The following is a 280,419-nucleotide window of genomic DNA, read 5'->3' as shown; positions in this document are numbered from 1 at the left end:
ATTCCGCAGCAGAATGCTTCGACACAATGTGTCCTGAATAGCCAAGGGATTTGAATAAAGCAAATGAAACTCAGAGATTTACTGGCATACAGCAGATCAGATGAAGAATTAAAACAGAAAGACCATCTGCTCCAAAGCTTTGAACTCTGTTATTTACAAGTCCTGCTCCTGTGATTAAATGGAAATATTTTCTAAAATATATTACTCCAATTTGATTTCTAATTTAATGTGTTTCTGAAATATCTCAAAGCATAGCTATTGACCTCTTGGTAGGTATAATGAAATGTAATGGCCTAACTTTCCCCCCCTCCTTTAATTTACAGCCACAGTAAAGAAAACAGGACATATACTTGTCAGTTAGTGGTGCTTTTTTTGTTTTTTGTTAAAAGGCAAGTGATGATATAGAAAGAACTTTACTCTCTTCATGCCTCTTTCATCTTACAGTAAGGTTTTATTTACTGCCTCTTTCCTCTTCAAAAAAAATAGTAGAAAGAGGAAAAAAAAGTAGAAACTTCCGGGGAAATATGAATGAGAATCTTCCTGAAAACAAGTTGCACTGTTTTCAAAAAGTCAATCTAAGTTACAATCCCCATTAAGGACATATGAATGTTCTTTCTAGATCTGTATTGAAAATTAGAAGTGGCACTTCTTTGAACCCATTATCTATTAAAAATGGAATAAAGATGTAAAATAGCTGATGCCCAGAAACTTAGAGATGATGATTGTCTCTTGAGTTTTGAAGTCTTTGAGTACAATATTTCAAACAGAAAACCCAATTACTGACAGTTTCTCAGATTTTCTAATCCACAGACAACAACTTATTATGCCTTGCCATGCCGTTGCCAAACATCACCATGAAATTTAATCTGTAAAGTCAGAAATGGAGGATTCTTTCCTAAATAATAATAGGATTTCTTGTTTGATGTCAGAAAGAAGGAATACGATAATAATCTGTTTTCTAAAAAAAAAACACTGTGGAAAAACACCAAAAAGAGCAAAGGTCACAACTGGGAGCTTGTGGGGATTACAGAAGACTTGTAAATCCAGTGGTGATCATTGACAAGATCATTTTCAGAAGGCTTTTCCTCCAACAGCTGGATTTATCTCCAGTGCAATACAAGCCCCATATGTAGTTATCTCCCACGCTCTAAGTCACTGCTGCTGCTGAGGTGAAGTCTTGATTAGAAATCTCCAGTTTCCTGGAGCTTTCAGAGTACAGACTCAGTTAACCACCTACTACTAGGAAGATCTCCTCACAAAAGGGAGGAGTGTGCTCCTGACATCGTGGTGAGAAGGTCAATCAGTTACCTGTCAAAAATAAGGCAATAATTTTGGGGCTTACTGTCCTTCCCACACTGCAGTTGTAAGGAAAGATTTGTTTAGGAGTCAGATCTTAGAGTTATGACTTATGGTTCGACACAATTAATGACAATTCATTTTCCAATGGATCAATGAACTCACCTGCAATTTTGTATTGTCTTAAGGAACAGTATCGATCCGAAAGGATGATTTTCTCTAAAATGGGATAGGATAAAAATCTGTGTAAGAAGCCATTCCAGATTACTCAGAGTTCATGAAGGTTAATACTTTCTTTCTTTAAAAAATTTATCAAACCATACAATGCTTAGTGCATCAATAAGCCTTTGATACTAATTATTTACGGATAAATGAAATGAGTGACTATGACAAGAATGTGAGCAAACTAAAATAAATATTTACAAAGGTAAGAAACAATAAAATATATTTTAAAAAATTAAGAAAAAAATCAGTGGGAGAAACTTCATGTCGTATAAATATTTGCCTTTGATTGAACTAAAATATGTAGCGTCAAAATATCCCAACCTGTATTCAGAGAGATGCTTAAAACATGTTTAAATCCATCCCTATTCAGCCAAACGTTTAAGACTCCACTTAATGACGTGAGTCATAAATATTCTTAAACTTAAATGAGTTCCACTAGGCTGAATTTTGCTGCTTTGCTGCTTTGGAAGCCAAATACCCTGCTGACTTCTTAGGTGATCTTAGGCACATTTAGTTTCTCCCCGTGTCTTGGTGCCTTTATGTTGAATGAGAAGAGTGCAACCTGTGAAGTTCAACTTGCCAAAATTCCTGGAGGTTTCGGTGAGTGCAGTGCTAAGCTGGAGCTTTCCTGCAAATACCCTTTTGAAGCCCCAGAAAAGTTTGTAAAGCAGAGGTAACACAGACATTGACTTGTCAGGTGCTGGTTCCCACCATCAGTTAGAAGTACAGTGTCTGGTTCAGCTACTCCTCCTCCTATCATGCCTTTCTCACTTAGAGATGATGGCAGGGAGGCTCCTCAGGTGGTTTTCTCTTGCAGTTGGGTGCACCATGTGCTTCCTGACTGCTGATGTCACTGCTGGAGATGTGCTTGCCCAACTGCAGTATGCTGTCAGAGCATTCTTGCATGCACTGTGCTCCTCTCAAGGTTGAAATCAGCTGTAGAAACAGTCAAGGAAACATTAAGTGATATTTGTATTTTCAAATTTAATTTTTGTGTAATCTGCTTAGTATTAAAAATCCAAGTACAGTCAGCATAGCAAATACCGATGGGGAATACACTGGGGCAATCATTTACAAAGGGGTAAATTTAGCCTTTGCAGTCATCTCTTTTAAGGTCTTTATCCAAAAGATCCTGACAACTCTTCTGTATTTCTGTTCTCTTTTAAAATAATTTGTGTTTGGTTTTATACCTCTTGAAATTACGGAGAAAAAAAATCTGTGTAATTTCCTGAGACCTGCTGTGCTGGAAAGTTGAAGCTCCAGGTGTTAGTGGGAGACATTTAGAGGCAATATAAGAGCAGGGTGGGGGATACATAGGCTTCCCTTCTGCCCAGAGTTCCTTGTTTCTATGCATTTGGCTTTTAAGGTGGGTTTCTCCTGATTTATTCTCTGTTTTATGTTGCTTGGTTTTACTGTTACAGATTAAATCATGACTTATATGTTTTGAATTTCCTTGCAGAGTCCCCAGTGTTAGTCAGGCAGAACTGAAATTTTGATGTTGCCTAGGAAGCTGCTTGATGAACTTTTAATTTTTTTTCTTGCTTATTGAACCATACTGATTCAACTACATTTCCTACTCCATCTATTTCATTCATAGAAAAATATCTCACAGTTGTGATGTTTATATGGCAAACTTTGAAACACAAAATTTGCATGTACGATTTACACGGTTTACACATGTGCTTATATTAGGAAATTATTGTTTTCATTCTGAAGCAGACAAAAGAAACACTGGGCTATAGAGGCAAACCCCCAAAAAAATTAAAAATCAGTATTTTTTGGACATTATTAATGAATGCAAATAGTAGTTAGAGTTGAAACTGTTTTGTAATCTAATTCTGTCTCTTATTCCAAGGGAGAGCTGTAGCAATACAACTGTTGAAGGTCTCTGATAATCAAAGGAGATCCAAGTGATATTTTTGAATGCAGTCAGTAGTTTTTACTGTTGACTAGTATAAACAGTTTTGTAGGTGGAAGGATTGGCTCCTCACAGGTGTAAAGTGGCCCAGCTGAGCTGAGTTCAGCTGGGTTGTAGCAGCAGCAGCCGTGGATCTGTCCCTGCCCACCACCCTACTCAGAGCAAGCAGGAATTGGTAAAAGCAGCCAGGCATGCTCAGGTCATATGTGAAAAGGTTTTAAACTTCATATGGAGCATGTTCAGCATCCAGAGTATTTACTTGCTGTGTTTGTAAGAACATTAATGTTTACCTAGTCTTTGCAGCTCAGATATTGGGATGCCTTTTACCTCTACTGAGATTCTGTGTGCCAAAATGAATTTGGTTTTGTTTTACAGCTTAAACTATTATTTATGAAAATTATAAAGTGTGTCTGCATAGAAACAGTGCCTCTTAGTTCAGTATTGGTTTCATAAAAAGGAATATTGAGTCTTTTCTCTTGTTATTTTTGACAATCAAGAGCAAAGCAATTGAAGTTTGAGGACATTTGGGCTAGCAGTTACTGGTGTGACTGAGAGGGAAAATACTTTTTCACTTGTGTTCATTCTGCTGTGGGGAAAAGAGCTCTGTATTTTTGAGAGTAATTTGCTGGCATAGTTGTGGAACCATCTTCTCTATTACTGCTGTCTATACTTAGTGAAGAGAATGAGACTACACAGGCTTTGAACAATGAAATGTTTTTATTAACAATATTTCAAGGACTGAAAAAAGTTATCTGACTCATTTTGTGGTAGGGTAGCAACTAAAGGAGTCAATTGTTCATTTTCAAAGCAAAACTGCTCTGTAGGTTGTTATAGGCAGTGCTCATCTAACCCATCTTCAACTGTGACTAATTGGATCCCTAAAGTCTGATGTGGACACTATTTGTAACCAAGGAAAAGTGAGAGATTTCCCTACAATAATAGTAAACATTTAGCTAAAACTTAGTTGCATAAATGCAATAAAGGATTGTAAAGTCAGAACTATAGAAAATTGCTGCTGTTTTGCAGTAGTTTGGGTGGGTTGTGCTTTTTACATTTTTAAAATTTGCATTTCATCAATTGAGAGTTTGGGAAAATTATGCAACACAACAGTATTTTGATACTGAGCCCTGTGGGAAGCTGTGACCAATATCCTTCATTTTTTCAGGACAAAAACCCCAGCTGTGTGGGTATATGAGATCTCTTGTCAAGAGCAAAACTACTTTCCTGCTTGCAAACTGAGTATTGTGTGGCCTTTGAAGCAAATCTGGTTATTCCTATTTGCTGCAGTTTGGATCACATTAGGGAGGAGTCTTGGAACATGAAAATCCAAATCATTGCAAATTAAACATAATCAGATTATAATTTCCAGGTGTGTATCTGATATGGTCCAGGAGCTAATGGATGTTCAACCTATGGGGCCAGACAAGAAGTAACCTTTCAAAACGCATAAAGGGTGGGTGATGATCTGCAGCATCAGCTGGTTCACTCGGGGTATCTCCATCTACTCGTTTATGGTACATGTTAATGCAAAGCCAGCCTATGATAATTAAATATCATAAATTTTATTTTACATTAATTCACTATCTTTTGCTGTGCATTTGAGACTGACATTGTAGATATTAGCCATGCCAATACCCATGTCCCCAACCCCCAAAATTCTTTTATGGGGTAGATCTGCCTGTGTTACCAATATCCTATGGAGCTCTGTGTTTTTTCTTCTTCTCTTTTTTTTTTTTTTTTCCCCTCCCTTCTCTCCCCTGCAAGAACAAGCCTTGGCTGTGTAGAATAGTCAGTGTTGTCCCTATCAGCAGACCTGCTCATTGTCCTAAGCATATTGACTGCATAGGATTTTCAATAGGATCCTAGTATCAGTTTCACTTTTCCCTTCCCTGCTGTACACTGGCATTTTTATCTGTATTATTAGAAAAAATTATATCAATCATACAGATTTATTGAGCAAGTACAGTTGAGCAGTTTGGGCAAGACTCCTTTAATTTCTTGGGTTTTGATTTTTTAAATATCAAAAAGTACGTTTTACAAACTTTGACTCCCTTGATAATTACTTAAACCAGTCCAAAGTCAATGTGAAATAGCATGTGCCAAAGCTCGGCATTTGCCTAGTTTTGAGACATCTTTAGTGAAGAAACACAGGTTAAATGGTTTCACAATGGCTAGCCTCTTTTATTTCTTTTGTAAGTTTTGACTTATTAAAAATATTATACAAAATTAGAAAAATATTAGAAAAATATAATTACTGTTATATAGTGAATTGTTCCCAACAATGAACAGAAAAAAATTCAAGATTAAAAAATGTGTGCTAAAATTCAATTATAACTTAGAGTATCATTTACCCAAATAGATTTTACAGAGTTATAAAGAAAAATGTTTTTTTGTGATTAGGGTGAATGAATGCATTTATTTCAGTATACCAAGTTAACACCTTTAGAGCAACTTCAGTGACAGAAAAGCTATTTAAATGACCACTGCAATGAAGAATGAGTGACAATATGGAGCAGTACAAAGGGGACCTCATTAGTTTTTTACAGGAGGAAGAAATTGGAAAGCTAAAGCTCTCAGAGGGCAAGTCAGACAATGTAACAAGGAAGTGAGTCCTTATCATAACTGTGTCTGTTCACCTACTACATAGCAACCATTGCAGTTGAAATTCAAGTGAGAAGTGTCTGAAGATACTGTAGAGAAATGTGAAATATGTTTGTAAAATGGCCAATCCTCACAGAATTATGTGTTACAAAGTGTAACATATAAAAGGAAAGATGGAGACAGAGCTGTCCTAGTAATGAATAATAAGCAAATACTTTTTTAGTATAAGGCATTCTGTTTTATAGTAATGATGGTATCATGGTAAGAATCAAATACCAACATCAGATGTCACTGATACAGTAGGAATAGCTTGGAAGGCTCTTTTATGCAGTAATTTGGAAGCTGTGCTTTACAGTAGGTAGTGAAGCTGTTAAGCAATAGTGAAGATTCAAAACTAAACAAGTACTTCAGGCAACTGTACTTAATCTGCATTAAAAATTATATACATACAAATCAAAAACCCAGCAACAATGAACTACCACAAAACTAAATTTGTCAAAGATCTTTAAATTTACTGGAAAATACACTGGACTCTTCCCTTGTTATAACCACATGATACAATTTGTCCACTGAACTGACAGGGGACAGGCAATTAATAGGAATGCACAAAAGGCAAAACCCCTTCCACTGGTTTACTGCAGAGAAGGAAGAAATATTAAACCAATGAAAACTGTAATCTTTAAAAGATCCCGAGGGCCGAATTGTCATGCTTTCCATGTCTGACCTTCACATATAGTATCTACATGTATTCCCTACTTCTCGATAATTCTGTCAGACTTTTTATTGTAGCACACAACAACCCCACACAACTGGGGTATTTTATGCCATCCCATCTCTGATGGGATGTCTTATTTTAGTCTCCATTGCCTCACCAGCAGGCAGCCTGGGTCCCAGCATGGCCTGTGCACAGGGGCTGTTGTTCAGCAAGGAGCAAGGCTTTGTATTCCCTGAGCTTGTCATGACAATTGCCAAAGCAGCTTGTGACAGCTGAGTGTCCATTCATTGATGTTTATGTTTCAAGTGTGCAGTCACAAGACAAACTTGCGTAGTGAAAGAAATTTACTAATAAAAAGTATACCAAGAAAAAGAGAGATAAGGCTTGCCCAGAGAAGAATCAGCAGAGGTATAACACCACAGAAGGAGAAGCAAGGTGTGAAACATAGTCTTGGTGCAGCTGTGGCTCCTTTGAAAATATGAGTGGCTGTGAGCTAAGTTATAACATGTTGGTCCCTATACACAATTGTTAGGCCTTTGGATAACACCTGTGCTTCTGAATTAAGCTGAGAATAGATCTAACCAGGAAAACGTTTATGGCTCTTGCTGTAACAAAATCTGGAGAACTGAAAGTCAAAGCTATGAAACTGTCAAATTTTGAAAAAATTTGCAGCGCTATTAATGGGTCTGTTCTTGAACTTTGCATCCATCATTTTTGTAAGCCATAATATTTGTTAAATTCCTCTACAGAAACTGCTCTTTAAAAGAGCATTAACATTATGTAATTTTAATACATGCATTATATGCTCAATTCCTAGTCTTAATCTCCTAGCACCATTCTTCAGTTCTTAATAAGTTTAGTTAAATAACTTATACAGTGCTAGAGATGTAGTAACTCTCTGTCATGGATGAGTTACAGGAGAAATTGAAAATTCCAAACATTTATTTATATTGTGACACTTCTCATCAACTCAGAATTTGCAATTGTTTACTTTTACCCAAAAATCAGCAAGTAACCCAAGGTTTTCTGAAATTCAGTGTTGTGGCATATGACAGTCAATGTTTAACTATGACAAAGGATTGAGATTTTATTCTTTGCCTGCTTTTGATGGCATAACTGTAGTTGCATTTATATATGATGCCCTAGGTTATTAAGAATCTCTCTAAATCAAAGCTCAGAAAGCTCAGTAAGTTTGATTTATCTTGGATGCTCATTAGACAGAGAATGGGTATGCTCTTACTCTTAATGAATGCAGTTATAAGTGTCATTTCTGTCTCTGGGCCTTTTATGCCTACTTCCAAAGCCTTGTGTTGGAATTTAGAGGAATTAATATATTGACTTGCTTGGGATATTGGCACTTGTCTTGCTCCCACTTCAAAGCCTCTTTCAAGGATCTTCAGAAGATTAGCACCAAGCATGAACAGACAGATAACTAACCTTCCCAGGAGAAATGTGTACGTCTTGGAGGATCAGCTTTGTGGGGTTGGTAATTGGGTTTTTTAGTAACACTATTAAGAGATCTCTAAAAACTCATGTGCTCAAAATATCCTAATTTCAATGTCTCCAGGATTTCAAATCATACCTCCTAGGCCTAAACAGGACAAGCATCAGCATTAAGTTAATCCTTATTTTTTCCAGCAAAATTATTATAGTGTGTCTACACTTCACTAACACAGCTTCTGACAAAACAACTTGTAACATTTTAAAAAAATAAATACATGAATTTGTAAAGCAGATTTTTTTGTAATCTGTTCATTCTTTTTAAAACAAGAAAAAAGTAAAATAAAAATATCCCTTCTCTTTTATTCTTCCTCTAAGTACCAGGAGACCTGCTGACATTCACATCCTGTTTTGAGAGATCCAGTCAATAAAGTCAGTAGGCAGGACGAAGCACAGGAACTGATATAAAATATGAAACTTCACTTCTATTCCTTTCCCTTGCATATTCACATCTACAGACCAGCTGAACATTTTTTAAGATTTTTTTTTTTTTTGCCATGGTTTTTCCTGTGACTGCTGTATTTTTCCCAAGTTCAAGGAAAAAGACTCTCATGTACGAGAGTATTAAGTGTCAATACTGATAGATTTGTATGGTAAGACATAAAATGGTATGGATTGGCAAGCTTCTTCAGGGGGTTATTTCATCAGCTTGATGAAGAACTACATTCTGATGGTAATATGGAAGAGATTTCAGTAGGCTGAGAATAATGTCACCTTTCTGCCCTTGATAAAATACAAGGACTGGTATCTGTTTGATCTTACTCTTTGACAAAACTCTGTAAAGCTGGACTCTCTGGTGTCTGGATCTGGAATTCTGTGTTCAGGAGTTCACATACCTGACAGGATGCTTGGAACCAGATTAATCTAAAAGCGTGTTGTGCTTCAAGGAAAAACTGAGCAATTCTTATAAAAGATTTTTTAGCTCAAGAACATTATTATGGCAAGGAATGGTCTCTCCTCCGGTTATTCACTGTTGACATACTTTATACATACATATAGGGAATGTTGCTGGCAGCTGAAGGGCTGAGAAGCTGGCACAGCTGGTCACATCTGCAATTTTGTGGTGGCTTAAAAGTGGCAGAGCTCCTTCTTTCCATGGCTGCAGGCACGGGGCAGTTCTGGAGCACAGGACATAGCCTACACCAGGCTGCACACCGGAAAGTATTTCACACTAATGAAGTCTGAAGTGCAACATAGCCTTAGCCTTTGCATCCCCAAGAGTCTTAATACTGTAACAGCAAAGAGGTGCTCCATACAGATCCTCTGTCCGAGAGTTTCCCACTCTTGTAACCTGAAGCATCTAAGGGGAACATGTCTCCTCCCAAGCAGCTCATGGCTTCCCCCCAGGGCTGTGTTTCTAGTTTGAAGTTTGGCTGCGGTGGGCAGACTTTGAGATTCTTTGGGCTAAAAATATAGTTCTAAATTTAATGTCAATATTATATTTCTAATATTTATTTCTATATCTAATATTGAGCAATGCATTAATATCAGGCTTTCGTGAAAAGTGACATTTTCTATAGCGTTGTTCTTTTGCTGATGTGCTTAGATATATTCACAGGAAAACTGGGTTTTCTGGGCATATGGTAAGACTCAAATTAAAAAAAAAAAAAAAAAAGAAGGAAACCACAAAGTACAGTGCCTAAAGATAAGGTCCAAATCTCCTAAGTGTTCTGGCAGTAGATGCCTCTAGCAGGATGCTGGGGCATACCAACCTTATCTCAGAGATGCCATTGACAGAACTTATAATAGTGTAATGCCTCCGAGTCTTGAAAACTTTCCAACCAATTATGTCACCAAAACAACTGAAACGAAGAGGAAAAATGTTCACTGATATCAAAGGCATAAAGATTTGCCTGATTTATTTTTAACCTGATTAAAATATGAAGTCATTCAAGATCATATGTAAGGACACTGTAATGTAATTGAATTCATTTTGAGGAGCAGGTATTGATAACAAAGGTGCCAGGAAAATATTTTTCATATTCAAAGGGGCATCTACTTAAAAACTTTCATTTTTAAGTCTTGTGAGACCTTCTGATGAGGGATACTTGTATATACTGGCTAAATATACTGCAGAAATTGTAGCAGGTCTGGGTGTGATTGTATAAACTGAAAATCAAAAGTAGTTTATGGTCATGCTTTAAACAGACTATCAAGACTACTTCTTTATTTAGGCTCTATCATGTTAGACATGGCAAACTCAAAATGTGAATGCATGTTTTTAACTGAGTAAATCCTTAAATGTCACAGAGGTTCTCCATTGTTGTTAAAGTTCCATTAACATCATAAAAGGGCAATCTTGCATGTCAGTAGAGTGTAGGCCCCAGTCTGTTTGTAAACTTGAATGTTGTTTTACATAAATATTTTTTAAAGCAATAAAGTATAACAGTATTAAGTGGAAAAATACCCTTTAAGATAGTCAAACCTACACATTTGCTAATATGCTCTCTTTTGTTGGCTTTTGAGAGGTTTTAAGAAAACTTGGCAATTCAGTTTAAAATAAGTCTCCGTTATCTCTGAATTTCCTTTATTGACCTTTTCTTAGAATTAGTAAAATGCCATTAATTGTATATTAACTACCCAACTCTTTATGTAATACTTCTCAGGTTAAAAATTATGAGTGGATATTCTGATAGGAGAGTGATTTCTGTCTCCCTCTAACCCCTACAAGGGCATGCAGGTTTCTCGACAGGTTTACTCCAGGGATTGTGACACAATAAATTCACTGGGGTCCCAGGTAAGGGTTCCCAGGTTGTAGTTAAAATAATGCACTTAAAAGTGTGTTAATGACAATCAGGAAAAGTCTGGAAATAAAACATTTCTTGTATTTTTACTTAAATTTGAGTGCTGAAGAGCATTCTTAAAATAGAGTATTTTCAGAACAGATTTGTTCTGGTACTAAAGTAATATTATTCAAAATAAAAGTCTTGCAGATATTAGTGTCATTGGTCTAATCACACAATTAAAGACACTGAAATGCATATGGATTTTTCAGGATGAGATGCAAATGACATAATAAATAGATTGAAATTGGGCTGTCTATAATTAAACCAAAACAGGAGTCTTTAAGTGCTTCCCAATTTTAGTCAATGGCCAGGTAGAAGTGTTCAATTTGGATACAAAACACTTATTGCTTGATTCTCTGATTATAGAGTAGGATAATTTAAGACTGATGAATGATTTATTAGTTCTTTTAAAATATATACCATCACTTCCATTTTAGCTTCCACTCCTGTTCACTTGCTGAGCTAACTATAGATTTAAAGGTTTGAGGGCTTTGCCAGAGGTTGTATTGTCTATATTTATAACAATTAAAAAAAGATATCAGACAGTATTTTAGAAGGTATTTTTCGTTGAGCTTCTATTCTTTCCTCTGCTAGTCTCCTTCCTATTCTGTGCTCAGCATAATCAAGAATAAGCACCTGTGAGTGGTGAAGTAGGAGACACTAACGGTGTCTCGATGTTTTCCATCTGCTCCTGCTGTAACTCCAGCTGTGCTGGCTGGGACAGCCAAGCAGGCCCTGGAGGGAAGCAAAGCCTTGTTCTGCTTTTGTGTTTCTTGGTGTGTCTGGGCTGCACTCAGTTCTGCACAGTCAGGGGGAGATGCACATCCTGGGTGGCTCGTGGAACCCACTCGCTCCCCCCAAGGCAGAGCTGGGGCCAGGAGTGGGCATGGAAGTTGTCTTCCCAAACTAATTACCACTGTAGCCATATTCTTCTGTGGCCTTCAGCCTGAAACATTTAACTTATTTAAAGTGTATAAACAGTTCCAGTTAATTCAGAGAAGCTGACACTAAAGTATTTTACTAAACTGAAAGATCAACCTGGATCTTCTGTCTTTGTTTATCTGGTGTTGTTTTTATTTATATAATAATTTTAGTTTGTTGATTCCTTTGTGAAATGTCAAAAATAAATGGCAAATATAGAATTCGTAGGGATTGTGTAAAGGATTTTAAATATTTCAAATTGTAGTTAAAATCTAACAGTATATAATCCAAACTGTATGGCAAAGTGAGAAATAGTTATTTCTACTGGGGTGAAATTTTAGTAGCTCAAATGCAATTGTATCATTAAATGAAATTGTAGATTCTGTTGATACCATTGTGCATGCAAGGAATTATATTCAGAATAGTCTTGGTCAGTATCTGTACTTTGAAGTAGATGTGGACTCGCAGAGTGCATGTACACAGAATTACAGAATTGTTGGGGACCTCTGAAGATCATCCAACCCCCTACCAAGGCAGGGCCATCCAGAGCAGGTGACACAGGAACTCGTCCAGGTAGTTTTCAAATGTCTCCAAAGATGACATTCGAAACACATATATGTATGTATATGTAGCAATATATATGCTCATTTAGTGGTGGTCTCATTTAGTATTTTTTCTTAGTTTAAAGCAAACTGATATGAATATCTAATCTGTAGCCATGATTGCTGAAAACAAAAAAAAATTATTGCAAACTTACATTAATCAATATTAATAGCTACAAGTCAGGGTATTTAATTTCTCTTTAACCACAAGGAAAGCCTTGACTGCACAGCCTTTGGACTAATTGTAAAAGAAATTTCTCGTGAGAAAGGGGAGCCACTATAACAGCCTTTTGATATGTTAGTAAAGTGAGCAGCAGTTTTGTATCCTGGCAGGCATTGTAGTTTGTATGGTGAAATCTGAAAAGATTTTGCATTTTGGCATTTGCGGATTGTTAATTATCAGATAAACACTAGACAGAGTCTCCGGTTTTCCTCTGTTTCTTCCAAGTGAGCCATAGCCCCCACCAGGAATACTGAAGCCTAATCCAGTGTCATACGTGACCATTAGATCACTGGTATCTTTCATACTGGTTTGGACATGAAGACAAATACCAGGACTGACCCGAGTGCAGCACAGAGCCCCTTTGCAGGGGCACGTGTTCTGCAGTGCTGCCTGCTACCACAGCAGCAGAGTGCAGGCACAGGGCAGGCTCTTCAGCCTGGAGTGACACCTTCCCTCCACAACGAGGTGGAGGGGCTGGATGCAAACTCACAAGAGTTAATGGAGAGGGTCAGAAAATGTCCTGATCCTAAATACATTCCACAGGGAAAGGAATAACACGGGATCTATTTTGCTGAGAACCACTTTATTTAAGTGTATCTTAAGGAGAAGGCAAAGCCACTTAGCAGCCCAACTTGCACAGAGTGCCCTTGCTGGAAATGTTTACGCTTTTTCACAAAGGGTTGCTGTGAATGTTAATATGCCTGTGCAGCGCTCAGCTGGGGGAGGTGGGGACAGTGAAAGAGTAAAGACCTTGTAGGGAGGTTATCCTCCTTGGGGAACATCTCCTTTGAAAATACCTACCATTTTGGGCAGCCTGATACAGTCTGAAAGTGAGAGATTTTTCTCTTCAGAAGCCTCTCCATAAGCCCCAGGGAAAAGTTATTTCTAGCAGGGATGATTAAGCAGTATACAGAAAGGGTGTGCTCCACTGGAGACAGGGAAATCAATCCTTTGGTTTGGTGGTGGCGGCATTCTACCGAGGGCTGGGCAGAGCCCCTGAGAGCTCTGGCAGAGCTGATGCTTGTGTGAGTGAGAGCTGGGCCAGAGGACACAGGGGCAGCCAAAGTCTGCTCACACCACACAGGGAATTGCTGCTTCTCTGCTAGGAAGGTGTTTAAATTCACTTGGCAGTCTAAGCACACGAGTTCATTTTGAAAGGGGTTTACTGCTGAAGGTTATGCTCTGCTTTTTGTTAAGTCACAGAGTTTTAAGTATTAGAGTTCTGGATAGTAAAACTTAAAGAAATTTCTACTGACCATGGTCCACTAGAAACTGTAAACTGGATTTGTTTTAGGTAGTGGTAGATTACAGCAGTTCTGTTAATCTGTTCTGTAGAGAGGAGCAAATGCTGCAGGAACTTTATTTCTTTACTACATATCAAATATTTCCTACTTCACCTATTTTTATTTTGTTTCATGTTAGAATAGGGACCTTCAGTCACCCATCTGAATTTTCAAACATTTCTGTATGGAATGAGAGAGAATAGAGGAAGCTGTGAGTGACATTATGGCAAATGGTTTGCTATAGGTATTGTTTTAAGGTGGAAGCCATTTTGACAAGCAAGAATATGTGTTTCTACAGTGTTTATAATTAATGTCATCCATTTCTGAATAGTACTCATCCTGTACAGTATCACCTTTATCTCCCTTGAAATACATAAAGCAGGGGAAATGACAAAGAATCTTCACATTGACCTCAGGAAAGCGTTGTTACTAAAATGCATTTCTGTTTTATTTGAAGGTTATGATTTTTAGAGAATAACATTTCTGTTTGATCCAAAAGGATATTAAAGCAATAAGGAAGATGGAATCTTGAACTGGAAAAGTAGTCACCTCTAAGAATAAAACTTTCTTTTGAAAATGGGAATGTTAATTATTAATCACCTCCAGATACTGTCTCCCAAAGGTTCTATGAGTTTTTCTTTATTTGATTATATACATTTTTGACTGATTAACCAATTTTTTTTCTTAATTCTTCTGAGTCATAAATTGAGGCACCCGCTGATTAAAGTGGAATTTATCAAGTGTAGGACAGCCTCTTGTGACAAAGCAGTTTAAAGAGCAGAGAAATAACAGGAACTGTTGCATTTAAAGATGTTTAAACATAGTTCAGAAGAATTTTTTTCTTGGTCTCTCACATGCATCTTTACTGAAGACTGAAAATTTCCAGGCAGATTTAGATTGCCTTTTTTCAGCTCCCCTTGTCTTGTTTGAAGAAACTGAAGATAAAGAGAAGAATTTTTTACATTCCATGCCATGTTGTTTGAGGGTCTCTTTCTTTTTGACAGTATTGTTCTGCCCATCAAGCAGCCCTCTTCCTTCTGGCCCAAACTGACCCTGATTTTTGTCGTAGCTTCGTTTTGCACCACACTGGGCTGTGCATGACCAGCTGTCTCCAGGTAACTAAAGCTCGTGCCAGAGAATGCTGATCCGTCTTTGCTTTGTATATCAAACTTCTCTGTTTTATGCCCCAAATCTGGCTCATAATTTAAGCAGTAGGTTGTCAAATATTGAGAATATTAAGTGTGCTGATCTGTGGGCTTGTGCTTGACTGGTCTCTTAGAATTTTTCAGTAGGAGCTGATATGACAGAAGATCTACATGATTTTTTTCTATGTCTTTCTAAATTTTCACATATAATATGATTTTATCCTAGTATGAGAGGTGGGATTTCTTCAGGTCTCTTGTTAATTCAGTAGCTGATGGCTGCCAAGAAAGTGTGCTCATATGAAGGGAAAAGATGTGAGATTGCCTTTGGAAGTGATCCCCCTCCAACACCTGTGCCTCGACTTTATGAAATTCTGTGTTAGCGTTATTGGGTTTTCCACTATGATTTTCAGGGTCAACTGGCTGGACCTGCTGTTGTCAGAAAGGATCTCTGTTAAGAGGTTTGGTGGTTTAATTGTTACTTGGTTTTTAACAGCTGTCAGCACCATCTCAGTCAGGGCTGCCTCAATACACTGTGGAAGCTGGAGTAAGATCTGACATTACACCGTCCCAAACCTACCTTATAGAGTTGGAAATCATAAGGAAACAATTCTCACTAGAGACAGATTATTAGAAAAGAATAAACTTTTAGCTGGGGAACATATTTACCTCTTTACCCCGATGTAGGATTTTGGCATTTTATTGAGCTATGAGACTAAGGTCAGATAAATTGCTCTGACTTCCACAAAAACAGGTAGGAAATTAGACATTAAAAATACCACAACTCTGTTAATTGTATCAGCTTAATGAAACAAGAAGCAGTAGTTGTCAGTAATAAACATATTAGACAAATGACTGTGGTTCAAATCACTCACCATAATTCTGCTCTGCTGTCTGCTCTGTATTTATTGCATCCAGTGGCACAGCAAGAAGTTGTTTTTTTACTGCAGCAGACCTTCATTTGCTTCGAATGTTAAATCATTTCAGAATAAACAGCAACTGAAATGACTGAAGTCAGTGTAGTCTGTTAGAGAATTTTGCACTAATGATTTCTACAAAGGGAATTCAGCCTTGTTAAAAAGTATGTAAACAGTAAGGAGCAATTCTAAAGCCCTCTGATGTCAATTGAAGCCTTTCTATCTCAGAAACTCATATATGTTTGCTTTAGAAAAGCAGCTTCTCTACAATGGAATGCTCACAGCAATTTCAAAAACAGCAAAGCAATTAGTTTTCTTAGGCTGTGGTTGCTGAGGCTATGTAAAAATAAAAAATAGGAGATATATCTAAGCAATGGGTTGGGAGCAGGATGGAAAATTGTAGTGGAAAATCAACTTTAGTTTTAAAATCTCTCAATGAATCTGAGTAACCTATAGTTTAGTAGCAAATTCATAACAATAATACTAAATTTACCATGTTGTCATAATGACCTGTATAGTGTTTTATCTAACTTGTGATAATAGTTCAACTGCTACAAGAAATGAAAAAGTAATAAAAATTTAAATACAGCCTACCATGCTGAACCTTCTCTCTGAAGGTAGGATTACCTTTCCTTACTGTTGCAAGGAACCACCTTATAATTTTAAGCATGGACTTGTAGGTTTTTCATTATTTTTACATTGTGTTTCTAGAAATGATGTTGAAGATAAAATTGGGTTCCCATAGTGTACAATACACAATACTGTACCTGAGGCCAGTACTTTCCATTTAATGTAGTTCTTTCTACCTGCCCTAAATGAGCACACTGTTGCCTAGACAAGAAACAGGAAGCAATTTTCTTTACTCTTCACTCAGAACACTATTAATCCCTAAAGTGTAAGTGAACACAATACAACTGGATATTTCTCCTTCCTTTTTTCTTTTTTTGCTTGGTGACCCATCCAATGGGCCCATTAGTGAAAGGCCCTATTTTGTGACTGACTCTGAAGCATGATGTACCTAAAATGCACAAAAAGGCTTCAGACAACCGTGCTTATTCCTGGGAGAAAAAAATTATCAGAAATATATTAATGGCTGAGGAGGTTTATTGGCAGAGGAGGAAACCTTCATCCTGATATTAGGAATTAGTAAAATGAAGGAAGGTGTCTGGTAATACTCAGTGTTCAAAAATAGTTATTACAAAAGTAATTTTTGACCTCTCTGATAACTTTTTGTATAGGCTATGGCTTCAGATATGCACAAGACTAAGACTTGAGCAGTTGGGATTTTTTCCTCATCTAATTTTAATTCCCAGTCAAACAGGTGCCTGCATCTGCACTGCTCGACTGCATTTCCTCATACTCAGCTCTAGGATGTGAGTTTTGTCTGCTGTTTCAGACCACTGCCCACTGTGAGACGAGTTGTACCTAGAACAAAGCTGCTTCTCCCCTGCCTTTAAGGCTGTCCAGGCTCCCTGGTGAAATGGAGCCGTAGCTTGTCTGACACAAGGTGAGATGAGCCCTGCACAAAAGGGCAGGTGTGCCAAGGAAGGGTGTTCACCCCAAGTGTGGTACTGCAGCTCTTCTGCCATAGAAACAAATGTTCCTGTGAATAAAGTCAGATGAAGATTTTTGTAATGCTCAGAGATGATAGAAGTAGAAATAGAATTTCTTAAATAAAAAAAAAAAGTTGTTGCCCAAGGCAAGCTTTTATTAGCATTTTGTCCCTTAGTTCAGTTCAGTGAGTAAATTCATTGCTCAAGGTTCACAAAGAAGTTACTGCAATGCATGTTACCCCCTCCCCTCTCCCCAAGCTGCCTGTACGAAAGGTCTCTCTGATGCTCATTGTCATGTCTTCAGAAGCCCCACATTCTCCAGCTGGTACAGGAGGTTAAGTGAGTGCATTGTACATCTACTGAGCTGCAGTGGCTTATAGCAGTTAAGGACAGGAGTATCTAAACTGTGAATTTGTTTCTACTGCATGCTGCTTAACATAATTGAAATCTAGATTATTCTCTTCAAAATAACATGTGTTTTTTTTTTTTTTTTTGCTGATACACCATTTTCAGAAGGAAAGTTTAGAAGGTCCCAAGTGTTATACTTTCCACTTCTTTAATGTAAGATATTACATAATGTATTTGTCTATGATGCCCTTGGAAGAGGACTGCTTGTTCATTGATTGTTTACACAAAAGAGAAATGCACAAGTCTCTGACAATAAGAATCTGATTAATCAGTGTGACATTTGCAAAAGTAATCACTGATTACAGAAGGGCATGTAGAGATTCAGCTCAGACTTCCCAGTTGTTATACAACATCAACCCAGCAGAAATATAGAACTAGAACTTACAGGAAAATTTTCCGAGTAGTCTAGCTTCTCTTAAGTTTTAAAGGTTTCTGTAAACCTGTGACTCTTCACCTAATAGTTAGATTTTGACAGGGTTAGCTTTTTTCCTAGTGTTTACTCACCTTAGTCATTTTAGTCATTCCTCCGGATGCAACTTGGACTTGCCACTGAGTCCAACTGAATCCCAAAGGTTTCCCCTAAGCTGATCAGTGCTATAGCAATATGCAACATATAATCACAGACCTTCAGTTCTGACATATTCTCATGTGTTGCACAGCTCCGGAATTATCAGTTGGTCGGTGGTGATGATCTACCCTGCCACTAAAGTAAAATGAGCAAATGGATAAATTCACGTATGTTTATTGTACAAAACTTCTCAGGGAGCTGAAATTTTACTTTAAATCGTCCTTTTCCAGGGTTAAGGGAAGGTTGTCCAGATTTGTACCTCTAGAAACATACTTACAGCTATGAGCTCAAACTATTAGTGGTCTATTTTTTCCAGTCTGCACTGAACAAAAAATCTCTCAGTAGATTAATTAATTAATGCACTTGTATTAACCTTATGGAGTTTTTGGAAGACAAGTCCTGACTGAGTATTGAACTATAGCTCTAACTCACTGGGCAGCTCAGACACTGAATTCTTGCTTAAACAAGACTGAAATGTGATTAGAACTCAGCTCATATCTAATATCTACTTCAAAATGACAGTGATAGCATTAGGTTAGCTTCCCCACTTACACTCGTGGTAGAAAGAGGTGGGTTATATAAGATGATTTTGCATAAATGCATAGTAGCAAATAATGGAAATTCAACACCTTCAAGTGGTGACTTGAGAGAGATGATCAATACAATGTATTTCTTTATTACAGACTTGCATTGAGTGTTGGAAATTTGGGAGTTCGGAATTATTTTATTCCTAATTCTACTATGCAGTTCTAACACAGTTGATTTAGCCTAGCCATGACTTGATTTATGTCTCTGATTCAATTTTGCACTCATTGTACAAACTTCACAAAGATGTTAAAAGACTTAATGATGGCTGGGAGTTCTGCTTTTTCCCTCAAGAGTCTGGCACTGCCACCAGACAGGAATAGTCTTTTCCCCTTTACAGAGGACTGAGCCTTCTGTGGCAATGAAAGAGGGAGAGAAAAGGAGAATTTAATCTCTGCTTGGTTACTCTCTTGTGTAATACTGGGAAGATTAGAAACTATCATTTTTCTATATATTATCAAGATCGTATTAAGATTTACGGCTGAAGAGCAGTAGGGAAGGGCAAGTGATTCTGTTGATATAGCTGTCAAAATTCAGCATATTAAAAGGTTAAAAACTTGGTGTCTTACAGAGAAGATTTTTAAGAATCTGATATTCCAAATCTCTGTCCAGCATCAATTGCAGCAGAAATTCTCTGAATAATTTGCATGGCAACTGTTGCTAAGAAAAAAACCTGCAGCCTAAACCAAATTTCTGATAAATTCAAATCCTATCAGCAGTTCCAGCAGCTGGAGAAGACTAAATATACATAGTTCAAATGGCTGGCTTCCTCCAGCAATGGTATTTTTAGATATTTCAAAGAAAAATAATGATTCAGAACACACGAATATTTTTGCTATGTATAAGCTTGGGGGAAGGGGGGAATAGCCATATAAAGGCAACAGAGCCTCCACGTTTCAGATTTGTAATCTGACCATGGGCACAATTCCTGTCTCTGAATTAAAACATAAATGATCACAGATTTATAGAGCTTCCCTTGTTAAGAAGTGATCTTATGTCACAGTGGGAGGTGGTGGAGAACCTCATGCTCCCTCCCCTAGCGGCATGGACTTTGGTCCTCACACACCACTTCTGGCTGAGTTTTGTTCCCAAGTCCTTGAAGCAGTTGTGTGGTCTCCCTAAAGATTCCTATGGGGGAAAGTTTTTGGGAAAATGCATCTCCGTTCCATCTGAAATTAAACAATGAAAGGTTAAGGAAAAATATATGAACTATTTCTCATAGGAAAAGGGGAAAAACCCCAACCCATAAATTAATATAACATGCAATGCATTGATAAAATAATATGTGTTGTCTCCAAGAAAAAACTGGAGCGTTGTAACTTGTCAACAACTCTACTGAATGAGTGCAAACTAAATAAATCTGAAATTATCATCTGTTTCAGCAAAAACCTTCTTCAAGTGTCTGGCCTTTTGCTGTAACAAATAGGACTACCTGTAGAGAGGACTAGGTGTCAGTGACTGGATTGCCCAGCAGAAGGAACTACATAAAGTAAAAATAAGGATGCTTGTATTTTGTTCTCTAAAACTCCTGTCAAGCAGACTCCTTCATTTGCTGCTGAAGGAAAGGCATGCTCTTTTTGTTGCTATCAGGCTCAACTGTGCTGTTTGCAGAAAACAGGCAGAATAGAAAAAAAGGGGTTTTTTCTAAGGTAGTTTTTTTTCTAAAAGACTTTCCTTCTAAATGCATGAAATTATATTTTTGCATAAAACTAAATCTACATATATGTGTGACTGAACTCCAAGTGATGTGCCAGTAACAGTCATGTCGCTGAAAATTTTTTAATATTTTTGTAGTAACTTCTTTGGAAGTTATGGTTTCATATATTTTCTTATAATGGAAAAAACCACACCTGTTTTATTTATAAAGTTCCTGGGCCCCATCTGGAACACTACTAAGCCAAGCCTTGTTGCCACACCTGCTAACCAAAGCCAAACTGCAGCAGGTCTTGTCTGCCCTTCCAGCCTGTCTAGTTAATCCCATTTCCGTGTGAGGGGGGCACAATGCTTTCAATAGTACTGAAGGCAGCAGCAGCAGCCAAGACTCCATTTTCAGATCACTGATAGAAGTGGAACATTGTGCTCTGCTGAAGGAATCTTTCCAACATATATTCAATCAGAATATATTTTTCTGTGAAAGTAACCAGGTCAATAGTTTACAAGACCTCAGAGGCTCTATGAAGCATCTTGAAAATTTACTCAATGAACTTTCTGTAGCTTATCTTCAAATTCTGCAGTCCCTGAACAAATTGTCTTTTGGCTAACTTCTCTCCAGTTGCTACTTTTCAAGCTGAACTGTTTTCTGCCATTAAAAATTAAAAAAAGGTCTCACTGACTCTTATCTTTCAGATGTTACTGCAAAAGTCAGAAGCACCGTGTGTAAGTCCCCTTTTCAGTAGCATTTTAAATACAGCAGCAGTTGAATGACACTTGCTTGGATGGATCAAGTGGCCTTGACCAGCAGGACACAACACTGCTGTTTAGCTGGTGTCCCTCGATCATGGCCAAAATTGACACGAGTCCCTCCTGTCCAACCCTCCAGTCCCTTGTGCTGCAGGAAGCAGGGCACACAGTGGAGATGAAGGCTGAAGTTCTCCTGAGATGATGGGGGAAGACCAGCCCCTTTAAATATGCTGTGAATCACACCTGTTCTGTTCAGGTACAACCAGGAGTCTTCAGAATTAGCTTCCTCCTGCAATGCACCCAGCAGTCCTCAAAGGTAGTGCCTGTATGCTGTGAAGTGGTGTGGTTTGGATTTGTCACACTTGGTATGTAAACCCAGACCTCCTGGCACATGCTGTCAGCCAGTGCAAACACTTCTTCAAAAATTTCAGAACTTCTCTCTGTGCCCATAAAGCATAAAAAGGATTTTTTCCTTTGAATGGAAACTCCATGTCTACATGGAACTCATGGTTTTGTGGGGTGCCAGGGCCTGTGTTCCCCTCCAACCCAAAGACTGGGAGTGACACATCTGGTTTTTGACTGCCCTTGTCTCTGATCTCACAGTTGTACTTCTGGTAACAACAGGATCATACAGAGGTTTGTAATATTTTCATTAAAAGCAGCATGGTAACACATTGGAGAGAACACAAGAAAAAGAATAAGTAGAAAAATAAGAACATTATGAGCATCAATTGGAAGATTCTGCACCTCTAAGCTCTTGGAAAGATCAGACTTACTTAAGTACCATTTTCTAGCAAACAAGACCTGCTCCTGGGTTCTTTTTGAAGGAGCTCTGTATCAAAATAGGAGTCTAGCTGTGGACTGCTGTTAGACGACCTTTTTCCTGCCTTAAGGATATTTATGTCCCTTTTTGAAGTAGACTTTTGAATGCTTAATCTAAGTGCAGAAGTATAATTTTTTTTTTTTTTTCTCAGTGTGTAGTGAATGAGTGTTTGCCAAAGAGCCAGGTTGGAAGCTGAGCATTTAGGACAAATATGCTGCATCCTGAAGCTCATGATGAGTTCCCAAATGCAAGTTATATATGCATATGTGATCACATGATGTATAAGGCTGCAGGATTTATGGTACTTTCTGAAAATACTCCTGGAGCTCAGTTTCCATTAGTAACAAAGACTTTAGTGCATCAAAGCACCATTTACCCTAAACACTAAATGTAAGCATACATCTGCTGTCTCTTTCTCTGCTTTGCTATTACAGAAGTCAAGTTCATCAGCAACTGATGTGAGATGGGGCACATGCTGACCTGCCCCATTTGGGAATGTTGTCAGTTGCTAACATCATTAGGAGCTGGGAGCAGCTCAGCCGTTCCTGGCCACAGGCTCCCTTCTCACTGCTCTCAGGGCAGCACCTCTGGTTCTGGTCCCTCAAACCCAGACAGCGGAAGGGGAGGGAGCAGGACAGAGCACCCTCTGGTCTGACCTCCAAGCCAAAGCAAGTAGTAACTAAGGGATAGAACTTTTGCTCCTGTTTTTTGGTTGTTTTTTTGTTTGTTTGGTTGGGTTTTTTTAACTTTTAGTTGGTTTTGAGGATATTAAGTCCTGAAGATTTTGTGCTGTTGGATATATTCCTGACTTATTTCCTTGTGTTCATTCATTACTGAATGTAATAACAACAATATTCAGCTTTCTCTGAAGGTAATTTTATTCGGAACAATATATATTCTTAGACAAAATGATAGTGTGTGTATTACTCTAAAATACAGTGCAATATTAACAGAGAGGACTGGCAGTATCTTAATACATGTTAAAATTGTTCTGCATATTTAAAGGAAAAAGTCCTGTCCTTTCTCCCATAATAAGAATTTCTTTTATTACACCCATCTGGAAAAATTTGGAGAAGATGAAATATAACTAATAATTTATCAAGATCTCAGCACAGTGTTTCCTGGATATTTAAAATGCCAGTGTTTGCTAAAAGAAATATTTTAATATTCTGCAATGCAAAAAAGGTCATAATGTCATGCAAATTAACTTCCAGATTGGAGAGATCTCCTATTCACACATTCGTTATGCTCCATTTTCATGGATGCTGATGGCATCAAAGCATTTAGTTAAAGCCAGTGTTTTATTGCAATAGCACTGCAGTGAAATGATCAATGGGTAATACACCCCCCCAGTCACATTGCTTAGTGGCACATCAGCAAAATATGTTTCTGAATGTGAATTTGAAGGCTTATTTTATTGACATTAGTGGTGAAATTTTCATTGGCTTGATGGTCTGCAAGACATTTTCAATAGTAGATGTTACACTGAATTGTCTTCTGAAATAAAACAATAAAGCAGAAAATGTCTTTAATAATGAAATTTGTTAATCAAAGCTGTGGGGAAAACAACTGAATACCGGAACAATTATGGGCGGGGTTTTTTCACCTTTGTTATTTTCCTAATGCTGTGTATGACAGTAACTTCAGGAATAGAATAGCAGCTGTTGGTGAGGGTCCTTCAGACTCTTTGGTAAAGAGTTTTGTGACTGCTCTGTATCACCTGTCTGCCAGAAGCCATACAAATCACACCTGTTATGATGAGTAAATGAAACTGTCTAAATGTGTGAGATGCCAGTGTTGTGTGAATCTGTGTAGGTCTCCTATAAGTGAAGGGAAAATTGCTTAATGAAAATGGTGATAGTTCCATATAGAAATTTCTGCTCCAGAAAGTAATTTTAGAACATTCTTCCGAGTTGTTATGTAAGTGTTGTGGAGTTGGTGTGTAGGGAGGTACTTTGAAAGATGAGTGTGTTATTTGACTAGGTCTCATAACCGTGTGCTTCTCTATTCCCTGATTTCTGCTCTAACTCTGCCTGCTGAAACACATTTGAATTCAGAAGAGGTACAATTAATTGCTAAAAGAAACATCATTAGAGCCCTTCTCATCAAAATGCTTATGACAGGTTAACTCTGGTTTAAGTGTTTGAAGGATGCCTGCACAAATGAACAAGCCTTAGTTTGAAGTTCTTCATCCGGATTAATTATTTCTGCTCTGCTTTCCCAAACTCTGTAGTGACTGCATACATTTCAGTTGCTTTGGAAAGTAATTATTCTGACGGGAAAGCATCCTATAGTGTTCCACTATCAAATGAAAATTCTGAACACTGATCCCAGGGAGGCTGAGTTTAGGTTTACCACAGCCAGCCAGCCACAAGCTCTGAGAGGAGGAGTTTCTAAAACTTCTTTAGTGGGACAAACAGTGCACTGTACTCCTCACAAGTATGGTGAGTCTTTGCCTCCCAAAGTTCCTTTACCAGTCTTAGTTTGCTCTTTTAGTTTCTAAACCCTGTCCTGTTCTGATATCCTTGTTCTTTCCAAAACTTAATTCAGGATCTGAACAAGGCAGGTGACTCATTTTATACTTACAAGGCAACAAATTCTTGATGTTGGAGCTGTAATGTGTGTGGTGTTAATAGTTCCCCAGCACGTATGCAGTGACATGGGCATTGTATTTAACCAGCAGTCTCCTGGGCAGGATCCTCCAGTAGTGAGGAAAACAATCAGCAGCCCCTGGAACCTGCTGACAGGGCATTACTTCGGAATGAGCAGGGCTGGGTGAGAGAGAAGGTTAAATGAAGGTGGAGAGGTCAGGGGAGTTGCATTGTAACCTGGTGCTCAGGCTGAAGTATGAATGCAAGCCAGCATGGGAGGGTGTATGTAACACAGAGGGTTCAGACTATTATGACTACTGTGTTGTCTTCTGGACAATGCAACTCAATTCCCCCTTCCCCAAGTCTTTTTTTTTATTATCTGAATTGAATCCTAAGTGTTACATTCAGTGGCTCTTTGCCTTTACTAAGAATTCCTGAGAGGGAAGCATCTCTTGCCAGGCAATTTTCAACTCCTGCTAGAGCAGACCGAGTTGTTTATCTGCTTTTTACTTTTCAAATAGTTAATGATAATGAACCGTAATTGAGAATTGCTTTGGGCTCATTAATATGCATGTTGTCATCCATTTATCTCTGTGTTTCCTTTGAAATCACCTTCTCAAGGGTTTGGAATGATGTTTGGTATTCATTTTTTTCTTCCTGCCTTCCTGTTAGTATTTGCAGGTTTTTATTTTTGTCCTTTTTTAGAAATGCACTCTTGCAATTTTTTTTCTGTGTAAATTTTTGATTTTCTCTTAATTTTTTTCTTCTTGGTTTCTAACCACTCTATTCTAGGTTTTTAAATGTATTTCCAGTATATAAATAGGAGTAGAAAAAGCTTCCTAACCTAAAACATTCAGTTACAGCTTGGTTAGCCTCTTGTTATTAATGTACCTACTCTTTCTGTCTTAAGACCCTACTGAAAACAAGATGTCATATTTTTATCTCTTTTTTTCTTGACCAAAATCAATTATGAAGTAATAGTGTATCTGCCTGAGTGTTTCAGGTTTTGGTTTTATTTTGTGTTTGAGCAAGAGTGTTTTGTTATTGTTGTGCACAAATGAACTCCTGTACACTCTTCCCTGGCCATTCCTCGTGTGTCTCTGCTTGTCAGCCTGTTGGAAGTGCTGGGTTTACAGCTGAATTATTTAGGTGTAGCATAGACCTGTATTCTCATCACTTACCTGATTCTGCATATGTTCAGGAGTGCTGTACGCTTCTGAAACACTAAACATTAGGTATTGCTGGAATGTTGTAGGTAACTCAGACTGCTTCCTCTGCCATCCCACTCCAATCTCCTTGCTTTACAAGGCAGCAGTGTATCCTGAGGATCATCCCCTGGACCCACCCTGGGTTCATTACTAAACCTGTTTCTTCTTCTGTGCTTCCACGAATAGCAAATCTGCTTTCTGAAGCAATGCTCAAAGAAAGTGAGAAATGTGAGGTCTGCTCTGAAAGCCTCATTAGTGTGTTTCAATCTGAGTGATGCCACATGAAAAAGGACTGTATCATTAGTAAGAGAAAGAATTTTTTTTTTCATGATCATTCACACTTAAATGGAGAGCTGAAAATAGTAACAGATGAAAACTAATATGAAATTGTGTTTATTCTAGTTCTATTCATTCTAATTTTAGCCAACCTTGTAAGGATACTTTTCAAACATCAGATTTGGAACAGATATTCCTATCTTCAAGAAAGTCAACAAAATATACATAAAGCAACAACAAAACAATCCTGAATATCTGTAACTATTTTTATATGGTACACTACTGCTTGTTTCTTGGAAGAAGAGTTTAGTTGTATGGTTTTAACAACAACACTTCACTGTCAGCTCTCTCCCCTTGGCAACACAGCTCCAAGTATCAACCATGAGAGCCTGAAAATCTGCTCCTGAGAGCTTTTGTCAAGCACAGCTCCAAAGATGGATTTGCCTGGAGATCCCCCCTGATTCAAAGGAGGGGTCATTCCAAAATACTAAGTTCTTATCTAATGGTTTCCACCTCACTTGTCTTAATGTGGATCCTTCCACTTTCTTCCCACTTGCACATTGTTCAGGCTTCTGACCTGCTGCTGTGACCAGGACACTGGCAGAAAGAGTTATGTGCTTTTCTTTTGTGCTTTATTTGCCCAAGTTTTTGACTCAAAGGTTTTGCTCTCCTTGAGAACCAGTTTGGTTTTTTTAATATTTACTAAAAAAAGATAAATTTAGGCAACTTATTACAGTGTGATACAGCATTTTATTTCATATGGAGGCTTTTTAGGAATGAGCAACTAAGAGTTTCAGGATGCTATTCAGGCAGTGAATCTGAGTGCAGTATTACACTACAGAAGGCTTGCTGAAGTTGCCTCTGTCTTTGCTGTCACACCTTTCTACTTTATATTTGTATGGAGAAGTATTTCAGTGTCTAACACTAAAATAAGGGATTCTCAATGTCCTGTATTTTGGTGGAGAATACCCATGCTGTGCAGAGCAACACCAGCTGTTAGAGGTTCTGCTTGGAGTACCTATTTGGGTACTGAGCAATGTCATCAGGCATGAGTCGAGTTGGCAAGGATTTGAGAGTGGAACTGTGCAGAACACTTTGAAATGTCCATCCAGGTGTGTTTGTGGCCACAGTGTATGTCCCAGGGCTGCTCTGCCATACCTCCAATGAATAAATAAAGCTACCATTGGTTCGTGAGTTCATGAACTAGCTCTTCTGGGAAGTGTCTCAAGAACAAATCATGTCACTTCTGATTGCTGTAACTTATAAAAGAAAAATTTATATGTATAATGGAATCTAGCCTCCGGCTTCACATATTTCCTCATGTCATTTCTTTTCTATTACAGCACTATTGAGTTTGTTTGCATCAAATTACTAGACATCATAATTCTTGTCATTACTTTGAGTAGGGGTTGAGAATTGTTTTGACTATTGTTTCTGGTCTGTAATGCTGACTCCAGTTTGATCCATGTGTGCATTAGTAAGCAAAACTTCTAGTTGTGCCAGTTTGCTCTGCTTTCCCAAATGGAAAACAAGCAGAAGAGTGCAATTGCATAATTAGAAAATACACGTTTGTATCTTCCCCCACTGTTCTGGAAGCAGTTTGCCACCATGACTCTTGCAGGTGGGAGAGCAGATGTTTCACAGTTACATCCATGTGCCCCTCAGCTAGCTGGCAGGAGAGGGCCATCATTGCCTCCCACTTGAGCCCACAGATGTCCCTTCCAAGACATGTCTTTACACAGAGGGTGAGCAACCTGTGCCAAACTTGGCCCTGCTGCTCAATACGAGGGGGAGTTACATGTCTGTGAGCTTGTGCTGATAAAAAGGCCCCGGAACTGTGTTTGGGCAGTCATGTACAACATGACAGAGGGTCAAACAGACAGTTACGTGAATTGTGATTTATGGTGTAACTCCCATGGAGACTGTTTTCCCTCACAAAACACAGAGAAGACAGTGTTAATACCAGCTCTCGTGTCGCTGCTGCCTGAGTGCTCCTCCTCAGCTCCCAGCAGCCTCGCTCAGGCCAAGGTCTCACAGGGATGGGCTTCCTGCCATTAAACCACCTCGGCTGCATGCTGTGGCCAGCTCTTGAGGTGGACAAAAGATTTATGAGAAATGTTAGGGGTAAAAAAGACAATTTGTAAGTACTCATGATACTAGAGGGCTGTGCATTGTCCCCCATATATTTTTTCAGAAGAACCAATATTTGGAAGTGGAGTGGCTGTTCTCAGCCATTTGTTGCATCACTCTGAGCTGTAGATCAGCAGTGTTGTAAGCAGCAATGTTTTCATTTTTCCAAGCATGAACACTTGTAATGCTACTTTTTGTAAATGCCCAATAGAATACTCAGCTTCCTACCTAGTCTCCTGCTTTTACAAAAGTCACACTGACTGGGGTTTGTTAATTGATAATACATCAGCCTTCTGTGAAATGGTGAATACTTGTCAGCCAAGGAAATTTGCCATGGAAAATGTTCTATATGCTTATCTTGCCTATGGGCATATGGACTAGAAAATGCCAGACAATATTTCTCTTCTGCAGTCCTTGACTGCAAAGTAGTGTGAAAACTAATTTGACAAGGATTATCATAAAGTGTGAGGTCATTGATTGCCAGAAATGCTGTAAGTTAAGAATAGAACTTGAGAAGAACTCCTTTTAAGAACAGAAGTTTAATGCGTTAACCTGCACTGTTTACTCCAACTGCCCAAGCAAACAGCAGTTCAGGAGGGGTGTCGCTTACCAAAGACACCTTCCTGCTGCAGCCATACTGCAGCCCCTTTATATCTGTCAGGGAGGTCCACACCTGGATCCTTCAGTCATTTCTGCCTGGCCTTTGTCCACTTGTGCAGATGAAGATGATGAAGAAAACCTTTCTTGTTTACAGCAAACATGCTGATTTCAAATAGAAAGGGATTAGTCTGAAAGAACTGCAGGTCATTTTTAAAAATAGCTGAGGAAAGTTGGGGTTTCTTTCAGTTGCAGAAGGGGAACGGACTCATAATAAAGCCAGATATGTTCAATGCAGAAGAAAAAATATTGCAGTGATCTCTTTCCTCTTTCTCTCTGTAAAAGGGATTTTAAACAAACAATTTTTTCAGTAGTTTGGACAATATAATAGATAATAATTTAAAAATCTTTTGATGTGTCAGGTTAATAATCTGTTCCTTGCTAGCACTGAGCGCTTCAGGCTGTGTGTTAAAAAGCTGTTGATTTACTCTTATCAAGTTGTCAGGAGCATTGCTGTTCTGGCCTCACCTCCCACCTTAGGTGTGCTCCCAGTGTCCTACAGCAGCCAACCATGTCAGGGCTGGCTTGGTACAGCTTTGCTTCTTGGGACTTTAAACATAGTCCTTCCCAGAGTGCTGCTACAGCAAACCAGCCACCAAGACTTTGGAGGCAGTGTGGGTCAATGAAATCATACCATCGTAAAGCAGCCAGCTCAGGTACACAAAATCTTGCTTTTGAGAGCAAATTCCTGGCTTTAACTGAGTTGCTGCTCAGAAGCCAGATGTGCTCAGTTGAGGCAGAAAGGTGTGAGGGAGCCTTTGCTTTTGCTGAGGAGCTGGGCTATCTGCAACAATACCAAATACTGTGCTGCTTCAAGATGGAACTGTTCTTGAGTTTCTCATGGCTCTTCTTAAATGAAATCTTCATGTATGAGCCTAGGAACAGAAATGATTCCAAAGAAAAAATATCCTTTCAGCTACTACAGGGTGGAGGAATCCCAGAGCAACTCGTTCTCCTTTCTTTTATCCACTCCTGAGCTACTAAGCACTGCAATGATGTTTATCTAATAACTCCATTCTCCTTGAGGCATATTTTCTATTAATAGTAATTATCTATGACTTATAATTTGTCTTGAATTCTCCTTACTAGTGCAGCACTTGAACTGATTATGTACTCCCACTATTAGAATAAAAAATGATGTGACTGCATTCTTAATAACAGCTGCATATAAGTGTGTGCATAAAAATATCATATCTTCTGAAAGTGAGAGGTGTTTCTACCCACAGTGAGGTGGATGAATGTACACCAATTGCAGAATAAGTGGGATGAAGAGGCTGCTGACATTCTCTTTAACAAGATAAAATGTCTCCTGACATTGAGTTGCATGATTTAGAATACTCAAATTATTCTTAGTGTATTGTGGAAACTCAGAGAACAATGATGGGTTTGGTACTTAACTGGGTTTTTTTAGTGAAATAAACCTCTAATAAGGCAGACCCTGATTTGAAGAGTTTACAATATATGTAGAAAAGACAGAAATAATTGTTTTGTGGAGTTCCCAGATGTAAATTCCAGAGAGATGATGAACTTCTTAAGGTCATATGCGAGTCTTTTGACTGCATTAGGAAAGAAATATAAATGCCCTAAATACCTGTTCAGTGCAATTACTTGACACTCCTGTATTTAACTGGTATGCTTTTGGTAACTGGAAACTGGGTCCACATTGCTGTACCTGTGCAGACACAAAGTATGCAGATTTGTGGCTGCAAAAACTGTATGTTCTTTGCTACTTTGAATGTTGGAGCAAATCCACCTATTAGGTAGGTGAGTGCTATCCTTTGGCTCTTTAAAATAGGAATTCGGCTTCTCCTGAATACACAAAAGTGGGTTGGAGAATTCCAGCTAAAAGAAGAGCAGGTAGACTTTGCTTTTCTGCAGAATGTTTTCTTTTACAACGGCACAGCACTTGGAGTTCCTTGCATGGTTATCATGAGTCTGTCTGTAATTATGAGATATGCCACAGAGCAGAGACCTAATGAATTTTTTTTTTTCCCTGTCTTGACTCATCTGACCTTGGAAAATTGCATTGAGATCTGTAATTTTGAATGTCTTATGTCAGCTGAGTTATCCATACAACCTTAACTGCAATTAATAAGACTTAGGATCTCCCAGTGTGTTGGGTACTGAATGTCACACTGAGCTGGTGACTCTGCCATCTTAGTATTCTCATTAGTTAAAAACACTAATCAAATAAATAAACAAAAAACCCAAACAAACCCCCCACCACATCTGTGTTCACCTGACAGGAATTATGTAAAATTAAGTAGTTTATCTTAAAAAGTCTTCTGAAAGAATCTTTTACTAAAAATAATTACTGTTGTAAAATGGGACAAGACCAAAAAATTTGAATGGTTTAAAGTGATTGCTCTAATTTTCAGCATTCTTTAAAGATATATATTAGGGAAAAGTGTCAGGCGCTTTGTACCCAAATCTTTCAAGTTTTATGTTTGTAAAACCCCTTGTTTCCAACATGGATATTAATTTGCATTCTTGCATCTTATTTATAGACATAATCAATGCCTTTTTTTCCGAAGGATGTTGCTTATTCCCATTCATTGCAGCTACAAGTGTGGCAGTGGTGGAAGAATATTGTCAATATTTGGATGTGCTGACTGGGTGAGGGGTGAACAATGCCGGCCTATTTGAATATAAATAGGTACAGAATTCCCATGGGGAGAGAATTCAGTGATGTTGAGCCCACCCAGCAAATTAAACAATAAACATGAATTTGCATTTAACTGTCTTGAACAGATGTTCATCAACAGAATGCAGGCGTAGCTTTTTTCTTATTTTAATCAAGAAGTATAGAACAAACATTAGCTTATTGGCTTGGGAGGAAGCAGTGGGGTATGTAAATCAATACCAAGACTACGCCAAATAAAAAGGTAGAGGCCAAAAATCAGAGAACACTTCTATTTTCCTTCGAAATGAGCAGCCAGTAGAATCTGGACTGAAAAACAAATAATTCTGTTTTGTTATAGTAAATAAATCATTCATAACTGAAAATGAGGAATTCATATTACCTGTAACTGCATCATCTGGTGCTACCTGTCATTACAATATGTTCAAATTACAATTATATTTCATACATCTGTAATCTTGCATGGAACATGGAATTCTCATTAATAATCTCAAGAAAGGTTTAATAGAAATGCAAGTTTTTAGAATTTCATAGAAAAAAACACGTCAGAGGGAGGAAGAAACAAAATGACTGGAGCTGATTATGAGAGAAATTATAATTAATTAAAAGCAATTCAACAGCATGCAGACTTCAGGTTTGAAAACTTTCACAATTCTCTCTTGTGCTTTTGGAAACGAGATGGTGAATTATACATCTGATGTATTCCAACTCCATATGGAGTTCTCATCCTCTATGGAAATGTGTGAATGAGACTTGACATTGCTAAAGCCTTTAGAAAATCCCCTATTTTAAGGATATAGTGAAAGTGGACTATGTTACCTTAGAATTTATTGATCAATATACAAAATAAACTTGCTTCTTCTAACCCTTGAAGAATTTGGCAGAACTGCTGGATGGAAGTAGGAGAGGGTGCTCTCCACTCAACCCTCAGTCTTTGCTCCTCTTTGCTATTAGTAGTAGTACCTAACACTCTTTCAATAAGGCCACAAAGTGGAAATTTGTCTGAAAGGTATGTTTATATATGAGTTTCCATAATTATCTTCTCAAATGAACAAGTACCTCTGACAATTTCTCTGTTTAGCAAAATAAGTGAAGCCCCCTGTGCTCTGTGTACAGAGTTCTGTTAATTAAAGCAGGGCTTTGATACCAGCTTTTAGCTTCTAGTAGGCAACTGCAGATTCTGCACAACTTGCAAGGAAGTAATGAGATGGAAATGTGAGACCAACAAGCCTAAAGCAGGAATACTGTTCTCTTCACAAAACTCAGTGTAAAGTTTAGTAACCTGAATTTCTTGAAATCCTTGGGAATTCCTTGAGAATTATTTTCCCAAATGGTGTTAGTTTGGCTTGGAAATTTTGAATACAGGTTGATTATATAGAAATAGTGGATTTTCTATCCTCTTTTTCTGTCTCATTCCAAATAGCAGCACAATCCTGCCAAGGGGATCTCCACATTAGTGTGGGATTATCATGGCCTGCTCCATAGCTGCCTTGATGGGGAACGTCACTATACAGAACATTACGTGAGATAGTAAAATAGCAGGTTATTCTTCAGTGCTATTGATAAGATTTTTATGAACTTGGCCTGTTTGGTTTTGCTGGGTTTGGGGGTTTTGTTGGTTTTGTTTGTTTTGTTTTGATTTTTTGTGTATCATGATACCCTACTCCTCCTTCTCCCCTTCTCTCCCCCCAATTATACTCAAGTGTGACTTTAGGAATTAATGTGAAAATACTATATTTTCACTGTCCTCATGTTCCCGAACTGGGAATGAAATGTCTCTTGAGCTTAAAGGTGTAGAAGGTAGAAGATGAAGGCTGCAGAAAATGGATTTGCTGCCAGTTTGTTAGCACTGGAGACATTTTTTAGGTGCACCTAAACAGAAGCAGGAAAAACAAATGTGTTTATGATAGGTTTTGCAATTCACGTGACTTGACTATAATTATCCTTACATTTTAAAAGGATCTCATCACAAAGACTATATAGCAATTTAACAAGTTTAGAAGGAAAAGAAAGTTCCTTATTGTTAAATTAGGCAGGTTTACTCGCTAGAACTGTTTTTGCTTGTAATGAACTACAGGTCTAAGTTGTCATGCTACTAATACTGTTACTAGGTTAAGTTGTTCAGCTTAAACAGTGCTGATAAACTGTCGATTAAAAAATACACCTAAAATATCAAGCAGTTGAGTTAACAAATGTGGAAAATGATGTCACTGTTGATCAAAACAAGATATAAAAGAGATGTTTAAAGAAATGTTTCCTCAGACCTTCCTCAAAGTGACATTTGCATCCAGATAGTTACCCAAGGCTCTTTCTGAAGTGAGACACTTTGCTCTGAGCAATACAAAATGACAGCTCCAGTTTGAAGTTTCTCTAAATATTTTCAGTGAGCAAATATTGGCCATAAAGAAACTAAGTCAAGTTAATGGGTGTTATTTAGACCTCGTTTATCTCAATTGATTTAATGACAGACTGGGAGCTGAACTAGACTGAAAATCAGATGGTACCTTAGTGCTGAACTTTTGACTCATTGGTGCTCCATAACGTACTTGAATATGCTTTTATATCCTGTAATATCTAAATTACAATCACAGTAATGCAACTAGATAGCCCTGGTATATTTAAAATTTGCAAATATGTTTCCGCCAATCTTGTAAGCAATTGGGTAGTTGTTTTTTTCAGTAAAAGATTTGACATTCAAATGTTTGCTCTTTTTTGAAAAGCACTTCCCAGCCCTATTCTCCACCTGCTTACCATAGATTAGTCTTTTACTTTTCACATAGATAATATTTAGATAAGTAGTACTGGAGAGTTTAATTGCAATTGTTAATCCATCTGTTATGAGATGTTTTAGAGGCATCTCAGCATATTTGCCTGTGCTACTGTTCTGACTGGAATCATCTCCTTTAAATACTACATTTTCTGCATAATTACTTTGTCATGGGATTAATTAATCTCTGCATTCACCTGGCACATACAGTACAGAAAACAGCTCTAGCATCGGGCTATTATTTAAGCACAGCAACTCTTGTTGCCAAAAGACTGTTTGGGTTCCAGCAAACAACTGGCACTCCAGTCAATAAACCACATATTCCAGGTTCTTAATTGCATACACTGAAACACTAGATGAACACACATGTGTCTATAAGGTAAATAAAGGTTCAACAAATTACAGGGACATCATAAGCATTTTAATCAAAACATTTAAAAGTGAAAAGGTAGAAATGAACTCTTGAAGAAACTGTTATGGAGAAGTGCCTTGGAGCCATTTGTATAATATTTGTAAGACAAAGTGACACCAACTTGACCATAGACTTGTACAAGTTTATGTAATAGTGAGTTAATACTGATTTACTATAAATGTCTGTATTTGGATCTGATTGTGAAGTGACTTTCACAGACTTTTTTTCTATGAATAAATGAGCATTGGATTGGCATTTGTTTAGAGTTTTGGGATTCATAATGGTCTTGTCCTATTTTATGAAAATTTGAAATATCTCTGCTTGTAGCCTCTCTCCTATTTAGAATTTGATATGAGATAAAGGTAAGGACTGTAAGAGTATGAAAACTGAGGATGGATGGTCCTACGGAAGAAAAGCTCCTTGGCAGTATCAGAGGTGCTATATTATACAGTTTGTAGTAGCAGGTAATGTATGTTTTCGCAGTTTAGATTGTGCTGGAGATTAAATAGATGATGCTAATATTTTCCATATTCTATGTGCCATAAATAGTTAAGGGCTCCTGTCACTTTGCCCAAGGAAAATAGTGCTATATTTAAATAATACCAAAGAGATAAGCTGTCTTTTCTTAAACCTTGCATTCTAAGGTGGGCATAAAGCACTGTTTATGTGACAAATACATACTATTTAAACCATGTTAATAACCTTGGATGTGAATTGGTATTAAATTAGTAGTAAGGTAATGAAGGGCCTGTTTAAGATTTCAAATTGCTGTTAACTTGGGTTATCCTAGTATTATGTACTATCATGTTTTTGCAATACTATTTGTCTACAGCACTTAGAATAAAATAATGGCTTGCCTGATCTGTGTGCCCAGAATGGACCATGGGATTTAGGCATAGGGTGATCACTTGCCTGCCCTTAGCCACATGGCATCATATTCTGGAATACTTTCTTTCTGTCTTTCAAAGAGCCATCAGATGTGCCAGTCTTCCAGCCTCCTTGTGAGAATTCATTTATGAAAATTGAACAAGAGTACACTGCCCCTAAAATGAACAAAGCATATTGGAGTGAAAAAGTAATACACTCCCCAATTATTTTGGTTTATAAAATTAAAAGGCACACTAAAACTGCTTAGTGCATATTGTTTCGCTATTTCTAGAGCTGGTTCAGCAGTGATAAATAAGTATTCATGAATAATGTATTCAGCAGTTGACAAAAATGTCAGAAAGCAGTGATTTGTATTACTCAGCGATGTGTAGAAAGACTTCATAATGTGAAAAAATAGATGAAGTGATTGTAAGAACAAGTTTGGGGGTTTGACATTAGGAAAGAAAATAGTCTTCATATTTTGGAAGAAAATTTTTGAGTTCTGTTTAAAATTATGAGAATGAGATTGTGGGAACCAGAGCTAAGAGAAATGGCAGGAATGCTGAGACTGACTGCCATGGCCTTGGATGGAGGAGAGCGGGTGATGGCTACAGCCTTGTCACAGAAGCCCCAGCAACGTGTCCCACAGACCTCCAGGAGGTACCAGTGGAGTTTGCTGCTCTTTTCATCACTTTTATTGAAATGAATTAGAACACAAACCAAAACTAAGTGCTATGAACTTCAGTAACCAAAGAATCTGTGAACCAGGTGGTTTTGCAGGACTAGAACTTTCATGGATACCTTCTAAGATAAAAAGAAACTTATAGGCAGACTCGTGAGGTAATTTGATGACTGAAATAGCTGAGGCTGCTGGATTTCACAGTTATGAGAGGGTTGCAGTCAGAGCTTGTCCCAGCCAGCAGCAGCTCATCACCAGTAATGAGGCATTTACTCCCTTCCAGGGAGTGTCTGGAACAGCAGACCTTTGGCTGTTTAAGTCAGGCTGTAACTATTCTCTGAAATTAGATCGTAATTCCCTACTGTTGTGCCTGATCATCTGCACAGCCTCCTTTTATCCACAGATTGATCAGATTACACTGCTGGCACATTCACAGCACTTTGTTTGCTCAGTTTGTGCCCTTTTTAAAAGTCTCTTGACAACCTTGACTGTATTTTGTGCCTTTACCTTGGCAGTGTCTGGGATGGCCTTTTGGAGGCCACAAGTGTTTTCGTCTGACAGTTGGTCATTGGCTCTGGAAGGCAGGGATGGTGTTGGATGTCTGTGGGGGAGCCCAGCTGGTTCTGGGCTCTCTGTAAGCTGAGATACTGAAGATGGAACGTCTACACCTGGCAAGATGTCAGCCAGGGACAGAAAGGACTGTGACACAGAATGGGTTTCCTGTTAAGAATGCTGACTTATTGTATTCAGACATGCGTGGCTGTGTGTCCAATTGTGAGTTATTTATATTAGCAGTAAACCAATGGTGTGTGTGCATGTGTCACCTGGAACTGTAAAAAGTATTTGCACAGCTGTAATAAAGTGTGCTGGTATCCTGAAGCAGTGTCGTGTTCCACCCCAACCACGACACATGTCAAATGCTGTCGATTCATCTTCAAATTTCTAGCAGGAACTGTTGTCCAGTTATACATTTAAAATTTCTAGTGCAAGAACTACTTTCACTCTGAGTTTGATTCACAGCCCACCCCCCCTTTTTTTTTTTCCTTTTCCTACTGGAGAATTCATCCAGCAGCCTTTGTGCAGTCCTTTCATACAGTTAGAAACTGAGCCTTGGCATGGGACAGGTTGCACTTCACAGAAATAGAAACTTACTCAGACTTCCTCCTGGACACAAGCACCTGCATTCCATCTAAGGAAGGCATTTGTATTAATAATAGCTTGAGTGGGAGTGACACACCTGTGGTGTCACTCCTGGTAGCCACAGATTGACCTAACCTATCAAGTTTTCATTAAACTGCCCAGAAATGTATGCAGAATAACATGAGATCTGACAGAGGAAAACTGTTCCCTGACAATTTCTGAGAAAACTTTTTACTGTCTCTAGAAGAAAATGGTTTTTTCCTTGAAAACAATGTCAAGCAGAGTTGGGCTGACTTGGTGCTGTCTTGGTGCTTACCAACCTTGTTGGTGCTAATTTTCATGTGATATTTTGGCTTTCATGAGCAATGAAAGTACTTTTAGCAGCATGTGCTTGGATTGCATTCGAGTATTATTCCATTTCTGCAGGTGAAGGAAATAGAAGGCTCACTGTCCTTCCACACCACAAACTAATGGCTCTTTGGTCTATATTTTCCCTGTAATTAGGCCAACACCTTTAGCATCTCCTCAGCCTTTGAGGCAATGCTGGTGTAGCCAATAAGGACTATGGCTCACTTGATAAATGTAAGTTTTAATTTGTCTGAATTTGTCAGCATGTGTCTTTGGAGACTATCAGAGTTGCAGATATTTTCTAGCTTTAACCAAAGCAAAGCTGGCTCTTTAATGTACAAGAATAGCAGAAATAAGAATTCCAGAAAAGTGTTGTAAATCATTATTTTTATTTAGTTTTAAATTACAAAATATTTCTATGTGCTCCATGCAAATTTTACTATAAAAAAGGCAGGTATGAGGTGGGGAGAAAAACCTTTGCTGTAGTGTTTGAATATGTAACTATATGTAGCCTAAAGGAGGCTCATTTGCTTAAGTCTGTAAAGAATTTAGTACCATAAAACCAGTAAGATTACTCTATGGAGAATAAAATAATCTAGTAATAATGGAGGTCAGATCATGTTTTCATGAACTGATGACCCCTCTGATAACAAACCAAATGTGTTGCAAAATGAGTTAGGTTTTTTTCTCCAACTGTAAGTGAAAGATTACTTGTATTTTGGGTTTGGGCAAGAATAGGAATTGTTTGTTTGTTTGTTTTCTAATAATGACCCTCAATATGTATGGAATTCTGTTTCCTACCTTAAAATTGTGGAGATGATCTTGGTTTCTTTGGATTCCATCATTTATCTTTGTCAAACTTTCTGTTCTAAGACTTGCATCTCAAAGCCTGTCTGAGTCTAGTTCATGCTTTGTCATTAACTTCTACTTCCAATATCCTTTGCTGACACTGCATTGCTGTTGCCTGCACCAAACTGCTGGCTGGAAATGAGGTGCAGATCTTGATTTTTGTACCCAAGCACCACTCTAGTGCTGGCTGAGTGATCATTTTGTTGAATTAGTGATACAGAAAGCAACAGTTTACTTTTGAACTCTCTACCATTCTGCCTGTGGATAAGGACTTTTTCCTTACCACGTTTCACCATAAAGACAGGTGATAGACAGCACTTGTGTGGAGAGTTGAAAGGCTTTGACTGATTACTGATTAGAGGAAAATCCTGCAAGAATTAATTCTTTAAAGAAGGCAGATGAGCTGTTCTTGTAATGAACTGGAAGAGAAACAAGAATGTAATGAATAAGCAATGACAAAGTCACCCCTGAATTCTGTTTGCACATGCATAAGAGAAAGCCCTTGAGAGAGCAACCTGACAGACAGCATCAAAATATCAAAGCTCTGGACAGTGCTCTGTATCAAAAGTATTGAGGACTTTCATCTTCATATTTATGGGGTTTATGCAGCTCTTGCTTCAGTTCAGACTGTCCTCTGAACAGAGTGGTGGATGATCTCAGGGCTGGTCTAATGTGTCATTGCATAGTTTCTACATCTTAAAACTGCTGGATTTTTATTTGGTTTAGAAATTATGAAAAAATAACGGGATTAAGTAACTGCATTCTTAGTTATTCTGTTTCTTGCACTTCCGATCAAGCAAAACATGATAAAAATGAATTTAAGCTACACTTTGTGGGGTGGGTAGGCTAAAACCAGAAAATTCTTTCTACCAGGATATATATAAAGTTAGGTCAGCGTAGAATAATGTATTACCAGAGTGCAATAGTTCAAGGGAATGGCCCATTTTCCCACAGTGTCCTGTTTTCCATATAAAAATTCCCATCTTGTATCAACTTCAGCTTCTGTCCTTATTTCAGTAAAGTCAAAATTATTGGAAGAAACCCATATCCCCTTTAATTTGTACTAAATAAAGATATATATATAATTATTATTATTATTTTTATTTATTTATATTCTCTACAGAAATACATATGTATATATGCATACATAAAATATATACACATATATATAAGCCTATACATAAGACCTTTTTCTATTTATCTGCTCTTTTACTGTCATGCTTGGTTGATTAGTGTTTGACCATAACCAGGATTCTTAAGAACTGATATTAATTGTTAGTAATTATATTTATTCAAAGATATAACTTAACATTATTAACAGGATTGTTTACACCTGTGTCTCTACAAAGCATGGAATAGAAAAATATATATTCTCTTCCTACCATTCAAACAGCTGTGGAGAACCAACTCTTGTCTGTGTTATCCACATGAGCAGCTCTTTGGAAAAAAAAAAAGAGAAGTAGTCTTTGTGCTCATGTTGAAATATGTTGTTAAAACCAAGTGCTACCAATACATTTTTAAGGTGCTGATACAGCTTCCTAATCAGGACGTTACAACATTTTACACATTGAAATACTACACTCCAAGGAAATAGTGACTATTAGTAACTCTCTGCATCTCCTGTAAAATTCATTTTAATTTTCTTTTAAGCAAAGAGCAGATACAAAATTTAGCTCCTTTAGTGTCACTTGTTTTACTAGAGTTTTTAAACATTTTCATTTTGTGCATAAACCAGTTTTAAAGTACTCAGAAAACTCTTAGAGAAATTAATGTACTCAAAATAGTAGTCAGTGAAGTAAGAATGAGTATAGTTACCCCAAAAAAATTACTTCTGGGTCCATACAGCACAATTTGCTTTTTTTTTCCAAATAAGATGTATTTTCAAATTATAAAATACTTGTCCAGTATCCATAGTTTCATTGTTTTCTTAAAATAGTATATAAAGGCTGAAAATAGGAAAAATTGTCACAATTTTAGTTTCAAAGCAAAATGAAGAAAGACTTCAGCACATTTACAAAGCCATCCAAGTGTGCCAGCCTGCAGCCATTTAGGAAAAGCAAACTGCAAACACGGCATATCTGTGCAAACAATTTTTGTTGTTGACTTGAATCCTTGAATTGTCCCATCTAAGCCCTTCAGCGTTAGAGAACAGGGCGTACAAAAAGCGATGTCCCATGTTCAGTCCAGCTACCACACTGGCAAAAGCTCCATACTCCTCTTGAAATGGGAAGAGGAAAACAACTGGAGCTGGCACATCAGACAGTTACCAATGGTACAGTGCCAATAAAAGTTCATGACTTACTGGAATTAATATTTTTTCACAGGGATTAAGATTTTTTTTTAGACAAAGCAAAAGACCCTGAATATCCTGAATCCATGTGTTATTTTATTATTTTATTTTACTAGAATTAATTTCAAAATAGGACAAAACCCTTAATTTTTATTTGGTTAAAACTTCTTTGTGTGCTTCTGACTCCTACCAATGTCCATTATACCTGCAATAAAACTGGCTTGGGTTCGATTGGATTAGGCATAGGTTTCCTGATCATATTTAAAGAAGGATTATGGAGATGAAGGGTGAATGAAGAAATTCTGTAGCTGTTTGTGTTGAGAATGACAAAATATTATTACCTTTAAACTCTGAATATGCTGACACTACTTTGTGTCTGGAAAAAATTTCTAGGGAGCTTGCTACAATTCAGTAGAATCAGCTGATAAAATGCAGCTTGTTCCTTAACTAGCTATCAATACCTGCTTCCTGGAAGTTCCCTGGAGCTGGAGGCTTGTATTTAGCTTGATGGGGAGCTGCATCTTTCTGTCTATTCAGCTTTAGACCTTGAAAACTCCCTGACATCTCAGTCCTGCATTTTCAGATCCTGCTGAGAAATTGCTCGTTATTAGTCTGGTTGTGCTGCCGTGGTCACTCCCAACAGAAACAGGCACCCCAAGGCAGCTGATCAGCTGAAGCACACAAAAAATAGCTTATGTTTCCTTTTTCTCTTAGATCTCATTCTTTATAAATATGATCTCAAATTAAAAATTAAAATGAAATAAAAATTAATCATTAATATTTTATATAAAAAGATTAAAACATTATGGAACTGCAGGTCCTTTTCATAGGATTTTGTTTCCAACAGTATTTTGGGTCAAGTCAAGTGAAGGAAATCAGTGCAACTGCCAATCATTTCAGAATCATGCTGCTTTTAGCAATCCTTACTCTATATTAAAAAAAAAAAATCCTTTTATTGGTATTTTATGTCAATGTAAATGTTCAATTGTTTGCAACAGTTTTAGAACAAATTCATGTTCTTTCCTTTGACAATCAAACCAAATAATTTAAGCAGAACTTCTATAGTAGAATCACTATAAGAAATCTTAAGAAAGTATTGTTAGAACACTAAGCAGCTCTTGATTTGTCCAGAGTTTGCATCCAGGTGATATCCAGTATAAATATTGCCTGTTTGAAAATGGAGAGCACCTGTGGACAGACAGACAAATCTTTTAAACATCTCTTCAGCCCTTTGTGACTTCAAGTGATTTCCTTGAAATCTTGAGTTCTTCAGTTGGACTGAGGGTCATTTCGAAAATGCATTGCAGAAGGTTCAAAAAACTGGAAGAAAAGTTTAGGGAGAAGGTTAAGTTAAGGGTTGTTAACAGTTGTTACCAAAAACTGAGTAAACCAACAAGCCTATGTGATTTCTGACTTGCAGCAGACTTTTAAAATAGAACTGCATTACAAGGGAGAATCCTCTTACATTTTGATGCTTGTTACCTGGATCATCAAAGCTCAGTTGTTAAGCCAAAATGGCTGTTTCCCCTGAACTTTATTTTTCAAGTGTTTAAATTGAAACATGATATAACAATGCATATTGCAAGCTTTGTGGATAACAACATACTGAAGTCAAATACTTTCTTGTACAGTTCTTGTTTCTTTCTCTGTTTTTTCTTCCCACTTGACATCATTAGTATCTCATCTTCCTCAGCTTCTCACGTAACTCTCTTCCTGCAACCGTACTAAGTTCTCTGTGTCAAAATAATACCTCAGCAAATTTAGCCCAGTTAGTGAATTTTTATCTGCCTCTGCTCCCAAAGAAAAAGTTAACCTCTGCTTGTTTTTCTGCAGTTTATCATCAAAAGTTTAGGACCGTCTCCCTCTTCAGTGTCATTCACTCCATCATTCCAAGTTTTATTATATGAAAAAGTGTAATATGTTACAAATGAAAATTAAGATAGATGATAAATTTAGAAATAAGATGTGTAAGATGATGTAAAAACATCATATGCATTGTGAAATACATGGCAGAGAAATACTTGTAGTCTTCTCTTTAGAACGGGACTCTTTGCATCCTAAATTAAGCAAATTTTAAAATAAACTAAGTGTGCAATTCATCTACCAAGGTCACCATCATAAATTAGTACTTAGCTGAAGGATTTAGCAAGGTTTAAAGTAAAAAAGCAAAGCCAAAATACACTGTATGACAAAATAAATATCTAGAACAACTTCTTATTTCTCAGAAAGGTTTTTTTCTCCTTTCGAGAACTTTTCATTTGGCTAATTTAGACAAATGTGTCTTGTTTGTTACTGTATAGCTGTTGGGTTTGGGAATCTCCACAATGACAGACTTTGGTGAATGATGTTCTGCTCTCCAAACTAAACTAATCAAAATCCTGGAAAGCTTCACTACAAGACTTGGTTATTTCAATGAATTGATAGATATTTTTTCCCTTGTTTTGTTTTAAACAAAAGCTATAGGAGCTCAAAGTGAAAAAACTAAAGATAAATAGATCTATATAGATATACAGATATATATTCAATATACTTGAAATACCACACAAAATATGCTTTTTAAATAGAATAAGCTGAATAATACTGTAACAATATTTAATCCACTGGGCTTGAGGGAACCAGAAATTAAGTTGAACTGCCCTTGAGCATACCATGCTTTGCTCACCTAACTTTTGTATCTCCTCTGCTTGACTAGAAAGGCTTACATATTTTTAATATATTTTTAAAGCAAAAGCAATCCTATTTTTCCTTGAAAGCAACAACTAGTAAAGTGATACAACATAGTGAATTAGAAACCTAGCAGCATATATCACAATCATTATTAGTTACAAATGACTACATAAACAGGAAAATGTAATTTACAAAGAGCTTGATCAACATTTTACATAATTGTTTACATTCTTCATAATTCCAAACACCCCAGCTGTCGGTACTTCTCTCTATTCTAAATGTTGCTGCTGGCTTTTTCTTTCTATGATGCTACTACAGTACATAATTTCTTAGCTTCTGAGCACATTTTTGAGCTTGCAAAGTAGCATTTAAAAAATATTTATAGTCAGCACTTTGTCCTAGACTTTTCAAGTATTTTAAAAGCCTAGTTCTAATGTAACTATTAATATAGGAGGTTTAGTGTAAATATTTCATCACTACCAGGGGAAATGGCAACTATGTTCCAAATATTTCTAGATGCAAAGTGTGAATGGCTGAATGAAACTCCTGGAGAGCAGGCTACGCAAGCTGAGCAACCAACCCCTGAACAGGAGCTATAATGGTTGTACATGAGCTTTTCGCTCCTTCCCTGCTCTGAGATCAGTAATTTGCACACACAGTCAGTATTTTAACAGCAGGATCAGTAACTCTGGCAGAAATGCTGAATTTATCACTGGCCACGTTTGGAGTGGCCAGGAGTTGGCAGCTGTGGCCTCTTGAGAGAGACATCTGCAGGAAGGTTTGTAAGAGGCAGTGCCTCCCACCTTCCTGCCCTCCTGATTCCATAAAGCTGCTTGGCAGCATCTTGGAGAGACAGCATTTCCCACGTCATACTGGGGCAACAATCAGCAAAATTAGAGGCTGGGAGCCTCTGCTTCAGGCAGAGACAACGTGCCCCCAGTCACCTGATCAGCACTGTCTTCCTTTGAACTGCAACATCTCTTGACTGTCTGGGAGATTTCTCTCAGCCTGCTTTACCTCTGATCTAGGAGGTGAGGGTACAGCCCGATCAGCACTCACTCCAGATCTCTCCAGCCTCTGTTTTTTATTGATGTAGGGACTTTGTGCATTCAGTGCTATCTAAATACCCTCATTATCTCTCTAGCTGTCCTAAATAAAGCAAAATGTACCAATCATATTGACTGCAATGTACAGGGAGATCCAAAAACTCTATGGCAACAAGGCAAATGAATGTATTTTTTCCCAAGGAAATGAGAAACCATTAACTGTGTTGAGGCAAAAAGGGAAAAATTAGAGATTTAAAGCATTAAAGACTTAATGACTAATCACTGACTGATTATTCTAGACATGCCCAATTTGCAGGGCACACATCTCTTCTGGACCTCATGGATATCTCTCTCTGCCTGATTCAAACAAACTTAAGCAAAGAATTTAACGGTTTTATCTGCATAAAACAGTGCAGTTATATGAAAAAAACAGAGAAAATCAACATTAAAATGTATAAAAACAGGGATTCTTGGCTCACAAAGTTTATACTGCAGTTATTAATCCTTCATACTATGAATAAAAAACTTTTCAGGGAGACTTACTGTACTACCTCACTGAGAAAACCTTAGGATATTAAAGTTCTTATCTCCTTCACTGCATTGCTTCAAAAGATAACTCTACCATTTCTTACTGCAGGTAGGTAAAGAAATAGAAGATTTAAGATTAATTTGTTTGCCGAGAATGACATCACACATTGTCTTACACAGCATGTTCTGCTCAGTGCAGCATGGCTGAGATAAGGGTTTGCATTTCCCCTCCTCAAACAGCCTCTCTGCATTGTGCTGAGGGCCACAGCTGAGTCCAGTGCACTGGATGCCACAGCTGGTTTTTCATAGAAAACATTCTATGATTCCTCAGAAAGGACTGATTGCCTGGAGTTGCAAGAGTAAATGAACAGTTGAAATAGTATTGGCCAAGTAAACATATATTATAAACAAGTACTCAGAAAATTTACTACTCACTTCCATAGTGTCTTTTGAAAGATAAACAACCCAGTACACCAGGTTGAATCCTGCAAATGCCACTGGAAAGAGGATTCTGGAATACTGGTCTATTTTACTTGCGCCTCCAATAGTTGGTGGTTGTGGTGGGGCTGGTGGAGGAACAGACATGGGTTGGCACTGGGATGCACTATTTGATATTATGCTGGGTTCAGGAGACTGATCTGCCTGACATGTTACAGAGTTTACTCGCTTCTTCAGGTTAGAGTTGGAGTCAGAATGCTGTGGAAGAAAAGAAGAAAGAGGGGAGAGAAAAAAAAGGGCGATTTTTAGATACAGAGTCTTAGGTTTTGTGATCATTCTTTCCATCTTTTTACTCAACTTTACGATTTTATCATTGCTTCTTTGCTATAGTACAACCTAAGGAAATCACAAAAATACAGTAGATACACAGAGGTATGTTTGAGACCTAAGGCTTTGCTGAAAAAACAGGACAGAATATGTGCTTCTCATATTTTTAACATGGTAATAAATGGAAGCTACAAGAGAGAAAAAGAAAGGATGGAGCTAAATGGAAAGGAAGGTAATGATGCATCTAAACTGCAATATATTGGTATGACTGAAGTTTATGTAGATATGGATGAAGTTTAAACAAGATAGCATATATGGCTTGCTCAAGCACACTCTTCCCTGTGTGAACCCAGGAATGAGTTCAGTAAACACTCACTGAATGAAGTCCAGCTGTCACACAAGAGCTACAAAATTGCTGCACAAAAGGCAATGGAGTAACTTTACAGGTGCTGAAGACATGAATGTTAAATTGTCGTGTTGTTTTTTTCTAGGATGAAATTTCCTTTTCAAATATGTCTTGTGATTCCCACAGCGTTTCCATGCATTCAGCTGAAGACAAATGTACTTAACTGTAATAGGGCAATTTTTATTTTCATTTATCGTAAAATGAAATGAAATGACTCTTATATTTTGTGCCATATTCATAGCCAGGTCCAATTATTCTTAGAAAGCTGTAAGAAAACTCCTATGAAAATTCAGCTAGAACTCAGGAACATTTAGAGCTTACCTCTTAGTTACTAGGCTCACAAGTATATTCATTATGTACATCTGTTTTATTTGTGGCCAAGTTGCCATCATTTTACTTTCACAAGAGTAGAAGTAATAGATTTCTTCCTTGCAGAAATGGCTTAGGAACAGGATCTACCACAGGCTCCAAGCTTGCCCTAATGGATATCAATTGCCCACTTTCACAGAAGTGTCAAATAGGAGAAAAATTTCAAAAATCTTGCTGCTACTGCCATATCCCAGGACTGCAATTAGTGGGTGTGTGGAAAAAAACAAAAGATTCATCTCATGGTTGAGAAAATACAGAAGAATATCAAGAATCTTGAGTTAGTTTTTATTGTTTCTATGAGGTATTGTGGTGTTCTGCTAATACAAAGCAATAGAAATAGCTTGGATTCTAAAAAACAATGCTAATATACAACATTTTAGTTGAACTTGAGTCTAAATCTTTGTCAATAAAGAACTGAAAAAATAAATTCCCAGGTTATTGATGAAAAATCACACAACATACATAGTTATTCTTGGGTTAGATAAGTAGCTTTTTTGGTCAGCAGAACTTGATGGCCAAGTGACTGAAGCGGGTGAGGGAAGTCTTAGACAACGTAAATAACTGGCAATATAACAGCATAGACATCTATAGTAAAATGGAAGGGTAACATTGAAATGGTTTTAAGGTAGAAAAATGCTGCTAGATATGCAATGTCCAAAGGCATTCTCTGGGAGTGATTTAATGATAACCATTCACCTATATGTAGCCCACTGTCAGCATTTCTGGGATTTATGTTGCAGGATTTCTAAGCATGGGAACAGATTTTGGGCAATCAGATAAATGACTGGGTCACTAAAGGGAAAAGCAGCATTTTCTGAAATACATTGCCTACCCTTGTACTTGGGCCACAATTTCTAGATAACAGACTAGCCTAACACACCTGGTGTCCCCTGGATGACTTAAAGTATAGTTATAACAGGAATTATCCCTTCAGCAGTCAGTGTTACTGTTGGAGAATCAGAACAAGGGACATTGCTACAGTATGAGTTCTGCTCATGGATGAATGGACTCGTATCCAACTAAAATTAGGGAGAGATGGCTTCCTCAAAGATGATTTTAGTCTAAATAAAAAGAGAACAACATTTTATTTGAAAAAAAAAAAAAGTACTTTTTCTGTATATATTTTTCTTACCTATTGCCCTTTTTCTTCCCCTACAACCCATCATCACTTCCAACTTGCCCTCTATACATTATATGGTTGTTGTCATGTTTTGAATGGGTACTAAAGAGCATTCCTGTTCTGGGGCTGTGCCTATCTAGAACACAGATGTTTGTTTTTGTATTTTCCAGTAACATAGCAAGAAACAGACAGATTTAAATGGGGGAAGATCTCCAGATGTGTCACAGAAACAGAAAGAGGGTTATCCATGTCCACTTGCGCTAATCATAATAATAATCCCTCGCTATAAACAGACTCACTGAGCCTGCCTTGCTGCTTCCATTCAAGTTGCTGTTCTGTTTACCTGTGTGCCCTGCTTTGAACTGAACTGTACAAGTTGTAAGGTATCTTTGGTTTTACTCTACTGTGGAGTAACTTGACTTTTGTGGAGAATAAGTGGTTCCAAAAAATGTAAGTGTTAATGTGAATTTTAGCCCTTTTAGCCCTACAATATTGTGGTATAAGGTGGGTCAAATTCTGCTCTGGATCATTCAAGCATGAATCAGTAATTGTTGTGCTGTAGTGATGGAGTTAATAGTAAGTAGAACAGATGTAGCACATGCTTCATCTGTGGATGATGTTCATTACTGAGCATATTTCGAATGTGGAGCTAGTAAAATCTTTGTGATCATTTGAATAGGCTCTTGGAAAAGTGTAATCCTGATTGGTATTTTATTTATATTTATTAAATCTTATTCTTATAGAAGGAGGACTACTATAAAGGGAGGATTATCTGAATGTGATTCCATCTCAAAAAAAACGCTAAGTAGTTCTTTACACTATCTTTAAGACTCTTGTGTCCTCATACAGCAACTCAGGGTCAAGTATATTTTCTTGTGTACCACTATGCAGGATATGGAAGTCTATGTCCAAATTTCTCTCCCATATGTAATGAAGATGTTTCTCAGAATGGTAGCTGACTCTAGACCAGACTTGCTGCCCCAGAACCACAACTCATATATTTCATTGGAATTCTCACTGCAGTTGAGTTCTGAACACCAGCTACAGTAGTTTGTCTACTATATTTAGATTTAACTTCTCCTTTTGACAACGGTTACCCACAATAACACCATGAAACACTAACAGAACACAGAGAAAATGGTAATGAACATCTTATTTTGCATAGTTCCCAGAGCCAATCACTCAGAAAGTAAGGAGTGTTTTACAGGGAGCCTGAGGAGTGGCACACTGTGTCATAATGAAATAATTGATTTTATGAAGTTACTGAACCCTGGTGCAGAGGAGTGCTTTTGCACTCATATGAAATGTTGGTCCCATCAGGCAATTAAACTTTCCACTATCTCTGCCTACCCAGTGACACAGAACAGATTGCCAGTTCCTTGTTTAATGTGAGATACCAGAACACTGGACTAGACAAGGACTGGTATGTGACCTGTAAGGTAGAGTCTGCCTTCTATTAAGCTTTTGCAGCCAAGCAATCTCATCCCCTGGAAAGCCCACAAAGCACTCATCTTGTCCATAAAGATGCTGCTCTCTCACAACTCTCCTCAATATCACTAGAATTTGCTTATGCTTAGAATATCTCAGGAGGCTTTCAGCAAATTTCTTGGCTTCCAGATTTCAAAAAATACATCATATATAACCAAGGAGTAAACAGAATTCTTTGTCTGCTTTCTCTGATTTTCATGTGGATGTGATTTTTTTCATGTGATTTATGAATGCACTTTGTTCTTATGTTTCTTTCCCTCAAGAGATTTCTGTAATTCATATTTGTAGAATTCTAGGCTCTTCTCTGTTGCTTTGTAATGCAAATACATATTTTCACTATCAGTTTAGTTTATGATCTAACAGTAACAGTATCTTAAATATGCAATTCAGATACTGAATAACTTTAAACAAATTAATATCTCTATGTCCTTACTTGTCTCTCTTTTACTCACTCACATCTCTCTTTCTTGGCAACAATGCAGTAAAATATACTCTAAATATTTAGATAAAAATAAGGTGTTACTTTCTTTTTCTTTATAATTTATTGGATTAAAGATACTGAACTTTGCTGATGTCACAAAACACACACATAGAAAAATCAGCCTAGAACCAAAACTCAATGCCTGTAAAAGGCAGAATGCTAAATTAAATACATAACATTCTTTGTCTCTGCTCATTAGTAGATACCGTTTGAGCAATTTCAAACATTCATATTACACACATAACAGCACATGCTAATGACTCAGATCCCAAAGAGGGAGATAACATGGATTAGCCCCTACATCCAACAGTGGGATCTGTAAAAACTGCCTAGCTATTGAACAATCCATATGCAGCATCTCACAGTGTGAAAAATTGAGGAACTGATTTTATTCCAAGCAAATTAAAATGAACAGAGGGTACTAACAAAAGAACTATTTCGGTATATTTACTAACTTATAGGCGTACCGTGGAGACTGTAAGGTGAAGAGTCCTATCTGCACCTCTCACCAGGGATCTTTTGCGGCCAGGAACAGGGAACAAATTATGAATAAAAATGTATTCCTCTGTGCCATGTGGATACACAGAGAGACCCTCCATGCCTTGCAATGTGAGGATGATGCAAGACCCCCCTGTACGAGCCCAGGGGAGGTATGTTACAACCAGCCAAAAGATAACACCCACTTCCAAAGCAGAGAAATTACCTTTTAAGGCAACAAGCGGACAGTAAAATGAATATTCAACAACTGATATCAAAGGGTACAAAAAGCGCGGTTTTCAAACAGCGGTGTGCTCTTTGTTTAATTCAAAGGTGCACCCAGTGCTGGAAATGGGTACCCAGCACTGCAATAAAAATCTCTTGCTATATTTCTTTGTCCTGCAGGTATTTTTGCCATCTTCAAAATTCCAGAGAAAAAGTAACTTATAACAACAGCAGGAAAAGTCCATCACATTATGTAACATCTTTTGGCTGTGCACTAAGGTACCTCATTCTTTACAGTCCTGTGTAGTTTCAGAATCCACCTCATGACAGACAATCATTATAACTCATAATTAAACATTTCTTTGCCTATCCTATCTGTGGGATCTGATTCAAAGGATGTGTATTGCAAACATCTATAAACAGTGTCCTGCATAATTAAAAGCTGACTACAGCTTAGAAGTCATTAACAGCCCTAGCTTTAGGCACCTCTTTAGGAAATTTAAGTTCCCTTTGTTAGAAATACTGTGAGGAATAACATGCAGATTGGTTTTTATCATATTTTACCCTAGTAGAAGGGTTAAATTACTTAGGTTAAATAACTCACTTGGAGCATGGGAAAACTGACTTCTTTCTTAATCTTCAGGGCCTGAAATTCACCTTTCTCAAAATCTAGCCTAACCACCACATAAAGGTGATTAGGCGGAGAGACTGTTACCTTATTATTTCAATGCAATTTACTTTGCATGGAAAATCTAGGAGTATACAGTCAGAAAATCTAGGGGTTTTCCATGCAGAGCAGAGGCAGAAAACATAACTTCAAAAAATATCCCGTGCCCACTGGATTAAAATTGCTGTCATATAAAGCAGGTGTGTGTGAAGGACAACAGAGACTGGAGCAATCGTCACCCTCTTTTCAGTGGGATGTGCTGTGGTAGAGTCTCTTCCTAATGTTCATTTGTAGCATACTGGAAAAATCATGTAACTGTCACAGAGCCTCTCTTCTGTCAAAATGTATTTTTCTGTTAAACAGATTTAAATGTTCAGTCACATTTGGCTCTTAAATCCATCAGTGTCTGTGCAAAACAATCCCTGTCTCTACCTTTACTTTGCAAAATTTCTGCAGCATAGAGGAACTACTTCAAGTGTCTAAATGAGACAGAATTACACAAACAGCACTAAAGGGGTTCGTTTGAGGTTTTTTCCGTAATTTAACTTACTTAATTTTGTTCTCGCTGCTTCCCTGGAAAAAGTACTGGGATTAGACTTCAGTGTTGAACAAAAAAAATGTTGAAATCAAGTTAATCTTTTTTTTTCCCTATTTTGGTGTGTGATATCAGCTACTTCTAAATCTCCCTTACTGCCCTGCACTGGCTTTGTCAATCAGACAAATATTTATCTCAGGCAGAACCAAATAATCAGCATCTACTTTTTTTGTTGGGATGACAAAAAGTCAATATAATTGAAAGTTGCTGTTTGTTTTTAACAGTCTACCTGACGATCTGATAATTGTAAAGGAGCAGGAAGGTCTCCCTAATTTGATGGAAAATGCCGTGTTCTCAGCCAAGACTTTATTGCATGTAGGTGTTTCTAAGATGATCTCATAAAGGGTGCTTGATAATCCAAAAAGAAATTCTCTCCTTTCAGTTATACGAGGATACTCATTAAACATAGTCAATATATTCTGATGTAATTAAGGAATTCTAAATCCTCTACACCAGTGACATACGGCTGCTCTGCAGTTGGCCAGGGTTCTTAAGGAAAATGAGAATCCTTTTCTGCCCAAGCCATGTTATTTTGAAGCACAGGGACAAGGCTGTGAGGAGAAGGAAGCTCTCCCAGAGGGATTTCCCTTCTCTGTGCTGTTTTCTGTTAAAACGAGGTCTTTCAGAAAATAACTGGGAATCAAGCTGTTACAGGGTGGTAATTTTTGTCTTTTAAATGTAGTCTCTCACATGGAAAGGATGTCTTTTGATCCATAGGGTGTATTCCCTGACCACCTCACAAAGCATTACTCCAAACAGTGCACTGCAGAAAGTGTCACCAATTTCCTTCCCCTGCAACTTCCAGTATTGAGATCTTCCTGCATAAAGAAAACCATAATAATAAAACAATAAGATTGATGCAACAAATTGACATTTGAAATGGATGAAAAGCTAAATGTCATCATGGGTTTTATACCTATATATGACATGTTCGGGTTTGACATGCTAAAACAAGCTTGGCCACCATGTGAATAAACACAGGTTTGTGTCAGGGTCCAGATGACTCCTCAGCTTGTTGCCATCGAGTTTTGCAGTGGAACACCCCTAGTTTTGTGTTTCACACAGGGATTGCCTGCAGCTGACAAGGAGAGCAAGCCAAATTCTGTCTCAGTTAACTGAGGTAAATAGAGAGGCTTTCTTGGAGCCAGACCAGGCCTGCTGGGATGTGAGCACTTAGATGATCTCAGCCAGACCACTGTCCCTCCTACAAACCATCACAGGTCAGCCACTGCACCAGAGCTGCTCCTACTTTCATTAGTACAGGAGAGCACAGTCTGGGCTTCTGACATCTTTCTTTCCTGAGTGTACAGGTTTTTTGACTACTGTGTGAAAAATTTTGTATATTTGAATAAAGAAATATTTTAAATAAAATTAACTAGATTGAAGGGGGAAGGAGGGTGCTTCATAGTATTTTAAAATATTTTTTATTAAAATATATAAAGATTTTCTTTTTTCCTTTTTGTATTTATATGTTTAAGGAGAATAAAATTAATTTCTTTCTTATAGCTTATAATGTCCTAATTTCTTTTCAATATTAATACCATTATAAGCAAAATACAATATGGCTGACAAGCATAATGCTTCCCTGGTGAAGTGAAGAGCATTTGTTCTAATGAGCACCAGCAGCAAGATGCTATGGAGCTTTGGTTTTGCTATTATATGGAACTTATCAATTATGAGTTTAATGGTCTGAATGTACCTAAATGTTATAACTTTAACTGCTGTTTATAAGAAAATGTGGAAACATTACTAAATGGTGAGTAAGGTGTTGTCCTGATACGAGCACCTCTTGGATTGATCTCCTTATTCGTTACAGACTCAGAGGTTTTTTCAAAAAGTCATTCAAATTCTGTTATTCCTCTAAAAATGGAAATTGTTGTGGTAGTAAAACTGATTTTGAAACAGGAGGGCTACAGTGATTGATATATATTGACATATGTTGAAAGGCAGCATTCATTACTTAGCCTGAGATGTAAGGAATAATATTTACAAGCAATTCTGACATACTTTTTTTGATACTAGAAAGACTTCCTGTCTTTCGCATGTTCTAAAATCTATCCTTAATTTATGCTTTTTTCCCCAAGCTTCCACCAACACAGATTTTTATAGAAGTAACAGATGCCAAGTTTATGTAAAAGCTAATTACCCATCTTCCAGATGACCCACTTATGGTATGTACCGTGTATGACAGTGATCCCATAATCATCTGGCCAAGGCACATGTTCCTTCTATTGTACACTGTCCTACAAATTCTGCAGACTTTCTGAGAACCCCACTTGCCTGACCACATACACTGCCTACAGCATTGCTCAAGAGAAGTATTATGGATAACAGTTTAATGACTTTCCTTAAGTATCTTACCAAATAAACATCTCTAGTAAATCATATATCAGATTTAAATAAACAGTATGAATAACTTAAGACTTTCCATTTTCTTGAATAAGAACAATGTCTGTGATAAACAGATTGATCTGGTTACATAATCTGTTTCACGTTAAGATCACTTTAATATTGTTTTGCGTTCCCTACTTCAGCTGCCTCTTCCTATATGATGCTTATTATCAGAAAAGCAAGCAATTACCGAGACAATCTCGTCCTCTGCCGGTACAGTTGCTGCTGATAGTGCTGCTGCCAGTGCTGCTGCCCTGGCTGCCTTTCTCATTGCTCTCTGAGTCTGAAGGTTGGTAAAGTAGTTGACAGCTGCAAACTCAATAAGTGCGGAGAAAACAAAGGCAAAACACACAGCGATGAACCAATCCATGGCGGTGGCATAGGACACCTTGGGCAAAGAATGACGTGCACTGATGCTGAGAGTGGTCATTGTTAGAACTGTAGTGATTCCTTGAAAATAAGAGGAAAAAAAAAGGGGGCATTAGAACTTTGCTTCAGCTCTGCTACTCTTAAATTCCTATATATGTAAAAAACCCCCAAACAAACTTACCTTTATTGTTTTAGCTGTAATCCTACGTACTAACAAACTAACAAGACTGCCAAGTATTTTGTATTCTTAAATAACTCATCCATACTATCTTCAGCATCTGAAAGCTCTGAACAAACTTCCTTAATACATCAAGCAGACTGAAAGTTAAGATAACAACATTCTACACCGTGCAGCTTCTTAGAATTGTGATAAACATGGCTATAACAAAACTCAGGCTCAAAATATGGAGGATTCTGTCCTTGAGGGGTTGGTAAGTGGAATGTTTCGCAGAAATCCAGATTCACATACTGTCATTCCCCAGCAGTGATCCTCTCTTTCTCTTGTCGTTGTACAAGACGGATCATGGCTTACAGAACCCTCACTGAATCAATCAAATTCTGAATTGAAAACAGTTGGAGCCTCTGATCCAAATATTTCAAGTAATTGCAGTTTGGTCCCCTGAGCTGTTGTCTTTAATCACTGGATATGTTTTTTAAGATTCGCTAACAGTATCATGATTTGAAATCCCTGTAGTTACGGATATGGAAGGACAGAAAAGCTACTTCTCTAGAGCTGCTTATCTATTTTCACACAACAAATCTGGTCATGTAGCTCATGGGCCCCATGGTGTTCTTCACAGGAATTCATGAATTTATTCTTTCTGTTTTGGAGTGTACAGCATTAATAATGTAGGAAATATACATACTTCCCACTGCTGCCTGATACAGGCAAAAATGCAAGAACAAACTCATTCATTAACATACAAGCCTCTGTGACTCATATTTACTTATAATTATGCCTGCTAGAATATGAAAACAGTGGGTATTTAAAGACTGTAAGGTGGAGAATATCCCCTTCTGCTCTTTTCTGCAGTTGGGAAACGGTAGATGGGAAAGTAAAAGATGTTATAATGTCATGTTGTGATGATGAATCAATATGCTATGGATGATGCTCAGTGGAAAGGATGCAGTGTCATAGCATATTGCAGCATCCAGACTTAGTATTTTCAGAGTTTTTTCTGCAACTCTTTCACATGATGTAGCTTGCCAGCTGTCTGAGGTGAGCTATGTCCCAATGTCATTACTTAACATGCTTTAATGAAACACAAAGGGGAGATAGCATAAAAATAAGTAGGATCTCTACTTCTCTCAAATCTGCCAGACTCATTCTATGATATCAATACAAGTGTACGGAGTTGTATTTTAATTTCAGAAGTCCAGACTGAACTTTTCAATATGATGTGTGATTAGATTAGAATCTGTCCATGTGCTAGTTGGTAAAAAAATTTATATACTCTGTGCCTGAATAAAAACTTACTGCAGCAGGAATTTAACTTAGGAATAGATCTCCTATTCTATTACAGATCTAGATAAGAATTCTCTCAGTGTGGACTGAATGCTGATGACAGGCTCTGCACTGTGGAAAGCTACTTTATCAAACAATACCAAATTACAGTTGGTAAACTCTGCAATTGATGATTGTTTACCCTTCTCTTTACACTTTGAACACTTCTTGATAAGTTTTGAAGAATCTGTTACATAATGCAAACACTGAAATCTGATAACTGCCATCCATTTTGGAGGTAAATAGAGCTGCAAAATTATTTTGTTCTGAGGAAGTGGTTGGGTCACATCACTGTTATTCTACTATTAATTTCTCTCAAACTTAGTTTTGGAACTTATGAGTAAAAATGAAAATGTGTAATTCAAGTGTTTGCAACATGATGCATTTTAAACCTTCTCCATCTTAAACTTTTCCTTTTTTCCTGAAAAAGACTGAAAGTCTTTTGTCAAAAGGAATTTGCCCTCTTTTCTTTAGATGAATGTATTTAGAATCCATGGGATTTTGAATGAGTAAGGACTAGAAATTCAGACTGTTCCTGGGAGAACCACAAATGGAATAAGGATTCAAATATTCTTTTAAAATGCCATTGTGACTATTTTCCACAATACTGATAAAGTATCTATTTTACTATTTTCATAAAATATTTGCTAAGTCCGTATTTACTTATTTACACTTCAGTATGAAATGTAAAAACTGCTATTCCAGGGTTTGGAGTCTTTATGTAATAATTACCAAATCAGCTACAGGCTTATTTGTGCATTAGTGCAGGCATATAGAATTGACTTCCACTGCCCACCACGTGGCAAATATATTTTACTAAAAATGTAGAGAGTGCAACTGTAGAGTTCAGAGATGCAATACAAAGCCAAATCATAAACATTCTTGAAAATCTATTGCCCAATATTTTATTATTGTAAGCTCTTCAAAAAATCCCCCAACTGGCAGAAAATAAGACTTGTAAGTGCCTAATGATGGCAAACTGCATCCTAATGCCCAATGGGAATTTCAAGAACAAAAGTGTTGGTCTTTCTTCAGAGGCACCTGAAGAAGTTGTGTTCACTTAGCCTTCCAAAAATTTTGCAATGTTTTTATGAATATCATTTCCACGCTGGCAGGAAATTCCAACTGACTGAAATCAAATTATACAAATCCTGTAACCTGCTAAGTACAATTATAGGCTCATTTTGAATTATGAGACTTGCATCATTTATGCTTAGAGAACTTATTGATGCTTTTTGTTACTGAAGACAAGTCTCACAAAGAGACTTTTTGCATAGAAATACTAGTTTAATAGAAAATAGGGTTGAAAAATATGTACATAGGGGTAGTGTATTCGTGAAGTTTTTGGAAATTTTTATTATTTTTGCTTAGTATTTTTTTTTAATAGAAACAGAAGCAGTGAGTGAAAGTGTGCCCCTTACTAATGAATGCAGTTTCAGAGCAGATCAGTATTGAAGGGGGGGAGGCTGTCAAATTTAATAGCAGAGCCCACATTAAAAATTAGGGAGACTCAGCTTTAATTCAAACCACTGGAAAGAATCAAGAGCCCTGCCATGCAGGATGGACGTGCTACAACGCCCGTTATTCATGTCACTGAACTGTACCCATTGAAAGCCCTTCTGGTTGTTTAGATACTTGTGTAGCCAAGGGCAGAGAGCACTCCAGAATGACTGGTAGATGAGGTACCTTATGTCAGAGGAGAATAATTCCATTCCATGTGATTTTTTTTTTCTTTTAAAGTTTTAACTCATACTGGTTTCACAAAATGATAGATTCATAGAAAAAAAAAATCCTCTTTAAAAAATGGAGAGGTTGACATTTATTCTGAAATTGTCCCTTCCTGCATAAAAAAATATACTGAAAAGGATCACAAACAAGTCTGGCTAATCAAGCATTCTGAGGAAAGAATTTTGACCCTCATGGACAGATTGAATATTATTTAGTTTAATTTTAGTATTTACTTTCATTCATTATTTACTGAAACCTACAAGCTGCATTTCACAATCCTTACTGGACTACAGTATCTGATTGATACAAAGGATTCAATACAGTGAATGAAATGAATGACAAAAGAACAAAACACAAATACCAGCCACGGTTCTTGCTGGAACAGATTCTTTGTTGATCCAAAACACAACTTGAGACAGGACTACAGTCATGATGCATGGAATGTATGTCTGAATGAGATAGTAGCCTATTTTTCTTTGAAGATGGAAATAGAGCAGCTGAAGGGAATATTCACCTAAAACAAACAAGCAATGAAAAGAATGAATGAATGGTACATGTGATGCTGAGCTGTTCAAAGACCTTAATGCAGCATACCAAAAACTGTTCTGGCTGGAACGGACTCCTTGTTAATCCAGAAAGACACCTGAGAAAGAATGACTGTCATAATGCATGGAGTGTAAATCTGTATCATGAAGTAGCCCATCTTCCTTTGCAAGTGGAAATAAACTGTCATGATTACATATTCACCTGTTAAGAGACAAGTATGTCAGCATTATTTTGGCAACATATGAGTAAACATTATTGGCTTAAACCCAGCGTAATATGTTCTGAGGAAATCACTTACAGGCCTCCTAGTGGATAATAAAAATAAGCTGCTTAAAAAAAAGGTAAAGTGACCTTATGGAAACAAAGGAGAATAATATTCATTTTACGTGTTTTTTGATTGGGGCAGGGAGGCAGGTGGAATTCTAAATCTCATGAAAAGTTCTATGTTTAAAGAGGCTGTATTGACAAGGTATCTCTTAAGAGACAATGGTTAGTCAATCCAAGGACTGTAGTTTTTAGAATAGCAAAAGATAATTAAAATAATTTGGTTCAATATGAGAAAAACCCTGTAAGGTTTTTTCAAGATGCATTTTATAATGTCAGGCTTCCTCTTACCTGTGTTAGATTTAATTGTTTCACTAGATACAGTTTGTCCGATGAGGTCATACTGGAGAAGACTGGAAGACTCCTGTGGTACTTCTACAGAATGCAGGGGTCCTTTTTTCCAAGTATAAATTATTTCACTTTTTGGATAAGCATCTGAGTTACAGAGGAAAAATTACCATTACTAATTATGTATTTTCTAAGCAATTGAAAAAATAAGTAGAATAATCCCTTTTTGTGGCCCAAATGCCCATAAAAGTATGGATGCTGCTCCAGCAAGTTCCTACCCTTATTAATGACAAAATGAAAAAAACCTCAACAATAAGAGAATGGGACTTGATATGCACTAGCTTTTGTTTCTTAATTTGCTGTAAAACACATACACTGAGTATCACAACTCAACTAAATATTTTCAGAATTGATTACCACAGATCTACTACATATTTTCAAAACTTTAAATAATATAGTTCCTTGTTGAAGGACTGACTTTGACTACTAGATGTATAAGAATAATAAACAATAAAATATGCTTCAACAGTCACCCTTCAGTGAATAAGTCCATGTCCTTAGGAATGGTCTGAGTCTCAGAGGAAAAAGTAAAATTCTGGTATAAAAATATTATAAAAAATTTCAGCTATGTAAGTAATGTCTTAGGATCTTACTTCTGATCTTCTCACATACATGTAGACCAAATATGTTACTATAACGAACTGAGAGATGCAGACAAACTTACAGCTTCCAAACTTCAGTGGACAAGCATGTCCATCCATAGGGAAGTTTACCAACCGCATAGGACAATCAGCATTAATGGTTAGTCTAGAATACATTAGAGTAGATGACAATGAAAAAAAAATGGTACGCAGGAACACTGCTGATAGAATAAAAAATAAAGGTCAACCAAAATCAGAAAAATAGGCTCTCACCTCATTGTGTAAAGAATAGTTCCATTCTGCATAATTCTAAAAAGTTTGTTAGGAGTTGTCATATTATGAGCAATTGATTTTTTTCCATTTCTAAAAAATGTGTCTGGTGTCCAAATTTTACTGACCATTAAATTGTTCAATCTCAAAATTTCAGTTGGCCCACTAAACTTCAACCTCTCATCAGTCCATGTCTGACGAAAGAAGACATCCATAGTGTATTCCTGTGGAGAATAAAGAGGTGGTTGAGTCCTGTGTGGGGGTCAGGTCAGCAGTCCTGTGTGCCTGTATGAACAGTAACTCCATGATACAACCTAACACACATGTCAGTGGCACTTCATTTACTGCTTAAACACTCAATCCTATTACCATTAAGTAGTTACTAAAAAAAGTCATCCATGAAAACATATCCTATTTTCTTATTTGAAGAATAGGTAGAAGTGAATCCGTGAGCAGGTAATTTGATATAAGTAAGGAAAAAAACTTCATTGTCAGAGATAATGATTTCATTCAAAGTGACTGAGGTCTAAGGAAATACAAATGTCTAATTTAGTATCCTTTCGAAGTGCAAAACCAAACTATCAATGTTTAATTGCCAGAAAGAAAAAGACATGCTCAGTGACTCTTCTGCAGCTTCCTTTGGGTATTCACAAAGAAAAGACTGATCTGAGTCACTTCACAGTAGGATTATGGTGTCAAGTTAATATTAATCTATGTTATTTTTTTTCCAGAATTCTTAGTAATATTTTCACAAGCCTTCAAAAAGGAGCTCTCTGCAGAAGTTGCTTAGGAAATGGAGGTAAACCTCTGCTGGGGGCAAGTTTTGTGAGAATGCAAGGTTGCGCCTTCTCTTGGATTGACTGATGAAGGGCTATGGGAAAACTTTTGGTTGTACTTGGAGCTCACAGCTCCTTTCCTGCAAACTGGAATTCAGTCTTAGCAAGCAGCTCTTGGAGGGAGTATACAAGGGCAAAATAGTAATTCAAGTCCAGAATAAGAACAGCAGTGCCATCCTTACTCCCATGACACTTTACTGGGCTGCTGCTGGAATGACAGAGTTCACTCAAGTCTGCAGCTCCCTGAATTTGGAGGGAGCGTGGCAAGGGGCAGCTGTCTCCGAAGTGGCACCACTCCCCTGCAGCTGCTCATAAGGATGTTTCCTTCCAGGCAGCATTCCTGCCAAATTCTATTGGCCACAGGTGCTCACACTCTTCTTAACGGGGTTAACGAGGCATCTTTAACCCCTGGCCCGTGCACAGCCCAGGCTGTTGCTGCTGGGAAATAGCTGGATGCACCTCCGGCCAAACTGCTCTGCTGGGCCCTAGAGATTGTCAAGGAGATTAAGCCTCGTAATCTGCTTTAATGACGGTCAACTCAGATGCCACCCTAATGAATCCCGAGAAAAGAGAGCAGGCGCGGTGAGGGGGCTCTTACCATCTCCACGTCGGACACGGGCCCGAAGCTGGTCACGTAGATGTCCGTTTTCACTTCGGTCACGGCGCCTGCGGGACACGGAGCGGGGCTGGGACGCGGAGCGGGGCTGGGACGCGGAGCGGGGCCGGGGGCGGAGGGTCCGGGACCGGCGGGGCCCCCTTGGTGCGAGGGCAGCACCGGAGCCACCCCGGGAGAGCCGGGGCTGGGGGGCCGGGCTCTTCCCCGCTCACTTTTTGGGTGCCAGCGCCCCCCTCCCGCGGGTCCGGACGGGCCCCTCCCGCGTCCCCGACCCCTCCTGGGAGCCCGAGAGCTCCCACCCGCCCTTCCTCGCAGCCGCCCTCCGAGGGCACGGCAGCACCCCGCTACCTCCAAATCCCGGCCGAAGCCTGTTGTCGTAGCCGTCCAACAACTTGTCGAGGATCCGGGTGATGTTTTCCGAGTAGAGGTCCGCCCCGTCGCCCTGGTCCCCCAGCGCCTTCCCCACGCTGCGGGGAGAGGCGAGTCCCGCATCACCCTCCCTCCTGTCGGGGCCCCGGTCCCGGGGCAGGACAGGGGGCTCGGCCCCCCTCCCGGTCCTCGGGGCTGGAGGGAGCCGTCGGGGGCCGGTGTCACTCACCTCACGGCGACACAAGCCCAGGCGATGAGCAGAGCCATGCCGCAGGGGTGTGCGGGGACGCCCCGGTGCCCCCAGACCCGTCAGCTGGAGCGGCGGTCGGAGCTCATCCTCCCTCCGGGTCCGGCCAGGCTGTGGAACAGCCTCGGGGCCTGGGCCGCCCCTGCCCGGGGCGGGGAGTGCGGGATGTCCGTGCGTGTCCCGTGGATCCGCCACCGCCGGGCAGCCTCCTCTGACTGGTCCAGGGCGGGAATTAGGGTTTGAAGGGACAGTGCGCGGTCGGAGAGCAGTGACAATAATCGAATAAGGCATTAGGGGAGATTAAAAGGAAGAAATCCACTGCTAGTTTTGGCATGGAATTAGCAGGGACCCGTTAGGAAATCTGGAAAAGCGCTGGCATCTTGCTGATAGAGATTATGTTAGAAATGGCCTCAGCTTTTATTATGTTTATGGTTCACAGGGAGATTATTATGCAGCTTCTGCATCATTAGAACTTGTGGGGGGAGCCCTACAATATACTGGGGTTTTAACCTTTCTCAACACTTTTCCTCTTCATCAGTTCTCCAGAACTGTACAGAGATCTTGAGTATCTAAACATTAATCTTTGAAGATTGAACAGTAAAAGTTGGTCCTGGTTCCGGTTTCTGGATTGTTTTGGGATTTCTTTTTTTTTTTTTTAATACTAAGCTGTTTTGGAGGGTTACAGATGCAGATTTCACTCAGACTTTAAACCAAGGCATTACTAGGACTTTTGTTGGAACTGGAGCTCCTTACTTTTAAACCACTGGGATTATATATCATTACTAATTTTGTCCTGATAAGTAGTGACTGGATCATTTCTGTCCCCTCCTTCAGTAAGTGTGTTAACATAGTCAGCCCTAAAGGAAAAGAAGTTCAATCAGTTCCAGCTTTTTCTGGGGCCTTATTACTTCTCATAGAGCCAGTGACTGATGTAGCACCTAGGTCATCTAGATACACTGTAAACAAATTGGATCAATTTTCTTTCCTCATGGTAATACAGATGAACAAATAATACACCAAAGCAAATTGACTGTTTTCATAAAATTTTGTTGCATAACCTGCATTTGCATTAGCAGTTTCTAAGTAAATATATTTAATTTTCAGGAAATGGAATGTAAGGATTTGAATGGAACTAAGAGAACCATGTATTTATTCAGCAGTAAGATCAGATTAAGACCAACACTGGGGTTCTGTGCTCAAGTTTTGTGTTCAAGAGAGACTGTGATGCTACAAAAGCAAGAGAATATAAGAATGGAATTAAAAGTATAAGATACCCTCTGTGATCGAGTCCCTTTCCCTGTTGTGTCATATAAACTACTTAAGTGGGCTAGCTGCACACTGCCAGAGTTTTGGCTCTGCCTTTGGACATTGAGAACCAGCATTCCTGATAAACCCTAGAAACGCTGTGTGAATATACCACAGATCTCTGTGAATCCATCATGAGCTAGTGTAGCTCAGGCTATTTGCTGACACTCAGAACCATTTATCTGCATTAACTTATTCACAGGCAATACCACTGCATCTGTGAAAAAATCAAAGGCTTGTATGAACTACTAGGTGGAACAGGAAAAAGAAGAAAAGGGAATTCAACAAACCAAAACCTTCTGAGGGTTCCTGGGAGAGGGTTCCTCTCTCTGATACTGATTAAAATCTACCAGTTTGAAACTTTACCCCATTTTTCAAATATGTTTGATCTTACTGACATATTTGAATCTTTTGTGTGCATCACTTTTCTCAGAATATTAAAACTGTACATACTGTGTAAACGCCAGCAAGACCCATTTTTGTAAGTATGCTTCCATTATTGTTAAATATATAAATGCATTTCAAAGTTTAGGGATTTTTTCTCCCACTGGATCATTAATTATTTCTATGAGTTCTGTGTCTTACTTTATATGCCCTCCTGGAATAATATCCTTTTCCTTTTTGAATGAAAAGAAAAAGAAGTCTTGGCAAAATATTTTTAAGACTATTCGAATTTCCTTCACAAAATGTGCAAGAGAAGCTAAGTTTATAAAATTAAGCGTATTCTATGTCTCATCAGCATCCCCCAGCTGAATAGCACACATCCAATTTGTCTTCTCTTAAAAGGTTTATTTTAGCAGCTTCTTTCAATAAGCATCTCCTGAGTATTAAAAGGCCAGTGCTACATGGGGCCACCAACCACTCTTTTCTTTTACTTCACTTCTCTTTCTTGTGAATTAGATAAGTCACATTTTCTGTTGTTGATCGTATAATTGACAACTGCCTTTTGTCCAGTAGCACCCTGTTCCAAGTTAGACTCCTGCTGTGTAAAAAGATGAACAAGACAATCTGTCTTGTTCAACTAAGAGACTGGGATGAGGCAGAGAAATAGAATTTACCTCCCTCCCTCCCTCCCTTGGAGACTGGGGGAGAAGAATACATTTGCTTTTTGGAGCCTGTTGGACATGAACAGCAGCAGTTGTTCTGGGCTGTTCTCTGCAACCCCTTGGCTGTCTCTTATTGTCACACCTCTGAGTCCAGCCCAGCAATCCTAGCATGGCAGCACAGACCTCTGATGGCAGAGCAGGAAACCTGGGCAGGACTGTAGGCTTTGAACAAGTCCCATGATTTCAGTCTGGGAATTCCCTGCAGGAAAATGACACAATCAAATTCTTTTTAAAGAATTTGCAGGAAGAGTCAGAGACAGGCAAAAAAATAAATCTCTAAGCCATTCAAATTATTGGAGCCTGCCTTCCAAAATGTTCAAAGTAGCCTTTGCATGGTAAAGGAGTAGAAGAGGCTTCACTGTCTGTCACAGAGCTAGATGGTTTCACGAGCTGAAATAGGCTTTGGACAGATTGTTAAATCTAAATTATCTTGAACTCTCAGTAAATGTTTTCTTTCTGGGGATTTGAAACTTTCAAGAATGAAAGAGAGATACTCCCTTACTCGGCAGTTTTGAAATTCTTTGTGCCAAGGAGTTGTGTATTCTTGTATTTGTTTTCTATTTATGAAGTGAAATGCTCACACTATCAAATACACAAATTTCTCTATCAGAGAAGATCAAATCATCAAATTCTAATGAGTCTGTGGTTACCAAAACAATTTGAAAATAAACATAGCTGAGAAAATTAGCTGGAAAACATAACTTTGTAAGGCATCCGAGCAAACTTTAAAAAGGGATAGTGATCACAAAGACAAGAAGAGAAGTTTCTTGGGAGACAAAGCTCCCATGAGGATAATAAAATGTTTACCTTATAAAAGGCTTGTCAGCAACATATGCTTTGGGCATTTAGGCAAACAAACAATTTGGAAATTTGCTGAGACAGTGGCATGAACTGGACAACAGGCTAGAAATAAGTGAATGGCAAATTGAGAAGTGTGGTAGCAAGATTACACTTTCCAGCTGTTAATTTTATCACTTTGTAGGATATCATTAGCACTGGGATGAAAGATGATATTTCTCAATCACTTAGGAACACCATTGCTGAAAATTAGATGTTTTGCAACTGCTGAAAACATCTTGAAAAATGTGTTTGTTTTCTTCTTGAAACTAAGGAATTTTGAAATTAAAATAGTCTGAAGTTTCTGTGGCAAGTTGCTACAGTTGAAATACGATAAATTTGGTGCAAAGGCTACAAGACTGCACGTGAGTCTCTGATATTTGAAATTAAATTAATTGAAGGACCATAAAGAAACTTACTTTTAAAGCTGCCTTTAATTTGTGGGAAAGAAAATGAATTTCAAGGGTTTGTTTGCTTTTTATTTTAAGTTGCTTTATTTCCCAATGAATTCATTCATTTTGTAGGTGAGATATATGGCAGAGATATAAGTAAAATAGTTTTATCATTGTACAATTCTGTCTAAAAGAAATGCATGCCAGATTGCTATTCCTTCATACTCATTTTTCTGTCAAACGGCAGTGGTTACACTGTTTACCCTTTGAATGTATTTCCTCTGCCTTCCAAAATCTTCAGGGGGAATGTATGCACATATTGCTGCCTATGCTGCTCCCCCCTGCCACTGAGAATTCCGAGTGGGGATGAGTCATCTGCTCCCAGATTGTCCTATTGGTACCTGGCAGCACAGGCAGCTGGCACAGGCAGCTCAGACTGAGAGAACACACTGTGGAAAGGTGCTTTTGTCCTGCTCATTTGTTCCTGTACAGAGCTGTACACAGGGGAAAAGTGTTTTCTAATGGATACATAGAAGTTTGAGTTATGCACCTGCAAAGACATATACAAATATACATTCCTGATTTTCATATTAAAGCCCCAAACGTTTAAGCCTGTATGCACAGGAGATTGAGCCTGAGTTTGCTTTTGTGTCTAGGAAAATCAAAGGTCCAAACAGTCAGAAACCATAACATTTCAAATCTCAGCTTGATTGTTATGTGTAGTCTAGCACAAATACATCAGTAATGGAAAGAAGCTTGATTTTGGCAGATCTACTGGGCAGAAAATGAAACAAATTCCTTATTAAACATTTTGGAAGGATACAGGACAGACTGCTGTTCAGTTGTTAGTACTTGTTCCTACCTACCTGCAGGCATATAAATACCATTTCAAAGTACAGATGGAACTGGCTGAGATCACGTGTATGAATCAATACAAGGGCTGTGTGGTTTCTTGTTTTTCTCAGTGCTTTCTATGTGTGTCATAAGGATTAAAGCTTTCTGGGAAATCATTTGTGAATCATTCTATGAAAGCTGAGGGCTCTCTCTAGATGCTTATTAAGGCATCTACAAATAGCCTAAACCAAACTGAAGCCAATAGACTCCTTCCTGGCTCTACAGAGGGGAAAGGCCACAAACAAAACCTGGTAGGAACCACACAGGAATAAGCTATGTAACTCTCCCTTGCTCCAACACTGGAAATATCTTTTATTTTGCTGGCATTTTTGCCACCTGCCATTCCAGCCACCTTGCAATAGTAACTGACAGAGGGAAGCAACAGTTTCCTCTTCTGAATTGCAGAGGGTAGGAGTCAGGGAGTGACAGCAATACTATTTAACAGGCTGTGTCATCATGTCCTTCTACATGTTTCAGTCACCTTTTTTTAAGCACCATCACCAACAGCAAGTTATTTTGTAAGTGAATAAAAGAAGGAATGCTTTATCTTTTGAAACCTTGCTGGCTCTCCAGATGATCTCATCTATGTAGTCAGGTTCCCATTTTTCTTATGATGTTTCAGAAGTGTTTCAAAGACAGATCTGTTCTAAAAGAGCATGTTCTCTCATATCTCAGGAGTTAAGATACAGAAAACAAAAACTAATTCACTAGGTTATGTTAACTCAGTGTAAATAATCCATTATTATTTAAATTTAAGTAATCTTTACAGAGCCATTCAAAACTAAAGGCTGAGGCCATTCAAAACTAAAGAATGAGGCTTGATGTTAATTTATCAGGAATAATGTCCTTTATTTCAGGACAGACAGTTAGAGTAGGGGAGTAGCAGGTTCTACTGCATATTCTCTGTTTTTTTGAATCTTACATAAACTTTGCTATCTCAACTGCACTGGTAAGTGTCCAAGTCCTTACCTAGCAGAAGCAAGTTTCTCCATATGTGACTGTCAGCCCAGGACACACTGGTCCTGTGATTGTTTGGATGTGTTTCTAGCACAGCTGTAAGGTACAAGCTCCAAATGAGAAGGAAACCCTTCTTCAGCAGCAGCACCTGGGGTAGGAGGTCCTGGCAACTACAGACTCACTGCACCTGAGCTGGTGTGAAGCTTAGTGAATTCAACAGTGTTAACTAATAACAATGCCTGGGATTATATAATTGCAAGGGTGGGAGTCATTCCTTCTTTTCAAGAAACAGGAACTGTTTGATGAGAGAGAGATGGTTTCTAGTCCGGCGTCCTTCTTCACATTTGAAGACTCAATGAATACAGATTCTTCAGTCTTAAGAGTTCTGCTTTTTTTGGAGGTCAGTCCTTTTCTACATTGCCTAGAGAGAATGCTAAGTCCAAACGCATAGTGAAAAAAAGGCCAGGAAATCTCTACTGGCTTTCTGTTACTTTTGTGATAGTGGCTAAATGGGTTTCTATTGAGTCATGTAGGTGGGAGACTGGTGAGGATGTACAGACAGGGCAAAGACACATTTATATCTTTGATATATCTGGATAAAAATTTGCAAGACTGCACAAGATACATAAATGAGACAAATTATTTAAGAGGTTATAATATGCTGGTTAATAGTCTTTCCTTGAGCAAATATCTTTAGGAGTCCATATTTAGAAATCAGCCTAAAGGAACAAACCCACTTTCAAATGTGTGTTTAATGAGACTTTAGCAACTATTACCTAATGAGGTTTGTTTTATTGTAGACACTTAGGGTTAAGTTTAATTGCTTTCACATAATTTTGGAATAAAGGGAATTTTCTTATAAACCTATTTCTGACATATAGATATTTCTTTACTTGGTTTTTCTTCCAAAAGTAAGATTAAAAACCTTCAACTCATTTTAGAGCTGAGGGAAGGTGAGAAAAAGAACTTATTTAATATTCAGTGGGTTTTGTTTGTGTACTTTTACACAAGGCTGAAATACAACAAAAGTGGGAGTGGGAGTAGCTTGTTTGCCTCTTACTCAGTCACTTAAACCACTTCATTACCTGAATGATTGACCAGAGAATCCATATTTTTCTCTTGGAGTCTTATGGTTCACTGGTTTTTGGGTTGTATGTTACCTAACAAACTAATGTAGAAGTGTTCATTTATTGTAGTAGCTCTGAATAAGATTAATACATGTTAGGTCCTGAATGCTTTAAATATATAATTTATTCTACTAAACATATTATTATTTCACTCTGGAGCAACTGTGGAATACACTAATAATCACTGTTATCCCCTATAGCTCCCACTCCTTGACTGTGATCAGGGATTGGATTTATGTCACTTCCCTGCAGATACTCACCTAAGCACTTTAGAAAAATTAATTCATCTATATTTGTCTCTGTTTTATATATTCTCTCACAAATGATTATATAATAGAAATCCATAATTTAAATGCAGGAGTTCCAAGGTTATGCTTGTATTTTGGTACAGTTGGAATATGCTATTAGCTGGTACTTGAACAGTTAACAGGGGCCTCGTGGAAGTGCTTGGCAGGCACAAGTTAAACCATCTTTTAAATACTGCATACTGTCGAGCACCATTCATACAAAATCTGTTGAGATAAATATCTGAAATGAAACTTTTTATTGTCCTTTTAATTGTGGCAAATAATTTTTATGTAATTATAACCATCAGTGTTTCCCCTGCTTCTTTGCCATCTCAGGGGAAAAAAAAAAGGAGCGGGGGGGGAATGAAATAAGATTTCTCAAAGTGTTTCCTGCTGGATTATTTGGTAATTCATTTCACAATACTGAAATTTCTTTAACCTCCCGTGTGGGAGAGTATTTGGCCCACTTGCTTAAAACACCCCTTCTGACACCTGAATCTTTGCCTCTGCTTAGATAGAGATAAGCCAGTTAAGTGTTCCTTAATTAGGTTCATTCTCAACAGCAGTTTGACATTATTAGGGAAGATTAGACGTTTGCGTTATGGAAACGAGTAAGATGCATGTTTAGTGCTCTGTATTAGTAAAAAGATTTAGAAAAATGTTTTATTCTCAACTTTTCTGACATACTGAAAACAATACAAATGACGTTTATCACAGATTTTACCTCCAGAGTTAGCAGCTTTTTATCTCTCTCAACCTTCATATTCACCTAACCTGCATATTAGTCATAATAATATTGAACTGTACTTGTTATTTTACATCACTTGAACACCATCAAAGTCACAGTGCTGTAAAAGATTAACTTTCCAAACACCTTGGAAAATGTAGCCTGTCTTTGTGAATCTCCTTCTGAGGTACTTCATACTCAATTTTTTTCTTACCTGTTTGCAAATATTTCAGACTATCAAATGTATGCACTAAACTATTAATTTCTTCTGCTGCAAAAAATCTGGTTTTTATGGTGCAAATAAATCACTATATATTTACATCCAAGGTGCTGCATTTATTTCTTTTCTAGCAAAAGTTGTTGAGCCTCTCAGAGAACATAAAACTTTCAGTGACTTTGCTGTTTTTACATCTGTAAAGGTTGTTCTGAAATGCCTTGCTATAAACAGGAGCTTGCTATCTGAGGCATAAACAATGGCCATATGTATTTGGAAGCTTGCAAATAAAGAAACACAGAGAAGGATTATGAAATCTGATCCAGAACATGGGTTCTGATGTACAGACTCGTGGAAGGAGAGGTGTAACCCAGAGCCCTTGGTTCTGCTGAGCACCAAAAGGGGTGGCAGTGAACTCCTGTGTGCAGAAAGGCTCCGGAGCTCGGCACACGGTGCTGAAAGAGCTGGCTTAGACTCACAATCTTGGAGAGCCTAAGGCAGCACTTGCACTGTGCCTCTTACAGCAACACCAATAAAATGGCTATGTCTAATGGGTATGTGCACTGCAGGCTGGGCAGTGTTACCTGGCACTGGAAGTATTGTAGCAGGGACATGGAGGTGCATTTTCCATCAAGCAAAGCCACAGTTTAGCAGGTTTATCTGAATGCCTGCTACCAAACCTACGGTTTCATGGGATGGTGCCTGTCTGTTCCCAGCTAATTCATCTCCTCCTGCTTCACTGTTGGTAATTTTACTTTCCATAGCCTCATTCAAACTTGATAATAGTGAAATAACCCATCAAATTAAATCATCCAAAAGTATGTAATTGGTTCACTGAAACAGTTTCTATTTCCTTCACTATTTCTTCTATTTATTAGTCCTTGTATATAGTAGGTAATATATTTATATGGATCCATATAAACCTATAATCTTAATCAGCTGTTCCATCTTTCCATATGCCAATATACATAAAATATAAAAGACAAAATAGTTTAGGCAGTGGACAAAAACCATTATGTTATAGGACAACTGGAAGAAAAATAACAGTTTAATGGCAGCTATTTTTATCCTCTTTATCCTATTTCCCAGTATAATTATTTCTAGATCAGTGTCCTCCTTTTTGCATGCAGGCTTCTGTGAATATGCTGATTTTTTTTCCCTTTGCTCTAATGTATCCTTTCAATTTGTTTCCCCCAATTTGTATAGCTACCTTTTCTCCATTTCTCACAAAAGAATTTATAGCATTTGAAAATGCTTAATGCTTACATTCTTTTGTAAGCACATTATTTTCATTTAGACATGTCAGCCCTTTCTTCCTGACAGTAATGGTATTTCTAATTGAATCTTAAGCACGCAAACATTGCAGTTGTAGATAATAAGATACAGATGCTGTTCCTCCAAGTTTAATCAGTGTGTTGGGTCATAGTGGCCTTAAGTCCCTCACATAAATTCAGCCTCCTAAAGTCTGAGAGCTTGAGTATATGGGGGAAGGATAATGGTTCCCTTTGAAATGCCTCGAGATCTGTGGGGGGAACTGATGATCAGTGGATGAATCTGTTGTGCAGAATTTCTGAATTGTTGTGCGGAATTTATGTATTTATGTGACTAGAATTGCCTGTCACCAAACTCTAAACTTGTTCCCAGGTAGCACTTACTTTAACAGTAGTGTTTGAAAAATGCTGCAGCGGTAATTTTAGATTACCTGATGCTGTTGACTTTTTCCACCTTTTATTGTGTCCAGTGAGTTCCATCCACCTTTATATGACAGTGTCTCTCTGCACACTCATCTTTTACATCTTGGAAGCCTTCTGGTTTAGCTTAGCTACCCCAAAATCTGAAATTATTAGTGGTGTCCTTGGTTGCATGTACTATTCTAATTTTAATATTATTAAATGTGAACCTACAAACACATATGTTTAAGTTCACATAAATGATAAAACATTGATTCATGAGAAAGAACTAGCATATATGAATCTTGCCTCATGAGAACATGACAGCTGACAAGAAAATGGGAACCTCCTAAAAGCCCAGGTCTTACTAAAATTTGGTTTTGTGTACAACTTTCTATAAAATTCCACATTTGTTATGAAGGACAAATTACAGCAATAGCCAGATGGAAAATTTCTGCTTATAAAAAACCCTTCATTTTCATATCTTTTTATTAATATAAATATTCTGAGAGAATTTTTAAGTTTTGTCTCAGCTGCAGAGAACCTCAGGCTTCTTCCCATGAGGAACATCTGTAGGCTTTGGAAGCTTTTTTGAGCCAGGTCCTCAGCAGGCACAGTCTCCTAAATAGAGAGGCAGGATCTAAACCTGATATAAGGCTTCAGTTCTTACAACAGCAGCTCTGGACAGAGTGGCCACTTGCCATGTCTTATTATCTGGGCATTCACTATATATCAGGAAAACTCTCTTAGAGGGACGCACAAAATGTCTGTGGTTCTGGATTTTGTTGTCTTTCATAAATTCATAAATTCAAATATCAAAACCCATTGCAAAAAAACCTTTTTGTTTTCTTCCTCAGTGGTAATTATGATACTGCCTTTCTTGTCCTTCTTTTCTCTTATGTTCTTGCCTTACTGATTTAGGTTATTCAGCTTGCAGAAGTCTGTTGATAATCTCAGTTTCTACAGTGCCTAATACAAGTGGCTCTTGTGCTTCTGCATGACAGCCTTCATTGGCATGGTAACATTCATCTAATGAAGCTTTGAAAATTATTAATCCAATACCTCACAGTAATTGCCAGTCTTCCTCGATGATGTATTTTTTTACATGAATGGCAGATTTAACAGCTAAATTTCAGTCAAAAATTCTTTCCGTGGGAGTATTGTTGAATGTCTGTCAATTCCAGTACCAAAGACTATCAAATAATCCCAGTTATCACTGACTGACAAGTAACTTTTGATCAACAGACAAAAATACTAACATTTCTTCACTAATGAAATATCTTCAGGTCTTGGTCCTCTTTGTTCTGATTATTTTCTCTTATGTCCTAGAAAACTTTTAAAAATACATAATTGCTTTACTTATTCCTTTTGCTAATATGATATTTTTACCTTGTCTTTTGGTGTATCTGAGATGAGAAAAGAAGCAACATACTTTCACAGAATCATAAAATAATTCTAGTTAGAAGGAACCTCTGGTGGTAATCTGTTTTAGTCCCCTACTCAAAGGTTGGATTCAGCTTCAACATCAAATCAATTTGCTCTAAGCTCAAATCACCTCAGTTTTGAGTGTTTCCAAGGATGGACAACCTTTTTGGATAGTCTGTTCCAATGTTTGACTAATCTTCCAGTGAAGTTGTACTTTTATTTATCTAGCTCAGATTTCTGTTCTTGCAGTTTGTATTTGTTCTGTTTTCTTCATGTTTAAATTAGTGCATCAATACTGTTTACCAGAGACTAAAGAAAGTAATTCAAATATTCTCAATGAGTAGCAAAAAAACCTATGTAGAAACGGGAGGGTTTAGTCTTTTAGTCTTCAAGTACTGCATCAAAAGTTCATCCTGACATCCGTGAAACTCCATGTGTGAAACTCCACCCTTCTCCCCACCCCTGTGATGTACCTGGCACATCTGGATGTTCCCATCTGCATGAGGTCACTGAAATGCCACAAAGAACATCCCTACACAGTCAGTGTTCGAGACTGTTTATGGACAGAGAATAATACCAGTCTGTGTCACAGAGTGCAGCAAAGCATGTGGAGTTGCAGAGGACATGGGAGAGGAATGGGCTGCAGTAATGACAGAGTAGCCTTGTTTAGGTCACAGTGCTCCATCCCAGTGCAGTTCCAGAGCATCCCTATGGAATGTGCTCTGAGGGACAGAAGGTGTTCTTAGAAACCACAGTCCTAACGCACTTCTGTTCCAGGTTTGGCCACGACTCTGGCAGATGCAGATCCCTACAAACACAGTGCAGGTCTCGGAGCTGAGCAGAGGTTGTGCTGCCTCCCTTTGCCTTGTTTTCCTGTCTCCATCTGCTGGGAGGAAGGAGGTGGCACGGTCCTACATGGGCAGTGTCCCCAGGGCTGCCTCAGCACCCAGCACAGCCATGGCAGGACACGAGAGAAACTGATTTTTCTCAGCTTCTGTACCTCAAGCTTATGGTCTCTTCTTAGTTATTGCAAGTGATAAATTTGAGTTTTGTCAGAAAATACAGTCTAGGCACTGAAATTTTATTCTTGAGGGAAATGAAAGATTTTAAATTCTAAAACTGTGTTAATGGGGCAGAAAGAGACTTGGCAATTCAGATTAACTTTATTTAAAGACCTCCATTATGTAAGAAAGCTTAGAATTCAGAAACCTTTGCAACATAGGCCAACTGTCCTAACAAATCTCCCTCATTCCTGAAGCAATGACTATCCCACCAAGAGGGAATTCCTTGGGATAAGTGAGCAAGCATTAGGTGTTTGCACTGCTTTTATTTTGGAACCAGGGTCTAGGGGGTAAAGGCGCCGCGCTATCACCGCGGAGACCCGGGTTCGATTCCCGGTCAGGGCCACTCCCGGGCAGGTGGGGCTCGTTAGCCCTTAAAGGCAACCCACCTACGTCCTAAGGACCTCGCTGCCACCGTCCAAGCTCGCTTGGCCCCGGCAGATGAACCTTAGGATTAAAGGGTGGGCTCAGTTCCGCGCACACTGTGTCTCACCTAAAAAATCCAATGCGCAGGCTGGAAGGTGGAAAGACCTTCCCCGGATCTTCGCTCGCGAAGACTGGCCATTATATTATATTATTTTGGAACTCAATAATATAACCATTAGAATTAACAAAATTGTCTTCTGCTTCGAAATGTCCACACAAAAAGCTATTTGGTTGGGTTTTTTTTAAGAAAACATTCAGTCACTTCCAGAAAAGTGCTCTAGACCCAATATCTTTGGAAACTCAGTGCTGATATGAAGCTGGTGAAGCAAAGTGCTTCAGAAGTGGTGGTCAGCATTGTTAAATTGTTCCATATACAGGTGACAGGTAACTTTTTGCAAATCTGTCTACAGCTTTTCTGGGGGTTTGTAAGAAAACCTACAAGCTATATGTTTTTATAAGCAAATCTATAAACTACTATGAAACATTTCTCAAGTAATGAACACTTTATTAGAGCTTATTTATGAGAAAGCAAGGAAAAGGTTTTTAAAAAGCTTTTAGAGGTTTTGGGTTTTGAATTTCAGAAAGGGTAATTGGCAAACCAAGATGTAGGATCTGATATGTGATCTAATTCTTACTTTTCTTTTTGAGGTAATGCACAAGGTGATAAGGTTAATCTTCTTTTGTTTACTGTTATATAGAGAGTCTAATCCCAAATTCTTAAGGGGAGGGAGTGAGAAAAGAGGAAATCCAGATAGGTACTTGTATGTTATCTTTAGTGCTTTTTTTAATGCCATGTATATTCAGACTAACAACTCAGCTTGCAAATAAAGGAAACATTTCCATATTGAATCACAATTAAATGAATAATTGGAAAATTAATAATAGTTTAGACCTATTTAAAAAATTCCTCCTCTTCTCAGGTTTCTCATCTCCAACAGAGTGTAGTAGAGGAGCTCATTTGCAAACTTATTAGCCCAGTAATACAAATAATTTTCCAGGAAATAAGGTTGTTAGAAAGTTCAGTAGGGTATGGCCTGATTTGAAGGCCATTGAAGTGTTTCTCTTTTGAGAATATGGATTAACCCTTTATATATCATTTAGAAGTCAATTCCAAAAATTCCTATTTCCTTTTAGTGCAAACAAGCTTAAAGCCTTCTGCTTTCTTACCAGACAAAACAGCTTTCTTGAACTTAAGCCCCTGAGTTACAGCATAGTTAAGTGGGAATTGAAATAATACTGTACGTAAGTTTATTTATCAATGTAATCAATATCTATTGTTTGATAATTCATGAATTTGCCCTCCAAATTGCACACATAATGCTACTACATTAAAGGAACTAAAACTAATTGGGTTATTCTGTGTGTGAGATACACAGTCCTGACTACAGGAGCCTTTCACTTTTACATCTAGAGCACTGTTGTGTCTTCATATATCCTGGGGACTAACAGCAATATTTTGAGTGCCTTTGGGCTTCAAAAATTATTAATACGTTTTTCTAAATGTTTACAGTTATTTGTATGTGGAAATCAAAATTAAATATCACTCATCTCTTAGATGCTGGTTAACCATCTGTTCACATCAAAATCTACCAAAAACTTTGGCATAAGAGAAGAAAGTGTTTCTTCTCATTGAAGACTTTTAACCTCAAGTAAAATATCTATACATTTGTTATCAGGGGATAAGTTTCATAAATCATAACTCCAGGAAAAACTATCCCTAAAGTAATTAAATTGGAATTCTCAACTCCATAATCTTAAAAAGGTTTTGTTCAAGATTTCAGTTTGATTCTTCTGATCATTATAAAATCTCCAAATCTGCTTAGAAAAAATAAGGTAAGGCTTCCCCTACTGGTCTGTTTTCTTACTTTAGTAATGCAAAAAGGTTAAGCTACAGATGTTTGGTGCATGTAGTTCTCCTGCCATTATATTTAGGACTTGGAATGTAACGAAAATTGAAGTTCCAGAGTTCCAGAACTACAGTTCCAGTTCTTGTATCCATCAACCAGATTGCTGATGCAGAATCCGTAAGCTTGTTAATCACACCTCATTGCTCAGTGATTCACCTCTCTTGTACATCCTTCTGGGTAACACACTTGATTATATTTTTGACACCATTTTAGTCTGAAGTGTTGACTGAGTGACCACGTACAGCAGAGGCTGTTTAGCACTTCTCGTCCCAGCTTTAGTCCTTGGGCTCTAAAACAAGACCTCCACGGCTGGAGACAGAAAGTCCCAATGTAATTGGTCACAGGTCAGTCACAGAGCACAAGGTGGAGGGAACTGCTGGAAAACAAAGGTTCTGCTGCATCAAATCTGTCTGACAGGAGCACATGCCCATACTTTGTTCCAATTTACAGTATCATTTTATGGTCTGAAAGAGACTTTGCACTGAGAAGTAAAGAGGGCAGTGATGGTTACGTAGCTCTGGCAGCAGGGAGGGAGGAATGCAGAAGCCATTCTTGTATGTGTCCCATCAGCCAGTCACAGCTGCCAGGGCAGAGCCTGATGAGAAAGATGCCCTAATACATACTCTTCTTTCAAAAAAAAAAAAAAAAAAACCAAGTCCAATGACAACTAAATAACTTATTAGTTTTTAAATTGAATCTGAATTAAGAAATCCAGAAGTAAATTGCTCTCAGATATATGTGTTGTGATAGTGTCACCTCTTTCTCTTTTCTTCTATTTTTCCCCCTGAGGACATCATTTGGCAAAACAAGATCACAAGAATGTGATGATGAAATGAATGTAACCAAATCATTGCAAAAGGCATTTTTTTAAAAAAGTAGTGAAGCTAAATGAAAACTTCATTTTGTGCAATGAAGGCTATATAGTAAAATTTGAGAACATTCTGGGTTTGAATTTGAGAGACTTCAATGGAATATGGCTCCTGGGTTGCAAGACTGGACTTTTTAGTCTCTTCAAATAATATTTCCAAATAACCCATTGCTTCTTAACATCTCAAAGTTGGCATGATTACCAAACAAACAAACAAACAAAAAGATCTGTAACCACTGGGCACGTTGTCCAGCAGTGCTGAAGAAGAGCGGCATTTCCTAAAGAAGGCTCTATTTAGGTGCTTTGACGGTACAGTCAGATGTTTAACAGAATTATTTAAAGGCAATTTAGACAGCAGTATCTACTTCCCACTGAATTTCACTTAGTCACTTCTGTAAATCCCATATGTATCTTCATCTTTAGGCACTTTAAATATCTGGCCCAAAGGCAGTTGAAAATCCTGTTAAAGTTATATGCAGACTTCTGTTTTCTGCTACTGAAAGAGAGCTACATTTTTAAGGCTAATCCTCAAATTAGTAGGAATTTCAACCTTGGAGACTGTTGTTCAACGGGGATATTAAAATTGTTCGTGACATTAGTTAGCGTGACCTGTTAGAAACATCTGTGCATATAACTTTTCACTAATGTAATTAATTTTGTGAGAAATGTAACCACAACTGCAGTACTTTCATCAGCTTTCCTTTTTCTCATTTCTCTTTTTCTCTCTTTCAGAAATTAAACTAATAAATGTTCCTGGCTGAAGACCAATTCTAGTATTTTATAAAATTAAAAAATCATAAATCAAACTAAGTATATCTACTTCCTTGTAGAAAGAGGTTTTTTTAAGTAACAAACTCCTAAAGAGTGGAAGATGTAAATTAGTGCTTGGTGTTTGCTTTTTGTTTGCTTGGTTGGTTTTGGTTTTTTTTGTTTGTTTGTTTGTTTTGTTTTTATACAATATGTATATTAAGCTTCCACAGCGGTAGGGACTAGGGAGGAGTAAAGCCCCCACTGCAATGTTTTTACTCTAAACAAGTATCCAAACAATTGAGTGGGTTTATTTAGCAGATTACTCATAAAACCAACACAGTGGGAAACACCTTCATATACAGTCTGTTCCACTGACAAGCCAGAACACTGAGGGAGAATGGACAGTGGTTTTCTTTTCTAGTCCCAGTGGATGTTACTATTTGTTTTGCTTGATATTATTCAACTGAATGCATGGAACAGGGCTCCAAAAGCATCACAGAATATGTTAAATCTGTGTGCAATATATGCCTGGCTTCATAATAAATACAAACCTTCACTCTGAAAAAGGAACACAGGACTGGAGGATAAGATTAGTGGGGGTGCTGATATGGTCTCAGGCCAATACTACTTATTCATTTTTTAAGCGCCTATTCTTATAATGAATCAATTCCTGTAAACAACAGAAATTCATAACCTTAGCATGAACACTTTAATGTTGAATTTTCAGGCTAGAGAGGTCCCTTTTTTTTAATCATTAAGGGTGTTTAAGATATAATTTCATATAAAACACAGATCATTATCCATGGCTTGTTGGTACTTGCATTTCAGCAAGGATATCCTGTTTGCAAGATCATTAATGAAAAGGCAGCACATAAATTTGCAAGCAGGTGAGTAGACCCAATATGTACTTAAATTCTTCCCAGTAGGTTTTAGGATAATTATTCAGAAAAAGAAAGTAAGAACAAGTAACTTCAGTGATGTAGCTAAACTAACTGCAAGGTGTAAAGGGTGAACACATAAAGCAACAGCACTGACTAGTTCATAAGTGAGCCAGCAGGGTTTTTTCCTGCATGCAAATACATAAACAAGAAGCTGATTAGAGAGTCATGACTTGCAAAATGCTTTATTAGAAGAAATAGTAATATATTGATCACTTGCACATAAATGGTTTGTAAATGGTTTACCAGTTGCAAACAAAGAGTGGAGGAGAGTCTACTGAAAGAGCATCTGGATGCTGCACAGCAACAGGGAGTGACCCTGTTAACTCTGTAAGCAGCTTCTGAGTGCTTAGGCCCAAAAGAGAGTCTCTTCTTATTTGTTTGGTTTCTTCTGCTTCTGTAGTTTTTTTAACATGAATTGATTGATCATTACTGGTTTACCAAATGATTCTGTGGCACTGTGAAACATTCTGGAGATGACTATTAATAAGATGACACTCAACTCTGCAGTAACTTTTTATCTAACCCAGATCTTGCAGCTCTTGTGTTAGCTAATTATTAGAAGATTCTGGATAAAAGAGAAATAGCTGTAACTTATTGAGACTAAAATAGGCCTTTCTTTTTCCTATGGGCCCTTACAGAGACGCATTTAAACAAAAACCTAGATGGCAAATGGTTAAGAAAAATAGTAAGGTGGAATACAGCAAATTGCACCGTCTGTCTTTGAGCAGGTTGCAGCACATTGCAGATTTAACATCTTCAAAGACTTCGGTGTTCTGGTGTCTTTGGTACCCAGGGTTTCCCTCTGATATGGAAGATGCAATGGAAGCACTGCAGTGCTTTGCAGGGCAAAAGACTTGTCCTGTCCTCTGCAATCTACAGAGCAACTCTACCCTGTCCTAAAGCTGCAAGAATGAGCTTCTGACTTCCCCGTCAGATGATTTGACCAGACATGAAGGGCTCCAGTCTGGTCTATCAGAGGGCACTACTGATCGTGGTAAATGCCTGTCTGCTAATCTGAACGGTTAATGACTTGAAAGGGCTGTCTGAAACTGAGTTTATTTTGGTATGCTACTAGAGTGATAAATAAGACTCAGCATTGAAAGAACCTGATTGCAAGAACAGGATTTCTAGAAGGGTTATATTCTATGCTCTTAGTACAAAGCTCAGTATTTCTAATGTACATATTTTACAGAGTTGAAAAGGAGTTTGACTTATCCTGCATCAGAATGTATATATAAGAGTTGACATTTTCATAAGGCTGCTGCTGATTGCATGGAAGCAACACACTCCATTCTAGCTAATATACTCTATTTTGGTAACAGACATTTGGGTCAATCTGTTCTCATACAAATTCTTAATAAACACATTCTTTCTCCCGCCCCATGCAGTCTGAATAGATGGGAAGATGGAAAGCAAATGGGCAAGCCAGAAGCATGGCATCCTTATATTTCCAAGAAATGTTGTTATTGTTTATGACTATATGGTGTGAGGACTATAAAAACAAATCTTACTTTTTATTGCAGTCTATGAAGTTTCAGGGTACAATTTCAAAACTGTATTTTCTGAGTCAAAGAATAAAAGCTGCTATTTCTGCAGACAGATGGCTAAGCACGTAGTTCTCCTGTCTGCATGTGCAAACAAAGATTATTGCAGTCTCATTGCCTGCACCTTGCTTTCAAACCTGGGCCTTCACTTTATTTACAAAGCTGTTTATTAAATAGTGTAGGAAGTTGATTTCACTGTTGATTTCATTTTTTCATATGAGTTGTAGAATATAAATGAATTAGGGTTATGTTCTGAAACCATTTTATCTTACAGCAAGATTTAATAGGAAGTACATGTAATTAAAATTAAGACTTGATTGCCAACTTCTGATCTACTGTAATGCTTACATACTCGGTTATCTTAGAGAGTGCTAGCATTAAATTTTTCAATATGTGAAAAGTATTATTGCATTTAAAAATATTTAGCAATTACTGCACAGTTGCTACATTTAATAACCTAAACAGTTTGGCTACAATTATTCAAATCATTTGAGTCTGTAACACATTTCAAAATACTCAGGCCAATCTGTGAGCCTGAAGAGTCAGTTCCACAATCATCATCAAACAACTTGTGTCATTCCACACTTTATAAAAGACTATTAAACACCCTCATGAAGGCCTTGTCAACATGAACAGGGAGATGCACTGAAGAATTGCCCTGCAAGACAAGGTAGTTGGACAGCACAAAGAAATCCTTCCAGGGACTGGAGTCTGCTTTGTGTATATTGGCTTGGGGTTTTCTGGTTTGGTTTTTGTTGGGTTTGAGTGTGTGGTTGGTTGGGGGGTTTTTGGAGAAGGCAGCCTTGTAGACAAAGCACCTTTTTGCTGACGCAGAAAACATTCCTCTTTTCTAGAGATCAAAGATTTGGGGTTTGATGAATTCACAAGAAAAATCAAGCCTCGAGATCATATCAGATTCTGGGGAAAGTGATGTCTGTCCACTATGTGGCTTTGTACTAAGAAATGTCTCTGACAATCTCTAATCAGGAGAACTTCACTATTAGAGAAGCTGTGACAAGATGCCTCTGAGGAAAACATTCCTGTACCAGAGCCCATTATCAGGTATAAGTCCTTTATTGTTAATAAAAACAATTGAAAAAGGTCCCAATATATGTATGTACGATGCCCAATGCTATTGTCACAGAGCTGCTGTGCTCCTAAAGCCCAATTTTGAAACTTTAAGTAATAGAAGCTCAGTTTGGCTCTCAGATTCAGTTTGCTGAGATCATGATTTTCTGAGATATTTTAATTAAAAAAAACCTAGGACCTGAAATTCTGGTGTCAGCATGAAGGGGAAAAAAACAAACAAAAATTCCAACATTTTTTCCTGTGCATATTCTGCTTTGAATGACAGGCTGGGATGAGAAAAGAGAGGGGAGGGAGAGTTTTTCTAATGAGTAATTTGATGACTCCTTCTTCATTCTGAAGTACTATTGATCTTTTTTTGTCTGGAGGGGTTTTCTAGGGGGGCTAACAACTAAAAGTTCTAGCATAAATCTATTGTAAAAATCAGTGTGTTATACTGCCTCATGATGAAGGCAGTCCACAAACAAATATAAATCGACTGAAGTATTTCCAGGGACAAACCAGGGGAGGTGTCTTCATTGTGTTAATGAGCTGCAGCTTCATTTTCCATGGCTGACCAGGGAAGGGAGGGCTCCACACGCAGCTGACAGTCCTGAATCCCTGCAGCCAGAAGTGCTTCATCACCCGCTTTTCATTCTGCTTTGCTTTTTTGCTACAGGTTCTGTCAATACTAATTTAGTTTTTTAGCATTTTATAATATACCATCCAAAGTATTGAAAAAGTGGCAATGCAGCAGTGGTTTTGTGCGTTTTCTCCCTGCATTCAGCCCATGTCGGCATCTCTGCCGGTTTCCTTGGAAACTGCCGTGAGGGGAATGGGATTGGTGCAGCCTCCGATTGATTGGTAAAGTCGGGGCAGTTTCGAGTGCCAGACACCTCGTGGGCTGCACAAAGAAACCAGCACTAAACGATTCACAGTTTAAGATTCCTTTATTTTTGAAGGAAGCCACATGAAGAGGCACATCTGCAGTGCCTTGGAAGTTTGACTGGAACGAGTAACAGATTGAAATTTTCATCTTTGTAGAAACCATAGTGTTTTCGGGGTTTTCTGTTGTTTGAGGGTATTTTTTTTCCTCTCTATAGACACTTTTAGGTCTTCATTTCATGTCTTGAGCTATTCCCTGATTTTTTTGTATTTTGTTTCTGGCGATATCTATTACAGGACTTGTTTCTGAGAGGAAAGAGCAAAAAAAAAAAACCCACAAAATCCTAAACTAAAAAAAAGCCCCTCAAAAATCCAAACCCCATACTGAAAACAGAAGAGATCTGTTTAAGAAACTATTTATTGTTATGGAATATAATCTCCTATATTGTCAGAGAACAGAAGGAATTCACATCCTTTGAACTGCTTATATTTTTCACCTTTTTTATGTCTTAAGAGTTTATATCAAAATGACTTCATAGCCTGTCCTGCTCCCAATGAAGACCTCAGGAACACTGATGGGCTGCAGAGTGGTGCATCAATATCCTTCACTGTGCTTTGCCTACATTTTTTTTCAACAGTGTAGGAAGACATTTTTTGTTTTCAACCAAAAATTTGTTGGTGACTAAGGCCTCCTTATGTCAAATTGTCTCAGTTATTTTTGAAAAAAGCAAATTATATGGCATAAAGCAAAAATCACTGTCTCAAGAAAATCTTCAGAAAGTCACTGAGATAATGTAGTTCCCCTCTGCATTGGTGTTGCCCACGGAAGTCTCCTCTTGCTTCCTGTTTCAAGGTGGTCAAAAATATTCTGAGCAAAGCTCTGAATAAGGAAAATCAAAGAATTTTCTTTGCAAATTTGTAAACAATTATTTATTGTGTGAAAAATGAATGCAAACTTCTGTCCTATTTCTTAGAGTTTTTCTCACCAACTGAGCAATCATAGGTGAAGCACAGACACGAGACACTGATACCTGCAGGGCTGCTCCAACCTCATAGCTCGGCTGGAGCTATATCCCTCTTTAATTCTTTTAAAGCAGAAAACCCCAGGAATGGAAGGGCTGGCCCTCCAGAGCAATCAGCTGCCTTTTTCTGCAGGGATGGAGTACAATACTAATTGTACTTATGTCTCACAAAAATTACATTTATTACGTATAGGTGATTACCTTCATCAAAAAATTACAATCTTTTGAAAGAATATAGTGAAGATTTTAGTCCAGACCAAGTCTCTAAAATCATTTAGCTGGGAATCAAGCGTTCTATACTTCAGTTTGTCAGGCTGTTGCAGCAGCTTTCTGTTCTGTTGCCAAGAACTGAACTTGGGCATCTGGCCTGTGGTTACCTGATTCATCCCTCTTGGCCTTTTTTGTATGGGTACAACATTGCCTCTCTTTTAATCTTCTGGAGTTACTCCAGTTTTCCATGATTTATTAGAAAATGAACATTAGGAGACAGGAGATTTCCTCTGCCTTCTCTCCTTTAGTAGTCTTTGGGGAGTTTTGTTTGTGGTTTTTTTGGGGGGGAGTTTGTTTGTTTGTGGGTTTTGTTTGTTTCTTCTTGTTTTTCCCCCTAGATTTTTCTGATTTTTATTATGTTTATCCTTCTTAAGTTTTCCTTAACATCCTTCCTAACAGTTCACTGACAACAGATTATTTTGTCATCTTCCTGTGCAACAACTTATCCTTGGGAGTTTGTTTGTTTTTCATATAAAGCATTACTGTTTGTAGTTTTTTAATTATATCACTAATTACTATGCTATGAATTATATAGTTTGGTAGTATACATATACTAATCCTATTTTTTTCTCCTTTCTATGGACTTTAAACTTTTAATGAAAAAAAAACCCTCCAAAATTTATTATGAATTAAAAATTACATAATTGATTTAATCTTAGCAGTCCAACTTTCTGAGAGAGGATTCTAAACTTAAACTGAGACAGTGGATTGAGACGACGATATTTCTTATTTCAACATGAAGAATAGAGCTTATTAAAAGTCCTCTGTGCCACTAATCCTCATATCAAACCTGAAAATTAAGCCTATGCTTAAATATCTTGAGATTTGCTGGGCTAAAGACACTATCTCTACTTTATCTGATCAATTTTCCATGCTTCATAACTTTTAATTTATATTACTTTCATAACTTTTAATTTATATTACCATCTCCTTCACTTTTTTTATTAATTCAATTTCCACCTTCACCTGGTCACTGAAATGAAGTTGTCTCTTTCTAGTACTATCATAAATTTGGAACTTTAATAGTCTGCTCTTTAGAAAACCTTGATTCTGCAATCTTTATTTTCTTAAGTTTTTCTTGCCAGCCAATGGATTCCTTATTTTGAGGGAAGGAGACCCCTCACAGGCACTGGAGATGGGAAATGCTGCCTGTTTGTTCCTGTTGACAGAAATGGGGTAGGATAGTTAATATTTAAAGGACCAGCCAAGTCCAGAATAGCAGTTTCCTGGGTTTTGTTACTCTGGTTGCATAGGATTGTTGCCAGTCTTCCATCATGAAGTTCTGACATTGCTGGGCCCATCCATTCCAGATAGGGGTTGAAGGACCATTCTGTGGCCAATCCAGGGATGAACCTTCCTGGGCTTTTCAGAGTATGAAATATGGATTTATAACTATGAGGTTCTTTGAGGCTCTTGGACCTCTGAAACAGGTGCTGAATCTCCACCTGCTTCCTAATTTAGATGGATTCTAATCAAGGATTTCATTTTCAATTCCAGTAACCCCCCTATGTGTCAATAATACCAATTATATGTTTGTTTCTTGTCCAAGAGAATTTCCAGTATATCTTTCATGTTACCCGGTCTTTATCAAGGATATATCACCAAATGTAACATTATTTCACTTGTTCTTCATTTACATTTGATACCTTGGTATCTCAGTTACTGTTATGTTACATAATAGTTTATTGATGGTTTTTTAGTCCTCTATCCAGAAAGTTTGTCTCTTATATGTAAAGGTTTACACTGTTCCATTCAGTATTTCTTTCTCATGAAAACTTTATTCAATATTATATAAATTTACATCATCAGCTTCATAGCAACCATCTAACAAAGTTTCCTCCTTTGTAAGAGCTATAAAGTATTGCTGGCACATTCCCCCTGCCCCCTTAAGATCTAGTCTTCCTATATGTTAAATTTAGCCAACTGAACAAATATTTACCTTTGCTTGATTTGTAGTATTGCCTTTATAACCTCTCTTTTCTGTATTTCTAATTCTCTAAAGTCCTGATGGTTGTGGAGAATTCTCTAATGGTATCCCAAGAAGCTGGAATGTCGCTTAGTGCTTTCTCCGGTGGCTCCTCAATGTTTGCAATCGAATTCTGACCCAGAGCAGCAGCACCAGGTGCCCTGTACCAGGACAACTTGGCCATTGTGTTCCAGCAGGACCTGCTGCTGCCTGGGCTCGCTGGTCCCAGGCTGTCCCAGCTCTTCTGTGTCGTGTCCCCTGCACAGTCTCCACTTGCCTTCTCACTGCTTCTTGATCTCTTGCTTCAGCTTTTCTCCATAAACTTCTGTTCCTGTTGTTCTCTCTTCCTAAGGTTTTGCGGTGCCTTTTGTGCGTAGGACTGGGAATACCCAAGTTGAACTGCCCAGTCTATACTCTGAGGCAGCTCACTTGGGGCCAGTTTGTGAAGATTTTAGGCTCTCAACTCATTTCAAAACCAATGGGATCTGGACATCAGGAAGTATTTTGTAAAACTTATATGCCTAGAGAGAGTTTAAACATTTCCCCCCTTTTCAGTCCCTTATTCATAACTCAAATCTTTAATTGTGAATGTTAGGTGTTAAAAATTTGTGAGGCAGCTCTGAAACACATCCCCCAAATAAAAAGCTGCAGCGCCAGGCAGCTCTCAGCCAGCAGGATTGTTTACCAAAGGATTCCACAGGATATTGGTCTCTGCTTGTAGAAACAAGTCCCCATGGCTATGTGTGAAACAGTGAGGATGCAACAGTACTTAAGAGGTGCTGTTTTGAATATGCAGCTAGACTGGGAAATTGTCTCCTTTAGCATCTCCCCAGTTAGCAAAAATGAGCTGACTTCGGAAGAGAGGGAAGGGGCAGGTTGAGCCTGATTGCAGTCGTCAGCTCCCCATTAGACAGCTGCAGAATCCTCAGCCTGCTCACACTTGCATCAGTTTGGATCTGCATCCCAGGAAACATCCCTGTGACAAACTGGTGGATACAGAGCAGCTGTAACAGCTGTTGGTGGATACAAAACCCAACAACAGCAAAAAAAACCAAAACAAAGCACTCCAAAACCGATGAATGTCTCCCTGTGTTTCATTTGTGCTTACAGGCCCCATGCTGGGAAACTAAATCTTTTCCTGACTGGATTTATGTAAGAAAGGGCAGCTCTGCTTCTTGTAGCCCATCTTGATGGGGTTGTTAGAATGCAAATATATAGGGACTGGCTTCATATAGCAGCATTTTTTTTTCAAGAGTAAATAGGTGAATGAAATGGAAATACAGTCCCTTGACTGCGGAATTTCTGGGATGAAGCAAGGTTTTATCTCCCTTTTACCTAAAATTAGGCAAGTTATTTACTGCTTCATACTAAGTAACATGTATTTCAGATACTGAAATAGTTCAGAAGCTGCTTGCTGTTCCTTTCCTACCTTTCTGTAAGCCCCTCTGAAGCCTGCTTTCAGTTTAGTATATATCTGCATTATAGATATTTGTCTGGACAAGAGCACTGTATTTGCAATATAAGAAAAATTGAGCCCTCCAGACTTTCTAGAAGTAGTTTTCTATTTGGTACTGTTTGGTCTAATTACTCCTCCATACTCCCAGGCAAGCAATGTTGGTCAGGCTGCTGGATGGGGAGGTTATTTGTTGTTGTTGTTTTTGGTTTGTGGGTTTTTACGTCCCTGAAAACACACACTTGACTGCTAGACTGATGTTCAGAAAATATTGATTCAACTTGTGCAAGTACTTCTTGAATATATTCTTAAAATCTCTTAAAATAAATGAAGAAATTAGAATTTATTTTGTTATTATTTGTTATGAGAATGAAAAAAAGGATACCTGCCTTCTCCTACTTTTCTTTCAAAAGGTATACTCAGACTAGTAATAATCTACAGTGGCTTAAAATTGATAAAACTACTCGTGCTTAGTAGCCTCTCAGATATTTTAATTTGAAATTCATAATTTCCAGTAACAAGCAGGCATTGTTTTGTAGGATGTAGGAAAGCTACACAGTTCAAACTTCTCAAAGTTCTTGTAGCTCTTCTGGCTGCAATTGGTGTGATGGTGGTGCTGAGCTGTGGTCTGGGGATGTCTCTGCCTGACTCAGGCAAGGCCAAGCTGTAACCAGAGAGGGAATCCAGACAGTTCCTTCATCCATTGCTGGATATTCCTGGAGCCCACTGACAGAGATCATCTGCAGATAATTTATCAGAGCTTGGTCCGTTTCTTCCCTTTTAATAAGGAGACATTATATAAGATAGGGTAAGTAGTGGTGACTTTTTGCTGGGGTCAACCTAAAGACAAGAAATTCAAAGCAAGTACTTCAGAGTTTGGGTGTTTTGGTCTGCCTGTTGTTTTGGAAATGGTTGTAATTTTGCTGTGTTGATGAATAATTAATGTCTTCTCTAAACTGAATCCAAATTAACCTTATTTGAAATTTTAGATTGTCACTACTATTGAATCTATTCATTCTCCTAAGCAGTGGACAGTCTTTGTCAGTAAAAAAAGAAAAAATTAAATTGCAGAAGCCCAATGGAAGATGGATTTGTTTACATTTTTTGTCTTATGCTTAATAAGAAACTGTTAGCAGATTCAACCTTAGAGACTGAAGATTAAGCCTGATGTACTGCATTGAATATTCACAAGCAATTGTCAAATGCATTTTATTTGTGATAGGCTCAGGGCCAAAAGCTAAATGGATGAACTTGGAGGACATTCTTAACATACAACACTTAGCATGAAATGTACTTACTGTACTTACTAATATGTGACATCTTTGTACACATCTTTATCTACATGCAGTGTTGAAATATCATCAAACAATTTGACAAAAGGATATTAATTTAAATTCAAAGGTGTCAGCTAACACAACTATGCTGCTCATTCTGTGATAGACAGTAGCACAATGTACAGATGAGCCACTACTTCCCCAGCCAGCTCTCTCAGCAACCACAGGATGCTTCCCACTTTGGACTGCTTTTCCAATGCCTTCAGAAGGCAGGTGATCTAACGGAATGCTTCTACTTTAAGGGCAGGAGAAGAAACAGAGAGATAAAAATAGGTATGCACGTGGAAACTGTTTCACTTTTCCATATGCTAATAGCAAACTACTAGGCCTCTTAATCATCTCTCTCATTAGTGGCTGTATTTTCAAAATGGTCTCAAAAAGATCTTTTAGTGTGAATAGCCAGGGAGACATCTGCATAGATAAAATTAAACAGAATTTTGAGGAAGAAAAAATTAGACACAAAGGGTTAGTGTTGTCATAGAATAACTGGAATACAATTCTGAGTGTGCAAATACCTTGCACATAATACAGCTTTTTATCTAAAAAAAGTCTTTAAATACCAATCTCTTTGAACAGTTTAGTGAGAGATATTTTACATTATTTTCTGTTGTTGAAGGTGATAACTTTCTTGAAAAGTTTTGAATGAGAATTTTTGTTACTTTGAGTATGAAGAAAAGACCAGTCCTAAGGCCAGGGACCCACTGATGCCAAAGACAGCAAGATAAAACCCAATGAGTATAGGTGGAGACTTACTGAAAGGAGTGTAGTATTCAGCAGATTTATCTATATATGCACAATAAAAGCCTCAGATTCAAATGTCTAATTATGTATTTTTCTGAGGAACAGAAAGCTACTCTTCGAAGATGGAAAAAGTAATTCTCCAGCAACCCCCTATATTGTTGATGCCATCACTGGTCACTGAATATTTCATTATTATATATTATTTTATAACTAAGGCCTTGTTAGTTTAGAATTTAAGTCAAGATAAATAAAATGTGTTGCACCACATGTGAGGTGTTGTGAACATACACTAAGACAGTTCCATTTCTTAACATGGACATGAATAATTTCTAAGAGTTATGATGTTATGGCAGGAGTCACTGTCAAGTTTTAGCTGAAATCTTCCTCAGAGTGCCTTTATCATAACATGCAATGTTTAGCTTTTGCTTTACTTTGCAAAAAGATTTATACTGAGTCTTCTAAGCACTAAAATCTTCTTAACATAGATCACATCTTTTCAGCATTGTATGTGATAGATTTTGATGGATTCTCTGGAGCACAGTGGAAATAAATCATATCCACCCCACAAATATTCACCACTTCCCTGATTTATCCATCTTATTTGCAGATGGACTTTTCTCCTCATATTTTGAAACAGCTATTTGGAAAAGGGTTCTGTATTAAAAATGAATTGTTTCATTTGTTGTAAAACAAATGTTTATTACATCACATAATGTGCAGTCATATGAGTACGTTTATTCCAAGTCTGCTTCTTAAATAACATCAAACATTTGTACACACCCTTTCTTTTCTTTCCTTTATTTCTGCCCACTGGACCCAAAGAAATTTGCCAGTTCATGGAACTGGTTCTAAGAGCACTTTTCAGGACAGTTAGTGCTTAGGATGTGACTGCAAACCAAATTATTCTGGGGTTCATGGCTGGGCAAAGCAATGCTAAGCACCAGGACACTTTAATTTCTCCAAATCCAAGCAGTTCTCAGGGTCCATGGGCTGTGTAGTTAGAAACTCAGGTTCCCGAGTTGTTGGGAAAAGGGTTCCTACTAATTTTAGCTCTAGGAAGCAAATAAACAACACACAAGCTGAAAACTGTGTTTCTAAAGCCCACAGTAAAGATATGCAGAACTTGCAGATGTGTAGCTATTTTAAATAATTTTAAGAAAGCTCTTCTAAGTACTGAAACAAATCACTGGTTTCCAATCAACTGATACCTCTTTACTTATGAAAGAGTTTCTAATAGTAATTGCTAATGTTTCAACTCCTGAATTTCTAATTTTAGTTATCACCTGTAGATGCTAATTTATTACTATTTTGCCTTCATCAAACCTTACTTCACCTCTGTTTGTCTTTATTATTTCTTATAACATTCTTCCCCCCCAATGTGTTATACTTTGAATTTTATATAAATCACTTAATTCTTCTTTCCCTATATTTTACATCCCCATCTCCTCTTTATTAATGGTTCTGTGACTATTTAGGGGGCCCTTAAAAGTCTCTTTTTAGGAGCAAAGCTTCCTATCCCATTTGTTGTACAACTTCATGGCACAGTGTTAAAAAATACCACCATAAATGTAAATTTTAGTATATTATTTAAAATCTGTGTTTTACCAGTAGGTTATTAATTATTTGAACTCCTTAAGCTTCCTCTAGCCTTACACTAAAAAAAAAAAAAAAAAAAAAAAAGGTGATATATTACAGTTTTCTCTTGAAAATTCACATTTTTTTTAAATACACATTTAAGCTAACCTCAAAACAGTTCATGGTTTCCCTGAATTTATGTCATTCTTTCTTTATATTTACAATAACTCTTGTCTGTACTACCTAAACCAAATCAATGCTACTGTTTCATACACTGTGGACTTTTTTGAGCTTTGTTTTTCAGTACCTTGTTGAGGCCATAGTTTGGAAAGATTAAGTTATTCCAGATTTTGGAAGTACATATCTGTTGCCAGAATTTACTCTTGCCAGAATCACTTTTATAAGGGTATTTCTCTTTGGTTGGTTTGGTGGTTTGTTTCTTTTTTTAATGACCAAAACCTATTCCTTAGGAATTGTATGTTTTGAATGTATCCGAATCTATTTGCTGAGACTCAGCAAGTTGTTTTGTGAGTGTGGTGGCACAGAGGAACATATTTAGAAGGCATATGGCAGAGAAAGCAGGGTGTGCTGCACCCTGGGAGAGCTCTTCCTATTTTCCTGCAGTACTTCACCGACTGGAGCACATGCATATGGGGCTCTCTTGAATGTGTATTAATTGAACACGAGTCCATTTCCTAATGAAAAATTCTATGCTCATTTGGTTTCTTTCTTGTTTACAAAAATAACACCCTTGAACAGTCAGTATACAGTAATTGCTAGTCTCCACTAAAAGAATTAAGTATCATGCCTTTGTTATTCATGATTCAGTTGTTTTGTGCATAACATAAAACTTTCAGCTGAAGCAAGGCAAGGGAAAAGCCAGCTGAGATGATACAGGTATAAATTCTCTGTATATACATAAAGAGAGCTGTAATTAAGAGATGACGTAGCACAGTATGTGTGTATCTGCTCACCCCAAAATGCCCGGTGTCTCGTCTTCAAGCACACTGAACCTGCAAACCAAGGGCAAAACGCAGCTCTTTGCAGGGGCTTTGCAGTGCAGAGACAGGAGGAAGGTGACTCTTTAGGCTGGGGTGAGCTTCAGATGCCAGCACCGACCCCCAGCAGCCAGGGCTGAGCCCGGCCTGCCAGGGCTCTCTGGGAACCCGGACTCCTCAGTGCCTGCTGAGCTTCCCGCTGCTGCAGCTGAGTCCTGATACCTGGGCTAAACACAATTCCACAGGAAGCCCCTCCGAGGATACAGGAGCGTAGATGTGTTTTTGAAAGGTACAGAGGCAATGCACTACTTCAGTCTTCTTAATATATCTGCTGCTTAGACTTTTTGATACCTGTATCTTTGGGAATGCCTCAAAAGCTGCTTTCTACTTCACCGCTCTGTGTGAGTTTCTTGTATTCACTATGTCTAAAGAGCTAAGTAGAAAAGTTTGTCTCACTGAAAGATCTCTGGGGGTACTGACATCCCACATGTATTCTGCTAAGCCTCTGAAGTTTGTTTTGTACGGCATTTTATTCTTATTTTTGGCAGTCATATTGGAATTGTAGCCTCTTAGGCAGCCATTGTTTAGAATTTTACTTGCTGCCATAATTTGAGTTCCATTCAAAAAAAGTAGTTAGAAGGCCTACAAACTTTACATTTAAACTCCTTCAGTACCTGCTCTGTTCACTGCATTTCGCTGATTTGATAAAGAGTTTTCAGAGCTCTCCCCTGTCTGTCTAACAGTATGGCATCCAGGCTGCTTCCTATGGATTTTAGTTCTCTATTCTTTTTTCTTCATTGTCTTTCAAACTGCTATAGCCCACTCCTGAATTTCATTATTGCAAACTACTGCTTAGTTTGATCTTACAAAACATGTCAAATTTAATTATATTAAGGGGTTTTTTCTTTACCAGGTCAATCATATTTAAGGAATGATTTCAGAAAATTACTTAAGGCAAAGTCAGGAATAGCCTTTCTTCCTCTGTGCTTCAGAATGAGCGGATTCAAGATGCAATTATCTATTACTTTCAAAACTGTCTTTCTAATTTCTGTTGTGATGTGACATACAGTTCATTTATACTTGGTATGATAGTTGTCCTAACAAACTTTGTTAGAAATTGTTCTAATATCTCCAAAGACCAGCAAACATTCAGCTATATGGGTGTTCTCCACTCTGGGTCATGCTGTCATGTAGTGTGGGCTTATCTAGATTCTGACACAGGAGCCACATATAAAACATTGTTTTCTTGGAAGTGGCTCTAAATTGGACCAAGAAAGACCATCTTATTGTAAAAATTATCTCTCAGGTGCCCAGGAACAGAAATCCAATGTCCCAGTCCAGTGCCCATCTAGGGAAGGAAAAAAAAGGCAGCAGTTTTGGGGTGGGGAGGACAGACACAATGCACTTCTCATGTCACACTGAGCCACAAATTCAATGCAGTGGAAAAAGGCAACATAACCTGCTGTGACCTTCAAAATCCTGTGCTGCTGGACTGGATACACATGGGCATTAACAGAGTCATTGTCATCAGGGTAATGCAAAGAAGGGCTGCAGGTAATATTAATAAACAACCTTTGACTTGAAATTTGCATGTTTCTTTTCAGGATTCATGGTACCTGCCCCTCAAACTTTGTATATACTGTAAAAAAACCACTATGTATTCCCAAATGTTTACACAGATCCCGATTTCTGTTTATGTATTTGTATCTTTTGTTATTGGCTGAAAATATTTATCTTGTCCTGTTTCAGAAGTGTAAACTTTTCCCTAAACCCTATGAAGCTGACCATAAATCTTCTCCTGTTTGCAGATGTTGTTATTTATTTCTTGTCCTAATGTATCTATTTCAAAAGGATTTATTATAGTGGTTACCATTTATCTGCTCAGTTACTGGCTGTGGGAATGAGAATTTGAAAATCCTTTTCATAAAAGAAAGACAGGGTTACTAGTGAGGAGATTCAAAAGAATGACACTGGGGTGCTTTCCTTCCACGCAAAAGAGAAGTTTGTTGAGGCAAATAAATTTATTACGAGAATGTTTGAAAGTGAGGAAGTAGAAAAAGGAAATGGAAGGTAGTTGTTAGGACTTTTTTCCTCAAAACCAAGTTTGAAGTGTAGAAATGGTGAAAGAACTATGCTGATTGTAGAGGCAGTATAAATTAGAATCATCATAAACTTTTACATTGTAATAACCTTAAGGAAAAAAGACGTCATTCTTGTAGAATTATGCATAGCAGTAATGGACAAATCTCCTGTGCATATGGCATGTTCCCCTGTGGGATATGGATTCATACAGCATCATCAGAAAAGTGCTGGGTTCAGAAAAGAAAAAAACTGGAAATGAATGACAGCAACATCCATCAGCCTTGTCCTGAAAAGAGAACTCTTACCCATAGCTTCAAAAATAAGTTGTGACAGTGTCAACGGTATTTTTGACTAAGTGTAAGATGTCAGAATAGGGACTAATGCTGGGAAGATGCTGGTCAAACTCAAAAGAGTTCTTCAAAGTGGCTCTGAAGCCAATTTTATTGCCCTGTTTAAGATTTCACTGAACTGTCCATGTCTGGAAAAGCGATCAATACTAGTCGTTAAAGTAACCTTGTGCTGGCCTGTGGGGAACAGATATGGTACGTCTCCTGGCATTAGGGAAAAGGTCACTCAAAACAAATTCAGAATGGCTTCAAACCCTCCCTGAGCTCCCCTACCACTGCTTGAGGACAGAACATACCTGTACCAGACTCTAACCTCTCCACAATAAGACACATCCTCTATTTTGAAAGCTGTAGCTTCAAAAAATACAAGAATGTGAGGATGTTTTTATTTTTATCATTAGATAAAAATTCCAAAGTATTTATTTTTAATTTCCCTGGAAATATAGTAGAGACCAGATTGGTAAGAAGTTGTTGAATAATCATGACTCTTGGGCCTCTTCCATTTTTCTGACATTTAGTGCTTTGTATGATGGGCCTTGGTGTTACTGTTCCTGAGTTGAATGTGGATTTTGCCATTAATTTCAGTAGGAACTGGGTGCTTAGCCAGTGTGTGCTTCATCTACCTCATCTGTGAACCTGGCATAGCAATACTGTACAAACTGCTTTGCATGAACGAGGTCTCTTTCAGGTCAGAGCTGGATGAAAGGTAACCATCCACAGCAACACTGAAGTGTTTTAAGAGAGATCCTTGAAGGCAATGGTAAGTAGTGACAGTATTACTAGTTTTTGTCCTGTGTATAGTTTCTTGAGAAAACTACTTTCCACAAGTAGTTTTGTTGTTGGTTTGAGTGTTTTGGTTTGTTTTTTTCCTGTCCTGGCATTCTGATTTTCCCAGGATTACCATAATTTCCTCTAGGACCTGCAACTGTGTGTTCTATGCTAAGCTAATTTTATTTTCCAATGTCAAATTTCACTTTTGTGTATCATTCACTCATCTGATCTTACCTGTTTTGCACTTCTTTAGATGTGCTTTGATGCATACATACCCACAAAGGGTAAGTTGCTGCCTCAAGCGTTCTCTGCGGCAAGCAGAAACTGTTTTTGCATAGGCTGGACAGGTGCCTTTGCCGCCTTGACTGGCCCTCACTCCGTGTCCATGCCACACCCTTTAAGTAACAATACTCTTTCTGTGGAGGGTGCAGAAATGCAAAATGCAGCTCTTTGAAAGCATTCTCAACTCAGCAAAACTGTGCCATTCAGACTTGGTAATTGCTGCTGAACAGAAACATCTGTCAGTGAGATTTCTACCTTCTAGCATTGTAAAGGCAGATCACATGTTAAACAAGGATCAATTCCATTAAACATTTGGCCAAAAGGTAAAAGGATCAGTCAGGGGCAAAATGTGCTACAAAACACGTATTTCTGCTTACTGCAGCACTGGGGAACATATCCTCCTCACCAGGACTAGTTGAGGTTTTAGGACAGCAAGTAAAGAATAGGATTATTGACACAAGCACATTTGAGATGGGCTTGAAAGAAGGTGAAAGTGAAGAGTACTGTGTTTTCTCTGATCTGGAAGAAGGCTTGAAGTAATAGCACTATACATTTGAAGAAAGAGTTTCATCTCTCATTCTAGAACACCAACAAAAGGATGACTGGAATCTGTTTTACAAAGATACAGACGTGTATACTCCAGCTCTTACTGAAAACTGCCTGGAGAGCAGGTTGAGTACTGCTTATACCCACTGATAGTACTTCTCCTTAAATTCTTTCTATTGAATTGTCCTCCTATTGTCCCCTCACCTGTTCAAGGTGGTGGTAATGAGGAGAAAGAGTTTTCTGAAGAAGTGAAGTCCTTCCAGCTAAAGAAATATCCAGCTCAAACTAGGTAGATTTCCATTTTTATCTTAAAACTTGCAGACAGTTATACCAGTCCCAGGACTGATGTTTGAAGCTACGTGGCTTTAAAAAGAAAACTTTTAGGTTGGAATCTTTTGATTAAAAAAAAAGTTTTAAAACCCTCAGATATTTTTTACAGCACTATTTTGGAATGTATTCCCCAGTGTAAAAAATTTAGGAAACCAACTCTCTGTCCAAGAGAACTTAGAAAGGAAGATCAAATCCTGCAATCAGCTGATGCAGACGAATGCCACTCCATTAATTTAATAACAGCTTTTTGCAATCTCTTTCAGGGCTGAATCTTACACAAACAGCATGGAGGAGATTTAGACACAGAGTGACATAATCTTGGTGGACATTTTTTGCTGTCTTTTAAGTGTTTTAGTATCCTTACTCTGTGCAATCCCTCCTTCTGCCCTGCCTTCCTATCAAAGGGTGTGTATACTGCAGATATTTCCAACTATCTAAGTGCCAGTGTAGCTAAAACTGAGGAATTAAAATGCTGTCTATATAGCTCTTAAACTAATTTATTCTACCACTTTGAAGGAAATAGGGCTTTTTGTGGTGCTTTCATAATTTGATAAGAGGACTGTAGATCTCAATCCATTGTAATTCCAGGTGCCAGGCATTTTGTGTTTCACTCTGGTCCCCACTGAGTTGCTGACAATTGTCTGCAATCAAAGCACTCGGGGATGTCTTGCACATCTTTTTACTTTTTTTCTTTTAAGCTGTAATTCAATTTCACATTAAAAGACTTTCTTCAATATACATCTAAGATCTGCTGATCTCAAGCTACACAAAAGATTTTTGTTAAAGGATATAGCAGGTCTTTGACTCATAAAGCATAGCCTGGGTCATGAACTGGGGGAAGTTCTCCCTTACGGTGTCTGTAACCCTGTGGAGCTGCATGCAGTGAGTGACAGAAGTAGGAGCTCCAGCATAATTATACAAACCAGTAAGTGATTATTAATTGCCCCTCCCATTTGCTCTTCTCTTACAATTAAGTGAAGCTCATGCTTGTATCAGGTAGTACTTGATTCCTAAGCAACTTACCAGAATCAGTTTCTGTACAATACTATTAATTTCATAGTTTTTTAAGGGCCAAGAGCAGTATAACTGGCAGGTCATCCACTATTGCTTTTGACAATAAATTTGCCAATTTGGATTCTTTCAGATATATAGAAGCTGAAGTTGATGTCAATCTGTAAATCCCAGAAGATTGTCACTATGCAGGAGTGAATTCCACTGCCCATGAAAAGCAGAATCAGGTACACCTGCATGAATAATTTTTCTGTGTATGTGATGTAACAGGGATCTTTATGCTGACAGGCTGATTGCTAATGGGATGCTATGTGATGCATGGACTGGGACACCTTAGATCTGAAGACCAAAAATGACAAGTGAAACAAGATAAAGTATATTGAAACCTTGTTTGGAAAATTTCTACGAGGGCTGACTATATTTTGTTTTCTTTTACATGAATTTATGGCTTTACAGGAGTTGGAAATTGACATAATGTATCAAAATATTTTATTATTAACATTTTTCTGTAAATTAGAGAATTATGTCTTATCTGATAACTGGAATCAACTTTTACCTGAGTGTTTCTGTACTACTGCACCTCATCCAAATGCTCAAAAGCTCTGGAAACATCACTTTCATAGAACTGTATTCATACCAGCCTGTTCAGGTGCAGTGAAAAGAATCCTTTTTTTATGCAGAATTTTGCACTTGTTAGTCATATTACTTGTGATACAGGGCTACCGTTCTTGAGCTGCCATCAATCCCCATCTCTTCTGTCTCTACTGACTGGAGTGATTGGATCACTTGAGAACCTATCTTGAAATTCTTACTCCATATGAAAGCTTATTTTTCATTAATGTATAAATGTACAGAAAGCCATTTGAAAATCCTTTGGAATCCTTAGAACATGGCCTGGGATATTACTCGTGGTGACAGGAAAATACTGCCACAGTCAAGGGCTGACAAGTGAAGTACAATGTTCCATTATAGCCCATTTCTTTCACAGTGTCTCACACTGCCCAGCAAGGGCTGGGGGCTATTTGTATAGAGGATTTCAGCTTGGGGGCTGTTTTTTTGCACTCTTCAGTCTTGAAAGCTGAGAATCAAAATAATCTACAATTGCTGTTTAAAATATGACCTTCTTTGCTGGTTTCTCTGTGAGACTACGGTACTTGTAGGCTAATTGAGATAATTTTAGGGCTGCAAGTACCATATCCAGCTGGGAACCAGGTTATTTGCCCGTTGTAAGACACCCAAAGTCTTGTTCACACCAGTTACTTCCTCTAATTTTCAATCAAACACACAGACACAAGTGAGAAAAAGAGGGGAACGATTTCTTTGACAAGTTGCTTAAAATAAATGGGAGATTCCGAAGTTGATAAGAAATTTTAAATAGCAGAGACAGACTAGAACCTTGTGGTCAGAGAAAGAGTGGTAATGTGAAAAGTGCATAGCAAAGTATGAGAACCTTTTCAAAATGCAAAGTATTGCGAGACTTTGTACTTCTGTCAATATATAATGATGATGTGTCATAGGCTGGTCTGGGCACACAGATCCTGGAATGGTGCTAAGAGAGTGTTACTGCCATAGACCCTTTTATATAGTGGTGCTCTTATAGCCATAATAAGTTATGCAGATCATCCCAAATATGGTTCAGTAGTTCCTTTACATGCCCCAAACCCAAGGATATACTTTAATTTTCCCACACATAATGCACAGTAATATCCGCTTGTATTGAATTCGTTTGAGATATATTCAGTCCTTTTTGCTGGAAGAGCCAGACAGAGCAGGTTTCACTACACAAGGCACAGTGGTGCTCTGGGCCCAGAACAAGTGCTCCCTGAGTATTAGTGCGTACACCAGAGTAAAGAACAAATGCTAGATATTTTGGCATATCTTGGATTCTTTTTGTGTACTATTTTAACATTCAATGAAAATGTGGGAGTTTTCTGCCCGAGTTGGAGTTGATATGTAAATCAAAACTTCCCGTCAGTGCAACACTGAATATTACCAGCCTTCAGCATCAGGTTCATGTTGATATCTTGTTCATAATAGACATGGTGAATGACACATTTCTGTGTCATTCTGTGCTGTAATGGCAATTAATAGCAGAGGCTCAGAAACGGCTCAGAAATAAGGAGTGTCAACTGTAGTCCCAAGTTAACATTTGCAGATGAATTTCACAGGGCAGGATTCAAAAGTTTTATCTTGAGACCTCCTGCTCTTATCACATGATTGCAGAAGGAAAAAGGTGCCTATTATAGATCTAAAGTAAAATGATTCACTGCACGGCGTATCCACCATCTTCCTTTCAGGGCTAAATTTCAAGAGGTTTGGCAGTGAGGCAGCCTGGCTGTGTGAGAACAGAAACCTCCGCTGGTGAACAGGGAGGGCGGCTCTGGAACACCGGCCCCGGAGCAAAGCTGAAACACGAGGTGGGGGTTGTCAGGGTTGCGGTTTCAAAAATCCTTAAACGTTCCTTAACGTGTTTTTTTTTTTTTTTTCTTGTGAATACACGAACGAGACACATTTATCACACGCACACGCTTGGCAATTTCAGCTGGAAAAGTGTATTTTCTCACCTTGTGTAATTCCAATTGTAACAAACAGGAGAAGGCGGTAAAAATACGTCTTGACGAATTGCCCCCAGCCCCCCAGAAGATGTGTTTGGATGTTCGTTGCCGTAAGAAAAGCCCAAGCAGGTGCTGCCTGGAGCTCGAAGGCACAGCGGGGCGGTGCGAGCGCTGCCCGGGGCAGAGGGGCCGCTCCAGGACGGGCCGCGCTGGCAGGTGGGAGCTGCGGGGCTCCCCCGCTGCCGAGCGCTCCAGCCACGGCTCTGCGGGCCGTGTTAAATGGCTGCCAGCTTTCCGGGCTGCCGGCTGCGCCAGGCTCTGGCTGTTCATTCCTTTTAGCAGCTCTGCCGTCTCTCTTTAGCAGCTGTCCCCCCTCTCCGCCCCCCAGGTGAGGCTTCACCCCACGCCTCCCCTCAACCCTTCCCCGGGAGCCACCGCCCCGTCCGTCCGCACAGCCCCCCCGGCCCTGGGCCCCCCGGCGCTCCGGCAGCCGGTCCGGGTGTGGACTGGGGCCGGGCCGGGCACCCCTGCGTTCAGGGGCGGGCCCGCCGCTTTCCGCGGGTGCGGGAGGCGCAGGGCACGGCAGGGAGCTCCGGAGCGCCTCACCCTGCACCGGCACCAAGCGGTACCGGGCTCCCCCACCACCCGCCGTTTTCTCCTTCTTCTCTTTTTTTTTTTTTCTCCCCTCTCCTCCACCCTCCTGCAGCGAGTTAAATGTTTCTTTTGTTAACTGACTCCCTAAGTGTTCCCAATCCCCTGTCCGCGCACCCGGGCCGGGCGAGGACGGTGCCCGCCCAGATCCGCTCGGTGGAGCAGCACAGATCCGCGGGGCTGGCGGCTGTGTGCGTGAGGAGGAGGTGGTGTAAAGAGCGACGAGCACAAAGCACATTTGAGAGGAATAATTTAGCTCCGGTGTTTGTTGTTTTTCGTGAGTCTGGTTTTTCCCTTCTCCTTTCTATCTTTTTTTTGCTCACGATTTAAATGTCACTCAAAGCATCTCCAGATCAGCTTTCCGCTCGTCGCCTGTTTCTTCCGAGGCATTAACTGGATCACACGCTGCGTTTGAAGAGCTTGGGTGTTTTAACCGCTAAGGTAAGTGGCCTTATGCACCTACACCGAGTCTGGATGGTCAGCCATCCACCTTCCAGGGTGGTGGTTTTCTTCCCCTCGGCTCCCCTCCCTCCCCCAGTTCCATGGGCAGGTTTCGCTCTCCTGAAGAACTTGCATCCCCGGGTTAAATATCGGTCGGTATGTGGCAAAGGCGCCGGGGGGAGCGGGGCCGGGGGGGCTCCGCGCCCGCCCCTCAGGCACCAGCCAATGACCCGCGGGAGCCGCGGTGGCACCGGCGACCCCCTCGGTCCCCAGCGCCTCTGCTCCTGGAATAGCACCTGGCATCACAGTAAGGGAAGAAACAGCCTAATCCTCTCTTGCAAGAAACTATTCGTCATCGGTTTTTTTTCTCCGTGAGAAATACTGTAGGCGCCCATCTCCCCTCCTCCCCCCCGCCCGCCCCCGTTGCCAGTGCCAGCTCCTTTGCCCGCACCTTCCTCGCTTCAGGAGGTTCTCTCCAGGGACCAAAAAGTTAAACTGCCCCCATACGTACGCTGTGCATTCCCCTTTTTAACCTATTCTCCGTCTGCCTGAGCCGAGTCCGTCCGTCCGGCCCCCCCACTTCCTTAAACTAGGTTGCAAAGCCGCCGTACCCTGCAACTCCTGAAACTTCTCTTCTTGCACTGATTTATATTCTATACTAACAAAAAGGACAACAAAAATATACTGGATCCTCCTGAGTTTATTTTGTTGGTTTGTGGTTTTGTTTTTTTTTTTTAACAATGCATTTCCTTCTTCCCCTTTAATTTTTTTTTTTTTTTTTTTTTTTTGGGCAAGGAAATTTGCTCCATCTCCAGCAGCAACCACTGCTCCTTTTGATGTTGTGGTACGCCGTGCGCATGCGCTTCACATTAGAATTACTGCACTGGCCAGAATAAGTTGGATCTCTTCTTCTCTTCACTGAAACCCTAAATCATATCAAAAGCTAAAGGGATGCTGAGAGTCCGGAGAAAGGGTTACTTTGGGATTTGGTCATTCCCTTTAATAATAGCCGTGGTGTGCGCACAGAGGTAAGCGATGAAGGTATCTCTTTTCCTTTACTTTGAATTGCAGTGCATGCTGCTACTGAGAGGAATGTACAGCTGGGGGCTGAGAATCAGGAATAATGTAGTATTGTTCTTTTTTCTTCTTTAGTGTCAATGACCCTAGTAATATGTCACTGGTGAAAGAGACCGTGGATAGACTGCTGAAGGGCTATGATATTCGCTTGAGGCCAGATTTTGGAGGTAATTGGACTGATTTTGAATAAGAGAGGTTGCATATCCGGGCTGTGTACCTTTGGTGTGGGGGGGGGTTTCAGACGTGTGGTGGGTGCTGTTGCTTGGTGGTGGGGGGGTGTTGCCATTTTCTTAAGCCGATCCAAAGTTAAACCCATTGTTTCTCAATTTTCTTAGCACAGGATGCTCTTAATGCGATCCCTTAAATCACTTGCATATTCGTAATCGGTCCCTCATTTTGCGTGTGTGTGTGTGGTGATACTTTATTAACCCGTAATTAAACCCTCGTTTGACTGATTTTATCGAGATGCAAATCTCTCCTAAGTTTACCCAACCTTTGTTCCTTTCAGCTTAATATGCCTGTAATCACAGTTACTATTTTTGAGTACAAGATGTGCTGTTCACTGATACAAAAATGTCGTTTAACCCCCTGAGTGCTAACTAATTTGGTTATTTCGGACGTGTTCGCTGTGGGTGGTCCCTTGTCCCCCCATCCCTCCCCCGGGGCTCGGTGGCCGCCGTTCTCTGGTGCGGGGCCGGTGTGTCGGGCGGGCGGCGGCCGGGGAGGGAGCGGAGCGGGGCCCCGGTGCCAGCACGTGTGTGCCGGTTACATAAAGCCCCGTCGGGCTGTGGGGCGCGGGGGGTGAGCCCGGGCACGGCTCGGTCCCGCGGGACCAGCCGCTTGCCGGAGGGGTGGGAAGAAGTGGGGAGCACCTCTTGCCTTCCTCCTGATTTTCTGCCGTTTCATGTGTACGCTGCCTTCGCCTAGCGAACTCTGGTAAGAATGAGTTAAGTTCATAGAGATCACATTGCGGACCATCTTGTCGGTTTGCAGGTCCCCCAGTGGCTGTGGGCATGAACATAGACATTGCCAGTATAGATATGGTCTCGGAAGTCAATATGGTGAGTATTTGGGGGGGGGCGTCGCTTCGCCCGCCCCTGCCAGGGCGGAGCGGTGCCCGCGGCCTCGTGCCCTGGGGCCGCCGGGGCGGGGCCGCCGGTGTCGGGAGTCGGGGGTGGGGGAGTTCCCGCACCGCCAGGAGAGGGTGCGGGGCGGGGCGGGGGAGAGAAGCGGGGTCCGCGGAGCGGTGGATCCCGGCGGATCGGGAGCGGTGGATCGGGAGCGATGGATCGGGAGCGATGGATCCCGGTGGATCCCGAGGCCGCTCCTGCGGCAGCTCCGGGGCCGCTCGGGCCGAGCTGCCTTCCTGCGAGCAACGGCGCCCCCTGCCGGCCGCACGCGCGCACCGCACCCTCGGGGCCGGGGCGAGAGCCTGAAACCCGCGCCGGGCTTGAACCACCGGCTCCGGGGCTTGAACCACCCGCGCCGGGGCTTGAACCACCGGCTCCGGGGCTTGAACAACCCGCGCCGGGCTTGAACCACCGGCTCCGGGGCTTGAACCACCGGCTCCGGGGCTTGAACCACCGGCTCCGGGGCTTGAACCACCCGCGCCGGGGCTTGAACCACCGGCTCCGGGGCTTGAACCACCCGCGCCGGGCTTGAACCACCGGCTCCGGGGCTTGAACCACCGGCTCCGGGGCTTGAACCACCCGCGCCGGGGCTTGAACCACCGGCTCCGGGGCTTGAACAACCCGCGCCGGGGCTTGAACCACCGGCTCCGGGGCTTGAACCACCGGCTCCGGGGCTTGAACCACCGGCGCCGGGGCTTGAACCACCGGCGCCGGGGCTTGAACCACCGGCGCCGGGGCTTGAACCACCCGCGCCGGGGCTTGAACCACCGGCTCCGGGGCTTGAACCAGCGCCGGGGCTTGAACCAGCTCCGGGGCTTGAACCCGGCTCCGTGCCCATCAGGGTTCAGTTTTGCTTGTGCTATATTAAAAAAAAAAAAAAAAAAAAAAAGAAGGTGCTGTTTTGTCTTAGCAGGACACTTTCTATTAAAAACAAAAAAGAGGCTTTGATTTCTGTGTGTGTTCAAAACTTACCAAGTTTTTTTGTAGCCTGATGTTATTTTGGATGGTGATGACTGAGTTGATGATTTTACAGGTTTAATTTTCCCAGGATGTTTGTTTTTCTTATCTAAATACTTGGGACTGACTGTACTTGAATACTGAACCTGTTCCTAGTATAATAACTTGACACTTTCTGTGTTTCACTTTCATCACCTGGGACACTCACGAGGTATGGAGAAAATTGGAGAAATCTCCATACTTCAGAAGAAGCTGTTCTTGGCTTAGATTTCTAACACTGACTTTTCTTATTTGGAAATGTTTGTGGTCAAGTTTTGAAGTTTTTATCTTAATTTGTGTCTTACTTGGTCAAAGATACATAATTGGTCTAATACTCCTAGTGGACATATTAAAGAAGGCCAAAATAAAGACACTGACACATGGTAGCAACAAGGAACACAAAATAAATACTTTTGTGAAATGTTAGTGAATGGAAGTTTGTTTGAAGCAACATTTCCATTACTTTTTAAGAGATTTTAAGGAAACATTTCTAAATAGAAATGTGATTTTAGGCTTATTGCTGTAGTTGTAATCATACATTTAAAAATAATGTTTGGAAACATCAGTTAATATCCTTCTACTCCTGAAATATTTAATTTCTCAGTGTCATGTTTGGGTTCTCAGCCATGTTGCACTGAATGAATTGGCAAACATTTGTTCTCAAGCTGGATGCCTTATGTGATGTGCAGGAGTTTTTTTGTAACGTAAAATACAGCTCTTGGCCCAATTTGAGGATGACATTACAGGTGGTTTTACTGTACAGGAGACAGGGAGGTAGTGGTGACAGAGCTTGATACTGCTTTTCTTCAAGATACCAGGAAAACTGAGTAACTTTGCCTCATGCAACTTGGGAGATATTTTTAAGTGGCTAAAAGGGGCTTCCAAACTGTATCACTAAACTTGTAATCTAGTATTCTACCTTCGGGAGTTTGAAGTGCAGAGGAAAGAAAATTGCATTGTGTTTTAAACCATTGCTTTTCATTAAAAGCACCATGGGTAGGAGAGAGAGGGATGTACAGAGTTATTTCTTAGACAGTTATTTCTTATCCTCACATCCCTTCAGAACTGGAAGGTTCACAGGAAAAGATTGAAAAGGTACTTGGGAGCCTTTTCTTTGTTTCTTTAAATGATTCCTAGAAATTTGGTCTCGAATGAAAGGTGATAGCATATCAGAATACTGTGATCTGACACTTACAGACTAACTATAAAATGGAGTATTATTTTTAGTATTCTGTAGTCAGTTTATTGTCTTTCTATAATGAAATGTTTGACCTTTCTGAGAAAAGTCACTTCAGACTATCTACAGAACTTAGAGGAGGGCAGGGGGAAGTGTATTGACAATTTTGTCCTACTAATTTGCCTAAAACATTTAAGCTCTGAGTTTATTTTACTCTAAGAAGCCACCTATTTCTTAAAACCAGGCAATCATGTTACTTTTTTTTCACTGCAATTTTAGAAGAGATTCCGAATCAAGATGATAATCTACTTAATTATAAAATGTATTGTGTAACACTTGATTTTACAATGGTCTGTATAACATAACAAGTACTAACCTGAGTACTGCTGAACGAGTACTAATCTGGGAGACCTGACACTACTGAGCAGAGAGGCACACAAGCAAGCAACAAAATACATACGGATGTAAGGCCTTGGCTTTTTTCTCGCAAAGTCACCAGAATTATGGAGTAGAAACCAGGAGGAATACTATGGAATGTTGGCTTATGCAAAGCCTTCTGAAATAACGAGAGAAACAGAATCTTTTTGATTTATGAGCCTCTTTTTTTTGAGCATGGACTTGCTGTAGTAACTTTGTAGTTATGGCAAACACTATTGATTTTACATAAAGGCAGATCATTGCCTAGAGTAATGTACTAACATTAGTGGGATCAAACTTCTGCCTTGGGAGGAAGGCTAAATAATCGTAGTTATTAAGCTTGAGCTAATTTCTGTTAATTTTAGTGTTAACTTTAGAATTACATTTCTTGTTCAGTCTTGATATATTCCATCTTCCATATACATTTGTGCTGGCTGAAGTCTTGTCTCCAGTGTCATGAAGTAAATCCTAAAGTTTTCACTTTGTTGAACAGGAGAATTTAGAGTTGCTGTTATAGAAAGTAAATGTGCATTAAGGATGTTCAAGGATATTATTGTTGACTTTGAATTCATAGAGGTGATAAGTACTTTGCATCATAAAAAACTCAGTGAATCAGTCTTTACAGGTGCCTTACAAATATTTTTTGTGTGAAACAGAGCAGAAACTGTAAACTGTTTACTTTTACAGTCAGGAACTTGAACTAGTTTATATCTTAGTTTACAGAAATGTTTTCTAAATACTGGTACTTGTGAGCATAATTTGTTCCAGCTCTGGGGAATGCCCTGAAGGCACATGAGAAAAGGGAGAACTTCAGAAGTGTGTGATTGTCGACAAGTGTCTAATTGGACTAATTTCTTAGTATTTTGCAAAGAAAATTTAAATGAGGTAATGATTTTATGCAGTACAGTAATGATTATGATTAATTCCACTGATGTCTCTGGACCAGGCAAAATTGTTATGTCCTAGTTATAATACAGATCTTCTGAAAGTTTTCTTATTTAGGTAAAGAGCAAAGGTGGAGAGGTGTGAAAGCTACTAAGATGGTTCTCCTGGACTTATGAATTTGATGTTATGTAAGATTAGCTGTATTTCAGCGAGACTAATGCAGTGTTCTCCAGGTAGTTTCCAGGTGTTTCTTAACTGAACTTCGATTTTCTTCTGAACTTCCTTTTCCTCAATCCTAAACACTCATTGTCAGAATATTATCTTCAAGTAATAATAGCTCAATAGTAGCTTTTTTCTTTTTTCTTTTTTCTTTTTTTTTTTTTAGTAAACAATGATAACTGGGATGTCACATTTCACTTTTTCATCTCAGTTAATTTTTGGAGTAGACCTCTTGACAATATACAGCAATGAAGACTGTTCTCCATTCTAATTTTCTCCCCTTTATCCCTTATACCAACAGCTCCCTTGTAAACCTGTTTTAAAAAATTGGTGCAGGTTCATTAAGCAGTACAGAAATAGATTTCCTTCCCTAGACACCCCTGGAAATTCTGCATAATATGTTGTGCATTTGATCTATCTAGATAAGATATGAGGATTTCTATGGATAATGTTGGTCATGTGGTGGTTTTCAATGTCTTGGCTTATTCTCTATTAAATAGGTCAACATTTCCTTTTTTCTTTTTTTTTTTCTTTTTTCCATTTGTCTGTAGCTATTCTGGGATTCTAGTACAGGATGTCTTGAAAAGACTGAGAAATCCTCTGTATCTATAGGTTTGAGACAGGAAATACACAATTTTTGAGGTAATGGGTTGTATATTTAGCTAAATATAACTATTCATACCGTGGGTCGTTGGGGTCTGCAGAGAGGAATCTGAAGTGTTTATTCCAAGTATTTGCTTATTGGCTTTGGCACATGGCTCGGTGTGTGTGGAGTCAGACACCATAGATGGTTTGTCTTAGTGGAGCCATTAGGGTTGATTGAGTGCATAATCCCTCCATCAAATGGGACTTGGAGACACAGAGGAGCTGTTACCATCTATCAGGGAAAGGTTTACTACTTAGTGTATGCCAGGTTTTACACAGCAGAGCCTAATAACTTCAAAGCTGGAGAAAGAAAAGGTTTTTTTATGTTATATTTCACTTCTATATTTGAGATATGCCAAAGTTGCCCAAAGCAGTAAATCTAATACTCGTAGATCAGAGTATTCTCAGTCTAAAAATGTACAGGCCTGGCTGCAATTTCCTGGTAAAGGTCTGACTTTGAGTTGCTCTTGATAATGGAGACCCACTACTGGGTTTCTTAAAATCTCTTATGTTATCTTCAGGTGTTTTTAGTAGGGGACACTAACAAAGCTCAAAATTTAGATTATGAAAACAACAGGAGCTGTGTGGCTGCCTCTCAAGTGGCACCAGTTATCTTCATGTGTGAAAATGGAAGAGATGGCATGTGATATAAAAAGAAAGGTGGGGGGGGTGGTAAGTAGTAAGGAAATAGTGTGGAGCTGTTCCAAACCAGCAAACTCCAGGGAAAAGTCCTGATAGAGAAAATGAAGAAATCTGTAAAACAGGAAAGTGTCCTGTATACACTGGTGCAGAAAGAGGTGAGGAAAATGGTTTCTGTCAGCAGTATCTTCTTGGGTTAATCTATTCTAGTGGTATATGTTGCTGCACATGATCTATAGAGAGAACAGGACTGAAAATTATTAGTATTAGCACTATTGAGAAGGTGCTACTTCCCTAATCCTAAATACTGCCTGTTGCTAGAGACTGTTGGGTTTACTATTTTCACTGTGTCAGAAATACATATCCTACTTCACACAAAATTACATTTCTCAGCATAGTTTGAATTTGGCTCTTGCCAAATCGTTGTGGTTGTACACTACTGACTCATACTGAAGTGTTTAGAGAGACTTCTGTGAATGCAGAGCAGGTGATGTGTGTCTTGGAAGTGAGAACTTGTTTTTACTGAAAGCTCCATTTCACCTTTTCCTTCAGTTGCTGTCTGGGATAACATCACAAGGCCTTTATTTTTGAACTGGAGTAAATTCCATTAGTATGGTTTTCCACTTCTTGTTACTACATGTCTGTAATTCAGGCATTTTCCTTTCTTAGCTTAAATGTATGTCAAAATAAATAAGAGCTTCTACATTCAAGTAAAGAATTCATTCTTGAGGACAAAAGTGAGTCTTCCTATTGGTACTCTACTTAAGAATTGAAGTTTTCATGCTGGTTCTGCTAGATATATGTAGCCACAGTAGGCAGTGATTTATCTAGAACATATATATGCAGGAATATAGTGAGTTTGTAACTACTTTTATAAGCTAGTTCAGAAGTAATAAATCATTATGTATGTTTATATATACTATGTATATTTATATATACTATGTGTATCTGTTATATCTCGAAGAATGACATAGTTCTTGCTTCTTTTTAAGGTCAGTATAAATGGTTTGTTAATTGCAGTGCACTTTCAGTTGCTACAGTGTTGCAAAACTGTAATCAATAGGAAATCTTAAGGTCGGTGATGGTGATTTTTGGAAGTGATCACTTGATTGGCAGAGCAGGGGACGGTTGTTAGTAATTCAGAGAGGTTGCTTTGGAGCTGATTTGTACAACTGAATAATTTGTGCCCTTTTTTACGAAGGCCTTATTCTATAAATATTGAAGTATTTTGGCTCCTGCCACAGAAGAAAAGATAAATTTATCTTTATGGGCAGTGTCTTAGTGCTAATGGCTGGGAATGAACATGAAAGTGTGGTTTGTTAGTTCCTGCTGTAGGCTGCTTTATTTCATAACTTCTCTATTCAAAATCACATAAAATCTTTATAGATGAGCTGTATTAATAGAATAAAAGATTTTTATTTTGTGCTCTACAAACTTGTTACAAATTTAAGCTGTTCCAGTGGTTATATCTGTGCTCCTTAGTGACTCTGAAGTCTGCCAGTGCATCATGCCTATATCCTTATTATTCCTCCTTCCCTTTTTCATCCTCACACATCATGCAGCTCTCTGCAAGGTTTATAGTAGAACCTTTGGTATTCAATCATGTTGAAGTACAGTGTTGTATAGTAATAGTTCTTTTTTTTTTCTAGAATAATCCAGATTCCTGGTAGGCTTTTAGTGGTTTATGCTGTAGGTCTGTGCTAGCGCTCATATCAATTAGGTTAGCAAGATTCAGTCCCTTCATTTCAAAGGAGGGTGATCATCCACAAGGTAATTTTTGTAATGCCTCTTTTAAGCAATGGAAGAAAGCATCTGGTTTCTCTTTTGAGTTAACTTTAGAAATAGTCAAATATCTGGAGTTATTTGCTCCTATGAGTGGATGCAGTCTGTAATTTAAAAATATTGTGCACAGTTATATGTGCATAATTACATATAAATTGTAGGCATTGACAGAAGTTGTCAATTGTGGGTGGACAAAAAGAAAACCAGGAGAGAATCAGCCTTTGTAGTTTATATGAATGACTCTAACTGTGCTTCTCCAGGGATTCCACCCCACTCCCATTCCCTGGCAGTGATGCCATATACAATGGATGGATGACAGCTGGGACAGCACAAGCCTTGGAGGAACAGTGACATAGGGGACATATTTAGTTAGTCTTGGTTTCTGAAGACCAGGCTGTGAAGTAGCAGAAACCTGACTTCGTAGGTTTTCCCCACAAAGATCTTTGTGTGCAAATTTTCTGACTAATTATTTTTGACTTAGTTAACCAACTAGATCCTCCCAGTTAGCTCCAGGAGTTAGATCATCCCAGACTTGGAATCGCACCAACTGCACATGACATTTTTGTAAGAGTTTTGCAAGTAAGTATGCAATTACTTCCCAGTCAAAACTAAAATTTCTGTTCTAATTCAGAAGACATTTGACAATCAGGACCATGTATGCAACAGAATATAGACTTTGTAGATCATATTTATGTATGATAATGTAGGTTATCACAGGCCAGATAAAGTATTTAAAGTGCAAACTTTTCCTTGTCCTCAGACTTAAAGAATAAGGGGTCTCTGCAATTTCTGTCTATCTTGAGCTTCTCTTTGCATAGCTTCATCAGAGCTAAAGCCTATTAATTTTTATTCTGTAAATACTGACAGAAGGATTCATTTGTTAGTTTTCAAGTAATAAGGGTTTAACTATGTGGGAAAAAAGCAATACTTCTGAGAGATGTATTTTGTATTTCAAGTATGTGCTGTTATAGTAGATATGGCACTTCTGAGTATTTCCGCTGATTTTCCTGTAGATAAACCACTGATTCTTTGTGACTGTGCCAAAAGACAAACTGAGTTTTATAAATTTTGAACAAGTAGAAGAAGAAATTTACAGGCAATTTTTCCTTGGACAGGAGCAGTATATTGAATTCCCTAATGAATGCATTATTCAAAAAATTCAGCTATTTGACATGGAAAGTCCTTGTTCCAGTGCCTGCTCTCTGGACTGTATCTTCTTTCTTTTCTTCTTTAATGAATAGGCATTTCTATTAACCAAGCAACTCAGTGACAAGGGGTTAACCCCCCGAATTTTCCTTTACAATGGAGTGCCCTGGTGCTCTTGAATGTCTCCATCCCGTGGTGATGAGATTTGCATCCTCTGCTGCAGAGCAGCCCTGGGGAGGGGTACCTCTATCTCTGTAGAGTTTTAGCCTGTGGTGGTTGTGAGTGGGGGTTTGGACTGCAGAGGAACAGGGGCCTTGCAGGTCAGGAATGAATCTCTGAAAGGCTGCCAACACATCCTTCACCTTCTCTGTCACTGGAAATGGTTCTGAATCACAGCTTTGCCTTGCTGTTGTGTCAGGCATGACCTTAAACACAGCAGCTCTGTCTACCTTTGCATGAGGTTTAAATATTGTCTGAATGGTCTTAAGTAGGAACAAAACGCCTGCTCCCATGGAACAGCTCCTTCCTGGAGAGATGTGCAGTAAGGATCTTTGTGAATTGGGAAACTCAATGGTGGAAACTTGTGAATGCAGTCTTTTCCAGAGATTAGTTGTAATAATTTCCTTGAAAAGTTGGTTTAGATCGACACAGGGCAAAAGGCCCTAATGTGCAAAATACTCTGGTTTTTTTTTTTTAAAGATATAACCCTTGGAGAAAAATTGGTAGAAGAATTAGGTAAAGGTCATAATAAACCCATTTGAGGCGAGCAGAAGGTCCTTCTGAAATGGTTGTGGAACTTCCTATATATTTGGGATGTCTGAGAACTGTGACTCATGATTTAGAATTTTTGAAGTGTTTCTTTTTCAACTTTCTTGCATTGTGTGTGACTGTGAAGTAGCTAGAAGTTTCTATTGCCTTCAAGGAACCGAAGGCATCTATTTCTCACTGAGAGCTACCAATTAAAACATGACAATTAAGTGTCTGGATAAGATACTGAGGTCTTTTTAAAAACTATTCACTGCCATGGATGCAGAGGCCTAATTTCTATTGTAGATTAATTTTTTTTTCATGGAAGTTTGAATTGTGTTTTAATACTTGGAACAGAGATTCTTTCTGCTTGACTGAGTAAAATTAGTGCTTAGACATTTTTATTCTCCATATAGACCTTTAAAAAGGTATATTTAAAAAAATATCAATTCCTTCTGGTCTGTAAAGGTGAAAATGAGTTGTCATTTGCATAATAGTTATTACCCAATAGTCCAAAAGTCTTCTGGTCCATTGTATAATCCATATTTGTTTCTTTGGTAAGTGTATTTTTGAGTTAATAGATCCTGCACCTCCAAAGGACTTGTAGAACATTGTGGGTTTTTCTCTCAGGGACTTCTTGCCCAGCAGACTCTGCTGCTCCATCAGGGCTGTCAGAGTAACTGTGTTAATCCATGTTTGACAGGATGTGCACCGAAGGCGTCATAAAATTTAAGTGAAAAAAATAAAAAAATTGGAGGTCCAGTAGACTGAGTTTATAAATGAAATAATTTAGGATTGTAACTATTTCATTTTTCCTTATTATGAAATGATTTTTTTAGATAATATACTAGGAAGAAGGAAATAGGATCAAACAGTTATGCACATCATTTACAAATGAAAAGAAGCATTTTACAGCTAATTACATCATTGTTTCTCTAATCATGTAAGTCCAGAAATGACCACAGAAGCCTTTTAATCAGCCTGAAATCTTCCTGAAATTGATGTGACTGTTCAGTCTGTTTCACTGTCCCGTTGCTGTGTTTCACTGACATTTGACCATAGGAGATGCTCTAGGAAGTCCCTCCAAGATAGAATTGACAATGTCGTGTTCATATCTTGCTGCATGTGCTACCTTAGGCTGCTCAAGAGAAAATGCTTAACAACCTCAGAAGATAAGAAAATGAGGCAAAATTACTTTCTTTTTTCAGTCTTGAAAGAAGCCTTTTCAAAGGTTTGGGAAGGTTTACTGAGTTAATCCGAGACCTTTCGTATCAAGTTTCAGCTAAAAATGTATTGTTATAGCTGACATGTAAGTCCCTACAAATAGATTTGTAATGGAAATGCCAGGAGACCCCTAACTATAATCATTCTTGTTAGTGTAAATGCCTGCAAATGAATACAGTTTTCAATAATCTACTATTATGTGACACAAGTGACCACTTACAGAGAAACCCATAATAATTCTGGTTAACTGGCTGCCTTCAAAATGTAGTTAAAAGTACCCACCTCTGTGCACAGGCTTTGCAGAACGCTTTTGTGCGCTCAGGTCCCATGTGAGCCTTGTTGTCAAGTCTGAAAATGTGTAAATGTGATGCTGATTTTTCCACCGAGGCTATTTCTGCAGTTTTCACAAGATTTGTGGGGTGCTTAACTGACTTGGAATGCAGTGCAAGATGACTCCTGGGAACAGGACAGGGCAGTAGCCTCCAAAATTGTTGCTGTTCAGTAGGTGCTATTTGGAAGTGAATGGGTGTTCCTGGTGGTTTTAATTGGCCAGAAAGCTATAGGACCTTGCTGGCAGTTTTGATTTAGGGATTTTTAAAAGCCAATTAGTCCAATCATATGCAAGTATACATTTTACTCTCAGTCTTGAGTTTGTGCCATAACCTCAGCAAATGCATTGCTGAGGCAGCACTGGGAGGTTCATGTGGTTCCTACTAGGGCCAGACTTTGCCTGATTTTAAATGGAATAAAGCACTTTGCATCAAAATCTTTCTGGCATCTTTTTCTTTCAGTTAAATGAAAAAAGTAACTCTTTTTTTGATCATAAAATCATCCTGGGCAAGGTAGATTGTAATGCATAGTCTTAAGCGTAGAATTAAATTTTGATTAACTGTTTAAATGCATTGAGTTTTTGAAAACACAAAAATGTATGAACTTTTGATATGGCATTTTAGGGACAGTTGTCTATGCCCCAGTTATATGCTGGCTGAATGACAGTTTCATGTAAACATGAAGGCAGCAATTATTTAGTAAAGATTAGGAATAAGACATTTCAATCAGAATTTCTTCTCTTGGATATGTAAAGGTTTTGATTTAATCCATTTTATGTGGAAATAATTGGTTTTGTTAAGGAAGTATATTTTGTATTTTGTGTAACTTAAATTACCTCTTGAGATAAACTTTTTGAAAACAAAGAATGTGAAAATGTGTTTTCTCAAGTAATTCGTATAAGCTGAAATGCATTAATGGACTTCTTTGTATTGAATATCAGCTGAAGTGCAAACCTTTCCTGGACACAGCTGATCTGTTTCCCCACTGTTTGATCTTGTTCTTGCTGTTTGTTGTTCCTTATTTCTGCCCTGGCCTGGCCCTGCAGAGCCTGTGTCTCTCTTCCCCTCGTGTGTGTAACAGACCCCACTCATTCAGCTCCCCGGCTCTCTTATTTCATTCTGACTGACGCAGTGGAATGGTTGGGCATCAATGGTTCAGCGAGTTCGAGCACCTTTGCAACCAAAACCAGTGAAGGGGAATTTGTGGTGTGTGTCTGACATCAGCCCCAGGCCAGCTGGCCCTGGATCATGGCACTGGCACAGCAGGAACAACACCCAAGAGAGAAACAGGAGTCCTGGGTGTTGTGTCCTGACACCTTCCTGTGTGGAGGACACCCCCCATGAGACAGGAGCACCTGTTACAAGTTAAGGCTGTGGGTGTTCTGCTGCTCTTTGTCCTTTTGACCACCCTGGCTTGGCTCTGCAAACCTGGATAGAGGATGGAGGTGCCTGGGGGGGCTTTTCCCTTGTAGCCAGTGGTGCTACCATAAGCAGGATTATGTCTGGAGTTGGAAGTAGCAGAACAAACAACCATCAAGACAGAAAATTTGTTTTCCGGCAAATATTCAGAATGATAAAGAACCTTAGGAGAAAAAGCTAAAATGTGATATATAGGCAAAATTGTTTCTATGCAAAATATTTTTTCTAAAATTCCCGTGAGGGATCCGCTGTTCTCTGAACATCCAAGAAGTTCCTTGCGCTTCTGAACAGCTTCCCACACATTCTCACCCACTCTGCTTTGCTGTGTCATCTTAGTGTCATTTTTAAATACTAACAAAAGCATTTTGTTTATAATGCAGAAAGAAAAATCTTGAGAGGGGAAAGAATGCCTTTTGTATATTATTTTAGCACATCAAAGCTGACTCATGAGTAGCAAATATGAAGTAATTAATGTATTTAAAATTCACAATTCTCAAGTTACAAATTTAAGAAGTACTTTAGTTAGAATAATCATACTGTGTACACTTTTGAATATATGATTGTTATCGTGGGCTTCCAAGACACTACTTACATATTTTGAAGTGCTGTGCAACAATGGTGCTGTTCCCTGTATTGTCTCTGTACACCTCTGACACAGGTTTTGCACAAATGGCTACATTATCAATGAGACTCCAATTTCATGGTTGCAAACCTTAAAAGGTAGCAAATGTGGTTTGTTACTGACTTTAAAAGATTTTTCTTCAGCATCTAAGTTACAAGAATTAACTATAACAAATATTTTAGTTATTGACTGCTAATTGACAGTTGGAATTGGCATAGATCTTTATTCATGAAGGTAAGAACAGTTGCCATATTGCTTCTGTCTCAAACGAAGTCTTCACCAGCAGAAAAGAATTGCTACATTGGGCTGTTTGCCCTCATGTTTTCTAAATATAAATCAACAGCAGTCTGGTTCCTGAAGCCATCTGCATTAACATGGCTGGAGAAAATAAAATATCTTATTAGTCACTTATTTTTTTAAGTGAGCATAACTTGGCAAAAAATGAAAGTAATTTCATAAGGAAATATTCTTCTAAGGAAAGTTACCAGTGTGCTACAGCAAAGAGATTTTTGTAATAGTAGTGATCGTGTTTGTCTCCTGTTTGTAGCACCCAACTGTAGAAGCACCTCCAAAATGTATTTTTAAGACCTGGTTTTGAGAAAGTAGCAATTACTTCCTCAGTTTTCAGCCTAAAGCACTGGCTACTAGGAAAAGGGTAATGATTTGTCTAAAGGTAACCCAGAGTAGCAGAAGGGAGGAGGTTTAAAATGTTCAAGTGGAACTCAGGTAAGCCAATTGTTCCAGCATACCAACATTATCAGTTTTCCATAATCACTGCTTTCATGAAAATAGTCTTTTAACTGGACACAGGCAAAGTAAATTTAACAGTATTTTGACTTGTAATGATAAACCATAATCAACCTTTTCTCATTGTTCAGACCTGCAAAGGTATTCACAGAAGGGCAGGCGTTTGAAAGGAACATTGTTTTGGTTACCATCACTAAGATTTTACAGATGTGCTATTCAGTATTCCTCTCTTCTGCTGAAAAGGTTATACTGTTGTCTGGTTTTGCAAACCCAAACTGTGGGCTGCCATTCTCCCAGGAATTTGTCTGCCTGACAGTGACATGAAAAATCCTCAGTATGATCTTTGCCTGGTGTTCCATGATTGTTGTTGTTACTGTGCATTCCTTTATTTCTGTGTGATTTTTTTTTTCTGTTTGATTTTCTGGTCCATCTTATCTATACTGTTTCTTTTCTGAATTGAGGTGTGGCAGGTGCGTTCACATGATTCATGGTTAAACACTGGGAGGAAGTTCTGGGTTTGTTTTGCTTTTGGTGTTTTTAAAATTTTTATGGGGTTTTGTTTGGGTTTTTTAGGTTGTTTGTTTTGGTTTGGGCTTTTTTTTGTTACAGGTTGTTGGTTTTGTATTTTTTTTAACCCAAATATTTTTCTGTAGGTAATGATAGTGTTTATAATGGTGGGAAACATTTCCTTATGAACATGTGTGTTCTTTATAGTCAATAATGCTGCAGTAGAGGCAGTTTGACTTACAAAATCCGTTCCTCTTTAGGCTTCTGCTGGCACTTTGCACATTTCTCTGGGGGCTGTTCAGTCTCACTGCACCCGTTTTTCATTAAAACTTATTTTCATTGAGATATCAATTTGACAGCTATAACAGTCTTCAGATAGAATATAAGACCTAATGAAGAAATATAAAGCTTTGTGTGTTTATCCGTAAAATTTTATTTGATTATTTTAAAAGATTTGAAATAGCTTCTGCAGTGACTGCATTTAAAACCATCACTGACTAGTTCTGTCCATAAAGGGATGGTTGAGCTAGAACTTTTGTGTATCTGGAAGTAATCACTCTAAAACATCACTGAGTGGCAGCTGCAGGTGCATGCTGCCGTTTCCATTTCTGACCCTTCTAATGCACACATTTCTGTCTATTCTATGGAGATAAAGTTTTTATCAACCAGATACTGTATATTATGCAATCGCTTTTCCTCTTGCATCTTCATAAACTTTCCTCTAGAAGAATGCCAGTGTGTGGCCTAGAGAAGGAAATATGGTTAGAATACAGCATGCAGTCATCTGGGGTGGCAAAATAATCTGTGATTTTTGTGTGTTGGAGCATCTGGGAGTTATGGGATTCCTCTCAGTTCTGCAAAAAAACCCTCTCATTGGGTTATAGAAGCTGAGCCCAAGTTCCCTTTAGCCGCGTTCCTGCTTCCCATCCTGTGGAGTCTTCAAAGGCAAATTAAACGGGTGGTCTAGTTAGCATTAAATGTCCAATGATGATCTTCTGTCCTGTCTCACAGGGGGAATCAGTAACGTAATTCATGTTTTGTTAACGAAAAAGTGGCAATAACTGAAGTGAGAGGCTACTGAGCATTCCCTGTCAGTGCTCACAGGAGAAGGGACGTACTAAGTACTACCAATACAGAACTGTTTGGTAGCAATTTCTCCAGGTACTCTTAGCCCAGTTTTCTAACACCTTGTTTTAATTTTTCCCTAACACTTTCCAAACCTCTGTTGCTGAATGGAAACAGTGGGGGAAAAAAATAGGATAAGAGCATTATGAAAGAACATGAAAAACACTTCTGTATTTCTGTGACTGCCCAATGCTTTGAGAATGTTAATGGAGTACCCATTCATGCTGCCTGTAAGAAAGCAAATCCAGCATCAGGGAATGTGAGAACATCTGGAGTGCAAGCCAAGTATGTAGGTCAGCAAATGACAGTTAAGTTATTGCTTAAAAATGGTACGAGTTAAGGATAGTGGCTAAGCCTTAGTTCTGCAGGATTATCTTAAAGTCATACTTTTTTGTTGTTGTTCAGTGATTTCATTTCTCTTTCAAGTTACTGGGAGAACATAATTTTTAGCTTCAGCATCTTCCCACGTGCTATTATCCTATGGCCAAGGTAATTTTATTGATCTTATTATTAATGTGGATCAGAAAGTATGATCACAACCAGCTTTGTCTCAGGGGAGCAACATGTCTGGAGAGCCACTTGCAATAAAGGATAATGTACCTTTGATGTCTGAGAGTTATTTCTCGAAGAGAGTTTGTATTTACATTTCCGTAAAGCTCTAGATACATTTAAATCCTGCAGCGTAGACTTTTTCTCTAGTGCAGTCTGGAGTTGATCTCATGCTAATAGAGGGCAAGTCAGAGGGACCTGGAAGGCACATATGTGTCTGATGGGAGTCCTTTGTTCTATGTGTGAGTGTATCAGGTTGTATGAAAAATGGTGTTCTGTTGTGCACTTAATTGCATGTGCTCCTGTCAGTGAGTTTGCATTTGAGTTCAGGTGCTCTCTGTTTACAAGGAAGTCATTTGGCCAGTGCTGAAAACTGCAAAATTACATTGAGGAAGTTGGTTTAAAAAGTGATTTGAATGGAGAAATGGAACCTATTTTATAAGGTACAGATGGGTATTTAACTGAGGACCTAACAGGAGAGAGGGAGGCAGGTGGTGTTTGAGGCGTCATCCAGAGCTGGTGACTGTGTTGGGTGCAGAAAGGCAGCTGTGAGGGGAAAGTGTGACATTTCTGGGTTTTGGGGTCAAAGTCTGTGTGAAGATGCAGTTGCATGGTGTAATACTCAACTGAGATTTTTGAGGCATAGACCATTCTTTCGTTACGTGTTTTGCCAATTCCAGCTCTGTTGGGGCTTTAATTTGCTGGGAGAGCTTTTGAGTGCTAAGCATAGGCAAGAACATTTGGGCTGTTACTGCTGTCAGACTGAGAATCTGAGTGGACTTTGGGAAAAGGCATAACCGTATAACTGTATGAATGAAGCAGTTAATTAGAGGCAGATTTATTTTCAGAGCTATTATGTATCCAAATTTAACTGTAATACTGAGTTATTTAAATTGACCCTGAAACATTTAGGTGCAGTCATTAGTAAAAGCAGCAGGGATGCAAAGAGGCATTACATTACTGGAAGGTTGGAGGTGATGAATGCAAGTCACCTTGCTGTAAAATTCGCAGTGACTATATGGAAATGAGTGGACCTGTACAGCGAGCCACTTCAGCAGGTATGAAACAAAAGAGAGCTTTAACAAGAAAAAAAGAAGATATGTAATGGAGTCTTTTGGTAAAGGCATGAAAAATTATTATGGAGGAAGAGATTAGTAAGAGCAATTTTTCCAGGGTGCCTGAAGTAGATGAAAAAAACAACTATGTCACAGTAATTTTTTGGGTGGTTTGTTTGCCTTTTTTTCCCTGCTTTTTTCTTCCTGCTTTTTTTTTCCTGCTTTTTTTTTCCTGCTTTTTTTTTCCTGCTTTTTTTTTCCTGCTTTTTTTTTCCTGCTTTTTTTTTCCTGCTTTTTTTTTCCTGCTTTTTTTTTCCTGCTTTTTTTTTCTGCTTTTTTTTTCCTGCTTTTTTTTCCTGCTTTTTTCTTCCTGCTTTTTTTTCCTGCCTTTTTTTTTCCTGCTTTTTTTTTCCTGCTTTTTTTTCCTGCTTTTTTTTTTCCTGCCTTTTTTTTTCCTGCTTTTTTTTCCTGCTTTTTTTCCCTACTTTTTTTCCTGCCTTTTTTTTTTTTTTTCCTTTGCATGTGTGGAAGTAATTTTATTTCGCCAAGCCTGAAGCTAGGTAGTTTGGCAGTGTTAGCTCTGGTCTGTCCCTATTTGCTGAGAAAGAGATGCATTTGGGTAACTAATTAAATTGTTCTCAATGTAGTATTTTTTCTTCTCTCATGTCAAATGTTTGGTGGACAAAGTTGATACTTGTCTGGAGGAACATTTAGATTACAAATTTTAGAGGAATCAGTATGCTTCTTCCATGCTTTCAGAGGTATTAAAATGCATTGAATAGCAGTAGTTACAAATACAAAGCCTCAGGTAAAAGCAAACCAATTTTTCACCTCAGTAGCAATAAAGATGTTTTTCCCTCCCTTCTGCATCGCCCTCTCTTCCTCACTCATTCCACAAGGTGAGAATCTCGTAATTGCTTTTACCTGCATCCTTGAGAATGGTCTAGAAAATAACTGCAGTTGGGAAAATCTGTTCCATTCAGAGTTTGTTTTTTTTTGTTTTTTAGGCAGAGTAGCTTATGTAAAAATGCCATGAGATGGCTTAATGGGAGATCTTGCTTATAGGGCAGGAAAAGATTCAGGAAGACAAATGTCTTGTCAAGCCAAAGCAGCACCCATTTGCCACACAAGAGTGGTCAAGACAGGGAAGTTTGGACTTCAAAAGCTACTTGAGCACCATTTTGGAAGGGTTTGGGTTTAGGTTTTTTGGTGTGTTTTGGTTTTCAGTTGTTCATATGGTGGGCACTTTGACCATTTCTGAGTGCAGTTGCAGTTATGTTAACCAGAGTAAAAATTAGGTGACTGGCGAGTCTTTCAGCTTCAAGGCTTTGTGTGAGCATCTGGTTTTGGAAAGAACAAAAACATGTAATTCAGAGATTTGCGTCTTCCTGCAAGGCTTCCATTAGAAGGAGACATTAACTGAAAGACTAGATTTTTTGACTACTGTTTTCCTGTAAATACTTGGAGAGCACACTTGTCTCAGAATTTGGTTTGGTTTTTGCTTTGCTCTAGAGATAGTTGTCTTTCAAAACAGGATTTAAAGATGTTACAGAAATCATTCACGTTTTATGAATTACTAGGAATACAAGAGAGCACTTCTCTACTCACCTGCACAGATTCTCAATTATCATGTATATGCTGTATATTAATTTCACACCTAATTTGAAGCAGAAAGAATCTGAACAGTTTTATGCACTCTGAAAAACACATCTGTATCAAGAGGGAATGATGAGAACAAAGGAGGGAAATGTCTTTGGTTTTAAGAGCAATTTTAGCTGAGGGAAGACATTTGGGTTGGTGCTATTTCAACATCTCTCTGTTAAGGGTCTCTTCCGGTTCATTATCCTGCTCAATTTTACACTTGTAAATTCATTGGCATTGAGTTTAAGATTAAATGAACCAAATGTGGTCACCAATGTCTTTTCATATGTCCTTTTCTGACTTTTTTCCCTTTGGTATGTAATAATGTACAGGTTTATATATTTGGAGTTTTTGATAATCTGTCATTAATATATATTTCCATGTTTTTAAATTAAACACTTGACATTGTCTCTGCACCTTTCTTTCCTACTGCACACTACTAATATGATGAGATTTCTTTCTGTAGTATAGCAGAAGTATCACTTCAAACATTTCTGCAGCAATGACAGGTTTTAAGTTTGTCTTTTTATAAGTGCTTTGGCCCTTCTAAGAGGTGGAAAAATTCAAAAAAGGTGTTGTGTTCCATTTTTAGGAAAATCAGCTGGTTCTGTTCTCATCAATGCTCTCTTCTCATCAAGAGAGATACGAGTAAGAAAATAATTTTAGTAAGCTTTGCCTTAATTGTAGTCATTCAAGTAGTAACATTGTTATGGGTCTCTGAGAGTGATTTTCTTTCACTCTCTCAATATTATTCATGTATTTCACGTTAGCAAAAGTTTCCGTCTGGTTTGGTGTTATATGCACAATGATTTTTTTAAAAGAGAGACTGACCTGAAAGGAAAAGTTGTATTTTATGGATTGATTATGACCTGAGCCATCTGAGATAGTTTGGTGAGAACCCCAGGTGGATGCTCTGTGCACTTATTTAGCATCTATTAAGCTCTGACACTGTAATGCTGTATTTATCTGAAGATAATCAGGTCAGCCTTTTATAAGGCAGTAAAAATTACTAGGAAAAATTGTACATAACATTCTGGAAACAAAAAAGGTATATAGACAATGGTTTTGCAGTTAAAAAGAGATGTTACCAGCTGTTTTATAGATTGGTCGCTTTATAGATTGGGCTTTAATGTGAGATAATTAACTTTGCCTTGCAGAAGGTAAATTATGCTTTGGGTGCTACTAATGAAAAACCCTTTAGGGAAACACAGAATGACCTGGAGGGTCCATTTTTAAGTCTGTCTGGTGCTGTTTATTTTCGCTACCACAGTACCTTATGCCACAGGGAGTATAAGGAAGGAAATAACAATCCTTTACTGAAACATGCAAAACCCAAACATGCAGCACATGCAATTTGAGTTTACCTCCAGAGCATTAGTGGGATCGTAGTGTCCACTGAGATAAATTTTAAGTATCTACAGATTTCTGGTCAAATTCTAGTAAATTTGGGCATGTCCAGGTCTTCTAATAATATACTTAGACACTTCCCTCAGCAGGAAAATACAGCTGAACTTACAGAATGTCTTAACAGCTTTGTTCCTGATTACAAAAGAAGTTTGTAGAAGGCAGAGGAACTTATCTGAGGTTTAATGCCCAGATCACTAGACCATCAAACCTTCCTAGATGAAGGGAGACTGCATAAAGAGAGGGGGGGATAAAAATGTCCTGGGCCTGGCCTGCTCTCCCAGATTAAAAAGTAAAAAAAAAATTAGAAATGATCAAGGCCATATGTTTTGGAGGTCCTTGAGAGGACCATTTTAAGCTTTTATGTCACGTTGGCTTTACATTCATTTCCATGTCTGAACTGGGTGGGTGCAGATGACATAAGTTACCTGTAAATTACTGATTTATATTTGATTACTTTACTTGATAGATCCAGTGCTTTCACTTATTGTGTTAGCTCTCTGGGAAATTACTCATAATTCAGCTATAAATTGAAGGGAAAAAATAATGCAATGAATAGAATTCTGTGAGATAAATTAGAGCTTGAAGTTTCTGAAAGGAGCAATGTAAGCTGTACAGTAGCATCTAATTTTAAACATTTCAGCAGTTAATTAGAAGTAGCTGGATGACAATTGCACTAAATGAAACAAATTATTGGAAGCAAGCGTATAAAAATCAACACTTTCATGAAGTTTTTCATGTATAACTCCTCTATCAGTCACTGAAGTCAATGTGATTATCACTAGCAAAGGCATTTGTCCTCCCAGTGATTGTCTCTATATGTGATTTGCTGTAAATATGCATGTGTTTCAAGCTCCCAAGTTTCAAGATATTTTCAGTTGGTAAAATGTGAAACAGATCTTTTGTTGTGCCTTTGTTCTCAAGTGCCTGGTGTCTGAGTTACAGGCGAGTTTAATGTTTTACTGTATTCAGCTGGACCACAGGGGAATCCTTGCTTTAATTAGTAAATTGCTTTTCGGTTATGTTTTTCCATAAAGTAATCATGGTTGAGTTTGCATTGCACTGCAGTGCTTATCCTCTCTGTCAAGTTTGTGTTGGGAAACCAGCTCTCCAGCTGTGAAGGAAGAACACCAGCCAGTTGGCAGTACTTCCTGAAATCTGAAGATGCTTATTCAGCACTGAAGTAACAGGCTGTGGTCTGATACACAGGCAGGTTCAGATTCTTCAGCTGAGAGCTCCTGATCTGTGGAACCCTGACAAGCCTGTTGGCCACATCTGCACTGCGAGCGTGCAGGTCACTGTGGGTGGCAGAGGAGGTGCTGTTGCCCCCTCACTTTTGTGCCAAGTACCAGCCAGTAGCACTGGGGAACCAGCCAGAAGCACCGGGCAGACCCTCTTCACCTGCACTCATTTGAGCAACGAGAGCCAAGAGACCTCTGCTGTCACTGGGACCTTGTCCCAGATGGCTCTGCACTCCCTGGTGGGTTTCCATTTTCATATGAAGAGCCTTTTGCAGTGTCATCAAATACTTCTTTCTTCAGCAGCATCATGCAGCAGTTGCCCTGCTTGCTCACGTTTCTCGGTGTGTTTTCAGGTGGCTGTTGATGAGCTGCCCTTTGGCTGCAGGAGTTCTGTCCACTGCTGTGGGATGGACTCACAAAGATCTGTGGGCAAGCACCAAGGCCCCAGCCAGCCCTGCCACCAGAGTTCTCTCTTCTTTTCACTAGACTGCCCTACAGGCCATCTCAAAATTACCATCCACCTAAAGAAAGTGGAAAACATTTCTGTAGATGCAACCAGTTCATGGACATGTGAATCCTCCCTCAAATCATCTGCTTGGCCCTTAGGCAAGGAAGAATTAAAGGTTTTTTTCAAGGAGTTGCTTGTTCATCTCAGTGTAGAAGTGTGAAAACCAAACATGTTTAAAGTGGTGATAAAGTCATGCTTCTGAGGCTGAACAAATCTGAATTATTACTGTTTTGAGGCCCCTCCTGTGCAGGAGTGATGCATGAACAACAAGTCAAAGGCAAGAGCAGTCTCCTTTCTTTAGCTACTGGAAATCGTTGAAATATGATGCCCACATGCCCTCCATTGCATCTTTTTCTTGGCATACAGCATATCTCATCCTGAAGGTTGGCAGGACACCTGCCCTTCATGCTGCTGGGGTAAAACACATCCAAATTTTTATGTGCTAATGAATGGTTATAAAGCCCAGTAGAAAAGTGTACCCCTCCTTTAAGAGAAATACCGTTCCATTTCTGCTTCTGGTTTTTCTACCAAACTGTACTGTAGGATAGGGCAAGTCTTAGTTTCTCTATTTACCAAATGGCTATAAAAATATATATTTAATATTATTTAAGACTTGGCTGAGGTTTCTGTGCTTGGATTAAAGGTTGCAAATGCTGCGGGGTTCTGTAGGGAGTCAAACACCATAAGCTCGGGGCAGCACGTCTGAGCCACTGTTGCTCTGTTGCAATAGCAGGTATCAGATCAAATGATTGAATCAACAGACCCTATTCAGTATAATAGAAATGTCATTTGTAGTAGAATTTTATCGTTGGATTTATGTTCCTGGTTTTGCAGATAAATGGCTTAGCTGTGCCTTCGCATTTAATAGCAGCAGGAGACCATTATTCTCTAACAATACACTATTTCATTGACATTATCTCTTTAGAAACACAGTATTGCAGAAAGAAGCTGTCTAGGTGTGTTTCCTTCTATACAGAAAACAAAATGTAAATATAAAATTTATGGTAGTTCATGCAGCTAATTTCAGTTGATCTGCTTTTTTTTTTCCTGCACTGAGATAGGTTTGTGAGCAGGGACAGTTCTTGGTGTTTCATAGTAGGAAACATTTAAGACCTGCTTGTGGTATGAATAAATGAAGAAGGGAACATTTTAATTTTTTAAATGATGCTTTTAGAGGGGTGGGGGTAAGAAAACCAGACAACTAATCTACTTTTTTAGAAGATGGATTATGATGTATGGTTTTCTGGGTTTGTTGGTACTTTTTTGTTGGTAGTGTTTCAGGGTTTTTTGGACTTCAGACTTGGTAACACCCAGAACTTGGCAGAACTGTCATTCCTCACTGCAGCAGGTCCTGAATTACGCCTCATGTTACATGACAGCAACATGCCACTTTCTGCAGACGTTTTCTTGCCTATTTCTTTCTTTCACCAAACTCCCAAGTAATCAGTGTAAAGTCATCTACTAAAAAAAAAGTCAGAGAATAAACTGCTCAGCCTGTTCCATGGCTGAAATCGTGTTTGTATCTGGAGATCCCTGTAGCATGACCTGTATTCTCAACCCCCCCAATTTGTGTTCATCTGTTCCTGTGCTTGCCTTGTTGCAATGTTTCTTCCTTGAATTTGCGAATGTATTGTTTACTTTTGTGGAACAAACATCGTTCATGTCCTGTTTCTGTCCTGTCCTGCCCAGATGTGGGGTATCCTTAGGTAGCTGCAGGTAACTTTTCTTGGTGTAAGAAAATGACATCTTTAAAGAACAGCAGTGCAGAACATAAGCTGGTAAGTCAGCAATGGACACTGAAATCTATATGGGAAAGATCTGAAGCTGTCTGTCAATTGGAGGCACCAGGGTGATTTCTGAATTAGTTGTGTCTGTATTTAAGCTTGTTGTTCGTGGGTAGCAGTGGCACCTGTTGCTTTTAGGGATGATGTGTGGTTCTTGTTCATCACACTCATAACAGGATGGGATTTGTTAGGTTTTTTAACTGCAATTTTGAAACTTGCTCTTTAAGATGCTTCAGATTATTGCTAGATCCCAGGTCTACTATGCTGAGATTGAACAGGTGGACATGAAGGAACCATATCAGTGTTTCAAAAATTACTTGAAGATGGAAAAAAATTTATCTAATAAGAAATCAAAAGTAAAAAATATCACCTGTTTTTGTCAAACATTTTGTGTGAAACATTGGTGTGAAGCTATCAGTTATTTCAGTGTTCAGTTTTTATCTATCAGTGAATGTATTACCAGTACTGGGGGATTTAAGTAGGGATATTTTTATAGATTTAACACTGTTTGATGTAAAAAGATGCAAAAAATTTGTTATTCTTTAAAGGAACAAGAGAACTCTCTTCTGCGACTGTTTCTAAATGTGAAATTTTGAATGTCATCTGCCACAGTTCTACACCATGGTAGGACCAAGAGGTACTGAAGTTCAATCTTTAGGATAACCAATCTCATACAAAAGAATACTGTAACAGGAATTGTCATTATTGACAATATAAAGTGCCCTTAAAACAACAAATTAATGACATTATTGTGATCTGTGACATTTCTAATAGGGTCTTGAGTTCCTGAGGTAGAAATTTAAGACACAAGTCACTGAAGTTCAGGAAACATGAGCCAGTTCTGCCCTTTTTCTTCCTTCTTAATTTATTTCCTTTTCTCTTTTTGATTAGGGATCACAATTTGGATAATTCACTGCTGATTGTGTGATGGCACATTGTCCTAAGCAGAACATTTTTCCATAAACATTTGTTTCATAAGTAATTTTAACTAATGTCAAATACTTATGAATCATCCTCTTATCACTTACAAAAAAGAACTTTTAGTCTTCCATCTGCTTCTCCTTAATTTTCAGCTTTATTACACATGCAATTACAATTTTCCTCTTCTAAATAATTCACTACACAGTTCATTTCCCACAGAAGGTAAATGAATAAAAATCTGTTTTCTTTAGCATTGGCCTGTCTGTTTTCTATGCCTGGCTGGCAGCCAGGAATATTAGATTTCAACATTCAGTTTTTAAAAGTGTGACTTTTAGTGTTAGTAATAGATAAATATGTATGGGGATTGTGAAAATTATCTAGTGGTAGGAATCTGAATCCTCTTTTAACCCCTTTTTTTCCCCTGTTCAATTCTAAGCAGAATGACCAATTATACTGAACTAAGGTGAATGCTAAATGTTGCTGTTGGGCTACAAATAAGCACTCCCTAATGAGGGAGGAGTTATGTCCTGATTTTAAAATTATTCTTGAAGGACAATCTACAGAATATATAAAGCACCCTGTAAGACTGCATAACAGATTAAAAATTCATTCTAAGTAACAGATATCCAGCTCATTGAGTTGGCAGTTGATGTATTGTTGTGTTCCAAAGCCATGAAAATCCATATATTGGATGCTAAAGTGTCATGATGTCCGTAAGAAAGGTAGTTAGTAATTTAGTATTTCTGCGTGGTTTATTGGAACTTCATTTGAATAGGAAGAGGAGGTTAAATCATAATTAAATCTATGTGATGTGATCACAGAAGTTGAGGTCTGTGGTGTGGAGTTGTATGTTTCTGATTAAGTGATTTTTACAATGAAGCATCATGATACAGCAGAGTGCAGAGAGAATTGTTTTTCTTGTTAAGCAAAAAATATATCAAGAAGTTTCTGGCAGTGTTTTTTTTCCTTTTTAATACCCTTATGTTTCTTTGACTCATATTAAAGGAATCACACTCATGTAAGGATTTACAACAAACCTCTACTAGGGAATAAAAGAGATATTTACTGTTTAATTAACTGTTTAATAGTTATTTTTCTTACACAGTATGACAGTAATATGAATAGTGAGTGAAATAAAGTTAGTAGAAATGGAACAGGGTACATAAAGGATTTTTTTTGCACCCAGCTCTAGAGAAATATGGGTCTAAATAAAATCTAGGAATCAAATAGATTCTTAAGAAGAATCCATGTGTAAATGGCTCATGTGTATCTCCAGTTCAGGGCAGCTCAGAATTGTCACTGTCTGGATTCATAGTCTGTAGAAATAATTATTTTTCAAAGCCTGATACTGAAGTATTGTTGTGATTTCACTGGGGGCAGGATTAGCAGGCTTAGGTGAAGTTTTGTGCCCGAAATCTCTGGGCCTTCATGAAAGTGCAAAAATTATCTCAGTATATGTGGAAACTTATTGGATTTGGTTGGTTGGTTTGTTTTTAAGACCCTTCTCAGTACTGATTTGGTAAAATGCTCTTTTGTAAAGCCCTGAAGGACATGCTTAGTTTTAAGCACTTAATATTTTCCTCAGGAGAGGTGTTTTCATGAAGCATTGACTATGGATTTGCTTTCTGTTTGTGCAGACTTTGCTATAATTAATTTTCAATATTTTTTCTTATTTAATTCTCACAGACTGAGAACATCTCCAGTTGTAAATATTCCTTGCTGAATAGCTCAAACAAGCAGATACCAAATTGATGTTTCAGAAGTTCCTAAATCAGCGTGTGAGAGCGCAGGCTCTGTAAGTGTAACTCGTTAATTGGGAGCTGCTGCAGTGAATCATCTTGTGCCGCAGGGCACTTGAGGTCTGGCTCGACTTTTGAATACTGAGATGAGGAGATAATTTAAGAGGAGGTACTTAATTGTAATATTTGGTGACATTAATAGCAAGTTGTCTGATACAAGATATGAAATAATTAATTTAGGGCGTTCTTGTCTCGAAATGTTCACGGAACAGCCCAGGTTGGAAGGGATCTTGAAAGATCACATGTACTTGCTTATGTCCCCTGTTCTTCTCCCTCCATCCTCATTGAGGAAAAAAAACCCTCAAAATTTGGCACTAGTTTTCTAGACAAAACCACGAGTTGCAATGTGAGTCTGCGTGTCTGGGCTACCAGGCAGTGTTTGCATTACCAGTGCTACTGCGACACCCCCCAAACATCCATCATGTTCCATAGAAAGAGCTTTGCTACAGCTGTTGAGGAAATGTTATGTCAAGTAACAAAGCAAAAAGCAAACAATAAAGAATTTGCATTAGAATTATGAATCAAAACTTCCAGTTGTATGCAAGTGGTAAGGGACAATAAAGAAGCTACTTTGAGTAGAATCAATGAAGACATTTTCAGGAGGAGTGTGTAAGTGGTGGTTCTGTAATGCTGTTTGGAAGGTTTTTGGTCAGCATATTAGTAGATTAGCTTAGGTACTTGGATGGTAATGCCATGAGAAAATATCAATCCCTGTTTATAACAGCAAGATCTCCTAAATAGGGTTTTCAAAATCCTCTGCATGTTTATGATTCTAAAGTGGTCTTTGAAAACAAGGTATATTCTCATAATGGTTTTTATATTTTAAGTCAAAACAAAAAAAAACCCTTTATAAAACAGTAGCCATCATGGTGATGTGAGACACATCTATATATCCTGTCTGTACTTAAATAGATTTCTAGACATTTTGAAAGAAGGGCTATTTTTATGAGGATATAATATCAGTACTTTTCACTACTATAATGCCCTTTTTAAGATCCACAAACTGTAACTAATGAACTGCATATGTTATTTATAACTGTTATCCTGGGAAAACGCTATATACGACTATGGGTAGAACCCCCATGTACCAGTCTCATTTGCCAGTCAAACTTTGAGATAAATTTATACCTGAAGTTTAAATATTTTCACTGTGACTTTCTGGAAAAAAAATGATGATCGGAATTCAAGAATAGTGTTGAAAAGCAAAGCTCTGCAGGAACAAATCTGTAGTGTGTAATACTGAGTGTTTGGGGCTTGCTTTCTTGCTCATTTAATGGGTGGGAGGAAAATGAGGAAGAGAGTGAAATCACTGATACTTTGGTGATAAGTGCATTACTAAAGATTTCACCTTTTCAAATTGGACATTCTTACAAGGAAGATTTTAGAGAACTTCTGCTTCATTTGGTCATGGTGGAGAATCATGTCAAAGAAGAGTTTCTTTTAAAAATGTGCTAAATTTTAACTAGTGTGTAGCAACATAAAAATATATTCTAAAGCACTGTTGTGACTCTTGAGATGGAACTGTGCTGTTATTTTTAAAGCATAGATGTGTCATCAATCAACCCAGTGAACTGATATATGAGTGTGTTTCATGCATGAATTAACCAGCTCCTGGCCAGGAGGTTTCCCACCGATGTGCTTTGCTGGCCAGCTGACAAGGGAGTGTGCTCAGGCAGAAATACTGCAGCAAGCACATGAGCTCACGACTAGAAATACAGGAGCTCCTGGAGACTTTGCTTGTCTAACACCTTCTAAAGCCATGCACTTTTTGCTGTGGCTTTGCACTTATTTGCTGTGGTCTAATGTGAGAGAAAAACAAAGCACTGCAGCTAATGTCTTTTTGAACTTGTTATTACTGAAATATTTTAACAAAGTCTTCATGGTGAAGGTACAAAATGAGTTCAGAAATCCAGTGTTACAAGTTCATCAAGACTGATGAAGCTGCCAGGAGATGGGTCATTATTTTCAGGACAATCTCAGTGGAGTCATCACAGAGCATTTTGATTATTTTTGTGTCTTTCTGTGTGTGCTTGAATGGTTCAAAATGGAGATGGTTAGTAATGTATACATGTATATACACTTAGTATGAATTATGGAACTGTATAACTGCCTGGGTACTGTCTATCTCTGTGGAATTCAGTGTGTGATACAGCTGTGTTTGTTCAGTGCAGTGGTAGTTCATCTGCTGAGGGAGAACAGTGAACTTACCTGTGAGCATCAGTGACCAAGAGCTAACTATGAGTTATTCTAGTCTGGTTTTAGATTTTGAAAAAGGACAGGACACAAACACAAGTTAAAGAAGGAACTGGTTTTATTATGGAAACACAAACATTTTGCTGAAAAAATGCACCTTTTTTTTTTTTAATTTTGGGGAAAAAAACATAATCAAATAAAGAGGTAATTTGATATGGTTTTAATTGCAAAGCATCTTATGGACCAGTCTACACTGATTTTCTAAAGCTTGCTGTGTGAGGGCTTATTCTTGGTGCTGTCCAGCCCAAACTTGAACTTCTTAAGAATTAGTTTCAAATCACCAATTTTCATTTGTGTCCAGTTTTCCAGCAGTAGGACTGCAAATATGTTTGACATCTCCGACTATAGTAGGGAAAGGGAAACAATAGCTCTTTCGTAAACTTAGAGCTGGAAACCCTTTTGCCAAGTCATCTTATGAATAAAAACGTGTTTTGTGTAAGTTTTGAAAAATGTTTGACAATTCTGTCTCCTGCAAATTTAGTGTTGGTTTCTGATCCATGGATGAGTTTATTTTCCACATCTTGATCAAATTTCTGAAAGAATTCTTAATCTAAGAATTGAGAGGGATAAAGTGGGAATGTATTCTTGAAACTTCTTTCTAACAGAGCATATTGACTAATTTTGATTGTTTCCAAAAACATAAAGCTATGAGAATAATAATGCAGTTCCACATGTCAAAAAAGCAGCAAATGCATTGCCTTCTGTTACCTGTGCAAAGTGACTGCTGCTCTCGTAAACTCCTAATCTTCCATCGGACGTGAGGAAAAAGCAAAACCCTGTTCTCAGTTACTCCTGAAGGACAGTGATAGTGTGCGATGGCTCTAAAAATCAGACAATGGGGATTTTAAATCAAACTGGAATTAAGTTGCAGTCAGAGCTAGGTCAGGGTGACCATCCTGATTTTTTCCTTTTTGAAGCATAGGGAACTTCTTTCTAAATGCAAGTAGCAATTTTATTGCTAACAGTATCGTTCTATTGCATATAGAAAGAAAGGAAATTCTTCACTATTCAAGGTCTTCAAGAGCAGGTTGGATAAAGCCCTGAGCAACTCGGTATGAAGTTGATCTTGCTTTGTGTCAGGTTCGACTAGAGATATTCTAAATCCTTTTCTAGCCTGAGTTTTTCTGGGGAAATATTGGTACAGCATTGTCCCTGCAAATCTCTCCCATATTAACCTCCTATTGATTTCTTGTAGATGAAACATGCAGGTTGATTGTGGAGGAGGAGGGATATTTTGTTATTGAGGATATTGCATCTTTTCTTTGCTATCAAGTTTTCTGTATCTGTCAAGGAAAATAGACCTTTGTAATAGAGGCACTTGTAATGGAAATCCTCCCTGTAAGGTAGTCCACTAGGTGCAATGACTATTAAACATGCAATATTTTTCCACCTGTTTTTTATTTTTTGAGGTTTTTTTTTCCTGGAACATAATAATATTAATTTTTATTTCATCTGAGTACATCACTTATTCTCTTGTGTCTCAGCTAAGTATATTCTCTTTGCTGAAGTGTTTGGCTGTCATGCAAATTGGACATTCTTACCATTTTCCACAGGCTTACCATCACTATGAAGGAATTATATGTATTTATTTTAAATTGTCCTTTACTTCGGTGCTGACAGTTCTCCACAGTGCCTGACATTTTTGAGAGGAAACAGCCTCTCACATCTTGAGTTATGGGGAGACCACTTAAAATACAGGAAAAGGCCTGTGTGACATGACACTATTGCTTTTCTTCATCCTCACACTCTTCACTGTTCAAACGTTGTGAAATCTGTCCATAAGGTTACAGTATGCAATAGATTATTGGCTGAGGAAGGCAGCTAAATCAAGGTGTTTTGTCTATTCCTGGAAGATTTCTATGTACAGGGCAGAGGCCCATTAGTCTGAGCACAGCTGTAGCCTCTGGGTATCACCCCATGATCTATAAACGCTTCTGGGGGAGATTTGTGCTCTCCAGAGTACATTGCTGCTTTCAAGGCATCAGGTTGTTACTAACACTGGATTAACGAACCGTTTTAGAGCTGCTTGGAACTGGCAGAGCAGAGATGCAGTGTTGTGGAATCTGGGGTGACTGTTTAACAGGAGAGAACTGCTGCTGGTGCTCCACGAGGCACTGGAGAATGGCCTGAGAAACAACTGGCACAGCACCTTTTTTGGTTTTGTTTTTGGGTTTTTTTTTGGCTTAAGAAAACTTATTTGAGAGCATCAGTGCAATGTGGGAGTATAAGTAAGAACGCCAGTGTTTGGATTGGATGCTTTTCTGCACAGTATCTTCCCTTACATCACTGAAATTGATGGTCATTCACTGATGCCTTGGCTATCTGCAACAATTCTATTTATCTAAATTTAAGTTTAAATATCCCAGTTTATTTACATTTCCAGCAGCTAAAAGTGTTTGCAGGCAACCACCATACAGTTAACATTCAGATAAAACTTACTCTTAAATATGGTGATACTAATGAAACTGCTGGATACTTTTTTATTCATATGAGAAATTATGCATTAGATTAACTTGGTCTCATATTTGCTGCTCTTCTGTTTGTTGTGTGAAGTAAAGAAGATGAAAACTGGGGAGATGAATTTTACCTGTTGAGGAAAAGAGGAGAGATCTTTTCTTGGATCAGGATAGAATAGGAGTAATGATCCATTTTCTACTGCCTAAAATTTACTCTGGACAGAATAGAAAAGTTTATTAAATTTAAATCTAGGTGAACAATGGAGCAATAAGGAAAGCGATAAAATTATTTGTGTATTTCCAGAAAAAGTAGTGTTTGCTGATTTAAATTCTAGATTTGCTCTCAGCTTTGTCAATACTAATACAGTTGTGACAACACTTCAAGCTTCGTGTGGCCAGGGCAGCTGAGGGACCTCTTTATTTCTCTGGGTACAACGTGTCTCTGCCTGTATTGGAAGCAGGCTGTACCTTTGTAGTTTATGTCTGTAATGTGTACACAGACACATCATCAGGAGGTTTGGGTTTGTATTCCTTTCAGCTCATTGTAATTACTTCCTTGTGTTAGGCTTTTAAGATGAGTTTGCTCCTGTTTCATCTTCAGACTTACGCTAAGTTTCTAACAATCCCGTCCTGTGAATTTAATAGGATGCTAAAACCTTAAAAAATTAAGATCGTTCTTTACTTCTATTCCTCTGCTTCTTTTGTGTGCCTGCTTTCCTAAAGAGACAAGGTATCTGCATGTTTGTTTCAATGCTTATCCTTAGAAGAGAGGGGAACTCCCATATAAAATGTGAGTTTAATAGCCTTTTTTTTGGTAGCATTTCTGTTAGACAAGCATGTTATCAATCTCAAAAATAAAGAGTCTTGGAATACTTTTGGGACATTTTGTACCTGCACATCGTCTTCTGAATTACTCATTCATTCGGGATTTTGAAAACAGATGCCTCTCCTTTCTAAGGAATGAATTGCAGTTAGTATGACAGGTTTTCTTTCTTTCCTAACCTATCACTTACACCTTGAAATATGCAGCTTGAACCTGTTTGGGTTTGTTTTAAGTTATCATTAAAAGTAAACATTTAAATTTGAAAGGTTTTGAGGGTTTTATAAGAATTTATTTAAGGTGTTCTGTTTTGACCATCAGAAACTCCAGTCACATCTGAAACTAGGGCCAACAGATGATGGATAATTTTTAGTTGGAACACCAGCTCTTTCTGGAACACAGTGTGTTTGATTTTGAACTCCAGCCTGGTGACTTGGCTTTCCTTTGAGCTATGCCAGTGCTCCAAATTTACTCTTTTATGTAATTCCTTTCTATGCACTGAACCATGCATGTTTAGTTTGCTTCCTCCTCTTCTTTTCCTTTTACTGAGGTGTAAAGAGGGAAGCATGTTCTATATATATGCTATATATTAATACATGTGGGTTATTCCTTAGCATAGGAATAAAGTACAGCAGTCCAGGCATAATAGGGGAACAATTGCTACAGCTCATCTACTTTGTCTTAATGTATTAGCATAATAAAGAGTAATATGTTTTTTTACTGGCAGTATATTACTGAAGCTTTTCTGATATCTGGGTATGAATCAAATACTGCAAAACAGTGATGAAGCAGAACAGCAAAACCCTTTGGATGTAGGTGGAATGTTCCTGCAAGCAGAATCTCATCCTGATCCTGGGGAGATGGGAAGGGGAAGAGATCTCAGATCATTAAAACTGACCAGAGTATAGAATGGTTGAATATATTTGGTAGTAAAACTATTGGGAAGACTTATTTGGAGTTTACCTCCTGGTAACAGCACAGTAGTCCCTGTCTGTGCCCCCTGGCAGACAGGAGCAGGTGCCATGCACAGGGGGGTACACGCTCCATCAGCACATGAAGGTGATTGACCTTCAACCATTGCAAGCAGGAGGATTGAAGGGACAGCATTGCCGCCCATGCTTTGTGTTGATAAGGAAAATATACCATAACTATTCACAGCAGAACATGTAGTTCTCCCTGCTTCTGTGAAAATGTAAGAGGCATTTTGAAGGCCATGTACATGGGCTCTTCTGGGGAAAGATGCTTCAAAAAATAAGAGTGTTTCCACCACTGCAATGCACATTTCTGTTAAAACCCAGTTTATACTGATTCATCTGAGTGCACACTGTTCTGCAGAACAGGCAGGGTCAATTAGTTTCAAGGTGCTGTGTCACTGCTTAGAGAACTCTGCTGGAATACCAGAGTTCTCACAGGCCTCCCTAGTGCATGTTTTCAAGGGTGGAGCGTGTACATTTTAAAGTGAATAATTACAGCAACCTCATTTATGCATTAAAAGTTAAATTAGTAAAGAAAGGAAAAATAATTCTCTGGGTACTCAGACACTGGTATGAAGGTTATTTCTGATTTTGATGAGTTTTTTTCAATTTGCCCTTGAGACTGGCTTGAATTCACTTCTCTTCACTGGCAGGCTTCATGGATGTGCAGTGGTTAGGACTGATTGCCCTGGATGCTCTAAAATCAGTGCAGAGATGTGTCTCCAGAGCCTGAAGTTAAGTAGGATGAATCCCACCTTTCTGCATAGTAGTGGAAGAAAGTTAATGTGTCTGTCCAAGGCAGGAACACCTTCCACTAGCCCAGGTTGCTCCAAGCCCAGTCCAGCCTGGCTTGGATGCTTCCAGGGATGGGGCAGCCACAGCTTCTCTGGGCAACCTGTGCCAGGATCTCCCCACCCTCAGAGGGGAGAATTGCTTCCCAACATCCCATCTATTCCTGCCCTCTGGCAGTGGGAAGCCATTCCCTGTGTCCTGTCCCTCCATCCCTTGTCCCCAGTCCCTCTCCAGCTCTCCTGGAGCCCCTTTAGGCCCTGGAAGGGGCTCTCAGGTCTCCCTGGAGCCTTCTCTTCTCCAGGCTGAACACCTGCAGCTCTTCCCAGAGCAGAGGGATCTCTGATCATCTTCATGGCCTCCTCTGGACTCGCTCCAACAGGTTCATGGCCTTGTCTTGGGGATCCCAGATCTGGCTGCAGCACTCCAGGTGGGGGTCTCAGGAGAACGGAGCAGAGACGAAGAATTCCCGCCGGGTTTGCTGGCAACACTTTGGTGTAGGACACAGTTGGCTTTCTGGGCTGTGAGCGCACTTTGCTGGGTCATGTTGGGTTTCTCATCCCCCAACATCCCCAAGTCTTTTTTCCTCGGGACATCTCTTGATATACTTTGTGTGTTATTTGTGGAAGTTTTTTTAGTATAGGCTAATATATAATGAATATTCTCCTTCTGTATAAAAGTTTCTACAAAGATTGCAACCTTTGTAAGTTTATAGATCTTTAAAACACCAAAAGGTCAAAGCATCTTGGAAACAGTGTCCAGCAGTGGCCTGCATCAACACCATGCCAGTCTTATGATCCTGTGAATATTCACCCGCATGCTAATTGTGCTCTCGGAATTTTTCAGTGAAGTAACCAGAGTTACTTCATCTGTAAAATTGAGTGGAAGACTGAGAGTCTTTAGCACAGGAACTGCAGAGGCTTCCCATTGGTTTCAGTGCCCAGGGGAAAGTTAACAGACTTTGAAGAGCTTTTAATTTAGAGAAGTATTTGGGTGGTAAGTGCAACTTCAGAGATAGAAGGCCTGATCCAAAGCTCCTGAATACAGTGGAAGCCTTGAGGTGAAATTTGGATCTGTGAATGTTCCTGTTTCCTAGAACTCCCAGGCTTGTAAAGTGCTACAGAGATTGCAGACTGTTAAATTCTACATTTTTTTCCGTTTTATTTTTAAATATTGAAGTGAGACTTCCAAGTCATTCATAACATGTGAATTCCCTATTGTCTCTGTACTCTCCTTGCTGTTATGGAGTATATACAAGATGTTCAGTACTGTAAAAATAAATAAACCTACTTATGGAAATTCTGAACAGAAGTGTTTGCCTTTAAGAACAGTTCCAGTGAATACATGTGTACTTGCATTGTCAGTTCTGCATATGTGTGCCATCTATTTCAATACAATTTTTGTTTGTTTTTATAATCCCAGGACTATACCTTGACAATGTACTTTCAGCAAGCGTGGAGGGATAAGAGGCTGTCCTACAATGTGATCCCTCTAAACCTTACTCTGGACAACAGAGTAGCTGACCAGCTGTGGGTGCCAGACACCTATTTCCTGAATGACAAGAAGTCCTTTGTCCATGGGGTCACAGTGAAGAACAGGATGATTCGTTTGCATCCAGATGGAACAGTCCTTTATGGACTCAGGTCAGTATGAACCATTTCTAACTTTTCTGTCTCTTAATTTAAAACCATGATTAAAAGCCTAAAAATAAACCCCATTCCTTGCCTTTCTTAATGCTGTTCTTTTTATTGCTGTATTCTATATTGCAGAAAAAAAAATTAAATTAAGTATTCTAAGGACAGATACATTTTTTTTTCCAGTACAATTATGGAGATAAAATGCCATTTTTAGTACAGTTCAGACACTTGTATTAAGAACAGATAAGACTGTAAATATCATTTGAAATATTCAGGATTAAAAGCCTAGTTTGGAATTGCTTCCTCAAAGGAATTGAAATAGAAAATACAAAATGAGGATTAGAGGAAAAAATGGAAAATGTATATGATAGATAGTAGTTTACTGATATATTTTATAAATATTTTTAGTTGAATATTAAATTGGTTTGTATGAACCAGCTTTCTGATTTTCTCTAAGAGGTGTGACTTGAAATGTTCTTGTTGGTGTGTGTGACTGGAGAGCAGGGACTGGAGAAACCAGCAAGAGAGCTTCACTCTTGAGGGGGTCTGAAAAGTGGGGGAAATGTCTGGTTAGTAATGTTTGTAGGAAAAACAATTACCAGGAAAGTGATTTAAAAATACTGCTGCAAAAGGTGACTGAGAACCTGGCTGGGTAGGTAACAAAACAGAGGGAAAGCACTGTTTGGGTTAACAGTGGAAAACGCAGAGCTGGTTATTGCATTTGCCATTTGTGTTGTGTCCAGTTGTGTCTTCTGTGGGAGCAAAAGGCTGTGGCACTGTGGCTTGGAGCAATTCTGGACTTGGTTATTGTTCAGTGGAGCCTTGAAACATAGTTGTAGTTTAAAGTGAAATCTAAACCATCTACGTATCACACATCTGTGTTACTGGAAGGGGAACAAGAATAACAATGGACTTGGTGTAACTTTGAATTTAAGATGCTGAAATCATAATCTTTATTTTTTAGAATAAATTAGAAATTGGTGAAACATTTCCTCCTTTTCATTAAGCATAAATAGCAAATTAGTTTTAATATCTTTTATAAGGTGTGATAAAGTGAAATGGTGTCTATTTTTTGCTTAAAGCTGTTTCATGTAATTAGAGGAAACATTATTGCTGCTTGGATCCTTTATTACCCAGAGTTATTTTCTTCAATACTTTCAATCACAATGTGGTATCCAAAATGGTTTTATAGTAATTCTGTGTGTTTGGCTGCTTTGGGTTTTTTTCCTGTTGTAGAACTTTTGCACAGCCCAAAGTTAAAGATATTTAGACAATTTTTTTTTTTCTAGGGAAAAGATTTCAGATCAGGAAATAATATTCTAGTACTCTGGTATATCTAGCAGTCTCATATTTGAGAGGATCAATTCTCACATCCCTGTAGGACTCTGCTTGGTGCATTTCAAGTGTTCTCTTTGCCCTGAGAGCTGGTACAAGGGAAAGGATGGATGGGAGTTCTGCCGTCGTTCCTTTGCTGTGCTGAGATGAATTGTACACTGAGGGCAGTGGCAGGATGGCCATCACCCTTGGACTCCCTTGCCCATCACCAAGATTAGGGACTGCAGTTGCCTTCAGCCCTACTGCAGCTGTGGAATTGAAGAGCCAAGAGGGAATGACCCCTCTTGTTTCATAGACAGTCTGTGTCTTTGGTGCAGAGACTGTGGAACATGGACAGATACCTCAGAAATGAGGACATGGCAAGAAACTCCCTTCTTTTATGTCCTAATTATTAATGATCCATGGATGATTCATGATCATCATTTTGTGATGAAGTGTAGAAGATCCCTTCTCTCCCTCCTCCTCAGACTCATCTGAGTAGGTGAGAAAGGCTTTCTGGCTAAAATGTCTCTCAAACTGTGGGGTGGATGGGGCAAATCCACTGTGGTAACACAACAGGGTTATGTGAGGGGCCATATTCTGCCTTTGCCTTCACTGGACCATGTGGCAATCAGTGATCTGATTCTAATATTAAGATTTCAGTTTTATAGCATTAAATAGCTTTTTCTATCTATTTCATTTAAATCCAGTAATTCAGAGTTAATGTCATTTCAAGTGTCCACAGTACTGATATATTTAATGACTGCTTAGTAATAATTTCCACGTATCTTTAAAATGCCTGCTGTATTGTTTTCCACATATCATCTAGAGAATCCCATAAATTATTATTGTTCTGAAAATCACTGCTACTCTTGCTTTGTTAATTTAACTTTGCTTACACTTGCAGTCACATATTCTTACTTTGAGATGTGTTCTACTAAAGTGAGATTCCTTTAAGTATCAGTCTTAAATTATTTTACCTCCCTGTGAATCTATTTATAACCAGGTGTGTCCATGTATCACATGCACACACACGTGTGTTACTGTAAATTTGGCTGCATTTACCCTGATTGCTGTAACCAAATGCATTGGACTGCAAGGGATCTTACTAATATAAATGAAACCATCCCATTCTTTTCTGTCCCTGTAGTTTAATCTCTATTTAATACACAAGCAGTGATCCCTGAAGATTGTTCTTTTTGGTTTTTTGAGCCCATACATGGTATTCATGTCGCATCTGATTAGATCTGACATTGTGAAGGTAAATTCCAGGAAGGACTAGAAGGCACTTTTATAAGCACCTGGATTATGCTGTCACTGAAAGAGGGGAGAGAAGAGAGCAATGGCTAATAATGAATGTGGACATCTGTATGGCTGGCATGTTGTCCTCACAGCCTGCCCTGTGCACTGCTGCAGGGCAGGGCTTAAAGGCAGAACTGAATTCTTGACCATTTTTTTACAGAGAACACGAGAGACTGGCTACTTTTAGGTTAAGGAGGACTTTTGTTTCTGAGGGATATCTGCCAGCTATCTGTGCTTTGGGAAAATGTTTTCCTTAATGTTATTTTCATATTCCCTCTGGCAAGAAAATTCTTTGCTGCCAAGATCAGGACATTCAATAGATGATATACTTAAATCACCTAAATGGTTGAAAATTGTAAACATATAGTCTTAAATGAAGAGTCATTACAGGGAAAATTGCTATGTTGGTAGTTAAGATGACTTGCAAGAGGATATTAGTGATTTGACAACATATATAGAACAGTAAATTTAAAGACTTGAATATAGGATAACATTTTACAGTACGGTTAGCAAATCTTGAATAAGATATGCAGTCAGAACTCAAGAAAATGTAGCTTTAAATAAATGTCTGTATGTTAAAATATTTGGTTTATATAATACACTGAGCAGAGATAGGTGCTACAGTAGTTTTGTTATTTTAAAAATTTATTTTTATATATATGTGAAAAATTTCCTCTGACTTTTGACATCAAATCTGTTCTAAAATGCAGATGGAAAGTTCAGCTCTCTTCTGCTTTATTCCGTATAATTCTGGGGAAAAAAATCTCTTTCCTGATTTCTGCATCCTCTGAAAGCACTGGAAGTTTTCTGAGTTTTTTTCCAGGGATGGAATACAAGATTTGAGAAGGGTGACGAGTGAGAACCTCCTGTTTGCCAGTGCAGAATGCTGGGTTTAAATCTAGTTGAAGAAGTGGCTGAAGACAAAGCTGTTCTGTGTGACTTTGCACCATTAACAGTGTGCTGACACTGACTCTTCCACACACTTGTACCATTCCTCACCAGAGAGCCCTGGGGTGGGCGATGAACTGACAATTGCGTGCCCAGGAGCACTGTATGCTTTTGTCTCTCTTCAGTAGGGTGGTTTTGTGCTTTTTGTAACTGGTGTTTGTGGGTCTTTTTCACTGAAACATAGAATATATACAGAACTTCTGCTGAGGGGCCACCTCCTGTACAGTGATGATATTCCCATCCTTTTAGCCAATAGGAAAACGAAGTAGAACAGAGCAGTCAGAAAGGAAAGATTTGTCCCATTTGAAAGCCCAATAGTTTTTTACTTGCCAAGATTCCCTTAATACATTGCCAAGTATAAATTTCCAAGCCAGCCAGCAATAATTCCTACTTGACTGGTGGAACATAGTAATCTCCCATAAATGAGAGAATTATGTGTATGATGGTCTTGCTTTGTCCTCTCTCTATTTCCTGCTACCAGCATTGAGTCACATGAATCCAAAATAGTCCTGGATGCTTGGATTTTGTGTTGTCTCATCTGTGCCTTCTGCTGTCCGCTCACTCAGTTTCAGCTGCTTAGAAATCTTCACTGTTGCAAGTAAAATAGATTCACCCACACTTTGTTCTATTAAAATAGCCTTGGGCATTTTTGTTGTATTAATAGACTCGATGAGCAGTTTAACTTCTCATATGCAGCTTATTATCTACAAAATCTGATGACAGTTTAAAAAATAATTGCCTTTCCAAATACCTTTAGTTCTCAGACCATACTCTTGGAGAGGGGAATTGCTCACACCATCTATCCTTCAGTAAATCATCTGATCTTTATTTTGCTACTTTTTTGCTTTTTTATCTTTTTTTTTTCCTCCTAAGTCTTATTTTTTAATTAAATTCTTAAGCATAATTTGGAGGTAAACTTCCACTGCCCAGTTTTAAAATCATTTGTGCTAGCTGGAACCCTGGCAGTGTTCAAAGCCAGGTTGGAGCAGCCTGGTCTAGTGGGAGGTGTCCCCACCCATGGCAGGGGGAATTTGGGACTAGATGATTTTTAAGGTCGTTCCAATGCCTAAACATTCTGTGATTCTGTGAATTAAAGTTATGTCTTTGGACTGCCTATAATATTTCAGATATCCTTGTTATTACAAAATTTCCTTTGCAAGAAAGTGAGAGATCTCTCCTACCTTTTTGCTACAAAATTTTATTTCCAGAAGCTGGACAGAAGTTGTTTAAAGGCTTTTAACGGTATTCATGCCAAGCAAAAAATGTTCTCAAGATCGTTCTAAGTTTGGGGATTTCATACAGGATACAGAGGACCCAGCTTTCTTTCCTGAGGGGAGGATATTATTTTGGATGCTCTGTTCTTGACCCTACTCCTGTCAGGGGGACAGGTGTTCAGCACATGGATGTTTCTCTTGGCTTTGCAGCCTCCACTCCAACTGGGGCTTGTGTGGCCTCAGGGGAGAAAAGGCAATAAACCCTCCAATGAGGTGCCCTGTAGCATAGAAAGCAGAAACAGCATCTCAAAGTAGTGTTGCCATTTGTTAAAATAAATAAATAAATATTATGCATATTTTTATGAGGGTGAAGAAAGTGTCATCAGCTTTCTGTTGCCCCAGTTAAACATACATATTTTTTTTATTTTGGATATCACTTCTTGTTGCTCTTTTTATCTCCTGTGAACATATAAAACTAAGTATCTTATATGACAATAAGGCACATATAGGCATTGCAAAGAGGGAGTAAAAAGTGATTTGTTTAAGACTTGTTTGAACAAGAGATCTCAGCCTGTGAACAAGTGTTTCTGTTGTGTTAACAGAGTAATTTTTTTATGCCAGTGCTCACATTTATAGATGCAATTACTGACTTTTCCTTTGCAACACTTGCCCAAGGTAATTCACAGTCGGACATGCTGTTGTTTCCTTTGGCACAAGAAATGAGGTGAACTGGGTTTCTGTGGTCCAATTTTCAAGGTTGTTAGCATACATACACATGTGTAAGAACCCTTCAGTCTTGTGTGCACGTGTTCAGACTTCATTTCAAATTGATGTAACTGTTGTGAACACTTGAAAAAATTGTAGAACAGTACAGTTCTGTAGGATTTTGAGTACGAAGCGTCATCTGCCTTAACAAGAAAGCATTCCCACCCCAATGCCATAATTGGGAAATCCTAGGGCGGAACGAGTGATAAGAGCTGTTCCCTTGCACAGTCAATGCAGATCCAGCATCAGGAAAGGAACTTGGATCCCTGAGTGTTGCTGAAACGAATCATGTGTTGTTTTAAACAAACAAGGTGTATCGACTCCAGCCCAGGGTAGCCACCAGAGTCTGCTTTTCTTTCTCATGCAAATAGTTCTATTGAAGGTCCCAAGGAATAAAGCGCAGAATTAGAACTGTTCTTTCTAACAATATATAAACTGAAGACTTGGACATGAAACAAATCCTGCAGCTCCTCTGCTCAGTTCTTGCATTTGTTAAATTGCAAAGCTAAAACCTGCCTTCTCACAGGGGTGTTGTGAAGATTAATTAATTAGTTTGTAAAGTGCTTTGATCCCATAAAATACTACATAAGTGCCAAGCATTATTATGAAGAATTATAAAATGCCAGCCAAAGTGCACCTTGGGAAAACTGGTTTATAGATACAAATCTGCTTCGTTCTCCGCAGAATCACATTGTTCCACTTCTGCTACGTAGCAGCCCATTCACAAAATGAGCCAATTTTAGGACAGATGCAATTTTTGGAATAAAAAGGAGATCACTGTCTGTCATAAATATCTTTTTCAATTAAAGGCTTATAGATTAAATATGCATTTTGCTGTAGGATTGATTTGGAATGGCGTCATTTCACCATCCATCCTCAGCAACAGGGAGGGTATTTGTAGTTTAAATATCTCCACTATCTGAAAGAAAACAAGGATATCTTTCTATTTCAATTCCTTTAATAGATTTTAAGTATGGGATAAGTATTCAAAAGGGTCTTTTGCTTTTATTTTTTATGAAGTGGCTGTAAAATCATTAGTATGTGAATAATTAATTCAATTAAACTTAATAAGAAAAAAGCTTTAAGTCACAGGAATCTTTTCCATTAAAAACCCTATTATCCAAGATTATTACATTACACTGAAGTGAAAAAAAATCTGAGTTTTATTGCCTAACAGACAGACTGTGGCATTTGCTCTATATTAGCAAGAAAAACTCTATCAGCTGCAGAACCATGTAATAGTTTAATTTCTCTGAGGGTATTTCATATTCCAAAAACAAATAGAGGTCATCAAACATTTAATCTTAAATTAAAATTTAATAATTTATATAATTTAGAATTACCGCAATCTGTCATTTTCCTGCTGTAATGTTTTTAATCATATCACATTTGAGCTGGTAGTTGGTGATGCTGAGAATGCTGTCTTTGTAAGTAGTAATACCTCTTGTGAGTCACACAACACAGTTTTTATTTATTCTTGTGATTGTACAGATGAAGCTTTTCTTTGACATATTTAATGTAAGACATTGTAAAATTCTATTTATTAAATGAAGGGATCTTTTTTTTATTCCTTACCAAGTTTTATATCTGAAGGTGCAAGTATTTGGACTTATTTTTCATTCCAGTTAAATACCTTATTTTGGTGATTCCCCCCCACCCCCACCCCCAAAACATTTCCTTTATGTTTTAATGCACCTTCTGGGAAGAGAATAGCTAATTTGTTCTCCCACTGTTTTATCATACTTGTTATTGAACTTTACAAAATAGCAAAATGGTTTCTGAGAAATAAGAATTGCCTAAACTCCTCAAGTCTAAAGGGGATTTATAGATATTTTTTTCCCTCATCTGTTTGGATCTATTTTCTCTTTTTTTATTCTCTGAAAATTGAAATTTCTCATGGTCCTCAATGTGCAAATCAGCTGAGGAGAGCTTTCCTGGAACAATGTTCAGTCCTGCTTAGAAGAGAAGCTAGGATAAGTTATAAGAAACGCTTGATGCTTTGTGCTTCCAGGTAAGTTCTCCAGGCTCTGGGAATGTGTGATAGCCACCACAGGAGAGCACTTCAGGCTGTGCTTGTTCCCGATCTTTTGGCTGGAATGCAGCCACTTGCACTGCCCCCTCAGCGAAGAGGCTTTTCTGTCCCCTAAATCCCTTTTGTAAGAAGGCAGTAGTTCTTTTTCTGCTGCATTTTTGTTTCTGAATAGTCATCCCTAGAACACTGCCTGCTTCTGCTAGTCTAGAACCATCTAAATGGAGAACAGAGAGAACAGAAAAAGTTTGGAAAACCCTTCTTTTCAATCCACTTGAACGTGCCATCTGTTTGAGCAGATGGTAGAAATGTCTCGGGGCCAGGAGGAGCCTGAGAGGCCAAATCACAAGGCAGGAGCTCTGTGCAGGCACGTTGCTCGTGTCAGAACAGAAAGGAGCCCAGCAGTCAGCTCCCTGTGTGACCTGCCTGTGTTCCCTCAGACGTGGCTGTTCCCGTGGCAGAAGGGGTTTCAGGGTGTAATCACTCCAGCACAGATCCCCAGGCTTGCAGTCTGTGCACACAATTGGTTCTGAGCAACTGCCAGAAAAGAACAGATCTTCAGGTCCCTAAATTATTCTCATGTGTGAACTGTAAATCCACATCCAGCATTTCATAGGGAGGCTTTGCCACAATGCCTTATCCTCCTCAGCTTCTGAATTGAGAAGTCATTATGTTTTCTCCTTCTTGTATACTCTTGAGAACAGTTTTTTAAAAACATTGCAGTAAATGCAGATATCAAATACACAAGACATCTTTCAACAGGTTAAAATTTCTGCTTTATGTGGCTCCTGCAGCTGTGCCTGTCATCCCACTGTGTGTCCACCACAGCAATTCCATCCGAGTTTTCCTGCTGCACAATGGCTCCCAGCTCCTCCTGTTGTCCAAACAAATACTTTACAGCTTATAGGCATGTTTGCATTTACTGACAGGGATCTCTCTCAGACCTGTTTTTTCAAACTCTGACATTTTGAAATATTTGTTCCAAAAATTTATCTTGAAAAGCGAAAGGCGTAGAAAAGCATATGACCTTTTTATGGGAAAAAAATCTCCTTTTCCCAAAGCCCTTTGCAGAGTTGTAAAACCACCGGGGATTATAAAGCTAACATTTGTTTCCATTTAGAAAATGTAGTGATAGACCTTAACAATCACTGCAAGTCTAAGATAGCTTTACTGTAGAAGGTGGTGTGTGTCAGCTTTTTTTCTATTTAAAATGGTAGAAGAACATTTTTTCAGTTTATATTGAACAGTGTTATGGTACATTCTTTTCGATGTCAGAACGGAGAGAAACAAGGAATGTGTGGCTGTTGGGGAAACACTTGGAGACCTCAGGTTCATTTGCATTAACCAAAACTGGTACAGTATGATTAGGACCAAGTGGTCTAGCACTTATTTTAGAGACTTCCCTCATGGATCACAACTTTTCTAACCCACTTCAGTGTGTTATTTCTGTCAATCCCAAACCTATTCTCATTTAGAAATACCTGGATAAACATCTGAAATGTTGGAGCTAGAAAAAAAGAAGTTCATTACAATTCTGTCCTTTTTTTGTTTGGTTGGTTGTTTTGTTTTGTTTTGTTTTTGTTATTTGTTACTTGCAATTGTGACTTCATTGTTATGCCAGTTTTTACAGCAGTTGTTACTGGTAGAAATGCTAGCAGAAATTAGCTAACAATATATCTTTGTAAGAAGTGAGTTTTAAGAATAATAGTCATGTACTTTAAGAAGGCAGTGTAGCTGATACTGCACAGGAACACAATTCGGAATGCTTCTGCTTATGTGGGAGAGTGAGAAAACATGAATTTACTGTGATCATAAAGCTTGTTACAGTCTGCCTCATAGATATTTTTACCAAAATATTCCAAATTTCAGGCAATGAAAACTGCATGGAAATCCCCCAAACTACGGGATGTTTGTATGTGGTCAGCCGAGGAGGTAAATTATTTTTAGCCCTTGCTGATAAGCTCTAACCTTTCAGGGAGATACCATCGCCTGTGTTTTCATCGTATCATTCCTCTCTGTAAGATGCTCCTCTCTGCTCCATTTGGTTCTCTTTGTAAAAAGCAGAGATGACCACCAGTGCACAAGATGGAAAACAAGACAAAGGCAAGGAGGCAAATACTGAATATTCATCCCCCTCTCCTTCTATTTTTATTTATACACATTAGGAGCTTATTTCATAGTTCTATCCCAGACTACATTTTATTCTTGGCAAGCAACTGAGAGTAAGCTCTGTGCATCCTTAAACATCAGTCTGTGGGCTGTTCCTCCAAGGGGGTCTCCAAAGCACACACAGTACTCCATTATGGTTATCCTGAAATGCCTTTGGATGTTCTTTCATAGTGTTAATGCTGCAGCAGAAATGGCAAGTAGGACAGAGAGGAGATGACTTTTGTTGCTGTTGGATTTTTAAAGAGGTGATAGAGTAGCCATAAGAAAGAGATGCCATTAGTGATTTTCCTACGAATTTGCTATGCCTTCCAGAAATACATTCCAGAGCTGCAATGTTTATCTGAAAGAGAATTGTGTAAGGACACTGCTGTGTGTTAAAGAAACATCCACCCCTTTTCCCAACAAAATGGAATAGTTTATTTAATTTTGAAGAAAGAGATGCTGAAGATACAGTTAAGATTAATTAGTTTTTCATAGCCTTTTGTCTTCAGCTTCTGAGGCAAGGTGGTTTTATGTCATAGAGAAGACACAGTATAATTTCGGGGAAATTATTTGTACATTACTAAAACTGAAGGATATGGATAAAACATTGAAGGCTGGTGTTCAGAAAGGTGTTCTTAATTTGCAGTTATATATCTTTTATAATACAAATACAAAATACTCAGCTTGCTTTTGAAGGGTCCTGAAGTAATTTCCAGATACATATACTGTGGGATTCAGAGTTAAGATGTCTTTAAAGTTTTCTTTAGCTTAAAAAATTGCAGAAAAACAACTGAAAAATCTGAGGAGGCAAGTTCCAATTGAGGTGAAAATCCAATTGTTTGAGAGTATAAAGATCTTTGTACACAAGGACTAGGAAAAAACCTTTGCCATGCCCAGGTGGTTCTGTAGGCACTCACTGATGCTGCAGGTGGGGTCACTCTGGTAAATCAACAGCACCTGCAGTTTCCCATCTCAGTCAGGCCTCCTGTCATCATGTCTTTTTTGCTCCTTCTTCGATAAAGACCCAAAACTTATATCATGGTACTCTCTCTTTTGTTATATTGAACACTTAACATTATTTCCAAAACCATCTGAAGTCTTACATGTAGGGATGTCTCAGAATCCAGTAATGTGCTGTTACAGTTGGTGTTTTGGTGGCTTTTTCTTTTTTGTTGTTGTTTTATTTTGGTGCATTTTTCTGCGTTAATATTTTTTTTCCATGAGTACTGAAGGTAGTTTTGATGTATTGAAGGATTGCCTCCTATTCCAGCTGTCTCATCTGGTCACATCTTGTTTGCTTCACCTCCTTTAATTTTCTTTAAGGTTAATCTTTCCATTTTATTTCGAAACAGCTTTAATTTCAATTCAATCTATATATATGGTTTATAGGATTGCAGGGAAAATAGTCTGTATCCTGGTTCTGGAAGTAGTGGTAATAGTGAGCAAAGCACTGACATTGTCAGCAGTGAGGACACTGCCCCACAAAACTGAAGACAAGTAAAAGGGCATGGAGGGTATATTGTTTAATGTCAAGAATGAAGGTAAATATTAGGTGTTACCTCTACTATTCAATATAGATATTATAGAACCTTATTATGGATATTGGATCAATAGAAGGCAGTTAGGAAATACATGACTAATAGATGAAGTACCTGAACTGTATAGCTTCAGATAGGCAAAGATAATTATGACTGAATCTTATGGAAGAAAGAAAACAAGAAAAGCAGGTTTTTCACATAGATAACTTTTTCCTTTAAGTTGTGTTTGTCATTGCAATAGGTAGCAAAAATGGCTGTTGTTTGGATCTGTATATTGTGTTTTGTCTGATGTTAGGTATGTTACTGATGGCCAAACTGGGAATTCCAGGGCGTTTGCTGGGCCTGAGCAAATGGCTCTAATACCACTACTCTAATCCTGAATGTGCAGTGTGGGTGGGAATGTGGCAAATTTAGTATTGTGCCCATGGCACAATCCCAAGGGTATTTATAGAAATAAGGTATCCTTATACTTTGAGACTTTTAGAATTCCATTTCAGTTGAGAGAAATGAACAGTGTATGAGGGTTCATTCATGTACATTAGTTTTGACAGGGATGAGCAAGTGAAAAATTTTATTCCCTGCAGTTATTTGTTGTTCAACAGCTCCTACTAACCCTGGAAAATAAAATGTTCTCAGTGCTTTTTGAAAGACACTGATAGTTCAGGCCTAGTGTGACAAATAATCTATTGTCTTCCATTCCGCAAGTGGGATATTAGTTAAGAGACCAGGGTTTCAGCTCTGCATCAGAGGATTTATCTACTAAAAAAGCTTTAGTGAGGACATTCTATACCCTGGACCATGGGAGAGTTTCTATTTAGGTAACCAAGTCCCTCTCAGTGTTGGCACACAGGGTCAATGGTAGCAAAAACATTCCCCTTCCCTATTGGAGCATAACTCTGTATTATTTTCAATATTGAGTAGTAATGAAAATACCCTCCCCCAAATTTTAATTGATCAAATATATTCTTAGCACTGACCATTTTGCTTTGAAAATGCACTTTCTTCTCCTCTTCTGGCTTGGTTTAGGTTTACTATTCTGCCTCATCCCTGTGGGCTCATCCAGGCCTCCTCATCAGCAGTTTTCTAATGCAAAGTTTGTACAATCTCTCAAACTTTTGGAAAGCCAGTGTATTTTTGTGGTCAGTTTTTCATTGAATTACAGACCTTTTTTATCCCCTGAGTTACTGTTTTTCTCTAAAATTTGGCATGTGCTCTATTTTCTTTTTCTCTGTATTGTAGGGGAGGAGGAAGGGAGAAGGGTTTCCTTGGATTAATAGCACTGGATTGTCAGTTTATCTTGATGTCATGCTGCTGCTTACTAACTACTCATCCCAGTCCAGTGGGCCCATTTATAGAGCATTATTTTGGAGCCACTGTGAGAGCTTCAATAACTGGGGAATTTTAATTCATTTGTCTAATGAAGATTAGGATCTTGGCTAATGACTACACAGTCATAAGTGATGATGCTTTTCCTCCTACTCCCTCGTTGCTTAGAGCATATATTAATGGTGCAGATGGCAGTGGCTGAGCTATGTGATAGTTGGCTTTCCATCTCCTCCTCTCGTGACATTTACACCATGCAAAGAGGGTGTATTGCCATCTCCTTAGTTATGGAAACTTGTGATTCATCACCTGCCTTTTAAATCCAGTACTGTGATTGCATCTTGTTGCTAAGAGGCAGAGCTTGGACGTGCACTTTCTTCTTTTAAACACACCTGTGCCAAGCTTTGCCTGAAACCTTCAGGAAAATCCCAGCCAGGAGCACTGAATGTTCATTCCTACTGACAACATGTGGAACTTGCAGGGCCTGGTTTGTGTGTGGAACTGTAAGTCCTTCTTTATGCCTTCAAAAGATTCACAGTTCAGTCTGTAACCTGACCAGAACTTCAGCCAAGAATCACAGGTATTGAAGGTTCACTGAAACTGTTCTTTCCAATCACTAGAGTTCAAGTGTAATTTGTATGTGACATGTGGAAAGTAAATATTTCTACTTTCTTTAGTGTTTTGCCTTTCTTTACTACTCATACATTTCTGCATTCTTATGGCCTGCAAGAAACAAAAGGAATAATTTATGCACAACTAATAGAGACAATTCCTTAAAATGTCATTTCTTCTATTATTTTGTCTGTCATGGCTAGCTTACTCCCTGGACGTTCTATTATTGCTTCTTTCGCGCAGTAATATTGATATTTCTGTGTTCGAACATTTTCTGGGTTTGTTCTTCAGAGAAGTCGCAGATTTTATATGTTTTACTCATAATTTAAAGGCTTGTTTACTTTTAAGTATCGCTGCTGATCATTTGTTGCAAATACTGGGGCAGTTTAGTTTGCTCTGTTGAGCTTTTTGCCTGTTTAGGAAAGATCCTGTGTTGCGGGTACAGTCAAAGGAAGTTCATTGTTACTTTTGCAAACTGAGAGGATGGTTCTTTTCCTGTCAATGAGTTCTACCTCTGGTGTCTCCTTATCAATTACATATATGTTGTTTCTGGCCATACAAGGTTGAAAACCTCTCTACTTGAAGCTGCTTGCAAGGGGAGGGGATGAGGGGGTGATGAGCCTTTGGGTTCCGGAGAAGTGATGCTGAGAGAGACTTTGAGGGCTATTCTGGCACATTTCAAGGTCCATGAGATATAATCAGGGAGAAGTGTGAATGGAGAAGTGACCTCAAAAGACTGGAAAGGACCTGAAGGGAACTTGGTTTTCCTCCTTACAGAGTTGGGCTGACCCAGAACATGGTTCTCATTACCTAACACAGAAAATACAAAGGTTTTGCAGAATGTGGAGTTTGCCCTCTGAGTAAGGTGCTGGTATTCTGAATTTAGGAGTGTTTCTGCTATTCCAAGAAGAGAGAAGTTATTAATACCTTTTTGAAGTCATGTTTGAATCAGTTGATTAGAAGGTGACTGAGTAAATGGAAAGCTGAGGCAGAGCCGCTGTGCCACAGCCATACTTGCATGCTTTCAGCATCCAAAATTTGAGATTCTGACTGTTGGAAATGCTGAGAAGTACAGCAGTTTTGAGCAAGCTGGTTATTACCTCATGTCTGTGTCTCCGGGAAATGTGGGTTACAGTAAAAGCAGACTCCACTTAACTCCCAAAGAATGGCTTCTGTAGTGCAGTGCTGACACTCATTTGATTTGTCTTCTCGTTTGTCAGCTTGGAGGGGCATCAGGGGAAAAACATTTAACCTTAACAAGAGGGTTATTAAACTGCTGACATTGTTTGCTAAATTTCTGGTCTACAGTTAGAAATGAGATTTGCCACCTATAAGAGAGATTTTGCAGAGTCACTGGCTCTAGCTTTAGGTTAAATCAACATATTGTAACACATGACAGTAGTGATGAATTAAAAAACCCAAACAAACAACAAAAAACAAACAAACAAACAAACAAAAACACCAAAAGATGGATATTTCTCCTTACACAGCATTTAACCAGATACTTGGGAACACATACTGTGAGATGAGAATGCTGAACTGGCTTATTCAGAATTATCTTACCCATTCAAGAAATGACAAAGATAATTTTAGTTAATTGTTTCCTATTACTCCCTTGGGAAATCTGCTTGCCCATGAAAATGTGGCTGTTTCATTACACGATGTTCTCTCCTCCTGACCTCACATTGCAGGCAATGCTCACTTGCAGTCCCCATCCCTGCCCAGACTTTCCTGTTGAGTAGTTATCGTAAGAAGCTCCTCCAGCATATTTTCCCACAAGTACTAGGGCTCGTGGAGGGGGTGAGGGTGTTGTTATTGTGTTATTGTTATCCTTGTACATTGAAAAAATGCAGAGGTGTTCGTGCCAGCTGGTTCATGGAAACCATCCTCACCTCTTCCCAGCGCCTGGTGTGAGCCAGCTGTGTGGGTGTGCACACCATGCTGGGATTCCAGGGGTTTGGTGAAGGGCTGTGGCTGGATGACCAGTGCTCCCATGCCAGGCTCAGGGTGGGTGAGGATGTGTAGGAGAGGACACAGAGCCACCAAACCCCTGCTGTGCCTGGAGCTGGCTGGGCCTGCTGTGCCAGTGGTGCTTCCACCTCGCGGGTTCGTGCCAGTGTTTGTTTGCAGTCACCTCAAAGCACCTGTGCATTTAATCAAGTAAATGCTTCCCAATGCCCTGAATTTGATTTACTGAGTTTCAGCATGTGTTGTCTGATTGTTTATGTATTAAGACTTTTAAGTAAAAGTAAAGCATAGGAGTAATTTTAGAGATTGATTAAAAAAAAAAAAAAAAGGAAAAATATGCACTTTTAACAGCAAAATGATCACATTTAAAATTCCTTGAATTGAGGGAAAGGGTCCAGGACAGGTCTGACATATCTGAGAGAATCATTTAATTTCTCATCAGATGTGTGTTTGCTATGTTGAGTAGGAGTGATATTTTTCAGCTGACTCTTCATCTTCCTCAAATGTGAACTACTTTTGTTTCTCGGAGAAGAGAAGGTTCATGTAAAGCCAACATAACATGGAAAGCAGTGGGGGACACATTTTCTAAATTAAATTGTAAAAATACACAGCACAAAGAAATCCTTCCTATGTAGCCTGTGTATTGATTCAACTTCCACTGCAGTGTGAAGTGTTAAAATGCAGTTCTGGATGTTCAAAATGCTAGGAGTGATACCCACTGTCTGCATGAGTCTGGAAAGCAGAGACCTGATTAAATGCTGATTAGGATCAGTTGAACTCGGGCTCTCTCTGATACTCAGGTCATACACTGTCTGCTAATGGTGTTGTGTAGAGAGTCAGCACAGGCTCTTTGGCAGGTCAGATCGAGTATCTTCCAAATCTAATAGCTTTATTGATCACCCATGCAAGTAAGTGACTATAAAAACCGATGGATCTTACTGCTGTTAGAATGGAGCAGAAACCTTGGTAAGATTACTGAAGCTTGTCTTAAGGGAATACAGATTCTATTTATTAAAAAGCATATTTTGCAGCAAAATACGGAAACTAGGAGGAAGCTCCCTCGGTTTTTTGTATTTGTTTTTGTTTGTTTGTTTGTTTGTTTTTATTTCAGTGTATGCGTTAGAGTTCTGACCACTGAGCTCTAGTTACTGAGAAGTTTCAAAGGTTTTGTTTCATAAACAGGAAAGGACCAACTGGATATACAAAAGCAGTCCCTGTGCAGCTTTTCAATTTAATTTCCAGTGTTCAGTGTGTTACATCTCTGATCAAGCCTTCAGTGCCTCTTGCCAGTATGGTGCAGCTGGTATGCCAGAAGTCTTTGGGGTGGTTTTCCTGTTTCTGTTTGGAACAAAGTTATGAACGTTCTGAAATGAAGACGAGGAAGAGAAAGGTCGTAACTAAACATCTGAACTTTGGCACAGAAAGAGATTTCTCTTTGGAAATGGATTTCAAGAGGAAAGCTGGAGTTCACTTAGATGCTTGGTAATTTTAGTCATTAGGTTTGACTCATTGTTTTGCTTCTCTCACTCATCCAATGAACTCTTAGCTAAAGTTGAAGCGATCTGAAATGTAGGTACTGATTTGGAAATGTTCAAGGAGAACATGGCTTCCCATTTTCAAAATAATATTGCTGCTACTTTAATAATATATTAAAGCAATAAGTCTATTTGGTGTCTAAAATAGATCACATAAGAAATGGGAGCTGTAAGTCTAACAAATTGAGAATAGCACTGAGGCCGGGTGTGACACCTGGCATGTGATGGGAGGCAATTCTAAGTAATTTATTTTTTTCATTGTGAAAAAATAAGAAGGAATTCTTCTGGCTTAGGTGTCATGTCAGTAGAATTATTTGTCAAGGGAAAGAAAAGAGGGAGTATGATCAACAATCATCTTATTTACTCAGTGCAGGATTTGATGTCCTGATTGGCATATATGCACATCTCCTTGGGTGACTTGTGAGAGTAAATATGAGCACTGAAACATTAATTGATAAATAAGAATGTTTTTAAAAACATTAGATACCAGTCTATTCTACAGAATAAATTATGTGATATGCTCAACACAACCAAAACAAATCTTCTGGACATAACAACATCTCTGAAACAAAACGAGGCAGTTCCAGAGCAATTGGCAGCAGAGTTTCCTGTCCTTTGCCAGTGCTGCCTCTCCCTCCACCCCCAGTGCAGTGGCAGCCTCTGTCTGTGCATCATGAAGGTACATGGGCAGGGCTGGTTTTACAAAAGATATGAAAGGAAGAGAGGTACTTGAGAGTAGTCTATAATTAACCACACTGGAGTACAGGATTGGACTGTTGAACCCTAATTGAGGTTTTGACACTGAAAAAATTCATTCTGCCTTAAAAATGTCTTTATCCAACCCCTCTGCAGCTTTGTGACAGGTCAGTAACTGGTGCCTGAAATGCACTTGGACACCTGGATCCACAGGTCCTGCAGTTCTTGTGCAGGTGCACATGTGAAGTCCTAACTATATGGTGCATCCAAAACATCAAATCAAAATTAAATTTTATTCTAGATATATTGTTTGTGAGTTTTTTCCATATTGTTATATAATTCCTTTGAGTGCTGCTGACCCTTTAAATTCCTTGCCGTTCTAGAGAAAACTGTTGTCATTCATGAATGATAAACCTGATACTGCTCAGTAATAAATAACTCCTCCATGGACATAACCACTGCTCTAGAAACAACCATTAAAACCTTCCCCCAGGGATTCATCTGTAATCCCACAGTGCCCTATTGAATTGTTTTTCTGGGTTGTGTCAGTTGTACCACTCTGATATCTTGCAATAGGCCCTTGGTGCTGCTGTACCAACTCTTGAGTGCTTGAGTGAAGAGGGCTTTAAAAACTCTGTGCAGTGTGTGTGATTACTGCATTAGAGCTGTGGAAGAAAAAGTTCAGTCTAATTGCATTTATTACTTCTTTGCAGTCACATAATGGCAACTTTTTGCAATAAAAACTAAAACCTAAAACCACTTGAGATAAGATGATAGGTTTGTTGTTAACAGTTAACAGTTTTATTGTGGTTACAGGAATTAGTAGATCAAATAATATAAAGAAATTAGAGAAAAACTGGTAAAAAGATTCTTAAGAATGAAACTGTATAGATCAGTACTAAATATTCAGGCGTATCATGACAATAATACTGTGGTCAGAGTTTGTTTCTGTTAAATCTAAACTTGACTTGGGTGATGCAGCAGTGAAGTACAGTTCAGGAATGATCAATAATAAAGATTTGTGTAAAATCAAAGATAACAGACTAGGTGATATGTAATACTTCTCAGTCACTGAAACCCAAGTCTTACTAACCTGTTTGGCAGGGATTGAGAATGGGATTTGGCCAAAAAAAACCAAAATAGAGCTGCAGGGATAAGCTCTACAAGTCAGAACCAGCTTGTTTCAAGGACAGACGATTAAGAAACAAATATAATTTATGACGTTATGTAAATATGAGTGTGTGAACATATTTGTTTTGATTGTCACTTGTGCTGTATATGAACTCCAGATGCTTTGGATCTTTAGGCTAAGCTGTGGTATTTGTTTGTATTCTCTCATTATTGACAGCTGGTATTACAGTGATACTTGAAAGGATGTCAGTAGGGTGAAATTACATATTTGGATACTTTTCTTGCTGTGCCCTAAATATCGGAGTGAAGCTGAAATATTTATTTGCAAAGCAAGAGATAATGATCTTCTGACAATAGTCAGTTACAAGGATATTTGAATCATTGTACGGACCGATTACAGGAGATTTAATCAGCTTGCTCAATAGTATACAAAAGCTTCTCTTTTTTACTTGTGGCTCAGTATTAAGCCTACAGGATGCACAAAGGAAGAGGAGGGTGGGGACAGCAGAAATTTTAGCTACGTCATTCTCTTTTTGATGTGCTTAGTGACTGCCTGTGCTTCCAGTTCTTACTGGAAATTTTTTAAAAATAAAATTATTTTCTGCAGTTATTTGATAGTGGCTCATATCTCAGGTAGAGAATGAAAGAGGTACCAGAGGTCAGAAGCATTTTGCCAGAGCACTGCAAGGCTCTAGAGGGCACATCCCAGCTCCATGGGAGAGGGAGCTGTGCTGCTCTGGGGTAGCTCAGGTTATGCCTCCGTGTGACACGAGGGATTGCTCAGCATGCTGTTTGCTCACTCTGAATATCTGGCGAAGGACAGTTTGGGTTTTAGACCTTTGTCTTTTTTTTTTTTTTTTTTTTTTGCTAGAATTACAAAGGTTTATAGTAGATGGTCTAATGGGCATAGAGAAAAAACCGGCATAGAGAGTAAATGGTCTAATTGAAATCCTACACAGAGGCAGCGCAGCTCTCCTTGCATGCCAGGCTGTGTAGATAAGTTTCCAATAAGAATTGAGTTGTTAATAATAACTTGTGTCTGTTATTCTACTGTGCTTTGCACAGTTTGCCTTCATGCTGACTCCCTGTTTGATTGCTTTTAAAGTGTGACTCCTGCTTCAGGACAGGGAGAGTTCATTTTGCTTTTGTCTCAGAGATTCACAAGGGTTGGAATTCTGTGGATTATTGCTTTGTTGTAAAGGCTCTTGAAAGAGACGTAAGAACTTCAGGTTTGTGCTAGAGGGTCTTTTACTGACTTTTCCCACCTTTTTGGATCTGAGAGTGATTCTGCTTACGAAGAATCCACTTAAATTTATTATTTCTATTGACATTTTCCTCTGGGAAATGAGCTGTCTATCTCACAAAAGCCAAAGAGGAAAGAGAGCTTTGGGCTCTTATCTTACTACTTCTGTAAGAATTACTAAATAAGCTGCAATCATAAAACTGAATGTGTCTTTTTTACTGAAGATTGTTTTGACTTTCACATTAATTTTTAACTTGAGTAGAACTTCCTTTCTCCAGAACAGTGAAAACACTTTCCACTCAGTTTCCCAGAATAGGCAAGTAACTGGTAATGTTCTTGGGGGCATTTTGTGAGAAGGAAGGATTTGGCAGAAATCAGATACACAGAATGCCTAGATGAAGAACATCCTGAAGAAGTGACTGCGGTTTCTGTGGGAGCTCATCATGCAGAGCTCAGGCTCGTCACTGCCGGAGGAGGTGCAGGAGCTCAGGTTGTGTCAGCACTGACACTCAGCTGGAAGGGGCTTCCCAGCAGCCGTGTCCAGCAGTGCTGGGGGTCACTGCCTTCTGAGCCCCACGGGATAAAACACTCACACTCAGACCCCGGGGGGAACAAGGCTGTTCCTCCAAAGCCAGGTGTTGCACTGGAGGGTGTAGGGCTGCTGTAGCTCTCACTCTATTCGGGCTATAAAAGTAGTTAGTACTATTTTACCTGGGATAATTTGTATTTCTTTATTTCTGTGTTTTTAGAGGCAGTATCACCTGCACAATTTGTTCATTGAAGCAGTGCATATTTTTTGGAGAAGAGATTCCTTTTTTTCCCTGGCTCTTCAGTTATTAATTAAGCATTGTATCTTTATCATCTTGGAATAAAAACTGTTAATGTAGGGTATGTTTACAGTCCAGATACTCGTTAGAACTCAGCATTGGTTATTTTAGGCACGGAGAATTGATTAAAAAGCCACCAAACTTATGTGTCTCCTTAGAAAGTTCTAGCTCTCTTCCATAGTTTGAGAGTCTGTATTTAATGTGATGTAATATCAGAATAACTGGATTAAAGATGTTTTATATATATGATTTATTTTATGCAACATGATCTGGGTGGTAACATTTTAAAATTTTAAGAGAAAGAAGGGAAAATAATTTGCTTCTTATTTCAATGCTGATATTATCTGAGTAAAGCAGACATGCAGTTTTCACAACTAGAATAAGAAATGTGTTTTTGCAAAACATTTGAAAATAAAACTTTCACATTTCCAGTGATGGTTAATAAAGCAAAAGGATTATGAACTCTGTATAAGTGGAGGAGACTTACTAGGTCTTCGTACCAAGGATACTTGTTTCATATTACTCATCATGCTCATATTGTTTCATTTTCTGTAAGTCCTGCAGTGTTTTAGCATCTTGCCTTTTATTTATTTCTTTTGAAAGGGAGAAGTGAAGTGAATGCTGAAAGACAAGGATACATTTCACAGTGATAAAATATTAAAATTTTGAAGTGCTCCTCTGAGCTCTTCTGACATGTTATGTGGGTGTTATTTTCTAGAGGAGAACATATTACTTCAGAGAAAGGTTTGAATAAATTCAGTCTAAAGCTGAGTTTATTGTAGCAGAAGATTTTACTGCAGTGATGTGTGCTTTTTGCAGGGGTTTAAATTATGAACATGATGTTATGACTGAGTTTTAGATACAGTGACAGAATAGTAGGAAATGCTATCTCACTTAAAGAAGAGGTACTTCTATGGCAGTATAGCAGGAAATTGGGCACACTGCATGGAAATGTGCAAATAATTCTGGTTCTTCTGAGTCAGAATTCCTTTACCATGAAATAATAGCCAAATGCTCCATTTTTCCGTGGCTCTTCCCTGCAGGGATGCACATGGCAAAATAGGCTGTCCGTCAGCAGAGAAATGCAGAGCTGCTTCTCAAGGAAGATCAGGGGCACGTAGGGTTTAGTTTCCTCCTGCAGATCTGATATGCTTCTTTTACCAGCAATATCAACAACAACAAAGCTTACTGAGGCTGAAGTTTCTGTGTGGTCTGACTTGCTGGGTTTTATCAGCTATTAGTTTTTTTCCTTTTTGTGTTACAATTAGAAAATGCTTTAGCATTATATCCTTCACATTCTTAACTCGTGTTCTGGCTATACCTTGTAGCTTTAACAAATGCACTAAGTGCTTTCAGAGGGCACGTGACTGTTCAAGGATTGCACACCACAGAAACAAGGGAAAATATCTGCATGTCATTAGATAATGAGCTCTTAATGGAGTAAGAAAAACGAGCTCCTGGCACTTCGGTTGGAATACTCCAGAAATGTTGAGAAGTGGTGGTAGGAGAGAGCATATTACAGATTTTGGGTAGCATGTGAATGTAATTTCATCTCAAAGAGAGACATCAGTGTCAATAAAACTGTTCTTTTTTTCCTATAAAGCTACTCTGAGAAACTCTATATACCGTTTACAGTTGAAAGATTATAGTAGTCAATAGCTAAATGTTTAGACTTAAACTTGTAGAAATGTCACTATTTTTTATCCTTTGCTGTAACCAACTCTCAAACTATGATCACACAAGGGAAGCTTTTCTGTGAATAAGCAGACAGAGGAAAAATTCTGCGAACTCTCTAATTAGCAAGAAATCCATTTTAATTTGAAAGTACATTTGTTAGAATGTCTAACAACCTTGATATGTGTCTAAATCCAGTATTGCCCAGGAGAGAGATTTATCACACTGAAGTTTTGTTCCCAGAATTTCCGTGTATTTGCAGCTGGTTCTGCTTCTGCCACAGATGTTTTCCAGCTGTCTGCAGAAGGACTTTTTCCAAGAAGCAGAGGTGAACAGTGGGTTGAGCTGCAGTACGTTATTTCAGTGAATAATTCAGAGAGTTCCTGACTCCCAGTCAGTGTGAGCAGAGGATTCTTATAAAGTCCTTGATAAAGAGATCCAGTCTGTGGTATCCTTGTGAGCTTTTTCGATTGCTCCTGGTGTTGCTCATGGGGAGTCTGTCTGCCCTCAGGTACACAATCTGAGGCAGAATCTCATGCTGCTTTCATCAGGATGTACCTGCATACATTTAAAGAAAGGATTAGTCTTTTTGATTTCCTGGGTTTCAGCTCTGCCTCCAATTCCACAGGCTCCCAATCTGGCAGGGCTAGAACAGTAGAGGGGGGCATTAGAAGGTTCTCACAGTAGCACTCAGAAGAGCCATCTGAAGTTGTCACCTTCTTGCTCAGCATTGCTGCAGTGTCTGTAATCCTGTAATTACAGGTCAGGGCTGCTTCCTTCCAGGGCACAGACAAGTTTCTGTTCGGCTTATTCTCCACAGCTGCAGAGCCTCTGCAGCTCCAAGAGGGAATTGGATCCTGTCCATCTCCACATGTCATTGGCATTGCTCTCCTGTCCTCCAGTGCTGTTTGTAATTCAGTAGTGATGTCAGAACTGTTTAAGTTGCTATTATGAATTTCAAATCCCACTTGAACTTGTCAGAAAAGCAAAATGTGTAGGATTTTGAAAAACTGTCCCCTCCACAGCACTAAAAAATAAGAACTTCTAACACTTCTAGGATGGTATTATAATATGGGTATTATTTTCTGCATCCCTCTTAAGTTTGGAAGTGTTTAAAAACAAGTTCTTTATGGCCTTCACATTTGGCCTGTGAAAGGAGGAGTTCTAATTTCCAGTTCTTATTTGAATTGTAGAACCTCCCCAAAGGTTTGGAGATGAGCAGGTTTTCGGCTTTCTCAGAAATAATAGTTTTATATGAACTCCTTTGAATTACTGACAGCAAACTTTTCTTGCAGGTCAGTTGTGGTTCAGATTTCTTTGCACTGTAGCTATGCTTTTTGGACACATGAAGTTTTCTTTAGGTCTCCATAATCCTTCATTTAGTCAGTTTAGTGGTGCTTCAGGGTTTGCTTTTTTTGTGTTTTGTAATCAGTCTACATTCAAAATACAGATGACGAAAGAGGAAGATGAAGGCTGGTTTTCATTGTAGGAATCATAAATATCCCGAGGTTTCTCTTCCTTTAGCAGCAGATGAAGATTAGTATGTGAGACAGTTCTAGGGTGTTTCATTCCATCCAGGGTTTCTCTGGGTGCTGTTGTGTTCCATCTCCCAGTGACTGCAGTGCCCTGAGTCACAGTGTTTTTTTAAAAGCTTTCACTTTTTTAGTGTTTCTTCTCCAGTTTACGTTATGCAAAGTAAAACATTATATTTTTGCACTAGTCCAGGCTGTATAACAAATATTTTTAGTCCTTTTATGAAAATTGAAATATCTCTTCTCTGGGGAGAAGACTTTAGGCCTGTTTCAAGTGCTCCCAACTGCTGTAATGAACTGCTGTTTCTTTCCGAAAAGGTTTGGGTCATGTGTCCTGCCTTTTAAAGTGTTCTGAGGTGGCAATTCTTGCATGCTCTTGCTTTAGTAATTCGATTTATCTATTCATCATGAATTGCAAACCACTAAGAATTATCAAAAGGTAGTTTTGTTGTTTAAATAATTACAAAGATGAAAGAGAACTACTTTACCATAACTGTGAGAAGTCAGGGTAAAAATGTGATAGTTCAATGGATTTGTATTATGGATAAGAATGAACAAGTAAGTTGAATTAAGTACATTACTTTGGCTTGATTCAAACTCTGCTTTACCAATCATTTCCATTACCATGCCACTTTTTTTCTCTGCTTTCTGGTGAGGTGAGGCACTGTCTCTTTTAATGATCTGATTATGTTCACCACAGAGCTTTTATCCTACCTATCTGCAGCCCCTTTTGTCGGATTTGCCGCACCCAAAATGCTACAGCAGATTGTGAGAATTGAGTGCTCTGCTCCCCCGTCAGTTAAACAGACACTTCGCTGGCGGTGGCTCCGGACAGGGGGTTGTCTCTGTGTGGAGGCCCCAGATCTGGTACACTCTGGTAGGAAATATTTAGGGCAGAGAAAGCTGTTAGAAAACTTCATAGTCGTCCAGGTTTGTATTTCCCATGATCCTTCTGTGCATTTAAATCTGGGCTGTAAATCTGGGCTCCTGCCTTTTCCTCTGTGAACTACTGAAATTCTTCTAAAACTCCTGACTGTAATATACACATAGATACGGAAATACTGTGGAAAACAAAATAACAAATCTCCCCCCAAAACCCCATAATCAAACAAAAAATGAGCTCTAATTTATTTCTGGTCTCGCTGCGCCTTTCTTGAAGTTCTCCCAAAAGTAATCAGTCTTACATTGATACTGGAACTGGGCAATTTACTTGATTGTCCTCTAAATTTAAAAATAAGGAACCGAGTATGAACTACCAAGAGTTTGGGGGATTTTTTACGTACAATATATGCTGCTGCTTGCTTCATTTGCTATCAGCAAACTTGTATTCCTCTGCAGGCTGGTTTTGGTAAAAGCTGGAAGGCTTTCATTGAGCAGAGCCAAAGTTCTTTCTCATTTGCTTTTGTCCACTCCAGGAAGCTTTCTTTTGAAGCAGATGTGGTGACCCACACTGATTGAAAACATTGTATTTTCCAAAGCAATTCTGTGAGTGTCCCTGTACCGAGTGAAGAAAGAACTTGGTGCCAAAAAGCATCCCTTTTCTTGGAGAGCCCAATACATGGGAATGGTCAAAATGTAATATTAAGAGATCTTGTCTAGATTGACAAGAAAAAGGCAGGACAATGTTTGTAGGAATAACTTGCCCCTGCTTTTGTTCTCTTTTATTTGAAGGGATATACGGGGATTTTTTTTTTCTGGAAATGACAGTAAGGCATTGTTGGATGGGGACAGTAAGGGTATTAATGAAGATTTTCAAGTGCCTCACAAAAACAATTGCTGAAGTAAATTTTGAGTGAATTTTAGCAGGCAACTGCAGTTTTCTGCCTCTAATGAAAACGTCTTAGGTATTTAAGGAGAAAGTATGAGGTCCACCAAATGAAAGAGTTCTCTGGAGGTGTTTTGTGAGAACAAAGAATGTACAAGAAGTTTTTTAATCAGTTATTGAATATTCTAAATGTTTACTATGAAAGACTGGTAACTCTCATAGGAGGGGACAGGATTTTGAGAAGGCAGCTTAGTCACTCAGTCTCTCATGTACACCTTAGAAAGACATAGCTACTGACCCTGTCGTGACTTAGGGTGTTTGCATGTGCTGTAGGCATGTCATCTGCTCCATCTTGGGTCCCATTTTGGAGGTGTGTGACCTCATCATCTCGGAATTTATGATTTGAGCTAATTCCTTTGGTCAGCCTCTCACTTCATGGAAGGGCTGTACAGTTGGTGCTGTGCAGTTCTCTCGTTGTTGCTCTGGTGGGGAAGCAGATCCCCGGATCTTTGGCCAGTCAGTTGTGCTGGGCACAGAGCAGAACAGAGTGGTGCTGGGGGGCACTCTCTGCACCAGCTCGGCCCAGCCTTGCTAGGACAGCATCAGTTCCAGGTGAGCAGCACACACAGCGTTCAGGCAAAACCAGGCAAGAGCCTCAGATACGTGCAAACAGTTTCTTCTGTCAGTGAAGGGTGAGCAAGGAAAGATTGGAGCAAGACACATTAACAGGCTCTTCTTTTGCTTCCTAGAATTACCACAACAGCTGCCTGCATGATGGACCTCCGGAGATATCCGCTGGATGAGCAGAACTGCACGCTGGAGATTGAAAGCTGTAAGTACTTCTGCAAATCCTTCTTATTCTGGGGGCAACTGCTTCGGAGGGTTTATTTCTGTCAGGCTGTGTTTTTTGAGGTTTTGTTTGGGTTTTTTTAACATGCTACTAACCTAGTTGTCTTTCTGTCTGATGACATTTAGATCCTTGTAAGCACATGAGAAAAAAATAGCTTTCCAGATGGATTAGTAATTTCTGGCATCAGGATTAGCAGAAATTATTCTGTGTCTTGATGGACAATTTACAGCTTTAAAAGTCTCATTCAAGTGCCTTGTTGGGGTTCATGTGAGGAGCACAAGGATTATTATCAGTTCTTTATCTTCCTTTACTGCTGAACTGTGTGGCAGCTTGTTTCCATTTATAAATGAAGGCAAGAGGTTACAACTGTCCTTGAAATAGGTGGTTTGTGGTTTGCTTTTTCCCTAACAACTGTGCTGTAGTTAAACTTTGAACACGTGTAACACAGTTTGTTTATATACACTAACTTAATGGCTGGTGTTTTACTGAACTTATGTAGATAAAACTTGTGAATTAAAACCTCTCCTTTCTCCAGAAACCTTTAGGGATCTGTATCAGAGCAAATCAAATTCATGATTCCTTTTATAAAGACATATATTGCAAGTGTGTTTCTTGACACTCTAAGATCATTATCAGCACTTTGAAGATTAATGTCACACTCTAAGATACAGTAGGCAAGTATTTGTATTTTTAAAGTATCTTCTGTGTTATGAACTGTTATGTGGGTTTTCTGTTTGCACTGAAGTACAAAATAATAATAATTTGTGCTACAGTGAGTAAGAACTTGGTACAGCTGAACTTCTTTCTGCTATTCTAGAGAGCATTTAAGAACATGGTTTACATTTGTGTCCAGGTTTCATTCATTGCAATTCACTAATTTCCAGGTAAGTTAAAACCCTTGTGACACTGTTGTGTGAAGTACTTTACACACATAAAAGGAAGGAAGTGAGACTGTCAGGAAAGCTCACCCCTTCTGTGTGGTGACATTCACAACAGCAAATGGGATGATGCACTTGGTCTTCTGAGATTAGATCAAATCTTAGTTGTTTGGGGGGTTTTGCAGTTCATTATAGAATTTCCATTGATATTTGATTCAGAATTTCATACCTGCAGCCAACTACTACATTACCAGTCTGTTAGGCTGAATATAATGTGCAAGAAAACTACTGGTATAGTTGTATTCTCCCTGCATTGCTGAGATGACTGAATCTTTGTGGGATTCACAAACCAGATATCCCCTGCCTCTCACCCTTTCAGGACCTACCCTGGGAAATATTCCCAGGAAGTATCTGCTGGGTCAGTCCTTATGCAAAACTGAAAATTAAATTGCCTCTGCTTCTCAGTGAGAGCACTTGGTCTGGTTCAGACTTAGAAAGTGGGACTTACAGGTTGAAATTTTCCTTTTATCGGATTTGAAGTAGCGAGATCAGTTTGAAACCAGATCAGTTATCTTTTGAGAAGCAATCCTAAAAAACAAGGTATGGAGCTCTCAGAATAGTTTTTCAGCATGGTAGGAAGCCACAGTGCTCACTGTATGACAGAAAGGGGAGGAGTTTGATTTCCCATAGCAGTCAGGGTGCTCTTAGCAGAGGTCTCTCGTGGGTCTCTGAGCTCTGTCGGGGCATCACAAAGGTCAGCTGGGTTTAAATCAGAATGCTGAGTGCATCTCACCACAGCATCTCTGGCTGTCTCACCGCAGTAACAGAGGCCATTAAAGAATGGGGAGAAAGGTAACACTTGACCTGTGTTTTGAAACACTTCCACGCTGTTTTAGGAAATGATTGCTCTTCATATGCGTCATTGTGTTCAGATGAAAACCAGGCTGTCTGCTCTGCATGAATCACTTCAGACAGAAACGCTGGTAGGGAGATAGGCAGGATGAATAAGATTGAAAGGGACATCTGAGTCATTCAGTGCAGGTACTTGGGTCATAATCCCTCCTTTAAACTGGTTAAACTGAATCCCTAAAGTAGCTTGGTTTCTTGCCCTACTGCTCCTGTTGGATACCTGTTTCACCACTGCTCTCTTGTGATGGTTAGATATTCCCTAAACTCTACCCCAAGTGTTTTCATGGCTATGAAGGCATGAAATTAATACCCACTGCTTGTGCAAAAAATTTTGTTTAGTTCAATGTCTTCCCCAGCCCTTCTGGGACCTTCATAACACGTTTAATGAAAATAGTCATAGTTTCTCATAGGCTGCATTTCATGAAAGTGAATATGCCAGTCTTTTTTTATCTTTCTCATACAGGAGTATGTTAAGAGAAATGCAGAGCTAGCATTAGTTCTTCATTAGGAATAACTAGGACCATAAATAGTGTCCCAGAGGAAATCTCTGTTACACTATGGCATCAATCCCACCCTTCTTCCAAGAGCCACCTCTGCTTTTCTTCCCAGCTGCACGACTTTCACATGATAGTCTTTCCTGGAACAGTACAGTAAGGTCTTTCCCTTCCTAACTCATTTTTCAGCAGTGGGTTCTAGCTTTTGGTCGAATTTTTTTTTTTTTTTACATAGTGCTAAGAAAATATGACTTGCCATTTCCTAACACTATTCACGTAAATCAATGTCCCTAATATTACTACAGTCCTTAAGGTTATCCAGTTCTTGTTTTATTTGTTTGGATTATCCTTCATTTTAGCAGTGCTTGCAGATTTAGTTTCATTAGAAATTTCATTAACATAAAAATACTAAAGAGTATTAATGCCAAGAAGAAAGAACTTTGCTTGTAATCATTCTCTGTACTGAGCATGATCTATTCCTTCAGTGCAGTACAATTTCCTGCACACTTTTTCTATACCTTTACTAATTGTCTGTTCTTGGATAGTCCAACATCAAATGTTTTAATGAAGGCTTGTTTAAAAAAAGGTGTTACTGTCTAGCCAAGTCATTTGAGGGAATTCGTGATAGATTTTTATCCCATTTCAATACATGTTCCTATCTCTAATGTCCTTCCATTCTTTCTCTGCTTCATTCTTCCTTTCCTCCCTCCTCCCCTCACTGATGCCAGACTTGAACACCTTCTTACACCCCTGTGCTACTTCCTGTTTTCCCTTGGCATTGTGTTTACTGAATTTGTGGCCAATACCAAGTTTTTGTTAATCTAGATTATCATAACTCTAGATTAATTTTTGAATTACATATTCAGGTTGAAAAGGATTGGATATAAAATATAAAACATGACATAGATGAGGTGGTGTCATCTTTTAAGATACCAGAGACAATGTTTTCCCTGTTTCAGTCCAAGGTAGTCTCAGTGATCTGAGTAAGAGAGGACCATTCTCTGTTAGTTCGAAGAGTGTCAGTTTTGGGAGCTGAAATCCTGTTTTTTCATGTATGGCCCGTTAAGTCTGAGGTCAGTTTTTGCTTTGCTCATCCTTTAAAGGCAGAGGCTTGTTAAATGTTCAGGTTTGTTACAATGCTTCTAAACCTGCGGGCCATCATTTCTGTGGGGGTGTAATCTGAGCTATTCTACTTCTCCCTTTCTTTTGTTGTTTCCCAACACACTGAATAGTAGGTTTATAATACCAGAGGGAAATCAGTTTTCCTATGTATTCATTTTTTAGTTTCCCAGCTTGCAGGCAACAGAGAGCTTTTTCCTCTTCAGTCAAATACTGACTTGACTCAGTAAATACCTTTCCTTTCTGCTGCCCACCTCTGCCACCCCAGTTTGCAGTGCTGAGTTTCTCTTGATGCTCTAGAATAATTTTATTTCTCTGCTGTTTCTTGCCTCTCTGGAATTGTAACTATTGAAAGGAATGTCTCAGCTAACCAACCATAAGACTAGTGGGAGCTCAAAGGCAAAAAGAAGTACAAGGAAGTTTGAAGAATAGTTCATATTCTTATAAACAAAAAAATTCCATGTGGCACATCCTCCAGCATAACAGATGATTGTGATTCTTTTGAATATTTTTAAATGCCGTCATTCAAGATTCATCTGGTACATTTAGGCCTTTGCCCGTTTCTGTTATGTGGTGCCACATAAAGGCAAAATCTTACTTCAGATTCTTCTCTTGTTTCATGATGTGTTTGACCTGGCTCTATTTGTGTTATAATGAGGTGAAATTCAGGATCTGCCTGCCTTGTGACAGTGTGCTCCCCCTCCCCCCCATTGCTTTATTGCTGTGGAACAAACAAGAACACACTGAGTTTCTCCTTTAGAAGCATATTCTCAGAAATATTTTCATAGTGTGTTAAAGGTGTGGCATTAAAAAGGTGCATTAAAGCCCTGCTGTTGGGAGCCTTGGCAGACAGGGAGTGTCCCCTTGGATGTGCTGCCCAGGGAAGGGGCACTCAAAGCAGCACACACGGGCATGGGAGACTGCTTTGCTCATGAATGAGAAATATTTACAGGGCATTTCAGTTCTGTAAAAGCCTGGGGTGTTTGGAGCAGAAATCATCAGATTTTTTTCCTATATCGTGACAAAAGGCCACAGAAACAAGGGAAAACCTACCTTTCAATGTGATTATCTGGGAAAAGCCAGGAAGAAGGGAGCTGAAGGAGTATCATTGCTCTCCCTGGCAGTGCAGCCCGGTATCAAACACCTTCTAATCAGCTCATCTGAAAGCTCATCAACAGGAGAAACACAAGTCATCTCTGTGTGCTCAAGGTGACTTCACAAGTACATTTAAGGTGCTGAAAAGAAACGAAAACAGCCTTTTGCTGAACCCTTCAGTGCTTTGCAGATGGCAGCTCTGGCCATTGATCAAAGCTGGAATTGAGTCCCAGGGACAAATGGGACAACTCCAGGAGCTGACCAGGCAAGGCTTTTTGGGTTGGAGGCAAATGTGCTTGATGCCAGGCAAAGAAACTGCTGATTCCAGGGCTGGGTGTTCAGCAAAGGAGGTGCCATGGGAACATGGCACTTCCACAGAAAGGGGGAAGAAAAACACATGACTTTGGCTACTGATGGTTAGAATCTTAAAAGCCATTCTTTTTTTTATTTTTTTTTCTTTCTTTTTATCAAACCTGGGCTGAATCCTGTTCCTGTTGTCTCTTCAGCTGAGTATGTTTTGCATCATGGCCCTTGTAGGAAGGATATTCCTCTGTCAGTAGGAACTGGTGTTATCAAAGTGCCCCTTCCTCTGTCTTGTTCGTCATCTATGCTTGGATGTCCTAACGTGGGTTCTGTGACAATTCAGCACTGAGTGTAGGAAGGGACTGTTTAGCAAGCAGTGGTGAATTCTGCCTCTGTAGCCACACTGTCCATTTTGGCAACATGAGCTTTTAGTGTGGCTTCCTTGGGACAGGTACTTTGTTCTTTATTTGTCCCTGGTAATTTCATCTCAAGTATGTTGAGAAGAAGTATAATTTCAGTGGCATAATGCACAGTGGCAGTGAGCAGGAAATGCTTGACTCCTCTTCAATGTGCAGATAGGATGATTCAGTAAGGCTAAAATAATCCCCAGTGGTAGATGACTCTGCTGGGTAGTCTGAAGAGAGGAAGGAAATTTAGACCATCAGTGCATATGATCAGGGTGGGTTGTGTGCAAGTGAACCATTGTTTGGAAGGTTTTGGTAACACACACAGCCCTCAGCGGGGGACTTTGGTCAGGATTTCAGACTGGAAATCAAGTCACAACCAACATATAATACCCTGCAGGCAGGCAAGAGGGAAGCATTTCCTTATTTTCATTCTGTCTCAGTACATCTCTGCAGCAGCACATCCTGGGAGCTCTCATAGCACAAACAAGGTGATGCACTGTTTGCAAATGAGGAGAGAATTGCACAGGAGCTCTGCAACACTCTTAGCCTTTGAAGCAAGCTGGAGTTAAATTTAAAAGGGAATCCAATATAGGAATATCTAAACTCTGCTTATCAACCCTGGACCATTCAGACAATATAGACTGAAGTGCCTTTTTTTTCCTTTTTTTATCATTCTCCAGTTGAATATGGAGAATATATGGAATCATAAAGATACAGAAACAAAACACAAATGGTTGTAAAACTTCTAGTGCATTTTGCCTTTTACAGCCAGTCTGAACTAGAGTACATTTGTTCTTATTATGGATGACCCTGCCTTTTATCAAGAGATTATTGGAAACAAAAAGGGCCCAGTTTAAAGAGTCCATATTCAGAAACAACCAAATTCATTTGCTAAGGTTTGAGGAAAAAAGGACATGTCCAGGAAGGTGTTTCTGATGCTGCATAAAGATGTCTTCCAAAAGAAAAGAATGTATTTCTAACAAAACTATGATAATCTTATATCCAAAAAATCATGCAGACATGGTGAAGTCTGATGGGCACACCAGGCCTGTTTTGAAAAGGTATGAATTTTACAAGATAAATATTCACCTTTTTTTTTAGGATCTGTGTTATAACATAATTTAGGCAAATGTTTTTCTGTAGGTCTGGTATCCTTTTCAAATACTTTGTAACTGGTGACTTCTTTAAGAAAGTGAAATATTTGTAAGTGCTATTGGAAGAGACTTCTGTGATATTGTTACAGATCTTAGGTCTGTGTAGTGTGTGATGTGAGATTATAGTTTATTTTTATTATGTTCCTTGGAGTGCACATATGGTTTGGTTCTTCTTTACAAGTATTTTTGTACACCATTGTAAGTGATGGAAGTGGCACTGAAAGCTCATAATGCCTTATTCTCCATGGTATCGTGTTACTTAAGCAGTCTTTCTCAAAATGAAATCATTTCTTCAACATGCTCCAGCTCTTATGAAATAGTAATATTGATCAGGTGCTGGAATCACTTGACCTCAGGTCTTTTGCTTTAGAAGACAGTGCAAACTGTGATTATCTTGTGGTGATCACACGCCTGTGAAGAGAATTCAAATATGTTCCTACAGTCATTTTATTTCCTATGATAGGAAATGCTATTTCTTTTAAGATACTTTTTCTCCCCCAGCATCTGTCTCACTGTTTTACAGGAAACAAATTAATTTTCCTTTTGAGAAATCAAAACATAGTCGATTCACATTTTACCCCCTGGTTGTTCCTAATGTCTTTTGGGTATAAAGAAGCAAAAAGTACTCAGTTGAGAAACCCATGAAGATGTAGTTGGCCAAACCCCCTTTATGTTATGGCTCTTCCCCAAGGAAATAGTTTCAAAACATTGAGCCTTTTATCCTAAAAATTAGTTTATTAACTGTTTACCTATAATTTTAAAGCCCAAGACAAGTATCTGTCTGGAAACATTAGCTTTTAGAATTTAAAAATAAGCACTCCTATTTATGGCTTCAGATGCTCTTTTACTCATCAGGATGTTTCAGCAATGAGAAGTAGATTTCTTGGGTAACTATAATTGTCCTTTTTCATCAAATTAGAGTACATACGTTAAAGAATGACCTTTTATTTTATGATGAGTGTGCAAAACATGGAGGAACAGGAAGGCAGTTGCTTGGTTCTATTGTCAGTCTGTTGTAATTTGCACTTGGCCACTGATAGCAGCTCAAAGAGTTATGCTAATGCTGAATTAATTCGGGGGGAAGGACCAGAAAATGAACATTTGAGTCGTCATAAAGCTGTAGATTCAGATGAATTTGACAAGTAGTTTTGGCCTGTTTACAAACCAGCAGTAAACAGAATGGGATCAAGTCAAAGCCTGCTCTGGCAGAGTCCCTTCTTTCCCCACGGACTGCAGCGGGACTGGGGGAAGATGTAAACAATGCTCAGTGGGTTCCTGCTCTGAAGGGAACTCAATTTGCCAAATGACCAGACTTGCAGGGTGCTCTGGGCTTGGGTCACTGTCCACTCACACTGCTCCATTTGGTCCAACTTTCTAGATAAGAATTGGAGCTTCATCTCTTAAATGTGAGCTTAACCCTCCCCAGTGGCCTCTGTTAAAGAGAAGTGCCTCTGTTCTCCATCAGGGTGGAGTTTTTTGTTTTTCCCAAACTCCAAGTTTTCTTTACTTTTTCTTACTGATGCTCAGATACAAAATACTGCATTTTCAATCACTGAACAGGAAAACAATTTCATTAGTTTTGTTTCAGCAAGTAGAAGCCAGAGGGAATAATAAGAACATCTTTTGTTTTGAGAATGAAATTACAGTTGGGTTAAAGAAGGGTTGGCTTCTAAAGCAGACAAGCCTGGAAAACATTTTACTTTGGGGGAATAACACAGTAGAAATTGAATTAGTGGAAGACTTGGCAAAGTTAAAAATTATAATCTTTTCATTCCTTTGATCAGTATATTGTGTATTTCTAACGATGAGAGCTTTGTGAAACGTTAATTTTGTTCAGTTGCTCACTGGTATTTGGTACTGGCAGTTCACACTGATCACATTCCACCTGTATTTAGAAAACACAAGCTACTTGCTGTTATTGGATGCTGTCACATTTTGTTATGTCTAAAGTCTATATGTTGATTTCCAAGTTAGTGTTGTTTATGACAATAATAAATAATTTTTAAAGAATTCAGCCTTAGTGTTTTCCAACTTCTGGTATGCTAGGGGAATTATCCCCTGACTAATCCGCCTAACATCACTATAACTGATGTGAGAAAGTGTCATTGCAAATTTGCTAGGATGTTGCATTGGTGGGCAAGTCTACAGAAGAAAACTATTCTAGTTTATGCCACTCAGAGTATTCAATATGTATCTGACACACTGTCCAAATTTATTTGGATGGAAATTCAAGAGATCTTTTATGTATGAAAAATTTCCACTCTTAGATAAACTTTCTCATGATGTGCATTTGTTCTGAGTAAAAATGAAACACAAATAATACTGTTACTACTCTAAGTACCCTCCAAAATGTGCTTTGTGGATGAACATTTTTGAAGGAAGGGATGTCTAAGTTGTTGAGAGAAATCATAAAGATTATAGTCTTTATCATTTATGCTGTATTTATAAAAGAATTGGGGTTTGGTTTTGCACCATTTTTTCTTATAATTTAGATCTGTTGTTTTCAGTGTTGTTTTTTATGTGGGGAAATAGAAGTCACTCAGTAGATTAATATGTGCTTACATTTCAAGGTATATTTCAGGAATGATTCAGAATGGAAGGGACCTCAGGAGGTCTCTAGTCTAATCTGCTCAGAACGTGGCCAGCTCTGGGCTCAGACCAAGTTACTCAGAGCTTTGTCCAGTCTGGTCTAGAAAACCCCCAAGGATGGAGAGTGTGGAACCTCTGCAGGCAGCGAGCTCCAGTGCCCGACCCTCCTGAGGGTGAAGAAGTGGAACTGCACGTGTGGAAAGGGGCCACGTTGTGTGTTGGTTTCTGCTGTCCTGAAATGGTGCTTCTGCCCCAGAAAGAAGTATTTGCTGGTACTAATCTGAAATAGAGTCTAAGTGCTGTGCAATTTGTGTTGTAAAAAAGTAAGTTATGAGTCATGGAACAGAATGAGAATATCCTGAGAATGCTCTCAATAAATCAGTGCATTGTACAAGCAGTCCTGTAATTTGACAAAGGCCTTTTGGAGTTGGAGTTGAACTATCTGGTTTTCCTTCCAGGTGTGATCTCGTGTGGTGTGCTCTTTTCCACATCTCCTTGTTCAGTTGCACAGGTCCTATTCCCACCACACCCATTCAAGTGTCTGAGTACTTTGTCATTCTCGGTCACTTATTAAGGTTTAAAAAGTCTCAAAATAAGAGTTCTTTTCCCCTGGATAATGATCTCAGAATTTTCATTACCATGTTTGGCTCAGTAACGTTTCTTGTTATATACATTTTAAAGTCAATTCTCTGTATTCTGTGACTGCACAACATATAAGTTGTTTTTCTTGTGTATGGAACACAGATACGAATAGTCCTGTTTACAGGAATATATTGGAAATGCATTTGTTTAGGCAACAGCTTTGGAACTTCTGCTGTGTCATATTTCTACTCTTCAGCTGCAGAGCAATCCACTACTTGAACTTGCTGTCATTTGGGCTCGTGTCATCCTGTGATTGATGTGTTACTGCAGCCAGAGTTCGATTTGTTCCCTGAGCCCAGGCAATAATCTCACGTCACAGCAGGGGAACATAACACAGAAAACGAGGAACTGGTGGCAGTCAGTGTTCAGCTCTGTGTCTAGAACAAGCCTTTCCGCTCTGACGTTGTGCATGTTGGTACTGTGCTCTAGAGGACTGTGCAACGTTGAATTAACACCTTGGACCAGTGGTACTCTGCCACTGCTTGGATGAAATCAAGTACTGAATGAATCCAGGCACTTCTGACACTGATGTGTCAGAGATGATTGTTTGAGCATTTGGTGGGTTCTGCATAACCTCACACAAAAATTCCCTGGTAAAATCCACACTTTTAGCTGGTTTTCCTAAACAGTTAATTGATAGTCATTGAGAAGTGAATATTTGTTAAACAGCAGACACAGCTTTAGTCAAGGCAAACACCTATTGTGGGCTGCTATGGGAACCAGTTTCATAAAAGCAAAGCAGGTACCTGAATTTACTGTGTGGGAGCTCTTCTGTGAAATCAGGGCACTCTTCAAGGGAACAGGAGTTTGTTCCTGCTGACCACAGCCTGTAGCAGTCGAGGCTCTTCAGCAGCTTTCTTCTGGAAGACTGGTGTTACACAGGAGACAAGATGTTACACTGACAACCTGAGCAATGCTGAAATGCTGGTAAGTAGCATTTTTGCTTGTGAATTGTGTTTTTATTCCTTTGGGGGTTTGACACACAATCTATCACTGTTTGGGGGAGATTCTTCTTTTTCTTTTTACTACGGTCCCTCTCTATTTTCTTTTCTTTGCAGAGCAGAAATGAGTGATGTAAGCAGTAACATTGGTGACTGTGTTGTGTCAGAATTACTGTCCTAGGGATGGTATCCATGGCAAGGACCTTTTCATTCTCCACATACAGTTAACAGGAATGTGCAGTAGAGCAGGTGAGCATCAAAGTGCTGCAAGTGCAGTGTGTTTATGTTGTAAGTCACGTTGCTGTAGCAGGTGGTGGTGGCACTGTACACATGTAGTAACTAGAGGATTATTTTCCTTTCAGGTTTCAGCGACAACTTTCTGCAAGTCTTAGAAGATCAACAGTGTTAGAGGTAAATGCCTGATACTTTTCTCTGGTAAAACCAACATCAGAATTTGTTTTCTTGCTCTCCAAGGAGAATTATCTTTTCACTATCTCTATTTTTATTCATTTATGGGAAGATGGTATTAAAGAAGTGGGTTTAACATATTTCCATGATGGCAGAAAAACTTATAACTCACTATGTCCAAAATATGCATTTTACCCTATAGTGTGCTATGTACATCATAGCCTTCTCGGGTTTTTCCCTTTTCCCCTTCTCATTTTCTCCTTCCATTTTTCCCCTCTTTTTCCCCCCTTTTTCCCCTATTTCACTCTTTTCACCCCTTTTTCCCCCCCTTTAAATGACTCCTCATGCACTGCTTATACTACTATGGAATTGATTGTATAACTATGAGAAACTTGCTTTCATTGTAAAATTACAAAATGTTTGCTAAATATGGTAGCATTCTTAAAAAATAAAATTGTGCTTTTAACTGTTATATCTGTGTGTTTCATTATGAGTGTAAAGGAATTCTGAACACAGCAAAACATGGGAAATTTTAGTAATCTGAGAGGAGGTGACTGTGAGATCAAAATGCCTGTCAGCATTTAGATTTTCTATTTTTATATACAAAAAGTATGTATTAAAAAATACCATACTTTGAAAAAAAGCCCTTTATTTTGAATGGGGATCTTGAAAGTGATGCAAATATAAGTAGCATTTGTACTGTGCATGTTCCTGTCGATTTGTGCTACTGAGTGAGGCATGAACAGACTTCCAGTCACGTTTTTTTTGAAGATAAATCTTTTTGTAACTGAACAGTGAGCTCCATTTTGCACATATTTACATATGTACTAGCTCTTATTTGGCCTTGAAACTGTACTCAGGGAGACTTTGTTCTGTGGCTGGATACCAACTTGCTTTTGATTTTAAGTAATTTAATAAAAGGTATTTGATAAATTTGGTCGATATACCTGTTATAAATGGTATAGCTGTAATTTTGCAGGATATCAAAATGTAAAAGAAGTGATGTAATTATCATTTAAGGATGATTTTCATAGTGTTAACAGCCATATGTGAACAGGCATCTTCACGTGTTTTCCTACTTTCATAAATTGGCTTGCTTTTACAGGGAGCTCTCTAGGCTGATTAAAACTTGAGCTTGGGTCTTCTGAACAACTCCTGTCCAGTGTGGTGTTAGTGGTCAGATAGAATCAACCATGGTCTTGCTTTTGCTCACTCTTCAGTGGATAAACTCACTGGTTTACAGATTGAATAGGAATGAAGATGATGCAGAAAAGTAGGCAGTTAAATACAGTAAAAAGTTACTTAGCTGATTTTTTAAACAAGTGCTTTCTTGTATTTCTCTGCCTATGAGAAACTACTCCATAAAGCAGTGCTGTATTCTAAGCTTTTCTGGTTTTTCTGCTTCATGAGTGCAGCCCTTTTTTTTCTGGATATGAAATCTGCAGTTGGAAGAGGAGCTTTTCTGAAAGGGCTGGTGCACTTGTCTTCCCTGCTTGAGCATTAGCCAGCACCTGCCCTGAGCCAAGCTCCTCTGGCCACTCCTGTAACTTTGGTTCTTGGCACAGGGAAGCGTTCTTGTGAATGAATCCTGTGGTGTTAACGTGGCTCTGGAGATGAGAAGGGTGTCAGGTTCTACAGCAACAATGACATTCTGTGCTATCACTTGCTCTTACTGGAAAAATACCCTGGTTTGGAATGCAGCATTTTTCCTTAAACACAGTGATTTAGACAACCTAGAGCAGCTGCTTGTTCTGTGTGGTTTTGGTCTTGTCTTTGTTTTGTTTCTAAATCCTTTTTACCTTCAGGGATTTGGATGATTGTGGTGAGTATTTTAGCCAGAAGGTAGAGCAAAGCTCACTAGGGACACTCCAGCTGGGACTGAAAATACGCCATTGTTGGTTCCACATGTTCGTGAGTCAACACATGAGGCCACTTGACCAGCCAGAAATGAACCCAGTCTGTTAAAAGGGAGGTAATAACTTGTATCGAAGGCCTATCATTCTGTTGTTATAAATATATCTCCAGATTTCCTAATTTGCTTATGAATATTGGCTATTCCATGAGTGTGTGACCTTCGAAGGAGTAAGCTCAGCTCTCAGCTCAAGCGCTATCATCCCTAGTGAGCTGTTCAGAATAGATTACAAACTGCTTCCAAAGGAAGGATGAATGTAAGCCCTAAATAATTATGAGAATGATGACTAGGCAAGCCTTTTAGTTAGCTCTTTCCTTATCTAAATTGTTTTTCCAATCATGATAAAAATATCAAAGTATGCTGTAAAAATATCTGAGCAAAATATCAGAATCAGTTGCACAGAGGAAGATAATTAGCAGATAGTGTACATCTGTTCTTACAGACTCAAAGAAGGGCAGATGAGCTGATGTGGAGCTCTGTGTGCTTTAACCTGGACTATTTTCAGCCCCTTGGTTGTCTTAGTATCTGTCCACTGCATTGCAGCTGTCTGCAGCAAGATGGATCTATCAGAAGTTCGCTCTTGTTTCCTACAGTGTACGTGGAACTTTAAAGATCTGACTGTGCTTGTGAGGGGAACAGCTGAAGTCAGTGTAGTTTCCTGGTCGATGCAGCTGAGAGAGATGCAGAGTCCTTATCTCCCATTAAAATCTGATCAAATAAACAATGATTAAAAGCTGTCACAGTTTAAAGAAGTTTGTATAAAACAAGATGTTCTCACCTAAGCTGTCCTTGTTGCCACAGGGGGAGAGGGGGGTGTACCTCTTTTGAGCTCAGTGTTGCTGGTCTCTCACAACGCCTGGTGTTGCTGATGTGTGGTGATACCCAGAGCCTTTCCTGACTGGATTTGTGTTCCAGATTCTTGGTTGGGTGTGGGAACATACCATCAGCATGGGAACATACCATCAGCATGGGAACATGCCATCAGCGTGGGAACATACCATCAGCACTATGCTGATGCACTGTTCCCACAGAGCTGTGCTGTCACCCGTGTGCCAGGGGGGGTAAATGAGACTCCTGCTGCCCACATGGACACTTGGGCAGTCTCTTCTTGATGGCTACTCTTAGACATCAGAGGTGTGAGAGTAGTCTGCTCCAATTACCATCTGGACAAGGCAGGCTGTGGGGCTTTGTGCTGTCCTCACAGGAATCCTTCTGTCCCTGTCTGAGCACTGCCCTGAATTTGGCATCAGTGCCTCAATGTACACAGCATGAAATCCCTCTTGACTGACAGTTCTAAATTCCTAAACATAGTCCTGTTTGATAAGAAAACATTACAACTAAGGGAAGAAATACAAAAATAAATACTAGTTTTTAAAACGGGTTTTATTATATTTCAATCTTTTTTTCAGAATAAATGTAACGATTTAGTTGAACACATTTAAATATAATTTAAGTTCTCTTTATTTGCAACAGTTTTTGATGAGGAAATTACTGGGTGTTATGTACTGGGTGTCTGCAGTTACATCTCGTTGCATTTTAAGTTGCTCAAGCTGGTGCAAAAAGACCTTGGGATGAGTATGAGCAGATAGATATCCCAGAACTTTCTGTTTTGTAAGAACAGATACGCTGGTTTATGGAAGCATGATTGTGCTTCCATAAATCTTGCTAATGGCTGAATATTTCATCTAGGGGACAGGGTTATTCATTCCACATCCATTTTTTACCTATCTGTATGCTCTGTATGACTTCTCTGAAAACTGATGATAGTAAAGAATGAAAAAAAAAGTTCTATAACTTCAAGGGTATTTTAGAGAAAAGGTGGCATATTTGGTTTAATGCCTTACACAATATTCCCTTTTCTGAACAGGAAGAAAGGCTCCCATCTTCCTGAAGAGTAACCCACAGTTCGCATTCTGTATGGTTGATGATGATATGAGCTTTCAGGTTTTTAGAGTGAAATATAAGAAGGTAATTTTTATATAAAATAAAATACTTGGAAGTGAAGGGTTTTTCAACCTGGATTGAAAATACACGTTTTCTGTTTCCCCCTTGGAATATTTGGGGGTAAAAAAGGGTAATGAGGCAGATTGTGTGAATAAGAGGAGAGATGTGTTAGCAGTACTCGTTCAGAAGTGCCATAGGTAGGAATTTCACTCTCTCAGCTTTTGTCATAATACGCCATTGCTGTGCTCTGTACACACAGGTGATGCTTTTTGGGATCTTACTGGGGATTATGGAGTTCCTGAGTTTCCTCTCCACTGTAGCTCGTAGTTTTTCCCCCATTGTCTCAAATTTGCTTTTAAATCCAGTTTTCATTCTCATTCTTTTTACATGGTCAGTCTTAATTCTTTCATCTCTTCCATTAGATCATTTCTAAAGTACCAGCCTTAGGACCTCTGTTTTTGTGAGAATCAGTTCTTACTTATTAATGTTCAGTGCACAAAAGAAGGGAACAGTCACTTGACTGCTCTTTTTTCCATATATAAAACAAGGGTGGGGTTATCACAGGCCTCTTGAGCAAGGAAAAGAAGTTTTACATGTGTCTGTAAAATTCCATCTATTCTCGAAGTGTCTGTATTTTTCAAAGCTCCACAAAATCCACACTGGTAAACCAAGTTGTCTACTTTCATGTTCCCATGTTGTTCCCAGACATGCTGATTCCTTACATTCCTTTTGGTCTATGCTAACTCCAGACCTGTTAAATGTCCTGTGAAGTGCATCCATACATTTGACCAAACCAGAAACTTGAGTGTTTTCCTAAAAGGATGTCAGCCCACAGAAAATTGGTAAGTTTACTTTGTGGTCATGAAAGCAGCTCTGGGCTGTTTGGATTTTTGATTGGCATTGCCTTTTTCTACCTTGTTTTCTGTCACCCTTTTCCTTTGTAGGAGTAAATGCACATACAAATGCGTCCCTCTGTGCACTGTTAAGTGGAGTAGTAACACAAGCCTCACTTAGAAAAGATATTTCTAGGTTTTTCCTGGCTGCCTTTAATGGTCTGTCCTGCCCTGTGGTGCAAATGTTAGGAGTTAAAACAGAGTGTCTGCCCTGCCCCCTCACAGGGAGTGTCATCCCTCTCACTGCTAATGGTTCTTGTGTTGGAATTGTCAAGAAGGGATTGCTCTCCTTATGACTGTAAGCCTTCTTTAGTAAAAGCTGCCCCGGAGTGTTTGCAGAGCTGGCAGCACGGTGGGACCTTGCACCTTCTGCTGCCAAGTGAGGAACCCTGGAGCTGCTGCCAGCACGATGGCACTGTCAGAGCCACAGTCTCCAGAGAAAAAACACTCTGGGCACTCACAGTAAGGGTTGGAAATGATTTTCAATGAGCAACAGAATTATTTGCCCAGTAAGTATTTTTAAACCTCTACTCTGCAGAGATGGTCAGCTGTATGTATCTCCCCTCTGCCAATGCAAATATCTCCTGTTTGTGTGACTGCTTTTCCATTTGGAACCTAACACTCCTGTTCACGAGTGGATCCCATGTGGTGGAGCCTGGATCATTTCTGAACAGCAGAGTTAGTTGCTGGAGGCAGTAAATGTCCTACATTTTGACCTTAATAGGGTTCCTTATGTTGTATTGAATGACATTCTTATAAAGAAGGTTGGGAAAGGCAGATTAGAGAGAACCACATTTGGAAAATAACATGAATGTGTTTATTGAGTGTATGGGAAGGAAACAATTTTTTATCAAGTCCATCTTCAGTGTTTTCATTTAATGATCTGAAAATTTTGAAACTTTCAAAACATTTGTGTAGCTTGAAAGGATAGAGTCAGATTTTAGCACTAGAGAGGTGGTCTGAAAAAAGGAAAAAAGGAAATTCCAGATTTTACACCTAAAATGGCATCTCAGAGCTGGGAAATAATGAGGTAAATGGCAACTGATGGTGGGGGTGTGGGAATGAAAACAAAATAAAAACCCCAGCCTTGGGGAGATATCATGGATTAGGATGTGACAGTGATTCCTTGGCAGCAATGGTCATGTTGACATCAGGGTCTATAACTGCAATGCTATTTGTAAAATAACCAAAGTTTTCTGGTTTAGTGGCAATACTTGGTAGTCAGGGTGTGTTCTTCCAAGGGCTGCACCTCAAGGAAGAGGGTATTAGTTCAAGCTGGTCCTAATATCCCAGAGGAGACCAGGCTGAAGAAGAAATGGTGAGGATGTGGTTCCACTTTTCTTTACAGAGCTGACTCCGCAGGGGAGGGATTGTCACGCTGCTTCATTCAGAGATCACAGATTGCAGCAAGGGTTTCCAGGATTTTTCACGTGAACATGTGGGAATGAAACTGAAATCTAGTTTTAAATTCCTCATACCCTGTGTTTTCTCATTATCTGTAGTTTCAAGTCTGGGAGTCATCTTTCTTAACCCAAGATTTTTAAGAACAAATGTCAACCTTCAGCAAGAGAGCAGAACCACAGGTTTGTTTCAAATCTGGGCATGGCAGGGCTCTCCCCTGCCAGTGCACTTGTGAAATGTGGGATCTGTGCCCAGAGAGGGCAAGGAGGCTGCCTGTTTTCTGTCTTCAGACACCGTCATTTCATGTTTACTGTCCTCTGTCCTGTTCCTTAGTTAGGAGGAGTTCTCCTGGCTGTGATCAGTCTTAGCAGGGTTCTGCTGTGGCAGGGAAAGGCTGTGCTAGCAAATCTAAACAGTCAGGGAGTTTCATTAACATGTTCTATCAGAACAGATTGTGATAAAAGTAACAAAACACCTGGAAGCAAAGTCCCACATGTATAAAATACAGTATTATTCAGCTTAGTGCTTTTAAAACAATATGCAGTATCAATGCAAAATATTTTTCGTGCTAAAACACAGAAATCAAGGAGCAGCCTTTGCTGTGTTGGAGCATATGCTTGTGCTTGGCAAAAGTAGTGGCAGAAAGGATGTCAACCAAGGGTGCTTAGAGTATTAAAGTTTTAACAAAATGTCAGAGAAAACTGGAAACTGGTTAATCCACAGAAATCTGTCATAAAGATTGCATTGTAAGGTGGTTTCAGCATGAATTCTAGTGACATATGGGAGCTTAAAATATAATCTAATGATATATCTCTATTGGTGAGATGTTTATGTAACGTGATTGCAACAGAGATGTCTTTTCTTGTTAATTTATTAAGATAATGAAAGTTGCCATGTTTATAGAACAATGAAAAGAACAAGTTTTACTCACAAAATTCTTAGTGTTGGAATCAAAGCTTTCCTTTTGTTCCTCTGTACATTTATGAAAAGAGAAATGGTACATCTAGCTTGAAGTGTGCTGAAGACTGGCAGCCTGCTCTGTGGAAATGTCTTCTGGTGTCTGCTGTTGTGCTCTGACATCATCATGTGTACCCAGGAAAGGGACATGACAAATACAGTGTAAACATGGCACTGACTTGCCCCAGTAGAAGAAAAAACTTCATGCCGAAAAGGCTCTGACAGAAATCATTTCTGTGAATTATGAGTGAAAAAGCTCCATCTATAATGCTGAAGAAAAATCCTGAATAATTTCAGTGTGCTGCAGTTTATAAACTACGGGTTCAATATCTGTGCTGCTGTTTTATAGAAATGCTGTTATGTGGAAAAAATTCAGAGTCACAGTGAGTTTCCAGAGTTCATATTGGTCCTAAGTGTAAATATTTACTGTGTTATGGAGGTTTTTTTAATTAAAATATTTTTGATGGACATGATTTGTAGTGTTTCAGGCTGCAGCGTGTCACTGATGACACTTAAAAGGGCATCTGATTTTGTTGGAATTCCACATGTGATGCAGTTAAAATACTTTCTCATATACTTCATGTCAGTGGCAGTAATTACACTCATTATTCCAACACTGGGACACAGAGCAGAAATCTCTTTGCCATTTTTTCTCAAAAGCCAAACCTGTGCTGGGACAGAGGAGCTTTGGTGCAGCTGGGCAGGGCAGGGCTTGTGCTGCTGGGGAGGCCCTTCCTGCAGGTGCCCTGCTGTGCCCAGTGCAAGGCACAGCACAGGGATGTCCCAGACATCCAGTGCTGAGGATGGCAGGTGCCAGACACCCCAGAGCTCTCTGGGGAGGCAGGACAGCCTCTCCCTGCCTCGTGCTCCCCAGCACCAGGACAGGTCAGTGCCCAGGAGGGCTTGTCCTCAATCTCAGCACTGTGGTGGGGGGGGGAGTTGCAAGAGCTCAGCCCTTCCCAAATCATCAGGCACCCTTGAGTCTGGTACTCCTACACCTGCCTAGATGGATTCCAGCCTTTCTTTTAAAGTTAGGTTTTTCATTTCATAATTATTTTAGATACATTACAGAAGGACTGAGGAAGTCCTATCTAATACACTGCTGTAGAAGAACAGTTCTTTTAAATAAGGATGAAAATTATTACTACATACATATTGAGATCACATTTGTTCTGAGTTGATTTTCTGGATACCCTGAAAAATGTGTGCACCTGAATATTACACCTCTTTCACATGTTGTTCTGTTTCTCTGTTTTTTCTTTTTTTAAAGACCAATGATAGTGGAAGAGAGATCAGCGTCCAGTTTTGTAGATTCTGTAGGAGGAAAGGACGGGGTTGCAACAAAAGATATCCATGTATTTACACAATTACTTTTAATCGTTGAAGTAGTTTCTGTATCTGAGAGAAGAGTAAAGCCCTATTGGCTTGCTCTGTGTGGGAGGGAGATGTGTGGGTAAAATACCCTGTGATTGCCTTACTGGGGACTGTGTCATTATGCAAGTCTGCAGTGCAGGGAATTAAGGTAACAGAGGTCAACTGGAGGGATCTAACGTTGGGTTTAAAAACCTCCATGTTTTATTCTTTGTATACTTTGGAGAAGAAAGATGTTTGAGGATTTTGGTTCTTTTAATGTTGTTCAGGCGTGTGCCAGCAGCATACCCCATGTAGCTGTGAAACTTTACATTTCTTGAGACTATTTGTGTCCACAGCTTATACAGCATATAAAAATGGCAAATTGAAGATATTGATTCATGGCTGTGGCTTAACTGTCTGCATAATGTTTTTTGTCATTTTTTCCCCTGTAGTGGGAGACCAGTATTAAAAGCAACTATATCCTTTGGTTGAGGAGAATGTCATTGTATTTTGTGATTCTGCTGAGGTCCTCTAGATGCTGAGAGAAATAATAAAACAGCCTCAGAGCAGCATTTGTCTGATGAGTTAATGCTTAGCTCACCTAAGGGTAGTGATCTGAGAGTCAGGCATCCAGCTAGGGAAACTCTTGGCTCTCCCTGCATTGCCTAGGGAAAGTTGTATATCCCCCCAAATCAGGTCATCACACTTCTCATATAGGGAGATGGATCCTCTTCTGGAGGCTGACGATTTTTCCAGTTTCTGCAGATGAAGTTCAGGTGTCTAATCTGAGTCACAAGGTTAGGACTGTGAAGTTAGGGATGTTAAATCTCCCTGTAGCTCAGATTGCACTGATAATATCCCCAGAATTCACAGCATGTTAATTTTGTCCTTTTGCAGTATCAACATTTAGCGTATATTGTCTTGTTTCTTCTGCTGGTGAAACGGGAAATTTCCTCGAACCCTCATATTCTGTGTCTATTGAATGTGCATTTTATATCCAAGCAGTAAATCTATAATCTGGACAATTGATCATGGGTCTTAATGCTGCCCATGAGTACCTGTCTTTATATAAATATATTTGAATCCTAAGAGGCTTTAATCATGGCAGTTCATTCAAAATGAGAATGGTTTCAGGTTAGGCATAATCATGATTTGAAGGACTGTATGTCTTCATTCATCTTCTTTTATCACAGGAAAAAAACCCTCTTATATGTTATAAGTATTTATATCTCTAGATTCTCTCAGAGAAAATTTCTTAATTCCAAAGTAATCTTTGGAATGATCAGTCATCTGGGTTAGAGGAGCTAATACCACAACATCGGAAGCCAGGCTTAGTGTCTGACATTGTGTGCACTTTCCCCTTGATTTTTTTCGGTTTTGTTTTTAATTTCCAGGCTATCTAAGCACAGCCCATCAGTCAACACTGTTTCTTTGGTGTGAGCAGAGCCTTTGCAGCTCATTCCTGTGTGGTTCAGGCACTAAAAGCCAACCTGGTGACATCATGCCACACTCCTTGGGTGGTTTTGCTTTGGCTGTATTTGTGTTTTGCAGAGAAAAGGTGACTAAATGCTAATTGATATGTGAGTACAGTTGTTAGGAGGAAAAGGACCAAGAAAAGTCCGATATCTGAGGTGTGTAACCCACTGGCACCAGCCCTGGAGACTGCCTGAGGAAAGTCTCCATTTAATGGGTTCTGCTCTAAGGTGTAGGAGAAGGTGCATTTCTTTTTATGATTCACATCACTAATTGCTGTTAGTAGGATGACAAAACCTTGTATCTCTTAAAGAAAGCTCGTTTCTGAGAGCTGTGTCTCAGGGAGGGTGAGCAGCTGGTGTGGGAAAGCACTGGACTGGGAGACAGATTCCTGATTCTACATTTACTACTCATTTGGTCCCCTGTGTGACCTGTGGTGACATTAGCTGCCCTAGAGTTTCTTTTTATACTATATTAATGTTTCTCTGGGTAACAAACCCAGTGTATGAGCTGAAGCTGTTGTGTCTAGAACAGTTTGGTTGTTAGTAGTAAAGAATATTAGGAAGAAGCTGCTCATGGTAAGAGACGTGAAATACAGAGCAGCATCTAATAGAGATGGTACTACTGTGGGATGACCGCATTAAGTCGATTGTATTTGCAGGTTACCAGCCATAATTGCTATCAACATTATGCCCTTTACATCTAATTGCCTCTTTATTTAAAGCTGGTTTTGCAAAGCTTTTTCTCTTGCCCATATTTTATGATTCAGGCATCTAATGACTCCCCAAGAGAAGGCCCCGTGCACAGCTTGGCCCCATTAGTGCAGACTACGTGACAAGATAATACTATAGACTGTTACCCATTCATTCTCCAATTACTATTTTTTGCCTTTCTTACAGATTTCCAAGCAGAAACTGATAGCATTAGGCAGTATATGAGAGTACACTAATCTGATTTGTCTCTCCCTGAAGATTACCAGCTATGTGCCGTCTGGCCTGCTTGAACACAATTAACAGATTATATTATAGTTTTGCTCCATTTACTTTAAAATTATTTTTTTATCCTTACAGCATTCACATATAACATTAGTTTAAAAAAGGAATCCGGTATTATTTATCTCTTTCTTCTATTTTTTTTTCAAGGGAAGTAAATTATTTCAGGTAATCAAGAGATTTTCAGTATCAACAAGATTTGAAAAATAGAGCAGGTATCTTGAAATCCAGGGGATTAAATGCACTTCACCTGATTGCATTTATGTAACATATGCATGAATTCCTGATTCGGTCCCTTTCTCTATTTCTCTGACTTTATACTTTCTTCTACAAAACAGAGAAGCAGCTGGAATTTAGCTAGTTAAGAGTGTAATTTTCAGAAACACTCCAGACATTTGTCTTTTATCTGAAACCTTCAATTGGTGCATTTTATTTTTTACTGTATAGGAAGTTGGCATTGACTAAAACTAAACACTTTGAATATTGAGGGCATTAGCACATAAGAATGTGAGTGCAGTGGGGAGAAAAAGTTCTTGCCTTTGTGTCACAGCCAATCTTCAACAAGGACACAGAATTTTTTGTCTTTTCTTATGAAGCTGTAGAGTATCAAGTATGAGAATAAATGTTTGTTGCAGGAAACAGACTCTCCTTTGAAGAAAGTTTAAAAAGCCACAAAACCCCCACATTAGAGATCAGAATAAGCTCTGCTGCACATGTTATTTATAGCAGCAGAGCTCAAGGAGACATGAAGATCTGGAGGATTTCAGTGAGAAACCCTCAGGTCATAGTTTTTTAGCAAAACTTGAGCAACAAGGTCACGCTGGTTTGGATGCTGCAGTTATTTTCTCATCTTTGCCACCAACCAGGGCTTTCAGCTGGTTTGCAGGATGGGTTTGAGGGTGCTGGGTTTTTTCCCTTCTCCTGTGATGTAAATCCTGAGAGCACAGGTGAGAGGTCAGAACAGTCCAGGACTGAAGACACAGAGGAGCTGTGATCCTGTGGGAGGCTTTCTGTTCCACACAGGGTTGCAAATGTAAATGATGAGATTATGCTATTACCTGCTTTTTACTGAGTAAAATCTAAAATTGATGGGGACTGTGTGGAGCATATTTGCTTGACATCACTGACACTTCAGTCTGATTTCAGAAAGAGGCTGAATTTCATAAAAGTGCCTTCACTGTGGGAAAGCCACAGATGTGAAGTCTCCAAGGTAAAGCCTCAAGTAACAGAGTCCTGATCAGCACAGTTATGTCATTAATCAATCCAGCTTCTTATTGATTACATCTGATGGATTTGAGAAGTATGTGATGAATAAAGGCAAAGTCACCTGTTCAGGCATATTTATTGCAAATTTTTTCGATTTTTTTTTTTTACAGCTGCTTTGCCCCATTTCAGTTATAAGCCTTTTTTTATTAAGACATTTCATTATTAGGAGGAAGAAGGAACAATATGTGAAAAAAATAACATGTTAAATGGCTTCTCAGCATTGCATATTGCTCAGAGCTGTCTAAATGCCAATAAGGTGGGACTTCTCCAATCATCAGTAACAGCTGATCCAGCTTAGTAGTGGTTACTCCTAGACAGAAGAGAAACAGCTGGAATTAGTATTCTTTCGTTGAACTGAATTAGTGATTTTTTTCAAGCACATCAGTAGATGGGGGGAAGAGGTGTAAGGTTGGGGGACTTGATTTCTCAGTGATTGCAAATTGTTCTGTATGTTCCTATAGTTCACTATATTCTTAAGTAAATGAGAGGAATTTGTAAATGCTCAATGGGAAAAAGTGTATATATAAGTTGAAATCCTTTAAATTGGTCAGTGTTAAAGATATGCAGTATATACATATCTACGTATCTGTGTATAAAGTAACATAAGGTAGCATTTTTGTTTCTTCTGAAACATCAGTTGCCTATTTAAAGTACTAGGTGGATGATATGTGTACTAATGCAGAAATCTTAGTTATAGTTATTCAAGTTAATGAACAGAAAATCAATGGAAGACGTGGAATTCCTGTCTTCAAAGGCTCGATGGTAAAGTAGAGCCTTGTATCCAAATCAATTCAAGACTGATCTCTGCATGTAAGTGACTCAAAATGTTCTTTTGTGTTCCCACAGAAACACTTATTTGCTGTTTAAACTATTGAGCAGCCAAAGTGAACTGCTGACAGATTGTTTGATTATTTTGCTATTGTTGCTGTGTGCAGTTAAAAGCGTAAAAAGTTCACTGTCGGGTAGTATCAACACCAGCCATCTTCAACAAAGACAGTGAGCATGTAAGAAATACACAACTTATTTTAATAAGGAAGATGAACTAGATGAGAGAGAATTTTCCAGGAATTTTCATTTCATATTCATTGAACTTAGATGAAAGGAAAGTTAAGTGTATTCCTTTCCCCTTGAAGTTACTTCTCACTTGACAAAAGAATAAAAAGTGTGTGTGTGCCTCTGGTTCTGCCTGGGTGAGTCTGTAGCCCTTGTGATCCAGGGGGCTACAGAGGGGCAGCACAGTGCCAAGGAGAGCAGCAGTGATCAGCAGAACATCCTTAGTGTCTTCTATCAGGGGAGACAAGGCAAGAATGGAAGGTGGAGATTCAAGCCTATTCTGCAATTCTTTATTCAATGTGTCTTTTGTCAGACAGATTTGGAGCAAATTGGGAGTCAAAACTGCACCTTGCAGTAGAGGGGAGCTGCAGTAAGCAAATTGGAGTCAGTCCAGAGAGGGGCTTCTCTCAGGAGTGCCAGTGGCAGTACTGGTGTTTATGCCTGGCCTGGCAGCGCTTCCCCCACTCTGCCTTCATGTGTGTGTGTTTTAGGTGGAAGATGCCCCTCACTGTGACTGCTGAGAAGTGCAAAGGTTTCAGCATGACATCACTGTCCTAAGGATTTTGCTTTACACTTTACACCCCACAGAGCTTTGGAGATCCCATCTCGGACAACACTTGCTTTTAGAAGTTCCTTAACAATTAAGCTTTTAGAACTGAAACTCACTTTAAGGTATCTAAAGTCGTGATTTGGTCTCTTAAAACTGTTGATTCCTACCTGTTGCAGATATTTTAAAGCAGTGCTGTTGTGTGCAGAATTAGAGTACCTGTTTTTAGAGGTGCAGGTTGTAACTAATGGTAGGTGCACACACAGGAACTGAGGCACTGCTTTAATCAACAGCCCACAGCCACTCTAGAGCAGATAATTAATGCCACTGGCTGCCTGAGAGCTGAGTTAGGGTAACCAAATGCTCGAGGTGAGAAGTGGGTTGGAAGAAAATCCACAGTGCACAAACAAATAGCAATCACATAGCACACATCACACCCTGGAGACTTCCTTGCCGGTATAAAAGCAACTTTACAAAACCAAATGTGTTTACAAAATAAACTGGATTTGTTAGAGCTGTATATACTACTTAAAGCCACTGCAGAAAATACAGTAATTTCTATTGCTTTGATGGTTTGGTGAGATGGACTTCTAAAACATTCTTATTTTCATTCAAAATTACCAGTGATTGCTTGTATTCCATCCGCCCTTAAGTTGTGGCACTTAATTTGGAGAATCAGTAATATAAAGACTTAATTCACAATTTCTCAAATCACAAGGTTTTATTTTCCTGTAATTTAAAAGTAATTTAAAGAAATACAGAGCATACACCTACGTTTTGTGATGAAAAGTTATATTTTCAATGTTGACCTAAAATTGTTACGTGAGAATTACAGTAATGGTGTTCCATGTTTCTCGTAGTCAAAGGGCAGCCTCAAGGCAAAAATGAACATTTTTTAAACACTCCTTGCATTTCCACTTAGACATTGCCAGAATTTCTAAGTGAGGTTTTAAAAATTATTTTCTCTCTCATTATTTATGTAATTGTCAAAGCTCGAAGCTTTAATCTTGATGCTTTATTTGTCATCTGCTGCAGCTACATGTGGATTTACTAACAGAGAGGTTCATTAGTGCTGGGTTTCTGGTATGTATTCCTTTCCTTTCGTCACTAATAGGGTAGGATTTTAACTCATAAGTATAATGCTGATGGATATAATGAATGGCTTAATCAGTGGCTTCATCTCTCATCAGGGAGGTAGCCCAGTGACTTGCTGTTAATGCTAATGAAGCTGCTGGTGAATTTAGGGAAAAAACATTAACTGCGGGCATTAAAGATACCAGAATTGAATTTGGATTTTAATTCACGTTAGTGAATGTTACAACTTGCCAGATGTAGAAAATGCCTTTATTAGACTTTGAAGGATATCACTTGTAGAGTTGTGAATGAAGGATGTGTTTCCATGGATGTTTTGCATGTATATCAAAGCAATTACCAACTTCCTACTAAGCAAGTGAAAAATACCAAAAGAACATAGCAGAAAATGGTGATGAATCAGTTCATAACTTGTTTTAGCTCATTTTTCAGACTTCTACTGTTGGGAGCACTTAAAAAAGTTAGCAGTCTGTATTTCAGGAGGTGTTCTAATACTTGTAAGTCAATTGATGTTTCATTGGCACTTTGGGCATGCAAAAGATAAATATTGGGATTTAAGAAAACCTCAGATTAAGTCAACTTTAAAAGTACAAGAAAACTGAGTCTTCTTGGTTCTGCATGGGGGGCTGGGAAGGTGCTCTTGCCCATCCTCTCCAGTGGGACATTCCAGTTGTATCCCAGTGAGAAAGCCAGTTTTGTTCCCTGCTCATCCTCCCTGCCTGTGTGACTTGTTCTCTGACAAAAGGAGTGTGACCTCAGCATGGCTCCCACCAACCCCTGACCCCCTTGGCATGTGCTGGAGGCACAACCTTTGTATCTCTGTGGCCACTCACAATTCTTACAGGAGGCATTGCAGCTCCTCACAAGCAGATAAAAGATGTTAATAAGTGGGATTTACACCGTGTGCAGAAAGATGAAAATCCACATATTTCAGTGTTCCAACGGTATTGCTTGGGTTGGATTAGGATTTTGGAATGAGTCAGAGACTTCTGTAGCAGCACTGGTAGCTGAGAAAGCAGCAGAAAGAAGGATCTAGGGACTAGAGGAACTGTCTGGCAAATAGAACATAAATTATGACCCAAATGTTTGTTACTACATATTCCTTATCACTTTACACTTCAGAACAGGTGTTAGCCACAGTCTCCTGGCAAAATTGTATCTTTGCTAATTAAATTCTGCCCAGCTAAATTCCCCCTGTAATTTTAATTGGATTCTGCATTCCTCACTGTATGCCATAAATTGTTGCATGAAGCTGTTTTGTGCTATTAAATTGGCTGCATTTAATTGGAAGATGACATACTCCTTATCCCCTAATACAATGTCTTATGATTTGTGATTTAAAATTTATTAATGCTGGCCACTACAGTCCATGAAATCTTTATCAGACAAAACTCATTCTTCATTTATTCCTCTAAACGAAGTTTAGGTCTTTGGCTAAAAACTATGTTAAGAGCATCGTCTCTAAGGAATATACAGGCAGAATTGTAAAGAGTTTCCTTCTTCAAAAAAAAACCAACACCCAACTTCATCCATTCTGGGAACTGATTGAAAAAGAGAGTACTAAAGACAGATTGTTAAAAGAACTAAGCTGGAACATTGTTCTCTGTTCTCATGAGACTGTATTTTGAAAGTGTGCTGCTAAAAATTGGTGTTGCCTTTGCTTAGGACTATTCACAAGTTAGCACTTCATAGGACACAATAATTAATTTGCACATACCTTAAATCAATACTTTCAGTGGAAAGTGTATAGACAGTCAACACCATCTGAGCATCAGGCCCTGTATTGGGACCTTTGGTCAGAACAAAATTCTTACTGTGGTTTCTGAGTTACAGATGACTCTGAAATATTGACATATGGTAACTCTGCAGAACACAGATTATGTAAGTGCAGCTTCTGATATGTCTGCTCCCTGAAAAGATTATTCTCACTAAATTCAGGGAAAACTCTTGTTCCAAGAGTGTATCATTGCTGAACATGCAGTCCTGGTAGAAATCCTGGAAATGTTGTCATTATCATGTGCAACAAATATGAAGGTTTGGTGATTTCCCGGTTTTCCTTTTTCCTGATATTCATTGTTATTCGGATGAGATCTTTCTTTTTAAACTTGATATTCGAGTTCTGTAGAGCTGCACTTCCAGCCTCTTGCTTCTGCACAGAATCAGTGTGTTCTCTGCAAAGAACAACTTTGTGATTCATGAAGCCCACAGACACACACAGGATAACACTCCAGAGGAAGGATAAGTTAGAAAGTAGGAATTTAAATGCAGAAACAACATGTGTGGTGCAAATAAGCCTTGGGTTGTAAGGCTAAGCTCAGAATGTCACTGTGCAGGGAAAATGGCAGGTTCAATAAGGAACACACAGGCACAGGTATGGAATGTGGAAGGCTTGTGTGAAAATAGTCCAATTGCTTGATTATATATATATTTGTAGTTTGGAAGAGAGTTTGAGTCATGACTCCTTCAAGAATGATTCTGTGCAGTTATGTCAGGAAAATACAGTGATTATGAAGTACTAATTATAGCATTTTCTATTGCTGGATTGTGTATCTGCATTGTGTATTATACATTATTGTATTATTCATGCATTTTTCTCTTCATTTTTTTTTTTGAAGAAGGGTATTTATTTCAAAGGCACGAGAGAGGTGCAGTCCACATGGGGCTCTCAGCATAAAGTTGTAGGGCTTTAACTTTTGTATTTGAGGCTGATTCCCTTTTATGTATGTTAAAATATTGTACTGGCTTCTTTTTAATGAACATTTACATGCAGATATCCTGCTTTTCCAGCCCAAGAGGCAAACTTATGTAATAAATATTTGCATATTGACACAGTTACCATACTAGAGCTGGAGGAAAACAGATAAAAAGTCAACAGTGTGTTAAAATCTGCTTGAGGGGATAAGTTCCTTTAAGGGTTGGCATTATCTTGTCTCAGCCACATCTCCTTCATGAGATAGGCATAGCCTGGAGCAGTGCCTGGAGCTGCTGCTCCAGAGAAAAAGTGAAGGTTCCCAAAGTTGCAGACAATTTCATTAACTTAAAAACTTCCAAAATGTGAAATGTGGTGGTGAGACCTTCCTGGTCTGGTACCTGGGAACATCAGTGCAAATCAGAGGGGAATACAGGATACAGAGTGCAACAGGGTAGTACCTATAGAACAGGACCTAATGTGGCTTTGTGGTGCATAAAAGCCAAAAGTTTAAACTGCACTAGGGCAAGTGAACTTTTCTAGTGGAAAAATGTGGAAGGAAGTTGTTTCTGCCATAGATTTCACAGAAGGAGCCTCTTCTCAGTGTATTTGGGGCGCTCAGGGCTCCAGTGTTCAGTACCAGTTAAAGCAGAAAGCTGCAGGAGACTTCTCTCTCCTTTGGCCTTGTCCCATCTCCTGGTAAAAAACTTCACTTCCTGCTGCCTTGTGCACACCCATCTACAGCCATTTACGTCTTGTTACCCACCAAAGAACTTCTCTTTGTATGCCATTTCGAAAAGCTGGAGGACTGGGTGTCAAAAGAATTTATTCTCACCTCTTTCAGCATCCCAGGAAAGGAGTTGGGATACTGCCAACAAACCTGGGCTGTCTTTTCTGATAGAGGTGTCACAACAGAGTTTCCTGCAGGAAAGTCCTCGGAGCCTTGAGGCACAAGCTCCCACTAAAATAGCGTGAGGAGGCAGCAGAGTGGTTTCTGATACCAGCCAGGCTGTGTGAAGGACATCTGGGAATGTTACAGGACTAGTGCAATTTTTAGGAAATAATGATATAGTTCTAACAATATCAGAGTCTCTAATTAACATTTGTATAAACTTCAGTCACATGATACTGTATAAATAGTTCTCCACAGCAAAGGTACATGTAATTATCCTTGAAAAACTTGCAGAAGACAAAGGACTTCTCCAGATAGGAAACTCCATAACAAAAAAGTTCCCAAATCTATACCTGTGGATGACTTTAGAAAGAATATTCATTATAGGTTGCTCATTACCAAATGAAAATTAATTTTTGCAGGTTCAGGTAAGTGTCCAAACCCAGCCATTATTTTGCATGTGTAAAATCCTGGGGGGGGGTTTGTTCTAGTGATGTCTCGCTCTGGCAATACCAGGTTTTACCATGTTGCTGTTGGACAGTTGATGAGAGCAAGCTCCTATTCTTCCATAGCCAGATGTTTACCTAAAAGTAGAAGTTTTTCAGATACTATGATGTCCTGAATACTGCAGGTAAAAATGGAATAATATTCCAGAACTTTGCCTCACACCGTGTTGCGGTCTAACATATCCTAATGAATAAATATTTTTCTAAATTGAATACATGGCACAGGCACAGACAGAAGGGCTTTCTTCTACAGATTACATTTTTCTCCATGTGGCCTTGGATTTTTGATACAGCTATGGAATAATTAAGCAGAGTGGAGTATTAATGCAATTTTATAATAATGTTAAGGTTGCCAGATGTTGTTCATTTTTCCTTTCTTTTTTATAATGTACATCAGCATTCAAAATGTAGGCTGGTAGTGGGCTGTAACTTGGAACATTTGGTCTTACGTATCTAAGGTATTAAAAATTGAGCTTATGGAGATGATGTTTTGCTGATTCATTTGTTTGGATATACCCCTCACTTCTATTTCCAGTTCTGAAAAGACCAACTCTTAAATCAGATAACAGAGCAAAAATCCAACGTATGTAGTCTTTCCATGAAGTCTTCTCTGAAGTAAGTAAATTGTGGGATTTATTTGCTTATTAGTAAACAATATTAAGTGTCTGAGCTCCTTCAGAATTTCCAGAGCATATATAGTTGTTTTGAACACCACTTTTCCTCTGCAGAAATTAGTTAATGTGAGATAAAAGTGTAGGAATCAGCTCAAAACACGAAGATGAGTGCAGGCTGCGATGATGCAGTTGATGGTAGGGTGCAAATGTGTTTGTTTTCCCCACATGATCCTTGTCCTTAATGCAGGGTGGGAGGAGAAAACGATTTGTCATTTAGGCCCACTCAGTGTGGATGTACATTTTGCTATAGAAGTTCTGTCTACTCAAAAGCAGAAGGCAGTTGCTAATAATTATTTTCAAAGATCAGAATCAACCTTCAGTTTTACACAAGAAGTTGGGGGTTAAGACATTGCCATTAATCTTCAAAAATATCTTTTCAGACTACAGTTGAAAAAGTCAGTATATATATGCATCAAAGTACAAAAAATTGTTCCCTCTGCTCCCAAGTTGGACCTTAATATTATGCCAGAAGAACACAGTACTTTCTATTTGAATCATCACTTATACAAATGCCTCATTTAAAAACACAGAAGAGATTTCACATTTAATTCTTAGACTGATAAGACCACCCATGCAAATTTATAGATTTTATAAAATGGTCCAATTAATATATGAGAGGCATCATTCACTTACTGAATTGTGCAACAGGAAACATTTAGCCCTGTATATTGTGTGCCCTTCTCTATCATCCTTTTCTAATTAGAGAGTTTGGGTGTGGTGGAAGGTTCCAGCAGACCTTGAGAAGTCTCTGGGCCTTTGGAGTTGGTCCTTCCCCATGGTACCACAGTTCAGCTTCCTGGCAGAAGTGCTTAGTTTCTTATTAAGGTTAAATCTGAACTGAGTTAAACAACCTTTGTATTACTGTAACTAATTTTTGATGCCAAAGCATGATACTGAAGATTTTTTTCCTTTTTATTTAACTTCAACTTGCTTTCATTGACTTAAATGTGGAAGAAAACAGCTATGAATGATGTAGTAAAATTTTAAGTCTTGAGAATTAGTAAATAATGTATGTTTTCACTTTGTTGATTTCTGTGGGGAAAAAACCCCATTGCCTGCTTACACCTGATTGCACTTGTCTTTTCAAAATGGTTGTTTTCACTTGAGTTCTGTTCATTTTGTGATTTAATGGCATTGAAATAGATCACTCAAGCATTGATGTATTCATTTTTATCATATTTACATCAGCCACAGTTCCCATTTCAGTAGAAATTTGGTTTTTCTGCCTGAATGCTGCTTTCCTCAGCAAGGACTGGTATCACCCTCGTGCTTCCACATCACAGTTTCTCAGTGTGTCTCTGAACATCTGCTCTTAGGAGAAGTGAAAATAAATGTCTTGGTTCTTATTATAGCTCATAAGAAAACTGAACTTTAAGAAAATAGTTCTTCTTCTGGGGCTTCTTAATACTCAACTTCCCAGTATTCTGCCGTAGTCTAATTTAATTACAAATGAAACTAAGGATCCCTGTCTTTCCTGTATAGGAAAGGTTTACCATGTTTGACATAGTTACTTGTGTGTACAGGAACTCCTTTTTTTGTGTGATAAGTTTAATAGGGAAATAATAAACTTTACTGCAGAACTGTGATGTATACTAATCTGACTTTTGAAATTTGCAGATTAAGGGTTTTTTCCTTCATAATTTTAGTAGCAGTGGAAATGAGAAATAAGTCTGTTTATATTGACCACAGTTGCCGCCCATGTTTTCTTACATATTTGCTTAATGACACCCATGCTACACTGAAATAATCTTCAGAGATGATCCAGACTCAATGTGCAAGACTGGCATAATGTTGTCAACCTCATCCTCAAAAGATGTCCTGTGCTAAATGGAGTAGGTCAGGTAAAATAAACTGTGGCAGAAGTAGGGGATGGGATGTTTTAGGTACTGTATAAAATTTGCACAGTTATCTAATGTTGTTTGTGCCTACAGGAACCAGATTTATCGTTTCAATAGTGATGGAAATCCCTGGACTTTGGCCATTTGAATAAATAAAACGGAGCCAGATGTGGTTCACTTTCTTGTGCCCTGTGATGTACTTAATCTATAAACACAGCACTTGGTCTGCAAGAGACACCAAGGACAAAAGAGTGATGGAGATCAGAAGGAAAAGATGAAGAGCACTCCTGGATGGATGTGGGAAGGAAAAGATCTGCACTCCAACCTACCCAGCCAGTGCTGCTGTACAGCCCTGCAGAGACAGCACTGGGCAGTGCTGTGCACAGGTTTTGTTGGCGTCTCAGGAAGAACTCAGTTCTGATGACGTGGCACCAGCTTTGTGCCAGCTTGGCCTCGTTACCTTCCTTCCACCAGGCAGCACAGACTCAAGGCTCTGCTGTGTGAGGAGCTCTTGGGCTTGCAGGATCTTCCACAGTGTTGAATCCAGTAACTTTTGAGATCATTTTACTGGTGGGAGGAACTGAGCTTGTGGAAGCAGAAAGATTGCAAGAAATCACCAAGTTCTAGGAGCTAAAAGGTTTTTGAACATCATTGCATGGATGCAGTTCTCTCTGTCTGTTTCTGATCTCTCTTTCTTTTCCCAGAACAATTGTAACAGAAGCATTTTATTTATGGAAGCATTTTGCAGGAGGTTCCCCAAAGTATGAATGATTTCATTGAAATCACTAGGAAAAAAAGAAGCTGTTTCATGGGTTGCACCAGGACACCTATTCTGTGAGTTAGCAGGCTTACTGTGAGTGAGAATCAGCTTGCAGTGCCTACATGAGAATTAACCTTGGTTCTGCTAACACCATGAAAATCTACTCTGAGTCCTGGAATCAATTTTGTCATTTCACTTGTCTATCAAAATACCTTTTCCTTTTGTTTTTAACGGCTGCATGCAGTAATTACAGAGTCACATTTCCATCTCTTTCTTCTCCCCACCCCACTCTCTCCAATAAGGAATCATTTGCACAACTTGAAGATAATTGTTTTTTGAGAATGTTACCAACATAACCTAAAAATCGGTTGAGTTTCACTGCAGTCAGAAAGTTGTACATCCTCTTTTGTATCCAAATCCTCAGAGCCTTAGGGGAAAAAGCCTTTGAAGTGAAATGTAAAAAGAATGTTAATGTTTTATGCGGAAAGACAGAATTTGGAGGGGATGAGAAAGAGGAGAGAGAAACAAGTATTTTGTGTTTCTTGCAATTGCTCTGATGCCAAATGTGGCACATAAATTCGGTCTTTCCTGATCACCTTTGTATCACCCCACTGGTTTCAGCGTCTCATGTCTTGTGTTGTCTCCAGGTGCTGCCGTAGTGTTAGTGCTGTGGAGCACTTGGATTCCTACCCAGTGTGCACGTGGAGAGGTGGAGATGTAAAATATTGCCCAGCTGTACAGACCAAAGCCTTGTGAGACAGTGAATCCTCCTGATAAATCCTGAGTTTTTCAGAAAAGTCTGCTTCTTTCCTTCCATTGTGGGATGTTTTGATGATTGCCTTGTGTCTAAATATTTTTATGCTCAGCCAGTAATGGCCCAGCTTTCATTTTGCCTTGTTTGTATTTAAAGAATTTCTGATTTTTTACTTCTCTTAAATAGACTGGGAAAAATAGGTGTTTCTGTAGTTTCTGTGTGAAAGGCGTTTTATTTTCTGTTCTGCTAGTTGTTTGGTTTTGCTCTGCAGTGTTTCATCATCTGTCATTCCTTGAGGTAGAGGTGATGAGCAACTCCCCATCCCTGTTGATGGGAATGGAGAATGCTTTGCTTTCCTGGTAATATTGGTGCCATATTACCAGGACATTGTATTGATTTGCTTGACTGCTGGTGTGTGATGCGTGACAGCAAGAGAAATGGAACTTTCTGAACGTGGAGTAAATGGTGCTTCTGATGATATAGAACTGATTGAGGGAAAAGCAATCAATCACATTCTCTCTGCTGGTACCAGTGCTACCTTCAATTTAATAGATAGTAAACCAACAGTTGTTTTACAGTTTAAATCAGAGTGTCCTGTGCTTAACTCAGATTCTTGCAAAAATGACTTGGAGAATTTTTGGGTTTGTACTTTGTTTGCTTTGTACTTTACCAACATGTGATCTGATAATTTAGAAATATTGAGCTGACATTCACTAATTCTTCTTTTTTCTTGCCAAAGAGCCACAGATTATTTTTTTCTAGATTGTTGTTCATCATTCTAGAATGATGTGCAGAAACAGTTTTATAGATTCTATGCATAATGCATTATTCCTTGAAACTAAGTGGTATTTGAGCACTCTAAAATGGTGTTTAGTGTATAATTTTGTCCTTTGTGGGTGAGAAATTAAAATCATGGGTTTATATATATGTATATGTAATTTTATTGTTTCAGTTTCCAAAAAAGTCACAGTCATTATTTGATGTTTGAATTATTTTTATTTACAATTTTCAATGACAGAAGTCTTTAGAAGGCTACGAACATTAATGAATATCTTATTTCCTGGTTTTGCAATAGATTTATTTCTGATGTCTGTCCACCAGCTCTGGAGTGTGCAAGTTGGCTCAGCTGCCAGCTGGTCTGGCAAACCCAGATTCGTATTTCATGCATATGTTTTGTGACGGTGTGAACATGTGTTCTGGGGTGGTTTTTGGGTGGGTTTTTTTTTGGTTGGTGGTTTCTTGTGGGTGTTTTCTTTGCCAATGATGGGTATTGCTGCATCTGCTCTAGTTGCTTCTTACAAGGCCTCTTCCAAGCCTCGCTGAATGTGGCTGTCTTTTATTCCATTCAAGCCATTTTAGAAAAAGGATTATGCTGTTTTTACAAGTAAAAACTAAATGGGTTTGAACTAGAGTTTGTCCTCTTCCTTCACAGTCCAGTTACAAACCACAGAGCACACAGAACCAACTGTATGTTGAATTATCACTTGTATTGCTGTCACTGTCCTCTCTCCTATGCTGACCATGGTCCACAAGGTAGAAAAACATCCAGGTCACCAGGAGGAAATGATTCTGTTACCAGTGCCCAGGGACAGAAACTGCAGCAAACTCCTGCTGTTCTATCCAGCCTTGGGATCAGAAGTTACTTTAAACTGAACGTACAGTTGCTATCTAGAGATGGGATGTGTGTAGTTTTAATTTGGTTTTAAAGGTTTGTTTTATTGCTATATTCATGTAATATGTCTTAAAAAAAATACAAACCTGACAAATATTAAAATACACTAAGATTGCCTTTTGAAATTAGAATTATCTGTGTCTGTATGTTTTTTACATATTGTGTTATAAGTGGTTTAATTTTTGAAATGCATTTGAAGTTATGTTCGAGTGAATTGTCTGTGGACTGTTCTCTGTGGTGTCAGAGGAGATGTGGGTGTTAATTGTTTGCTCCTGTTTTTCTAGATGGCTATACCACAGATGACATCGAGTTTTACTGGCGTGGGGGTGATAATGCTGTCACAGGAGTGACCAAGATCGAGCTGCCACAGTTCTCCATTGTAGACTACAAGCTTATCACCAAGAATGTTGTTTTCTCTACAGGTTTGTGGAGGGGAAGCTAAAAGGGGAATTCACTGGGAAGACTTTTAGAAATGGGTTAATTCACAATATGCAGTTCAGGATCTGAGCAAAAATTATAGAAACAGGAGTAAATTAGAGCTGCAAGTGTGAATTTTGAAGGGGGAAGGTTTTTTACGGCTCTCCCGGTGTACAGGGCATCATTCATTCACCTTTGCAGAGGGGACAGCCATCTGTCATGTTAAGGCTCATCAAATGAGCTGTATTCTCTGTTTTCCTGTGAAATTGGATTAAACCACTTACACACCTCAGTGTGTCAGTATGGCCATAAACCCGGCCAGTAACAACCCAGTCTGGAGGAAATTTAGGAACCTTTTCCTCCCTGTTTCTAGATGTTCCTTTTGCCAAACTGTGGATGTATTAGGCTAATTGTTTTGTCTTCTGTGTAAAACCTTCAAAATCCTTGTTCCACAGGATTTTCAGTTTAGCCTTTTCTGGCAAGTGTATGAGTTTTTGAGGGCTGAAAAGATGCTGTCTTAGGAGAAGGAGAAAATCAGATTGGACCTTAAATTGTTCAAGAGAGGCATGAGTTGGGTTGGGCTCTTACCTACTTGGGAAACCTGTAGGTGTGTTTAACAAATTATCTTCAAAATTCAGATATGGGTAGAAATCATCTTTGAAGGGACTGTAGGAAGATGGTCCATCCCAAATTCTTCAAAACCAAGCAGAAATGGGACTTGAATAATGATTTCTAGGCACCCATTTCAACAAGTGTTTCATACAGTAAATTACTTGTGGTATCCAGAGACAACAGGTGTTGAATTTTTGGAGAGAAGAGAATGAGGGTTGAACTGAAGTGGGCACACCACAGTCTGCCAGGGAAGAGGCATTTCTGTGCTCTCTTGCTCTGACAGATTTTGGCTGTTGGTTGTTGAATGTTATGATACCAGCAGATATGCACCTAAAGCATCCTTGTACCCTTAGAATAAAAGATTCTTTAATCCCAATTCTTGCTAGAAATTCTGCAACTGATAACCCTGGTTCTTTCAGCTCTCAGTGTGCCTTATGTTGCATGAAACAATAAAACCAAAATGACAGAAAAATGTTTTTAGGCTTTATACAAGTAAATTACAGCCGTGCCAAATATTCTCTTTTAGGTGCCTACCCAAGGCTGTCTCTCAGCTTTAAACTTAAGAGAAACATTGGCTACTTCATTCTGCAGACCTACATGCCTTCTATTCTGATCACTATCCTGTCCTGGGTTTCCTTCTGGATTAATTATGATGCTTCAGCTGCAAGAGTTGCTTTAGGTAGGCATTTTTACACATCTCATGCAGTGTGCATTAGCTGAGTGTTTATCTAGCTTCTGGCTTAGCGGATAGTGCATGATCTGAAAAAAAAAAACCTGTTAGATATTTTATGTCTTGCTCCTTAAACTTTTGATCGTTTGAATCAGCATATAATCATCCCAATTTAAATAAAAATTAAAGACATTTCATGTCTGAGTGAACTAACTGTATAATCACTGTAACCAGAATTAGCCCAAGTGTCTCAGCATTTTCTGTTGTTCTTTTATTACTTGTTTCACCTCCAAAGACAGTGCACCTAATTTGCTTTTGCCTATGACAGGCCAGAACACAGCATTCAGCACTGTGTTATGGATTATAAATTATGAATTTTCCTTTCAGGTACGAATTAAATAAGGTTTTACTAAGGTTCTGTAGCTCACTGAGGGATGAAGCTGCACCTCAAATACTGTGTCCAGTTCTGGGCCCCTCAAGACTGCAAAAAAGACATTGAGGGGCTGGAGCAGGTCCAGAGAAGGGAACAGAGCTGGGCTAAAGGTTGGACTCAGTGATCTTAAAGGTCTTTTCCAACCTAAATGATTCTATGATTCTGTGATTATTTTTTTCCATACTGTTACCTTACATTCCAAAGGCAAAACTGTTCCCTGATTAATCTCTAGAGTACTCTCGTATCTCATCACTACTCCCATGTTTATACCCTCATCAGAGGATCCAAGCATGTTGCAAAAATAAATGTCTATATCTATTGCCAAATCAGTATAAATCAGGCTGATTCCTGCCAGTACAGATCTTGTAAAGCTAAAATAAGTAAATCCACATAAAACATGCTATTGAGAATCTGACACTTTAACCTTAGAGAATACTGCCTGAGCTTTACCAAACCTTTCTGGGTAGCATTTTCCCTTCAGAGTTTGAGACTGCAGATATCCTGAAAATGCCTGAGTAAAGCAAGATAACAGTAACTATAGCCTGCTTATTTAAAACTGAGACTCATTACAGAAGGTTGCTGGAACCCTATTGCAGAAGGCCACCAAATTTGTCAGGCATAATTTGCCCTTAGTGCAGCCGTGTTGGACTTGTTCAGCCTGGAGCAGAGAAGGTTCCAGGGAGACCTCAGAGCACCTTCCAGTGCCTAAGGGGGCTACAAGAGAGCTGGAAAGGGACTTTTTACACAGGCATGGAGTGACAGGACAAGGGAGAATGGCTTTAAACGGACAGAGGGCAGGGTTAGATCAGATCTTAGGAAGAAATTCTTCTTCCCTGTGAGGGTGGTGAGACACTGGAACACATTGCCAGGTGTTCTGGCTGCCCCATCCATGGAACTGTTCAAAACCAGGGTGGATGGAGTTACGAGCAACCTGAAGACTCCCTGCCCATGGCAAGGGATTTGGAACGAGATGGTTTTAAAAGTTCCTTCCAACCCAAACCTTTCTATGATTCTATGAGTAAGGAGAGAGGTTTGAGATATATTTTCTCCACCAGGAGAAAAAAAAATATTTTTTTTCAACTCTAGCATTTGAATATTATGAACTACTATGCTAGAAAGTTAAAATTATTTCAATCACTAGACTTGTTAATTCTTTTTTCCAGGAATCACAACTGTGCTCACAATGACAACAATTAACACCCATCTCCGAGAGACTCTTCCCAAAATTCCATATGTGAAAGCCATCGATATGTACCTTATGGGCTGTTTTGTCTTCGTTTTCATGGCTCTGCTGGAGTATGCTTTGGTCAACTACATCTTCTTTGGCAGGGGCCCCCAGCGGCAGAAGAAAGCGGCAGAAAAAGCTGCCAGTGCCAACAACGAGAAGCTGCGGATGGACGTCAACAAGGTAACCTGGCCCTGGGAGGTACTGGGAGCATTTCCTCAGGAAGGCAGACCCTCACTGCTGCCAGACAGGGCTTTAAGTGTAATTTCTTTAGAAAATGGGTGGAATTGTGATGATCTTGTCTTAGTCTGCAGAGCAGCGTTTTAGTCACCTCAGCAGTGAACGCTGCCCTCTAGCATGGAAGGCTGAGGGACTTGTTTCTAAAGCTTTACTGAGAGATGTTTTCTTAGTCAGGATGGAGAGTTGAATATATCTGTTTCCAAAGGAAAAAATCCAAAATGATGGCTGTAGCTGATATTCGAGTAAGAGCTGTATGGAACATTGGAACTAAAACCTAAATTTAACCTGCTTTCATAAATCTTTCAGATGAGCTACATAAGAAATATTTGCTACAGAAGTGTTTAAAGCTTGACAGGTTTGCATATTTTCAAGATATAATGACCCAGGATACTATTGACTAAATGATGAACTGCGCAGAAATAAAACATCAACATGCTGTGTACTTAATTTTGAATCTAAAAATGGTCCCCCAGGGAGGGAGAATTAAGGCAGAGAAGACATTTGCCAAGATACACAGTTTGGGAAAAGAATCCATTATGCTTAATGAAAATGGGGCAATTATTATAAAGCATTTGTAATTTGTCACTCTTACCATTTTGGATGAGTTTCACAGTGGCAAATCTGGGCTGAATGCAAAAATGTGCTCAGTGTAAAATGTATAAACTTTCACATACTTGCAAAATTGGGAAGTTAAATAAAGCTAAATTATCTTTGAGGGGGGTTTTGTTGGTTTGGTGGGGTTTGTTTGTTTGTTTGTTTTGTTGGGGGTTTTTTGTGAAGGGAAGCTTTTTGAATTTGTAATTCAGCATGATACTCCAGGGGGAAAAAACCCAAAGAATTAAAAAACAAAACTAAATTAGAAAAAACCAAGGGATTATTTGTGAATTGGAAACATAAGTTTCATACAGCTCTAGTAGTGGAATTTCTCATGTTTTTTCAGAACTACTACACTTCTACACACATAGTGTGCCTGCAGACAGAACATTTTGTTCTGTATTTGCTGGAATAACAAAAACCCATCACATGGTGATAGAACAAATCAGTTTTGTAGGTTATAGGTTATAGCCTTTTAAGATGGAGAGTTATATTGCCATGGCTCAGATCTCGCCCATTTTAAATTGAAAGAGACATGTTTTAATGAGTAGAGTTAAATGGATAATCATTTTGATGTTACGTTAACACAGATCATCTTTTACCTCTAAAGTTCATCTTTTTCTTTCTATTGGTGATTTTTCAGCAATGAAAAAAAAAAAGGTGTGAGTTTTTATTTAATTTATCAAGTTGTGTGGGATCCATGGGTGTCAGAGTGCCACCACTTGCTGGGGTATATTTTTATACACGCTTTCACTTGTGTATTTTTGATGTTCTTATTTATACAATAGATCTTCCTGCCATGTAATAGAATAGTCCAAGTCTAGTGGCAAATGGCTGACCATGAAGTAGAATTTCAAAGCACTAACCAGTGCAGTAATCCAGTGAAGTGAGCAGAGGAATTAATTCCAATAACTGTTGCAGGAATTTGCCTACAGGATTGACACGAAGTGCTCTGGGAACAACTTTATTTAGATTTTTTTGTACTGAGCCTTTTACTTAATATCCTAGGCCAGCACTGTTAACCAGGTGTGGCACTTCTGCCCTGGTACCCAGATACCCTCTGATCTGATAAGCAGGTTTGCAGCCCTTTCAGCAGTGGCAGGGAATCAAACAGGAGAGATCAGAGACCCTCGTCCTGCTGCTCTGGGGAGAGGAGAGGAGCCAACAGCTGCTGTTGTGTCTGACCAGCTGCGAGAAATCAGATTCATGTTTAATGGACCTGAATATTTTATCTATTAAGGGAAGCCAAATATTATATAATTATTTTCATGTATAAGAATTAGAAAGGGGCCTGAACTGCTCAATTTAGTTCTGATGCAGTTGTCCAAAAAAGCTAGAGTATTTTAGAAATGGGACCAAATGAACACTCCATCTGTAATTAGGATCCAGTAGGGAAGGACTAATTTTGCAAGGTATAAGTGTTCTTTTGTGGTTCCACTTGAATCACTACATGCAATATTATGAATTCATCAGAATCAGATACTGTGTGAGAAAAGATTAATGCCATGACTAATAAACTTCAAAAGATGAGGATGAAAACTTCTACACAGTTGTGTTACTGCATTCAGCACAGCCATTGTAAAACGGGGATAAATAGTTCTAGGAAGTGCTGCTCGTGGCATGGTATCTTTGTTTATTCATGATAGACCAGAAAATCTGTAATAGGTTTCTTCAAATTCCAACACCCTTATTTGGTAACAGCCTCTTACAACTTCTCAATCCACAAAAGGTGGTGACAAGAGAAGTGCTGTTCAGTCCTTTCATCCCCAGCAACTTGCAAAATCAAAGGAGAAGTCAATCCATGTTCCCTTTATGGTGTTGCATTCTCTGCCATGGAGAGGCTCCAGGGCAGACACAGGCACTGGTGGTCTCTCTGTTTTTGGTGTTAGCAGAAGGTACTGGAGAGGCTGTGAAACAGTGCAGAAGCACAAGAGAAGCTGGTTTTCCTTAACTGTGATATCTGCTGAATCCACTGGAATCCCTTGGAGATTTGGTGACTCAGGAGAGGAATGTCCTGGTTTTCCATCAGGATGGCTGCAGAGCTTCCCTGTGGCTATTCAGTGTGAAACTGTGGCCAAATCCTTCTTTAGATTTCATATCATATTCATATCAAATGCCAAATATGGGAGTTTTGGGTTTGTTCCGTTTTGTTTTTTTAAAATCATAGACTAGTTTATATTTGAAGGGACCTTTAAAAGTCACCCACTCCACCCCCCCTGCAATGAGCAGGGACATCTTCAAGTAGATCAGGTTGCTCAGAGCACTGTCCAACCTGACCTTGAATGTTTTCCAGGGATGGAGCATCCACCACCTCTCTGGGCAACCTGTGCCAGTGTTTCATCACTCTCATTGTAAAAAAATTATATCTAGTCTGAGTCATCACAGAAGATTATAACTTCATGTACTCCCTCATTTTCAAAGATTGTTGGACCTGTTTGGGGTAAGGGAAAGGAAGAGAAAGAATTGGGCTTCTATCTTGATTTGCTTCTTGGATACTGAAACCTGAGTAATAAAATCATGGAGAAATTTAAAGAGCATAGAACTCAGGAAGATTCAGACTCAATTACCAGAAGATACATTATCGCAGACTTGTTAAATCGTATTGGACTTGCTTAATTTTCTTTGCAGTGAGTTCAGGTTAAAATGGCTTGAGTAGCATCATTCCACTCTCCAAACTTCTCAAGCTGCATCCAGCAGTTTGTTCCTTTAGTCTTAGCTCACCATCTTTTGCCTTCTTCAAGGCTAATTGTTCTCTCTGTACACAATGGTATTGTTGTTTACAGATAAATCACTGGCTTTCTTCTCACTCTAGACATCCCTCCTTTATTGGAGATAGCAGTCACACCATTTCCTCACCTCTCTCTTCAGATTTATCATCTTATGTCTTCAAACACCCTTATTGCCTTGATAATTTCACATTTCTTAATCTCTTCTGTTCTGAGTGGCAGAGTACTGCAAGAGTAAATAAGGATAGGCAAACTGGGAGGGTTGTATTTCTGCTGGAAGGCCTAGTGTGCCATAAAGGAAGATGTATGTACTCCAATTATATATTCTAAAGCATTGTTATCCCCTTTTTATTCCTTGGACTTCTGTATTTTAAGTCAGAATACTGATGGCCATCAGGAACCTTTTAATCCTTTGTAGGCAAATTTCATGCTATATCTTTTCTTTAGGCTCAGGGCACTAATCTAATATACTGTCTGTGCTTCTTCAAGATGATTAACAGATATGTAAAATGCAGCGTCAAATTCCAGCCTCTGACTTCCTAGTATTGTTCAGCTGACTGTCTTCCTTTGGGTAATGGCACTTCACAGCAGTGGCATTATGTTTTCATATGTAAATACCTCATTGACCGTGGTTTGAGTTGGATGCAGTTGCAGTAACCATTGAATCCTACGTTTCCAGCCTGACTCAGAGCACAGAGTGCTGCGAGTGCACAGGGATGTACCTGCAGCACCTGATAACAAAAGTCACAGAAATAAACTACCTCTAATTTTGCAATCATGCTGCTGTTACTGTGAGCAGTAATAAAGCAACTTCCCTCTGGAAAAGAGGGGAAAAATGTCAGGGTGTTACGCAATGATTCATAGAACTGTTTATACAGATTTATTCAGTCTTTTTTTTTTTAAGAAATGTGAAGTGACATTGCTAACCTCTGAATGTTTAGATAAGGTTTCTTTTCTGAACACAAACACTTTTTTTAAATATACTGAATGTATTTTTAAAACAATGAATAATTCTTTACTCAGTGGTCTTTGTGTTATGTAAGGTTTTCAGGCAGGAGACAGTGACAGGGCATTGCTGCTGCACAGTGCAAGTCACAAACACGGGAAGTTGTCAGATTAATGACATTTTCCTATCCAAAATTTGGGTACCAAGTAAAGAACATGGAATTTCAACATGATAATTAAACAGCATATTAATAGATTTGAATACAATAGAAGTGTACTTGAAAAATTAATGTAGGGCTTAGGGAACAAAGAATGTTTAAACAAATACAGGTGTCTTTGCAATTCACTGCCCTACTGGCCCACTGTTGTTATATCTGGATTAGCCCAGAGTTGCTAAAGGACGTGAGATGGCAAGGAAAGAGCAACTTTCCTTGGAGTTTAACTTGCCCTCGGCTGCACTTCACTTGGTACTTTTCTTCTCCTTCAAGTTGTCTCAGCTGCTGATTTTTTTTTCCCTGCAGCTTTTTGACAAAGGAAAAGAGTCTGACCAATTTAGCTGGAAAATTTTGATAGTTCTCCTCACATCTCTCATTTTTAGGGGACTCCTCTGCATTATCAGAGCTTTGAGGCAAACAGGGCCATGCAACGCCCTGTTTCACAGGTGACTGCAGCAGTTATTTCAGCGTGAACTGGGCAGGCTGAGGATGGCAGTTTGTGACCATTGGATACTGCAGCAGGGAAAGGGGCTCCCAGAGCTTCCTGCTTGCCCAGGTGCCTGTTTGCAGAGCCACTGTCTCGTGTGTGAGCTGCTTGAGCAGGACACTGGCACTGTGTCAGCACTGCCCTCCAGTGCAGCAGCACACCTGGAAATGGCTCAGGTTTTGCTGTGGTAGATGGCATTGCCAGGACAGCTGCCAGACTTCTCTGGGCCACTTTACTGGGCAGAAATGGAGGAGCCTGTGCGGCGTTGGCACAGACGGCTCTTTTGACGGAGAGGGGGCAGTTAGAGGAAGGAGTGTGTTAACCTGAGCCAAGGTGGAGGCACTGCTGTGTGGCTGTGGCCCTTTGCAGGCAGACTTGTGATGGTTTCAGTGTCCTGCAGACAGCCAGGGTCCCTCTCCCCGATCGCCAGGCTGGTGTAAAGGTGCATTAGTGGAGCTGCAGGGTGCAGATAATAGGCCTTGCTCCAAAGCAGTGCTCCAAAACAATTAGCCTGGCTAATGCCTTTATTTCCCCTCTGATTCACTCCTGGCTGGTCTCTGGTCTTTTCAGTTCGTTGCAATAGTTGTTCGTTTCAGTCTGAAGAAATCATATAATGCATCTGCAGGGAGGAGAAACTATTGCAAAGGTACCTAAAACCAGTCAGTACCTATTACATAGAACTGCACCTCATACCCTATGGAGGAGAGGTACTTGTAGTATGAAACATGAAAAAGCATATAAAGCATGTTTGCAATAAGCTGTAAAAGCTATTGGTAAGAAGAGGATTTTTAAACTGGCTATATGCACAGGCTCCCTTAATAAACTGAACAGGATATTAAAACTCTAAGGCAACAGGAAGCTCTTAAAATTTCAGTCTAAAATCTCAAATCCTCACTGCTCTATATTGCTGGAGCTAATGCTGTCTCTGTCCAGCTGTCAGTGAAAGCATTCATCCTCTTTCCCTCTCTTCCAAGCAGAGTTTTCCTTTTGTTTGCACTACAGGTAAAGCTGCACGAGGACTGATTCTTGGCCCAGGGTCAGAAGGTATTCCTTACACCGAAGTTTATTGAAGGACATGTAATAAAGTAGGCATGGATTATAAAAGTGAATTCTTTCTCCTCAATTTGCATTCCTGCATTACCAAGGAAACAGCCAGCAGTGTACAGGTGGCTTGAGCAGCCTCTCAGTGCTTTTATGAACCCAGAGTTTGGACTGGAGTGATGCTGAGGAAGTTGCAGATTTAGCTCCCAGCACTTTGTGGCAGAGTCAGGAGGTGATTTGTTTCCACGCTCTGTAGTGGAATTCCACAATTCCACATGACATCTGATTAAAGGTCACGTCAGCTGTGGGAGGGTTTTTTCTGCAGCCATGCTCCTCTGAATGCCACGTTTAATTAGTGTAGGACCAGTGTGTGCACACTGTTTGTTAAAGCACATTATCCCTTCTGCTTTTGTGCTGCATCTGCAGCCTGAGATCTGCCTGTGACCCTGAACTGAACACATTCCTGGTTCGTGAAAGAATCCATCAGTGCCATTTAGGTAATTGTATCAAATTATGAAGAAATAAGACACAAAAAAGACAAATGATGAACAGTGAAGTAGAAGCAGTGTCTGTAGCTGCCGGCCAGAAGGTGTGTCTGGCTGGGGAATCTGGGGAATTGATTTCCTGAAACACATCAGCTCCAAAGAGTTCGTCAAGGTTTAATTGAATGGCCATGCCTATATATGAGTATATCTTTTTTACTCCTTAGCAACTAGTTTTAACAATACCTCTGTAATTATAAAAATTATAATAAAACATGGAAATCTAAAGCTTTTTTTTATTCTTATGTCTCTAGTTCTTCTTCTAGAAATATGAGAAAACTTCAGTTTAACTTTCTTCCCCGTGCAAAAACTTGTTGAGACTTCTCCCTAAACTTCTTGCATCTTAAAGCCATGTGCAAAAACCACTTCATGCTTGTCCTTGCTCATGTCCTCAAAACAAACCCAGCTTTCTGGTAATATAGTTGTCAGAAGCTTAAGACTTGTGAGCTGACCTGAAGGATGCAACAGTGAAAGTCACACAGCCTAAATCAATATGATTATTTTCATGTAATGTTTTGTTTGAACCATTTCTGTCCCTGTATTCTGTAAGTATTCAAAGGTTCCTGCAGGTAACTAGCAAGGAAGGTCTCCAGAAGTTCAGGCCTTTAGCATATGTTTTACTAGATGAAATTCTGAGCTTGTTTACTTTCAAGCTCCTGCAGTTTTGGGTAGGAGAAGCATCTTCATGTAAGTTTCAATGGTAGTGTGGAAGGTTTTCTGTTTATTGAAGTGTATGATAATAAAGCTGGAGGAGAAGATCAAAAACTCAGTTGCACGTAGATATTGTTTGAAGAGAGAGAACTGGTGTGGGGGATGATTCCTCAGCTTTCATGTCTTGTTCCTTTTTGTACCAGGAGGCAGATGCAATATATAATCATTTTCAATTTAAAAGAAGCCTATATTTGGTCATATTAACTCATCAATAGCTTTCATGTTCCAAGTAGATCACCCTTCCTGAAATGCACCTGATGAAACTTGGGTAACATTGAATATAATCCTGTTTCACACAAACACCTGCCATATTTGCATGTTGGTAACTGTTCTTTTCTCTTGTTTCCATAGAATTATGTGTGCCAAGAACAAACTGCACACTATTGCCAAAAACCCAAGTCATTTTTCTCCAATTTAAGTGTGTTCTGAAATTCTCTGACTATCCATCAATTCATATTATGCAGGTGTATCTGTATATTTATATATATTGCTATAGAAATATAATATGTTTAACTAATCAAACTCAGGTTTGGTTGAAGTTTAAGGCACAAAAGACCACCACGATGTCATGGAGAAAACTGTAATCTGATTCTTATTTTCTCTAGAATTAATGCTTACACAAAATCAAGTATAATACAAAATTTGCAGTGATACATAATATTGATATATATTTTGCATACACAGAAATTTACTTAGAAACAAATTTGAAATGACTAACCACGTCTTGGCACCAAAGTTCCTTCATTCTTGTCACTCATTTTGAAATGAGTGACAAAATGTTAGACTCTCCAGAAAAGCAGACTATCAGTGTACAAGTCAAACATACAGAAATGTTCTAATTCAGTCAGCAAATTCAGACTTCTTTTTTCATAATTTGAAAGCAGAAGACTTTCCATGTTAATATTACCAGGACTGGTCCTATGAGCCTTGCAGCGTCTCTTGTTGTGCAGCTGGCTCTGTTCCAGGCTTCTAAATCATCACTGACCATGATCATAACTACTTTTCTGGTTCTTTTTTAATTTGGGAATTTGTTGTAAAACATTAGAAATTCGTCTTTCTTTTTCCTATAACAAAACCTTCTCAGTGATTTTCCATAGAAAAATCTCAGGACTTTTAATTCATTTTTTTGGCTGAATTGGTTGCAGTTTCTCTCTAGAGTTTTATCCCTGGACCTCATGCTGCCTCTGGCCATATTTTTCTTTGGGCTGGGCCCAAGAATATGTCTTCCCCAAAATCACAAGCCTGAATCTGTTGACAAATGAGTGTATTGTGGTCAGGTGGATGAAACACTGGTAGACTGTCATTCAGCCCGCCCACTCTCACGACAGGGATGTGCTATAAAGTTCTTTGCAAATAACTAAAGTTGTTTGACTTCAAACAAGAAAAATAACATCTTAAATGTCTTACAGAAGCTGTTTTAGAGGAGCAACTGATAAACCTTATTTTAACTGTCATAACATCAATATGGAAGTTATTCAGATTTGAAAACCTTCCAGTTAGAATTCTTAACTAATATTTAAACCCATTATTGTGATATGTTCTTGCAGGTTGAAAAAGAAGAAAATTGTTTCCTCCATATGTGTATTTGCATTGTTTCTGGGTTTGGATTGAGAGCAAATATCTCAGGAAATCAGTTGAAAACATGACTAACCTTAATATTTGTTTGTCCTATTTAATTAACGGATCTGCTTAAGTAAGGTTGCAAGCTCATCTGCTGGCTCAGGCATCTGTTTGCTGTTTCTGGTCAGTCTCTTTGCTGCCAGGGTGGGAATGACACTTCTGACACAGAGGCCTCACTCCAGAATTGATTCCTTCCCTTTCCTAGGGATCAGTTTGGGTTGAACGAGCTCGGCCCAAAGGGAAAGGGAGGGAGATGTTTTTCTCCAGAATCACAGCACTCCCTGTTTCTCTTTCTTGGTTGGCTGAGGTGATTTATCCCACCTGCTCCAGAACCCCCAGGGATGTTTCTGTGGTGTTTGAGAAGCTGCTGATGCTTCCATCTGAGGACAGGACACCAGTATCCCATTGCTCCATGGTTTCCTGTTCTGGACCGGATTTCCAACAACAGTCCTGACTTTACCTGTTTCTCTTGTTGGCTTTTTGGGTTAGAACGTTGGATTCTGGGCAGCAGGTTGAACAAGTCCATATTTCCTGGCTTTTATTCAAATACCACCAAACCAAAGATGCTTCAGCCTCTGTCCTTTTATGTGGGAATAGTTCTTCTTCAAATATGGAATGCTGTGTTTAAGTCATGGATGCCAAAGGAAGTGTGTTTTCAACCATTTATAATCCTACAATACTTGCAGCTAAGTTACTGATGTGTTACTAAAGAAAATGATCACAGTCACATATATCAGAAGGTAAAACTGCATGTCTAGAAATTGGTTTACAAGTATGTAGAGCAATGTTAAAACTCCATGTTCAGATCTTGCATTTTTTTCTCACTTTATTTTTAAACTCTTGCAGGTTTCTTAGGGTTTTTTTGCTTAGATTTCTAGACTTTAAGAAGTTCAAGAACCTAAATCAAATTCTTATTTAATTTTCAGAGTTTTTCTGAATTTTCTGACCTGACACCAAGCAAAGTAACTTGAAATTACAAGTCATCACAATTTTGCTGCCCTCTAACATCATGCTGTTCAGCCTGACCCAAATATCAGGGGTATAACACAATCTGAGCCAGTGCATTCTAGCCTGGTTTCATAAACAGTAACTCCAATGCTGGCAGGAAATTCAGTTTTGTAGAGACAGTGGAAATGCAGTGTTTGTTCCATTCTAAAGACACTGTTTCACATACGGATATTTTTAAATATTAGGCATTTGTGTGTTTTAAATTTCTGTAGCTTTATCTCAGCAGACTGGCTTATCTTGTCAAAAACGTCTGTATAGCTTTAGGCAGGTGCCATTTGGAAATAATTAATTCTTTTTTCTCCCAGAGTGAACCTGAGAGCAGCTTATACAGAACTAATGTACCTCCCCCACATTACCTCATGTGGTCAGGGCAGCCCCCAGGGGTCAGTGGTTCCCAGTCAGTGACTCAGACCTTGCTGGTGAGGTGGAACATCCCATGACAACTTTACAGCTGTTTTGTTTCAGAAGGTTTTTCCATGGGAAGTTTCATCCCAGCTGCCTGTTGTGTCCACAGCTTCTGAGCCATTCTACCATAAAAGGAGCCATCAATACCTGCCTGTAACTGAAGGCTGTAGGTGAAAATGAACAGTATATGAGAAAGCAAGAATGTCAGTATTGTATCCTTGCAATTCATCAGTGTTGTCAAGTTGTGTTTGGTAGAACAGTAGAGCATAATCACCAATGTGCTGGTTTACTGAAAGTTAGTTGTTTCAGAGATCTGGTCATCCTTGGAGCATTCCTGATGTATGTGTGTGGGAGTTGTAATTTTGTTGTATTTTGCATTTGCTAATGTATAAATGTAAGAGGAATTCCTCGAGAAAGCCATCATTTTGGAGTTTCTAGGTACAGGAAGAATATATAATGGTAACATTTCTGCACTTTTCTCTGTATTCCCTTTGTTTGAGACCATCATAAAGGTCATGGCCTCTTTCAAGGCTCCAGCGTCAGCTTTTCTTCCACTTGACCTGGACCTATAACGAATATCATTTGCACCATATACTTTGTCATCCAGTTTTAAGATTGATTTATCCAAACCTCACCCTCTCATACGGTTGCTGAACTCTGGTCATTTCTTCTCCACCTCTGCTTTCACCTTTTATTTCCATAGTACTTGCTACTGCTTTTTCATCTTCATCCTCCCTTCCTTTCTCGTCCCTGGGAATTTCTCCATTCAGTTTGAACCCTCCTGTTCACCATAAAGAGTCTGTGTTCTATGGCTGAACAATCCTTCAACACCAAGAGATCTTTTTAACCTTCTTCCACCTCCTTTTGAAACCACTTTTACACTTACTTTTTCCCCAGAATAATTTTAATAATTGTTTTCATATCATCATACCTTCCTTGGTCAAGTGACCAGTCGGAAAAATTACATTTACATCACAATGTTATGTTACCTTGAGGAGCAGAGCAAGGCAGTAATAGCACCTCTGAAGCCAAAATATACCTGAATATACCTAATTGTTGGCTTAGAGGTCCCTATATATTTTAATTAGTTGTCCTATTATTACCCTAGAGTGCTTTAATTTTAAGTGAAAGATAATAGCTGCCTTATCTCTAAGGAAACTGGTCTTGATTTTATTAACTTACAGGACAGAAGAATAATTGGCACATATCATTGTCCAGAAATGTATTCAACAAAGGTATCTTTCATTGTTTTCTAATGTTTTTATCCTCAGACACTTAAAATTCAGGTCTTGACCGTTTCTGGTCATTAAAGATCCCATGGCACTTTTTTATAGCGTGGTCATCTCAGCCCCAGGCATGTGGCCAAATCTCAATTTCTGTAACTGTTTTGCTTGCCTAACATTCCCACCACCACTCACCCACCCATAGTTTCAATTGGCTACAACATTCTCCATTTCCTCGACTAAAATATAGTTGTTGTTCTGCACTGTCGGTCACCACCCTTTGCCTCCGAGGTGATTGTGCTTCACTGGAAAGTGAAATGGTTCTTCTTTCTAATGCTTGTAAAGCGCTTTGGGATCCTTTTGAACGGGTGGTGCTGTTTGCAAGAACTGTCATCCACTGGCATTCTGTCTCGGGGTCACTTAGGTACAAGAGCATGTTTTATTTAGAGTTGGGCGAACCTACTTGGTGGAAATTTCCTTTCCAGCTTTCTCTAAGCTGACAGGGAGCCTTTTGTCAAAGGTTCAAGAGTTGGGTTAATTTATTCTGTGTTTTTTATTTTTTGTTTCTTTCTTTCTTCATTTGTACTTCTGGATTGGAACTTTGGGAGTTCCTTTACATTGGGAATTCAAAATACCAGTAAAAAATGCAGTTGCTCCTATGGTCAGTTCACTCTTTCAGGTGCAGGAGAGTCAAATTAATGCTCAAGAAGCACCTGAACTTTGTGGTGTTTACCTGGTTATTGTAACACTTGCAGGTTCGCCCATCACTAATATTTACTGTATTTTTCATTATTTCTTCTGAAAAATTCTTGGAATATTGAAAAATGCTGTCCTTCAGCTCTGATATCAGTGTGATACATTGCAGGAGAAGACACTTTGCCCCAGAAGATAGTTTAGAATATTGCTAAATGTTTTTTTCTGCCCAGCATCACTAATCTTACTAGCTGCTTCAGGATTACCAGATACATGCAGCAGTTTGCTGTATTAAGAAAACAAGTTAACTGAAGGAATGCCTTGTCACTAAAACTTGCTTGTATCTAACTCTAGCAGACTAAATTAACTTCCCTTGCATGTGTTGCATAGAATGTATGCAAGTGTGTAAAGAATACTCAAATTTCTAATATCACTTCAGATCAAAAGGATAAAATGCTTAAAGTAGATTCATCCTAAGAAGGTTTAAGATGTGTACACATTTATTGGCACTAAAATCTTTCCAAAAATAGTATTTTAGAATGCACAACATTTTGGTGAAAATAACCAGGCTCTGGACTAAGGGGTAAAACCATCACGTTAGTGGATATTATGTCAAACTTCCCCTGATGTCAACTGAAACTTCTTCTCTTAATGTCACATGAAACTCTGGAAAATGTAGTTTGCAAATGACTTTGCACCCCTCTTGTAAGATACTTAGCTCCTTCGGTTTTAGACATTCTCGGGGTCAATGAATGCCAAGTGCCTGTAATTAATTGCCCCCAAAAGTCACATAAGAATTTTTAAATAACTGCACTCATTATAGGAAAATGTTTGAAAGCTCCTTTCAGAGTTTTCTAGATCTATTTGAAACCTTTTTCACAGGGATGCTTTTGTTTGTCTTAATGGCAGAATACTATTTTTACCTTTGTTTTGTCTGATGCAGGTGAGAACCAGTTTGATGGCCTTCCTGGCTAGAACAGTGTTTCCTCACCATGCTCAGTATCATGCTACAGGGTTCTTAAATTAATTTTTCTTGAGTTCCAGCTCAACTTTCCCATTTCTCCAGTGCTTTTGAAAAAAAGATGGATTTCCCTAACACACTAGAAACTTCAAAGATTTCATCTGGCTTTGATGGAAAGCAAACAAAAATGGAAGATTTTGGTTACTTCACATTGAGTCACTACATCTAATTTAAAACTCAAATATACTGAAACTAGAGGGGTGCAAACTCACACAGATTGGGTGGAAAAAAAAAAAAGTGAGAGGGAAATATGGCATCTCAGCAATGCCAGTTTTTGTGCATCACTTGAACGGATGTAATCACTCAAATGACAGTGTTTCAGTAGGTCCAAGCACTTCTGTGAGCATCTGACTTCCCAGTTCAGAGCACTGCAGTGAGTGCTACTAAAAGCAATTGTTTTCACCCCACTTCTCTCCCAGTGCCATGGGAAGTATTCCATAGAGGATTTAATGCTGGCAAATACAGTGTATTGGGGTAGTGCAGGAGGTACCTACTGCTGATGGCTGCTTTCTAAATATTGCAGAATAGACCAATTCCATATTATTGTTCAGAAATCCCCAAAAGTCGCAGTTTGTGCACTTTGAGCAATAACCATGGAATATATTCTGTACACGAGAAATGAGTAATGTGGCTGAGCTATTCTTAAAGGAGCTCTGGGACAATTTTGTCTCTGATTTGGCCTGGAGTATATCTGCACTACCATCACTAAGTCAGTGTAATTAATTAGCTTTTCATTAGCTGTTATTTCTTTTAAAGTATTTTTAGTTAATTATACTCTTTAATCAAACAATTCAAAATACATATTTAGAGGGAAGGCTAAGGAGAATTAGAACTTCCTAAATGATTTCATATTTGTTTTCTATAAATGGATTATTTTTAATTTCTCCTGCCGTACTTCAGATCTACTCCAGATCACCTAAGAGTAGAATTTAGTTCCTTATCTTTGAAATCCTCTTGATTGTTTAAGGGGTTTCTTTACAACATTGCATTAATTTATTTTTTTTTGCTGAACCACCTTTAAAAAAATGCATGGTACCTAAATCTACCCATTGAAACAATTGTTCAGTGTACATTTGACGTGATTACATTCTGCAGATCTTTTTCCTTGCTTGAAATTGGAGATCTCTGCTGCTTCAGCACTGAGGTCTCCACAGCATGCATTGTATTTATCAAATGCATTAGCACTGGGGAATAGAGTTTCCACCTAGGTATAGTTAGATATGGTGCCTTTTCCCAGGTAAACACCAGTGCTGTTTGGAATATAGGGACGGAAAATGCATTCACTTGTGCAGTGCTCTGTGCCTTGTTCAGAGAGACAGAGAGACCTCGAGAGTACTGGAAGTTTATGTCAGAGCAGAAGCTTTCATTTGAAGGAAGAGAAACCGAAACAAAGCAGACCCTTTTCCCTTTGATTTCCCTTCAAAACCCCTGGAAAGTTCCATTTTTTGCCCAGATACCCTTCCCAGAATCCCACCTTCAGGAGCTGAGTGTGTACTTCATTTCCAGCTCGTGCTCGCTAAATGTGAGTCTGGGGAAATGCCCTTTATTGCACTGTCCTACACTGGCCCTGTTGCTACTTGAGTTCCCTGGTAAATGGCAGTGAATGCTTGAAGTCCTTCAGCCGTAGTCAGCGGGGTTAGATCTCGCCCCTCCCAGCATGGCTTCAGCTGGCATCGGTGGGGCTTCCTCGCCGCTCCGCTGACCCTGCTCTCCTGTTTTTTGCAGATGGACCCGCACGAAAACATTTTGTTGAGCACACTAGAGATTAAGAACGAGATGGCTGCCTCGGAGGCCGTGATGGGGCTGGGAGACCCCCGGAGCACCATGCTGGCCTACGACACCTCCAGCATCCAGTACCGCAAGGCCGGGCTGCCCCGGCACAGCTTCGGCCGCAACGCCCTGGAGAGACACGTGGCACAGAAGAAGAGCCGGCTACGGAGGAGGGCCTCGCAGCTGAAAATCACCATCCCTGACTTGACTGATGTCAATGCCATAGATCGGTGGTCCCGCATCTTCTTCCCCGTGGTTTTTTCCTTCTTCAATATTGTCTATTGGCTTTACTATGTGAACTAAGAAACAAAGCCACACAGGAAGCAAGAACTGGATTTCTCTTCAAATCGGTTGTACAGCCAAAAGTGGGACTTAGAAAAATTCTCTTCAGGACAAAAAGTTACTTTAAAACACCTTAGTTGCTGGCCCACTCTATGGTCTGTTTTTATAACGTTTTGGTTGTCTCTGCTAAACCGTGTATATGTTAAGTTGCGGTATGGACATATCCCCCTATCAAAATATAAGTGCATTTTGATGTGAAGGCAAATTGGATTTTGAAACTAATTTCTGTCTCATTGTCCCTCACTCCCTTTTTATTTTTTTGGTCCTTTTTTCAGTTTAGTGCTACAAATTATAGAGCAGCATTTGAGAAACAAGTTTGAATTTCAACAGCAGTACATGCCATTCCCAGGGAAACTGCATATCTGAGGTATGCATCTACACTGCAAAGGGTGTACTAAGTTGTTGTCACGCTTATAGAACATACACACTTTACTTTTCAAATGTGTAAACTTGAAAACAAGTAGTGCCTATCATCTTTCCAAGATGATGATGGTCAGAGGTTTCCCAACCACATTCAGGTATTTCCTTTTATTTATTGAAAGAATTAAACCTTTGACTGATAATTTTAGGGTTGGGTGTTTGCACAGAAGCTGAAGCGAGAAGCACTAGTTTTGTTTGTATTTAAAGAGAGAACATAAACTTACACTCACAGTGACCACAGTTGTGATCAATAGAGGAATGTAGCAACAGGGTAAAAATGCATCAGTGATGAAGGGGTAGATAAATATTCTGCTGGGCTGGATTGGGGAAAGTGCCAAAATTGGTTGCCCAAATAGTAATTCTGTAGATGGCTGAAGGAAACCAGGGGTGCCCTGCCTTTCTCTAGGGCAGGTAGAGCTCGAGAGCGATTACAGAGTCCGGGGGCAAGGAGAGGAAAGGCTGCATTACAGAGAAGTGTGTGTGTGTACACATCCATGTATTGCACTGTGCAAAGGAGTGTTGGCAGTTGGACCTTAGTCTCAAATAGTCGTGTGGAGTTGTGTGATTTCTTCCAAGTTTGCATCTTTCCAGCGTTATTCCTGCTGCTGTTGGTTAAAGGTGTTGTAGTTCTTCCAGAAGTAAAGATCCCAGCAGATGTATTTCCATACAAGAACTACTGACAGGGTATTTTCTCAGTCTGGATTAGGCAATACCATTTCACTTTTAGTTTTCCTTAATGCACTGTTTTAAGGGAAAGAAATTGGTAGCAATGACTTTAAGAGTTTAATTCACTCTTGAGTGTTTCCTGTTTAGGATGACTTCCATTGAAAAACTGGCAAATTTCAGTTTTTCTTTAGGCAACCATTTGAAATAAAAGGTTGGGGTTTTTTTCATTCCATAGAACCTTTTACAGATGAAATAGAATAGACAAAAAATAATGTAGACAAAAATAATTTAGTAATTTATTCCACTGTGGGACATTTTCTTTAATGAAAAAAGAACTCTAATGAAAATTCATTTTCTTTAATGAATCAAAAGAACTGTATAAAAAGTATAAATTCTTCATGGCTTTTACTAAATCAGATCCCCTGATATTATTCAACACATGATGTTTCAAGAAGCAAAAGGCACATCTTTTGCATCCATACTACCTCTTATCTGTACAAATCTTTGAAAGAAACTAGATAATAAAGGGTTTTTTAAGGAGAGAAATATATCTTGAGAATATTTTTCATAAAATATTTTCTTTTAATTTTTTGTTCTTTAAAAGAATAATTTTCTTACAAGTTTCTGAGGATTTTTTTTCCCTGATTGTCAATGAATGACAGTGATAGGAAGAGAATAGTTCTGGGAACTAATAGGCCAATTTTCTGACTTTGTTTTGAGCATCTCATGTGCTTATTTCTGCTTCAAATGGGAGGGGACGGTTTCTGAGCCTGAGCTGGGATTTGCCATCCCCACTCCGTGGCAGGAACTTGTGTGGACGTTCACGTGCTGCCTCCAGGTTCAGACTCTGCACTAGGGACAGACTCACCATGGGATTCACTCTGCCAGTCAGGGTTTGGCACTTTGTTCACGCTTAACCTCTGACTGCATTTCACGCACGACGCAATAACCTTTGTAGATGCACTTGGAATTTCAACTGCTAGCTGTGAATCACACTGCAATTTTTTCCCAGTTCTAAGAAATGGAACCACAGCAAAATTCAGTATTTCTCTTCAAGGTCTGTTCTTTAAAAATGGTACTAATAACCCTAAATAAAAGCAGTATAATAGTATTCCTCCGTAAAGGTTTTTCTTTCGCTTCTGAAATTGCTGCTGACTGCTGTTCTACTTCCCAGAAGCAGAGTGTGACTGCAGGGAGCTCCCAGCCTGCCTGGGGTTGGTACCAGCAAATCCAAGACCTTACAGGGAATTGCTGACTCTCTGCCCTGGTTTGCTCCAGCTGTTACCAGACCCACAGAGATCGACCCCTGGAACTGCACATTCTCTTACTGAAGCTCCAGAACAAGCCATAACACTCTCTGATGTTGCTGTTCAGAGAGTGAAAGAAAATGTTTGGTTTCTGCTCAGGTGTCTCTAGGAAAGATAAATTATCTGGGGGGAAGGAGCACTTTTGCTTTTCCTATGTCCTTCTGGCTATTAATGTGATGTATAAAAATTAGTAAAAGAGAAGGATTCTATCATTTTGTACCAAGGCTTAACACTGTGATATAAAGAGTGGGGGTGAGGAAGGCTGGTGAGGCCCTGTCCAAGGAAAAGGGAACTTGAGCCCAGGGTGAGCCCTTACTCCTCTCCCGAGGTGCTTGAGTGAAAGGGAGAAATTCTGTCGACATACGAGATATGGGGTTTGCTACGTGTGCTCCCCTCCAGGTAAACTAGAATAAATTTGTTTTTATTTTAGAATTGACCGAAAATTAATATTCTAGATCTTTTTAATCGTGTTAATTGTTCTTAGTTTCAATAAACAAAATATCAAAGTGAATAATTTAGATAAAACTTGTAATATAATTATAGTTGCACATTTTATCGTCCTATTAGACATAATAGCCAGCAAATAAGGTGTTTTTCATCTTTGTGAAATTCATGGGTGAATTATGACTATAACATGGCACAGTTTTAATGAAATATTTGAGATCAATCTGTAAATATATACTGTACATGACTGCTAGTAAGTGATACACATTTTCAGAACTGAAAATTCATGCAACATGTTTCTGTGTTTGCATAAGGAATGTTATGTTTCTATCCTATCGCAGTTCAGTGACTGGGAAGAAAGACTCAAGCAATGACATTGTGACCATTTCTTTTCTCATTCCCAGGGGAGGAAAACAGAGTGTTAGATCACAGCATGTCACAGTGTTCTTCAGAGAGTTCTTACATCCTAACAAAAAGGACATGAAATCTGTAAGGTACAAAAGCACAATGCATAGAGAAAATGAGTGGTGGTCTTACACCTGGGGAAAATACCCTCTTTATTTCAGAAAAATATGCATTAAAATTAAACCTCAGTTAATTTTCTCTATAATTATCAGACTGTGTTGCAGTTCTGTAACACAGTAGTAAACACAAGTGAAAGGATGTTAAACATTATCCAACTGTCTGTGCATATGGACATTCCTGCCTGTCTGTATGGACACACGTGTGTATATATACACAGAGGAGTATATATATGCACACCCTTTCATATCTTGGTGTGTTAAAGGAATAAGCTAATACTAGTTTTGTTTCTACCATCAACCAGTGTACGAATATATTTTTGACAAAAAGAGATTCATGTATTTCAAAAAACCAAACAACTTACTCTACAGGGTAACTGGGCATTTCTAGATCAGCAGCTCAATGCTTAGGTTTGTCTGGAGCATTGCACCATTGGTGGTGACAGTACTGTACCTCCTGCATCTGGAACTAGACTAGTCCTCACATTGCTTGCCTATTTCTTCTCTCTTTTTATAAGAGCATTGTCCACTAGTAAGTTTTCAAAAGCAACCAATTCCTTAGGGAACCAAGAAAAAAAGAGGCAAAAATAGTAACTATTTCTAGAAAATAATCTAGGGTGGGATGGCCAGGGTACAATACTATATCAGTAGTGATCATAACATTTTGCTATGTGTACATAGAACATCCATTGTGAGCAACCATAACTTAAGCTGAACGTGTGTAAATATTATCAGATTTCTTAAACATTTTTAACTTCTAATTTGTACTTTATGGTAAGGCAAAAAGCTAATTCTACTTATGGTTTAGGTTAATGTGTCCTAAATTATGTAAATAATTAAATAAGCTGTAAATGAGCAGTCGATAGATACAGTATTTGTTTAGTGACTTTTTTTTACTAAGTACAAGAATTGCAGTGCTCTAGCAGAGTAATTTAAACACCCTTTTGCATAAACAGATTTGGACTCCAGATATAAAATAGTACAGAAAGTGCTGTGGTGTAAAATAGCCATGGTGGCAATGTTCCTGCTGGCACAGTTGTCTCTCTTGGATGGTTACAGTGTTCAGGCAGCAGAAGTAGCTTGGACTCAGAACTGGGATCAGCACTGAATAAAGGGCCTGGTTTTCACTTGCCATGGGGCACCTCAGTGTTGCTCCAGGGATGGAGAGGTGAAGGATCCAGGGTAAGTGAGAACTGAGCTGGTGGTGATTTCATTGCAGAAGCTGCATATTGCTCTGTCTGTCTCTGAAATCTGTATCTCTTATGGTATCTAATAGTAGACTTCTATTTTTCTTTAAAAAAAAAAAAAAGTTTGACTGTCGTTAGATAGCAAAGTCCCCCAAAGCCAAAGAATCTTCTCTCCAGAAATTGTTTAAAAGGGAAATCTAATAAGTCACTGCTTAACACCAAAGGTAAAGCTTAATAAAATGCACTAGGAACTTTGTCTAAATTTTTAAGAAGCAAATGGAATGTTGATGATCAAAAAGACTGCCCTGTTCTACTTTGTAAAAATAGTAATAATTTAAATATCCATTATATAAAATTGAAATAGATCATCTCTACAAGTATATGCAACACTAACATTTCATAAGTATAAAATTATTTTCTTTGTAAGTGCTTTGAGAAAAAATGAAACTTAAATGATTAAAAATCTCACCTCTACTTTCATACTAAGGGTTGTATTTTTTTAATGTTTTTCAGACATGAGGTCATCTATTCCAATTTGATAGCATTTTGTATGTTTTCACTGTTGCTGTCGTTTGGCAGATCCTCACCAGGCTGTATTGTTTGTGGTCTGTCCTGTTACTTTAAGTTGAAGACAAAAAGAACATTTGAAACATGATTAATTCTGACAAACTGCTTATGATTTGACTTGTTTCACGTTTTTATTTGCATGGGTGTTTAAATGGTTCTGTTAGTACTGTCTTTGCACAATTCTGATTTATCTTTTTTTTACTTAGTACTTTTTATTTCATAATGTAGTAATCATCAGCCTTACTAATGACCTTGTAGCCTTTCTTATATGCACATAATGCACATTTTCCAATGGCTAGAAAATGCAAAATACTAGTGGATATCATTGCATCAGATCTTCATGTCTTTCTCAAAAGGACTGCTAACCTCTGGGATATATGAGGTAGTAAAATGATGATTGTAAATGAGTAGCACATAAGAGATATTTTCTTGAATTTAAAATTATTGCAGCCAGTTTCAGCATGTAAATATATAATAATGTTGGCTAGTGTGTAATTCTTGAATTAAAAAATATAAATAAAGAAAACCTAAAATATGTATATGTAGTTGTGTTCTGTTGGGCAGGATCTTTCCCCAGAGCTGCAGGATCTGACAGTTCCCTCTAAAGCGAGTGTCGGTGAGTTTGGGTCAGAAGGGGGCAGGGAGATGGGCTCTGAGGCACCTCAGTGGAGGTGTCCCATGGGAAGGGGCAGCTGGAACACGGAGCTCCTGTGCCTGGGCTGCACTCGGGGCAGGGCAGTGTCTGGAACATGAGCAGTGTCCAGGGAGATCCTGGTGCTGCTCCCTAAGACAGTGCTGAGAGGAGGGGCAGCAGCTGAAAATCTGTTCAGTAAGGCCTGGTCAGAGCCAGTTTTTGTGAGCCTGGCACTGCTCCTCAGTTCTGGGGTCCTCCTTCCACTGATGGTGGGGCTGTTCCTGGTGGCAGGGTATGTCCTCCTACAGAAAAATAGATGTATAAACAGTCTTAAATCTGACTATGTGGACTTCAGATAGGGAAGTCCCAAGTTCCATTCCTTTCTCCTTTTACTTACCATCAAACAGGAGAGATCCTGGATGACCAAATTTTTGCTCCTTTGGGGATGGTGGATTTAGCAGATTTTTCTGTTGGAGTAGTTCTGTTGCGTAAGAAACCATTCCAGATGAGCAGAGCAGAGGACAGAGCAGTTGGGAGTGGTTGTGAGAGCAGGATGCATTGCTGTGCTCGTTCTGCTCAGTGCTTTGTACAGGCAGTCACAGGGATCAGAAACTGGGGCTCTTCTTGTGCTCCCAAAATGGAAAATGTTCACTAATACAGGTCTATTCTTGCTGCTTTCTGTCTTTGAGGATCTTGAGCCCTACATAGATTCAAGACTTACCCACTTGTTTGCTTGCTGTGCTGAGAGACAGTTCATGTCTACCAGTTTTTCTTGTTCTCTGCCATCCCAGATCTAATGAAAGGGAACCCATGGTTGTGTTTCCAAACCCCAGGTATTGGTCCATGGGTGATACAACTGGATTTACTGGCAGCTTTAGCTGTACACACCCAGAGGTGATTCTTTGGTTGATCCAGCCAAGGGAGCAGATGGAGCATCAGAAAAGGGGACAAATGGCCATCAGACAAAAGGCTGCCAAAGGCTAAAGCTGTCAGATCCTCATTTTTGTTTGGAAATGCAGACAGCAGTTGGTAATTCCTTTTGAAGTTCTGCACCTGGCTGCTCTCTGTAGCACCTCCACAAGAGCACTGCTCTGATGAGGGATCTGTTGTGTCTCACTTTGCTGGGATGAAGAACAGCAGTTCTGCAGAGACAGCAGAGCTTGGAGAGGAGAAGAGCTGGGAGTCTCACAACTGCACTGAGGTGAGGAGCTGCTGGGTGCAGGATGCTGTGTCAGGAGACATGGCACATGAGAGGTAAAATATTCCAGACTGTTAAAGAAAGCTCAAGTCCAACTTCATGCCTTCCCTCTTTAAAATACCACATCTTCCTCTGAAGCTTCTGAACAGGAGATGCAAGTTCAGAAAAAACACTTAAATAGCACAGTTGCTTTGTTACAACTCTGTGATTTACTGTTGGCCCTTATTTTCAGAGATTGTTACAAGCTAGGAAGCAAATATTTCAACTTTAGACTGGTTTATTATTTTGGAGTCTAAAAATATTTATATTAATTGGTGAATATAATTTCCAAAACAAAATTTTCTATCTACCATTACACCTGTCTGTATCTATGAATGTGATTAATGTTATCACATCCTAACAGGTGTTCTATCAAATTCACTGGCACAAAAATCAGACTAGTACTATAGAGTATTTGAATAATTTATTTCCTTTATTCTGAGCTTTAACACTTCATGACTTGTGTAACGTGGCCTCTCCCTCATTCAATTTACTTGATTGCAAATTAGAAACCTTAATAGCAACTTCTTATTGGGAAATTGTACTGTTGAATATATCTTTATAATCTAAAATTAACAAAACGTGGCAAAAATTATCTAACATCACAGTTCTTAACTAATAAAAGAAAAATCAGCATGTTAAAGAATGAAATTATGCATCTGTCAAACACTGAGCAGCTGTGAACCAGTGAAATAATGGGCCCTGGCATCGAGCACATTGTAACTGCTGCATATTAAAGGAATGTAATACTACAGCTACATAGCAAGTATGTTCAGCAACCCAAATTCTTTGGTTATCAAAATTAATGACCAGCATGACATTATTAATTTGTAATGCTTGTTATTCTTGAGGGATGTTTGGAATGACTGATTTATTATGGTGTTCGGATGAGTCCAGGCAAGTGAAAAATTTAAAAAAAAAGGTGGTTATGTGAGAAATGGGAGTTGGATATTCAGGTGATGAAAATTTCTTGTACAAAAGGAGATACGCTTGCCTTGGCTGAGACTGGCCCAGGCAGGTTTCTGGGGAGAGAAGTAGTGTTTGTTTCAATGTCAGGGTAAAACTTTTGAATACATCTTATTCCTGGAACAAAAGTATTTTTTGCCCTTTGTGACAGATTGTCAGAGCTGACAGACTGCATTCATTTGGGCACTCAATGGCTCAGGGCAGGCTTCCAGCTGAGACCACTGCTTTAAACAACTCTGCTTTAGAAAGGATACAGCCAAGAAGCAGAGGCTGCTTGGGCTCCCTTACAAATGCTTTAAAAACCAAATCCTGGGGACTGTGCCCATTTCAGTTTTGGTGCTCTTTAGTTTCCCAGTGGTCCCTGAGTGGAGATGTGTGTGTATCTGTGGTGTGGGTGGTCACACGGACTCAGTTCCCAGCTTGCTTGATACCTCTGTGCTCTGCTGCTTTCTGAGCCCCCGTGAAACTGGACTGTGACCTTTGAGTTCTCCTTGTTAAACCTTTCCAAAGATCTTTTCTGAAGAGTCTGACTGATCATGTCAAGCTTTAATCTTCAACCTTTTCTTGGAATTTTCTGGCACTGATTCTCTTGAAGGTATGTGGAGAGACATCACAGGCAAGCCCAGGAGGGCAATGTCCTGCAGGTGGCAGGGGATGGAGTCCTGTCATATGCTCTTTGACAGCAGCAAAAAGGGCAAGATGTGCAGTGATAAACCCATGGCACAAAAGCTGATTCAGTCGTGGTAGGATCAGTACAGTCCCTTTGCTGAGGGTCATATCTCCACTTCCGTGTCATGCAAGGAAATTGTTTCTTCAGGTGGGAAGACATTGACAAGAGAAGGAACGTGGATAATAAACAGATCGAAACCTCCATGTCAGACAGCAAGATTTATCTGCAGGTTTTGCAGACAAATTGAGTTGGTTTTGATGTGCTTCTGCATTTTAGGTTATGAAAGATTGAGGCTTTTTTATTGTTGTTGTTGTTAGTCATCATTCAAAAGATATCTGAGGGCTAGCTTTGTGTCAAACAGACAGAAAAAAAAAATCACTGGAAAGAAAAAGGGAAAGAAGAAAAAGAACCCCAGTGTGGGGAAATCCAGCTAATTCCCTCCCGTCCTCCCAAGCAGCAAAGAAGTGCAAACTGCATTGCCTAATTTATTTTCTTCTTTTTTCTCCCACTCATAACATACTTTAAAATTAGAAGGGTTTAAGACTGTAGGAAGGACAAATTTTTTCTTCCTCCTCCCTCACCGTTAATTTTAGCATTTTCTTTCTTACACAAGTTTGGAAATTTAGCATGAAGACCTTGGCTAATTCCAGTGAATAATACAAGCCTTAATTGGTTTTGGAAGGGTCTCTAGATTTCTCTAAGAAAGGTTAAGTATTATTTATTTGCCTTCCTTATTACCCAAAACGATTACTGAACAGGTTTGACATTCAAACTAATTAAGGATGAGAGAAAGAGAGGGGGGAAAAAACCCTTTATATGAGATCCAGACAAAAATATTCAAAAGGAAGAAACAAAAAAATTGGAAGGGACAGGCAGATGAAAAGCAAAGGTTATTTTCCCCCTCATGCTCTAAGATTTCAAAGTAAACACCAGTGCTCCTCTGGCATGGCATGTCTCCCTGTTTTAACTGCAGTCCAGCCATCCATCACCTGGTTTTTCCTGTTTCAGATTGCTTACAGGAAAGCAATAGGAGGTAATAGCTCCTGGTGCCAATGAAATGAAGTCCAGCATCCAAATCCATACATTTTCTCTAGGTGTAACAATACAATACAGGCCTTGAAAAGCAATGGGTTAACCAAAACTTTCAGTAAATGTAAAGTGTGTAGATCCCTGCCCTAAATGGGCATGCTAAACATGCCCTTGAGTTCTGGAAAAGAGCGCCTTTCATCTGCTCATTTCTCCTTCTCTGTGCAGGTTGCTGGGTATGGACAGAGCAAACAGACTCCTCAATCTGCCTGCAAGGACTCTGTGAAATAATGAAGTACCAGGTATGTCAAAAATAAAGATGCCTTTGTAGGCAGCTGGGGCCCAATGAATGTGCAGCACAGCTTAGGAAGGCAGAGCCTTGGCCCTGCAGGTCCCACTGGATTTTGTTGTAAAGCTTTGCCAGCACAGACAGCACCAGGCACTCGCTGGGCACTGGGAGGAAAGGGTTGCTTGTTATTGCTCTGCTCAAGAAGTGTATAGTGCTCCTTTCTATGTGTTTGCTTTCTTCTGAGTTCTTACTCTGAAACACAAAGAGATCTTGCATTTTGGCGCTTTTTTTCCCCACCCAACAAACCAACCTCCCCATTGTTCCTGTGTGATCTCAGGTGAGTTAGATCTTCAACACAACATTCCTATAAGACAAACAGACCAACATTCCTGATTTCATTGGACTCAGCTCCTTTTCTGCCTGCTGCAGTTTATTATGATTAGTCCACTATAAATTACATGGTGTCTCCAGGGACCTGTTCTGTACTTGAAATATCACAAGACTGCTGTCATGCATAATGCTGCAGAGAGCTGCTAAATTTATATCCACTAAAAATGTGCTTTACATTGCAGAGTGACCCACTTTAACTTTGATGCATAAATGGGTTGCTTTTCCTTTTCTTTTAAGTATTATCTGTATTTTCTGTTTGTCCGCAGATTTAACTTACTCAGAAAAGGCCCTTGGAAAATCTGCTGTTTGTGCTTAGTGTATTGTGTGATTATCATTATGTTATTAAACTTGGACATACTTCCAAATTCCCCTGGAGACAAAGCATGCAAAGGGCAATTTTGTCTGCCAGCCTATGTAAATTCTATCAGACTACATAAACAGACAACAGTGGCAGATTGGCTCCTGCAGCTTATGGTTTCTTCTGCTCCTGAGCAGTTTGCACAGCAAGTAGACAGCAAGGACTGTGAAGTACAAGTTGCCCTAACATATAGATAATGACAGTTTACTTGTGTAGTTTCCAAATGTGCCCTTTCAGTTTTAAAAGCTTTTTGCCTTTTTTTTTTTTTTTTAATAAGAATCCTTCAAATATCAGCCTGGTTTTAACAAAATTTAAAAAAAAAAAAAAAAGGCATAAAAGTCTGATTCCCTGTTAAAATTCCTCCTTCTTAGAAGGCAGAAAGGGAGCAGACTTAGATTTTATAAATGCCTTCAGGTTACTATATACTATAAATCATTATCTACAAGAAGTACATCCACAAGAATTCTGCCATAAAGCTTTAGTGTATAATAAGAAAAATATATGATAAGACTATTATGCTATTAATTGATATGGTTTCTTGACAGGCTTAAACAGCCCATAATATTTTCCACTGAGTAGACATTTCTAAGTGAACATGGGGAAGAAGAGAGGCAAGAAAAATGGAAAGGATTTCTCGTTTGATTTTTTCCTAAATCACCATAAGATGGTCAAAAATGGTCAGAGGATCTCAAATGTCTCAATGTCTTTGTTTAAAAGACCAAACTCAGAATGGTTCTCCTGATCTTTTTCCAGCACTCTGTCCTGTCCCCTGATTTTTCAAGTAGGCTCAAGTCAGCTGTGTGTGTTACCAGCAATGCACAGAAAGAGTTTGATTCAATTGAATTAAAAACACATTTTTCAAAATCTAAGTTCTAATTAAGGTTTGTTCATCTGAAGACCTGAAGGGCTACTAAAATACATACTAACCCACAGTCTGTAACAAATGCTTTCCTTACTTAGGCAATTTGCTAAAGTTGTCTTTTGTGTTTGCGTAAAAGCCTGTTTATGCAGTGGGGTTTGCAACTTTCTTTTGACTTTACAGTGTTGAGTGAGAAGATGTACCCAAATGAGGGCCAAAGAAATGCACAATATACAATATACACATCACCATTTCAAATGGGCTTAGGGAAAATGTCAAGGGGCTGGGGCAAAAAGTTTTGAGGATGTAAAATTTGAACCTTGTAGGCTGGGTGAAGTCTGGGAGCTAATAAGCTTCTCTTGATCTGGACCTCAGGAAAGTTCATGCATAACCTGAAGGTTCATAAATAATGACAGAAGTTTTTTTAAAACTGATTTTAATGAAGAACCAGAGTGCTCATAGGTTAGCTTCTGAATGGTAAAGGTTAATGTAGACCGTAATTACTGCTCTGTGAAGACAACTGGAAATACAGTACTGTTTTTCTTCCTTGTTTGGGCTACTCCTGCATAGGAAACAGTTCATCAATTTAATTAAGATCCTTGTCCTCTTAAAAAAAAAACAACGAAGTGATCTTTTCATAGACTATTGCTCCCAAGTCAAATTGTTTATTTTGCCTCATTTTTCTTTTCCATTTCATTGGTAACAGTCTAGAAAATTCAGTTGTAACTGAGATAACTTCCAATGCAACATGAGCAATATCAAGTTCATTGTTCATACAAGTACTTCCCACAGTTATGGGTATGTTTTGTATTTACAGTGTCACATTACTGTGGTGTAATAAGAGGAGTAACTAAAAGAAAAAACTTTTATTTTTGACCAGACTATCTCTTTTGTGGACACGTGAAATGGATATAAACTCAATGTTAAGAAAATGAAGTATCTAGAACAATTCATATTAGTCAAAGAAATAAGCTAGATTTAAGGAAGAAATCTGCTTGAGTTCAAGCATTTAGTTCTATTACATGACACTAGAGCCTACTTACCTGCAAAAGTGTGAATCAGGTTCTTAAGCCCTGTGCATGTTCTGGGGACTTTGGTTTTGAATTTCAAGCCAGCTGTTTTCGTACAAGCACCAGGTTGTCATGTGATTTGCCACTGTTTTAGCAGAGGCTGAATGCAAGAACCAATTTGACTTGTTTTGTCAGGCAGCCACTGTCCCACATCTCAGGAACTGCTGTCTGAGCTGCCCCTCAGGTCCCTTGTTGATCAATACATATCACATAGTTGTCACTTTTTAAGGATAGTAAAGGAAAAATTGTACTCTTGTCAATTTTCGTTCTAAACCCTGCCATTTTAGGATGAAGGAAAGAGGTTTATTTGCATAATAGCAGCCGGTTGTCTCATTTGTGTTTTACCTGGCTTGCTTAGGACTTTTATGCATGTGTCAAAAGATGTGCTGATAAGTGGTGTTATGTAAGAAACAGAAAGCTGTGCTGCCTGGTCACCATAGATACGGACAGGGTGGAGTTAAGCAGTGGAGCTGGGGTGGAGGTGGCGAAGAACAGGGAGAAAGAGAAAAAGCAGAGAGTCACAGGCTTAGCTCTGTACCTCAGTCCTAAAAAACACTGATACAATTGGGCTCTCCATTTGCTGTGGGCTCCCCTAACCCAGGATCCTCTGAGGTGGAGTCTACAGGTGGGGCTTTAGCACCCCAAGAACAGAGCAGTTGAAGTGTAAACCCTCCTGGATCAGGAGCAGAGGCAGCCCAGGGCACAGGGAGCTGATCCCTGCAGGGCCATCCTGGGGCACTGCCCTCCAGCTGGAGCTGCTCAGACTGACTGAGCTCAGGGAGATCAGTGCAGCTCTCGGTGCTTGGAGGCATCTGGGACAACATGGGAGCAACTGCATTGCCCCTTTAAACTTACCACTGAGGGGAATAACAATACACTGGAACTGGAGAGAAATCCAGAGCAAATCAAGGGGAGACAGAGTAGGTACAAACCAACAACTGATTTCACTGGGGAGACAGGAGAGAAGAAAGTGTGGTGTGGGGGTGAAGGGCAGGTGTCAGAAGAGGCGAGGCAGTGGAGTGAAAATAATGTCTTATTAAGGCTCTGTGAACCTTTCCTTGGAAGATCCCTGCTTTACCTCTGTAGTAGCTGCTCCCACTGCCCAGGGATGTTCTTTGGACTTTCCCATGTGTCTTAAAGGTGCCACCTGTGCTCCTTGTCTGGGGTTTAGAAGAAGGTTGGAAATACAGGGTCTTGATTTGGCCCCAGTGGGCCAGTGTCCTCCTTTTGTCTGGACCTGACTGTGCTTGAGCTCCCTGCAGCTCCAGGAGAGGGTGTAACTAATGTTTACACAAATTGCTTGTGTTTCTATTTTGGAGGAGTTCTAGACTCCATGGGAGTGTGTTTGGATTTTGTCTATGATAATGTGACTCCTCTGGGCCATAGGAAAACTCTTTAGAGATGGTAGGGAAGGCTGCCTGAAAAATAGAAGCTCTTTTAAAATTGCAGGGCTTTGACACTTGTTCTTTATTCTGAAACAAATTAAGACTGTGCAAATCAAGTTTGTGAAAACATCAGAGAGAGCAACAGTGGGCTACTGTGGGAGCCCAGGTTTGGGATGTTACTGTTCCTGATTCGGTAACATCCCGGGCAATGTTCCAAATCACCCTTCGTTAGTGTGATGAATATTTCAGGAAGTGTGGGAAATGCCACAGAATACCAATATCCCAGTGCTTGGGACTGCAGCCAAAGGTACAAGAGCGATGGATGTTTGTCCCTGTTCTGTGTAAATCCTTGCTCTGACTACAAGTCCCCATATTGCAGCATGGTTGTTCTCTGAGTAACACCCCTTAATTTCATGTGTCTATGCAAAAATGCTTCAGAGGAATCTCATATATTAAAAACATTTCTTTTGAAAATTTATCCATGTATTCTAATATTGAAGAGCAATAAAGCTTTCTGTGAATGCTTTGGAATAATTCACAGACAGACACTGACAAAATTTGGTAATGAAACCATACTGGAAACAGGTTCAATCACATTGTGCTTCATCTCAAAAAAATCCAGCATCTCTTGCACACTGAGGTAACGTAAATTAGTACCTTGATCTGCACCACAGTAAAAGATAAATGATGGTTTATTTACCATGTTAAAAGAGCTCCTCCCTCAGATGTATGGCAAACATACTTAAAAAAATGGACAGAACACCTGATGTGCCTGCAAATGAATTCTTGAAAGTCAAGAATAATGATCTCAGTTCAGTCCCATGGACTGTAGACTTTACCGAATCCTCTGAGAAATCAAATATACACACCCAGCTTTTAAAAAGCAGGATGGTTTTCCTTGAATAAGCCAGTGATATGAAAGAAGCAGCAATATTTGTCTGTTTAAAGGCAGAGTGACAGAGAACCTCTGCTCTTATGAGATAATGAAAGACTCTTTTTTAAAATCAAGCTTCTATTTTTCCCAAAGTTTTCTTTGTCTAAAGCATTTCTAGGAAGTCATCCCACCCTGACCAGGTGGGGTCCTCTTGAAGGGAGATGTTACTTGCTATGCTGGGGGGAAATCAAAATGTAGTCCAAGTGGCAGTTTCTCATTTGGCTGGTGTCTGGAGACAGAAAGTTAAATGTCAGTGTACAGAGACTTCAAAGATACTGTCTTGATTTGGTACATCTTATATGAATTTTTGCAGTCTGGAGAACATTTTTTCATTCAAATAGCAGAATGAAAGACATTAGGAACTACACACAGAAGGTATGATGAAATACTTCTCTAAACATAGATTTTTGAATCACTGCAAGTTGACAGATGCAATCACTTCAGTACAGTCAGCACAGGGCACCATTATGACAAGGATATATATCTGTTGTCTCTGCATTTCATAACCCACAGAAGGGGCTGTAATAATGTTTCTCACACAACCACCCTGGGGAACAATGGCTCAGCAAAACCTGGAACCCTGGTTTTTTAGTAGCCCACAAATATTTGAGTTAAGAAATGATGAAGTGAAATACTAAAGTCTCCTGGGATTGTACTGGTTTTGCATGGTGCTTCCTGAAAAAGGCCACGTGCAGGGGGCAAGCCTGACATCCTATGGCACCAGAGGCTTCTTTTCACATGTGTTTAATACTGGCCTGAGTTTTTTTTGGTCATGGTGAAATATTTTATCAAGGGTGAAATATTCAACAAACTCTAGACACAGAAGCAAGTTTTATGCTTAGAAAAGCCTATGCCATATTTAATTGATATGTTCATAAATTATTGTATCACTAGTATGTAACTATTCTACAAGAAGCAAATTTATCGGTGTCCACAGTGGTAGACTTTTATAAATGATATACTCAGGCATTTTTCTTTCATCCAAGTCAAGGAAGGAGTCTCACTGCAGTGTTTTAATTCAAACTACAGTAGTGCTGACAGGAGAGGAATGGAGACTCTATCATATGTGCATTTCTGGAATATATAACCCTTGAAAACTTCCTAAAATGATGCATCAGAAAACCGGAGTCATCCCCACTCCCTTTTGTCTTTTTTCCCATTTGTTTTTGTCTTTTGTTTGTGTTGGGTTGTTTTGGTTTGGTTTTCTTTACAGAACTTCCTGCTTTTCATCAAAGAATACTTTGGAAACAATAATTATACACCAGAAGACTGACAAGTTCACATTCACATCTAGAGCTTGCATGGCATTAGTAGTGAAATAATGTTGATCCTAATGGCTACTTGGTGCTTTTGGATGGAGTAATTGAACTTCCCAGGGAGAGGAAGGAGCACTGCCAAGACACTTTAAGTGCTATCTCAGCAATGTGGAACATTTGGCATTTCCCACTGTTGTTTTTCATTCTCCAAGTACCATAAACATATGCTGGAAAAGTATTTCAGCTACCTGAGAGTAGCAGCACAGTATACCATCCGTTCAACTGCTCTGGACATTGTCATTTATTTTTATAAATTAAGACATTATACATGATGAGAAACTACTTCTGACCCAGGTATTCATGACCAAAAGATATCCTGCCCTATCCATTGCTGCTAGCCAGCCCTATCACATCCCTCCATCATCCCTTTTCCAGCAGTCAGGGCTAGTCTCTGCCCTCTCCCCCAGCCACACTTTACACTGCAGATATCCAAACTGCTGTATTCCCAGAGGAACAACGAGAAGCTCTGGCTGCCATTTTCAGATTTCTTCATTTGTCCCTGTATTTAATACAGGAAACAGCCCCAGGAAAGGGATGAGTGTATTATTGCAGTTTGGCACCAGGGTTCCCATTGACTCAATAAGTTACTGGATTCCTGGAAGAGCTGTGTTTTACGTATCTCCTCTGCCATTTGGAGTGTGGGAGGAAGGCATGCTTGAACCAAAGGTGTTAAAATGACGCTATTAATGTTTTTTGCTGATGCTCCTCCTGTGAGAACAAAATAACTTCAGACAGTTAATTTTTTGTCTGCAAAAAAGTAAAAAAAGAAGGTATTACTGTCCTTGAAAAGGCAAGAGTGTCTGTGTCTATGTACAGACACAAGTCCATATATTTAAACAGACAAACATAAAAAGAGTAGTTGATTACAGTGAGAAACAGGGTGATTTAAATGCTTTCTGGAGTATCCTTATTTATTTATTTTTCATGCTTTCTTAGAGGCACTCTAAGCCAGTTAATACAACTGAAGCAGGAGAGAGGTCCTGCTGCCTCCTATTTACCACCCCAGCCACTTCCAGCTGTCGAAAAAGAGACCTCCAGTGCACATTTCTGTACTGCAGAGGCTGTTGAGTCTGCTCAGGGCACTTAATGGACATTAATTCTTAGTGCTTCCTCTTCTCTCTTTCTCCCTATTACTTAATTTGGGCTATTGGAATTATACAATAACGGTTCTGATGGAAGACCCAGAGAAAGCAAAACTGAAAAGACAATGGCTGGTGCTACAACTAGAACATTTCTTCCATTTGTTGGATATAAAAATTAGATTTCCTTTACATTGTCCAGGAACAAAAGCTGTGCTGAGCTCCCCGCATGGCCCTGTTAGAGAAAAATGGGAGGATCAGGTAAGCAGAACACCAGGTTTTGATATGAAAAGGTGAGTAAACCAACTCTGTGCAAAGAGCTGGAATCAATACTTGTGACCAGAGAGGTCCCTGGGTTTGAGCAGGACACGGGCACTGCTTTGGCAGCAGCATCCCCTGCTGTCACAGCTTCCCAGGGCCACCCCCTGGAGCAGCCTCTGAAAGGGCTTCTGGCTTATAATGTCTTTTTAGAAATTATGGTTAAAATACTAAAGAGTTATTTTTAACAGATATTTTCTGAAGCTGAGTTCTAAAGTGTGGTGTGGATTCAGCAACAAATGTCCTGATAAACTGGAACAGAGAAAATCCCAGTGGCAGCCAACTCTCCGTACCAGGCTCAGTGCCAGCTCTCCAGAGCAACACAAGCGCCTCTCTCCAACCTCACACTTATGATTCAAGACACACACTTACTGACATATATCAACAATTTCTCCTCCAAACAATGTTAAAAACAACTTCCAGATATATTTTTGATTACATTGTTTTTCATTTAGACATATTTGAAACAATAGTAATAACAAATCTTTTGCTCATTCTCTCCTTTTTTCTTCAGGTTGGTTTGTTGTTATTGGTTTTTGTTTCTCTTGCTCTCTCCTCACACTACACTGCAGGTTTGTGTGTCTGAGAGCCAGCGAGAAATTGATATTGAGACGTGCTGAGAATGCACTGGAGTTACCAAGGAAGTGGTTTCCTAAGCAACAGTAACCACATGAATTTTGACAGAATTTCTTCCTCTGTGACTGTATCATGTTTGCAGCTTTGCAGGAGACTGAGTGTGGGTTGCATAAGTGATTTTCTCATTGTTAACCTTACTGTTTGAAGCAGATATTGTCAGATTTCTGTATTCATTAAGGCAAGAGTTAACTCCAGTTAGAGTTGGATGTGTGTGTGTGTGTGTGTTGAGGGCTGTTTTGTTTCTTTTTTCTTATTTCTCTGCCAGCAGACAGACTTTGGATGTGCCAGAGAGCCCTGCAGCATGTGGGCAGATGCTAGAGGCAACATTTCAGCTGTTCCCCACGCAGTGCTGATATTTACTGCTCAAGAAGGCCATGCCAGCACCTTGGGCTGCTCCAGCAGATCGGAGCAGACAGTTGCCAGCTGGATGATGTCAGGAAGGGTAGGAATATGCACGTGGTCAGAGTTAGTGGGAGGATGGGAACCAAGGGAAATCCAGGGGCAGCAGTCCTAAGCCCCTTGTGGAGGCAAACAAAATGACTGTGGGCCTTAGTCAAAGACAGAATTATATGTCTTTTATTCTCAAAAAGAAATTACAATAACACAATAAATGTAGCTCTCTGAAGACAAATTTACTTAATGCTTGCACTTGGAAGGAAGTAGAAAAAAACAGGCTAAACATCTTAACAAGAAGTGCTGTTTAGTATATTTTGTTACCCAAAAATATTAATAAATTCTGTTAACAAGGGCTCAATCCTGCATGACAGAGAAACAGAGCACTCAGTTCAGCTTTAGGGACTAAGAAAATCTAAATTTATTTCAATAATTTATCTTAAATTCAACAATGTCTCTTAGTATCCACTTCACATGCATGGTGAAATCTAAAAAAATAAAAAGGGATGGTATTTACATGAGCAGAATCCCAAAGGAAGGTGTGTATTTGAAGCAGGAGTTACAGTACTGTAATACTTGTTTGCATTCATGTTGTGTTAATTCCCTTAAATATTTTCCAAAAAAATGTGTTTCTGCTTTGTCTAGGATAAAGAGATTGGTTTTAACTGTCTGAAAAGACTGGGTTTTTTGACTGTCACATCTTCTGGATTGCAGATCACTATGGATGGTGAACCATTTGAGCTACTAGAAGCTTTTAAAGTGTATGAAGAAACCATTAAGTACATTATGAAAGCACTGAGGCCCATGGATCTGAGCCAGCTCTTTGCATACCCAGCTCTAATGGACCTACTATTTACCCAGAATTGTAAGTGTCCAAGCAGAGACACTGGAGTGAATGAGCAAGAAGATTATTAGACTTTATTGGCTCTGGATCTGTATCAGCCCCGCCAGGTACAAGATGCTCATAAAAAACCATATTCTCTTCCATCATTAATTTTTTTTCTACCTTCCTCAACTACTTCATACAAAGAACTGCCTTTGTAACCTGTCTCTCAACCCCTCTTCAAGTTGCAGAACTAACATTCCTCTCAGCTAAGGATCGTGTTCTTCTCAAAGCTGCCCCTATCCAAGGCTCTGCCTTTAGGAATGTGCAGGGCACACACCTGACCAGGTTCTACCTTCAGTTTGGAGTGGTGAAAATACATAACAAATCATTTCAGATTTAGTGGGTAAAACGTTTGAGATTTAGGATTGTTTACTTCGAAAGTTGGGATTCACTCACAGCAGCTGATGTGTGGGGTAATCCCCTGTGGACTGAAGGCACAGAACACTACAGTGCCAAAACTTGAGCCTGTTGCTGTAATGGGAGGGATTAAAAAGCTCTTCATTCCAGAAGGAGGAGGAGCTCCTCCTCACCTCCTGCAATGGCAGTAGCAGCTCAGTGCCTGAGGTGTGAGCCCTTAGAAAGTCTGAAGTCTGGAGCAACAAGAGGAACTTAAAGTAAAGGGACCAGAAAGCTCCAGTTTTGCAGCTAGAAAAGTTTCTTATGAGCCAAACATAAAAGGCTTGTAACTCTGTTCAGGATATTTTCTTCCAGATGTGAATATACACCTCCGCATAATAAAGTTTTGTGAGAGGCCAGATGTAATTTAAAATTTAAAATTCAGAGAGCTTTTAAAACTGGCACTCAATAATTATTTATGTAGCTAACGTCCTATTTAATCTGTGAGCCATCTATCACTTCACCTTCTCCTCTCCCCTTGACTCCGGTCCTTTATACACCACTCATTTACCTCTTTGTATCAGCTGATTTATCACCTCTTCTTCCTATTCTAGTCTGTCAATAGACAAGTTGCCTCTTGATTCATCATTTGCACTCCTTTAACTCCACAAATTGTGGTCTACATTCCCTCCTCTTCTTTGTCCCTTTCTCCCTCCCTGGACCATTCATGCTATGAATACACTTTAGGCTTTTCTTCCCAGACCCTTTTCCTTCCCTTCCACCAATGTGAACTGTATTCAATATTTTTCCTTCTTTCCCTCATAGTTATTGGGGTTTGATGGGAGTGAAATAGCACTCAGATCACAAGGTTTAGTCTGCTCACCCCAAATGCCTGATGTTGAACTAATATTTGTATGAACTATGTAAAGCAGTGCCAAAACCTGCTGATTTGAGGGCATTATGGGAATAGGTGGTCCAGGCATAAGCAGCAGTGGGAAGCTTTTAACTAGGTATTAAAAAATGGATATTTTTTAATGGCTGGAGGACAAAACCCAAGCAGAAAGGCACAATTCATTTTTAACCCCCTTCCTTTTCAAAGTCTTCCCTTTCCCTTAAAGATTGGCACCTCTTGTGTGTGATATGTTCCAAGAATATTGATTTAGTACTCTTTTGCTTAGAATAGGGACACTGTTGTCTTCTGGGAGCAAGAAATGTATACATAAATACAGATTCAAATGTGGTGCTAAAATGCCACACAGTCAAGTGGCCCCCCACAGTGAAATGTTGACAGATTTGATTTGAAGTAATTCATGTTTTCTTTTTTGCTTTAGTTATCTAATGGAACTTTACTTATATAATTAGCCCATAGTTTAATCTGCTTGACTTCCTTCCAGAAGATTCTTTTATTAAAAAAGAAGGGGATAAAAAAAAAAAAGATGTAAAGAAGAAAAACCCCAGCAACAATTAAACTCTCAAATCTGGTAATTTCTTTCAGGATTCATTATTACCTGACAGAGGTAATGGGCCTTACCCATCCTTACCCAGTGCAGGATGTCTGGCATTTCCAAAGGGCTGTGCAAGTCTTTTGGGAAGCACACCATTCTGACATTGTCATAAGATGCAAATACTTTTTGTTTGCTTATTTTCCTCTTGTTTTCCATAAGCCAGGAAGCTGGAGAGTATTATGTGAGTATGTACAAATCCTTCACTCATTCCTGCCGGGAACACAATGTCCTTGACACTCACGGAGAACAGCTCAGGTCTGGAAAAAACTGGTTTGCCAGTTGTGGAGGTGCTTAAGAGGTACTGAAAAAGAAGAACTTCTACTGCTCTGTGAAAATGGGAAGGAAAATCCTTTATATGTTTCCCATAATTTACAAAAATTCTAAGGACAGAATTTCACAATTTTGTTGCATTAACAGGATACCAAAAGTTAGCGAAGGGTGGAAGTTAGTGCTGCCGAAGGCAGAATTTGGAAGAAAACATTGCTGCTCAGCCTTGCTCTTCCTGCATTTTCTATGAGCTATCTTGAAAAAAATCCAAAAAAGTGCATTAGATTGACCAAAAGCATGTATGGTCACATTGATGCAGTTTTCTTACCCAGTGCTTTGTGTTACTTAATTTTCAGTAGCAGCAGAAAGCCTTCATTACCAATTGTTAGTTAGCTGGAGCTGTACATTTTCAAGGGGAGAATGCACAGTAATAAATTCACACATACAGGTTTGGAAAGACTCAAATCTCAGTCTTTGTTTCCTGCTGTTCCTAATTATTATCCCCATTCTGCAGGTCTAGTCAGTCTTCAAAAATCATCTCTCTTTCTGTTTGTATCAGGGCAGCTGTATCTAATTTTTTACAACACTCCATTCCTGTTTCTTATCTTCAGCTCTAAAGCACTTGGAGATTCTTTGTATAAAACACATAAGATAAAGCTAAATAAATGAAGCTAAATTCAGCTGAGTCTGTCTGACTAGTCTTACAGCTTTTACACCTGATAAGAGAAGTTAAGATAGCAAGTTAAAGTGAGGAAGACACTGTCCCAGCCACTATTTTACCTTTTGTCCAAAACTTTCAAAGGAGAACAGATCATTGACAAGAATTTTCTGGATTGTCTTTGATTTGTTGCTGATGGTGTTGCTGCTGCTAAAACCTCAGAAAGAGCTTTTGGCATTTATCATAATGTTCACCTGGAGACTCGGGAGGGTCTGTAAAGCACAAAGATCTCACTAATAAAAAAAAAAATTACTCAAGTGAACATGAAGAAGTTAGAATGTGTTGTAGAGAAAAATGACGCAAATCTAAAGGGAAAAAATGGATTTAGAGAGATGGAAATATAGGAGCAGTTTATTTACAGGGATTAACAATTACCCTATTTATGATTGTACATTGAACTGAGAGATTTATTTTACACTGAGCTATTGTATTACACCAATAACATAGTTTTGGGTGCAAGGAAGAGCAATCATCCTGGTAGATAATATATAAACATTACTTATTTTCTGAAGTTGAGTAGCCTTACGTTTAAATACAGCGTGGAACTTGTCCTCTATATCCAGGCTGTGCTGAACAGAGCATGACAAAGTGAATTTGCTGATGCTGAATGTTACCTCGGAGGACCCCATAAGTGTACACGATCAAACCCATTCAAAGCCTCTTCAAATCACAAAAAGTGGTTTTTGTCTGCAGAAATGAAGCTGCTGTGCAAGGCCTGGAGCTGAGGAGGTGGGAGCAGAGAGCATTCTCGGGGTGACTCCTGGGAGCTCTGGGAACTCCCCACTCCCTCCTCCTGCTCTCTCTCATCACCACCCCTCTGCCACACCCACAAGTTTTACTCTCTTGGGAAGTTCTACCTTTAAGAAGAGAAATCTTTGTCAGCCCTGCTGGAACAGGACCAGTGATTAGCTGCATGTGCACATCCAGAAAGGTAATTTTTCAGTGTGAAGACTTTATCTCTGTTATTGGCTCACTGCTTTTTGTTTTCTCACAAAGAGCTCTCTCTGACTTAGTTCTAGAATTCTGGATAGTGTCTGGCAAGCAGAAAACCCAAGAGCTGTGTGCTATTTGTAATAAATATCACACATAGTTCCTAAAGAAAAATAAGCAAAGGCCACATATTCAGATGTGTGATAGTGTGATCTCACGTCCTGCAGACAGATTACACCAATTTACAGTCACTGATGTCTTATCTGCTCTTATTATTATTTGTAACTTAGGACAGAGTGACTTCATTATGATTTGGGTTTTTTATAAAGAGTTTTTTAAGGCACAGAGATTGAGTTCAAGTATTATCATAAGACTTAAATGATTATTGACATTTAATTTATATTTGACAACAGGAGTTAATACAAATTATGTTAATACATGACAGCCCACGTCTTTAAATTTGTGTATGACTTCGCATGAAATTCCATTTCTGTAACTGCTTTTATATATTAACTTCAAAATCATGTGAAACCTTTGGCATAGGCAGCTTTTTTTTTTTTTTAAGTTTTCCTTCTTAATGAGATTACTTTTCATGGTTTATGAAATGTTTTGTCATAAAGCGGTCATTTAATTCTTGTATTTTAATTGTAACAGACCATTATTGCTGCTGATTTATTATCTATTATCCTCTTACAAGCAAATTTAATCACAGGAGCTCTATTTCCCTCTAATCTTTATTAGTATAGTGGAGAGAAAACTCTGCCACATATATTATTTAGCAGATAACTGAGTATTCTCAAGGAAGACCTCAATGCCTGAAAATCAACAAAACAAAATTAAGTTTTTGTTTAAGTGGAGAGTAACTTGCAAATAGCTGAATGGCTAAAGAGTAAAGCCTAGAAAAAGAATGTAGACCTCATATATCAACATCAGACAGCAGTTTGAAAATCTGAAGTTGTGCTTACCTTGTAAAAGGATAAATGTAGAAATGTACCTGAAAAACATTATCTCTGCTGTTATGTCTGGGCAATCTCACCTCACTAATATTTCAACCAGGGTAAGTAATTTTTCTTCATAACCATTTAGGGATCTTCGTAATTTTGGTAAACTTGGAAAGAAAAAAGCACATAGCTTATTTTCCTCAGGAAATAGTCAGTGATGATGCCAAGAAGTATCAATTTACTTTGCCAAAATTAAAATGGAGATATCTCCTCCTCTCCTCCCATGTGCTTCAACTTTCTATCATGCTGAATTCTCTGTAGAAAATTGTGTAAATAATAGTTTTTTAAAAGCAGTTTGTGTGGAATTGAGGTTGGAAGGGCAGATTTTTAGTTAAAATTAAAAATAATTATTTCAGCTGGCTTGGTTTTACTTAGCAAAGAAATTTTTTTATCTATTCCCTATTATTATAGCAAGAAACAAACACTTGTTTATTACGAAACACCATTTCTGTTACTGCTGCAAAGGCTCTCCCAGTTGCTTTTCAAAATGTATCAAAATATGAAGCCCAGAAAAAAAGGCTTTTTAACAGTATTAGAGGCATCTGCACTATCATATTATTTTCTTGGTAGTAGTTCAAGAAATAAATACTGAAAGGAGTGTTATCTAGTGTTTAACACAAGGGAAGCAGGTAGTAGGTGCTATTTGTATACAAGATTTCCAAACCTTTCTCTGTGAAGCAAATGCATTTGTGTAAATATCATCCCAAGAGCAAAAGGGGGTCAAGGAAAGAAATGTGTTTCCATATCATCCTGGTTGATAAATCTCCATTTTACTTGTCCTAGCAACGATGGCTTATGTCCTGAGAAAGCCACAAAATGACTTCTTGAGGGCTTCAAAACCTTCCAAATTTCAAGGGGAGAAAGGAGAAAATGTGGAGTAAAAACATAATACACAGGACACACATTGTGTGTATTTTGACCTCTACTCAAGAATAACATAAGGACTTTAACTATTTAGCTTCTTTCTGGAGTCAAGTATTCAACTTTCAGAAGTGCAAACAAACACATAAACAGTTCCTCCTTCTTTGTTGTTGCACTTTGTGTCAGAAGTGGCTGGTGTCTTAACAGAGTCAGTAAAATTCAATGTTTCAACCATTTCTAGCCAAATTCTGGCCTTTAATTAAAGCTGCAGGTAACTGTGGGTGTAAATTCCAGTGACATGCTCTGTGTTTCTCCCTTTTTTGAGGGGAGAGCCTCCTCTGCAGCAGGGGCTGACAGTCCCCCTCATTAACGTGCCAGCCAACGCTTTGGATGCAATTGCTGCTGCAGGGCCAGTGGCTGCAGGTGTTCAGAGCTGTGTGAGCTGTACCCCTGTCTGTGCAATTGTTTCTGCAGGGCCAGTGACTGCAGGTGTTCAGAGCTGTGTGAGCTGTGCCCCTGTCTGTGCAATTGTTTCTGCAGGGCCAGTGGCTGCAGGTGTTCAGAGCTGTGTGAGCTGTGCCCCTGTCTGTGCAATTGTTTCTGCAGGGCCAGTGGCTGCAGGTGTTCAGAGCTGTGTGAGCTGTACCCCTGTCTGTGCAATTGTTTCTGCAGGGCCAGTGGCTGCAGGTGTTCAGAGCTGTGTGAGCTGTGCCCCTGTCTGTGCTCTTACAACCCGCTCAGCTCGAGGCTGGTGCTAAGTCAGATGTCAGATCATATCTTGACTGCTTGTTTCTGATCCCAGCAAGTGTGACTTTGGAATTCCTGGTCAGAGGAAGGCAAACATTAAGGCATAGGTTACACTTGTAAAAATTTGGTTTTAGGTGTATTTGAAAGATACAGTTGCAGAAACTTCTTTTTTCGGGATGAGCATTAAAATAAACAGTGTGTCAGCATAGAGCAAATTGATTCTGAACACTGAATCAGAGAAATGAGCAAATGCTGAATTCTAAATTGAATTGAGAATCTGAGTTTCATTTAATAACCAAACATTTGAATTACTTATTAAGAGTTCCGTAGGTAGCTGTACAGACTGAATCTTATGCCTTCAAGATAAACAGTAGACAAAAGGAAGTGTAATACAAGCACTGTGTCTTCAAGATAACATGCAAACGGAATAACTAATGGAAATGCAAACACACTGCTAGTTTCTAGAAGAGCTTTATCTTATGAAACAAGCAATATAATTATAGTGACAAAGCTTGCAACTGAAACAAAATTACAATGAAAGATTTTTTCCTAGAAGTGAGTTCTGATGATACATTTTTTCATTAAGAAAAGTAGGTTTATAAAAACTGGAACATTCTACTGGGGTCCACCTTTTTTTTCTTTTTGCAAAGATCCCTTTTCCTATTCTGAAGGTAATTTTTGTTCAGCCAAGAGACTGATTCTGAGCAAAACAAAGAATTTTCTTATCACAGCCTTTGTAGTTCGTATAAACAAGGCTAAATGCATGTCTAATTTTTCCTTTCTCTAGATCTGCCCTGGAGGTCTCTGACATTTACCTGTGCAGGTGCAATTCCACCTTCCCACTCCAGGCATCCCTGGGGCTGCAGTTCCCTGGCCCAGCCATCCCTGCACATGTACCTGCACCTTTGGGAATTCTTTCCTCTGGGGACCCATGTTATTTAAGAAGGAAGGGAATTCCCTTTAAAATTCACATATTTGATTTTAAAAATTAACCTTTTTTTATTTGGAAATCAACTATTATTTGGAAATCAAATTTATTTTATTTGGAAATCAACTGTATAACTAGTAAAAGAAGGTTTCCTCTGTGTAAGGATGTTAGAAAGGCATTTAGATTAATCACTTTACTGCCTGTTTGAGTCACTTGAGGATTGACATGCCCTGATGGATATGAGAGCTGCTCATGGTTTCAGAGCCTCAGAAGTTAAATTGGGCCTCTTCCCCTTAACCACAAACCCTTGCTAGTGTATGAGTGCTTTTACACTTTGCTTTTTGGGGAACATGGCAAACACAGTCTCTGACACTGTTTCCTTCGGTACCAAACTGGTTTTGTCCACAGCAAGTGATGCTAAACCATGGAAACCAATACACAAATAGGCCATGGTTTTCTATGTCCAGAACTTGTTTTAATTCCTTTTAGTTTCATCTTTGTGGTTGCCTTTATAGACATACATATATTAAGGCCGTGATTCTGATTCCTCCCCCTGCCCTCCCCCCAAAAAAGTATGGATTGGGCCAGGATATTTTCAAACTTTAGCTATATAAAATAATGACTTCAACGACAGTCTGTGCATGTTTGCATGTTTAGTTTAGTGAGCAAAATTTAAGTTAATTCTACTGTGAATGACAAAATTAATTCTCAGTCTTCCGTTCCCTTATATATTGAAAGAACATATGACAGCCCTGTATGATGCTGAGCCCAATCTTACAGCTCCCACTCACCACAGACGTTTAGGAGCTTCTACCACTGGCAGTAGCTGATAGAATACAATATTTGATAATATTGAATCCACTGTTGCAATAAACATCTCATTTGAAGCAGTAATAGCAGACTATTATTCTAAGCTACCTTAATCTTCCTTAGCTGTAACAAATCATTCAGAATTATTCAGGGTAAAGTATATAGGTGAGATGTTAATAGAGAACCCGTTAGCCCAAAATGCTGTTTTAATCAAGAATTTGAAATGCAGACTAGAGTAGAATTTGATACTATAATAACACCTTTCATACTGAAAGCATTCTAAAGCAATTTCAGTAATGAGCTAGATAGTGTGGGTGCACTGTCTGTGTGGGGAATACAAATATCAATAGCCACACTTTGTACGAATAAGCTTTCTTACACAGAGATTAGAGTATGGAAATGTAGAAAAATACTTTATAGGCTGCACACCTGCCCAAAAATCATTTTAAGGGTGCCAGTTTTTTTTACCTCGGCACAAAGAGGAATTCAGTAGCTAAGTTAATTTCCTGCATTCTCAGCACTCGTTTCCAGGCTCTCCAAGCCTCAAAACCAGCACACACCCACATCTACCCTCACTGGAAACACCCCTGTAAAACAAGCAGAGGTACAGCTAAAAGCCCAACAGTCTCAAAGAATAAGTGAGGTGTGGTGAACTTTAATGGTCTTTGGTTTCAGTGAATACTTGACTCCTCAGCCAGAAGCATAAAAGGTTCCCAGGGTCTCACTGCATCCAAGTAAAGGGATTGCAGACAAAAATGGTCAGAAATGTATAATACTTTTTGTTTTAAGAAAAGGACAAAGAAAGAATTGTGTTCTTCACACATGGTAAAGATTTACATCCCAAATGATATTTAGGAATAGGAGAAAGAAACAACAAATCTTTCCCTGTTTAATATCTTCTGCATTGGAATGCTTTGTATATTAACACCTTGTAGCAACACTTTGGCCACGTAGTCTCTATACTGTTGATTGATGTATTGCTAGAGAACATCCTCATAGTTGAGGTAACAGTCTGTAAAATAGAGAGCAGTATCTTTGTGTACTGTACAAATGTGCATTAGCTTCACTAGGGAAAAATAATTAAAGTAACTGAAGAGGAATAAGTCTCTGTTAAATACAAAGTGGGAAGCTAAAGAAAATATGATTTTATTCTGATTGAAAAGTTGAACTCAGTTTCAAAAGGCAATTTTAATTAAAAATATTCAGAAAATCTGGCATTATTTGAATAGTAGAGACAGGGATATGAAAATGTTTTAAAGTTGTCACTCTTAAGGAATTAGAAAGAAAATCTTTGGCCAGTAGAGCAAAGATAAGATCAAAGATTTCATTCTTAGTTTCTGAGAAATGCCAGTAACTTAACCATGGATTTGAGCATAGCAGCTCTAGGGATAATACAGGATAAACCAGACTGACTTCCAAACAGAAGCACATGGATAGCTACAGAAGAATAAATTCTTCTGTACAAGATGCTGAAAAATTGGCTTCTTGCTTTGACAAATACTTCTCTCATCAGTTCAAGCAAAATTCTAGAGCAATTAGTCTTAGTAGTGGAAGAGCAGATCCATAATTGCTTTGTTTTCCTCAGCTTCTATTTGTTAAATGTTCACTTTCAATTCCTTCCTGAGTTTGCAGGGAGAGCGTCGTGATTTTCAGCTGACTGATGTGGATGAGATGTTCACGAGTCACAGTGAGAAGTGTCACTGACAGACACAGAAATTCAAATACAAGTTTCTTCTGTGACACTTTTGTCAAGTGAGTGAAACATTTGGCTTCTGATAGAGTTTCTCTGTATGTTTGGCTTTAATGACTCTCAGTCTTCATTCATAACATACTGAAAGGCATTTTGCTGCGTTTTGTTCCTTTTAAATGCCTGTTAGCTAGCTCACTTGAGGAAGTGACAAAATACTTGGTACCTTACCATGTAAGTGTTCTGCAGTGACATCCCTCTCCAGATGAGCAAGGGGAAAGGATAACCTTCTAGATCTAAAACTTTTAAAGAAGAAGGCACCCCGGGGGAGTTATTTGACAGTCTGCAAATTTTTGTAACAGGGAAACCAATGGAAGCTTCAAGTCTGTTTAGAGAGAATTGTTTCCTTGCATATCAGAATATTGTACAGGGCAGAGAGCAGCACACCACAGTGCAGCGTCAGTTGGAGGCAAAGGGAGACCTTTGGGTGAAAAGATGAAAAATCAATAATGAATTCATTTTTCTGTGTTAATTCCTGCTTGCTTAACACCACTTTGGGTGGGCTAGAACCCCTTTGTCCATTAGCTACATGAACATCCAGAGATGCCACACTAAGATCTTAAGAGATCTGAAATGCTTTCAGTGGAGCATGAGTAAAAAGAGTTGTATTCTCTAAGTACAACCCTGAGCTACTACCAATCATATTTTCACCTTTTAATTTTATATCTTCATATAATTTGTGGGGCATTGTTTTCTGAATGTTTTTGAAGTTACTTACCTCTACTTACATTGTTCTGCTGATTACCTCCCTAATGACCTCCCTCATAAATATCTTGTCTCATTTAAACCTTGGCTGCAGTAATTTGAAACGTATTTTTAGCTGGCAGTCTGACTTAAAATTCATCCCATAAGCATATAGTCTTTAAAATATATAGTTTTTTTCAATCGATTCTGCTTGGCTTTATTAATAATTTTCCCCAGTGTGTATGTATGAATGTATTTATGTATTAAGGGAGAGAGGATTGATAAGCGGTGATTCATCTCCAAGAATGGCATTTTGGAGTTCACAGAATGTATCAAAAGCTGCCATGCTAGATGTGAAATCATTTCCCCAGTACTTCCCTCTTATATAAGCAGTTCTTAAACATGCAGTACATTACTGCCTGCCTTATTTGCATTTGTCATGTTCCAGGGCTATTCCCTTATCAACATAATACCCTCTGTGGTTGTACTGCTTACAATAAATTACTTCTGCTTTTTCTTTTGTTCTCAAGGTTATCCTAATCTCCCAAGAACACTTAAGGACAGTAGGGCTATGAAGAAACAGAGAACTGAAGTTCCATTGCAAACCAGTAAGTTCAACATTTTGACATTTAGCATTTACAGCGAGGAGCACAGAAATGATATGGAGATGTTCTACTGTCATGAAGGAACCCCTGCTCTCATTGCCCACTCAACTTGCACTGGGAACAAAACAAGGCACAGTGATATGCAAAATTTAAATCATTTTAAGGCAATCACATGCCTAGTGTTCAAGAATAATTCTTTCATTTATAAAGTGTTGGGATGGGGGAGAGAAAAAGGTAGGTGTGCAATTTATCTGGTCAGATTTAAACATTTGAAGATGCCTGTCCTTCACCTGCTAAAGGGATTGGGCATGACTGGCTTTGGTTGTCTGAGTTAAGCCAGATCAGTCCCTGAGCACAAAACCACTTGAAAATGTCTTGTTTGCATAGATATAAATAATTTTAAACCCAAAAAACCTTTATAATTGGTAAAGTGTGGAACAGAATTAAACTAACACTACTTACATGATGCCTAAAGGACAGACTAAATATATTTATTCTTAAGAATACAGGAAATCACATGAGGAATTTACAGGAGACAATAATTATGCAATATTTTATATTATCAGTATTTAAATTTCTCTAAATAATATCAAAGTTATGACGTATTCCTACATATGCTGTAGTTTTCAATGTAACTATTTTTCAGATCAGTCGTGAGGTCTCTGTGAGAATATTCTGAATGTCACCAATTGTTAAATGCCAGTATTTCACTTTTTTACCAAGTATTTCCATCATCATTTTACTGCCATTGTTTCATTTCTTTGGCTCTCAGGCTAGTGTGCATTAATTTCAAACAGATTCATACAATTTTTGACACTTACTGAATTACACTGCTGGCATAGCTGACTTGTTTAATCTTTATCTCAAAACTGAAATAATATTACGGGCTGCTTTAAAAATGTTGTCGCTGACATAACCAGTGTTTTTAAGGTACTTTATAACCAAAAGGATTATTTTCTTGTAAACATGGCATTACAAAATAACTGTCACCCACTCTCCTGAGAAAGACTTCAAAATGTGGTTGGTTTTTCTGCTTCACAGTTTAATCCAGTGTTGCTTAACAATCTACACTGAGAAACCAATCTACATCTTGAAGAAAATATGATTACTTCCTATGCCTTAAAGTCTAACTAAATATTTAGACAATTTTAATTGATAGAAGGTTGGACAATGTGGTAGCAATTTGGAGTTGGGAGTAGAAGCAAAATTAGTTGCTCTGGCACAAACCCTTGGCTTGTTATTAAGGAAGATGATTACTATAATTAGTGGCAGAGAAGATGTACAATTCTCTTTATAAAATGGTTGTCTGTGATCTCCAAAAAATTATTATGCTGTCTGTCTAGCCAGAAAAGTATCAAAGGGGGACACCTGTGTTCCAGATAGGACCAGCTGTAAATCTGTTGTTACGTAGCAGGCACTGCACGGTCAGGACTGTCCCTGTTCTGGAGTCAGCCTAAGCTGGAGAATGGGCTCCACTGGAACAGAAGGGAAAAGGAGAGACATGGATAACATTTCATCAGGGATCCTTTCTCCTTCAGTTGTCTTCCTTCCTGGTTTGAATTACATTTGTCCTTTCATTCTCTGGGTCAGCCCAGGAATCCATCTTCCCCATTGCCTGCTATTGTTCATAGATCAGGGAGAAGTACTCAACCTTTCTTCTCCCCCCAGCAAGTAGTGCCTGGATTCTTATATGGCAAGTGCCTCCATAGGAAGCTTGAAAGCACCTCTGTCTTTGCACCTGATCATTTTTCTTAGGCGGTAGTTCCATAGGTTTCAACACCACTTTAAAGACAGAAAGAGAACAGAGCCTGGGCCACTACTGCACTGGGAGAGTATCTGTCTAAACACAAGGGGAAGGAAAATCTCACTCTTTTCCTGGTCATTTTGAGAAAGAAACCAATTTCTGTGTTTGTTTTTTGTTTGGTTGGTTGGTTTGGATTTTGTTTGGTTGTTTGTTTTGGTGGGGAGAGCTTTGGTTGGTTGATTTTTTTAAGTGGAAATGAGTTTGCAGTATGCTTTGGAAACCTGCAAGACCTGCAGGAGGGTAGGCAGAGAAATGCTTAGGTGGGTCATCTGCAGTGAGGTATGTGGCATGTAACTCTTTCAGGAATTCATTGTCATCATTTAAAGAAGCTGAGATTTTTTTATCTGAAGAACTTTTTCTTCCCCCTTCAGTTTGTGTGCTCCCTAGAGTCTGTGTAATCCAAGGGCATCATTTCAATGTTGTGTCTTTGCACCTGGGAGCTTAAACCCCATGTACTTTACGTATTAGACTTATAAATCCCTCTTCAAGCTGGTGTATCTGTTTTGGGGTGATTAAAACATTTTATATGTGCTGTGTTTATTTGCTGAGTCAAACAAGACAACTGCAAAGAGACCCGCTCTGGTATTTCAGAGCAATTTTAAACATAATGTGTGTTCCCCGTTGCTGGGCCATGCGTTAATGGTGCTGTAGATCATGGATCTTCCCTCTGGAACTTCCAGCCATTACTCATGGCAAAGAGATTTTTTTCTCACTCTTAGAGTGCTGCCACCTATGTGGAAAGAATGAGGAACACTTGTAACAGTATTGCTGCATAAATAGTACTTTCAGACTAGGGAGAGAAATACAGGGAATCCAAATGAAGATTAAAGAGAATCTGTAGAGAAAGAGCTACCTGATTTGGAATGAAGTCAGGAACCCTGTGGCTGATGAGCTCATCCTCAAAAAAAAAACCCCACCATAAGGCAAATTATGAACTCAGCCCCAAAAGTACAGGCCATTAAAAGTAGATCATTAATTCCATATAATATAAAAATATTATTCAACAGCAGGTGACATAGTGACTCAAATGATGATAGAATAACATTTAAATATAAATTTCAATGAGAAATTATGCTGTCCTTCTAAGATGAGAAGAAAACTGTTTCAATAGATGACAGCAGAGTCCTTCTGCTTTTTATTTCTTTAATCAATTTCAAAGGCCAACAGATATTTTATAATGGTGCCTTTCTTTCCCAAAGCAGGCATCTGATAAGGCCTTATACTTGATGCTCCATTTCTCAAGCTAAAATCCCCTGCCTTGACATTGTTCAAGGTGAGCTTAAATAGGGCAAGACACATGCTGTTCTTACAGCTGTATTTATTCAGGTGCACAGTTCCAACTGCATGGGGCTACCCACTGCCAGTGCTGAATGCCAGAAGAGAGGAAAAAGGGAACTGGGGAGGGAGGAGAATTTTATTTAAAGGTCCTGCTATTGTTAGAACAGTTACAGTATCCAAAAGCGTTATAATTAATAGTAGCAAACATACAATTTTCTTTTCCTTGCTGTAAAAGAAAACAAATTATACCATTGGCTGTTCCTGGCTTCGTGGGGTGCACTGTTCAATGAGAAGAACAAAGGCTGGATGGCCAGGCCCAGGGAGAGGAGCTTCATCCAGAGGGTGGCTGGTCACAGTGGTGGCCCCAGGGCTCAGTGGTGGGGCCAGTCCTGTTGAAAATCTTTCTGGAAGAGGAGTTTGAGAGCACCCTCGGCATTTTGCAGAGGACACCAAGATGGGCTGGAGTGTTATCTGCTGAAGGCTCTGCAGAGGCATCTGGGCAGGCTGGGTCCATGGGCTGAGACCAACAGAATGAGGTTCAGTAGGGCCAAGTGCCGACCCTGCACTGGGGTCACAACGAGCCCCTGCAGTGCCTCAGGCTGGAAAGCTGCCTGTAGGGAAAGCACCTGGGAGTGCTGGACTGAGCAGAGCCAGCACTGTGCTCGTGTGGCCAAAAGGGCCAGCCTGTCACACCATTGCACCAGCAAAGCGTGGCAGCAGGACCAGGGCAGAGATTGTCCCCCTCAACTCTGGTGACCTTCTCACTCTCTCCAGCTGCCTGAAAGGAGGTTGTAGTGACGTGGGGGTCGGTCTCTTCTCATGAGTAACAACTGATAGTACAAGAAAATAAGAGGAAAGGGCCTTAAATTCTGCCAGGGGAGGTTTTCTAATTGGATGATAAGGGTTCTTCCCCCAGAGGGTGGTTGGCACTGAACAGGCTCCCCAGGGCAGTGGCACCAAGGCTGCCAGAGCTCCAGGAGGGTTTGGATGATCCGCTCAGGCACACGGTGTGATTCTTGGGGATGGGCCTGTGCAGGGCCAGGAGCTGGAATGATGATCCTTGTGGGTCCTTTACAACTCAAGATATTCTACGTTTCTGCGAATCAAGAAAAATTTCTTCACTAAAAGGGTTGTCAAGCCCTGGAACAGGATACCCAGGGAAGTTGTTGATTCCCATCCCTGGAGGTGTTTAGGAGATGTGTAGATGTGGTGCTGAGGGACACAGTTCAGTGGTGGTGCTGGCAGTGCTGGGTTAAAGGTTGGGCTTGATCTTTGCCAAGCTAAAAGACTTTACAACTGTTTCATGGTGCTGATGTTCACATTTGGCTGTGTTTAAGAAACAGAGCAGTGCCCTCCTCTTTCTTTCCAGAGAACTGCAGGCTCTACCTTTCTTTCTTTCCTCCTTAATTTCTCACAGAGTCTTTATTAAAGAAAATAAATGTAAATGAGGTGCCTCTAGCATTATAATTAAAACTTTCTAGCTTGATTAAAGTATGCAGACTGTCAACTGCTGCACTGTAAGAGATTCTGCCATTGACATTTTAGAATATGCAATGCATTCAGGGGAAAATATCCCACTGGGGGGGTATTTTCTTCTAAGTAAGCATAATTCTTGGCTAAATTTAAAGAAGAAAACCATGAAGTGGACTAAAGTAAACAAGACACTTCCAACTATGAGTAAATCTTACTAATGTTCTACTGAAAGATGATGCTGTATTCCCAAGGCAAGGCATTATCCATTTATATATAAATAATGAGATGTTACATAAAAATGTATGTGCTGCAGACAGCATTGGTATCTGGGCATCTGCCTTGCTTACTAATGAGGCCAAGACACTGGAGTGAGTCATGTTGCCAAGGAAGAGGTTCTTGCACACATTTGTGAGAGGGGTTTCAAGATCTGGGTGTTTCATTCAAAAGAGGGGAGTGGAGGGGGACACTGGGAGTAGGTGTGTGAAACCTGAACTAAGAGGTGGGGAGGCCTTAGTGTTGCACAGAGTGGTTGTATGGTTTAATACAAATTATCCTTTCAACAGGGAGCGAAATAAACCCCCTAGACAGGTCAAGGGAGAGTAAAATTGTTCATTTATAAAAGCTTGCAGAGGCTGAAAATTGTTCACGTGTAATGACAGGAGAATACAATCTTATCTCTCAATTGTCTATAACAGTCCTACTCTCTTGTTCTTCTTTCTTAATTTTTTTCTCTTTTTTTCTTCCTTTTTTCTTTTTCTTTCTCTGCTTTTCTGTTTTTGCTTTTTTGTAAGTGACCCTGGAATTTGTCCAGTTTTCTATAGAAAGAAAATTCACTTTGATTTATTTTAGTTAGTTGTTTTCACTGTACAGGGATTGAAGCTTGAAACGTGCTGTTCAGGATTTCATAAGAAACAAAATGTTATTCTATAACATTTTGCTTTTTTTGCATTTATTTATTCAGCTCAGGTCTGCAGCTTGTTTAGGACTAAGATCCACAGAGCATGAGACTGGCTCTAACTCAGCTGAAGGTGTGGCACTGCCCTAAGGGAGTAAATTCTGGATCATGCTTCATCTTTTCTCTGAACTATTCAGGTCGATGTGTCTGCTGCAGTGTGAGCCATGGCCAGCATTTCAGTCCATGTGCCTTGGGGCGTTCGAACCGGGACACCAAGATAAGATGGGGTTTAAATCTTCTAATTCCTACATAAACAATTCTATTCCTACTATCAACCAATTCTTTCGTTATAGCTTTGCTCAGACCATTCTGCAGCTGGATCTTCTGAATGCTGCTTGCAGCATTTTTCTATGTTAAGCAACACTTGCCCCTGGATCTCTAAGTAAAACAGGTTTTAAAGACTTGTCAAGCAAATCTAACAGAAATAATTGTTTGCACTAAGCCACTCTGCAATTACATGAAAAATCCTTCCTGCTGTTGGAGCCTTTCAGTATAATGAATATGTTGTGACTGTGACATGCAGTGTGCACAGTCACCTTCTTCCTTTCGGGTTGGGACAATAAGAGCAGTTCCAGGTGCCCCAAGCCCAGCCCTCCATCAGCAGGGTGGTGCCTAATTCAGCTGGCTTGGTGCTGGGCCTCAGTTCATGTAAAAATGGCTGGTTTTCCCAGCATGAATCATACCAAGCAGAAATAGCCCTTTAGAGTGCTTAATCTTTCACTCACTGGTTTTATTTAAAGATATCTCTGGTGATTCAAATTTAACTGTGGTTCAACTCTGAAACTTTCTCCATATGGGTTCCCCTGAGTTATGTAATTTTTCATAGGCCGAAGAACCTCAGTTATTAACATTTTTGCTTGAAGTAAATTTTTTAATTAAGTGGGAAAGATAAAAAAACTGGAGGAGGTTTAGTGCTGTTTATTTTATATTCTTTGAGAGCCACAGGATTATGTGCTGGCTTGTAAATGGGCTGTGACTTTATCTTCCCTCAAGAAGAAAAATGTCCCTGGAACACTACAAGGAAAATGGGTTTCAAGACTCAGCTCTAGATTTAGAACTGTCACTAATTGTTGGCTTCTGTGAGAATCAGTGGTTTTTAATCATTGCTCATCAGGAATTCTTTCTAACATGTTTCTGCTTTGAAGATGTGACTCTTTTGAGCTTTTGGAGACATAATGATCTTGGGAAAACGGAACTGTTATCTTTGCCCTGTTCTAGGATGAGGATGATATTGAAAACTGCTGCTAATACCATCTGTAACTAAACAAAGCACTGTAATAAATGAAAGAAGGAACAAGTAAGCTTCAAATTTTAATAGACATGACAAATATGTTCAGGCTTAAAACACCTTTGTGTATTCTATGGAATTTGTTATGGATGGAACTCTAAATGTAAACTACCCCTCTGTAGAGGAAGGATAAAAGAAAGTTGTCAGTATTTGAACTTGAAAGAATTTAACAGATAGTATCTGTTACAAATTTTAGGTTATCCATTCCAGTTTGTTATTTCATTCACTGTAATCTTACAAGAGAGAAAAGTATTGAAAGTACAAGATGTAGATCAAGAGATGCAAATATTCACCAAAAATAGCAAATTTTATAGAGAAAAGTTTTGATTTCTCAGTCACAGAGGTGATCAAATTAGCCAAAAAAAAAAATCAATTCCTTTAAAGTAGTTTGTGACTGAATATATAAACACTTTCTGTATTTGGTAAGTTGTTCAGGGGTGGCATTGAAATGTTTGAATTAACAGAGGATAATGTTTGAAGAATTCTGCGAGTGGTCCAGAAGGGATTGTCAGGTCATTGTAAACTGGTCCACACCCATTCCTGAAGAATAAAGTGAAGCATAAGTTTGTTACCTTCAGTTCATGGTTTTTACAAATTTTGTGAAGGAGATCAGGAAATTTTTTTTTTTGCCATCTCTATCTCCTTCCTTGGTTGCTTTTTTTTCTGAGGTGAAATGTCATGGAGTGGTTATTCTGCTGTTCTGCAAACATTTAAAGGCAGCATTGTCCCTGAGAGGTGTGATCCCAGTATCCTCCCATTCATTTAATCTCTGTTCCGTGTGCCTTCGCACTTGTTTTGGACAACTGCTCGTATGACCATATGGTGAATCTGATGGTGGAACTGATTCAATTTATTACAATTGTTTTTAAACAGATTCTTTCCCAGCCACAGGAGTTTCCAAGTCCTTTACTATTCAGCTGTATGGTCTCTTGTACAGCTCCTTGTCAGCCTGGTCTTTGCACTTTTATTTTGTCTGTATAACTTTGTAGTTTGTGTGACTGGAAGTTATAAACATTCATTCTGTTTAGCATCATTCTCATGTTTATTTTTCCAACATTCAGAATTTTCTTTGCCTGTGCAGTTACTGGACCCCATTCCACGATAGGCTGCCCGAAGAACATTCCACTTGCCACATCCAGTGGGTACAGCGAGGTGCTGAACACGTGTTCTGTGGGAACTGGATTAACAGCATCCTTCCCAGCCTCCCTGAGCAAGTGCACTTACCACTGATGTAGTAAGACCTGTAAAACAAACTGGAAGTAATTCTTTTTTTTTACCCACTGGTAAATTACATGACATTTCTACCAAAAAAGCCTCCCAAGCTGCCATACCAGCTGGAAATGCTTCAGTTTAGTATAACAAGTACAACCGTGAAGAGCTTTTATAGATATGACTAATTCAGTTTAGCTTCATTCTAAATTAATGCATTGGGACAGCCAATAGTAAAGCTATTAAAAGAATGAAATGATGGTGGAATTGTCAAAATTTCTCCCTTGGCCTGCATTTAGGAAGACAGTTTTAGCTGCATGGGTCTCCAGTCAGCACCAGAGACAGTCACACACTACATTCAATGTTGCATGAGGTTTTTGGGGCAAGGACTCAAGGAAAAGTGTTACCCACTGAACAGCACTATATGCCTGCATATAGAATTTCCTTTAGTTAACTTTCCTTTAGTTAAATTAACTTTAGTTAATTTTCCTTTAGTTAAGACAAAAGGGATAACACTGAAATTAGACAAAGAAGGTCCCCTGTCAGGCAAAAGCCTGTCCAAACAGATGGGCTTTCCAACACACTTGAAGGTCACCAGATTCAGTTTGCTGAGGGTGTCAGTAATGATGAGTTTGTGATCTCTGCTGCAGGTACAGGATCTAACCTGGACGTGTCTCAGCAGTTAAAAGATAAGGCCCTTAAAGCAGCTATCCAAGCAAACTGAAAAAGCAACTAGGTCCTCTTAATAAATGAGCAAAGAGATCTTGCTGGCCCTAATTGGAAGGAGGTTAATAGGGAGGTTTATTTCCACTGTGGGCTATTAGTATTTTGTCTGTAATCACAGAAAAGCCAATCCAGAAACCACAGGGAGAAAATTTCCTCAAAGCTTCTTCTGTAGGAGCGACTTTGAAGTAGGGAAAGTTAAAAACAGATGTAGTTCAGCTTCATCATCAAAGACTCTCTGTCTGTATTTGGAAATTCTTTTTATTTGATCAAATTAGTCTTAAGTATACTTATGGTACAATACCTCAGTGAAACTTAAATTCATATAAAAACCTTACTTCCCACATGGAATATTGATGTTTTTCTATGGTTTAATAGATACTTTAATGGATACAGAAATCTGGATTTTCCTGGCTTCCCAGGTACTTAAATTATAATTCCTATTTCGTTATAAATGCACCATATACACCGTATGCACCATAAATACACCATATACACCATATATTCTTTAATTTATCATCTTTGACTCTTGCAGTGGGCTTTCACAAAAATCAACAGATTGTAAATTTTTCCCATTTCCAGAGTCCTTCAGTTTTCCTGTCAATAGCTTGGCTTTTAAAAACCACAGCTGCTGCTGTAAGCATTCCAGTATAAAGGAGGCAATACAGGGTGCAGAAAAATAGTATAGTGAGAGCCAAAGATTAATAAAGTGAACTGTGAGACTGCACAGAAATTATTCTCTCTGTTTAAGGTGTATCCTTCCAAACAGTAAATGACAAAATACACCTGTACAATGAATTGTAATCCAGGTGAGCACAGATCTCCCCAGTGAAAACTGGAATGCAAGAATACGGTGTCCTGCCAAGTCAGAGGTGACAGAATGCAGGTCCTGCTGTTGTGGTGCCTTGATTACTCAGGGTTAGTGATGACTTTCCCAAAAATAGACCAAATTAACGAAAGAAATAATTTAATTCCTTGACTTGTTTCTGAAGAGTTTTCTTCTCCCTCAGTCCAGGGTGTGCCTGGGTGGGGTTTGATCCTGGAAACCCAAGTACTGAGTAGTAGCTGAAGTGCTGGCATCTGAATATACATGCAAGGCTGTGTGTTTGGGTTTTTTTTCCCACTGTTATCCTCCCAGTTTATGTGCACATAACTTGGACCTGAGGCTAAATCTACTACTGCTCACAAAGGCATGTGTTATAACCTAATTACTTATAGCTCTCAAATATTAAGAAGACTGTACTGTTGGTGCTTATGGTATTTTACAAGTTAGAAAAAGTAAGGTGTAAGCAAAAGTTCATTACAAGGCGTTTCTGTTGACTTCCTGTTCGTGCTTTCCACTGTCTCTAGGCAGCTTCTGAAAAGCAGACAAACATGGTGAGCTGGAACAGAGGCTTGGAGAGCTGTGTCTATGACTGTGAAAAGGGAACCTCACTGCCAGCAAACACCAACCATGACCTGCAGCTCAGGCTGGTTCAGTGAACATCTCCAAAGAAAGGATCCACTTGGGCAGAGGGAACATTTCTGCAGCTGTAAGATAGTTTGATCTTCTTATGCTTGAGTCTGTTGTTGCATCCAGTGAAAATATTAACATGATACTGAACAAAAAGTGAGATTGCTAATCATCTTTTTCATCCTCCCTAATGGCTTGAAAATCTTTCAAATATTTCCACCATTCAGAGAAAGATAAGAACACGTGGTGCTACATGCATTTCTGGTTAATGTGAAATGAAAATTACACTTGAAGTGTAGCTCATAAGCAAGAACTGCCAGGATTATTCCTATTCTTCCTTAGGATCTGATAAAATTGTCCATTTGAGTGCTTTTTTCATCCTCCCAGTTCAAGATTTAAAGTATCTCTTCCTGCACACTATCTCCACTGTTGTCTCTTTTACTTCCGTAAGTTTTATTATCTTGCTATATGTTGTTAAATCCAAGTAGGGATATTAAGTACAAAACTTATCCTATCAGTAAATGTTTTCTTTCCTATAAAATGGATTCATAACCTGAATTTAACAAAGCTGCATCTTTCCAAGGTATTCAGGAGGTTTTTGTGTCTTTATAACTGATCCAACATTCCATCAGGACTAAATATTTTAAATAATTTTAGGAGATTGATTTTGGAAATGTAAGGACAGTGATGAAATCCTGACCTCATTAAATTCCACGGAAGCAGGATTTAATTCTGCTGTTTCAACCCTATTGAGCCCCATTTTTTTCCCATTCATATATTAATCAAGTAACTATCATGAAATCAGACCCTATATAAAGAAAGGGCCTTATGACCAGCCAATATTATAACATAATATTGAATTCCTACTCTTTAGTTTCACCAAAACCTCATTTTCCAGCAGATGGTCTGGAGTCAAAATGGATCAGTTGGCATAATAAAGACATAATAAGGCACTGTTAAAGATGTCTGAAAATTTCAGTTCTGAACAGAGCTGTAGGCTTCTTCTTCCACTTTCACAACATAGATCATTTATGTTATCCAGGTGTGATGAATACTAAATGATCTATGGAGGAAATCACATTAACAGACTTCTTTTATTATTAGAATGACTGCAGGGAATTAGGGTCAGTCACTTGAGTGAAAGATATGGAAGGCCAAATAATAAAGTATGGAGATTGGAGAGTACATAATTTCAATCAGGTTTGAAAGTCATAAACATACAGAAGCTTAAAAGGTAGCACTTTGACTAATGGAGCCTTGAATTTCCTGCTCCTTGAGGGCTTATTTCTTCCTTCTGCTGGACTCATGACATTGCAAACATCGTGTCATCCTGTGAAGATACATCTGTACCCTGAGAGATGTGTCAGCCTTCATTTTTGCTGTCAGCATCCACCTGCAATTGCAGAAGGATGTCAAAGTAGAGTGGCCTCGGACTCTCAAGACAAAAATGCTTTTGTACCCAGTTATTTCCTCAGCCATTCACAATAAACACCAACATAAAAACACTGTGTTTTGCTTTCTGGTCCCAAATGTACATGATCTTTTCAGAACGACTGGGTGGAGACTCCAAAGCTCTGGAGTCCCAGTGGAAACCTGGTGAAGCTGCTGTCCCACATTTCCCAACGCCTACACACCCCCTGGCATCGTGCTCTTCTGTCAGAACATACTACCCCAGTGTCAGTTGGAGTGTTATTTTTGCTTTTCTTAGTATGAAGAAGAGCTGCCCTTTAGTTCATGAGTTCTCCTTTAAAAACCCAAGCAGGTTATTTGGGGGATGATTTCATAGCCTATGTGGGCCATCTCTTTCAGTACTTAGCAATCCCTGTTGTCTTCCCTGTCCAGCCAGAGGCCTTTTGGGTTCTTTAATCTTATCCCATGTTGACAGGAAGAACAGCTTATTTTCTTCTTTTCAGGCACTGTACACATGCTGTGTACTTGAAGTTTTATGCAGCACTTCTTCTCCCTACAATAAACAAATTCAGTTTCTTCAAACCAGACTTATATCTTATGTTTGCAGGTTGTTTATTATTTCGTGTTCCTTGGATTTTTCTGCAGTCATTCCACCTATTGCTTAAGTTAGACACAGTCTGCAGCTGAGATCTTACAAGCACCACATGCAGGGAATTGATTACTTTGGTTTTCCTACATCCCACAACATTTGCTTTTCTGTCAGAAGTGCAATATTCCTGACTTTTCTTTAGTTGAGATCAAACACCTGTTTTGAAGAAGTTGCCTATTGACAGAGAACTTGCATTTACTAGATTGCTTCCAATAATCCTATAATAATTTCTGATAATCTTGCCTTCTGGTATGTTTTTCAGGCTTTAACGAGTGGTGTTGTTTGGAAACTTTATAAAGATATGCACTCATCCTTCAGGTTTTCATCATACCTTCATGGGCTGAGGAAAACAGCTCAGGCTCGAAGTCACCCCCTCTTTGCAAGTAAGTAGTTCAATTTTGCAAATGCTTGAGTGCAACAGAAATTAAAATCATTAATAGAATTTAATAACAATTCTTGGATGATTAGAATCTGGAGGATAAGATTCATAAGGGCTGATGATAGAATGACAATAATAACCTTTTGGATGAATGATAATTCCTTTACATACTTGCTAAGTTTACCATTGACATATGTTTGTAAGAGTCATAGCAAACAGACCCAAAAAAAGCAGTGCATTAGTAGTAGTCTGGCAATAACAAGATTGACTGAATAGGTTTGTGCATCATCCCAGGCAATATTCGGGTTCTTCTCCCAGTGGGAGAGCAGTCAGGGCTGCAGCAGGTCATTCAGCTACCTGATCTGTCTACAGCACCTTTATACCAAGGAGCAAACCCAGGTACAGTGACAATTTTCCTGCCACATATTAAGTTTACAGTAGCTCTTTCATCAGTGAACCATAATATCAGTATTATTATTATATTATTATCTATTATTTATTATTATATCTATTATTTTCATGGAATCTGCTTGCTAAGAAAAACGTTTAACTTTCTCTTTTTTTCAAATTAATTAAAAAAATTTAAAACCCTTCTTAATTGATTGTAAATGAATTAATCCTTGCTTTTGTTTAGTTAAGGCGTGAAATAAAAAGAAAATCTTATTAACACATCCATCTTTGTAATATAATTTCTGTAATTTTCCATGGAAAAAATTGGCAAATGCCAAAGACTTCAGAAGTTTTATTTGTCATAAAGGCATCAGTCACAGGGCCTGAAAAAGAGTCATGGCTACCAGAGCCATAATTTTATACAGAATGGATAGATGATAAATGGCTTCCTGGCTTGACTAGATCACTACAATGTGTCACCTAATGTGTGATCTCCCTAGACAGAAACTCCTTCTGTTCTGGATAACCCAGCATGCCTTAGGATAATACACTTTTAATTCAAATGGTGCTGTTCACAGGCCTTCAGGCAGATCAGACACTGGCAGCAGAACTGCACTGTGTCACCTGTAGGTCACTGTGCAGGTGGACAGCTGGGAAAGGACCTGAAACCAACAAAATGAAAAGAAAATATTAGAATGGAGGAAAGAGCAAACACAGAATATGATGAATTATACGAGTCAGCTGCAGTAATAAGGGAAAGGAGGTCATAGTGAAAACTAAGATTACAGCTACCAGTACTGAATAATGCAGCACTAAAGAGGTGAAGCTTCTCAGCTCTAGAATGCAGGAGGTGGGAGTCAGGGGAAAAAAAGTGAGAGAAAACTTTGATAGGTCACCTCAATCAACTTAACTCTTGACAATATTGGCAAAAGATGTCCTGAAGGAAAAGCTGATCCACTAGGACAGGCATGGTCTTCATATTCTTTAATTAGCATTTAATTAAATACTCAGAAGCATTTCTAGAGTATCAGAAAAATGAAAGAAAAAGTCTGCTTTCAAGTTAATGTGTGATTGTCACCAGCAGAGATTGCTGTTTCATGAATTGTTAATCTCAAGTCAACGTTGAGAATAATTTGGGGAGCAGACTCGATTAGCTGATAGTTCACAGCTGTCATTCACAGGGAAATCCTGAGATGCATTTCTGAGCTCCCTGACTTTCTGCAGTGGGCTCAAGACAGGGTCTATCTCTGTCCATCTGTCTGTCTCTCTCCCTTGCCCTTTCTCTCTTTTACAAAAGCAGGCAGAGATTTTATTTGCAGGCCAAGTCCTTCACTGTAGTGAATGTGATTGATTATGATTCTGTGAATTCTGAGTTATGACTCATAGCATGTCTTTTTTGCCTTAAAGCTCAAGTATGGGTACTGTTAGCTGTTTAAAAATATCAGCTTTCCAACAAATAAATACAAAAGAAAAATAATTAAGGTCATAGACATCACAGTTGCTAATGAACCTTTGAAAATGTGACCTATAGATTTATGACTAAGGGTTTAAAAGACAATTCAAGCAAAGGAACTGTAGTCTTTAATAAATACTCAGAAATCCTTAGGGTGTGACTCATGGTTATTCAGTGTGAATGTTGGTGATACTGCTATGCCAATTCTTTAGTATTTCTTATAGTTTAGTTCCCAGAAACTGATCATGGACCAGGGCACCTCATGTTGGGCAGTCTCAAGCCCATGGCCGAGGAGATGAGGTCTAGCAAAGCAGTCACTGATGCTGTGGCCCAGCAGTGTCCTCACCAACAGGAGCCATGAAATATTGTTCTTTTATATTGGTCACTCTGAAACACTCAGACCATGGTTCACATTCATCTTCTCTGATACTGAAAAGTAGAATACATCCCTTTGAACCATTCCAAGCAAAGACAGTGCAAAAATAAATCTGAAAGCCTTTTGTTCCTGCCCTGAATTTGTTTCTAATCACAGATGGCCAAACTTGCCTATCAGCAAGACAGGACTACGTGCCTGGAGCTGGCAGAAGTGTGATCTACATGTACCTCAGCTCTGGGCACACTGGAGATGGATGGTTCAGGCTAAGGAGGATCACCAGCATGGAGCAGACTGTGCTGCTGATCCGTGAGTCAGTGAAGGATGAGCTCAAGGTCAGCTCTCATTAGGAATGTTGGCAATGGAACTGCGAGTTGTTTCTGCTGCTTCCTGACAGGCAATTTTTTCCCTGGGGAAGAGAACATGGAACTGCATAAAGCATTTACTCTTACATAATTTGTTAACATATTCTTGCCTCTTTAACAAACAAACTGTTCTGATAGTTTTGTAAATATTGCATTGCAGGCACAAAAGCAGATTTTCAGGGTTGGCTATATATCTCTAATCTCTGTCCCTGCAGGGTGTCGTACTAATGATGATTTGTTGTTTGGAGTTTAATTAGGAAAAAAGTTAAGCTTTACTTACTTGTGTTCTTACAATTAAATGCAAATAGGTTTAAAAGAACCTGCTTAGGTATGCAAAGCTGAATAATACTGACAATCCAATAAAAATAATATGTATAAAAAGGCAGCTTAACTCCTAAACAAGACAGAGGTGACAAGCTACACAACAAGCTGGTTTGTATTGATTTACATGGAGTGAAGTGGTGGTTAATAAGTAACTTTAAATCTCATTCAAAATAATAAGATACTAAATAGTTTTCTGTCTTAATCAACTCTACTCCTGGCCATATGAACAGATAACTGTTCCTGTAGCCACAGGTCTTTTTTTCGACGTTTTCACCTATTCTGGTGTGTTTGCAAATTTCCTTGAGTTAATTTTTTCTCAAGCAATTCTTGGTTTGTTTTTTGCTACTTCCTTCCATGTTGGACCTGCTTACACATCCAGACCATCATATTTGTCCTGATCCTGGGCACGTGCAATATGAATACACATTCTACCTTTTTATCAGTCCTAAGTCATGATACCAAGCACATTATCCTACACACAAATGCATATACATGCAAATTTCTCATTATGAAAGTAATGAGAACTAGATGAAAATAAAGCACAATTTTAATATTCATTACATTAATCATCTGAAAGCCTTGCATTAGCAATTCAATCACATGGAGAAGTGTTATCTTCAAAAGTTTCTTTAAGGGAACATCAGGGTTTCCAGTACAATTTTGTCTCCATTCTCAGCAGTGCTGTGACTGGCTGTTAGTGACGGCACTTGATTGCTACCAGAGCTTTGGAAGATTTTCTAAGTATCAAGAGACCATTTTGGTGCAGGGGAATCAAATACAATTTGCTGTTGTGTGTGAGCCTGTTTGAATGTTTTCTCAGAATGTGATGGGAAAAATGTGTCTGATCCACCAGGAGAGTAATTGTGTTCATTTCCTGTCTGAAATATAGTGAAATTAGTTCAGAGACATAGTTTTCTCAATGATTTTCCTGCTGTGTGCTCACAAATTTATGGAAAGGTTAAGGGACCTGTGAGAATGAAAAGATACTGATGTGAATGGGAGATTCCATGTTTTGCTCTGCTGAGAGTCTATTCCTAATTATAGCCAAATATTTTGCCTCCAGTTTATGACCAGACCACAACATCAGAACGTATTTTATCTCTTTAACTATAAATGAGCCAGAGCATCAATAGGAATTAAAGAAATGCTGCAGGTGCATTTTGCTTTGTGTGATTTGTGAGGAGGAACATTAATGACCATTTCACTCAAGCAGCTGTTTCACTAAGAAAAGCTTCATTTTCCTCCATGCAGCTTGGAGACAAGATGCTGCCAGCCTTGGGTAGGCCCATGGATTTCTGAGAGGTGACACAATTGTTACTGACCATTGAACCAAGAGCAGGCTGTAGAATTGTGGAGCCTGGATGGCAGGAGATAACTTACTGAGGAGAGCTGAACCTAGGAAATAACTCTGGATTGAGTGACCCTGATTTAATTCAGCTTAAAATTAATAGAAAAAGAAACCAAATGGGTTACTAATTACATTTTTTTAATTATTTCAAAAGGGCAATCTTTGAGAAATTAAGGGAGCTTGTCGGAGAATTCAGCTATACTGAAGAGCTCAAACCCTTCGGTGTCAATGAGGCTTGATGTTTTTGAGGTTGCTGTTATTAATCAAAAATGCAGAGCTTCCCAGAGTTGTCTTTACAAACTTTTGAATTCCTTGCAGGAAATGCTTTTAAACCTACTGGGTGAATGACTCCTCAAGAGAAGAATGTTGCAGTTATGCAGAGAGCCTGTAGGGAGTGGAGAGACGGATTGATCAGCAAACAAGTCTGAATCAGAAGTCAGAAAGCTTATGAACAAAGGTAAGAACTGGTAAAAAAAAAAAAAAACTCTGGCAAAATTAAAACAATTAAATCTGGTAAAATAAAAGCAAATAAAAGTGAACACACTGGGGTATCAGTCCAGAGTCTGTTCTGCTGACCCACCTGTGAGAGCACTTTGCTTTGGTGTGGGTAAGGCTGGCACAACTGAGGCTGACCCTGAGCAGCCAGGGCTGCAGAGGATCTGGTGAAAGGCTGGTGCCAAAGCTAGAGCTCCAGTCCAGGGAGATAGCACAGCTCCAGTGACCCTGGAGGAGACAGGACAGCTCAGGAGGGCAGGAAGCCATTAATGTGGTTGCAGTACTATGGGAACTTATGGAAATGTTTCGTGATAGTGGCAGTTCAGTGGGAAAATACTGCTGCTGGCTGTGCACACTTGGCTGCTCCTGGCTTTGTACACTTCCACTCAGAGCTGCTTTCCTCCCTATTCCCATTTGGAGCCATAGAAAAAGTGCCTGCTCTGACATATTGGAAAAGAGAATGTTCTAGACATGGGGTTGTGATTAACTAGATAAACTGTTGTTAATTAAGGCAGAATTGAAATCTTTGTAATAATTCCAAGACTATGTTATGTAGGAAGTGTTCTGGATTTGTTGGTGCTTTTCTCAGCTGCAGAAGAGATTTGTGTAGGCATCTGGGGATTTGTTTGCTCCTATAGGAGAGCTGGTGAATGGAGCATTCCTGTCCATTTATTCAGGAGTAATCCTGAAGGGCCCCTAAAATGGGATTCCAGTTAATCAGGTTGGGTTTGGGACACAGAAGGCCAAGAGGAGTGTGGTTTTGTCCTGTGTGTCAGGAAAGGTGGGAGCAGGAAATGCAGTAGTATGGATGTATCTCTGCTCTGAATCAGTAAAGGAAACTGTTAAATAATATAATGCCCTCAAAAGTACAAGAGCTGTAGGCAGATCTTCAAGGAGCTTCTTGCTCCCTCTGAGTGATCCTGAAAGCTTCCGGAAGCTCAGTGGGATTCATCATATCCTTCTTCTGCCAAAGCAGAGGATTCACATCAGTTTATGTAATAATATGATAATATTGTGCCCATTAAAAATAGATTGTTACCAAAAACATCTCTTAGAAAACAGTCTGTACAGCCTGAGTTCTTTTCGTGACAGTATTGAAGAATTTTTGCAAACTCAGATTTTATTTTTAAAGCAGTTGGGGTTGTTTCACAGCAAAAGTGAACTAACCTTATAAGTCAAAATAAAAAGTCATCCTAGAATTTGTATTTTATAATTTAAAATTTTTCCAGAAAAAATATTTTTTAATTTGAGCTTTCTTGATATAGAGATGAAATTTCTTGGTCAATTAACCATCACTGATGAACAGACAAGGAATTCCTTGAGCAAATTCATGCATAACATGTCAGTGTTTAATTCATTGCAGCCCCAAGGCAGATCAGAGAGGGGATGGAGCCATCTGGAAAAGGGGCAAGGGGGAAGTTATCTCCTGAGGGAATTCCATCCTCCCCAAGGTGTGTCTGGTAGATAAGAGGCTTGTCAGCATCGTGTAATCCCACCACTTCAGTACATTTTGGCACTGCACTGCTTGTTTCTAAGTGACTGAGCATTGAAAGGGAAACTCAGCTTTACCTCCCTGCTGTGTCACTGGTGCAGAAGCAGGAGCAGCTTTCTGTTCCTCTGTCACTGGGATGCAGAACTGGAGGGGATCTGTGAGTCCAAACCAGGCCATTGCTCCTCTTTTCCTTCCCCTCTTTAAGCGCCACTCTTCTCACAGGCCAAATGTTACATGAAGTCTGAGGCAGTGGAAGGTCCTGACCCCTCCCTGGACTGGTTCCACCTTGGGACCCAACTAAAAGTTGTTTTACAACTGAAATTAAGTACCCAGACACAAAACCACTTCAGAATTCGGTGAGAATGGAAGGGCACAGTAGCTATGAAATAATTGGTCTGATCAGGCCAAGGTCAAAAGGTATGTTTGGAAATAAACTGTGCCTATTTTTTGTATTTCAAAGAAGTGAAAATAAAATTATGGATTAGAGATATTGAAACTCAGTAGTACTTTTGGTACCTCTTACACAAAGTAGCTAACTGGAATTCAGTTCTCAAATCCAAAATGAAGCAGCCAGAGCCTCAGAAGACAATGATTAAGACATTAAAAGGAAATGTTCCACCATTAATATTCTGAAGTGTGCTCTATCTCACATGTCTTACTGCAGCATCTGCTTCTAAAATGAGTAATGATGCAAAAGAAAGGGGAAGAAGAAGAAAAAAAGCTAAAGCAATTTTTTTATAAATACTGAAGTTTAAAGAAAGAGTCATCTTGAGGAAGTTTAGAGGTTAAATCAAATATTAATCCTTAAAAGCAAGCAAGACATCCTAAGATGGGCTGAGTAGTAAGAATAATGGTTATAACCCAGAGGGTAAAGGATGGGTGAAGACTACTGTGGTAAAGGTGATCAAACCCCAGCAGCCATCCTGCTGTTCAAAGATGCTTTTCTTTGTTGACTTCAGCCAGTTATTACTGGACTGACATCAGTGTTAATACTGAGAACTAAAATCTACCTCTGTACTCAGTAGCAGAGGAATGTGTCCTTAGTGCTTTCACAGGCTCAGTTTGTTGCATTTCAGAATGTATATGACACTCCAGGTGTACATTTTGCATTTAATGTATTTGAGATTGTCTTTTCACCTTTTTTTACTTCTCTTAAAAAATGCCTCAACATCTTTTTAGTCAGATCTCTGTGACTTTTATATGCCCTGCCTCTATCACATCAGGTTGCCATGGCAATGGTATGAAAATATTCAGAATCACAAGACGTTCATGAATCATTCGAGCCAGGTTTCTGAAATTTAAGTTGAAACAAGTAACTTAAGGGTGACCCTGATGTCTGTATTTCACCTGAGGCTTTCCATCCTGAGCTCAGGGATGGTGTCTGTTGACAGGTGTGTGTACTCACTGTGCATGTTGGTACAGGAGAGGAGCTGGGGCACTAATTGTTCTTTAGGGGTTTGCTTCCCTTCTCCCCACCAGCCCCCACGATTAAAAAGAGCAAGGTTTAATCCCACATGTGTCTTCAGTCATAACTCAATTTCTGTCCAGAAGACAAGCACCAAAAGGCCCCCTGGTCTGCTCTGTCTCCCTGTCTCTGGGCACTGCCAGCAGTGCTGTGTAAGCCCTTCAGCCTCCAGGAATGGATGGAGGTTCAGCCATTCCCACAGGGACATTGTCCTGGTTTTCCTAATGTCTCACCTGAGTTTTCCCAGAATTTATTGCAACATTTTCTTGTTCTGTTTTACCGAGATCTCGAAGCAATGCTCCTCAGTTCTCCCCAGCACTCTTTTATGAAGCCTCTTACAGTATTTTTCCAGTATCCGTTCAAGTCCCTTTGCAAGAAATTCAGCTCATTTAGGACCAAGATCTTGTGTCATTCTCCCTGTTCTCCTCTGGGTATTCCAGCTGACACTTGGTGCCTGAAATCAGGTCTAAAGCATCAGCTGGGGTGTTTTCAGTATCAGTACCAGAGCAGAAAACCAACTTTATGCCTCTCACGGAACAGTTTCTACATCATAATACAGTGGCTGATTTTACTCATTAGCATGACATATGCTCAACTAAGGCTCCATAATAGTCCTTAGAACACCTTTTGCTGAATTGTTGCCCACACTGGCTTCAATGTACCTTAAAATTCTTCCTAGGTAGAGCAAATCTATCTTGTTCTTTTGAATAGCATCTTTTTTTTTCCAGACCAAATCTCCCATTTGTCAAGATCAGTATGAGTTCTGAGCACATCTTCCTAAATTCTCACAATCTCTGCTAGTCTGCAAATTTAATAAACCTAATATCTATTTTTCTTCCAGGACAATATGGAATTATGGACTAAGACAATACACTTGTGTAAACTCATTCCCATGCTTCCTTCTGCTTTGATAATGCTTCTTACCTGTTCTTTTTTAAAATTAAATGGAGAAAACCTCAAAATTATGGAAAACTGCCTCCAGTGCCTATGAATCTTGTATCTCTGCATGTCTGCTTGCCTTAAATTATACTGAAAATGGAGTATAATATACCTGCATTGCTCTGAAATATCCAAAGTGATGGAGGCAAATATCAAGTATCAGAACTGCTTCAGGTGTGGTGGTGAGGAGCTCCAGGGAGGATAGTGTGGATAACCAGACATCTTTTCATGGCACCTGCATGGCCCTGATTAGGCTGTTCAGTTCAGAATAGTAAAGTGGAGCTATTCAGGCTATTAAGAAAATAAGGAGCTTTTGACAAATTTGCTTCATGACTCTAAGTCCTACAATGTCTGTAAAGTCAAATTCAGCAAATTGCAACACAGACAAGTTGGGTCCAGGAAAAAATGTAACACTTTGCCTACGTTCTCTGTCTCAGGCATCATTCTACAGCTGTTAATTGGTTTGGTGAGCAAAGCTTTTCCTTCCTCTTGCCCTGAGTTTATATAAATCCTTTCCCCACACCCAGGAATGTGCATTCCCTTTCAGTGCAGTGTCACACTGCAATATTGATTCTGTCTTAACAGGAGGGGAAACGTGAGTTATTGCCACTGAAATCAGGAGTCCCCAGAGTTCTTTCTGACAGCCCTGAGGGCTGTGTGTGGCAGTGGCACACACAGGACACAGCTCAGGGTCTGCAGGTGCCTGCACAGCTACGTCAGAGAATTCTGGAAACCAGGAGTTAGAACAGACGTGACTGACTGAGGAATTACAACATTTCTCCCAAGCCAAGGTCAAACCCAGCACTTTAAACACACACAGAACCTCAGCTGATGTATTTTGTCAGGTCAGGCCCAAGAAAAGAGGCAAAAGCAAGAGAGGTGGAGACTCTCCCTGCAGCAGCTCCCAGGTTGGGCAGTGCCAGTGTTATCAGCTCTCCTGACAGCAGAGACAACAGCCAAGCCACCAATGCCATAATAATACAGAACATGATCTCCTTGAAGGGAGAGAAGCGTAACCCTGATATATTTGGGCAAGTATTGAGCTAAAATTGTCCAGAGCAGCTGGAGATGCCTTCAATTCCAGTGATTGTGAGTCTTTAAATGCATTGCTATTTTGTCTCCTCAGTGGAAATGGGTTGTTTTTTCAGTCCCCCAGAGCTGCTGGAGCTGATGTTTTTAAAATTAGGCCAATTTTTTGTTATCATCTTGAAAAGGTTCAAGATCCTACCTGGATGAAAACTTAGGCTGTAGTCCCAAGTTCTGGGAATGCTGGAACCCAAGATATTTAATGTCACTTTTCTTCCTTGGGCCATTTTGGTGGATAAAGAGATGTTGTGTTACACTTCAGTATTTCCACACATCACCTAAAACTGACCCGGGTTTGCAGGGGCTTATTTGATTTGTTTCCTGACTGAAAAGTTACTCTTGATTCTGTAATCTGGTGTTTCATTAGACCCCATGGAACATCTCGGTACATTCTGACATAGTGAGGGAGAGATACAGTTGCATCATTTCCCATGTCTGCTGGTGACACATGGCTTCAATCATTTATTCACATACCCCTGAATTCAGATAATACAGAACTGAGATTGGGCCACTAGGTATCTTCCATAAAATTTGGATTTTGCTAATCTGCTCTATATGGAGACACTTCCATTGATTTTCATTATTTCTGCACAATATTTAATTAATTACATGAGTAATTAATTAAAAAGGTGTTGCCTCCAGTTCTGACTCTTTCCTGTTTTAATGCAGAGATATAACTGATAGAAGAAGCTTTTAAGTTTACTATCTAGTAATTATTAGTACTTATATAATATAAATAATAAACTAATAACCCAATTATTTATTAATAGATTCACTGATAAACATGCCACTATTATTAACTTACAGTTCTATCACTCTTCACACCATTATTAATCACCAGAAAGTTACAGTTTTTAATAATATTACTTTTTATATATATGCTCTACTTTCTTTTTTTTTTATTATTTTTAATTTACATATATTAGATTTAAATCCACTTAAATCTATGTTAGATTTGTTTACAGAAATAGCAGATATAGTCCACCTGTCCATATCAGGTACGCTCTGCAGGACACCATTCACCAACTGTGTGCCCTCATGTCTCTGAGCATATGGGTAAAGTATAAAAAAAAGGAGTATTTTTGACTAATAGAATAGAGGACTATATCTACTTATGTGATGAATATTTTTGTCAAAGCCTGTTGAAGTATTTTGCTGTCCTGAACCAGTTTCTCTGTGATTTTCATTTTTCATTAAACTCTCCCAGTTTTCATTTGCCTCTTCCCTTTGGCTGAAGCTCTGAATGTGTCTGTGGATCTTTCTCAGCTTCAGTATTCCCATAGTCATTTGGGATGTACTTCTTACATTCTTCAGATGTTTTACTAAATTTTTAATATTTCAGCAGATTTTTAAAATAGTGGAAAATTTAGCTTTTAGAAATCTATAACACTCACTACTCTTTCCCTGCATCTTCAGATTTCATTATTTTCCATATTCCAATCCTGTCCTGGTTCAAAACAAATTCTTCCTTTTCATCAAATCTTTGAGGCTTTGGCAGAAGTTTGCAAAACTCTGCAAGAATTCTTTCCATTTTCTTTTCTTTCCTTTTCCTTTTCCCCTCATGGATGTTGAGTTCAGCTCTGAACTGATGCAGAATCCTGACTCTGGAGCCAGGAAATGTGTCCTGGTATTAATGTACAGGAATGTACAGAATGCTACTATAATGGGACACAGTCAATGAAGGCATAGTAAGTGTTAATTTTTAAAAAGTATTAAAATTTGACTCTTCTAATCATTCCAAAGAAAAGAGCCAAGGAACAGAATTGCAGTATTGTCCAGAGAGCTATAACAAAGTTAGCTGAGCATGCAACACATAGAAATATGAGAAACTATGTTGGAAGTGTACACTTTCCATTTTATTTTGTCATTATAAAGCATAAATGCTTCAAATGAGCTGCTTAGATTTAAATTTTCACTAAAAGCCTATGGTAAGCCTCTTACTTCTTTACAATTAAGTTGCTTTTAGTAATGTACAATGAAGAAAACAGTTTTTCCAATTTGTAAGTACCTCTTCCTAATCATTTCCATGTTAAAGAGAAAAACATTTTTTCAGCCTAAATTTCCCCTAATTTTCAGAGACAAGTTACCCAGCAGACTGTGTGCATACTTTCCAGTATTGAGAAGCAAGATGCTAAAAATGACAGGCAATCAATGTTGCCTGCCTGGAACCTTTTCACTGTGGGAGGATCTAACTTTATGCAGAATGTGCTGAGTACCAATCCACAGAAATTTGGCTTGAGAACAAAGGTTGCTTTAAAAAGAAAGCCCTACCATAAATATGTATCTTTCTGTTTGTATTTATAAGATTTAACAATATAGACAGGGATCTGCTTTTGTTTCAGCCAAGAAAGAGGAAAGAAAGTCAAAATAGTAATATTGCTCAAAAGTTTGCTGGCTGCACTGTAAAGCATTAATTCCCTGACAAGGCTTTAAAGGTCTGATCCAAGCACACTGAAGTGAATAAAGAAGATACTTTAATGTTTGTATGCAATTCAAAAATCACGGGATCAATTCACAATAAAGATCAAAGATTCTTTTGGATGTTTCAAGCAACCTCTCCCTGTCCCCATGCCCCCCTTCCTTGCTATGCTTTTATCTCTTTTGCCTTTTTTTTCCCCTCTCTCTCTCTCTTTTTTTTTTTTTTTTTTTTTTTTTTAATGCAATTTGATGATTCATAGTGGGGACTAAGAATGTACTTTATTCCTTTTTAAAATGACAAGATTCTGAAACCTAGCCTTGCTGAGAATGGTGTACTTGAGCAGAATTTAAAAGCTACTGCAGATCTTTGTATGATGCAGTGTGAAGGCTTTTTTTGATGCTTTGGTTTTTTTGAATCCCATGGCCTCAAATGGTCTAATTTTGTTATGGTCAGATTCACTTACTGTTTTAGAAAATGAGGATAAAGCACAAATGTAAATGGACTGCTGTCTGTTTTTCTTTATTTCTGAACTCAAGTGGGGATAGATGTGTTAAGTAAAACTGCCTTGCTTTTTCATTTGTTGGTTTTTACCTTTCTGAGCTTAATGAGGATGTGTTTTATGGAGCTATGCTTACTTTCCCCACACCACTGGAGTGTACACTTTCTGCAGTCAGTATTTTAAAATGAAAGTCCAGGATACTGAAGCATTAATTCATCATACTCTATGTGCATTGGTTGGAAAATAAGATCATAAGAAGCTCTAGAAAGTACAGGATCTTGGGTTCAAGCATCTGTGCTGCTGGTTCCCCAGTCACCACACTCCCGAGGAGCTTGTCTAGTCACCTTTTTTCAAACATGGGACAGAATGGCACAACCTTTGGGTTGCTGGAAAATGCTGTGGCCTGTTGGACTGTGTGTCCCATTTTATCCTCCCTCTTCTGTCACAGCAGCTCTGTTGTGTGGCACCCACAATTAAAAACCCCATGATTAATAGGATTGTTGGGATATACTGAGTGCTTGGCAGGAAGGGAGAGTTCAAGAGGAGACAATCAGATTTTCATAAACAATTTTTTTCCCTCACATTAGGGTTATTTTTATTCCACTGCTTCTACTGAAGGGTAAATAATAAAATGAGCAGATTGTGCTGTTGCAGGGAAATTCTGTGTGTTGCCTTTGTGTATCTTTAGTCCTCTTTCAAATGCCACTATGTCTGAATGTCACAGGCAGGATCCTCTTATGAAATGCCACTTCAGCAATTATCATTTGCAAAGAAGGAAGTGCAGAGAAGATGAGAACTGCAAATCAGTTTGGCTTTGTGTTCTAATTAAGATTTTGATCAAACATCCATCTATCTTTCCTGATCCCTGCTGCTAAATAGAGAGGTGGAGAAAGCCTTGACGTGAATATGGGGAAAGGAACTTCCCTTGTGGGTTATAGGAAGGAACAGGCCCTGTGCTCCAGGAGAACTGTGCCTTCTGAAATGCAAGGCTGCTGTCTTTTGATTTAAATTATTTCTTTTTTCTTACAATATAAACTCATATTTTGAAAATGGCATCATTACCTAAGAACATAGAAAGGAAAGTTTAAGGTGAAGGAGAGGCTATGATTTTTCTCCAGATTAAACTAGAGATGTTGCAAATGCTTGTCTTAGTGGAAGAAAGAGAATAAAACGAGAGAAGATTAAACTCAATATAGCAGTTACAGAATATCTACTCAATCAACTCAGCTGTGAAGGAAGAGGTTCATGGCCTTTACACCAATTAAAAAGATTTGGCACCATAATGAAGCCATTGAACATCCTTTGCAATGCAAAAGGCAATGTTTGTTTGTACAACCACATGTTAACCACTTGTAGACTCTGAACTAATTCTGCCCATGACTGTAAAGAGTAAAAAACAGCTGCTCTGTTCTAGTGGGAAGAATAACAGGTGATGCTCTAAGTGAATGCACATTTTGTTGTGTTGGGTCACTGAAAAGTTACAGCTGTGGCTAGAACACCCTGTCCTGTTAGGTTAGAGAGTTATTGCTATCCTGGACTGGAGGCTGAGGTCATCAAACTCTGAAATCTCTAAGCTGAAGCTTTGAGACTTCATTTTGGTAGCTGAAAGGAGTCAACAAGAACCTCAGTGTGCTGTTCTTGTAAGTGAAGACCTGAATCTCTGTTCACATCTGTGGAATCTGCAGGGATGGAGGATGGAGAGGGTTCTCTGTACCAGGACATTCTGTAGTCAGGACAAAACAAAGCCCCCAAGTCTGATATCAAGGCCCAGCTTCAAAGGTCTGTGTTCAGGCTGTAACAGGTCAAGGATGCTCAGAGGATTTGACTGCTGGGATTTTTGAACACAGCCATTTCTGAAGATCAGGGCTCATACCAGTGTTGTTGCTTAAGTCGTTTTTACAGCAATTCAGAAAAAAAGTGGACAAGTTTTGCTCTTGTTTACCCAGAGATGAAAGCAGGAGCTCTATTGAAGTTGGCAGTCCCATAAATTGATTAGAAAAGGCCCCTCCATTTGTCAATTCTTAGAGAATCTGCACAGGGCAGATTTGTCTTAGTCACAGTCTGGGTGGCTAATGTGACTAAAAGCACAGCACATTAGAATATTCACCCTCTTAGAGATTTTCTGTTTTCTGGACTGTTTCTACTCTTGAGCTGTATTTAGGATGCATTTTACTGGGTATTCACGAGTATCTGTTGATGTGCAGGAGGGGTTTGTCCATGTACTACATTTGAATGAATTAGGAAATTATTATCTATCATTTTGAAAACTATGAACAAACAACAGAATTATAAAAAATACTTAAAACTTATTCATATGTCAAATCCAATGAATGCTAGAGGTTAAACTATAATAAAAGGGCTGTTTATATGACTTACGAGGTAGGCTATTAATCTGCAAATAAAAGTGTTTCCACTGGGAGGATTTATTGTCTATTAGTGTTGTGCAATAAATAGGAGTGATATTAATCTAGAAAGATTTGAAGTTAATAAAGGCTCATTGCTTTTTGTAGAGTATTTATGGTGAATAACACACCATTTATTAAAAACTTTAAACAATGCTTTTGTACTATGAAAATTCAAATTATATCTAATGTTTAAACCACATTACTATCAATTAATATCAGTAATTTAGATTTCAAAAAGGTGGGAGCAAATGTCACTAAGTAATAATAGCAATGACCATCTTTGCAAAGATATTTCATTCCACCTTATATGCAGATTACAACACACTGTGATGACCTGCTATTATCTGCCTTCTGAAGGGGAGATGTGCTTTCAATAGAAGATAATTTAAGCATTTCCTTGAAGTGGTCATTTTTCAGCATCAAGCTGTCACTTGGTCTTGGCTGAGTTTTTCTAAGCAAGATAATGGTTTAAATTTAATGATGTGCTGAAGAGTCTCTGGAATTATATATTTAATTCCTATTGGAGTACTGAGTATTCTCACATAATAACTGACTGGGCTTTTACATTGTGTATGAGCAGCAAGTTGCTCCTGTAAATATCAAATACACAGAGACAGTGCTTTTAAAACTCTGACAATACCCTCAGTTGGACTATGTGGCTGATTTGGTAAGGGGTTAATTGAAAATTGAAACAGACATAAAAAGAACTCTTATTTTAAAACATTGGTCTTGACAGAGTCAAAACTATGAAATATCAGTTTGGCTCCTTGAATTGCATCAAATAATATCCTTACTTAGAAAAGGAATTGCACTGCATTAGACTAGAGATAGAGGCATTTTATTCTTGCAACAAGTTTCTACCCATGGCGTGTCTACATAAATGGCAGAACTTCATGAATAATAAGCAAAATTTCCTCTAAATTTCAGGGTACTGAGTGCACAAAGCAATTATTTCATTCCTTGGTTGCATTATAAGCTGCAGCGATAGCAAACTCACCTTAACACAATATGACTATGAAATATGTTCCAGCCCTATCTAGAGTTGAAAAGCTGAAAAGTTTTGTACAGGAATTTCATGTAGTTTTGGGGGGGTTTTATACATTAAGTGAATAATTTTCCTGGAACTGAAAATTAATGGAGTGACCAAAGTTCCCCACAACATTTCAGGCACTATATGAAGTGTGTTCTGTCCTGACTCCCAGCTGGAGTCTCTGTGTTGTTCTGGTTTAGGCTCTTGGCTCATCCCCCAAGGAGTTCAATATGTGTCCCAGCTGGTGGCATTAATGGTGTGGTCAGTGTGAAATTGGAGTGTGGTTCCTCAGGGAACACCTGCATTGTCAGCCTGACTCTTTGTTTTCTCCTAAGATCTACCCACCTACTGTTAAACAGCCTAATTTGCCTCTGGGTGTCCTCCTGAACTGCCAGATCTGTCCATGGGGCTCAGGACACAGTTGCCCCCAAGGCTCCAGGGTTGTCCCAGCAATGCTGAACACGCTGCTCGTGGCACTTGGGCTCCCACTGCCAGAGTTCCCCTGCCCCAAAGAGCCACCCTAAACAAATACCTTTACCAGCTACAATGTGGAACCCTCCAAATTTTAGCCAACAGAACCAAATCAAAGAATACAAAAATAATTCTCTTTTGCTGGGCCACAGGAATGGCACAGGGTATGTCCAGCCACAGCCAAGCCTTTGGGAACTGAGAGCTCTGGGCAAGGGGGGCAGCACATCATCCAAAGCAGGTGGGCCTGGCACAGTGGACTGGATAAACCAGATCCCTTCAAACTTACAGCTGGATCCCCTTGTCTCAAGTTTTCCTGTTGGAAAGAGAGAAATGAACTCTCTGCTGCAGTCACGTAGTGGTGACAGCACGAGCAAACTGTTCAACAACCTGGAGCTGCCACTCGACTCAATTTCCCAGGAGCTGAGAGAAAATCAGGAGCGTTATTTGCTCAGGGGAGAAGAGCCTGGAGACATGGTTATGAAGTACTTAGGGATTAAGCAAAGAAGACACTGACAGTTTTGATATCTGATGGAGAAAGTATTCCAAAGAAGAGCAAATAGAGTGTCAGAGACTGAAGGACAGAAAAGGCCAATAAGAGGGTGCCAAAGTAAGTGAGGAGCATTTGGGGAAAATGCAGCTATTAGGAGGCTGGAGACAGATGACAACTGCTGAATTTTGAACAGTCCATGAAGAAGAAAAGCCTGAAGACTGTATAAGGGTTAATGACATGGATATAAAACCTGAAATGATGTTGTAGAAATCCTATTGCCAGAGCCTCTAAAACTGACTATTGTATTTCCATGAGAACACTGTTTGAAATGCACAAGAGGGCTGAAAGAAAAAATTGGATTTCTTGCTAGATGTAGAGTAGTATATGAGAAATATCAGCTGATAATTACAGTGTGTGACAAGTATAAGCAATGCTATAGTAGTGAAATGAAATCAGCTAAAGTCAGTGGGACTGCGTTGGGTCAGATTCAGGCCCCAAAAGTCCAGCTGCGTTCCAAATCTCGTCTTGAAATATTCTAGAAACCTAAGAAAAGACAGCTTCATTGGACTGGAACTTACATCAAAATCTTTATGTGGAAGTTTCTAAATGATTCCAAAAGTAAATGTAATGCTTTTTAAGTTATAAAAGAATCCTATATGTGATTCCAGTCACATAAGTCTGCAGAGTATGAGACTGGAATAAATTAGGTTGAATGAAAGGGAAATAAAAAGAATGGTGCAGATTGATTGATATCCCAGAGATTTGCCTTGTTCCCAGCAGCCATTCCCACCAGGCTGAGCCTGCAAGGCTGCTGTGAGTGATGTCTGCAGCAGAGACACAGCCCATCCTGCTGCAGTCTGCTTTCCAAGTACTGTTATCCAGGTAAGGCAGCCACAGTGCCACACAATTACACACTCTTTTTCTCCAGTAGGTTTGGGGTGAAATCCAGTGAGCATGGAAATTACTGTGGCAATCTTAGGTTTATGTGCAAAAAACCCAGATTGGAAGCATGAACAGTATTGTGGCAGGATGAGGAACTTTTCCTTTGGACTCAATATATTTTATACTCATTAGCCAATATTCACATTCTTTACCACTTGCCAGGTTCATGTAGGACATGTAGGAATACTGCCTTTAAACTCTTGGTCTAAAATCCAGGTAGTTTCATAGTTACTCCAGAGTTAGGAGTTCATCCACAGGTCTGTTTTCCCCCCTTCTCTCTCTCTCTCTGCCACTGCTTTTATATATTGCTTCTTAGGAACCCAGAGTTTTCTTTGCCCAGTTTCTGTATCCCACTTTACTGCTGACATTAGAGGCTGAGACAGTTGGTGTTACCATAGCTAAGGTGAGCTGGGTGACCAGACTGGGTCATTTTAGTTCTG

General features: G+C 39.0%; 2 protein-coding genes across 5 annotated transcripts; one reads left to right on the top strand and one right to left on the bottom strand.

Moving 5' to 3' along the window:
- Positions 1 to 40,116: 40,116 nt before the first annotated feature.
- GABRA6 (gamma-aminobutyric acid type A receptor subunit alpha6) lies at positions 40,117 to 62,520 on the bottom strand. 2 transcript variants are annotated; one of them, XM_050312561.1, is made up of 10 exons: positions 62,267 to 62,520; positions 62,017 to 62,135; positions 61,651 to 61,718; positions 60,220 to 60,440; positions 60,030 to 60,112; positions 59,309 to 59,452; positions 58,742 to 58,894; positions 54,737 to 54,996; positions 45,998 to 46,258; positions 40,117 to 42,641 (listed from the first exon to the last, which is right to left on the bottom strand). In XM_050312561.1, exons 1-10 carry the CDS (start codon positions 62,302 to 62,304, stop codon positions 42,591 to 42,593), a joined length of 1,398 nt encoding a protein of 465 aa, XP_050168518.1. In that variant the 5' UTR covers positions 62,305 to 62,520; the 3' UTR covers positions 40,117 to 42,590. The 2 variants fall into 2 exon arrangements, with proteins under 2 accessions (XP_050168518.1, XP_050168519.1); XM_050312562.1 differs by lacking the exon at positions 62,017 to 62,135 and having other exon boundaries at positions 62,267 to 62,514.
- Positions 62,521 to 100,556: 38,036 nt separating this feature from the next.
- On the top strand, positions 100,557 to 224,326 carry GABRB2 (gamma-aminobutyric acid type A receptor subunit beta2). Of its 3 annotated transcripts, XM_050312460.1 has the most exons (11): positions 100,557 to 101,047; positions 101,843 to 102,075; positions 102,200 to 102,291; positions 103,118 to 103,185; positions 137,497 to 137,717; positions 164,028 to 164,110; positions 200,020 to 200,157; positions 201,291 to 201,443; positions 203,031 to 203,275; positions 214,811 to 214,861; positions 218,289 to 224,326. In XM_050312460.1, the coding sequence occupies exons 2-11, from the start codon at positions 101,999 to 102,001 to the stop codon at positions 218,634 to 218,636; spliced, it is 1,476 nt and encodes a 491-aa protein (XP_050168417.1). In that variant the 5' UTR covers positions 100,557 to 101,047; positions 101,843 to 101,998; the 3' UTR covers positions 218,637 to 224,326. The 3 variants fall into 3 exon arrangements, with proteins under 3 accessions (XP_050168417.1, XP_050168419.1, XP_050168418.1); XM_050312462.1 differs by lacking the exon at positions 214,811 to 214,861; XM_050312461.1 differs by lacking the exon at positions 100,557 to 101,047 and having other exon boundaries at positions 101,841 to 102,075.
- Positions 224,327 to 280,419: the final 56,093 nt, after the last annotated feature.

Source organism: Myiozetetes cayanensis, unplaced genomic scaffold (genome assembly GCF_022539395.1).
Source record: "Myiozetetes cayanensis isolate MyiCay16 unplaced genomic scaffold, myiCay2020 scf17, whole genome shotgun sequence".
Classification (NCBI taxonomy): Eukaryota; Metazoa; Chordata; class Aves; order Passeriformes; family Tyrannidae; genus Myiozetetes; species Myiozetetes cayanensis.
The sequence above is the reverse complement of the archived record's forward strand: the minus strand, read 5'-3'. Positions and strand labels throughout refer to the sequence as shown.

Excerpts from the sequence above, each read along its gene's own strand:
- GABRA6 (XM_050312561.1), bottom strand. The coding sequence starts at position 62,304 with ATGGCTCTGCTCATCGCCTGGGCTTGTGTCGCCGTGAG. Across the intron at positions 60,441-61,650 it reads CCGTGTCCGACGTGGAGATG|GAATACACTATGGATGTCTT; the intron begins GTAAGAGCCCCC and ends TATTCTCCACAG. Across the intron at positions 58,895-59,308 it reads AACAATTAAATCTAACACAG|GTGAATATGTAATCATGACA; the intron begins GTAAGAGGAAGC and ends GTCTCTTAACAG.
- GABRB2 (XM_050312460.1), top strand. The coding sequence starts at position 101,999 with ATGCTGAGAGTCCGGAGAAAGGGTTACTTTGGGATTTGGTCATTCCCT. Across the intron at positions 102,076-102,199 it reads GCCGTGGTGTGCGCACAGAG|TGTCAATGACCCTAGTAATA; the intron begins GTAAGCGATGAA and ends TTTCTTCTTTAG. Across the intron at positions 103,186-137,496 it reads TGGTCTCGGAAGTCAATATG|GACTATACCTTGACAATGTA; the intron begins GTGAGTATTTGG and ends TTATAATCCCAG.